General features: G+C 48.4%; 4 protein-coding genes and 3 pseudogenes across 4 annotated transcripts; 5 read left to right on the top strand and 2 right to left on the bottom strand.

Annotated features, from left to right (window-relative positions):
• Positions 1-135: 135 nt before the first annotated feature.
• Positions 136-80,394, top strand: Fat2 (FAT atypical cadherin 2). The gene is made up of 24 exons (XM_051168183.1): positions 136-266; positions 24,711-27,981; positions 32,522-32,836; positions 36,839-36,897; positions 38,619-38,930; positions 42,706-42,916; positions 44,227-44,366; positions 45,624-45,905; positions 47,221-47,431; positions 50,665-54,729; positions 56,615-56,811; positions 58,631-58,784; positions 61,430-61,663; positions 64,356-64,739; positions 65,142-65,356; positions 66,420-66,557; positions 67,022-67,165; positions 68,011-68,208; positions 69,755-70,565; positions 72,879-73,024; positions 75,192-75,633; positions 75,871-76,024; positions 77,663-78,120; positions 79,024-80,394. The coding sequence occupies exons 2-24, from the start codon at positions 24,723-24,725 to the stop codon at positions 79,551-79,553; spliced, it is 13,059 nt and encodes a 4,352-aa protein (XP_051024140.1). The 5' UTR covers positions 136-266; positions 24,711-24,722; the 3' UTR covers positions 79,554-80,394.
• A 10,683-nt stretch (positions 80,395-91,077) lies between these two features.
• LOC127208660 (proton-coupled amino acid transporter 1) lies at positions 91,078-128,741 on the bottom strand. Its single transcript, XM_051168168.1, has 11 exons — positions 128,584-128,741; positions 116,011-116,155; positions 109,733-109,823; positions 108,987-109,075; positions 108,139-108,234; positions 106,223-106,307; positions 104,681-104,899; positions 102,409-102,507; positions 101,182-101,348; positions 98,694-98,863; positions 91,078-91,762 (listed from the first exon to the last, which is right to left on the bottom strand). Exons 2-11 carry the CDS (start codon positions 116,148-116,150, stop codon positions 91,500-91,502), a joined length of 1,419 nt encoding a protein of 472 aa, XP_051024125.1. The 5' UTR covers positions 116,151-116,155; positions 128,584-128,741; the 3' UTR covers positions 91,078-91,499.
• Positions 121,712-123,496, bottom strand: LOC127207914 (mitochondrial import receptor subunit TOM6 homolog; annotated as a pseudogene).
• A 21,135-nt stretch (positions 128,742-149,876) lies between the features above and the next one.
• On the top strand, positions 149,877-179,986 carry Slc36a2 (solute carrier family 36 member 2). Its single transcript, XM_051168169.1, has 10 exons — positions 149,877-150,122; positions 153,270-153,360; positions 154,094-154,182; positions 155,556-155,651; positions 161,577-161,661; positions 164,019-164,237; positions 165,255-165,353; positions 169,429-169,595; positions 170,892-171,061; positions 179,392-179,986. The coding sequence occupies exons 1-10, from the start codon at positions 149,998-150,000 to the stop codon at positions 179,661-179,663; spliced, it is 1,413 nt and encodes a 470-aa protein (XP_051024126.1). The 5' UTR covers positions 149,877-149,997; the 3' UTR covers positions 179,664-179,986.
• On the top strand, positions 168,054-168,439 carry LOC127208670 (40S ribosomal protein S23-like; annotated as a pseudogene).
• A 6,545-nt stretch (positions 179,987-186,531) lies between the features above and the next one.
• On the top strand, positions 186,532-187,090 carry LOC127207913 (ADP-ribosylation factor-like protein 6-interacting protein 1; annotated as a pseudogene).
• A 2,320-nt stretch (positions 187,091-189,410) lies between these two features.
• Positions 189,411-219,144, top strand: LOC127208663 (proton-coupled amino acid transporter 3). Its single transcript, XM_051168171.1, has 10 exons — positions 189,411-189,592; positions 192,187-192,277; positions 194,943-195,031; positions 198,104-198,199; positions 204,456-204,540; positions 206,712-206,930; positions 211,371-211,466; positions 212,251-212,417; positions 216,880-217,049; positions 218,876-219,144. Exons 1-10 carry the CDS (start codon positions 189,411-189,413, stop codon positions 219,142-219,144), a joined length of 1,464 nt encoding a protein of 487 aa, XP_051024128.1.
• The last annotated feature ends 2,513 nt before the right edge of the window (positions 219,145-221,657 follow it).

The following is a 221,657-nucleotide window of genomic DNA, read 5'->3' as shown; positions in this document are numbered from 1 at the left end:
TCCCAGCAGTGAGCCAAAGAGCTGGCAGGAGGCAGATGATCCGCCTCACTTCTCCCACCTCTTTTCCCTCCTCCTCCCTGGGCCTGGACACACCTACTCCAACTTTCTCAGCAGCCTCTGGGCTGGGGCTGTGCTGAGAGCTTCCTGCTCCGTTTCTCTGTGCCCTGTACCTCCCTTTGGAGCCTTCATCTAGGCCCTGGGGGGGGGCAGGGGCTCCATCCCAGCACCCCCATCTTGCAGGAACCCTCCCCACCTGAGGGGCACAGGTAAGACCTAGGAAGAAGGGCCTGGGAGGTCAGGGCTGGGATTATAAAGTGAATTTGTTTTAATGCCTGGTCTCAGAGCAAGCTGGCACAAGCTCCTGGGAAGTGGTGAAGGAACCAGGAGCTGGCAAGACAGACATAGAGGGGTGGACATGGACTCTCTCCTTAGTCTCCCTAGGTGTGCCAGCGACAGTGATGCGGCCGGCCTGCTCCTGAGCACTAATCAACAGGACCGTCAAAGGATGAGATCCTAAACTTGAGGAGAAAGAGGAAAGCTGTATTTGCACCCAGGAAAGACTGGACTTGTGTCTTTTGCCTGGGTTTCAAGGATGAGGTTTCCTGTTACGTGAAGATTTCCTATGGGGTTTTAGAAAGTAAACTGATCCGAGGAGCTAGTGTCTTACGTGTCTGAGGGGCACAGAAACTCCATGGCAGATAAAGCTCCCTGGTAAGGAGGAGGGAAGACTTGGGAGGGGGTTAGACAACAGGGTCACCCATGCTTCGCCCTGTAGTCCTTTAGGGGTGCCCTCCCAGACCCTTGGCTTTCCTGCAATAGGGACGTATGTTGTGACTAAACACTGGGAAAGGGGGTGGTCTGAGAGGCCCTGGAGGTAGGGCTGACTCAGAAGACTGCAGAGATCAACTCTGCTCTCATGTCTTGGGGGAACAGGAGCTGAGGCCAGAGAGCCCAAGTGGAATGCTGAAAAAGCCACCCGGTCTCAGGTCAACCCTCCGTGGGAGAAAGACGGTGTGTGTTCGTCCCTGTGTGGGGAGTGGCAGGGCTGGGCTGAGGCTTGCCAGGAGTTCTCAAAGCCACCTCTGCCCCAGTCAAGATCTAGAGACGATGTCTGGGCTCAGGAAGGAGAAGGGAGGTGGAGAGAGAGAGACCGGGGACCTGCAGTGTTCTAGCCTTCAGCCTCACAGTCAGGTGGGGAGCTGATTTGTCAGCCCATGATAATGATGTTGGCCATCACAGTCGGCATGTGCTGAGCTCTTCCTGTGTGTTGGGGTTTGTGTCGAGCATGTGTGTGTGGTCTTCTTGGTTTTCCTAGCAGACAGTGTGGCAGTGTGAAAAAGGAATTCATTTGTCATGTTTCTGTGATTCTTATGCTGTGTGGCCTGAGACAGGGTTGGGTCTCTCTGGGCTGACATTTCTACAGATGCAGTCAAGGTATTGGGGCCCATGAAGATTCATTCATTTTACTTGAAAATTGTTTTACATTCTGTGGTGTGTGTGTGTGTGTAAGTATGCAGGCATTTGCATGTCACAGCATGCCTGTCCAAGTCAAAGGACAAGTTTCAGGAGTGGATTCTTTCCTTTGACCATGTGGTGACCCAGGAATAGAACCCAGGTCATCAGGCTCAGCAGCAGATTCATTCTCAGTTGGTGCTGGGAATGTAGCTCAGTGTGGAGAGTGTTTACCTAGCACTCACAAGGTCGTGGGTTCTATCCCCTAGTTCTGTATGAACTGGTCACGGTGATACAGGCTTGTCATTCCAGCATTAGTGAGGTAGAAACAGGGAGATTGGAAGTCCAAGGTCATCCATGGCTACATAGTGGGGCTCAAGGCTAGTTTGGGCTACATGAGACCTTCTACCAAAAATAAACAAAGACGTGTGTGTGTGTGTGTGTGTGTGTGTGTGTGTGTGTGTGTGTGTGTGTGTGTGTTCGAATTAGCCCTATGGCCCCATTGGACAGACAGGACAGGAAGAGGGGTCTGCTGGCTGAGTGTGCCAGGGCCCTGTAAGAGGCAGGTATGAGAGTTCCCAGAAGCTTCTGTATGGAGAACCTGCCAAGGTTCTCACAGGAAGATACTGAATCCCCAATGCTGGCTCGTCCAATAGATGGAATAGAGCAATGAGCCTCTTCTCTCTGTGCCTCAGTTTCCTCATCTGTCATATGAGGAAGCCTGAAGAACTAGAATAAGTCAATTTGTCTGTGATTCTATGACTCTCAGCATCTTGCCTGTCAGGACCTGGGGAGCCATGCACTGACCCCTAGCTACTACCTAACAGCCAGGCCTGACTTCTGTGGGACGAACTTCCTGGCTCCTCCAGGCCTGTCCTGGGGAGTGGGGCTGCTCTTCACTTCCTGCCTCTTCTGATGACTTCCTGCCTGATGACTTCTCCCCCTGGTGGGGGGAGGGGGGCTTCGATGGTAGGCTTGAGACAGCAGCCACCACTGGGCCAGCCAGGGTTTCATGAGAGAGGTCAGCAGCAGGTGCTGAACCTCAGAGGGGTGGGAGGAATCATTGTAGGCTGGGACCTTCTGCTACTCCTTGGTGGGCTTGCTCTCTGGGAGCTCCACCACTCCTGGGGTCACCAATACCAACCAAGATAGGGCATACCACGGAATTCTACTGCTCCAACTGTGGTGCTAAGGGCTCCATTTACAGTGGTTGTTCCAAGGTAGCTTTACTGAGAGAGGTGTAATCTAAACCCGGAATGATATTAATTGTGTGACTGGGGCTTCAGCTTCCCTAAAGATCTCCATCTCTTTATTTGAAAAGTGGGGACAGCCACGGTTCCACTCTGTGTGCGCCTGGGTGTTTGCGGAGTGTGTGCCCCAGGGGTGCACCTGCGTGAACAGGCCCCAGAACATCCGTGGATGTCGTCCACCTTGTTTTCTGAGTCAGGGTCCCCCACTAACATGACACAAGGCTGTCTTGCCAGTGAGCCCCTAGTGATCTGCTGGTCTCCACCTACCCAGTGTTGGGATTAAAAACATGCACCAAGCCCAGTTTCTTATGTGGGTTCTGAGGATCGAACTCACGTCCTCATTTTTGCAAGGCAAGCACTTTACTGGCTGAGGCGTCTACCCAGTCTGATATCCCTCTTTTCTTAGAGAATTGGTGTTAAGAATTCAATGAAGTCACACATAGGCCCACTGATGGTTCTTCTCTCTTCCACCTGGGTGGTGTCATCTCAGGGCATCTTGAGTAGCTCCCAGCCTGATCACTGTTAGGTCTGTATTGTTTGGGGTTGCCTCTCTTGCTAGAAAGTCAGTCATGGGACTGTGTTGCTCTCTGTGCAGAGCATGGTGCGTTCTGGATATGATGTGCAAACCAGCAATACGGGAGAGCCTCTATTCTGGTTGCAGATGAGAGGGGCTGTGAGCTAATACCATCACAGGCAGCTCAAGTATTCTCAGAGACCACGAGTGAGACAGACTCAGCGTGGGAGGCTGGTGACTATACCAGGGTCACACAGTAAGTGGGGAAGGCCTGAGATGACCACATCTCTTGCTTTCATTTGCCCCACTCTGACTTAGCCAGTCAGGGCTTGTTTCTCATCAGGCCATTCTTGGGGAATGGTGGATTGACCCCCCAAGTCCCCTAAGGCATGCTGGATGAGCAATGAAATTGATCACTAGATTATAAACTGCTCTCCAGGGGACAGAAACTTATCAGTTGGACCCCTTCCCACACCACTAACACATGTGCATGCATGCACACACATGCACGCATGCACACACACACACACGTGCACACACACACGTGCACACACAGGGTCCTTCACTGTTTCATAGCTCTTTCCACCCAGCGAGCAGATGTCTGTAACTGTCCAATCAGAAGGGTCACAAGCATTCCCAGAATTCCCTGTTGAAGAATTACTGGCGCTGTTTTATAGGTGACACCATAGATTTCAGCATTTATCTAAACCCACATAGTCTGTGTGGAATGAAGTCCTGGGTCAGTTTTCATGCCACAGTAAGCCATTTGAAGTCATGAGGTGTGAATGAGGAGGAGAGGATGCTGCTGGCTTGCTGAGCCCTAAGAGGTGCATGTCTCCAGGCTAGACCATCACACACAGTCGTCATCATCACGGTCACACTCGTTGCCCTCCCCTGGCTCTTTCTGTCACCTTTGTTTTCACTGTGAGAACAGACTCAGAAAGGTTAACTTCTCCCTGTATGTCACACAGTTTCTGTTGTCTAAGGCTCACTTGATAAGGTTGGGAAGGCCAGCCTGGGCTACATGAGACCCTGACTCAAATAAAGCAAAATAACAGTACCTGGTAGAGACAGGTCACACACAGATGCTTTAACATCTCCAGGTAGACAGTAAAACATAGGCAAAGCCAGGCTGGCACAGAGACCAGCAGGATCATTGTATGTACACAGTACAACGTAGCTATGGATTTCACATAGTTGACAGGGAACGGCAGAGGAGAGCACATCTCACAGAGAGAAAGCAGCGTACGCAGAGACGGCAGGAAGCCTTCCAGTGTAGAACCCTTCCTGCTGGTGGAGAGCACTGGGAAGCTGTCCTGGGGGGGTAGAGTAAGCTGGACTGTCAAGGGAATGAAGCTTGGTTTGATTGCTTGCTTTTATGTGTTGAGACAGTCGCTCACACTACAGCTCAGGCCATCCTGGAACTCACTGTGTAGCCCAGACTGGCTTAAAATTTGCAGCAACCACCCCTGCCTCAGTCTTGCAAGTGTTAGGATTATAGACACATGTCATCCAATTTGCTCCTTAAGACACTTTTAAGAACTGTTTTTGAGACAGAGTCTCACTATGTAGCCCAGGCGGGCCTCTGACTCCTGGCTCTCCCACTTCAGCCTCCTAAGCACTGGCATGCCAGGTATGGGTCACCATGCCTGGAGCATGGCCTTGTTAAATATAGACGGGAGAGGATCATTCATATATATCCATTGTTAAGGCCCCTCATTCTTTGCCTTTAATAACTATGCCTCCTGAGATGGCTCAGCGGTTAAGAGCACTGATGATTCTTCCAGAGGTCCCAAGTTCAATTCCCAGCAACCACAAGGTGGCTCGTGACCATCTATAATGTGGTCAGATGCCCTTTTCTGGCCTGCCGGTGTATATGCAGGCAGAGCACTGTATACATAATAAGTAAATAAATGTTTTTAAAAAACCAAAACAACAACAATAACAAACAACCATGCTTTTCTCAAGATTCTGGCCCAGATTTCTTTTGGAAGCAAATCCATCTGGCTCAGTCCATCTGGATCTCCCTACACATTCTTGCATTACATATGTATTTATGTATTTATTTACTGTATGTGTGGTCAAGGGAGTCCCACAGCACAGCTCGTACTAAAAGGCTAATTGCCAGGAGTCAGTTCTCTCCCTCTAGGGGTTGAACCTAAGTTGTCAGGCTTGGTGGCAGGTGCCTTTACCCACTGAGCCATCTTTCTGGGTCCCATCCCCACAAGTCTAAAAGCAGAAGGACATTATATACCTCAGGGCCATGTGTAACTTGCCCTCTATAAGCATGGAAGGACATGAAGAAACTTAGGTTCCAATGTCTTGCTAGGCACATCGGTCTGAGAATGGGAGCCAAACTTGAGACAGGGGCTAGATTAAAGGTTAAGGTGGCCTGTCGCCCCATAGGCTAGTCCAGGGCTTGAGATGCCTTCATTGCTCATGGGGTAACTCAACACCTGTCTCTAAACTTATTTCCATCTGCAGTGGAGAAGAATTCAGTTTGCACATTTTGCAGCTTCAAGCTTGCAGAAGACAGCAGCTGCTTCTTGCCTCCCTCTCTCTCAGTGTTCTTCCTAGTTCTGAGGTCATGACAGCCTGTGCAAGGCCACCAGTGTGGCCAGAGTACAGCAGTGCTCTTCCCCAGCAGGCCCAGTGGGAGCCATTGCAGCAGCAGCAGAAGCAGCTGCAGCAGCAGCTCCCCTGGTCTCCCATGCCCACGGCTAGGCTGAGCAGGATGGTACATGCCAGTGTGGGATAACGTCAGCTTGCGGGAGTGTGTTGACTTGCATGTATTCACGTGCCTGGAATCAGAGCTGCTGTCTATGCCCTCCCTCCGGTCCTCCCAACACATTTGGGACCCAAGGGTCCTGAACTGTATTGCTCTGGACCCCTGAGAGGTCAGCTGGGGAAACAGAGAGGTCAGGGAGGTCTGTATGTGTGAGTTCTGCAGCCGCTTTTTGGGCTGATCGTCACTGTCTATCTGTAGTCCAGGACATCCACTTTCACCTCAACAGAGGGTGCACACTACCCGCCACGTTACAGGTAACACTCACATGTTACAGGTAACAGAGTCACTAGCCTGTGCTAATTGAACATGTGTCAGCCGCTATAGGCGAAGAGGAGGTCCTGAAGTTTTGGGAACTGATTCAACCCTCAGGATCTCAGACCCTTAGATTCAGACTAATACCCTGGCCCTGCAGGACCCCTGTATCAAGTCCCGGCACAGAGCCTGGCCAGTGTCTAATATAACCTTTTAAGTTCTTTGCGTAAACTTTCAAAGAGAGCGCACTAACCCTGTGCCGTAGTTGCTGAGTTTTCATAAAGTAAAAGGGACCGGAGGCCAACTGGAGCCTAAAGCAGATGTCACAGCCCCCAGGAGCCCTCCTAAGATCGCCTGCCATGCTTAGCTGCCGCTTTGTAGCACATGACCCATATTCAGCTGGCCACCTCTGAGCAGCGACACCTCCCTTCTCAGATGATGCACTCCAGTCACAGCGCTAATGATGGGGGAGGCCCCGTGAGTTTATTGGAAGCTGCTAAACTAAACTTGACCTTTGAGGTTCTTTGCTGTGACCATCCTGTTCTGTGGCCCCTGGCTCAGAGTTGAGCTCACCAGATAGTTAGAAAAAGCTGCCAGTTCTAAGTGTATAAGAGTGAAGTGTGGCAAAGGAAGTAGATTTTCGCGGGCTGGAAGCTCTGGGCATGGATGGCACTGTGGGATACTGGTTTCCACAGCCCTGTCTTGCCTGGCACGGTTCCCGTACAGCTTGATTTTAGGAATCACCTCCTTCCTAGTTCCTAGGGGTAGGAAGAGTCCAAGATGCTCAACTTAGGAACCCTCAGGTGACCAATACCCAGTGGGACTGCTGTCGTCACTTACATGGCTTCCTTATTTGAAATCCTTACTAGGGTCTGAAAAAAACCTTTCTAATGAGCCAAGTCATAAACAGTTCAGTGAAAACTAACCAACTCCAAGATAAACTGAACTCATCTTCCACCCAGAATCCTCCCTTTGCATGCCACTCAGTCACCAGCTGCCCCCACACCTCTGAGAGTAACTTTATCTTAATCTTAGCTCATATTTTCAATGCCTATTTTAATTTTTATACACTAGTTGTAGCACAAGGTGCGCGCGCACACACACACACACACACACACACAGCTCCACATCATGAACAAGACCCATCTGTACTGTTACCTAGAATAGCAGTTCCCCTACTTTGCTGCCTAGTACTCCATTACACAAGTATACCCCAGTTGACTTAAGCACTGGGCTCTGGTTCTTTGGACTGTTTGATGGAGATGACAATGACAATGATGATGATGGTGATGATGGTGGTGGCGGTGGTGATGATGATGGTGGTGGTGGTGGTGGTGGTGGTGATGATGATGATGATGATCTGTGCTGGTCCTGTGAAGACTCATAAGTGAAGACTTGCTCATGTTTCTGTTGGGCTGTGCACCATGCACTCATGCACAGAGGCCTTCCGTTTTCAGGTTCTATTTATTGCATGGTTCATGGCCTGGGACTGACTGAGGGTGGACAGACTCTGCCTCGGGGAAGTAACCAACTGCCCCTGGGGCCTGAACACAGACGGATGTGACAGGTACAAGCTCAGAAGCCAGGTGAACTTCATATGTGTGAGGTTGGTTGTTTTCCCTCACCCAGCTACTCTTTTGAGTGATCCATTCAAGTGTCTGCTTTGCCAAGGTCCTATGCCCCCCAAGAGCATCCAGAAGATCATCAGTAGAGAAGATATGTTCCCACTTGAGCAACCCCAGCCCATGCCCCTGCCCAATCATGCTTCTCAAAACCAAAGGCTGTGGTTTCCAACACTCAAATCTCTTGTCTAACCTCAAAGACTGAAGTATTTCTGCATTATCACCACTTTGCCAAGGCCCTATGGGGGATCTGGTCTCTCAGATGAGGCACAGCACAAAGGAAGACCCTTTTAAAAAGGAGCCATGTGTCTTGTTTAGTAGATCCTTAATGCCAGTCACCCCAAAATCACCCAGGAAACTTGTTGGACTCCTATTCCTGAGCCCCACCCCTGAGGATCTTGAGTCAATAGATCTGGGGTGGGGCTGGGATATTTATGTTTTAACCCTTGGTTGCTACAGCAGCCTGCTTCACAGAGCACAGGCTGCTGGGCAGATCTGTTGAGTCCTGTGTCTGCAGATGACCAGAAAGAATGTACATTTAAGGTGGATAAGGGAAATTAGGATGTACAGAGGGGTGTAGTTGGGGGCCCAGCACCTTTGGGCCAACAGAGGATGCTCCAAAGTCACCCCTCACTCACCAGGGCTGCTGGCCCTGTGTGCAGTTTTTCCTCATTGTTAGAAGACTGCTCTCTTTACCTGCTGTGACCTGCCTGCCTGCCTGGCTCAGTCCTAAGCTGCCCTACTCAGGGGAGGGACAGGACAGATGGACAGAAGGCTGGGAAGGGCCAGGCTGGAGAGAAGGGAGCTCATGGGAGAATTGGACATGAAGCCTTGGTTGAGAATCTGCTGGTGTGAGCAGTCCCATGGTTTTAGGATCCCTGCTGAGGGGGAGGAACCACAGAACCTCTCCCTTCCTGGTGGCTCTTTCCAAGCTATGGGCATGAACAGACAGGCCAGGCAACTGTTAGATACATAGGCAATGTGCGTTTTACTCCTAGCTTGGCTGTGAGATCGGAAAGGTGGGTCACCTATGTGAATCCCATCAGCGGCTTTTGTGTGTCTGTGTGTAGACACACGCACCACTGCATGCATGTGGAGGTCAGAGGACAACTCGCAGAAGTCAGTTCTCTTCTTCCAAGGGTGTGGATTCTTGGGATGAAACTCAGGTTGCCAGGCTTGGCAACAAGCACCTTTGCCTGCTGAGCCAGCCGTCCTCCGGCCCTCAGCCATGCCTTTTCCTGAACGAAGCTAAACTCCAGGGCTTGCTGGAGCTAAAGTGTGCTACGTGCTCACCACAGTTCTAGCTCATAGTAAATGTTCAGTTAATGTCATCTGCCTCCGAGAACTGCATGTCTCCACACTCTGCTGGTCCTCAGTGCATCACTAGCGGTGGCTTGGGAGGTAGGAAAATAGGGGCTAGTTCATCCTATTTCAGACGGATGCTGGCATATACAGAATGAGGTACTCTGCCCAGGCATCACTCAACCCCTCCGATGACGACCATGTCACTGGGGTTGTAATAATGATCTCATGAAGGTCCCAGGAGTGGCACTGTGCTGTCCACATTTCATCCTGCTTTGGTCCCCTAACAGCCTGCTCCTTGTTTCCTGGTTGATGTGTAAAATGATCATGGCTCAGTCAGGTCTCCTCATTGGCTGAAAGTCACCAACAAGCGAAGGCAGGACTCAAGTCTGTATGTGACCACTATGGTATACTTTCTAGCCCTACCCAGAACATCATCCTGTGCCAGAGCTGGAGGTAGAACCTGGAAGGGGTGGCCACAACATTGAGGGGCTTGTGAGCAAGGACCAAGGATAAGACAGAGTATCCATTTCCCGTGTCTGGGTGAGGTGGAGGAGCTGATGGCCCCAGAGCAGGAAACTCTGGATACACAGGGCCATTAGACTGTGTGAGCTCATTTATAGGTGATGGAAATGGACCAGAGAGGGCACCCTGCACAGCCATGGAGAACACACAGGGTCAGGAGGCCATCACCAGGAGACATCTGGGTAGCCAAAGTATTATCTCCATCTCCCCTTCCCTGCCCTTCCCTCCTCTCTCCTCTTCTCCCCTCCCTCCTTTCCCCCTCTTCTTCCTCTTCCCCTCTTCCATCCCCCTCTTCTTTCTTACCCTCTTTTTCTCCTTCCCTCCCTCTCTCCCTCCTTCCCTTTCCCCCATCCTGCCTCTCTTCCTCTTTTCCTGTCTTCTTCCTCCCGCTCCCCTGTTCCTTTTTTTCCATGCTGAGTGTGGAATTCGGAGCTGTGCTCATGCTTGGCAAGGAGCTGAGACCCCCCGCCCCTGCCCAGCCCATGTGTGGCACCTTCTCTTTCCCTACTCTTTCTTTTCTTTCCCCTCTTGGAACCCTAAGGCTGCTTCTTCCACTTTGAAACAAATGACTGCAAAGAGAGGAGTGTCACAGATCTGCCAGTGTGTGTGTGTGTGTGTGTGTGTGTGTGTGTGTGTGTATGTGTGTGTATGTGTGTGTGTGTGTGTGACTGCCCAAACAAAGGGCTCTCGGGCACACTGATGGCCATGACATGCAGAGAATTCCTGCATTCCACAAATTTTTGAACTTGTACTGTGATAGTACTGACTTCAGCCTGTCAGTCACTTCAGCGTCCTGCCTGGCGTCTTGCCAAATGTTTTCCACACTAAGTCCTTCAGGCCCCCAAATCCCCCGGTGGTTAAGTGGGAAAACTGAGGCTTGGGGTGGCAGGGAAAAGAGGGCCACTCTTTCCAATCTCTTTAGGACAGTCTTCACAACAGTTTATAATAGCAAAAGACAGTATTCAGAACTATCATTACTAAATCACTCATGTGAACAATATTCAATGTGAGTCGTTGACACCAAGCTGCAGAACAGTTACCTGAGGAGAGTTCAGCTTACGTCCTGTATGAGTGTGTGTGTGTGTGTGTGCCCACATGCACACACACAACTGTGTACACTAGTCACTGAGTGTTCACATGTGTGTGGGTACACATGCACATCTCTGTGTGTGGACATGGAGGCCAGATGTAGATGCTGTGGCTCTCCACCTTACATACTGAGACAGTCTCTCACTTGAACCCAGAGCTTGCTAACCCAGAGACCTTAATAGCCAGCCTGCTCCAAGGATCCCATATCCACCTCCAATCCACTGAATTCCAGGTGGGCTTTCACATCCACCCAACATTTATGTGGGTGTTGGGGATCCAAACTCAGGTCCTCACATTTGGAAGGCAAGCATTTTGCCTGCTGAACCATCTCCCTAATTCTCATTTTGTATCTATTTTGTAATACACACACACACACACACACACACACACACACACACACACACACACATTTCTGTTTTCTACTTTAAAAAAATAATTCTGTGGCTATGGGGTCAAATGTGGAGCTTTTTGTATGCCAGGCAAGCACTCTTGCACTGAGATACATCCTTAGTCCTAATTAAAAAAAAAATCAATAAAAATAAATGAGGCTATTTATCACATGACATGTTTTTGCAGTGAGAACATATAAAATCTATTCCTAGTAATTTTCAAGTTTATAATTTGTGTGTGTGTTGGGATGGGGCCCTGGGGAGTGAGCCTAAAACCTTGTGTGTGCTCACAAGCACTCAAACCCTGAGCTACACATCAGTTCACTTTTTACTTTTTATTTCTAGATAGGGTCTCACTAAATAGCTCAGGCTGTCCTTGAACTCTCTCTCTCTGTACTCTAGGCAGGCCTGGAACTTGTGATCCTCCTTCTTCGGCCTCCTTGGTAGCTGGCACTACAGGCGGGCATCACCAGGACCAGCTGTCCTGAGCTCACTGCTGACTGCAATCTGAGGTCTTTTGACCAATATTTCCCGCTCCTCACAATTGAGGCTTTGGTAACCACCATTCTGTTCTTGGAGTCTGTTAGTTCAACTGTTTTAGAGTTTGTCTGTGGATGAAATGGTGCGGCACTGGCTTTCCATGCCTGCTTTATTGCACCTAGCATGATGCCCCTCAGCTTCAGCTGCCTTGTTAGGAGTGATGGGATTGGTTTCTTCTTTCTTAAATCTCTGTCTCTCTCTGTCTCCCCTGCCCCCCTCCCGCTCCATGGTTTCTCTGTATAGCCTTGGCTGTCCTGGAACTCACTCTGTAGACCAGGCTGGCCTTGAACTCAGAGAATTGCCTGCCTCTGCCTCCCAAGTGCTAAGGTGTGTGCCACTACTACCTACCTAACTAAAAATGTTATTTAAAAAAAATTTTTTTTTACTTTCATACTACTGTATTTCCCCCTCCCTCTCCCTCTCTGACTGCTTCTATGTTCCCCCCACTTCCTCTCAGATTCTTGGCTGCTTCTTTAATAGCACACACACACACACACACACACACACACACACGCACACACACACACACACACACACCCCTCTACCGCATCCATTTGGTGTTGCCTGTGTGCTCATTAAGACTTTAATATAACATACATGAGTCCTCTAAGGCTGACCACAGGGGTTGGATAACCTCTCAGAAAAGAAAAACTGGAGAAAATGAATTCTCCTCTCTCGTCAGCCATTGGTTGCTTCAAGCTCTTCATCTAGGATTGGAGCCTTGTGAAATTTCCGGCATCCATGTTGGCGTGTCAGGTGGTGTCATTATGCACTTCACACTTGCCGTGAGAAGACAGAGGCTTCTAGACGTTACAGGAAGGCTGCACCCATGAAATCTCAACAACACGATTGCATAAAAATTTCTCTTATCTTATCTACTTATTTTTTTTTAATGTTGACTCCATTTATTTATTTATTTATTTGGTGTATCCATGCGTGCCACAGGAAGCACGGAGCAGTCAGGTGACAACTTCGCGGCTTCAGTTCTCTCCTTCCACCACATGGGTCCTGGGGATAGAACACAGATCTTTAGGCTTGGTGACAAACACCTTTTCCTTGTGAGCCGTCTTGCCCCCACCCCCCACAGCCCTTTTTTAAAAATGTAAAGTCTGGGTAGTATTCCACCGTGTATACAGACCTCATTGTCTGTATCCGTTCATCAGATGATGGACACGTGGCTTGTTTCCATTGGGCACCACGAGCGCGCTGCGGTGAACGTGGGTGGGCAGACTGATTTCATTTCCTTTGGACACTTGCCCAGAGGTGGGATTGCTGGGCCCATATGGTAGTTGTGTTTGTACTGTTTTGAGGAACCACCCCTGCTGTTTTCCATCACGACTGTTCACATCACCACCAGCATGCACCAGGCGTCTCCTCCCTCCACACCCTCACCAGCACTGCTTGTCTTTAGTCTTTTTGATGACAAGCCATTCTAGCAGATGAAGAAAGACAGGCCCAGCGATTAAGCTATCCAAGGCCACCCAGGTCGGAACCTGAGGTCTATGTGTCTGGAGACTCAACATTTTTGCAAAGGGTTCTGCTGAGTCAAAGAGGCAAGAAACAGTATACATGGAGGCCTGTTCAGCCGGTCTGGCTGGCCTCCGCGTTGACTCTGTTCTCTAGTTTTTAAATTTTTTCTTCCTTCCTTCCTTCCTTTCTCTCTCTCTCTCTCTCTCCCTTCTTTCTTTTCTTCCTCTCCCCTCTCTGTTTCGTTTTGCAACAGGGTCTGATGTAGCTTAGGTGGCTGAAGATGACCGTGAAGTTCCAAGTGCTGAGGTACCACCGTGCAGTGCAGCCAATCCCCTAACTGAATTTTGTGTGTGCCATCACACCCCGTCTCTGTGCTCTTTCTAACAAAGCTTTCAATGAATGGTGTAGTTAATCCTAGCACTGAGGAGGCAGAGGCAGGCAGATCTCTGGGAGCTCAAGGCCGGCTTGGTCTATGTAGTAAATTCTGGGCCAGTTGTGGTTCCATAGTGAGACCTCCCTCAGAAAAAAGCTCTCCCATTCCCAAAGCTGGTCTATCTCATAATTTCAGGGGACTCAATGAGATAGACCTTGATGCTTCCTGCCCCTCCTCCCCAAGTAATTTCTTGGCCACATGCTGCACACTTGAAGTTGCAGATGAGCCTTTGAGTCCAAACTCAGACCCCAGGGAAGGGGCTCTGTTTCCCTAGAGCCTTGGTCAGCACATCTCAGGCAGATGTCTGCGAGGTCTGATCTCTAAAATCATTCTCAATGGAGTCTCACAGGGAACTGGAGGGTCAGGGTGTTTGGTGACCAGTAGGTGGGAGTGGGTGGCTGGACTAGGCTTCCCCTTGGTTCTCGGAGTTTTAGCTCACACACAGATGCTTTTCCTCAAGAGACAATAGTCTCAGTTAGGCTTCTTGGCCTCAGGGTGTCCAGCTACTGCACGGAAAGCGGGTGGCCCTCCTGGGCTTGGCTTTCTCCCACCTGAGTCCTAACCAGGCCTGGCCCTGCTTAACTTCCACTATCAGATGAGACTGGGCATTTCAGGGTGGCATGGCTATAGCTGGGCTCTGCCCTCTGTCAGGTTGGAGAGAGACATGGGAACACAATTTGCTTCTCTTCTATGTGCAGACTTGTTTTGAGGAGGGGCGTATGTAAGTGTCCCACCAGAAGCATTTACCACTTAGTGCCAGCTAACTGGTGCCGCACAAGAGCCCAGGACCATGTCTTCCAGTTTTGGAAAGAGCAGAGGGAATCCAAGTTTGCGGGGAAAGGTTCCTAGAGTTGTTATGTGGATAGCCACTATAAAAACAACAAAATGATGGCATATAAAAACCACCAGTTGGCTTCATGGGGTACCCCTGAGGGTTGTTGATTTATTTATTTTTGTTTTTCAAGACAGTGTTTCTCTATGCTGTCCTGACTATTCTGGAACTCACTCTGTAGACCAGGCTACCTTCAAACCCAGAGATTTGCTTATCTCTGCCTCTCGAGTGCTGGAAAGGTGTGCACCACTGCCACCCTAGTGAAGGTTGTTTATTTTAACGTGTGTGTGTGTGTGTGTGTGTGTGTGTGTGTGTGTGTGTGTGTGTACTACATGTGAGTACTTGTATTCATATGGAGGCCAGAGGACGACCTCAGGTGTCATTTCCCCAGAAACAATCTACATCATCAGAGACATGGTCTCTCATTGAACAGAAGCTCACTAATTAGACCAGGCTGGCCAGCGAGTCTCAGATTCCCCTGCCTCTGCCTCCCAGTGCTGGGGTTCAAGGTATGTTCCACCTCACCCCGATTTCTTTATGTAGGTTCTCGAGATTGAACCCAAGATCTTATGATTGCATAGCAAGCACTTTGCTGCCTGAGCCATCTCCCCGGTCCCTGCACAAGGTTAAGGCGCTGGTCCACCACCACCACATCCCTGCCTTCTCTTCTCTGTGTAACTGCTGCTCAGATCCCTCAGTGCACCCTCCTCTCTGCAGTTCTCTTTGGACTCAAAGGCTTTTGGCCACCTCTCTTCTTATTTATTTATTTATTTATTTATGTGTTTTGTTTTTTGTGTAGCCTTGGCTGTCCTAGACTCACTTTGTAGACCAGGCTGGCCTCGAACTCACAGTGATCTGCCTGCCTCTGCCTCCCCAGTGCTGGGATTAAAGGCGTGTGCCACCATGCCCAGCAGCCACCTCTCTTCTCACACAGACACCCTCATTCCTTGCTCTCTCCAGTGCCCCGGATGCCTCTCTGCTTCTGACTTGGGGCCTTGCATCAGCTGTGTCTTCAGGACTCTCTTCCTTAAGATAACCACATGACTGTCTTCCCCACGCTGTCAGCACCCTGCTCTTAGGTCAGCTGTCCTAAATTCCCTTTCCAGGACAACACTTCTTCCCCATGGTTTCTGGATATCTCACTTTCAGGCAACAGCACAGCGGATATCATCTCCCTGCACCTTCTCCACAAGAAAGCAGTCCCCCATAAGCAGAGGGTCAGCTTCCCTCACCCTTTGCTCTAGAACTCCAGGTAGAAGGTTCTATTCCTGAGCACTGAATAAACCAGCCAATGAATCTAGAAAAGGAGACCCCTCCCCTCCAAAACCCCACAGTAGTGCAATCTCCCATTTATCCCATTTCTTCTTTCAAACTCACATGCCCAAAAACATTTACCATCCTTCATATGCCCCCCTGTTGCTTTCTGACTCTTGAGGATCCCAGGTATAAAGCCTTTGGGGGCCTTCCTCTGTGAAAAACATTTAACATAACTGTACAGTTAAAAACTAACAGATACTATTTAGCATAGCATTAGTGGGAGGATGGGCATTTTACTGTCTAAGAAAACACTGTCTTCAGGGCTGGGAATGTGGCTCAGACTGCAGGGTGCTTGCCTAGAATTTATGAAGCCCTGTTTCCACCCCATCACTATATAACCAGGTGTGTATGGGGGGAGGTGCAGGAGGATCAGAAGGTGAAAGTTATACTCAGCTATATAGTGAATTTAAAACGAGCCTGGAACACATGAGGCTACATCTCAAAATAAAGACATAAATAAATAAGGCCCCTGAACACAACAGAAACCCATTGTCTTCAATCTAAATGTTGATCTTTTTCCCTTCCAATAATAAGAAAGCTCAGCTGTCTTCCTGGATCTCAGAAGAGTTGACAGTGCATGGTGGACCAGTGGCCCCTACAACAATACTATTCTTTGCTGTGCCACACTCTGGAGCCAGGCAGGTTTATGTGGTTCTGGGGGGTGGGGTGGAACCCAGGGCTTCTTACAACCTAGGTAACCATGCTACCCACTCTGTCAGCTCCCTTCTGATCTCAGGGATGGGTGGGTCTGATGTTTATAGATCCTCTCCAGAGAAAGCCTCTGGGCTTGCTGCAATCTCCATACACTGCTGGTCCCAAAGGGTGTCACCTGCCTCTTCCTTCTGTGTGCACCCTCTTGTCATTCCGTCTGTCTTCCTGCAGCCCTGGGAAGTGGGTCAGAATAGCTCTGATCATTGCCGGCTTACATGTAAAGTGAGGCCCACAACAGGTCAGGTGGCTTTCTTAAGGTCATGTGACCCGTCTGTGTGGTTCAAGCCACTGACAGTCTTCTGCACATGTGCAGCAAGGTCCTTTAGTTTCCACATGCTGTAGCGGTCGCCTACAAACTGACTGATGGACTGAGTGTTCCTCTGGGTTGTGTGGATGAGACTTCCCTTTGGCTTAGGTGACAGAACGTGACCCAGGGGAGTCTTGATCTGGTGTTAGATTAGTTTTCCCCAAGCATAGTCTTGTTTCCCCTCAAACACCCTCCATGGCTCTCTACCACCAAGGAAAGAAAGGGAGAAAGAGAGGGAACAAGCAGATGAGGGAGGGAGTGAGAGAGAGAGAGAGAGAGAGAGAGAGAGAGAGAGAGAGAGAGAGAGAGATGGAGAGATTAGCCTTCTTGTCTAACAACTATGCAGAACTTAATTTTGAGTCTGTTTTGAAGGCAGGCACACTCTCTGCTCACCGGCCCCACTCCCACTATAGCAAACAATGCGTTTAGGATTCCCTCTTGAATGCCACTAGAACCATCCCTAGCACCCAATGCCCAGAGCAAAGGAGGCACCATGAGGAGAACCTAACGGCGCTGGCAGCACGCAGCTTATTGCCATTGTATTGGCCTTGGGGAGAAGGAAGGATCCTCCGATGGTGCCGAGGGACTGGTGCCAAGGGCTTCACAAGTGAATCCAAGGACTTGTCCTTTCTTGAAAAAGCTATCCAAGTTTAAACAGCACCCAAGCTCTCAGCCAGCACTCCTGCAGCTTGGATACATAAAAATGCACAGGTTCCAAAAGTGGGGAGTCTGTTCAGGGTCAACCCCTGTTGCAACTAGGGGAAGGGTGTCTTGGGCAGCCATGCAAGCCTGTTTCTCTTCCCTGAGAGCTGGAGTAAAAAAGGAAGTTTCTTCCTACCTTGCTTCCCCCCTCCTTCCATTTCTTAATATTTATTCATATTCATATTTGTTCGTGTGTGTGTGTGCGTGCACATGTGTGCACAGCAGGCACACGAAGGTCAAAGGTCAATTTGTGGGAGTCAGTTTTCTCCTTCCACCATGTGGGTCCCAAGGACTGAACTTAGGTTGTCAAGCTTGGCGGCAAGTGGCTTTACCCACTGAACTGTGTTTCCTTAGGAGCTTTGAGACACTGCTTATTAACATCAGCCATGTGCTGACAAAAGGGAGGTGTTGGCCCTTAAAGGCTACTCAGAAAGTCTCTGCTTTTGCCTAGGTCACAACACATTTTTTTTCCTCTCGCTCCCCATAAGGGTTTCATAGTTTCAGGTCTTACGCTAAGGTCTTTGATTCATTAGAGACAACTTTCAGGCCGAGAGGTGGTCAGGAATCGGGCTCCATCCTTCTGCATGTGGATCCAGTTTTATTTTCCACATGACCCAGCTGCAGACTCCCAGGATTTACCCAGAGGATGGAGTCAACATGTCACTGACACTGACACACAACGATCACGGCAGCAGTATTGACAATAGCTAAGAAACAGACAGATGCAGGTATCCATCAACAGAGAGTGGATAAGGACAATGTGTGGGTACACAAAAGGATTCTTTAAAAAGCCACAAACAAGAACAAAGTTATATCACTTGTAAGAAAACAGATAAAGCTGGAGATAATCATATTAAAAATTAGAATCATTCCAAACAGACAAATATCATGGGTTTTCTCTCACTTGTGGTTTTCACATTTTAATGTAGCTATATAAAATCATGTATGTTTATATAAAATAAAAGTAGGAATAAAATTTCCTAGAGGTCCAAGGGGACAAATAAGATGGGGAAGAAAGGGAAAGAAGCTTGGTCTGTCTTTGATTTATGGATCTCCTCAGAAAAAAAAACCATTAGTCAGAGTCACAGACTCCTGGAGTGTAAAGTGACACACCACACATGTGCTGCTGGGTATTGTGACAGGCGTGAAGATCACAGCACACCCGACCAGATGTCCCCAGACTTCTTCTGACAGGACCCAGGATGCTGGGAGAGCAGAGCCAGCTTGCCGGAGTGGAAAGGACTTTTAGGGGTCCTCCAGCACCCTGTTCAGGCCTGAGTTGCCTATTGGGTGAGGGACAAGGCTGGAGGCAGGACGCAGACGCCAGCCCTGCTTCTAACAACACAGCCATCTTCCTATTGTTTATACATCAGGGGTCCAGCCCAGTTCTGTTAGGAAAAGAAAGTTCTGCCTTCAAACAGCTCTGGAACCACTGAGCCGTCCACTACCCTACTGCCCCTAATATGCACAACACTTACAAAGAGGTCTGTGAGGTGAGGCTGAAACATGTGGCTAAGACCACACAGTGAATGGCTGACCTCAGATTCTGGGATGCTGGGGGTACCTCCCCAGGAATCTGACCTAAGTTTTGTGCAGTATTAGTGGGTGTACAGACAGGTCCATGGCCAGGGACATCTCTCAGGGCCTCTGGGAGGCTCATTTAACGTCTGATAGAGATGCCTCTGTGCATATAGTTCAAAGAGCCATGGCTGAGTGGGCCAGTGGGACGTTACAATTCTGCAGTTCCCTGCATCGTGCCTTCTTCTGGGACACTCTGGATCAGTGGCACCACATTTAGTGCCACGAAGTTCTTGAACACCAGAAACAGTGTTCTGAGGGCTTGGGAACTGAACCACAGGATGACCAGAATCAAGGCCTTTTAAAATCACTATCAAGAGAGCTGGGGCTGGGGCTCAGTTGATAAGAGTGCTGGCCTAGCATGCACAAGGCCCCAAGTTCCATTCCCAATACTGCACAAACCAGGTGTGATGGTATACTCCCATGGCCCCAGAATTCAGGAGGTAGGGGCAGGAGGATCAAAAGTTCAAAGCCATCCTTGGCTACATAGAAAGTTTGAGCCAGCTTGGGCTACATGAGACCCTGTCTCATGAAAACAAGCTGGGGCAGGTAAGATGACTCAGCACATACAGGTATTTTTCTGCCAAGTTTGGTAACCTTAGTTTGTTCCCCAGGATCCACATGATAGGAAAAAACCAACTCCAACAAGTTGGTTTCTAATGTCCTCATGTGCTGTGGCCCCTTCCCTTCCCCTCCCTTTCCTTCCCTTCCCTTCCCTTCCCTCCTTATTCTCTCTATAAATAATAAATAAATAAATGATAAATAAATAAATGTAACATAAAGATTGAAATATTTAAAAATAGAACAAGCAGACAAACAAACCTTTCCGTGGTGCTGTGCTGAGGATGAGCAGATGCAGGCTCAGTTAGGAAAGGGCAAAGCATGACACATGAAACTCTTTCTTATCCACAGACTCACTGTTAATAAAATGAGCATGTCACTAAGGCACTAAGGTACTGGGTGATATTGAAAGCCATGTGCGGTGGTGGTGGTGGGGTGCTGGAGAGCACTGACTGCTCTTCCAGAAGACCTGAGTTCAATTCCCAGCACCCATATGGCAGCTTTACAACTGTCTGTAGCTCCAGTTCTAGGAAATCCCAGACCCTCACACAGACATGCAGGTAGGCAAAACACCAATGCACATAAGATAAAAATAAATTATTAAAAAAGAAAGAAAGAAAAAAAGAAAGCTAGGTCACACATCTGTGTTCTCCCTGACTTTGTTCTCATAAATTTGGGAAACTGATGATCAGCAAAGGCAAGCTATTACCTGAAGCCACACAGCTGGTCTCTCTTCCCCGTTGGGGAAGAAACGGGGTCTTATTCATGAACAGATGAGTATGACTCGGTGTCTCCACATGATAGTCAGCCCCTCTGCCTATGTCCCCTTCCTGTCTGTCTGGGCCTGGGAAGCTGGGGAGTGCCAGGCCCCACCCCAGACAAGTACCCGCTAGCAGCTTCCCAGAGGAGCGTGGAGTAGGGCCAGCAAGCTGAGAGTTGATTGAGCGATAGAGTGCAGCAGACCTGCTTCCTGCTCACTGGGGCACGGGCTGGACTCTCTCCAGAGATGTCAGTGGGCCCCAGCCTCACCCATCCCAGGCTCTGAGTCATTGAGAACGAAGAATAAATGGCGCTCACCAAGTTGTACACAGGCACCAGGTGTGTTCATGCCCACAGTTTTTCTTCATTTTCATAAAACCCAGTGGATAAGAAGCTCTTCACAGCCCATCTTCCAGACAAGGAGAACAAGGTTCCCAGAGGCCAAGTAGCAGACTCAGCAATACAGTTGAGTGATGACACTGGGACTAGGGTCTGAAGGACACAGCATCATCACTTTCTGGTGGACCAGTTGGAGGAAAGTCCCTGGCTGTCATCCTTACTCTGTGACCTTGGGAAAATCCACTTCTTCCTTTAGGACTTTATTTTCCTTCCCCTTCCTTTAAAAAAAAAAAAAAAAGATTTGGCTTATATTTGATTATGTGTACGCATGCGTGTCTGTATGAGCACAGGCACCAATGGAGGCCAGGAGAGGGTGTTGGGTCACACCTGTAGTCAGAGCTACAAATGGTTGTGAACCCCCAGATGTGAGTGCTGGGAACCAAGTTCCGGTCTTCTGGAATTTTGGCAAGTGCTTTTAACTTCTAAGCCATACGTTCCCACTTCGAAAGGAGTGGGAGCATCTCCAACCTTTCATTCCATTTTCTTCTCTCGTGGCTTTTCCTAGGTCCAGAGTCTTGCATTTTCAGCTGCTTATCAATTAGCTGGGTGTGCACCCGACACTGGTCTCTGCACGCACTGGGGATCCCGCCGTGAACAACCAGTACAAACCCCTTGTCTTTCGTGGAGCCCAGTGGGGGGGGGGGAGGACTGTCATTGGGCAAATGATGAGGAAAGACCCTGAAGTGACATAGGCGGTGTGGAGGGGGCGGGGCCAGGAGGCAACATGAGATGAAAAGCAGACAGTGAAGAAGGGACAGATTGTGTGAGAGGCTTAAGTAGAGGAAGGCACGAAAATCAAAGATCTTGGGGGCAGCTCCCCATTTAATGTGTTTACAGAGGGAAAAGGCAGCTCCAGGACATCGGTAGCTCAGGTAATAGTGTGACAGTATCACCGGGTGTTTCAGGACCTTCGCGCTAGCCTACGGTGATCAGATCGTAATCTAAGAATTATTGGAAACTTAGAAAACGTGGTAACTGGTAAATGATATGAAGATACGGAGTGCTGTGTATTTTTACAAGAAGTCTTATGTAGTGCTCCTGGGTGTGGGAGGCTCCGGGCGGGGGGAGGGGGGAGGCAGGGAGGCCTGGGTGCCTCTATACTCCGAGAGCATGCTCACCTGTTGGGACCAGGTCCCAGGAAACAGCCACGTGTAGGCACAGTGCCCTCTCTCCATAGGCTGCCTGCCCACTGTGGCTGTCTGTGGGTCCTACACTTCACATGTGGGCACATGCATCAAGCTATCTCTCCGGGGGTGTATCTCTCTGCCTCTCATCCCCCAGGAAGATCCTGTGACCACCTCATCCCTACAGTGCATCTTAACGGGTCCGGCTTGGCGCCTATGCCGGCTAAGCCTACTCTTGTTGGGACCTGCCCATTGCTGGTGCTGACCCAGGGGAACAGGAAGCGCCCTGCACAGCGGGCAAGCAGAGCAGCCAGGGCGGGCTGCAAGCTCCTGGCTCTCTGAGCTGAGGATCTTTTACTCGGGTAAGGGCTCTTTTCTCTTGGGATTGCCACTTCAGAGACCACACAATCCTGTGAGAACTGGGACCCGAGTGATTCAGCCCCTCCGCCCCCCCTCCCCCCTCCCCGTCCTGCTTGAGGGTTTGGGAGTGGGTCCTTGTATGGCTTCTGCCTGGATTGCAGGATGGAGTAAGGTAAGAACGTGGCGGGAGGGGAGGAAGGTTGAGAAACACTGATTTTGGGACTGGCCCCCCTCCCCAAGTGCGGGCATCTGCCTCTGTCCTGTGTCCTCTTGCGGAGATGCTTGAACTCCACTCACCCCAACAAAGTCGTTAGTGGCAGGCTGTGGTGCTGGAGCTGGAAGGGGGGGAGCTAGATGCTGCCCCTCTTCTTTCCCAGGCTTCCAGAGCCAGGGGCAGGTGGGCTTTTCTGGCTGCCTCCAACCTCCCATTTCCTGCAGGCTGTCAGGAAACACAGTGCCTTGTTCGTTGGGGGACTCAGAGAAGAGGTGGCGCCCTCCGCCTTTCCCCCTTGCCCTGGAAGTTTAACTCTTCGGTGTCTTTGAAGAGCAAGATAACCAGAAAAACGAGTCTGTCCCGTCTTAGCCAGGAATGCTTCACACATGGCCTACAGCCAGGGTGTTCCTGGGATTGGGGTTCACAGGGGCAGACTGGGTTCCAGCCTCCTCACTGGGCTCCCAAATCAGCTTCTAGCCCTGGTTCCGTGGTTTCAGTCTCCCCTCTATGGGACGCAGCAGTGAGTGGAGCCGACAGAGGAATCAGGAGGTTAGCTCAAGGAGAACCAGTTCCTCAGACCAGTTCAGATCTGGCCCTGTGAGCTGGGGCAAGCTCCATCCTCAGAACTGGACTCTTTGCCCTTTGCATATGAATATAGAGCCCCTTTGAGGTCCATTTTGGCAGTGACATCCCTGAGTCTAACAGTTGCCTATCTGGAGCTAAGCTCTGTCCACACTGGGTAAGGGTGGGCTAGGTGTCCCTAGGCCTTCGTCGGGGAAGCAACACAGCTTGTGACTGACTATAGAAGCTCCATCCAGTTCCGGCTTTGCCTCCTGATAGGTGCACAGCCCTGTGCTCACCCTAATAATGGCGAATCTTGTTAAACTGTATCTCATACTGGGTCTCTGCTACATCACTCACCTTTCCGCTTTAGTTTACACAGCATTGCTTTGAGATAGAGTCCCACACTCTTGCTGCTGTTGTTGCTGGTAAGATAGGGTCTCATGTTGCCCAGTCTGGCCTCTCTACATAAACAAAGATGACCTCGAACTTCTGATCCTCCTGTTTCTGTCTCCTGAATGCTGGGATGACAGGCACGTACCACCACACCTGAGGGTTAATATGAAATCCCGAGTTTCATGTATACACTCTACTGACTTAGCCATGTGTCCAACCCTAAATAATACACAGACACATATATTACAGATTTTTATTGTAATTATGTGTGTGTGTGTGTGTGTGTGTGTGTGTGTGTGTCTGCTTGTGTGTGGGTTTGTGCAAATGAGTGTGGGTGCCTGCAGAGGCTAGAAGGTGTCAGATCCCTGGAGCTGGAGTTAGATGCAATTGTGAACCATCCGATGTGGGCACTGGGGGACAAACTCTGGTCCTCTGGAAGAGCAAAATGTACTCTTAACCACTGAGCCATCTTCTCCAGCTCCATTTAGATATTATTTTTATCCTTACTTTATGGAAGAAAGAATCAAGGATCACAGAGGTCAGGGATTTGCTGGGGGGGGGGCTACCCACTTAGCGAATGGGGAGCCGGGGTTGAGATCCAGGTAGCCTGGTGTCAGGTCTGGGATTTTTTTTTTTTTTTTTTTTTTAAGGTCTGGGATCTTGATGGCAGTGTTTGTCTGTAGTCTCTAGGCGAACAGACGCATTTCAATTTGGCTCCACATCAGCACTGATGGAGGGGTCTTACAAGGAGAAACAGCTAAGAGTTGGCTAAGAGTTGGAACACTTTTACCTTCACAAAGTAGCCACAGAGGTTTCTGGGGGCGGGGGGTGGGGGTGGGCTGTAAAATAAAGGATGCAATGAGGGACCAAAACTAGGAAGTATCCACAGGAGGCCCCTGAGAGGATGTTTCCAGCTGTCTGTGTCTGACCCAGGATGAGTCAGATGAAGGCTCTGTCCACAGTGATGGGTGGGGAGCAGGTATAACTGAGCTTTTTACTCTTCATCCTCCCTTGCACTATTGAGGAACAGGATCTGGATCCCGGGGAATGGCAGGAGGAATAAAAGAGGGTAAATATGATCACATACATTCTACTCATGTATGAAATACATTATACATATTACATACGGAAAACATCATAATCAAAGCAGTTATTAAGTACAATTAATATATGCTTTAAAAAAGAAAAGATGGAGAAAGAACCACGGTAGTAGGTAGGACCTGTTTCTTCCCTGGCTTGAGCCCTTTGCCTTGTCTCATTCAGGAGCTTTTCACCATGACTCTCGTCCTGCTGGGTCTAGCCATCTTGTTGCTCCACCGTGTGGCCTGCGAGAAGCCCCTGGAAGAAACCATCCCCCGCGTGGCTTGGCGGTTCACGCATGCTCTGTACAACGCCACCATTTACGAAAACTCTGCTCCCAAGACGTACGTGGAGAGCCCAGTGAAGATGGGCATGTACCTGGCGGAGCCCCAGTGGGTGGTGAAGTACCGCATCATCTCTGGAGACGCAGCTGGAGTATTTAAGACTGAGGAGCACGTGGTGGGCAACTTCTGCTTCCTGAGAATAAGGACCAAGAGCAGCAACACAGCGCTCCTCAACAGGGAGGTGCGAGACAGCTACACACTCGTCGTGCAAGCCTCGGACAAGAGCCAGGAGTTTGAAGCGTTGACCCAAGTGGTGGTCCACATCCTGGACCAGAATGACCTGAAGCCACTCTTCTCCCCACCTTCCTACAGAGTCACCATCTCCGAGGACGTGCCCCTCAAGAGGCCCATCTGCAAAGTGACTGCCACCGACGCCGATCTGGGTCAGAACGCTGAGTTCTATTATGCCTTCAGTGCCAGGTCGGAGGCGTTTGCCATCCATCCCACCAGTGGGGTGGTCACTGTGGCTGGGAAGCTGAACGTCACATGGCGAGGGAAGTTCGAGCTCCAGGTGCTCGCTGTGGACCGCATGAGAAAAATCTCGGAGGGCAATGGGTTTGGCAACTTGGCTGCGCTGGTGATCTATGTGGAGCCCGTGCGCAGGAAGCCCCCAGCTATCACCGCAACTGTCCTGACCCCACCAGAGGGTGATGAAGGGGCCATCTATGCCGTTGTCTCGGTGGATGCAAACGGCTCAGCGGCTGAAGTAGATTCCTTGGAAGTGGTTGCTGGTGACCCTGGAAAGTGCTTCCAAGTCCTCAAGTCCTATGCCCAAGGCAATGAGTTCAATTTGGTGGCAGTCAAGGACATTAACTGGGCAGAGCACCCTCACGGCTTCAACATCAGCCTCCAGGCCCACAGTAGCAGCAGACTTCCCCCCCACTCCCTCATCAGGGCTTTCCACCTCCCACCCTCCAAGCTGGCCAACCTCAGATTCGAGAAGGCTGTTTACAGAGTAAAGCTCAGCGAATTCTCCCCTCCTGGAAGTCGCGTGGCGTTAGTGAAGGTCACCACGGCCCTCCCCACTTTGCGTTACATTCTAAAGCCGTCCTCCGGGGGCACCGTGTTCAAGTTGAATGCTCGCACGGGTCTGATCACTACCACGAAGCTCGTGGACTTCCATGACAGAAACCAGTACCAGCTCCATGTGAAGACCTCCCTGGGCCTGGCCACCACCATTGTGATCGTTGACATTGTAGACTGTAACAACCACGCCCCAGTCTTCAACAGGTCTTCCTACAAAGGTACCTTAGATGAGAATATCCCTCCCGGCACCAGCGTTTTGACTGTGACAGCCATTGACCAGGACCATGGGAACAATGGACGTGTCACCTATTCCATCGCTGGCCCCAAAGCTGTGCCGTTCTCTATTGACCCTTACCTGGGGGTCATCTCCACCACCAAACCCATGGACTATGAACTCATGAAAAGAATTTATACCTTCCGGGTCCGGGCATCAGACTGGGGGTCCCCTTTTCGCCAGGAAAAGGAGGTGTCCGTTTCTCTCAGGCTCAAGAATTTGAACGACAACCAGCCTATGTTTGAGGAAGTCAACTGCACCGTGTCCCTTCGTCAAGATGCGCCTGTTGGGAAATCGATAATGGCTGTGTCTGCCATAGACATGGATGAACTTCAGAACCTAAAATATGAAATTGTGTCTGGCAACGAGCAAGACTACTTCCATCTGAACCATTTCTCGGGGGTGATATCTCTCAAGCGCTCTCTTATGAATCTCACTGCTGCTCGGCCCACCGTCTACTCCCTGAAGATTACAGCCTCTGACGGCAAGAACTATGCCTCCCCTACTACTCTGAAAGTCACTGTGGTGAAGGACCCTCACGCTGAGGTCCCTGTACAGTGTGATAAGACAGGAGTGCTGACCCATATCACTAAGGCCATCCTCCAGTCCGCTGGCCTTCAGGGCCAAGAGTTGGGTGAAGAGGAATTCATCTCCCTCAGCAGCTATCAGGTCAACCAACACGCCCCTCAGTTTGAGGACCACTTTCCCCAGTCCATTGACGTTCTAGAGCAGATTCCTATCCATACCCCCTTGGCCCGCCTGGCAGCCACTGATCCAGATGCTGGCTTCCACGGCAGACTGGTGTATGTGATTGCAGATGGCAACGAGGAAGGTTGTTTTGACATTGAGCTGGAAACAGGGCTGCTCACGGTGGCAGCGGCCTTGGACTATGAGACCACCAGCTTCTATGTCCTCAATGTGACCGTGTATGACCTGGGAACTCCCCAGAGATCCTCCTGGAAGTTATTGACGGTAACTGTGAAAGATTGGAATGACAACCCACCCAGGTTTCCTCCGGGTGGGTACCAGCTCACCATTCCTGAGGACATAGAAGCTGGGACCACGATCGCGGTGCTGAAGACGAAGGACGCTGACTCAGAGGACAATGGGAGGGCTCGCTACGCCCTGCTGACCCCCACGGAGAAGTTCTCTCTTCACCCACTCACTGGCGAGCTGGTTGTCACAGGACCCCTTGACAGGGAATCAGAGCCTCGGTACATACTCAAAGTAGAGGCCAGGGACCAGCCCACGAAGGGCCACCAGCTCTTTTCTGTCACCGACTTGATCATCACATTGGAGGATACCAATGACAACCCTCCTCAGTGTATCACAGAGCACAGTAGCCTGAAAGTGCCAGAGGACTTGCCCCTTGGGACAGTCTTGACATTCCTAGATGCCTCTGACCCTGACCTGGGCCCTGCAGGTGAAGTGAGATATATCCTGGTTGATGATGTCCATGGAACCTTCCGGGTGGACCCGATGACTGGAGCTCTGAGTCTGGAAAAAGAACTGGACTTTGAGAGGCGGGCTGGTTACAACCTGAGCCTTTGGGCCAGCGACAGCGGGAGGCCCCTGTCCCGCAGGACCCTCTGCCACGTGGAAGTGTTAGTCCTGGACGTGAATGAGAATCTCCAGTCCCCCCGTTTTTCATCCTTCGTGTACCAGGGCCAGGTGAAGGAGAACAGCCCCGCAGGGACCCAGGTGATGGTCCTCACAGCCCAGGATGAAGATGACGGCTTGGATGGAGACCTCCAGTACTTCCTACGGGCTGGCACTGGCCTGGAAGCCTTCAGCATCAACCAAGACACAGGTACTGGGGTGAGGTACATGGGCTGCCAGGGCGTGGAGGACAGTGGACTGAAGAGAGACACAGGGACGAATGGGGATTTGCTCTCCTGCTCCTGATGTCTTAAATATGTCTTTATGAGGATTTTTCCTGCAGATTTTAAAATATAGGCTCCCATAAATATACACATGTATATGTAAAATGCATATTATATGCATGTAATAAATACACATACCACTTATGAAAGTGATACATGATGGTTATACATTTCTTTTTTCCTTTTTTATTTCTTATTTTTAAAAAAGATTTATTTATTATTATGTATACAGTGCTCTGCCTGCATGTCCACCTGCAGGCCAGAAGAGGACATTAGATCACATTATAGATGGTTGAGAGCCACCATGTGGTTGGTGGGAATTGAACTCCAGACCTTTGGAAAGAGCAGTCAGTGCTCTTAACTTCTGAGCCATCTCTCCAGCCCCCCTTTTTTATTTTTGAGACTATAATTTAATTACTTTTCTCCCTTTCTTTTCCTCCTTCCAAACTCTCCCATATATCCCTTCTCACTCTCCTTAAAATTCAAGGCTTTTTTTTTTTTTTTACTAATTGTTACTGCATGCACATTTGTACATGTACGTTCATGTGTATTCATAAGTATGATCTATGCATTCCATATAATGCTACCTGTATGTATGTCTGTATGTTTTCAAGGCTGACCATTCGGCATGGGACAGCCAATTGGTCTGCCTTTCCCTAAGGAAGGCCACCTGTCCCATTCCCAGGCTTCCTTAGTTGCTTATAGTTCAGCATGTAGAAGCCTCATGGCTTTCCCTCCATCCAGTTTGGCATGTATGTTTATTGGTGTCTTTCTTGTTCAGTTAATATTTGGGTGGCCATGTTGGTGAGACTCTATGGGTGGAACTTCTGATATTACTAGGAAACACGATCTCACAGCAAACTGTCTGACCCTCTGACTCTTACAAGTTTTCCACCCAATCTTCTACAAAGTTCCCTGAGCCTTAGGTGCAGGAGGAGTGTTTTATAGATGTAGCCACTGAGACTGGGCTCCACAACTCTGCATTTTGATTGGCTGTGGTTTTCTGTGATGGTCTGTCTGTTGCAAAGAGAAGCTTCTTTGATGAGGGAAGAAAACTGTGCGTTTCTGTGGGTAAAAGGACAAATGCATAGATTGTTGTTAGGGATTATGCTGGCTTTGTAAATTAGTAGTTGCAGATTCTTCTCCAGCGTGACTTGGCCATTAGCACTGAGGAGCTAGGTTTCCAGGATCAAGCATGCCCTCTGTCTTGCTGAGCAGGTCTTAAGTCCAATTAGAGAGCTGTTGGTTACCACCAAGGTGTGTGCCACTACTAGGGTTATTGTGCCATGATGGTTGTTGGTTTGGCTCATAGGCATCCTAGTCGGGTAGGACTGTTGGTTGCTTCCTTCCTTTGGCAGCTTGCGTAGTGCCTTCTGCTATGAAGGCTGGTCCTCAGGGAGGAGGCATTCAGGTCAGATCCAGCGCAGGGGTCTCTGGGCCCAGTTTCAGAAGTATATGGTGTCTTCAGCAATTAGAACTTACCTTTCACCTTTGGGAGGTAACCAAAGGCAACAGCCATAGAGTGTATGTTTTGAAGAGTCTCTTGGACAGCCCTGGCTCCCAAATCAAAAGAGGGCTTCTCATGTCTGGTGCTGGGGTTTTTTGTTTAGATGGTCTTCGGCTCTTGGAGGGAGCTCTGTCAGTCCAGATGACAAAGGTTCATTAAAACTATACACAAATATTTATACACAGAATTACATTTCTCCAGATCACTTGTACCCTGCTAAGCCTCTCTGCCCTCCCCACCCTTTCCTGTATTTACTCCCCCCCCACTCCAAAGAAGCTCTCCTTTCCTATTTCTGGGATCAAATCATGTGTACACTGCTATTCTCCACTCTATTGCTCCCCAAGCCCCATATCCTGGCAATGATCCGGTTTCACTCTCCCAGTTTCTTTGGTTACATAGATGAGAGAATTGCGGCATATGTCTTTCTGGATCTGGGTTACTTCAATCAATATAATTTATTTCCTAGTTCTATCCATTTAATTGCAAAGTTCATGATTTCATTTTTCTTTACAGCTGAGTCGTATCCCATTGTATTATCTGTAACGTTCTCATTAACCATCCATCAGTTGTAGGACATTTAGGTTGTTTCCATCCCCCAGCTATTGTCAATAGAGCAGCAATGGACATGGCTGAGCAGGTATTCGTGAAATAGATACTTGGTGTCCATGGGTCAGGAGTCATATACCTGAGTCATGGAGTAGATTAACTTTAGCTTTTTGGGAATTCTCCACACTGATATCCATAGTGGCTGTACCAGTTTGCAATCCAACTGACCGCAAATGAGGGCCAGCTTTCCCCATGTCATCTCCACCATTTGTAGTCAATGGCTCTGTTGATCTTTGCCATTCTGACTGATGTCAGATGAAATAAATCTCAAAAGTTGTGTTGATATGCGTATCCCTAATTTCTAGGGATGATGGGAGAATTTGAGATATTTCTTAGTCTTTTGTTGTTCTTTTGAGGACTCTGTTCAGATCCCAGTTCCATTTTTTAGTGGGTCATTTGGATTTTTTTTTAAACTTCTTTTCTGAGTTCTTTGTACATCCTGGATATTAATCCTCTTTTCAGATGTATAGCTGGTAAAGATTCTCTCCTATTCTGTGGATTTGCTCTCCAGCCGGCTGATTGTTTCTTTAGCTGTGCAAAAGCTTTGTGGCTTTATGAAGTCCCACTCTTCACTTGCGGGCCTTAATTCTAGGGAAGTGGAGCTCAGTGCAGGAAGTCTTTTCCTACCCCTGTGTCATGCCGGCCGCTGACTGTGTTTTCTTCACATGGTTCCAGTGTTTCAGGTTTCAGTTTTAAGTCTTTGGTTTATATGGAATTAGTTTGGGGGCACTGTGGTAGGTATGGGTGTAATTTCGTTCTTCTGCGTGTGATCCCTCAGTTTTTCCAGTGTTTGTAGAGGATGGTTTCTTTCCTCTAGCATATGTTTTTGGCATTTTTGTCAAATATTAAATAGTTGAGCTCACCTCTACTTACTTTGGCTCTTGGAGGGAGCCCTGTCTTTTTGTTTTGTTGGGCTACATGTCTGTTTTTTGTGCCTATGCCATATTGTTTTATTACTATGGCTCTGTAATATATCTTATGGCCTGAAATTGTGGTTTGTTTCCAGGGTGGAGGGCAGGTATGTGCTGGGAAGAGTATTCCACTTAGTAGACTCTAGACACAGTTCTCTCAGGCTTTTTCCTCCTCTTCCTCCTCCCCTCACTCTTCTCCTCCTTCTCTCTCCAGGGTTTCTCTGTGTAGTCCTGGCTGGCCTGGAACTCACTCTGTAGACCAGGCTGGCCTCAATCTCACAGAGATACACCTGCCTCTGCCTCCCAAGTGCTGAGGTTAAAAATGTGCACCATGCTCAGCCCCAGCTACTCCTCTTACGTCCTGTATAATCTTGACCAATTTATGCTTCCTCTCTGGGCCTCAGTTTCACATTTGCTATCTCTGGCTTTCTCTGCTCTGATTGTGAATCTGTCCCCTCAGGCAGACCCTGTCACCTGAGAGTGACCAGAAGGTATGGATGGGCCTCTTGTGTCACTGTCAGAGTCTCCTCTTCTAGATCAGAGCTGGCCCTTATAGGCGGTTTGTAGAGTAAACGGGTGAAAGAATAGAGTTAAGCCCCTAAAACCATGAAGTGACAAAGTAGGGAACAGAAACGCATTCCCAAAGCCTCTAACATTTAATTTGAGGATCTAACAGGATTAAAGGACTAACGGAGTCAGGTTAAGGTCAGATATAGGGCATCCCACTTACAGAACGTGAAGTGACTAGCTGGAAGCCTTGCATATGCCTGTATGCCAGAAGCAAGGGCCCATGTTAGCAGAGGAAGGCTAAGAGGCTTTACTGAGTGGACATCAATTTCCACGGTGTCCAACTTACCATCTCTCACCTCATACTGACAGCCCTACCCTTTTCCTCTTGTCTGTCAACATCTTTTCCACAATACAGATGGGTAGACGCTGGGTAGGGTCATTTTTCTTTTTGTTTAGTGTGTGTGTGTGTGTGTGTGTGTGTGTGTGTGTGTGTGTGTGTGTGTGTATCTGTGCATATGTATATCCGTATATGCATTCATGTGTATGCACTGTGCATGCATGTGTGAGTGTGCCCATAGACATGTGGACAGGCACATAGAGGTCAGAGGATGGTATTTTGTTTTATCCTCTATTGATCTCCACTTTATTGTTTGAGGCAGTCTGTTACAGAACCCAGAGCTCCCTGGTACAGCTAGATTGACAGCCAACAAGCTACATAGACCCTTCTGTGTCTACTACCCCTCCTCCCTAGTGCTAGGATTATGGTCACATGCCACCATACCCAGCTATTACATGGGTATTGGAGATCTCCCCAGGCCCTCACCTTTGTACAGCAGACACTTCAGTGAGCCATCTCCTGAGCTCTGGGTAGGATGGTCTCTAAAGACTCTCTGACGTCTGAGTATATTGGGTTTCATCACTTGCTTTCCTCAGGAATGCTCGAGACTCTGGCACCTCTGGACCGGGAATTTGCCCCCTACTACTGGTTGACTGTACTGGCTGTGGACAGGGGCTCCGTTCCCCTCTCTGCTGTCACTGAAGTCTACATTGAAGTTATAGACATCAATGATAACATACCCTGCATGTCGAGACCGGTGTTCTACCCCTCTGTCCGGGAAGATGCCCCTTTGGGAACCTCTGTGCTTCAGCTGGAGGCCTGGGACCCAGACTCCAGCTCTCAAGGAAAACTGACCTTCAACATCACCAGCGGGAATCACATGGGCTACTTCATCATTCATCCTTTCACAGGTGAGGCTGGGAAAGCTGGAGGGCCAGGGGCATACAGATCTACACGATGGTTCTTGGGGTGGCATCCGTGCCACCTGCAGACAGGTCAGAAATTCCAGCTCTCAAGCCCCTCACTAGACCTTGCCAACTCTGAGGGCAGACTCCAGAAATATGTTTTAACAAAGCAAGCATCACATTTTCATGGGTGCCAGAGTTTGGATACTTTTCAACAATGCTCATCTCCACAAGAAAATGAGGAGAACATGTTAAAGCATTTCTTGCCTTGGGGTCCAACATGTGACCGAGAGGTCAAGCTGAGATTAGTTCAGGCCTTTGATTGCTCTCAACTGACCCTTTCTCCCTAGTCACAGCCGTGGCCAGAGCCCAAACTGGTCTTTGCTCTACTTTCTTTTTGGTGCTGTGCTAAAATCATCTGATCCAAAAGCAACTTAGAGGAGAAAAAGGTTTTTTCACTAAGCATACTTTATAGGCTAATACTTCCAGGTCACGTCTTATCACTGAGGCAAGTCAGGGTAGGAATCAAGGCGTGAACCATGGAGGGACTCTCCCTACCGGTTGGCTCTCTGGCTTGCTCATGCTCAGCTAGCTTTCTTATGCAGGCTAGGATACCTGCGCAGAAAATGGTGCCACCCACAGTGAACTGGACTTTTCTGCATTTATTAACTGTCAAGCCAACCCTACACACACACACACACACACACACACACACACACACACACATACACACACACACACACACACACATGTGCGCGCGCACCCGCGCACGCCCACTCGCCAGTTTGATCTAGGCGATTTCTCAACTGAGGTTTTTCTTTCAACGACTCTAGGCTGTGTCAAGTCAACAACTAAAGCTAACCAGAGCAGTCCATATTGCAAACTAGTCTCAAGCCTGCCCATGAAACAGTAACAATTGCGATCCCACTCACACACACCCCATCAGCCTTCTCACAGGCCAAGGATGGTAGAAGATCCAGAGGAATCCAGGGGTCACCCCGTGCAGCAGTGAGCCGAGGAGAGCCCTCATAAAGATACGTGATTTGACTCAGAAATTTTAAGCGCAGATTTGTCAACATGTAGTCCACACTGGCAAATTCCACAGAACATTCCAGATCTCTGGATGTTCTTCAAAAAAATGGCATGCTCTGACCACATTCTCATAGGGCCTCGGTATACCAGAGGCTGACAGCAGCTCACTGAGCAGATCCCACATATGTTCTTTGGTTCCACAGTCACCACCCCCAGCCCTGATGTCTTAGTCCCTGCCCACTTCCTCTAGTTATGTCGCCTGCCACTCCTGTTCCCACTGGAGTTTGAGGAATGCTGCAGGCCGACTGTAAGGAAGGCTGACCTTTCCATGTGACTCAGTCTTTCCTACGCCACACTGTGCTCTTGGCCCAGCAGGACAGACTGTGGAGTGGGAAGGGGGTTGCCTTTGGGCTTTCCCAAGAGCTGGGAGATGGGGTATCAGGGGTGGGGGTGGAATAGTAGGTAAAGAATGCAAGTGTCTTTGACACTGAAGACTTTGGTGAGAGCCTTTTCTGTTAACCTTTGACCTCAGAATGTAGATGCATCCTCTTCTCTCTGGGCGTAGGGAGTTTTTCTTTGAAAAAACAGGTCCAAGCAGATTCTCCCGAGAGGCTCACCCCGTGTCCCCAGTGTCCCGCCCTCACACCCCTACTCCTTTTTTTTTTCCAGAAGAGCGAGGAGATGGATCCATCACCTAAGGCATTATTAACTCCTCAGCTTCTCCCAATCCCTCTTCTATTTACTGTCAACAGTCCCCTGGCAGCAGGCCTGGCCTGACGCCCTTGCAGGCAGAGGCGCTCCCAGCTTTTCTGCAGCCAGGCAGAAGAAACCATGACTAGCGTGAAGCCTTACTTCTAACATGAGCATTGTATCCACCATCAGCCCCCAACCCACCTTCCTCACATGAGCCATCATATTATCCCATTACGGAAGCCTAGAAGGCTTCTCTGTGTCCTTGAGCTAAAGTCAGGGATCCCTGGGTCCCACAAGCGGGTGCCTAAACAGGCCCCACTAACCTCTCTAGTTTCACTGTATCCCCCTCACTGTACCTCTTTTGGCTCCAACCGCATGGCTGTGTCAACATAAAACCACAGTTCTCATCTTAAAGGGAATAAGAGATAGTTTATTCTGGAGGCATTGTGTGTGACTATAGCCCAGGACCACAGGTTTAGGTTACACCAATCAAATTCCACGTTCAGACGTGGATGCAGTTTCACAGGGCATTTATAGTTCTATGGAAGAAAGAAAGTCATAAATCTAGACAACTTTAAAATATATTGGTGGGTACATCAGAGAGACAGATAGATGGCATTGGGGAAGCTTTTTTTTATAGGCCCATGATGCTATCCAATGACATTCTTAGCTCTTGGCTTGCTAGAAGCTTATGTTCTGCTAAGTTAATAGCTTCTAAGACATTTGTATTTATTATCATGAGATGTTAGTTCATATACAGAGAGGGGCCAGGGAATGGCTGTTCCAGAAGGCTAAACTAGCCCGAGATAAAGTAATTAGCCTCTGAACCTACAAAATTCCAGTCTCTCCACAGGACTGAAATTCCAGTTAGTCCCCTGCCCCCCCCCCGCCCCCCGGGTTCTGCCAACACACACTCCTTCTAGGAGAATTTTTTTTTTTTTTTTTTTTTTTTGTCCACATCCAGACATAGCTTCTTCGGGAATTTTTTGTTCACAGAATTTTATGCTTCGGACCATTAAAAGCTCTTAACATGGGGTCTGGCAAAGGTTAAGGAGTCTCTCTCTGCTCTCTCACTATGTGGTCCTGGCTGGCCTGGAAGTTGCTAAATAGAACAGGCTGGCCTTGAACTCTCAGAGATCTACCTGCCTCTGCTTCCTTAGTTCTGGGGTCAAAATCTTGGCTACATGTCAGGCTTCCCCTGTCTTTTTGTCTGTGTGGCCTCTAGTCTCCCACAGAGCCCAGCCGGATAGGTTCTCATATTTTAACATAACCGCTGGCCTCGCTAACATACCACACAGGCCACTGTACTCAATCAAGTGATTGTTCCATTGACTCTCCATGGTCACTGGATTTCGGCGGGTTCCTAAAAGGGGGAAGTTGACTGCTTTTGCCTGCCACGGCATCTTCAGTAGCTGGCAGTGCCATAGAGTACAGTAGAAGCTCAATAAACAATTGTTAAATGGATGAACAGTCCTTGTTCCTGATCCATGTGCATACCCAGCAAATGCTTAAAGAGGTCGCTCTTGTGAGGCCTTAAAGCCTTGTGCTGTAGAGAGATGTAAAGAGAAATAAGTCTCTGATGGGGCTGAAGAGCAGATAGTTTAGTTTTAAAATTAAGCTTAGTCGTTTAGGGGTTAGGATGTTTTTAGGTCTGGATAGACGTTTTAAGTTAATAGAGATGAGGTATATGATAGATATTGATTTATATTCAGAATTTTAGACTCACCAAAATAGGAAAGATGTTTTCAAGGCTGCCAAATACAAATAGCAAAACCACTATGAATGTAATATATATATATATATATACACCCCCACATACGATTACACATATATACAATAAACTACCTTCAGCAAGAAGAACATATATACATACACACACACATATATATACATATATACACATATATACATACATATGTATATATATGTGTGTATATGTGTATATAAAATTCCTGATTGTTCTGTGGTTCTTTTGCTATAGGTAGTTTATTGTATACATATGTAATAGTATAAATGTATTCATAAACATATTTAATAAAATTATATAAAGAAAGAGAGAGATAAGATCTGGTTCTTGGCCTCAGGAAGTCAGCTCATCAGGATCCAGTCAGCACAGGCTCTGTTCATGTCTCCCACCTCCTCACTACCTCTTCCCTTTCCCCAGAACTCTAAAAGTACAAACCCTGGACTCTCATCCAAGAGCTCTTTGTAATACTGAGCCTGCCCCAGTAACAAGGCCCTGGGAGCCCTTATTCATGTCTGTCTCCATCCATCCCTTTCCAGGTCTCCTGTCCACTGCCAAGCAGCTGGACCGAGAGAGCAAAGATGAGCATGTCCTGGAGGTAAGTGGTGGGGAGGCAGGGCACTGCCTTCGGAAAGCCTCTGGAGGGGGCTGGGCTAGCTGCACGGCTCCAGTGCTCTGGCTGGAGTTGGGGTGGGGAGCTGATGTAGCAGAAGATCCATGGCTGCTGGTAAAGATCATTAGGTCTTCAGTATTGAGGAGGAAAGGATTCTGAAACCATATCCAGGCAGGGCAGGAAGCCCAGGTTAACTAGCAATGCCTGAAGGAGGTACTGGAAGTGTAGTGTGTGTGTGTCAGGTCTACTTTCCAGTCCGTTCCTCCTGGTTTGGGGAGAGCAAACCACTTAAGGGTCTGTTACTGGGTTCGATGCAGAGCCAGAATAAAGGGTTTTGTCTTCTAGATCTGTGCTCTTTCTGAGGTGTCTTTAAGGGCGCATGGGCCCCCCTGGTGCTCGCCCTACTTCAAGGCTTTCACAATGCTCTAGGGGAGAAGGGAGAAAACTTGCAGAGGTTACAAACTCAGCTAGCTATTCCCTTCCCGAGTAGTTCACAACCCACCAGGCATCTCTTCTGGCCCTAGGGGCACCTGGAGGGGCGAGGCATATTCCGAGAAGACTGGAGGTCACTCTGCTTTTCTATGCTACAGGCTCTGACATTCTCTTTCTCTTTGAAGTCCTGGGGTGTCACAGCTGTGATCCCAGCTATTGAGAAGGAGGATTGCAAGTTGAAAGGCAGTCTGGGCTACAGAGGGAATTCAAGGCAGTGTGTAAATTTAATGAGAGACCTTGTTCCAAGATTGAAAAATAGAGAAAAATGAGGATGTAGCCCACTGGTAGAACATGCATGGGGCCCTGGGTTGACATCCTTGAGCCACAAGAAAGGAAGAAAGAAAGAAAGAAAGAAAGAAAGAAAGAAAGAAAGAAAGAAAAGAAAAGAAAAGGAAGGAAGGAAGAAGCCAAGGAAAGAAGGGAGAAAGGAAAAGCATTTGTTACTAAGAGTGAAATGACTTACACTTTCTGGTTCAGTAATCTTTAAAGTCTGAAACAGAAGTTCTCAACCTGTGGGTCGTGACCTCTTCACAGGGGTCACCTAAGACTGTAGGAAAAGACAGGTGTACATTACAATTCATAAAAGTAGCAAAGTTACAGTTATGAAGTAACAAGGAAAATAATGTCGTGGTTGGGATCACCTCACACAGGGAGCTGTATTAAAGGGTCACAGCAGTAGGAAGGTTGAGAACCCCTGCTCTGCATGTAGTCCTAATTGCTTCTCTCATGTGCAGAGTGAGGGCCAAACCTGGGGCCTCATACATGCTAGACACACCCCAGCCTTTGAGCTACTCTGAGTGGAAAGGCCATTTCCTCAGCACTATGGATGTGTCACACGACTGGGTCCCAGGGCCAGCAGTGCAGGATTCTGAAGCTGGATTTTTATTTGGGGTATCGGGAGGCGTGACTGACCCAGGCTTCACCTATCCCTGACAAAAATATGCTGTCTAGCCCAGCAGAGAACAAGGCTTCTGGCAATCAATGGAAGAGGCCCAGGGGTCTTCTACACGAAGGCCAGGCTTTCGTGGCAGATCCAGACAATGGCTTCTGTCTGGTTCCCTTCTGTTCTTGCCATTCCAAGGGTAGACTGTGGCAGTGACAGACAGCAACCAGCTCTAACACGCTGGGTGGCTCTAACATGGTAGGACCGTCGCAGTTACTATGCACGGCCCCACAGTGGCAGCCTAGGAGCTCACACACCATTCTGTCTACAGGTGACTGTGCTGGACAATGGGGACCCCCCGCTGAGGTCCACCTCCAGGGTGGTGGTGTGCATCTTGGATGTCAACGACAACCCACCCGTGTTCTCCCACAAGCTCTTTAATGTCCGTCTTCCCGAGAGACTGAGCCCCTTGTCCTTGCGGCCTGTGTACAGGCTGGTGGCTTCAGATCCAGACGAAGGTCTCAACGGCAGCATCACCTACAGCATTGAGGAGAGTGATGAGGAGGGCTTCAGAATCGACCCTGTCATGGGGGTTGTATCTTCCAGCAGCACCTTTGCAGCAGGAGAGTACAACATCCTAACGGTGAGTGGACCGTGGGTGGAGGGCTGCAGAGCTGGAGGGTGGAAGTGGCTAGAGACTTTCCTTTCCTTTCCTTCCCTTCCCTTCCCTCCCCCCTCCCTCTCTCCCTTTCTTCTTCTTCTTCTTCTTCTTCTTCTTCTTCTTCTTCTTCTTCTTCTTCTTCTTCTTCTTCTTCTTCTTCTTCTTCTTCTTTGGTTTTTCGAGACAGGGTTTCTCTGTGTAGCCTTGACTGTCCTGGACTCACTTTGTAGACCAGGCTGGACTCAAACTCAGAGAGATCTGCCTGCCTCTGTCTCCCGAGTGCTGGGATTAAAGGCGTGCGCCACCACAGCCTGGCCTTTCTTTCTTTCTTTCTTTCTTTCTTTCTTTCTTTCTTTCTTTCTTTCTTTCTTTCTTTCCTTGTCTATTTTAGCTTATAAAGAGGTGGAGGAAGAGGAAAGCTCACTCCTAAGAGACACTGACTGACTGTTCTGCTGGACCAGTGTGAATCCATTCCTCAGAGTTGTACCCTTAAAAGTCTGTCACTAAACCCCACTTTGTGTGTGTGTGTGTGTGCAGTCTTGTATAGTAGCACTTTTTTGTTGCTGTTGTTTTTGTTTTGTTTTGTTTTGAGGCTCTCTCTCACTGACATGGAGCTCACTAAGTAGGCTAGGCTGGCAGGTCGTTGGGCCTGTGATTCTCCTATGTATGTGTTTGTCACCCCAGCACTGGGAATACTAATGGGCATCATAGCACCCAGATTTTTCTAATGGCTTCTAGGGACTCAGTTCATGTGTTTGAAAGACAGGCACTTTGCTGACTGAGCCAGCTCCCCAGCCCTTTAGCTCTACCTCTTAAAAACTTATTTTATGCATGTGGTGTTTTGCCTGCACATACATGCATGTATCATGAGCATGTCTGATACATGTGGAGGCCATAACAGGGCATTGGATCCGCGGAAACTGGAGTTACAGATGTTTGTGAGCTTCCATGTCAGTTCTGGGAATTGAACTCAAGTCTCTGCAATAGCAGCCAGTGCTCTTAGCTTCTGAGCCTTCCCTCAGCCCCCTAGACTTCACCTATTGAGAAACACTCCCCAACCTCACCACTGTGTCATTAAGAACCAGGCTTGTGGCACATGAAACTTTGAGGGACCATAGCAGGGTGGAGCAGGCGAGGGAGAGTACCTGTAGAAGAACCATCCCGGATGGTGAATTTCTGCGAGGGCACAGGAGGAGGGAGACCTCTCTCCTTCAATGTCTTCCCTTAGAGAACCAGGGAGTCCCGACTCACACCCAGGGGACAGAATTGTGGACTGTGGCCTTTTTTCTTTGAGAGCAATAAAGGCTGTTGGCATCCTCTGTTCTTACAGGTAATCATTTAGAAAAAATGACCATGGTCTCAGAATCGAGACATACCTGTTAGATTTATTTTAAAGATTTATTTACTTCATTTTTAGTTATAAAAACAGTTTTTAAACAGGGTCTTACTAGTATCCTGGCTGTCACTGTGTCACTGTGTAGCCTTGGAAGATACTAAGTAGACTAGGCAGGCCAGGAATTTACAAAGATTCACCTATCTCTTGGCCCAAAAGTGCTGGGATTAACAGCATGTTCCACAAGCCCCATCTAGATTTGCTAGATTTATTTATTTTCTTTAAAGTATGTGTACATGTGTGAGAGTGTGTGCACCTGAATGTGGGTACCTGTGGAGGAGGCTAGAGGCATCTGATGTCTCTAGAGCTGGTGTTATAGGCGGCTGTGAACTACATGACCTGAGAACTGGACTCAGGTCCCTCTGCAAGAACAGCAAGTGCTCTTAACTGCTGACCCTGACTTCTCCTTCTTCAGACAAATCCTTAAAGTCTTGTGAGTCTCTGTAAGCTGAGGCTAAGAGGCCAGTGTGTCAAAAGACAAGTCGTGAGCTCCCATACCACACCACTAAACTGAAGCCCAGCCTTGGTGCTTTCGGGTCACTTGACTCACAGTGTGACCTCATCACACGTGCCCCTGTTTTGACCTACAAAGGAGAGAATCCATCATAGTATTTCTCCCAGGGCTACAGTGAGGGTGGTAAAACACTGCACACAGAACCTTTAGAGCAAGGACTAATGACATCAGGGCTCAGTGCGTCTGGCCCATTATGTTGGTTGGCAGTGATATGAGGTCTAGGAGTATAAAATCCAACTCAGGAATTACTATGCAGAAAGATATAGTGGCTTTCCTTGTTAGTTCTTCTCATCACTGTGATCCAATCCCTGACAGGAGCAGCTTAAGGGAGCAAAGACTTGCTTGGGCTCACATTTCTAGATGGTCTTGTCCATGATTACTTGTCCATGCCCATCTGGGCAAACATCATGGTAGTAGGATTATGTGGCAGAGAAGTCTTCACTTCGTGGTTGACCAGAAAGTTGAGAAAAGGAGATTCAGATGGGGACAGAGGTACGATGTAGTCCTCAAAGATGTGCCCTAGTGGCCTCCATCTCAGCCCGTGCCTACATCTCACCCGCTCCCATCATGCCGAGCTTCATACAAAGAACACATCAAGGGACTGACCCATAGATTAGGTCAGGACACTTACAATCAAATCTTTTCTGGAAATGCTACCACAGATATACCCAAGAGCATGCCTTACTAATCCCCTAGACATTTATCAGTACTTACTTCTGTTGCTGTGATAAGATATCATGACCAAAAGCAACTTTAGGAAGAAAGGATTTGTTTTTAGTTTATGGTTCCAGATGGAAAGAATTCATAATGGCAGGGAAGGCATGGCAACAGGAGCAGGAAGCAGAGAGATCACATGTCATCCACACACAGGAAGCAAAGGGAGACAGAACAGGAAGTGAGGCAAAAAAATGATAAATCCTCAAAGACCACTCCCAGGTATGTACTTTCCATCAAGGCTGCGTCCCCTAAGGGTTCCACAACCTCCTCAAACAGTGCTGTCTACTGGGGACCAAATGCTTAAATATCTGGTGCCACAGTTTGAGCAGGACTCCTGGGCCCAAATCTGCCTATCATAATGTTCTTCTTGTAGGTTTCTAGGATCCTCTGGACCCTTCAACTTTGCCATTCTCCCATGCTTCTCTGTCTAGAGTCCCAATAGGATGTCCTCCCCTCTGTCCCAGTTTCCTGGTTAGTGAAGAGTTTCATGGGACATGCCCCTTGGGCTAGTATGCAAGGACAATATAGGCCGTAAACTTCAAACTCCTACCCAGATCTAGCCAATGGACAGGACATTCTCCACAGTTGAGTGGAGAGTGGGGTATGACTTTCTCACATACTCTGGTGCCCCATATTTGACCACGTCCCCTGAATGGGGAGACCTGGTGGCACTCAGAGGAAGGATAGCAGGCTACCAAGAAGAGACTTGATACCCTATGAGCATATACAGGGGGAGGAGGTCCCCCTCAGTCACAGTCATAGGGGAAGGGAGTAAGGGGAGAATGGGAGGGAGGGAGGATGGGAGGATACGAGGGAGGGGATAACCATTGAGATGTAATATGAATAAATTAATAAAATAAAAATTTTAAAAATGCTTAAATATCTGAACCAAAGGCAGAGATTTCTCATTCAAACCGCCACACCAATCAAGTTGACAACCAACACCAACTGTCCCAGTGGTGTGTTTTGTTTTCCCACTAACCAAGAGATTCTAGGATGTAGGCTGGGTGTTTTTCTCTAATGACTAACAGAGCGGCTGTCTATCACCATCCTTTAAGTGTGTGTCCAGTGGAGGAGGGAGTGGATGGACGGCTACTTCCATGATGACTCACTCAGATTTGCTGTCTTCTTAGATCAAAGCAACAGACAGTGGGCAGCCAGCACTGTCCACCAGTGTTCGGCTACACATTGAATGGATTCCCCAGCCTCGGCCGTCCTCCATCCCGCTGTCCTTTGAAGAGCCCTACTACAGCTTTACAGTCATGGAGACAGACCCTGTGAACCACATGGTTGGAGTCATCAGTGTAGAGGGACGACCTGGCCTCTTCTGGTTCCACATCTCAGGTGAGAACCAATGAGAACAAATCCCTCTATTTTCATATCCCCTCCTGGTGCAGCGCTCTCTCCCTCTCTAGGAGCCTCTTTTGTTCTGATGATCATCTCTTCCCTGTTTTGCTGGGGGCGGGGGGACATTGTGTAGAAGGAACAACACATCTGCCAGGTCTCTTCTCTTAGAGCCAATATTTTGTTCATTTATGGCATTTTCTTTTCCATTTAAAAAACCTTTTAATTTTGAATTATGTTTATGTGTGTGTACTTACTCGCCGACGTGCCATGGGAGTGTGGATGCCTGCAGAAGCCGTTTGGCCCCCAAGCCCCTGGGACTGGAGTTATAGACAGTTGTAAGCACTCAACATGAGTGCTGGGAACTGAACTTGGGTCCTCTGGGAGAGCAGCAAGCATGTTTAAACACTGAGCACCCCTGGCATTTTCCAACATGGTTAGCATTAGCTTTATCTAACCATGACCTCCTTTGTCCCCTATCTTCCTGCTCCACCCCTTAAACCTTTTAATATGGATTCTTTTTAAAATTAATTTCCTCTTGTTGGACAGGCTTGTTTCTACTTGTCCTTGTGTGTGTCACAGGAGTTTGCACTGTCTACAAAGAAGCTATTAAGTCTGGCTTCCTTGTCCCTGTCTATCTTAATGCCTGTGTCAGTTACTTTTCCATTGTGATCAAATCTCTGAATGAGTTATTTTGACCCCTGGTTTCAAAGTCTTCAGGCCGTGATGGCTTAGGGTCCATGCGCTCAGGAAGACCACCATGGCAGCAGGATTGGGTGGGGAAGGGCAGCTCTTAACTTTACAGCTGACTGAAAACAAGAGTAAGACAAGAAGTACCAAGGGATTCTCTCAAGGACCCAGAGGCTAAGCTTCCACACCCACCCAAAAGAGTGTCCCCATCCGAGGACCAGGCGTTTAAATCACGGGCCCATGGGAGCACTTCATGCTCCCACCATAACAATGCCAGAAGCACAATACATCCTCCAGCAGCTTTTGTTGCCCCACCCCCACCCCGCAGGACTCTTTAGCCCTCATAGACCTGTAAGTCTCTAGATCATTTGATAATCAGGCAGATAATATAATCTTTTTGGTCTCCTAAGGAAATCTACTCCAGTCTGTCAGCAGATAGCTACCATTTCCAAATAGGCTCACACGCTCTGATTCAGCTTTTCCCTTGTACACGCACAGACTTGCCGGCCACAGTCAGCCAAGGTTGCCACTTACCAAGTGTTCTAGGTCTGTGGCCACATCTAGGTTCGGCTACAGTTGCCTAAGCCACTGAAGTCATATCTGCTCTTTCCCTCCTTCAGATGGCGATAAGGACATGGATTTTGACATCGAGAAGACCACAGGCAGCATTGTCATAGCCAGGCCTCTTGATACGAGGAGAAAGTCAAGCTATAACTTGACTGTGGAGGTGACAGATGGGTTCCATACCATCGCCACGCAGGTGAGAGGCCTTAGTTAAGAGAGCCTGGCTTGCGGGGAGATGAGAGGCAAAGCTGGTTGGAGGAAGGCTATTGAACGCTTTCTATTGATGTGAGGTTCCTTAAAAAATCTTGAAGTTGGAATCTAAGTTCTAGCTATCAGTCTTACTTGATACAGACTTCACTTCTGTAGTTGTGGGATAATTCCCCCAATTCTACATCTCCATAGAATGAGAGAATTTATGCAGACAATTTTAATTAAATATAGTCTACCATAAGGGCTACAGTAGGTATGAGGAATGACAGGCCATGGCGCTTTCAGTTTCTACTCTGACAGTTGAAGAGAAAAGCCATTTCATATACTGGGATCTATACATTTTGCTTGAAGAAATAGTCCAGTGAAATTGTTCTGTTTGGTTTTTTTGAGAGAAGATCTCTTCCTATTGTTGTGACAAGATACCCTGACAAAAGCAACGTAAGGAAGAAGGGCTCACAGTTTCAGATTACAGTTCTTCAAGCCAAGGAACTCAGGCTGCAGGAACATGAAGCAGGAGCAGGAAGCCAGGAATTAACACGTGCATGCCTGTGCTTTCTTGCTCTTCCCACTATTATATAGCGCAGGCTCCCTTTCCCAGGACACAGTACATCATTGGATGGGTCTTGGGTCTTCCTACCTCAATTAATACAATCAAGATAATCCCTCACAGATATGACTACAGGCCAGCTAATCTAGCCAACATCTCCTTCAGATTCCCTTCCCAGGCCATGCTAGTTTATACCAAGTTGACATTAATACTAACTGTTACAGGGACTTATTCTGTAGCCCAGGAGGGCATCAATCACATGGTAATTCTGTCTCAGACTCCCATATGCTGGGATTATAGGTGAGCAACACCATGTCCAAATTTTATTTTATATATTATATATATATATATATATATCAGTGGCAGGCTGGATGTAGTGATGTAGGCCTTTAATCCCAGCATTCAGGAGGCAGAAGTGGGTAGATCTCTGAGTTTGAGGTCAGCCTGGTCTACAGACCAAATTCCAGGACAGCCAGGACTACACAGAAACCCCATCTCAAAAATCTGGACAATCTGGCATCTGAAACTTGTTATTTTGAAATCTTTCCATATCTTTGGTAGATATTTACTGGCTAGAATGGCGGTTGCTTGTCAGACACTGACAACATGGGTGGGACCATGAAGCTCCAGCAGGTACCATCCCTGAGGCCAGGCAGTTCACAAGCTCCCTCTTTACTCCTTTTGCCCTTTGCCTAGGTCCACATCTTTATGATTGCCAACATCAACCACCACCGGCCTCAGTTCCTGCAGGATCACTACGAGATCAGGGTCCCCCAGGACACACTGCCTGGGGTTGAACTCCTCCGAGTCCAGGCCTCAGATAATGACAATGGCAAAGGTCTCATCTATACCATCCATAGCAGTCTGGACCCTGGAAGTGCCACCCTCTTCCAGCTGGATCCGAGCAGCGGAGTGTTGGTGACAGTGGGGAGACTGGACCTGCACGCAGGGCCTTCTCAGCACATTCTGACAGTTATGGTGAGTAAAGCCAGGAATAGTTGAAGACTAGAATCTTAGTTACCTTCTCGTTGCTGTAATGAAATACCCTGACAAAAGCAACTTAAGAGAGAAAGTTCCAGAAGGCTTCAGCCTGTCATGGCAGCAGAAGCAGAAGGCTGGCTGGTCACAGATCCACCCACACTCAGGAAACAGAGAGGGAACAGGAAGTGAGGACAAGCTATCAAGCCTCAAGACCCACTCCCAGTGACCCACTTCCTCCAACAAGCCTTCACCTCCCAAAGCTTGCACAAACTCCCCAATCCAGGCACGATGCATTTAAACACATGAGGCTCTGGGCTCACTTCATATTCAAACCACAATGGGCTTGCATGCAGGTTAGAGAGCAGACGTGCTGGTCCCTGCTGAGCCAGGTGTGTAGACATTCATAACATAATCCCTGGGACAGAGGTGTGTAATATTTCACAGCTGGCCAGAGACACCTTCTCTAAGGGATGCCTGGAGTGAAGACACAGGTAAAATATCTCCTGTCAGCCTCGGCTTTCTCTGGACTCACCTCAAATATCTATAACAGATCTTTGTTCATTCTGTGATTTTTATGGCTGCCCTGTAGATTCATGTATTCCCGGACCTGGGAGGGACCCAGAGATCCTCCATCCTAGGACAAGGACAGGAATCTAGCAAGCAAGCCTGGAGGCTGTAATATTTAAGGACTTACTGTCTGGGTCCTGTGCTTCTGTGACTCCGAGAGTCACCTTGAATTTTGCACCCTACATTCCCTAAATACCCCAGCTCTGACCTTGCCCACTCTTATCTATACCTGAAGCCCACAGGGAAAGAAAAAAAAAATTGCTAACTACCTCAGTCATTTATTAGGAAGCTGGAGTCAGAATTCGGCCTCCCGTCTTGGGGTCAGTGTTCTTACATGCCAATTTAGCGTCCTCTGGAAATATTAACGTAAGTGAAGGATTTGAGACATCCTTTCACCAACAGAGCCTTTTGACTTCATTTAGTTCAGTGTTTCCCAAATCTACACGACCATAGAATACTTTAATGTGTGAGCATCTTAAAAAAAAAAAAAACCTCATAGTCTGAGACCTGCTGTATTTCTGCTTATTATTGCCTTTCTACTAAAGTGGAATTATCTATAGAAACAGCTAAGCCAAATAACTGGTAATGAGACACCAGTTTAGATTAGCACAGATTAGAGAAAGATTTAAAAGAATCCACAGAAATTAGGCAGCCTGCTCATTGGCATTCTGTTTCCTTGACCTGAATCTGACCCTACCACCTTCAATTCTGTTTGCTACCTACTCTGCTAAAAACCCTCTGTTAGGTCCGAGACCAAGAAATGCCCATCAAGAGGAACTTTGTGTGGGTGACCATTCACGTGGAGGATGGAAATCTCCACTCACCTCGCTTCACTCAGCTCCACTATGAGGCAAATGCTCCTGATACCACCGCTCCTGGCACAGAGCTGCTGCAGGTCCGAGCTGTGGATGCTGACCGGGGAGCCAATGCCGAAGTCCACTACTCCTTCCTAAAAGGTGAGAAGCTGCTGGTGAGCTTGAGGAATTAGACAAAGGGCCGGGTCAAGGGTCAGCAGTAGAGGCATGACTCTACAGATTACTCAAGTACAAGCTCTCTGAGCAGTGAGAGATGACCATTCTAGAACATTCTATGTGTCCATGTTCTTCCAAAAAATGGTAATAGCAATAATGAATGTGTTCTCAAGTTATGGTGAAATTTATGCATGATATGACACAAGCCACCAGTGCCCATGTGGAAGGCGCTTAGAGAGCCTGTAAATGTGTTAGGATGTAATGACTCCATGCATGTGTGTGAGCAGGGATATGTAAGCACCTCATCAGATTCGTGTCATCATTTTAGGAGTTACTTTTATTTTCTATTCAGGTCACATATTGACCTGGCGCCTGTTATATGATTTTCTTTCTCTAAAAACTTGGAATATCACCTTTGCTGTAAGGCCGTAAGAATCCAAAGAAAAATGTATGTGTGTCATAAATTATAAAATGTACAAGTGCCAGAGATTTCACTGTCATTGGAAAAAATGTCAATTATTCGTTAGTGTGGAGCTAAAAGAGTTAGCTCCGAGGTTAAAAATTTATACTGTTCTTGCAGAGATCCAAGTTTGGTTTTTCCCACATTGGGTTTCTCACCTGTAGCTCTAGCAGGAGGGGATGCCTGAGAACTTCTTCTGGTTGCAGCAGGCACTGCACACATACACATTAAAAAATAATAACTCTTTTAAAAATTTTTTACCTTTGTTTTATGTGCATTGGTGCTTTGCCTGCAAGTGTGTCTTGCAGGTCTTGGAGTTACAGACAGTTGTGAGCTGCCATGTGGGTGCTGGGATTTGAACCTGGGTCCTCTAGAAGAGCAGTCAATGCCCTTAACCACTGAGACATCTCTCCAGCCCCCCCCCAAATGTTTTAATCAGTGTGATGTGACAAAGTGATAATATCCAATATTCCAAAAATTATTAGTGGTCATTTACAAGATAAAATGCATAACCAATGACTCTTTAATCATTATATTTTATGACGGTGATATTGCACAGAAGTAGACACTATGGAAGGAAAATGATGACCACAATTTTTCCATTATCTTCTCAGAGCACAGTGCTGGCTGAATGCATCTGCAAAAGTCAGAGGTTTTTTACACACCTTCTTTCATAGGAAATGGTTACCCACATGCTAAAGGCAATTACAAAGAAGAATATGAATTATGACACATTCATTGTTTATTTTCTGATTTATTGAATATAATCCCATCGTTCATCTCATTTCATCCCATTGGCAACCATCCTGATAGAGCTGATAGTCGCATTTTACAGATAAAGATTAGTTCTAAGGGGCTGGTGACATGGCTCAGTGGGTAAAGGTACGTGTCTCCAAGCCGGACAACCTGAGTTCACTCCCCAGGACCCACACGGGGGAAGAGCAGAACTGACTATCACAAGCATCCTCTGAGCTTGTGCAACCTCTGCAGCACATGGTGTCACACAAGTGTTCTCCCCATGCACATGCAAAATAAATCAGTGTAATAAATAACTTTAAACATTAGTTTTAAATAGTCTGTGGATCGTAAAGCCACTCACGCTCATTTTTGTAGATACAAGAGAGAATAGGAGTGTCTGAAGAACATCAGGTGCAGCCCTACATGCCAACACCCAGAGATAGCTCTCATTGTACTTCCTGTCCATCTCTTCTGAGCATCTTTGATGGTCTTTTCTCTCGGCGGTACCACGTGAGAACTAACTATAATTATTTTTAGATAGTTAACTTAGGCACTGTTTTGTTTCATTTTTGAGACAGGGTCTCATGTGGCCCCAGCTGGTCTTAAACTCACTATGTAGCCAAGGATGATCTTGAACTCTTTTTTTCCTCCTGCCTTCATCTCTCCAGCGCTGGGATTACAGGTGTGTGCCCCGTGCCTGGCTAACTTAGCTACACTTACTGGACTACCTATACTTATTGTTTAACTCATGCACCCCGTGTCTACCCACCATCCCAGGGAAAAGGTTCTGCAGAGTGGAAGAGTCAGCAGGGAGGTTTTCATGATGACGCTCAGCTACTTGTCTGGCCATATAAAACATGTATGGTCTAAAGAGAGGAAGCCGCCTCCCGGCCTCCACATGGGGCCTGTGCTTCCGGTGGCAACCAAACCAAACACCCTGCCACTCTGGTTCTGTTTCTGGTTCCCACTCAGACTTCTTGATCAAATTCTGTTAAAAGCCTCAGTTGGGTTTGAGTATCTCCAGCCCTTATCTGACACTTGCTCTTTTTTTTTTTGGTTTGGCTTTGCTTTGCTTTTTTGTTTTTTGTTTTCTTAAACCAGAGGAAAAAAGATAAGTTCCAGGCCACATGCTTAAGTAAGGAATATCTTTTATAGAGAGTTTAATATGATTTTTCATTGATTTGTTTTTATAATAACCCCTTAATTTACAGCAAAAGTGGTTTTCTTTTCTTTTCTTTTTTAAAGATCAGTATGAAGTTGCCTTCTAAAAACACATGTCAAATCTGGAGGGAATCTATTTACAGGAAAGTAGTCATAAAACACTATTATAAAATAATTGACCAGTGGCTGAATACTGAAAAGAAATTATCAAGATGATGTGAGGCTGGCAGAAGATTAGGAGGAGTGGGTGTGGTGGGAGGCACTGGTGTAGAAGCCTCTGGGCCTCGGTTCTTTGTACATTTCCTCCCCACTCGTCTCTTTCTTCATCTTCAAGCATATTGAGAGACTTTCTAATGGGAGGTCATAAAAGGAAGAGCAGCTTTTAAATTCCCATCAGTGTTGGCAGCCTGATGCCATGTTTGCAGACCCACCTTAGAAGTATGTAAGCAGAGCTATTGAAAAAAAAAATTTCAAGGGATGCCTTTGAATGCTCTACTGAAACTCTTCCTAGGAAAGGTGCTAATGAATTTCAGGGTGAAGCATGCCTTTCTTGCAGAGTGTTGGTCCCTTTTCTTGGCTTCAAAGACACATTGATGACAGCTTTGGTTTATACTTCAAGTTGTATCCTACAGACTTTCTAATTCCTCATACTTCTATTTAGAAAGCAAGACAGAAGGTGACATTCGAGACTGTGTAGTGTGCACTTGCTCTATCTGTGATATAGTAAATCCAGGGTGACTGAGACGCAGATCGTATCCTGTCCATGTTTGGTGTCATGGTCTCTTGACTGACCTAAGAAGCCTGGCTGGTATCTCTTGAGGCGATGGCAAACTTCAGCCTGTCCTGTTCTCTGTTTCAGGGAACAGTGAAGGTTTCTTCAACATCGACTCTCTCCTAGGCATCATCACAGTAGCCCAGAGACTTGACCGTGTCCATCACACTAGGCATACACTAACCGTGAAGGCAGAAGACCAAGGCTCCCCCCGGCGGCATGACCTGGCTGTGGTGGTTGTTCATGTCCACCCCTCCCACAGCAGTGCTCCCATCTTTTCAAAAGATGAGTATTTCATAGAGATCCCAGAGTCAGTCCCTGTTGGCTCCCCGATCCTCCTCATCTCTGCTGCAAGCTCCTCGGAAGTCACTTATGAGTTGAGAGAGGGGAACAAGGACAGTGTGTTCTCCATGAACTCCTATTCTGGCCTCATCTCCACCCAGAAGTGCCTAGACCATGAGAAAATCTCATCATACCAACTGAAAATCCGAGGCAGCAACATGGCTGGTGTGCACACGGATGTGGTGGCGCTTGTCTACGTCATCGATGAGAACGACAATGCTCCTGCATTCCTAAAATCAACTTTTGTGGGGCACATCAGTGAGGGAGCTCCTCTGCACAGCATGGTCCTGGATGAAGACAACAGCCCCTTAGTGATCCGTGCCTCCGACAGTGACCAGGAAGCTAATTCCTTGTTGGTCTATAAAATCTTGGAGCCAGAGGCCTTAAAGTTTTTCAAAATTGACCCCAGCATGGGTACTTTAACTATCACATCAGAGCTGGATTTTGAGACCACACCCTTGTTCCAGTTCAACATTTATGTCCATGATGAAGGCACGCCCATCTTATTTGCATCCAGATCTGCCAAGGTCATCATCCATGTCCGGGATGTGAATGACTGCCCCCCAAGGCTCTCAGAGCAGATATATGAAGTGTCGGTGGTGGGACCCATCCACCCTGGCATGGATCTCCTCACAGTGCAGGCCACGGATGATGACTCAGAAGTCACCTATAGCATCAAAGCTGGCAATGCTGATGACGCCTTTGCCATTCACCCCATCACAGGCCAAATATCTGTGGTTAATCCTGCTCTTCTGGAAGCGGCTATTTCTCGGAAGCTCAATATTAAGGCGTCTGATGGTCTGTATCAAGATACTGCACTGGTAAGAATAATTTTGACCCAAGTGCTTGACAAAAGCTTACAGTTTGATCAGGATATCTACAGGGCAAGAGTGAAGGAGAATGTACCGCACAGACAGGACCTGGTAATTCTTGGTGTCCATGGAAACCATTTGAATGATACCCTTTCCTACTTCCTCTTGAATGGCACAGACTTATTTCACATGGTCAAGTCAGCAGGTGTGGTGCAAACCAGAGGGGTAACATTTGACCGGGAGCAGCAGGACACTTATGAAGTGGCAGTGGAAGTGAGGGACAACCGGGTCCCTCCCCGGGTGGCTCAGGCGCTTGTCAAGGTCTCCATTGAAGATGTCAATGACAATGTCCCTGAGTTTCAGCATCTGCCCTATTACGCAGTCATCCAAGATGGCACTGAACCAGGGGATGTCCTGTTTCAGGTATCTGCCACTGATAAGGATATGGGAGCTAATGGGACCGTCACATATGGGTTTGCAGAAGATTATGCCTATTTCCGGATTGACCCCTATGTTGGGGACATATCCCTCAAGAAGCCCTTCGATTATCAAGCTTTGAACAAGTATCACCTAAAAGTCATTGCTCGGGATGCAGGTACCCCACCCCTCCAAACTGAGGTAGAGGTACATGTCACTGTCAGAAATAAATCCAACCCATTGTTTCAGAGTCCATACTACAAAGTGAAAGTCCCCGAAAATATCACACTCTATACCCCGATTCTCCACACACAGGCCCGGAGTCCGGAGGGACTAAGGCTCATCTATAACATTGTAGAGGAAGAGCCTTTGGGGCTGTTTACCACAGACTTTAAAACTGGTGTCCTTACAGTAACAGGACCGCTGGACTATGAGTCTAAGAGCAAACACGTGTTCACAGTGAGAGCCACGGATACGGCTCTCGGATCCTTTTCTGAAGCCACAGTAGAAGTCTTAGTTGAGGACATCAATGATAACCCTCCGACTTTTTCCCAGTTGGTATATTCCACTTCGGTTTCCGAAGGCTTACCTGCTCAGACCCCTGTGATCCAGTTGTTGGCCTCTGACCGAGACTCAGGACAGAACCAAGATGTCTCCTATCAGATTGTAGAGGATGGCTCAGAGGTTTCTAAGTTCTTCCAGATCAATGGGAGTACGGGGGAGATGTTCACCATCCAAGAACTGGACTACGAAACTCAACAACACTTTCACGTGAAGGTCAGGGCCATGGACAGAGGAGACCCCCCGCTCACTGGCGAAACCCTTGTGGTTGTCAATGTGTCTGACATCAATGACAACCCTCCAGAGTTCAGAGAACCTCAGTACGAAGCCAACGTCAGTGAGTTAGCCACCTGCGGCCATCTGGTTCTAAAAGTTCAAGCTCTTGACCCCGACGTTGGGGACACCTCCCGCCTGGAGTACCTGATTCTTTCTGGCAATCAGGACCGACATTTCTCCATCAATAGCTCAACAGGAATCATTTCTATGTTCAATCTTTGCAAAAAGCAGCTGGACTCATCTTATAACCTGAGGGTAGGTGCTTCTGATGGGGTCTTCCGAGCAACTGTGCCAGTATATATCAACACTACAAATGCCAACAAGTACAGCCCCGAGTTCCAGCAACACATCTACGAGGCCGAATTAGCCGAGAATGCAAGAGTGGGGACGAAGGTGATTGAGTTGTTAGCCATAGACAAAGACAGCGGTCCCTATGGCACGGTGGATTACACCATCATCAATAAGCTAGCTGGTGAAAGGTTCTTCATCAATCCCAGTGGTCAGATCACCACCCTGCAGAAACTAGACCGGGAAAATTCAACCGAAAGGGTGATTGCTATTAAAGTCATGGCAAGAGACGGAGGGGGGAAAGTGGCCTTCTGCACTGTGAAGATCATCCTCACCGATGAAAATGACAATGCCCCACAGTTCAAAGCGTCTGGGTACACCGTGTCCATCCCATCCAACGTCAGCAGAGACTCCCCCGTCATCCAGGTTCTGGCTTATGATGCAGATGAAGGTCGGAATGCAGATGTCACCTATTCAGTAGATTCAACTGAAGACCTTGCTGAAGAGGTCATTGAAGTCAACCCAACCACTGGGGTGGTCAAGGTGAAGGAGAGCCTGGTGGGTCTGGAAAACAGGGCTGTTGACTTCAACATCAAAGCCCAGGATGGCGGTCCTCCTCATTGGGACTCTTTGGTACCAGTACGGCTGCAAGTGGTTCCTAATGAAATTCCTTTGCCCAAGTTTTCTGAACCTCTGTATACTTTCTCTGCCTCTGAAGACCTTCCAGAAGGTTCTGAAATTGGGTCTGTGAAAGCAGTAGCTGCTCAAGATCCGGTCATCTACAGTCTGGTTCAGGGTACCACTCCAGAGAGCAACAGGGATGGTGTCTTCTCCCTGGACCAGGACACAGGAGTTCTGAAGGTGAGGAAGGCCATGGACCACGAGTCCACTAAATGGTACCAGATTGACCTGATGGCACATTGCCCTCATGAAGATACTGACTTGGTATCATTAGTCTCTGTCAACATTCAAGTGGAAGATGTCAATGACAATAGGCCTGTATTCGAGGCTGATCCATATAAGGCTTTCCTCACTGAGAATATGCCAGGAGGAACCACAGTCATTCAGGTCACTGCCAATGACCAGGACACTGGAAGTGACGGACAGGTGAGCTACAGGCTGTCAGTGGAGCCTGGTAGCAACATCCACGAACTCTTTGCTGTTGACAGTGAGAGTGGCTGGATCACCACACTCCGAGAACTTGACTGTGAGACTCAGCAGACATACAGTTTCTATGTGGTGGCCTTTGACCACGGACAGACCATCCAGCTGTCCTCTCAGGCCCTGGTTGAGGTATATGTCACAGATGAGAATGACAACCCACCTCGGTTTGCTTCTGAAGATCATAGAGGCTCCGTAGTGGAGAATAGTGAGCCTGGTGAACTTGTGGCGACCCTGAAGACTTTGGATGCTGACATCTCTGAGCAGAACAGGCAGGTCACCTGCTACATCACAGGTAAGGATGCTGATAATGGATTGGAGGCATTGGGAGACATTGAGAGAGCCTAGCAGGAGGCACTCTGAGATGAAGGTGACACTTTTTGGTCACTTGTTCCTCTAGGACCTCAGTAGTCCCATTCAGAGACTTGGCATGTCTGTTCTCACTCGTTTTACAGGGATACTGGGAAAGCCTAATTGAGAGAACTCCTAAAGTCACCTACAATTTAGAAAGTACTTTGCAAAGAGGCAATCATCATTCCCCTAGGTGAGGAGACAGAATCAAAGGATCATGCCATGCATGCTTGTCTTAGTCACTATTCCATTGCTGTGAAGAGACACAGTGACTAAGGCAACTTCTGAGAAAGGAAACATTTAATTGGGGGCTTGATGACAGTTTCAGAGGGTTAGTCCACAATCATCATGGTGAGAAACAGGCAGACGTGGTGCTGGAGCAAAAACTGAGAGTCTCACACCCTGATCTGCAGGTAGTAGGTAGAGAGAGACTAGGCTTGCTGTCTCTTTATCCTTCCCAAGCATTTCCACTCTCTGACTAAACATCCAAGAATATGAGCATATGGTTCGTTCTCATTCAAACCACCATTGCTGTTGGGTGTCTTCTGGGGGGTGCTGAGGTACCCAAAAGTTGTGACTTATAAAAATTCTGGCAACCACTTTGTCTTTCTTTGTGGAATTGTGTCATGCCCAGGGTAAGTTTGAGGGAGGTTCTTCACCCAGAAGGTATTAGTCACATCCCTCATTGCTATGACAAAAAAATACTCGATTAAAGCAACAGAAGTAAGGAAAGGCTTATTTTGGCTCATGGCTTAAAAACGGATATAATCCACTGTGGCAGGAAGATGGAAGATGTGACAGTGGAATGTGAGCCATCTGATCCAAGCTGTATCCAGAGAGACGGATGTTAGCACTCCACTTACATTTTTTTTTTTTTTTTTTTTTTTTACTCAATCCAAGCTCCCAGCCCATGAGCTGGCGCTGCCCACCACGTTCAGGGTAGGTTTTCCTTCCCCAGTTAAACCTTTCTGGAAATGCTCTCACAGACACACACAGAGGGGCATCCCCTGGATGATCCTAAATTCAACCAAGATGAAAACGAAGATGAGCCTCACACAGACTGTCCTTGTCTTCTCATTCCCACATCATGTCCCCTCCCTTCCCCCACCCTATTCTGTAAACACTGGTTCTGCCAATACGGCTGTTTAGGGCAAGCATTGATGAGTCTAAAGTGCCAACTGAGAACCTCAGATTCTCTGAGACAGACAGGGTCAGAATCACCCAAAGTAGTCAGGAAAATGATGGTTATAACCTTGTGATATCAGACACTTGACAGACAACACCAGTCTTAACTCTTCCCTCCTCAGAATAAGAAATTAATGGAGGGAGACAGTCAACTCTTACAAGAACAGAATCATGGAAAATCTTAGAATCAAAGGGATACTCCATCTTTCCACACCCTTGTTGGGAGATGATCACATGCCTTCCACTTAGTTTATACCTTTAGCTGTGTATCAAACCCTAGAGTTTAGAGTTAGTGTCATTGAACTCTTCTGCTGTAGCTTTGCAGCAGAGCCCAGACATTCCTCATACAGTTCTGGAATTGGCCTCCCTCTGACTTTCCTCAACACCTTCCTGGTTACAAGAAACAGGAGCCTGTTCCTTCTATCAGCCACATTTGTACTTCTTGTAGTAATCACCTCAGTCAGGAGAGGCTTCCTAACTTTGCAAAATAGACTCAATGTAGCATTGTGGGTCCCTAGCTCAGCAGCAAAAATTCTGCCTTCCCCAACAACCCTGAAAGATGAGTCAGAGATGCAGCCATCTAAGACACAGAGCCCAGTTCATTCCTGTACTTGGTTTCTGATAGCTGCACCCCTTCTTTTTAGAGGGAGACCCCCTGGGTCAGTTTAGCATCAGTCAAGTCGAGGGTGAATGGAGGATCTTCTCAAGGAAGAGTCTGGACCGGGAGCACATAGCCAAGTATCTTCTCAGAATCACAGCGTCAGATGGCAAGTTCCAGGCTTCTGTTCCCGTGGAGGTGTTCGTCCTCGACATCAATGACAACAGCCCGCAGTGCTCACAGGTAAGCCCCGAGAGTGTTGTCATGGGAACAGTGGGCAAGGAAGGTTGGGGGAAGGTAGCATCATGCAGCACACATGAATATATACACCCTGTCACTTTTATTTCATCCCTCTCTTTTGTCACATTAAACACAGCAGAGAAGAGCCTGGGACATTTGTAAGCATAAATTCCCAGATAAGCATGTTTTCAGTTGGTCTCAAAAAGACAGTTTGTTTCTTGCGGAGAAAAGTGGCCATTTTTTTTTTCTTTTTCCCATTTGGTCATGCATACAACCTCTCTCTTCTCCTGTAGTAGGAGAGACCAAGCTCAGGCTCAGCCAAGCTCGGGATGCCCCATAACATCAGTCCCACACAATCCAGCTGGGCATGATGTATCCACCCAGAGAATGACCACAGTCCATGTTTGCCTGCACTCCATATGGTGCAAACTAGGATGTCAAAGGGACACTAAGTTCTCAGGGACTCCAGCTGTTTTCCAGTACCCAGAGCGAGTTTGCCCTGCAGGAGAGGGCAGGGCAGGGCCGGGCAGGTGGTCAGGGCAGGGAGGTCTGGCTCTACCTTAAAGGCTGGTGGGCCTGTCCTGGGAATATGAACAAGGAGGTGATCTTGGCAGCATGGTCTTACTACCAGGCAGGGATGGAGCTTGGCAGGGCTTGCCCTGAGACTGCATCATCTGCTGCCAGACCTGCCCCAGCCTCCACTTCCTTCCAACAACCCTCTCTAAGTGGGCTGTGGTGGGTCCTTTCAGCCCTGAGCATTGGCTTCTCAGTGGTGGCTGCTTGTAGGCTGGATTCTGACTTACTCTCTGTCATTCCTCTTCTGACTTGTCTGTTTTATGTCTCTCTCTCTCTCTCTCTCTCTCTCTCTCTCTCTCTCTCTCTCTCTCTCTCTGTGTGTGTGTGTGTGTGTGTGTGTGTGTGTGTGTGTGTGTGTGTAAGGGCTAGAAAACAACAGTGCCTGGTGTCTTTCCTGAAACACTTTCCACCTTTATTTTTGGAGTCAGGCTCTCTCAGTGAACCTGAAGCTCACTGACCACTGAGAATATGAAGCTCATATTCCAAGGACAGACTGCTACCTTTAAGGTAGAGCCAGACCTCAGTGACCCTCAGGAATCCACCTACCTCCAACACCCCTCCCCAGTACTAAGATTACAGGAGCACCCCATCCATACTTTGTATGTGGCTTCTGGGGACCCACACTCAGGTCCTCATGTCTTTGTGGCAGGCACTTTACCCACTGAGCCATCTCCCAGTTCTCTCCTCTAGCTTTAAAAATCACCACTGTGTTTATCATTATTGTGTTGTGTGTATGATGTGGTGAGGAGTTGGGAGGATGTTCATGTGGAGATCAGAAGACACTGCTGTGAAGTCAGTTTTCTCCTTTCACGTTTATAGGGGCTCCAGGGATAAAAGTCAGGTTTTAGGATTGTATAGCAAGTACAGTTACCCACCGAGCCATCTCACCAGGCTTCTGGCTTTTAATCTTCATTTTCCTTACATGTCTTTTAAAAACAAATAAACAAACCAAGAAGTCATGTAGTCCAGGCTGGCCTTAAACTCACTATGAAGCCGATAATGAAGTTGAACTCCAGATCCTGCTGCCTCTACTTCCTGAGTACTGGGATGTAAGATGACCTCTCCTGGGGTTTCACCTCACCCCATCCCCCCTCCCTCTTTGCTCTTCTTTGCCTCCCTGCCTCTGTGGGTTTTCACTTAAGTCACGTCTCTGGCTCCTCCTCCTCTCCCTCCCCCACTTCTGGATCTGAGCGGTTGCCTCAGACTCCTGATGTTTACTTCCTGATGTTCACTTTTCCATCTTCAGCTCCTCTACACAGGCAAGGTCCGAGAGGATGTCACCCCTGGACACTTCGTCTTGAAAGTTTCTGCCATAGATGTAGACGTGGACACCAATGCTCAGATCATGTACTCTCTGCATGGACCCGGAGCCCAGGAATTCAAGCTGGACCCTCACACAGGTAGGTCTCTGAGGTGTAGGATAAAGGCAATAGCCTGTGCCTGTGCCGTGGTGAGCTCTTCGCGAGGCAGAAATTCACTCACCTGTCCACACACCATCAGACACTAGCAGTAAAGGGTGGATGAGTTCAGACCCAGTTCTCGATAATCCAGAGGGAAAGGCTATTGCTGAGTCAGTGGATTACAGTGTACTAACTTAGGAGTCATGCAAGTTGGGTATGGTGGCTCCCACCTGTAACATCAGTGAGGAGTATAGAGAGTTCAAAGACAGCCTGGGTTACATAGTGAGTTCAAGACCAGCCTGGGCTACATAATATGAGACCGGTCCACAGACAAATAAACACAGGGAGACATCCAATGTTGACAGAAGTTGACTTAGGCTTAGGAGCAGGTTAAATAAAACCTCTTTGAGAAAATGCCATTTTTATGTGGAGTTGAGCACACACAGGAATTATGTCAAGCATTTGCAGAAGGCAGAGAAGGGCCTGAAGGTAAAGGGAAAATGTCCTCAAGAGTCTTATTTGGGGAAGAGGACACATGTCAGAGTGCATACAGAGAGAGGAGAGGGCAGAAGATGATGCCCCGAAGACAGATGGGCCGATGCCCTTTCTGAGCCAATGGGAGATTTAGACTAGTAAGGACCAAAGTTGGTGCAGTCTCAAGATATGCACATTGCACATTGCAAACCAGGCTACTGGTACCCAAGACTTCAGTAAACACGTCAAGCAATAAAGCTCCTGGGATTCTGGTCTAGGGTAAGAAAGAACTCAGTAGATGGGATAGTCTGTCATTAGGCCAGGTAGGGACAAAGCAGAAATAAAAAATGGAAACCCTGCAGGATGAACCTTGAATAGCCACACCAAGCTTGAACTGTGGGCCTGCTGGAGAGAGAGGTAGGGAAGAGCAATACCCCAGGGGACCCTGTCCTGCTGCTGTGGGAAGCAGGTGGCTTGGTGGCATCCAGGCACAGGGGCCAGCTGCCAACCTCTGACTGGAATCCATAGCACCAAAGGTGACTCAGAGATTGCTGAGCAGGGATGGGTGGGTAGGTGGATAGTGGCAGCGAGAGTCATGTCCCAGGAAGCTGTCTGGGTGGATCAGAGACCACATTGTCCTTCCTGACCCCAGTCCAACATATTGAGTGATTTGGGAAGCACATCTTCTCTCTGCTGCTGTTTGCTCAGCTGCAGAACTGCGCGTGGGGACTTAAAGAAGAACCAGTTGGGCGTTTTTGTTATTTTATTTTTCAGAGTATGAAAATGATGCCTGCTCAGCACACAAATTCAAAAACACCACAAGTATGCATCCTGCAGGAGCCAGAAAGCCTACACAATAAGCCCTCACCTAAGCCCGATGGGCTTGCCTTCCCATTCACCTCCAAAAATCTCTCTGTAATTGTGTGTCTGTTATATAGTTTGCTGTTTCTCCCCTTAGTGGTAGCTTGCAGGTGTTTGCAATATTGTAAAGTTGTTTCCGGTGACTCCTGACTATATATTATTCCTTAGTTTTATTTATGTTGTGATGATAAAAAAAAAATACCCCAATACAAAGAAACTTAGGAGAGGAAGGGATTATTGTTTTGGCTCACAATTCCGTATTACAGTCCCTTGAACATCAAGGTAGGTACTTCAAATAGCTAGCCACATCTAGTCAAGAGCAGAGAGAGATAAATGCACACATGCTCATTTGTGTGGCCTTCCTCCACTCTCTTGCATAGTTCAGGACCCCCTACCTAGGGAATGGTGCCTCCCACAGCAGACTGTGTCTCCCTACATCACTAACTCAAGACAGTTCTCCACAGACATGCCCAGTGTGGACAGCCCCTCACTGAGACTCTCTTCTCAAGTGATTCAAGGTTGGGCTCAACTGACAATTAATCTAGCCATTACATATTACTTTACTATATGGCTAAACCGTAATATATTAATCAATTTCTACTTCAAAAGCATATAGGGTGATTTAAATATGCCACCATTATATAAAGTACCTCAGAGAACTTGCTTGCTTGTTTTTGTTTTTGTTTTTGTTTTTTTTTTGAGACAGTGTCTCAGAAAAATCATGACTGTCACTATATAAACCAGGCTGGCCTCTAACTCACAGAGATCTGCCTGATAGGATTAAAAACATGTACCACCACACTCACAAATACATCATGTATTTTATTATTGGATTAATAATTGAATATATATATATATTCATTCTGACAAGTGATTTTTTTTCCTTGGTTCCTTGAGACAGGGTTTCTCTGTATAGTCCTGAGCAGGCTGGCCTTGACTCATATAGATTCGCCTGCCTCTGCCTCCTGAGTGGCTGGGACTAAAGGTGTTCACCATCATGCCTGGCACAAGGGAAATTTTGGGCCAAATTGTATATATTACATTTTCTATTGGCCTCTAAAAGTTTGTCTACTTGTATCTTATTACCAATGACCTTACATTGGTGATGATGGCTGTGGAATGCTGTAGGAGAGTCGGGAAGTTAGGTTGGTGCTAGGGGATGCGACTGGCTTCTTCTCTGCCGGTGTGTACACTGACCAGTCTCTCCCAGCTGTGATAGAGCCTGTGGCAAGAGCTGTCCCTGTAGCTCTCTAGGGAGCACATGTGTCCTCCATAGGAAACTCAATAACCTCGGTCATTTCTCCTGGCAGGGGAGCTGACTACACTCACAGGCCTGGACCGGGAAAGGAAGGACATGTACAACCTTGTTGCTAAGGCGACAGACGGAGGAGGCCAGTCATGCCAGGCAGAAGTGGTTATCCACATTGAGGATGTAAATGACAATGCCCCGAGGTTCTTCCCCGGCCATTGCACTGTGGCTGTCTTCGACAACACCACAGTTAAGACCCCTGTGGCTGTGGTCTTTGCCCGGGACCCTGACCAGGGTGAGTATGTGAAGAGCTGATGGCAGCCTACACTATTGTGCCATTACATCCATCTGGGGTGGGCATGGACTAAGATCCATTGTTGAGTGTGTGGATACTCCAGTGTAGACAGCTACAGGTCTGAGACTGTGACAAATGGCTTTAGTGGCATCTGAGGCAGGCACAAAGCATCACAGACCATTTCTCCTCTGCCTCTTAGAGCTGCAGAACCTTTATGTTGCCACTGGAGCCTCAAAGCATTTTTTTCCCTCAAAGCCACTTTGAACACAGCTAATCAGAAATCTCCAAACCAGTTATTCAGTTCATTAATTTAGGAAAGGAAACTTTTTGTCCCTGAGTCCATGGGGCTTATTAAAAATCCTTTTATCAAATTTTAGACAGTAAAGTTGAACCATATTCAATATTTGACTTTTTTTCTCAGGTACTGGGGTTTGAACCGGGCATGCTAAGCAAGCTGTCTCCCACTGTGTCTGTTCCTTTTCTTGTTGCTGTCACAAAAGTACCTGACAAAAGCAGCTCATGAAAGGGAGACTTCATTTTGTCTGATGGTTTGAGAGGGGATTGGTCCGCCATAGGGATAGGACACGAGGTGTGGCTTGTCACACTGTGTCCACACTCAGGAAGCAGGGCTAGGCTATAAAGCCTTAAGGTTCCCTCCAGTGACCTACTTGCTCTAGTGAACTCTGCGTCCCCAGTGTTCTGCAACCTTTTAAAACAGCTCCACAAGCTGGGTGCCACATGGAAGCACATTCCACGTTTAAACCACAACCACGGAGCTATAATCTTAGCCCCAATAGTCTACATTTTATCTCAGTGATGCTGTTTTCATTGTTTCTTTCCCATGTGACATTTGCAAAGTCTTTTAGTCTGGTTTCTGGTGGTGTGATTAAATACCATGGACTAGGCGACTGGTAAGGAGCCAGTAAAGTTCAAGGCTGAAGAGGTGCCCAGGTGGTAGAGGGCTTGCTGCCAAGCATGAAGACTTGAGCTCTATCCCCAGCACCTGTGTAAGAAAGCTGGACTTGTGTGTGCTTGTGATCCCAATGCTGCGCCAGGGGAGACAGGAGGATCTTTGGGGCTTGCTGGCTGGCTGGTCTAGCTGAATCAGAGAGCCCCAGGCCAGAAAAAACAGTGTAAATGGCTCCTGAGAGATGACACCTAAGGTTGACCTTTAACCTCCATATGCACATGCACATCCATGCATGCACATCTCCACACACAGAAATATGCACACACCAAAAATCAAATAGAAGTTTATCTGACTCGCAGTTACAGAGGTTGGAAAGTTCACGAATTTGATACCAGCAGCTGGAAGGGCTTTCAGTTGTATGACAATACAACAGAAGGCATTTTGAGGAGGCCACAGATATCTATGGCACCTTGGGTCTGTCTTCTGCTTCTTTATTTTTATTTTATTTATTTATTTATTTATTTGGGTTTTCGAGCCAGGATCTCTCTGTGTTGCCTTGGCTGTCCTGGACTCACTTTGTAGACCAAGCTGGCCTCGAACTCACATCAATCCACCAACTTCTGCCTCTCTGAGTGCTGGGATTAAAGGCGTGCACCACTACCACCCGGCTGTCTTCTGCTTCTTATGAAGCCACTAATGCCATCCTGGTAGCCCCATCTCTGTGCTCTCATCTCAGTGACCTCCAGACATCGTCCACACATGACTTCAGAGCTGAGTTTTCAAATCGTCAACTGTGAAGGTCACATTTAAACCGTGGCACACAGTGAATTCAAGCCATTCGGGTCTGTTTACCCATATTGTGCCAATGATAGCATCTGTCATCCTGAAACATCTTAATGTGGTCCACTTTCCTAAGTCAAATTTTATCACTGATACTCTGGGTAGGCCAAAAGATGACTTAAGGGTCAAAGTAGCTAGATTAATTTAAGACGACAATGATGATGATACTTATAAAAGTGGAATCATACTCTCCCAGCAATGTAAATTGAATATCTCCTATATTTCAGCTTGGCATTGCAGGAGGGAAGATTTTTGGCATTTCAGGAGGAAAGGTTTTTGAAGGAATATGGTATTCTAGGGAAGGTGAACAGTCAATCCAAAGGCAGAGAAACTGGACCTGGTAAACCTGGCGCACTTATGTTCGTAATGTGGGTACACATGTATGTGTGGGTACCTGTGTACACATGAGCATGTATGTGTGGAGGCCAGAAGTCAACCTTGGGCATCATTCATGGGGTGCCACCCACTTTGCTTTTTTTTTTTTTTTTTTTTTTTTTTTTAGACAGGATCCCTTCATTGGCATAGCGTTAAGTCAGTTTACTAGGATGGCTCTCCAGCAAGCCCCAGAAATCTGCCAGACTCCTCCTCCCAGCTCTGGGATTAAGAACATGCACCACCATGCCTTGCTTTTTGCATGCATTCTGGGGAATCAAACTCAGCTCCTCACGCTGGGGAGACAAGCACCTTGTTAAACAAGCCACTCCGTCCAGCCCTGTTCTCTTAACCTTTTACTTTGACATTAATTATAGGCTCACAGGAAGTTGCCACCAAGTTTGTGAATAAGCCCCTTCATCCTCCTAAGAACTTTTTGTGAGGGCTTGGAGTGACTGCCCAAGAGGTTCTCACTCTTGACATGCCCTGGGCACGTCAGCTTTTATGAGCCTCCTCCTGAGCCCTGCTGCGGGGTGTCCTCAATATGATCCTTGCCCCTGGTCTCTACAGGTGCCAACGCCCAGGTGCTGTACTCATTGACAGACTCTGCTGATGGTCAGTTCTCTATTGATGCCACCTCAGGGGTGATTCGCCTGGAGAAGCCTCTGCAGGTCAGACCAAGCTCAGCTGTGGAGCTCACGGTCCGTGCCTCCGACCTAGGCACCCCAATACCACTGTCCGCCTTGGGCACTGTCACAGTCTCTGTAGTGAGCCTGGACGACTATCTTCCCATCTTCCTGAACGCCGAGCACAGCACGCAGGTGTCCGAGGATGCTTCGATAGACACGGAGGTGCTGCACCTGGCTACCCTCACGCGCCCAGGCTCAGAGAAAACTGGTTACCACATCACGGGTGGGAACGAGGAGGGGAAGTTCCGACTCGATGCTCACACAGGTGAGATGGCCAGGAGGCAGCTCAGCGCTTCGTTTATGGGGTACACTAGTCTTTCACATACAGGGAGCATCTGTCCACACAGCTCCCCTCCCAACCCTCACAGCTGGAATCCTTTGATTATATATACTCTGTCCTCAGTTCTTCAGGGACCCACAAGCTGCTCCCCTTATCCATGTGGGCCTTGCCTACCTGAGCGGGTCATTACTCCTCCATATCTTCATCTAGAACTCCACGCAGGACCCTCAGTGGTTCTATGCAGCCTGAGTCAACCCCACAGGGACTTGTGGAAGGATCTCACTCTGCATCTCATGCAGAGTCCTCCCATGCACCCCAATGCACAGGAGTTGTCCCCAAACCCTTCAGATCTCTGCCTTACGGTTCCATCACCTCTTCTCTCCTCAGGAATCCTTTATGTCAACGGGAGCCTGGACTTTGAGACAAGTCCCAAGTACTTCCTGTCCATTGAATGCAGCCGGAAGAGCTCTTCCTCCCTCAGCGATGTGACCACCATCGTGGTTAATGTCACTGATGTTAATGAACACCACCCCAGATTCACTCATGACGTGTACACTGTGAAGGTCTTAGAGAACGCCATTGTGGGTGACGTCATCTTGACTGTAAGGACCTCCAGCTTCCCTCCTTGTGGGGTGTGGGCTCTGGGGGCGGTTCTTGCCTCACCTCCCACATGGGTCCTCAGTCATTACAAACATAGGTTGGTTTACCAAGCCAGCTCTCTACAGACTTGACCATGACTTGTAGCTTCTCAATAAAACTGTCATAGCGGGGCGGTGGTGGCGCACGCCTTTAATCACAGCACTCGGGAGGCAGAGGCTGGTGGACCACTGTGAGTTCAAGGCCAGCCTGGTCTACAAAATGAGTCCAGGACAGTCAAGGTGACACAGAGAAACCCTGTCTCGAAAAACCAAAACAAAAAACAAAAACAAAATTGTCATATATTAATGCCAGGGTGATTTGGTGAAAGCACAGGACTGGCAATATTCAATAGGAGAGCAAAAACAAGATTGGCCTCAGAGATCTTTCCAATGCCTGTGACGTGGAATGCCCATGGTGGAAGACAGAAACAGAGGGCATGTCACATTATATTTCTTTGCATTTAAATACACAGTTGCTCTCACCTTCATTGAAGCATGCCCATTTTTATTTCTTCAGGACTCCTTGCCATCTTCCTCTGGACTCTTCTTCTGCATCCCCTACCCCAAACACATGCCAAACGTTGCCTTTTTAAATACACTATGGCTTTCTAGTTCCTTGCCCATACCACTGCCTCTGCCTGGAAATGTTTTTTTATGCCCAGACATTGCCACACCCTTCAGGGCTCCCCGAATCCTCCTGACCTTCCTGGAGTGTCACTCCACTCTGCATTCTCACAAGACCCACCATGATTAGGATCACACATAACATCTGACACAGCACTTTCTATGGATGTATGCATCATTTTACATGTTCCTCCCATGTTAGCCTTCTGGGACCAACCCTGGTGTACCCTGTCGCTATGAGAGAATGGGTAAACATTGTGCTGAGGTCACAAGAGATTCTCTTGGGGTGGGATTACCAAGGCAGTGGCTGCCATTGGGATGTAGACACAGCCATCACTCTCAGGGCTATGATTCCTTTCTGGTCTCTCTTGTGCCTGCATTCAGGGTCTCCTCTCTACTGCAGGTGTCGGCATCTGATGATGATGGGCCTGTAAATAGTGCCATTACCTATAGCCTCGTAGGAGGGAACCAGCTTGGACACTTCACCATCAACCCCAAGAAGGGGAAACTTCAGGTGGCCAAGGCCCTGGACTGGGAACAGGTGAGCCATGTCCAGGCTGAGCAGAGGTGTGGCCCTATGGGTAAAGTCCAGAGGGTAAAGGGTAAACACACCCCATCCTGATGTCCAGACAGTCCTCAAGATGATTCCTCTGTGAGCTCTGAGATGAGAGGTGGGCTGACAAGGGATCAATCCAGTGACAGCTACCATGGGACTGAGATCAGTTACTGGCATCAGGCACGTGGCTGGTTGCCTTAGGTGCATCTCATGCATCTCACTATTTGATGCTCACAGCCATCCTGAAAAGAGCAGTCCAACGTTATCCTCCCCCAGCTCAGTCCTCTCCCCAAGGCCTTGTAATGAAGAAACGCTGGGCTGCAAATTACTTGGTCTGATCCTGGTGCCTGAGCCCCAGTGCCATGAGTGGGCCACTGGAGTAGGCGATACACCAAGGGACAGACACCAGGGGCCTTAGCCCTAATTCCCCAGTATGCATCTTGTTGCAGACACCTAGCTACTCCCTGAGGCTCCGAGCCACAGACAGTGGACAGCCCCCGTTGCACGAGGACACTGAGGTGGCTGTTGAGGTGCTGGATGTCAATGACAACCCACCCAGGTTCTTTCAGCTCAACTACAGCACTGCTGTCCAGGTAAGGACACCCTGAGCCCACACTCCTCTGTGTCCCTCTCAAGGAGAGGAGCTGCCCAGGGGTGTTGGCTCACCCAACCTGCTGTGATACTTCCTACCTGTTCTTAAAGGCAACACAGGCCACCAAAGGGGGATGTGGATTGTGGGATTGAAAGGAAACAGATCCCTTGTTAGGCATTTATATGGCGTTCATTCTGTCCTATTTGGGGTTCACCTCTGCCATCAAAGTAGGTAGTGTCCGCCTCAGAGATTTCAGACATGAAGGTACATGGGGGAAGAAAGGCAGCATACTCCATGTTATCTCTCATACGTAGACTCTAGCTTTAGATACGTACATATATGTGTATTTGTGTACATATATACTTACACACATATTATCAAAGTAAGGAGACTATTTGGGGAGGAGGAAGGTCAGTGAGATGAGGAAGGGAGAACTAGGAGGGTAGTGAAAAGGTTCATAAAAATAAGGTAAAATTATATATATTCATATACATACCTATATACATGTATAATGCACATATATAAAATGTCATAATGGAATACATTATTTTGTATTCTAACTAAAAAAGTAATTATTAAAAATTGGCAGTGCTATTGATTCTAAATAGTAGCAATCTGTCAGCTGTCGGGGTCAGGCAGTGACCTCTTGTGTAGGATAAGAGTTTGACCTTTGGTGTCAAAGATCCCTTCTAAGACCCAAGACCGAGGGAAGACTAACAGGCTAGCTTTGAGCTGTCTGTGGGCAGAGGGGTAAGGATGGGTCCCTGGAAGATGGAACCACAAAGGAGGGACTGGAGGGGTTGGGGCTTACACCACTCTCTGGCTTCCTCTTGCTGTTGGTCACAGGAGAACTCCCCCATTGGCATCAAAGTCCTGCAGCTGATCCTGGATGATCCTGACTCCCCACAGAATGGGCCCCCCTACTCCTTCCGGATCACCGAGGGGAACACTGGCTCTGTGTTCCGGGTGACCCCAGATGGCTGGCTGGTGACAGCCGCGAGCCTGAGCAGGAGGGCCCAAGAGTGGTATCAGCTTCACATTGAGGTGGGTGCTGCGTGGATCCGAGCTGGTATGGGGTTTTAGGGACAGGGTGCCTGCTGACGGACACAGTAGTGGTGCTACGGCTGTGAGGAAAAGTGTGTGAGGAAAAATGTGAGGGCTGTGTATGTGCCTGGCCATGGACCAGGGACTTCACACTGAGCCCTACATGAATCCTCATCTTATCCTTGTGCATGTGTGTGCTCATGTGTATGTCTATGTGTGTGTAGTTGTGTATCTGTGTGTGTCTGTATATATGTCCTTGTGTGTATTTGCATGTTTGTGTGTGTATGTTTATGTGTGTATGTGTGTCTCTCTGTGTTTGTCTGTGTGTACATGTGTGTCTGTGTGTATGTGTGTATGTCTTTCTGTATATGTGTCTGTGTGTATGTATGAGTGTGTGTCTGTATGTCTGTGTGTGTATGTGTGTATGTCTTTCTGTATATGTGTCTGTGTGTCTGTGCATACGTGTGAGTGGGTGTCAGTCTGTCTGTATGTGCATGTGCGTGTCTGTGTGTGTGTGCGTGTGTTTAACTATTCATGTATGTACATGCATGTGGAGGCCTGAGGACAGCCTTAGCTGGGGATATGAAGGGGATGGCTCCTTCCTTGTGGCCATTCCATTCTGACTATGACAATAAACAATGAATAGATAAGGATGGGAGCCACACTTTATGACTGGAGACAAGTAAATAAAGTAATGAGAGACTTGAGGCAGGGGACACACATATTCGACACACAGGCGATGTCTGAGTGAAGACCTGTGGGGGCCTGGAGGACAGTGGGCAAGAGAGCATTCTGGGCAGGAGGAGTAAGATAGACTCGGGTTGGGTAAGAGTGTAAAGTGTCCTGTGATCAAAACCTAGGAAGTAATGTCAGGAAAGACATTGAAGTATTGATAAGGTGGGTTAATCATTGTGGGGCAGGAGGATTGCTCGTTGCAAAGGTGACTGATACGTGAGGTCCAACCTGTGATAATGAGAGTGACAGAGTGCTGTCTAGTTCAACTGGTTCCTACAGCTGAATGCCATGGGTGGGACAGGCTAACATCAGACCTTTCACAGTTCTGAGGGCTGAAGACTGACGTGAGAATGAGCTGTGGGCAGACCCTGGTGAGGGGTCTCTTCCTAACCTGTTGACTCTGCAGGGACACTGCTGTCCCCTTCAGCTAGTGTTACAGTCCCATAATCCTCATACTAGGGAGGCCAAGGCAGGAGGGTTATAAGTGTGATGTCAATCTGGGCTACAAAGCAAGTCCAGGACAGACTGGGCTACATGTCAAGGCCATGTTTTAAAACAAAGCAAAGGAGCTGTCCACATCTGTGATTCCAAAACTTGAAAGGCCGAGGTAGCAGGATTGCTACAACCCCTTAAGAAAATCTCCAGCACATCCCTGTGTGTTGGAGTTTATCTTTTCCCAAATGTGACAGTTCGCAACACCCGGCTCGGCGGGTGTGGAGAAGGGAGACTTGACTGGTAGGGGGAATGGCCTCAGCTGGGCAGAGAGGCACTGTAGCCTGTTGGGTGCCATTGCTGTTTGTCTTACCCACAGGTGTCAGACAGTGGCCTCCCACCCTTGTCGTCTTCCACGCTGGTCAGGGTACACGTCACGGAGCAGAGCCGCTTCCCGCCTTCCACACTCCCGCTGGAGATCTTCATCACAAAGGGGCAGGAGGAATTTCAGGGTGGCATGATAGGGAAAATCCATGCCACAGACCGAGACCCCCAGGACACACTGACCTACAGTCTGGAGCGAGAAGAAAGCCTGGGCAGGCACTTCTCAGTGGGTGCAGCCGATGGCAAGATTATTGCCTCCCAAGGACTGCCTCATGGCCGATACTTGTTCAATGTCACAGTCAGTGATGGGACCTTCATCACCACCACTGGGGTCCACGTCCACGTGTGGCACATGGGGCAGGATGCTCCGCAGCAAGCTGTGTGGCTGGGCTTCCACCAGCTCACCCCCGAGGAGCTGGTGAGCGACCACTGGCGTAACCTGCAGAGGTTCCTCAGCAATACCTTGGACATCAAAAGAGCCAGCATCCACCTAGCCAGCCTGCAGCCCGCAGAGGCTACAGCTGGGGTGGATGTGCTCCTGGTCTTTGAGGGGCATTCTGGAACCTCCTATGACCTCCAGGAGCTGGCATCTGCTATAGCTCATTCATCCAAAGAGATGGAACACTCGGTGGGAATTCAGATGAGGTCGGCCCTGCCCGTGGTACCATGCCAAGGGTCAAATTGCCAGGATCAAACCTGCCAAGAGACAGTGTCTCTGGAGCCCAGGGTTGGGCCCACTTACAGCACAGCCAGGCTCAGCATCCTGACACCACGACACCACCTGGGGAGAAACTGCTCCTGCAATGGTAAGGACTGAGGATGTTCGGCTGGGTCCTTCCTGGCTGCGAGGTTCGTGAGCATGGCTATAATCAAACGAAATGCCACAGACTAACTGCGAGTGACGTGACAAAGCCTGGTCATAGGGCGCTACCCAAGTTCTCTCCGCTTTCTGGAATTTTGAAAGTAACAGTCGATTACAATAGATATAGTAGCGAAAAGCATGGACCAGGGCACCTGCTGTTGGGGTTCCCATCTTTACTCTGCCAGATAACGGGAGGTTATTCATTGACCTTTCTACAGCTTCGGGCTTTGCTATTGTACGGATCGAGTCTGACATACCAGGTACTCAGGAGAAGAGCCTAACAAAGGCCTCCAGACCTGCCAGTTACTGAGGCCACTGCTGTTAGCCCTACAGCCGGCTGGTATAAACTCAGGAAGTAGATTCAACATAGGGTCAAACCCCAGCTCCATCATTTCCTATTGGTGTGTCCTTGGGTGGGTTCTATGAAGTCCACTGAACTAGTATTGCCCGTCTATAAACTAGAATAATGACAGTACCTCTCCCCTTAGATTGGTCTATAATCGATATGTACATATAGACATATCTATATATAGATCCCTATATATAGATATCTAATATAGAGATAGAATAGTACATATAGACGTAATATATATGTATTACATATATATCACATATAGATATAATTACATATAGATATAATAGTACGTAGCCATGGCTGGCCACGGTAAGTGCAGGACGGTACTGGCTGTCATTCACATGGGAACAGCTGTAAAGAGCCAGCGGTGTGCTGGGCTTTGTCTGGGTCACCAGCCCCTTCTGTGTTAAAGACGGGCACTATTTTGCCTGAAACTATACAGCCTCCAACGGAGGCCCGGCTATCCATGCACCAGTATGTCTTATTCAGAACTTGCACTAAGCAACTGCAGGAACTCCGCTTTCTGGAAAGACTCACCCAGTGCTCCTGGTATGAAGACCTGCACCCCAGAGCAGCTCAGTTTTGTTAAAAAGGAAACCAACATAAACTGGGGAAATGGCTCAGTTGGTAAATTGTTCGCCACTCAAGGTATGAGGACCCGAGTTTAGATGCCCGTCTTCAAGGACAGTAGCACAGACCTTTAACCTTTAACCCCAGTGCTGAGAAGATGGAGACAGGAGGATCTCTGGGTGGGGCTTGCTGGCTAGCCGGCCTAGCCAGGTCAGACAGCGAGAGCTTTCTGTTCATCAAGAGACACTGGGTTGAAAGGTAAAGTGGAGAGCAATTGAGGAAGAGAGCTAACATCGGCCTGTGCCCCTCACATACACACGCACCAACACACACACACACACACACACACACACACACACACACACACACACAGTGACATAGCCTGTACTATCTTTTAGAGACCCATCCAGCTCTCATTAAGGAGACTGTGGCTTAGATTTAGAGATGGACAGGGCACAGGAGGCCTAGGCTAAGTCCCCACTCTGCAGCCTGCTTCAGGGAAAACTGTAATAACGGAAGGCTCTCTCTGTCTCTCTGGACCACCTGGCAGCAGAAGGAGTGGTTCTAAAAGCCAGTGCTGCTGTGCACTGCACCAGGGAGGAGGTGTTCAAAGAGACTGCTCTGGGCATGCTGCTAGAAGTTTTTATTGCAAGGCCTTGGGTGAGCCTTGGCTGAGTATTCAAGCCTGACTCCCGAGCAGGAGTGCATGGTGGTTAAGTGAGCCGAGCTGGAGACCCCCATCCCACCTTGCTGCTCAGGCAAAACCTCGGACTCTTGCCTATGCATCTGTGCATTAGAAATCAATAACAGGGCTGGGGATGCTGGACTTAAAGAGGTTTGGACCCCTCCATCCATCACTTGCTCCTTGTATCACAGAATAGCTCTTGACTCCCTCATGAGCATCTCGCTTGGGAAGTTCCCTGTTTACCCAAGAAGAAAGCAGACCCTGTGATCTCGAATCTCACACAGCTGCAGACTCTTCTTCAATTCCACCTCCTGTCTTCCGGTGATAGCCACACTGTATAGGTGGTGCGGGATTTAAAAGCTTGGCTTCATGCACTTGATTAGTTGACTAGTTCCCCCTGCTGACTGTTCTTTCTGCATGGCTGAAGCTCACTGCTGTAGACCCTCAGGCTGGGAGTGATCCTGAGGAACCTGTACCCAGAGGGAGGCATGCGGGGTGACAGCCCAGCTCCCTTTGCAACTCTAGAAATGTAGCCCATCCTACCCCAGCCTGGGTTCTTCACAAAACAGATGTGGTACATGACCCATTTGCCAGTGTAAGGGATTTGTGACACTTCAAGGATGGTGAAATCTCAGGTTCGTTTGCAGGTACCACCTTGAGGTTCAGTGGTCAGAGCTACGTGCGATATAGACCTCTGCAGGCTCAGAACTGGCAGGTCCATTTCTACCTGAGAACGCTCCAGCCATGGGCCCTCCTAATGGTCACCAATGAAACAGCCTCTATTTCTCTGAAGGTAAGGCGACTCCCACGTGAGTGGCTTCCATAGCACTGGGAAGACAAGGGGTGCTCTGGGGCTATCTATCTCATCTTTTTCAAGGATGCTGAGTATGACTATCACAGTCAGAACACACAGGCCAGGACTGTCCAAACCATAGCTTCTTCTATCTGGACATACATCTCCAAGGCCATCAGGGGTGGGGCTACTTGCTCTGTGGGATGTGAAATCCCTGGAAGAAAGACAGTGAGAAGGATGTGAGCCTACTTAGCCCTAGCACTGTGAGAAGGTTTTTAGTGTGTGGTAGGAATTTCCACTGGGAGTACTCAGATAACAAATCCAAAGCAAAGCCTCATGGGAACACAAGGAAAACTTCATAATTTATGCTAGTCCCTCAGTGATTCGTGTTACCTCCTACGGAAGTCTCCTTTGCTGCCTGGGTTAATACTTCCATCACAACGTTGCACCAGTCAACTACTTCCATGATTTCAGTTTGTTCAACGTGTATCTGTTAAGCATCAGCACTGGGTGACAGGTCCTGTTCTATGCACTTGGGTCTCCCTGTTGAATGGGACTGGGATCCCTCTTAAGAGTTTTCATTATGCACCAGGGAGGCTGATGATAGAACAGGGAGATTTTAGAGTTAGTTTGAATGTGAGAAGTCCTGAGGGCACAGGGGATGGGATGCTGTGGGTGGTGGGTGGTGGGGGGTGGGGAGGGTGGAGGGGTGAGGGGGTGGGGGAGTGAGGGGGGGTGAGGTGGTCTGGGAAGTGGTGGCTGAGCAGTAACTTGAAGAGGGTGAGGAAACTGTATTAGATGTGTTTCCTGTTGCTGTGATAAAAGTGTAGGCAAGGCCCTGGGTTCATCCTAAGATGGAGGAAAAGAGAGAGGGGGAGGAAGAAGATATGAGCAAGGAGGAAGAAGGTGAGGGAACATAAAAGGTGGAGGAAGAAAAGCAAAGAAGATGAAGGGTGGAGAGGAAGGGAAGGAGGAGGAAAGAAAAGGAGGCAGAGGAGATGGAGGAGGAAGAAAAGTAGGTGAAGAAAAAAGAGGAGAAAAAGAAGAGGGGAAAGAAGAGGAGGAGTAACGGTGGGCAGAAGGGGGCAGTGGCGGCAGTGCTTAGCTGAGCGGTTGGCTACTGGGAGCAGAGCAGAAAGGGAAGGTCTGCCATTTGACACAGCAACACAGAGCGCACTGAACACTGGACACCGGTGGTTTTCAGCACAGGAAGGATGGGTTCAGCAGGAATGCCCAGGTTCTGTTGTTTTGCTTTGTTTCTGCTTTTTCAACACAGCTCTAACTTTATGCTTGCCAGCATAAAGCGACTGAACCTTGATGCAGAGGCTCACCAGTCAAGCACCCCACTGAGCTATAAGCCCCAGCTGTTCTTTTTCTGTTTGAAGGAAGGCCTCTCTGTGTATCCTAGGCTGGCCTGGTGCTTTATAAGCATACCTACCTGTTGACAGTAAAGAAAACTAGAATGTTCTAAGCCAGGGGCTCTCTAGCACTGTAACTGCAGGGGGCTTATGATGTGTGTGCAGGCACAAGTGCAGAGGCCACAGTGCAACTCAGGGGGTTGCTCCTCAGGTACCATCTACCTTGAGGTTTTTTGTTTGTTTGTTTGTTTGTTTGGATCATCTTTGTTTGTTTTGTTTTTGTTTCTTGATGGTCTGGAGCTGAACAGCTAGGCTAGATTAGCTGGCCCCAGCACAGTCACTAATGATAAAACACAGGGTCCCACCAGTAAAGGATTTTAGACCTCAGTTTCCTCATCTGTCAAACTGTATCTTGATCATTGTGTGGAATACGGTGAGGACTGAGTGGGATTGTGAGGACATTTGGAATCTTCAGAGACAATCTGAAGTGATTGAAAATGCTTGGAACTGGAGGTGTGGCTCAGTTGGCAAAGCACTTGTCTGGCATACAGAGTCCTGGATTTGATCCTCAGCTCTACCTAAAGAGCTATGACGGTGAACAACTGTAGCTCTAGCAAATTAGGAGGTAGAGGAAGGAGGGTCGGGAGTTCAAGGTCACCCTTGGCCAACGAGCAAAATGGCAGCGTGAATGAGTGGGTAGGTGATTGGGCGGTGGGTAGAACAAGAAAGAACAAGAAAACAGTTCTGCCACCGAAAGCCTGTCTCAGAAATCCTTGTTTTGCTGATGGCCATCTACGCTCCCTTTGCAGCTGGCCAATGGCTTTCTCCAGCTGGAACACCGCTGTCCAGGTGGTTTCTATGGAAACCTTTCCTCCCGGAATCCTGTGAACGATGGACAATGGCACTCCATGCTGCTAGAGGAGAGGGACACTTCCATTCATCTGTTAGTTGATGCCACAGACAACGCCTCCTTTGTCATCCCAGAGGAATGTCAGGGTCTGAGGACTGAGAGACACCTACTGCTGGGTGGCCTTGTCCCTTCGAATCCTTCCTCAAACATCTCCTTGGGCTTTGAAGGCTGTCTGGATGCTGTCGTGGTCAATGGTGAGAGGTTGGAGCTGCTTAGCCATGGAAAGAAGACAGTGGGCCGGCTAGAGAGACGGGCTCTCACCCAGTGCTGCTGGCCTGGCACTGCCTGCAGCCAGAACCCGTGTCTCAATGGTGGAAGCTGCTCACCCACCCTTGGAGCAGGTAAGTACTGGGAAGGTGAGTCCAAGGTTTATACTCAAAGCACCTGATTGTGATCTAGACCTTGTGTCTCACTGTAGATTTGGCAGGTTAGGGTCCCTCACCACAGCCCAGGATGATCTTGGGAAAGCTACTAAGTATCTAGCAGACTAAGGATTCTTGAACTACAGCACAAAGACAGGTTTTCCTAGGGCCCCTAAGCACTAGCCGGTTGTTCATTCACCTTTCTCTTTTTTCCAGGCTACCTGTGCCGGTGCCCCCCTCCATTCTCTGGCAGGAACTGCGAACTTGGAAGGGAGAATTGCACTTCTGCGCCCTGCCAGGAAGGTGGCACGTGTGTCTCCTCTCCTGAAGGCACTTCCTGTAACTGCCCTCACCCTCACACAGGAGACAGGTAAGCCCCGGAGAGGCCACATGCCCTGGTTCCTCACCCTGGAACATTAGGAGTGATCTTTGCCCTCTGACCACTAGGGAGGCCAATGTGAGTCTAGAAGCCCAGCCTCTGGGCCTTTTCCTCCTATGACTTCCTTGCATCATGGCACCATGAGAAGGAATGCTTGTAGAGAAGGTGGTTTCCCAAACCCAACTCCCAATTGTCTGAACCAGACACATAAGCAAGGGACCAGGAAACCATACATCTCATCAGCTGTAGTCAGCCTAGATATATTAGCCATGCCAGGCATGATAGCTCATGACTACAATCCCAGCACTTAGGAGGTCAAGCAGGAGAGTCAGAAGTTCAAGGTCCAGGCTGGAGGGACAGCTTACTCATAAGGATGAGAGTTCAGATTCCAGCATCCACATAATAGGCCATGTGCTCCTCCGTGACTGCAGTGTAGGACTGAGCTGGCTTCTTAGGGCTCAGTGAAGAGACGCAGGTGGCATTCCTACCTGTTTCCCATTCCTGGGCTGTAGGTGATTTGTATCTGGTAAACAGACATTCTTCTGGGTAGACCAGTTGCCTCCTCAGCAGTAGCATCTGATTTCATTGGTGGAGAGAATATCCCAGGCTTGTATGTTGTTGGTAAAAACAAAACTGGGCATTACCAGGCAACATGGTCACAAATGAAGCAGTTCCTAAATCTGACTGGTAACAGTGTTTGCCTTGCAAGCCTGAAGATCTGAGTTCAGTCCCCAGAACCCATGTGAAAGTGTTGGGTTATGGTAGTGTACACACTTGTGGTCCCAGCTCTAAAGAGGTGAGAGATCCCCTAAGCAAGTGAAAGACCCTGTTTCAAAAACAAGGTGGATGGTGCCCTCGGAATGGCATATAAGGTTGACCTCTGTCCTTCACACACATGTGCATACACATGCCCATGTACCCCCCCCCCCATGTATTCTTGCACACAATTGTATGTGGGAGTACATGTACCCAATTAACACGAAGGAGCCTAGTGTTCTAGGATGCCTAGTGTTCTGCTCTGTCAACCTCATCTTATTCTTGTGAGACAGGGCCTTGCTGGACTCAACAAGGGCCCAGTGATCCTCCTGTCTTTGCCTCTCACAGTTTGGGGCCAACACACAGCCAGCTTTTTGTGTGGATGCGGGTGATTCAGACTCAGTTCATACCCTTACATACTGAGCTGTGTCCCCCGCCCCAGGGTGCACAAGCATCGACAATCACACACAGGCACACACGCACAAGTGTGGGTGATTTTGATATTGATGAGGTAGAGTGACAATTCCCTTCTGACTTTTGACAGGAAGTCACAGGATTGGGGGTGAGAGCTCTATCCCATAGGACTTTGGAAAAGAGACCTTTAGGGGGATGGAAAAAATAGCTCGGTGGTTAAGAGCACTTGCTGCTCTTTCAGAGAACCTGGGTTTGATCCCCCAGCACCCCCATGGTGGCTGACAACAATCTGTAGGATCTTTATTCCCTTTTCTGGCCTCAGACGGCATCAGGCACACATGTGGTACACAGTCATGCATGCAGACCAAATATTTGCACATTAAAAAAATAAACAGGGTTTTTCTTTGTTTTTTTAAGAGGTACCTTCAAAGTCCGCTAAGTCCCTCTCAATCTCTGCAGGTGTGAGATGGAGGCAAGAGGTTGCTCTGAAGGACACTGCCTCATCACTCCTGAGATTAAGAGAGGCGACTGGGGGCAGCAGGAGTTTCTGGTAATCATAGTGGCCTTGCCTCTTATCATCATTGCCACTGTGGGCCTCCTCCTCTACTGTCGCCGCTGCAAGTCTCACAAGCCAGTGGCCATGGAGGATCCAGACCTCCTAGCCAGGAGCATTGGTGTGGACACCCAAGCGTCGCCTGCTATCGAGCTCGACCCCCTGAGTACCAGCTCCTGCGACAACTCGACCCAACCGGAGCCCAGCAAGACCTCGGTTCCGAATGAACTCGTCACCTTTGGACCTAGCTCCAAACAGCGGCCGATGGTGTGCAGCGTGCCTCCCCGGCTCCCACCAGCCGCAGTCTCCTCCCACCCTGGCCACGAGCCGGTCATCAAGAGAACCTGGTCAGGCGAGGGGCTGGGTCAGTATAACCAGAAGTCCTGTGGCTGGGGGATAGATGGTAGGGAGTGGTAGCCCCAAAACACTCCACGGGTGTACATGTTGGGATACGATGAAAGAGCCATGCATCAAATCCATCTCTGGGAATGGGACATGAAAGGATGCATTCCAGCTTGCAGTGCACAGGTGCTTGGAGAAGAGGCCAAGACTCTTCACCCGGAGTTTGTGGCTCATGGCGGCTGTTCCACTACCCACTCCTCTAGATGAGTTTGTGTAGACTTGGGAACAAAGAGAGGTTGTCTGCAGCTTTGTGCTGTTATCCTCTTTGGTTCAGAAAGAGCTGGGTTTGTGAAGCACTTGCTTTTCTTTTCTTTTCTTTTTTTTTTTTTTCCTGGTGTTCTCCCCAGTAGTTACAACAGGTATTGTCATGGTATTGTCACCGAGGTTGCTCTCACTCTCTCTGGCAGAGATAGGTGTGGGATAAGAGGGCCCCTCCGAACCTGCTCTCATCCCATCACCCCCTGTGACAGATGCCATGTCATCTCCAAGTCCACAGTGTGCATCTGCTTCCTTAAGTTCCGAGATTAAACTCTCTGTGGGGGCGGAGGGTATGTGTCTCGGGAAGAGTTTCAACTGTCCAACACCACCAGGGCCTACCTAGTCCTTCCTTGTCACTGACACAGGTTGGCGGTAGGGATTTGCAAGATGGGCTGGCTTTGGGTTTAACCTCAGGGCCTCAACTTGCCCTCCCTGGATTAGAGATCCATCCCAACTTCCAGAGACAACGTGTACAGATAGGTGACACGCCCATCAGCTCCCTGGGACATCCCTACCAAATGCCAAGTCATTCCCAGGCCCTGTACAGCTTGCAAGAATGACCAACGCGGAAACACGGAACTCACCAAGTCTTGCTGTTTTCTTTCAGTATACCCTGGTGAGGCTGCAGTCTGGCCTCCGACTTACTCCCGGAAGGAGCATTGGGAATACCAGCATCCCGAAGTAATGCAGGGACCTCTGCCACCCTCTCCTCACCGCCATGTCAGTCCTGCGGTGATGCCGGATCCCACTGGCCTCTACGGGGGCTTCCCTTTCCCCCTGGAACTGGAAAACAAGCGGGCACCCCTCCCACCCCGTTACAGCAACCAGAACCTGGAAGACCTGATGCCTCCACGGCCCCCCAGCCCCCGGGAACACCTGCTCGCCCCCTGTCTCAACGAGTACACGGCTATCAGCTACTACCACTCGCAGTTCCGCCAGGGGAGTGGGCCCTGCCTGGCAGAGGGGGGCTATAAGGGAGTGAGCATGCGCCTCAGTAGAGCTGGGCCCTCCTACGCTGACTGTGAAGTGAATGGTGGGCCTGCTGCAGGCCGGAGCCAATCTCGAGCACCTCCTAACTATGAGGGTTCAGACATGGTAGAGAGCGACTATGGGAGTTGTGAGGAAGTCATGTTCTAGCTCCGGGCTCTCAGCGGAAGGCGTGGGGGAGGCCCAGGCCCTGCACTGTCTTCCAGTCTCGTGGGGGAGTGAGTTGGGTGTGACTGGGAGAAAGAGGGAAGCCACCACATCCCTATCTCTTAAAATGTGCTCTTCAGGTCCCTTAGGTTGTCCTCGAGGGTGGAGAGGAGCTGAGGGTAGAGCTGCGAAAACAGCTGTTGGGCACCAGGCAAGAGAGGATGCGCAGACAGGTGCATGCTGGGATGAAAACTAGGAGGGCAATCCCTCAGCTCGACCACCTCCCAGACTAAGGAAGAAAAGAGCTCCAACTACTAGCTCGGCATGTTTGGGCCAAGCTACTTACAACGGCTCACAGGCCCATTGTGGGGCAGGCAGGTCTGTGCCCAACAGGCAACCACGCATGCATCTATTGTGGAGGGAGGGCCCAGGGCCTTCTGAGACCCACGCAGTGGTCTCCTAGGGAACTGAAGGGTAAAGCAGCCTGCACGCACGTACTGCAGTCAGCTGAGTACCTGCGCTGTGTGTGCATTTGTGACGTCTGTGCCAAGTGTCTCGTGTCAGCACCATCCTGGGCACTGGGAACAAGAGCACTCTTGGGAGATGAGTCATTTGCCCCTCCATGTCCCAGAAGTCTTGTCCTTGAAGCTTCAGGATGCGTCGCACCTCTGCCAGTAGGATCCTGCCTGGAGGACCTTCTGTGTTGAAGAATTCAGATCCCGTGGAATGCTGAGTTGACTGGCCCAAGTTCTCCAGGCACTTTTGGCCAAAAGCAAGGAGGAAGTAGTTCATTTGAAAAAGTTCTTAGGCACTTTTCAACCTTGCTGTCTGGATGCAAGGGGTTTCTTCTGGAGGAGAAAAGCCAGCTTTTCCTTCATCGCAGATGCCTGCCAATCAAGTGTTACCCACACTGACTCAGCCCTATGCATGGAGGGTCAGTGCGGGCCCATGCCTACACATGTGGGCACCCATGGACCGCGTGTATTGGGCACATGTGTAGAAAGTTATGTAGCTGGGAATGGCAGAGACCGGAAGCCAGGGAGGCCTGTAGTGGCCTGAGCACTCTGTTTTCTGCCAGTCCCTCTCTGGTCCACTGCCTTTCATGTGTGTGGTTTTGGAGTCAAAAGTCAAAAGGAAGAGCCGCCGAGACTCCCACCGACAGAGGCGTTCAGAAAGCTGTGTGGAGAGGGCGCGTTAGTGGGCATGCGTGACTGTGGGTGTGAGTGATTGCACGAGTGGCTTTGTTGGCCATTTGATTTGATTTTTTTTTTTTTTAACAATAAATATCTTTTTTTTTACTGTTATTTTCTGTGTCACTTAGAGTCCTTCAGGCTGGGTCAGGGTCAGGTCAAAAGAGTGTCCAAGTCCCGGTTCATAAAGAATTGATGAGCTGGACAGGTCCATTACCCTGATATCTGGCTAAGCTAGACCTTTGAGCTCAATCAGACATGAAGTCAGAGGTCTGAATAGAGCCAGGACAGTATTTCAAGGCAACACCTCCGATTCCAATAGCCCCTCTCCAGTTCAGTTTTTTTTTAAAAATAATCCTTGAACCAGGCATAGTGGTGCATGCCTTTAATCCCATCGCTTGGGAGACAGAGGCAGGAGGATCACTGTGAGTTAGAGGCCAGTCTGGTCTACAAAGTGAGTTCCAGAACAGCCAGGGCTGTTATACAGAGAAACCCTGTCTTGGAAAAAAAATCATCATCATCATCATCATCATCATTATTATTATTATTATTATTATTATTATTATTATCTATTTGTATGTGGAGGTCAGAGAACAACTTGTGGGAGTTAGTGTTCTCCTATTGTGCAGCTCCCAGGGAATGAACTCAGGTCTTCAGGTGTGGTAGCAAGTGCCCCACCATCTCACCAGCCCCAAGCTCCTCAATTTAAAGACGGGAACACTAAAGTTCTCAGCAGAGGCTGTAAGCAGCAGGCATGCTAAAAGTCTAAGGCTCAAGACTTCATTTCCTGCCACCACTCAGGATGGTTGCAGGAGGGACCTCACTAACACAAGTCTTGTGGGAGCCAGCAACTGCTGCCCCACTCCTGAGTGGGACTTCCCTTGGCAGCTGTCGTGACGTGAGACTAGAAAGCCCAGTCTGACAGAGATGGCTGGTGTGAGACATCCAGGTGGACTGGGGGCTCTGGAGTCAGGCAGGTAGGTTGTGTCACCCAGCTCCATTGCACACTCACACATCCTTGAGCAGCTTTGACCCAACTCTCATTTTTAAAGACTCTTTTTAAGAGCATTTTAGACCTCATGCTGCCCAGGCGGGATGAGGATGACTTCAAACTTCCTGTCCTCCTACCTCTATCTCCTGAGTGCTGGGTGTGCAGCATCATGAGGCGTTTATGTAGTACTGGGAATCGCACTCACTGTACCAACTGAGGCACATCCCCAGTTCTTGTCATAGAGGCTTTCAGTAGTCTTTTCACAGCAGAGTTAAGTGGAAGACACAAAGCTATCACCCTTACACAGCATGTACATCCATCGCCAGAGTGGCACATTTCTTCCATCAATGAACCAACATAGGCACGCTACCAGCCAAAGTCCATTGTACAAAGCAGGGCTCACCCACCGCGATGGTATCATAGGGAACAACTTAGCTCCTCCTGCCACAGCCTCTCAAATGGCTGGGATTGATTACAGCGCACATTACAAAACATGGCACAAAGTTTTTATTTTTTAAGGCAGTCTAGCTTAGCAATTCGTCCCTTTACGTGTGCTACATCTGGTGTTGTGCCTAACTACCCAGATGCACACATCTGGACAGGTCAGAGAGCAGAGAGAGCAGAATGCCGCTGCCCAGCTGGATGTCTACTTTCTTCATTTTGTACAGTCTGAGACTCCATCCTGCAGGACGGTGCCATGCTGGTCTCCTTCCCTCAGCTAAATTTCTTTGGAAACTCCCTCAAAGATGTGCCCAGATGTCTCCTGAGCAATCCTTTAAAAGTCACTGCCAAACCAAAGACAGTTTGTATTTTGCGTATAACAGCTTCTATGGTTTTGCGATGTCTTTTCTAGTCCAGTGTTTCACTTATGGGTCTGAGTCTCACTCAGAGTTTTAGACGTGGATATCCAGTCTTCAGTGCTACTTGTTGAAAAGACCATCTCTGCACCAATGATTCCCTTTACCTCTTTACCAAAGTCCTTCTGGGTTTTTTTTTTTTTCAGTAAACAAATACATTAAATAGCATCACATTGGTTACTGTGATGGCTAATATTGTCAACTCCATGGAATCTGGGATTAATTTAAAGCCACACCTTCAGGGTAGGTTTTCTGGCCTTAGTTAAGCTTCTTTGGAAATCCCCAAGACACACACCAAAGTATGTCCTGAGTAACTCTGAACCTACTCCGGTTGACAGAGAAGGGTAACTGCTGTAAATAGCAAGGACAGCTACCTCACAGCAACTGTCACATAAGGACACCACTTTCCTTTTTTTTCTTTGAGACAGGGTTTCTATGTATATCCCTGGATGCCTCAGAACTAAACTTTGTAGACCAGGCTGGCCTCGAACTTCCAGAGATCCATCTGCCTCTGCCTCCTGAGTGCTGGGGATTAAAGGTGTGCACCACCACACCCATCATTTTCTTTAATTTTCTAAGGCAGGGACTCAAGCACCCTAGGTTGGCATTAACTTTGCTATGTAGCTGGAAATAACTTTGAACTTCTGGTCACCCTACTTTTACCACCACACTCCATTTATGCATGCAGTGCTGGGGACTGAGTGCCACCAGGTCAGCCATCCATCAGCTGAGCTAAGTCCAGGCCACCGGTTGCTTTCTTCTAACACAAGTGGAATCCCTATTCAGACTAAAACAACAACGATGATGACGACGACAACAACAACTGTATTTTGGAACAACTGAATTAGTCGTGTCCTTACAAGGTCCACAGAGAAGCGCTTGACAGGTAACACCTCCCAGCCCAAAGACCCCCAACTCCTTGTTTGTGCACCTTCCCAGAATGGCCACTAGAGGGCTCTCTGACCTCAAGAACCAATCCTTCCATGACGACACGTGAGCTCTAGACCCAAAGACTCTTCTGGTCTTTACCTTACCTCACACAAAAGTGCTCACTGCCAGCAGCCACAGTCCCACAGTCACTTGTTGTGATCCAATGCTGGAAGTCAGGCACTAGGAGTGACTATTGTCCCAAGTCACTTAACCTTCCTAAAACCCAGGTCTGCTCTGCCTGTGAGCTTGTGAAACCATCTCAGGACCCCAGAGGACCAACAGGCAGCAGCAGCAAGTGTGACCCATGGGGCAGGGTTCAGGAACAGCCCAGCCCAGAACTCTAAGATCAGAGGGTCCTGATCTTGAGAGGTACAAGTCTTCTCAGCCTTGAGCCTCTACAGCTGGGCCATTAAGAGGGATCCAGGATCCAGCAGTCTGGAAGACAGCTGGAGAGGGCGGGGTGGGGGGGGGGGTTCAAAGGAAGGGAACAGAGTAGGGACCCCCAGTATGTTTTCTGAGGGGCTGCAGGAGGCAGGCACCACAATTCCTGTTGAGGGGGAAGGTGGAGACCAAGTGCAAGCAACAGCAAACTCCCGTGTGGTTGTCATATGGAGGGCTCAGTGTCAGCCTCAGGGCTGCCAAGGCTTTCTAACACAAAGATTGAGTGTGTTCACTGGAAATACCAAAGACAGAGATCTCAGCAAGGACTGGATGCCATGAGAAGTTTCTGGGATTCTGACAGAGGGATTCAACCAGAGTGGTCTACGCTCTTCTGAATTGAAGGGAGATTCCCAAAGAGCTGACTGGAAAAGAAATACCAGACATGACATTCGAGGATGGGGAGTGACTTACCCAGGGCCCACAGCTGCTTAGGCCCTGTCTAAAGGGACAGTCATGGTCACTGCAGGATATGGCGACTTAGTGAGCTGCCCCTGCGTTGGGGCACTGACCTTGTGCTGATCAGCAGCCTGGGCTGCCTCCTGAAATGCATGAGGCCTGAAACCATGGATAACGAGTCTCTGCACGTGACCCTTGCCTAAGTTCCTCTGGGACCTGACTCATCAAAGACAGTCTAGAATTTTATCAGATTCTCTGATAAGCCTCCAAGATCCAGCCAAGGAAACTGCTTGGTGAGATTAACATGAAACTAAAAGCTTAATGAAGTTAATTTACCTATCCAGGACACTACTCACTATAGGTTACACGGAGTCCCCAACCGAACCAGGGACAGACTTACCCCTAGGGCAGACACTGAGGGGAGAGGCACTCTCCCTTGGCCAATGCCCTCAGCAGCTTAGGAGCTAGGCCAGGGCTGGGGGTGGGTGGGGGGAGTAGGGGTAGGTGTGGGTGGGGGAGTAGGGATAGGGTTGGGTGGGGAAATGGGGGTGGGGGGGTGGGGGGGCCAAGTACAAAGACTCTCATTATTCATGGTTCCAGGGCCAACTCTGTGGAAGGAAGCCTCAGCCCTTGTACAAAACAGCCTGCTGTCTGCCTGTAAGCTGAACAGGTCTTCCTACCTACATACCGCACACCCTCTCTAGATTGCTTCTCATACCTAAGTTCATATGGAGGAGAGGTGAGGGAGCCACTAAGTCTGGCCCTGCTCAACAGTAAGTGAAGTTCTTCTGGTGTTTCCTGTGTTCTATTGGATGAGTCTGCAGCTGAGCTACCCAAAGACCACGGAGGGTTAATGGAGCCCAGGTAGGTATAAGGCTCATCATAAAACAGCACGTAGCTGAGGAAGGAGCGAAAAAATTCCAGGAAGAGTCCTGAGACAAGTGGCCCTCTGGTGTGGGTGCTGGGAGTTGAGTCCCAGGTTGAGCATGGAGGAGGGCAGCCAGCTAGGTCGGGAGCAAGCCATACTGTGAAGACTGGACAGCAGGATGGCTCTCACAGATGACAACTCAGGACTAATGAGGGTGGTGTGAATAGAGCAGGCTTGGGGTCAGAGCAGTGTGGGTGGCCCAGGTACCCAGCAGGTGTGGGGGCAGGGAGGCCTCTCTGTGGCCACTGAAGGAGGGCAGATGAAAGTGGGAGGCAGGAGCTATGGATCTCAGGGGCAAAAGCAAGAGGCGGGACCTGGATAGGTAGAAAATGTGCATCTTGGGTAAGCTTTTAAAACCCTTTAATGTCTCTGTTTGCAAAGGAGATATTGCCAGAAGTTCCTTTCACTGGCTGAGTATTAAATAAGATGCTACATAGGAAACTGTTGACTGTCACTGAAGAGAAAAAAAAAGTCTCAACACATTATTCTACCTTTATCATTGAAAAGCCAGCCTCTGGGTAGTTCCTGTATCCACACGCCTTTGCGCCAAGGCCAAGGGCAGAGTGGTATGGGGAGGGAGAGATTACAAAATGCTATAGAAGGACCTGTGGAGATGGCTCAGTGGGTAAGAATGCTTCCCGCACAAGAATGAAGACCTGAGTTCAAATCCCCAGAACCCAGATAAAAAGCTGAAGTAGCCAGATACATGCTTATGACCCCAGCATCACAGGGCAGAGACTGCAGGATCCCTGGCTGCCAGCCTCGCTCGCTCCAGGGTCAGCGAGGAATCTTGTCTCCAGGAAGTAATCAGGATGCCCAACACCCAGGTGCACACACTTGCTTGCACGTGCACCCACACACCAAATGTAGATATAAATAAGCGAGCACTTAAGGCAAAGGCAATGTTCTACATTTTTATTGAGATGGTATTATCAAGTTGTGCCTTGGAAAAACCAGCAAATTTTGTTATACGTGGGGGGTAATGTTTAATTTTTTAAAAAGATGAAGGAGCCAATGACCATAGTCTAGGACAGTGGTTCTCAACCTTCCTGACACTGTTCATGTCGTGGTGACCCCCAACTATGACATTATTTTCACTGCTACTCGTAACTGTATGTTTGCTACTGTTATGAATCAGAATGTTAAAAAAAAAAAAAAAAATGTGTGTTTTCTGTTAGTCTTAGGGGACTCTTGGTGAAAAGTCATTCAACCACCCCAAAAGGGGTCAGAACTCAGAGGCTGGGAACCACTGCTCTAAGAAAAGTGCATCATTCAAGGGTCAATCAATCTCTAAGCACATCTACAAAGGGCTGAAATGGGAAGCTACCTACCTAGGAACCCCGGGTTAGTGCACTGTCACTCACATGAGGGCCTCCAGCAAAGGAATGGGCTAACCTTGAGCGACCTGGAGATCTGGGAGTGCAGAGCACAGCCACTGTGCATGAATGGAACCTTGCTGTGGATGACCATGCAAATCAGTGCCTTGACTTGGCATCTTCTAAACCCTTCATCCTTTTAAGACATTTCCTTTACCCTCACAGCACTTGCCCCTCCCCCAAGGTGTTAAGCAAAGAGAAGAGGCAGGCAGGTACCTTGAGAAACGCTTGAATTTTGGTACCAAAATCCACTGTGTTGCAAATTTCCTGTGCCAGCTGGTGGGCTGGAAAGACTGGCTGAGTCTTTGGGACTTTGGGTTGGCTCAGTCTGTCCGGAGAAGCTTGAGCGATTAGCCGCCTCAGTTAGTGTAAGCAAACTCGGGTGTGTGTGTGTGTGTGTGTGTGTGTGTGTGTGTGTGTGTGTGTGTGTGTGTGTGTAAAAACAGATTTCAAAGAACTGGCATAGCTGTGGCTGACAGTGACCTCCGTCCGTGTGGATGCTCAGAAACTGGTGCTGTGGTCTGGAGACAGGATCCTTCCTCAGGGAGGCCACAGTCTAAGAACTTTCGGATGAGCCACACACGCTAGCAAGGGTAATCTTTATTTAGTCAACCACTGTAGATGCCAACCTTTGCAAACACCGAGGCTGATATTTGACTGAAAAACCAAATTGACACCTAAGACTACCCACTGGTATATGTAGAAGGTATTCAAAATGCCTACCCAGAGTCGGGCATGGTGGCACACGCCTCTAATCCCAGCACTCAGGAGGCCGAGACAGAGGCAGGCGGATCTCTGTGAGTTCAAGGCCAGCCTGGTCTACAAAGTAAGTCCAGAACAGCCAAGGCTACACAGAGAAACCCTGTCTCGAAAAACCAAAACCAAAACCAACAAAAACAAAGAAATAACTAAAGGAAGGAAGGAAGGAAGGGAAATATTACCTAGGATTTCAGGAGCATATTGAAGTGGTTTAGGGAGGCAGGACTGATTAACAAAACAAAACAAAACAAATCAAATCCTCATGCTCTTTCTCAGACCCCTCTCCCTTCAACAGATGGTTCTAACCTAGTGGGTGGTTTTTTTTTTTTTTTTTCTTCTTCTTCTTCTTTTAAGTGTAAAAACAAAGACACGGTTTGCAGCCTCTTAAAAATAAAAAATAAAATTCATTTATTGAAGTGGAAATTTAACACAAGATCCATGTGTGCAACCCAACTGAGATTGAGAAGCTCTGACATGACCCACATGTGTACTCTTATCCTACTGAAATGCACATCCAAGAAGGCTTGTAACCACAGTACTGTCTGGCTATCAAGACTCTCCGCATGGCAGTTCTCTGGTTCCTTGATTCGCACGCACATCCACTGACAATTTATGATACAGACATCGGATTTTATTTTCATAAACAAACAAACAAAAAAAGCGTGCAGGGAAAGGAGGAGGGCGAGCGGTGCACACCTTTGATCCCAACACTTGGGAAGCAAAGGAAAGTGGATCTCTGTGAGTTCAAGGCCAGCCAGGTCTACAGAGTAAGTCCAGGACAGCCAGGGCTACACAGAAAAACCCTGTCTAAACAACAACAACAACAAAAAAGCTCAGCTTCTTTAATGTCACCTTGATTTAAGCCAAAGACCAAGGCAAACACCAAGTACCTTCCAGCCTCCTTTTCTACTTCTTTTTTTTTTCTGATAGCTGCCTGAGAGCAAGGTTTAATGTCTCGGGATACACAGAAAAAAGAAGAAACCTACCCGGCGGAAGCTGGCATGACCAGCAGGACTAAAGTGCCTTCAAGTATTGACCACAGTTTCAAGACCAGCCAGATAGATGGCTTGCTTCCCTCTAATGCTCTCTGATGTGTAATGTACTTTGGAAGATGAGATTCTAAAGCCGACTTGGCGCCACCCTCCTGATTGTCATCTCCTACCTCTCTGTCTGGTTCCCATACCAGGTCCCAGAAAGCCTCAGTGTCCCAGTGGGAGTGGTGGCTGGGGCTGGCCAGTAGAGAAAACAAAGCCCTGTCCAGAGCCCTCGACATGCAGGCGGGGGGGGGGGGGTCAGGGGTATGGATACACAGAGAATGCTGTAAACATGATCTGAGGACTGTACTTCCTGGAAAGAGCGGGTGAAACAGTAGTATCCAAAGACATGACACTGAAGAGGGAGAAATATGAGGGTGAAAGAGACTAAGGACAGGCTCTGGGATCTATCTACCTTGAGACCACTGATTGCACTTAACCCAAGACTTCCAAGGGTGAACAGCCGACTGTGAGCAACTGCCCCTAGGTGTCGCTGGAGAGGTGAGATGGGCAGGGCTAAACTGACCCATACCTCTCCTGACCCAGAAGGCAGCCCTTTACAAAGGATGCCACACCGGTAAGGGCAGGATGGGGCTGCTCAGATTGGACCCTATTCTTCCCAGCAAGTGCTCACGTTCAAATGTGGGGACAAACTGCAGGTCCAGGCAAGGAGCAGGCTGGCAAAGAGGGGACAGCATGTCTGCCCCTGGGGCATCTGGATTCAGGCTCCCTCTCCACAAGCATTGCCTATTCTGATCAAGCGTCCTCCATTTGTCTGGGTGTTTTCTCACCAGGGGCCATCTGGCACCCAACTGACAGCCAGAGAGAGAGAAGGGTTCTGACTCAGGGCTCCTGTAGGCCCTTAGGCTGTGTGCATCGAAGGACCAACTTCCTCTTCCTCTTCCCGGTGTCCAGCCAGAAAAACCCCTGATCTGAGTCAATTCAGTCAAGCCACCAAACTGACAGCCCCAGGAGCACAGCAAGAGGTCAAAAGATACAAAGCCACACCAAGGAAGCTGCCACTAGCTGAATGCCACACACGATGTCAGGCCAGCGGCCCTGAAGAGACAGCTGGCCTTGAGCACTGGGTCTTGATCTCCAAGGCCACATGATCGGGGGTGCCTCTAACAGTTCTGAATACACCAGGAAGCCATGCTCAGGGGGGCCTCTAGGAGAGAGCCTCCACCACAGCTGGGTTGCTGGCCAGCGTCTCAACCTACTTTGGTCCTTCCCCAGCCTGAAACTTCAGAAAGCAAGGCCTCTGTGAACCCAGCACCAGGCCACATAAGCACCTGTGGGGATGCTGGTGCGACAAAGGGTAAAATGTGCTGTTCTCCTAGGGGCTAAAGGCCAGGCAGACAGCAGTGCCTCCTCCTAGCAACACTGCTTAGGCCAGCTACTGCTGTAGCCAGAGGCCATTCTTCCCCTTCCTTGTAGTGGAAGTCACTCAGCAGGCTCTGGACAGAACAGCAGGAAAGGGCTTGCCTGAAAGGTTGGGCCACAGCCCTTCTAGATCCTGCCACACAAGACCCTGATAAATTCTTGCTTCCTTCTCTAAACCAAGGCTCAAGGCAAAGCCTATCTGTAGGTAAGAGCCAGGGAACCACTCTGTTCAGGGGTGCATGCATACGTGTGCACATTTAAGCACACACAACTCAGAGAAGGGGAGCTAATGATTTCCCTTTGGAAATCCCTCCATCAACAGGGGAGCAATGGCAAGCCTCAGACTTCCTCAGCTGCCTCTGAAGGCCCACCCTGAGGTGACTGACCTGGAAGCCAGGTGACTCTATGGGAGGCGTGGTAAGGGGATAAATATGGGTCACAGTTAATGTTTAGTGGTTCCTTGAAAGCCCAGGATACAGAGGCAGCTTGAGGAAAGGTGGGGCTTCTGCTCTCTCCCCAGGAACTGTAAACAATGACCCTTGTGCGTAGTGTCTCTGAAGCGGAAGACAATCAGCACCCTAGTCCTTAGCCCAGCATACCACAAGCACTTCCGAATAGCCATCTGGATTCCAGTCTCATGCATGGAAGTCCATGGATGCATGGATCTCCCAGAGATGGTCCATGCTCATATGATCTGCTGAAGATCTCTGAGCCAGCTGGGTGTGGCAGCTCATGCTAATAATCTCAGAAGTTGAGGCAGAGACAGTTCAAAGCCAACTTTGGTGACATGAGACCCTATCTCAACAAAACAAAACAAAACAAAACAAAACAAAAATAAGGGCCTCTAGGCTACTCAGACAAGAGGGTGGAGGGCACATGCCCTGGTCCCCTGAAAGCAGGTTTCTTTGAGGCAGGAGAAGCCAAGTACACGTTCCTGATGGAAAAGTAATCCACCATGATGCCAGGTCTAAAGTCAGAACCTGAAACCTAAGTTTAAATCAACTATAAATACCTCCAAATCTGGGCAGCGTCTCATTAACTCTAAGAGCTAAAGGGATCAAGGGGGTCAGTCCTGGGAATTACACAGAGAAGATGAGTAAAGAGGTGGTGTGGCCTGTGGGTTCACCCAAGCCGGACAGTAGATGGACACCTTGAGCATTTGGGGCTGGCTGTAAACTTTGAGGAGGTCCAGAAGTCTCTCAAAACTCAGCTGGGGTGGGATAGTGAGGTACAGCATTTGAGAGCCCAAAGAGAAAGAGGCCTGGCTTTGTAAAACATAAGAGTCCCCACCTACTTAATCCAGGCCTGGCCCCGGGAAGGAGAAAAATATCAGGAGCAGGAGGAGACCTTTCAAATAAAGTGAACTGTGCAATGGGCATAATCTAGGTGGGTGGGGCAGGTCAGATGAGGAGGTGGTGCCGAGGGAGGAGGGGCGATGAAAGCAATGGTTGCACCGGCACAAGTGGTATGTCTGCTCCCGCCCTCCCCCAAACTTAAAGTCTCATCTAGCCTAGGTTACCCAAGGGTCCAGTGCCAGGTGGAAGAGTGCCCAGGCAGCAGCCCTGCCTTTTTCCAGTGGCTGACCCACACCCGAGGATGCGGGGACACTACTGGGAGACACACAAGGGTGGGGCTGGGCAGGTGCAGGGAACACACCCAGATCCTTATATGAAGGCACTGGTGGAATTTTTGCCAGGGCTTGGCTGGATCAGCTCACACAGAGACTCATAAGTCCCCACCACGAAGCCCACGAAGCCCAGGATGCTGATGAGGGCATCCTTGATGATGGTCAGGGGGCTCAGGCCCTCCCCGTAGTAGGTGGTCACCTCCAGCAGGGGCGGGATGATGAGGGCCAGGGCGCTGCTGCTCACGGAGCCCACCAGGGAGATGACCAGTTCCAGACGAGGGATGAGGATGGCCAGAACACCTGCAGAGAGAGGGGACATTTTTTGGTCGAGAATGCCTGGGATGGAAGGAGATATGCTCACTGGCCAGGAAACTCAGCCTGGCTCCACATTCGGAGCTGAGAATTCAAAAGAAGTCAAGATGTTGTTTGAGGTTGCAGAGGAGAACCACATTATCTAGTCCAATCTCTGGGCAATATGTGATCAGAGACAAAGAATTACTATGGTCTCCTGGCTTTAAGTTCATGTATATATGCATGTATGCATGTATGTATGCATGTATGTATATATGTATGTATGCATGTATGTATATATATGTATGCATGAATGTATATATTATATAGAGAGATGTGTATGTGTAATTTATATGTTTACTGGCAGCGCCATCACAAGTGGTACCTTACTATGTCACAATCGCCTTACTGAGTATCTAGGCTGCCACTGAACTTGAGATCCTCCTGCCTCAGCCTCCCAAACCCCAGGATTGCAGTGGTGTCCTACTCTCCCAGCTGGTCTTTTATCTAGTCTCTCCCAAAGAGATGACTGGGTGGAGGTGGGGGAGGAGGAAAGAAGGCGGGCTTTTCTGAGGGACTGATCACTTCCTTCCACTGATGGAGCCACAAATACATCAGTCTTCAAGTGCCAAAGAGAAAGAAACATGCATTCCCATCACTTCCTCTTCTAGAAGACACCATGATAAGACCCATGATAACTTCACCAAATACTTCATGGTAGAGGGAGGGGAGCGGTTCTGCCTGAAGACTGCCCAGCATATCAGGCAGCCATGTCGGTCTTGAGACGGTGCACAGTGTAGGCTTTCAACCTGTGCTGCAAGCAAAAACTTGGCTGAAGAGACAGTTGATGGCATCGCATGAGCCTTGCAGTAAAGTAGAGGAGAGCTGGCGGGGAGCATCGTGAACTGCTCTCACCACAGTTCAACGCTCTGGGGGAGCTGCTGAGCTGGGCACCCTGAACCACCTGCCCTCTCAGGGGTCCAGGTCCAGGGTCTGAGTCTCCCTCTGCCTGTGTCAGGCTCATACTAACTGTAAACAGAAGCAAGGCAGCTGAGCCCAGGGAGGGCTACAGGAATATGGCTGGGGGTGCAGGCTCTGGACTCAGAGTGTGCAGCCTTGCACCTCAGTGCCAGCACCAGATGGTTCCTTATGATCCCCAACTGCCAAGCAGGGTGACCAAAGGGGTCACTCACATCAAGAACTTAAGAGGGCTTAAGTGCCAGATAAATATCATAGATAGATAGATAGATAGATAGATAGATAGATACATACATACATACATACATACATACCTTGAAATAAACCTAACCAAGTGAGAGAACCAAAAGAGATCTCTCTACAGTAAAACTTTAAAAACAACAAAGACATTGAAAGAGGCAGCTGAAGACAGAAGGACACTCTCTGCCTATGGATTGGTAGAATACATACAGGGGAAATGGCATGTTATCTAAGGCAACTCACAGAATCAGTGCAATCCTCGTCAAAAATTCCATCCTGTGTGTCATCCTTCACAGAAAATTTTTTTTTAAAAATCTCAAAATCCACATGGAAGCACAGAAGGACTCCAAATAGACACAGTGATTCTGAGCAAAAAGAACAATGCTGGGATGTCGCCACCCCCAATTTCAAGTTATACTAGAGCCATGGCACCAAAAAATGGCGCGGAACCAACATGAAAACAGACATGCAGATCGAGCACAGATATAGACCTACAGCCACCTGTCACAATTACACATCGGAGAAAAGGCAGCCTCTTCAAAAAATAGTGATGTGAAAACTGGACACACACACACACACACACACACACACACACACACACAAACACACACACACAGATGAAACTAGATCCCTACCTCTCACCGTGCCCAAACCTCAAGTCCAAGGGACCAAGGGCATCAATGTGAGACCTGAAACTAACACTGTGGGAGGAGGACGTCAGGAAGACGCAGACACAGGCGAGCATGTTCTGGAGAGGAATCCAGTCACTTAGGAAATAAGGCCAATGAGTGACAAATGAGATTTCACAATACAAAAGGCTTCTACACAGCGAAGGCGATAAGGAGCGAGGATATGACCTCCGGCCTGGGGAAAACACCTCTGCCACCTCCACCTGAGAACTAATGCCTCCAACATGCAAAGGGCTCAGAACCCTGAATAACAGCACACCAAACAACCCAGGTGGTAAATAAGTGAGAGAAATGGACAGACAGTTCTCAAAAGGCTCCAGTCTTCCTCAAACAGAAGCTGGACAGTGAGACCACTTCTTATGCAGGAGGCAGTCTGCCTCTTCATGGTGTTTAATCAGCAACCTAAAAACTCACTCTGTTTACCACAAAAGATACACAAGCTAAGTGTGCTTCATGGCCTCAACACAGATACTGGAGAGGGGCAAATGTTTCTCTTACAGTCAGGACACAGGGCTGCATGGACACGCTTCTCCTGTCCTTGTAGAATCTGCGCCTGGACCAGAAAGCCGGTAATGAAGAAAGAAAGAGAAGACAAGTCATGGAGGGTGAGTGACCCTCTAAGACAGAGGGAAAAGCAAAGAGGAAGACACCCAGAATTAGCACAGAGGTCCCCACAGGTCAGCAGCAGACATCTGTACTTGGCAGCCCTGGCTACTAAGGAAATGCATGGAGGCACTGAGAGCCTACAGGTTCCCGTGAAAAAAAGCACCCCTCCAAGAGAAAAATCAAGAAGGAAGAGGTCTCAGCAAGCAGTCAGCTGGAACACCACCCCATCTTCCCACTCTTCCTTATATGCTCCCCACCCCCAACAAGCCCTCTCCCCTCACACAGGGCTAGAGCATGCTTAGGTGGCTCGGCAGCAGAAAGCAGGGACAGAGGACAAGCCGAACTAGACTATGTGATAAGAGGGCCCAGCGCATCTTATCTTCTCTTTGGGTTCTGACACAGAGCATATGACCTGACAGTCACCCTGAGGCAAATGGCTAGGATCAGACAATGTGGCTGGGATCCGGGAGCCAGCATCCCAAAGAGAAGACCTAAGCAAGTGAAAGAGTAAAGAAACACAATGATGCTTACACTAGCTCCAAGGGAAGGGGGCTAGCACTGCTATGGTGCTGGCAAAACACACCATTATTGTAAGAGAGGCGGGCAGGAGGGGAAAATCCCTTTTTCTGAGGAATAGGGGAGGGGTGATGGGGGAAGAGGGAGGGTGGGGCCTGGAGGAGGGAGGGTGGGGCCTGGAGGAGGGAGGGCGGGGCCTGGAGGAGGGAGGGCAGGGCCTGGAGGAGGGAGGGTGGGGCCTGGAGGACGGGGGGGAGGGGGCCACAAACGGGATGCAAAGTGAATAAATTAATAAAATAATTTTTTAAAACCCACTATTACTTTGGAATGATTAGAAATTTACCTTCAAAACTCATAGTGGCTTTGAGCAAACTCATTCTATGGAGGTATGAACAGGAAAAAAAAATACAAAAGCTATATTTGCATTTATGAACATAGGAAAAGTTAAGTAAGTCAAGACCTCTCCCTCAAGTGCAGACCAAATGTAGCTGGGGAGAGTAGGAATAAGTAGGAATAAAGATGAACTCCAAGTTGGGTTAAAAACGAGGCTACAGAGGCTGGAAAGATGATGGCTCAGCAGTTAAGAGCACTTACTGCTCTTGCAGAGGATCCGAGTTCAGTTCCCAGCACTCGTTTCAAGCACTCGTTTCAAGCAATTTACAACTATCTGTAACTCTAGATCTAGGAAACCCAATACCTTCTTCTGGCTTCTATAGGCACTGAGAGCAACACACACACACACACACACACACACACACACACACGAAAATGAGATCATTTTTAAACTGAGGCTGCGGACTGGAGAGAGGGCTCAGTGGTTAACAGCAGTGGCTACTATTCCAGAGGACCCGGGTTTGGTTTCCAGCACTCACACGGTGTTCATGACTCCATTTCCAGGAGACCTGATGCCCAGGCCCCAGGCACATACTGGTAAAACATCCATACTCACACAATTAAAACACAGTCAGAGGCTAGACCTCAGGTTTTGGATACGTGTCTCCCTATTTTTCTTGAGTAAGTTGAGGAAGAGAAAGAAAAAGGCATACATTAAAGGCAGCAGTAAGAACAGTGTGTGGGCATCACTGAAAATAGTCACACAAAGATGGAAAGTGACGCGCCAATCAACTTTGAGAATTGAATAAACAGAGAAACAAGAACAAAAAGACCCCACACAAGTCCATCTGAGTTGGTGCCACCCTGAAAGGCCTCTTCTGCCTCCCACAATTACTTCAAAGTCTCTGGGGAAGCCAGGAAAAAGCTACGGAGCTGGCAGAGATGAAGCGCCTGCCTCCTTCTACAGGGCGACAAAGAGACCAGATGACAGGAGACGGGGACGCAGAACATACTCACAGAGATCAAACACAGCCCGGCCCCGTGAGTGTCCTTCAGTACAAAGAAGGGGAATGGGGCCCAGACTGAGCCAGGAAGAGCAAAGCAGAAAACCAAGAGGACCTTAGGACAGAATGAGGTATGGAGCCAGTTGGGTAGGAATCGGCCTGTCAGAAAGCAGGCCCTATGCTTAGGGACAAATCTACTTTTTTCCTGGAAGATCCACATCAAGAAAGGCAAGTTATTTGAATGGTCAACATTCTGTCTTGCAAAGCCCTTTAGATTCAAAAACCAGGCTCTCAAAGCTGACGAGAGAAGCCACTCTGCCCTCAGAAGCAATCTTGCCAATCCGTCCTTGGAGGTAGAGACCCAGCCAAATGTGCATCGGGGGCTGCCACAGAGGACGGGATCAAAGTGCGGCCTGTGCAGTTGCTCCTGACCCTCCCTGACTTAGCTGTCACATGGGCTGTTTCCACCAGGAGAGGCACTGGAATCCGCCAAAGAGCAGAAGGAGAAACCGGAGTTCTGGGTGCAATGAGCTCTCTGTCGCACTGGGGAGTCCATGATGACCAGACTCAGTCTCCAAGAAATGTTTAGGTGATCTGCCCAAGGTCAAGTGAGGGGATTAAGGTCACCTCCTTGGTCCAGGAGAGTTCTTTCTACATAGACGCCAAGAAGGCTGGCCTCCTACCTGCTTCTGTCCTTGCAGGAAAACAATGAGGAGCCAAATATAGTGGGTCACGCCTATAATCCCAGCACCCAGGAGGAAGAGGGGTAAGGTCAGAGGTCATTTAACACCACAAAGTTGTCCTCTGACCTCTACATGTACCCCTCCATCATGAATGCATATAATAGTAAATAAGACAGATACTCAACTCCAGTTATTATATATGTATATATGCATATATATACATATATAATACATATTGTAAATATATAATGTATATATATATATGGATATGACTAAGGGGGAGAAAAAATGATATAGACCCATCTTTATTCCAAAGGTAGAAGCTAGGATTAAGTAATTTAAGGACATTTCAAGGAAGTCTTAATGTAATAAGCAATGAAATGCTTGCTCCCAAACAATAAAACTAACATAAAAGTCTAATTTGGAAAACTGCAAATCTCCTGGAAATCCAAACGAGAAATCAGACACAAGTTGGTTAGGGATTCCCTGGTTGAACTCACAGACTCCATGAGGAAAAGTTAATTTTTAAAAATTGACCTTGCTTTCAACAAACAGAAAGTAAGGTGCTAGTGATAGTCTGACTCTTCTAATGTTTAACTCGCACCCCTTAGCTCAGGGCAGGGGAAAGGGGAGTAAAAAACAGGTAAACAACAGGTGAATTAATAGATGTTTGAAGACGAAAATACAAAAAAATACCTGGGATCATCTCCCAAGCTCAAGATGGACAGCCATTTAAAACAAGCACATCCCTTCTACGAAACTGATGAGTCCTTGTTACAGACAGGGTAAAGTGGCTAGCTACTGATCGATCAACAGAGACAGGGCCTTGAACTCTTGGCCCTCCGGCCTCTACATCCTGCTGCTGGGGTTTTGGTGTGAACCACCATACCCAGGCTATGTGGTGCTGGGGGTGCATGCTAGGCAAGCACCGAGACCTTGCAGCACCTTCTAGATATGTATTTATCATAGACGGCATAGTAACAGTACCTTCTATTAAAGTTTCCAGTTCTCACTATAGATGTGGTTGAAGAGGCTAGCCATCTGTCTAACCATCAATTCATCCATCCATCTATCTATCCATCCATATTTTTATCCAACTACCGATCTATCCACCCATCCATTCATCCACCCACCATCTATCCATCCACCCATCCATTCATCTACTTATCCAGCCATCTATCCATCAATCCATCATCTATCTACCTAGCCGTCTGCCTGTCTGTCTATCTATCTATTGAAACAGGATCTCATATATCCCAGGCTGTACCACCACACCCAGGTGATGTGGTGCTGAGGATGGAATCCCAGGGTATGCATGCCCAATTAGCACGCACTGAGCATACTCAGCTACAACCCCAACCTTCGGGAGTGGCTTTTAGATAGTTATGCATTTCAGATAGGATAGGAACAGTGTCTTCCTTCTCTATTGTACTTTAGGTCTCATCTATAAACTACTGTCTTCACTCCTGACTTCTTTGGGGTCACTGAGAACCAATTCTTGATGCCCTGATTATGTCTCAATTCCGGAAGTATGTCTGCATGCCAGCTCTCACTGAAGGACAATTCAGATGCCCTCTGGGCTTTAAGGCTCTCAATGTCCTCTAGGCTTTAAGGCTCTCACTGGGGGACAATTCAGATGTCCTTTAGGCTTTAAGGCTCTCGCTGGGGGACAATTCAGATGCCCTCTGGGTTTTAAGGCTCTCACTGGGGGCAATCCAGATGTCCTCTGGGCTTTAAGGCTCTCACTGGGGACAATTCAGATGTCCTCTAGGCTTTAAGGCTCTCACTGGGGGACAATTCAGATGTCCTCTAGGCTTTAAGGCTCTCACTGGGGACAATCCAGATGTCCTCTGGGCTTTAAGGAAAAGAAGAAACCATCTCTTCTACTCACACGTCACAGAGACCATTGCAGTGCGCACAAGAAGGTCCACCACTAGCTTGTAATGCTCAGGCACTCGGGACACAATGACAGGGATGACGATCTCAGCGGCGACGTAGAACTGGAGCGCGTATGTGAAGAAGATGCCCACGGAGTACAGCAGCTTCACCGACTGGTACAACCTGCAGAGAGTGGGTGCTCTCAGGGGCCTGATGGTGCACTCACAGCCCTGACGGAGCCCAAAGCCATCTGTGTACCCTGGAGACAAGTGGGAAGGTCACCAACCCACATGGCCCTCAGACTCACTCACTTCCTGTCCTCTCCTCTCTCCTCTCTCCTCTCTCTCTCTCTCTCTCTCTGTGTGTGTCTCTCTGTCTCTCTCTCTCTCTCCTCCCTGCCCCCCCCCCCCGCCTCACACACACATGCACATACACTAAATGGAAATTAATTTTTTAAAAAAAATCAGTCCTCTCAGCCAGGTGTGGTGGCACACGCCTTTAATCCCAGCACGTGGGAGGCAGAGGCAGGCAGACTGCTGTGAGTTCAAGGCCAGCCTGGTCTACAAAGTGAGTCCTGGACAGCCAAGGCTACACAGAGAAACCCTGTCTTGAAAAAACAAAAAAATTAAAAAATGTCCTCTCTCGCTTTTATGTAAAGGAAGGCTACAAAAATGAAATGTTAATTCACAGAAAACTGGCTAAATAAGTCACAGTGCTTCCATGTAGCTCTTCAAAATGAGGAAGTAAGCCAGGCAGATCATAACCCTATAGCCTGAGAGAAAGAGGCAGGAGGATCAAAAGTTCAAGGCCAGCCTCTGCTACGTACTGAATTTTAGCCTCGGCTACATGAGAACTTTTCTCAGAAAGCAAAACAGGAAGGAAGGAAGAAAAGATAAAAGACACCCCCCCACACACACACACACACTGACTATGTCCCCAGGATGTGGTAAAATGCTCTCTGTACATCTTCTGTATCTGGAATCTTTGTCCTGTGCACAGGAGCAAATATCTTTCAAAAATAACTACTAGACTCCAGCAAGTCTACTTCTGTCTCTTCCCATGCAGTTGAGGCATCTCAGAGTCAGCTAGTGGCCGGGAAAGCCCCCAGGAATGACACAGGCCCCTCCCCAGGCCAACAGGGCTGCCTTTTACCGTAGACCTCTGAGTCTCCCTGGGAAGGCTACTGACATGCCAAGGAGTACCCCAACTCACCCCCAGAGCACAGTGCTTTCTGACCTGACTCAGTACACAGAGGAAGAGCCACTCTCTTCAGCAGAGCTTCAACTTCGTCAAGACCTGTGCATATACGGCAGCGAAAGCCACTGGCCACTCTTGGAGTTGATTTAAATGTCTTACGTGTGTAGTGAGAACAGGTTGTCTCTGTAGTTGAACTGAACACCTAGATGAGGGAGGCTCTTAAGCTCTAAGAACACCCTGGGAAAGACCAGTGTGGGTAAAAGTCTCGCTTGCTAAGTATAGGCAATTTAAAAAATTCTTTTGAGGGAAAAACTAAACCCAACAGTCAGATCGTGGTGCTGAGTTAAGCCAGGGTTGGGGATGGGGCAGGCTCCAGAGAGCTGCTAAATCTGGAATCGGGAGCGCCCCCTGCAGGACATGCGGGTAATTGCATCTATACAGAAGCACAGGGGTGAGTGGAGCACAGCTGGGTTAGGGATAGGAGGAAGGCAGCTGCTCACTGGGGTCAGACTGTATGTGCTCGCTGTGTCGGGTGTTCCTGAGCTACACACTCCTTGGGGAACAGGAACACAGCCCCAGTAAGCATCCAAAGGTACATTCAGTAATTTTAAAAGCAGTCCCAGAGGGGAAGATTGAAATCCCTCTGAACAAGAGCCCACTTGGTCAGACAGAGTATGAAGGGAGCTTGATCTCCAGCTGTCTGCTGACTAGGGGTCCTGTGTTACACAGTGACCCTAGGAGCCAATACTTTTCTCAACTGGTATCACCTGAAGTTTCACCACTCAGAGTGCCATAAAATGGGTTGAATGGAAAGGCTGCTCTGGGTCCCTGGGTGTTAACCAGTTTCTCAGCATGGGCAAACAGCTGCTCTCTACAGTGAGGCTTTCATCTTCCAAACAGAGACTGCTCAGCAAAGCTCTGTGATACTCAGGCTCTTCTGCAGGTCTCAGTGTTTCCCTATAGCATGTCCACCTGGGAGAGATACTCAAGAAAGGACTCCCAACAGCCGGCAGCCTATGGTGATGCTCCCACCTGCATAGCACGCCAGGCACTGAACAGACAGACCTGCCCTCCTCACACAGAGTCTGGAATGGCTTTAGGTACACAGGGTGGCTACTCAGTCCTCCCGGGATCAATATTTCCCAGGAGAAATGTCTTAGCGGATGCAAGATGTACGTATGAATCGAGTACAAGCTGCTGTAGGAATCACAAGCTCAGAGTAGCCAAGCGATATTCTGACCTATCACCTTCTGGAAGTTTCCATCCCATGTCCTCCCTCCTGCCTCCCCACCCCCACCCCATACCAGCAGTTGGGCATGTTGAGTGTGATGCTGGCCTTGATAGCAGCTCCAAACTGCAAGTACCCCAGGCTCCCCAGGCTGATGTAGAGTACAGTGACTATAGCCATCCCCAAATACAGGATAAGTGGAAATTTCTGTGAATCCTTCATTTTGTTCTCAAGAGGTAGAACCTAAAAAAAAAAAAAAAAAAAAAAAAAAAAAAAAAAAAAAAGTAATAAGGGAAAGAAAAGCATGTGAGAAAGAAATGTGACTACATGACAAAACAGCATTATTAGGGGCGTGGGAGACAGATGGATGGCTCAGCCAGTAAGGTACTTGCTGTGCACATATGAGAACATGAGTTCCGATGCTCAGAGCTACAAAAAAGCCAGGTGCGGTGGCATAAATCTGTAACCCCCAGCACCTAGGAGAGGTGGGCTGAGGGTGGGAGTGGGGACAAGTTGATCAGTGGAAGTCACCGACCAGACAACAGCCTAGCTGAAGCAGTAAATTCTAGGTGCAGTGAGAGATGTCACCTCCAGAAGTGGAGAGTGCCTGCGGAAGACACCTGATGTTGACTTCCGGCCTCCAAACACACAAGCACGCTCACAGGCATGCACGGGACACATGCACGCAAATGAGCAAACACACACACACACACACACACACACACACACACACACACACACACACACCCCATCTTAAAAGAAGATAGGATCTTTACTGCCAGACCCCCAAGTATACTCTCCTTTAGTGCACAGTGGGATCATCTATTTTATCAGCAGCTAAACTCTCGGGCATAGAAGGGCTTCAGAACCCACTGTCTAATCAGGAATGCGGAGAGACCAGATTGGGATTCCCTCTTTCCCCTGGGGAGACATCAGGGGCTTGGAGCACCCTCTCCCCTCTCCCCTCACAACAGTATGGCCCCAACAGGACTCTGATGCCTGCTCCTGAGATTGCAGCCTCCAGCTAATTTTTCTAAGTGTGAGCTTCCCTTTAATTTTTTATGGGGGGAGGAGGGGGGCTCTTATGTACCTAGGTTGGCCTCAAATTAGTTGTGTAGCTAGTGACAGCCTAAACGTTTGATCCTCCTGCCCCCACCTCCTGAGTGCTGTGACAATGGGCGTGTGCCATCATATCCAGCTCAAGAGATAATTTTCCATGGGGTTTCCTGAGCACTAAAGCAGACAGTGAGGACTCTGGGGGTGCCAGGGAGCACACAGGCCCAAGTCGCAGTATTCCTCTTACCACTCCAATGCCTTCAAAAGCAAAAATTGCCGTCCCAAAGAACAGAGGGTAGGTCTTCCATGGCGCCACCAAGGGTAGGTGGCTGGGGTCCGGGATCCTCTGGAAAAGATGAACAAAGCCCAGGGCTATTCAGAGATTTGGGCTTTGAATCACAGATCAGAGCACACTTTCTCCAAAATCCATAATTCCATAATTTCAAAAAAGGAAGGCACTGACAGATAAGCTGGGGACAGTCAGCTGTTCTCACCCCCCCCCCTTCTCTTTCTCTCTTCAGATTGGGAAGCCCCAACTGGCTTTGGGTAAAGATCTGCCCAATATACCAATAAATTGCTCACACACTGACACCTGCATAAAGCCTCACACTCATTCACGGATCTCATCCTGACATTTGATATATTAGAAGAAACTCAAGAAGCTGAGCAAAGATACTTAGCAAAGAAATTGAAAACCATTTTAAATACCTCAACAGAAGTGATCATTTAACCACATGCCAAATATATCACAGAATATTACACACTACATAAAAAGGATAAATGAAATCCAGACATGGGAGTGCATGGCTGGGCTGTAAACCTCACGCTTTAGGAAGCTGAGGCAAAACGATCAGGAGTTCGAATTAGCTTTGACTCTGTGTGAGATCGTAAAGAAGAACATGAAAAGCTGATTGTGTACCAAGACTGAGAAAATATTTACTATGTTACAGTCAGATGGTGTTTTTTGTTTGTTTGTTTTTGTTTTTGTTTTATTTTATGTGCATTGGTGTTATGCCTGCATGTATGCCTGCATGAGGGTGTCAGATCTTGGAGTTACAGACAGTTGTGAGCTGCCATGTGGGTGCTGGGAATTGAACCTGGGTCCTTTGGAAGAGCAGTTAGTGCTCTTAACTGCTGAGCCATCTCTCCAGCCCCTAGTCAGATGTTTTGATTTACATCTGTAATCCCAGTCTTCAGGAGGCTGAGGCAGGAGGATCAGGAGTTCAAGGTCAACCTAGGTTATATAGTCAGTTTGAGGCCAGCCTAGGATACCCCGTCTAAAACAGACAAACAAACAAACAAACAAACTACCACCACAAAGTTATATAATAATTGTGATACAACCACGCAAACATTCAAAATAGATAAAGCTGGAAGACGAAAAATTTCCAGATTAGTGTCTTCCTCCCTCACCTTATTTATTTATTTTTTTTTAATCAGTTAGACAGCACTTTTAAAATACCAAGAGACATAGGAGAAGAATGTTGAGAAATGTTGAGGAAAGATAGCAAAATGAATATTTTTTAAACATAAAAGTCAAAGCTTAGGGTCGGGGTGGCTCAGTCGTTAAGAATACATGCTGCTCTTGCTGAACACCTTACCCAGGGTCAATTCCCAGCATCTACTTTGAGTGCCTTACTATTAGGTGACTATGGGGGATTTGGCACACTCTTGTGGCCTCCATGGCACCTGCACTCATGTACATTTATCCATATGTATGCATAATTAATTTTCAAAGTTTTACTCTAAAAAATAAAGAAGCATCTTAGTATTCATGATGTAGACAAATAGGTGTCTCTGCTCTAGGGTGAGACTTGAGCAAAAGATCACCTAGTAATTATTCCTAAGTCACAAATGAAAAGTTACTGGAAACAGGCGCCACCCACGGGTTAGTGGCTGGAGGCTTCCAGGTTTATCTACCAGTCAGAAGGAGCCGTGAGTAGGGAGTTTCAGAGTTCACAGATGTGACTGCTATGTGACTGAGACAGGTGGGTAAGACAGCCATCAGTCCATCAATCAGGTGGCCGAGGCTGAAGGTGCTGAGCCAAAACTCAGCCAATGAAGGGGCTTGCAAATTAGCAAAACAGCCCAACTCTACAAGAACACCAATAAAGGGCTGGAGAGATGGCTCAGAGGTTAAGGGCACTGGCTGTTCTTCCAAAGGTCCTGAGTTCGATTCCCAGCAACCACATGGTGGCTCACAACTGTCTACAATAAGATCTGGTGCCCTCTTCTGGCCTGCTGGCTCACATCCAGACAGAATACTGTATAAATAATAAACACATCTTTAAAAAAAAAATAATACCAATAAAATAAAAGCTTCAAGAAGAATGTAAAAAATATATAGACTGAAAGACCCAAGTAGAGTGATTTCATTGGTCCATCTGGAGTAAACATCTGTTCCTCTCTCCTCAGGAAATTACACAACATCTAATGTAAATACACCACATGTAGGTAGTGTATGGCCACTCGGCTTGATTTCTCACCCTCCACAGATGGGGTAGGGCCTGGGCTTGTACCTGGACAATGTACTGGTATATCATGACCAGGCTGACCAGCATGCTGACATTGGCCAGCAGGGAGAAGATGGACAAGATACGCAGGTTCCTGATGAAAGCCAGCAGCACCAGGAAGGGCAGGAAGGCGAGCATGTAGAGTCGGGAGTCCATGGTGGTCATCTGGACCACCACCTCACTGTTGTGGCAGTCGGTGGTAGTCCCATTGGCCGCCTCTATCACCTGGAATGAGAAGACAGGAAGCGAAGGCCTAAGGGATAGAGCCAGTGGGTATCTTGCAAAGGAGCAGGTGTGTGAACTTGGCATTTTATGTAGGCATCTACAGCTGAGGACCCGTCCTTGGAGCCTCCGTTGCTGCAAAGTGTGTGAGCTGGGTTTGATCATGTTCCACAACACGGAAGGATGTGGGAGACAGATGGGGGGCGGGGGTTAACGCTAAGTTCTTCCCACTCTTTATCTTAAGCAGTCCTTCTGAAGTTCAGGAACAGAGAGGAAAGCCTGCAGAGCCCGATCCGGCTGTAACTGGCATTCCTAGACTCTAAAGGAACACTTGAGCCCGTCCTTCCAGCATTCTGAACTCTGGCACCCTAGACAACTGGAATTCCCCCAGGCATCTCATGCTGAGAGAAGGAAAGGCCAGGCAGACATGGAACTCGTCGCCTGTAAAGGGGAAGGGACTATACACAGTGCCAACAAGCTAACCTGTCAAACCACCTTACAGGAGAGACCGGAGAGGAGACAACGATGGGCCAGTGTCAAGCAGGACCACGCCCTGACCAGAAACTACTTAATTATACCTAACTTGTTCCTTTTATTTAAACCTTACTCTCCTATCAAGACTCTGAAGATGTGCTTGGTGGGGGGTGGGGGGTGGGGGCTGGGGGGGGGGGGGGGTTCATGGATCCTTCCTCCCAGTGAGGTTATACTGAATAAGTCTTTCTGCCCTTTCTTATCAACTCTGCTCTTTTAATTGACTTACCAAAGACAGGTGGCTGAACCTGGATTATTTGGGAGCTAGGGCGCAGGCTCTGACCTAACTCCATAGCCTTTCAGGCCAAGGGTTTCAGACACTCCATGTCTAGGAGATACAATCCTACAAAGGGCCTCTTCAGCCTGACACTTAAGCCTGCCCAACAACTGCAGAGAAATGACCTCTAAGGCCTCCGCGTAGAGCTGTGCACATCTACTGGTAAAGGTCCCATTACCAAAGGCTTCCAGGGGAGCAACACTAGAGGGCACCACCTGTCATGGCTTCCTCCTGCCCACGGCCCAGGAATACAAAAGCTACCCCAGACCAGCCCTAGAAAAGCTTCTTCTCCTTGTGTAGGAGTGACTTCAGCCAGGTAGAGTAAAAGGCCCCCCAGGCCAGCTGATGGTAGCACCAGCAAGGCAAGCAAGGCCTCTTTACACCACGGGGTTCAGATGGGAACCAAATAGTAAACATTCAAGCCAAACCATTTTGGCTTGGAAGGAGACAAACAAAAATCTCCATTTGATTCTCGGCCTTTCCGTCTTCCCCCTCCCCCGCCCCCAGGAGAACTCTACCTGTTTAAAGTTGTCAGCCAGAAACACAAAGTAGACGCAGCAGAAGCCCAGCTGAGTGACGATGAGGAAGAAGTCCACGACATACCTGCAGAGGGAGGAAGACAAAGAGCATAGCATCCGAAGGCTTCCCGGGAGATGAACACCTGTGCAGCTGTCCTCACCTAGCCTTCCCAGTGGGTGACAAGAACAAACTGTGGGCAAGAAGGCAAAGTGTGCTGGGGCCACCGGTGCAGAGTTTGAGGAGCAGAGTACGGAGGGTGTCTGCACTCTGCAAGCCCCCTCCCTGGTTCGTATCTTTCTGCGTGAGCTCAGGGCATCACCAGAGCACAGCCTGGCCCTGACCTTTTACTGCCTACCCACCAAACCCATCTCTTCTTCCTTGCTAGAGCTACAGAGAGCCCTTGGCATGAAGACCAGGAAGCAGGCCCTTCTCAGTCTCCTACAGCTGGGGCCCAGAACTTGTCTACTAGAAGATAAGTGATCAGAAAAAAGGATACCAAACCAAACTGCCAGCTGAGGCACTGTGACAACAGCTGGTGATGATGTGTAGCCCCAGCAAGAGGAATGGGGCCACAGACCTGTCTAACATGGGACATGGCACAGCAGTTAGAAAGAAGGTCAGAGCTGGAACCACTTCTGAAAGAAAACAGCCAAAGTATCGAAAGAGAAAAAGCAAGGTTTGGGGTTTGTTGTTGTTGTTGTTTGTTAGTTATATTTTTTGTTTTTGTTTTTGTTTTCAAGACAGGGCTTCTCTGTGTAGCCCTGACTGTCCTGGAACTCACTCTATAGACCAGGTTGGGCTCAAACTCAGAGACCCACTAACCTCAGCCTCCCAAGTGGTAGGATTAAAGGTGTGTGCCACCACTGCCCAACAAAAAAGCAAGTTTCTAAACAGCACACACAGGAAGTGCCACTTGAAAAATAAAACAGAGAAAGAATGGAAAAAAAGTGTGTGTGTGTGTGTGTTCAAATGTATACAGAAAGTTCCAGAAGAACCATAAGGGTACCCATGTCCCTAGACTATGGCTAAAATTTAATTCTATTTTTCAAACTGTGTCCTCTTACCATGTGCAAACAATGTTCTTCCTACAAAAATCAGGAAGGGTGGGTGGAAGGACAGAGGAAAAGGAGGGAGGAAGGAATGGAGACAGGAAGAGTTAACAACCAAACCATGGTAGGTTCTTCACAACCTGGCTCCCCTCCACAGATGATTTTGCCAAAGAAGAAAAAAAGAGAAAGGCAAGGAAGAGAGGAAAGGAGGGAGGGAGGGAGGGAGGAAGGGGAGGAGGAAGGGAGGGAGGGAAACGGCATGCACCACATTAAAGGATGGAGCTACAAGTGACAGCAAGCAAGCAAAACTGAGGATTCAGGCCCTGGCTGGTGTGCACTCTGTGCATCCAGACAAGAACGAAAAATGGACTGCCTCCCTCTGGTCACCAGAAAGTCAGGAGAAGTTCCTGAAGCTCCCCACCTGCTCTGGACACCGCCCTTGCCTACCCCATACAGTTCATCCCACACAGCCAGACCCCACCCTCCAGCCTCTCATGCCTGCACTCCATCGCACACCTCTGTCTTGCTCCCACAAAGGCCACAAGCCCCTGCAGGGTAGGGACAACGGAATTTACATCAGGGAAGCTCCTTTTCTAAGCTAGCACCATTTTGGTGTCACTAATGAGAGACCACAGAAAACACACTTGGTGGACAGATCTGAGTACTCACAGCCAGTGGCTACTGGGGCTGGGACAGCCTTCTGAGGTAGATGAGGAAACTGTGGCCCAAAGAAGGCTGGGCTCACGGCTTACCACTGTTGAGCTAACTCCTTCAACACCCTTCACTCCTGTCCTTGTACCACACCTGCCTGTCACTGGTCCTCACACTGGGAGCTGTGGGCCAAGAGGAACAAAGAAGTCAGTTACCTTCCCCAGTGGGAATGGTTCCGGATCCAGGCGCTGGTGCTGCATTCTAGTCCGTACCTCACTGTATCCCCATAGTCCAAAAAGGGTTTGTTCATCCTGGGGGGTGGGGCAGGGATACAGGGAAAGCAGAGTGTATGGGTTAGACGTTGACAGTGAGAGAACAAATGGAGTTACCGACATGAGCCAGTTCCCCACTTGTCACCCTAGGGGACCTCTGAACCCTGCAAGGACACAACTGGGGTACATGTATGTATGTGTATACACACGTGTACATGTTCCGAGGTATACAGGTGCACATACATGAAAGTCAGATGTGGGTGTCGGGTGTCTTCCCCTATTGCTCTCTACCATTTTACTTTCTGAGACCTCTTACTGAACCTGGAGTTTGCTCATTATGCCAGAATGGGCATCCAGGAGGCCTCAGGCACTTCCTGTCTCTGCCTCTTCCGTGCAGGGTCTGCAGGAGCTCACCTCTGTACCAGCTTCTTTTTCTAACATGGCTACTGGGGATATCTGGACTCAAGATGCTCATATCTGTGCATTAAGCATTTGACCAAATGAGCCTTCTTCCAACCCCCTGGGTGATAAGTATTAAGTGATCAGCCCGGAAGCCTCAATATAACCTACAAGCACAAGGTATTTCAATAGGTATTTCAGTGCAATAAAGAAACACAAAAATTAGAATGTGGTCTCTGCCATTTGGACATATGTGAACTTAACAGAGAGCAATGAGCCAAAAACAAAACCAAAAGGTTAAAAATAATAATAACAACAATAAGGATGTGAGGCAGCCATCCCCAGCTCCATGACGAACCCCGCCCACTTTCAGGTTGACAAAGGGCTCTCACCTGCGGCATAAGTGATGCGCACATTTCACCAGGATACCCATGCAGTGCACTGCCACGATGCCAATCACCAGCAGGCTCACAGGACCCAACTAGGGACCGAGGTTGTAGACAAAAGGGAGAGAAGCAGGCAGCATTAGGAGAGAGCCCAAAGGGGATTGGATGTGCAGGTGATAAATGCTATTAAGGCACTTCTAGAGACAGAACTCTGTGAGCAGGGGAGAGGAAGGATCCAGAAGACTGGATCTGAGTGTGTCCTCAGCCGTAGTCCAGTCAGTTAATCTTGTGAAGGACAATGACTTAAGATAAGCTCCTTCTGAGATCCGAAGGACAGAAGTTCTTGGCAGGTTCCAGGATTTTTTTTTTTTAAGGTTACTACAGTGCCCTGCCTGCATATACACCCACAGGCCAAAAGAGGGCATCAGATCACATTATAGTTGATTGTGAGCCACCATGTAGTTGCTGGGAATTGAACTCGGAACCTCTGGAAGAGCAGTCACTGCTCTTAATTGCTGAGACAGGTTCTAGGGTTTTGCAGGAGGGGAAGCTATCTTGAGGGTGGCCAGCGAGGTCAGCACTTAGACAGTCAACGTCTCTTAAAACGTGATGGTCCTGAGCAAGCCGGTTAGGTGAGGTGAGTCACAGGGAGGGCAGGACCATCAGCTAAAGTCACTGGCACAGCCTCAGAGCCTGGCACAGAGAGAGCCCTAATGCACAGCTTTCAATGAGTAAAGGTCTGAGTCCCTTACCAAGAGGCCTGCATTTTTCACTGCCAGTGGCAGCCCCAGGAGTCCAGTGCCAATGTTGCCTTTTAGCAGGTGGATCAAGGTCTGGAACCACCTGAGGTAGGAAGGCAAATGAAAGTGTTAACCGCAACGCTGGCCGATGCTTATTTGCATGACACTGACAGAGAACCTATGCACACTGTCCTATCTGATTTCCCAAACAACCTTGTGATGTTTTATTTCACAGACGAGGGACCAACTTGTTCAAGGAGCACCCCTCCCAGTGACAGCACTCCTGGAGTCCTCCTGTTGTAGGGGCCAGTTCAGACGGACAGTGGAGGCATTCTGTCCTTCTCTGGGCATTCTGTCCTTCTCTGATGCATCCAAGGCTGGATCTGACTACTGAGTGAACCACCTTGATGACTCCCAAAATGCCACAGACAATGACAAGATGAAGGGTAGACGACCTCAGTTTAGGAGGAGAAAGGTGTAATTAAAAAAATGAAGTCCAGCCAGGCGGTGGTGGCACATGCCTTTAATCCCAGCACTCGGGAAGCAGAGGCAGGTGGATCCCTGTGAGTTCGAGGCCAGCCTGGTCTACAATGCGAGTCCAGGACAGTCAAGGCTAACACAGAGAAACTCTGTCTCGAAAAAACCCAAAACCAAAAATAAATAAATTAATAAATTAATAAATAAACTCCAATGTGGGTGTGGTGGTAACAACATTTAATCTCAGCACCTAAGAGGCAGTGACAGTTGGATCTCTGTGAGTTCAAGGCCAGCCTGATCCACATAGCCAGTTCCAGGCCAGCCAGGACTATAGAGTGAGCCTCTGTCTAAAAACAAAAAACAAAAAACAAAAACCATTAAATAAATAAAATAAAGTCCAACCGCTGTAACAGTCAGTCACACAACACTGCAAGGGACTTGACAGTCCTTCCAGGACAGGCATGGTGGCACACACCTTTAATCCTAGCAGTTGAGAGGCAGAGGCAAGAGGATCTCTGTGAGTTCAAGGCAGGACTCATCTACATAATGGATTCCAGAACAGCCAAAATTAAACAGAGAGACCCTGTTCCCAAAGCAATGACAACAAAACGTTCCTATTGGACATCTGTGTTGGAAAAATTAGAAGCCAAATGCTGTTGTGGGCTCAGGACTGGAGAAGCCCTCTTTTGTGGGTCCCTGGTTTACCCCTGTGCCTTAGGGCAGGTGTCCCTCCTAATTTTGTACAGACTGCCCCTACTTTGTCATTACTTACATAAAGCCACTCATGTATCCTCATTATTATTATTATTATTATTATTATTATTATTATTATTATTATTATTATTTTCACTCAACAAGTACTACCCACCACTATCTACAGTGGATATGAAGGAGTAAGATGTGGGTGCCGGCTTCTAGAGATCTGTAGTATCTCAACAAATCAAAAGACCAAGGGTGGGGGAACAGAGGTGAGTGAGCAGAGGGCAGAGACCTGAGGCCAGGAGGTGAAGTGGGTGGGGTTGCGGAGGGGTGGGGTGGTGGTAATCACCACAGGTGGAGGGAGGCTGCAGACCCTGCTCAGAAGCAAGAAGCACATGAGGCCTGCTTTGCCTTAGTGGCGCACAAGTTGAGATAAGAGCAAGGAGCGGTTAGGAGTCTCCTTCACAGGCTACACAGGAGTGTGTTGGCCATAACCTTTCTTTGCCTTTTGTTCCCACAACAGAGCAGGAAACAGCTCGAGCAAGGTGCCTTCAGTCGCTCAGGACTTGGCCCGGGCACAAAAATCCTTCTGCACAAATAGCCCTCAGGGTCCCTCAGAACTGGTACTGGACACAAATCTGTGTTTGGGCAGAAATCAAAAGCCAACCACACTTGCTGCCCACAAAGGCCATTCCCTCAAATCCACCGGGAAGGAAATCTGACCTACCTGCCAGTCTGGATGGACCATCAAGGAAAGGCCTTTGATTCCCAGGAGAGACATGCTCCCTGTGCTACCCTGAGGCCACAGGGTCCAGCAGCATAGCAGCAGACAGTGGCCAGGAGATAAGATAAGTCTATCTTGGCAAACACATGTTTAACCCACTTCAGTGCAAAGGTAAATCCGTACCATGTACTCCGACTTCTCTGAAGCCTCCCCAGAATGCCTCTATGCTGGCCTTCCTGGCCCTCACAGCTGTCACTCTGCATGGCCATTCCTTTCCATTCTAGGAACTGTCATTTTACCTGTACTGTAAAGGACCAGGCAAGGTGACCCAAAGTCCCTGCAGTTCAGAAACATCAGGACTCTAGGTCATGGGTCCAAATTGCCCACCGTGATGTCCCCTCCACAGCAGATGGGCATCACAGTGTCACCCCCAAGCCTGTGACATTCTAGCCACAGGGCGGGCTAGCTCCTGAAGACAGAGGGAGAAGCCCACCAGGCCCATCTACTTTTCATGGTGTGCTGTCAGTAGCTCTTAAACTATTTTTGGTTACAGGCCCTGTTTATTCTGATGAATTCGGCATCTCTGATATCTTTGCTTATATAGGTCCTATCTACAGATGAATTATATTGCTAGGCACCAAATTTTAAAATTTATCATTTAAAATAACAATAAATTTAATACATACTAATAGCTTGATGAAAATTAAATGTGGGAATTGTACTGTACCACTTTTTAAAAGATTCACTTGTTTTTAAGGTTTATTTATGTGTCCGGGTGTTCAGTCTGCGTGTATGTCTGTGCACTTGAGTGCAGAACCCTCATAGACCAGAAGAGAGTGTCAGATCTCCTGGGACTGGAGCCACGGACAGTTGAGCCCTCATGTGGGTGCTAAGTATCAAGCCTGGGTCCTCTGGAAGAGCAGTGACCAGTTACACCCACAGCCACTCATTTCCTCAATTTTTATTTACATATATGGGTGTCTGTGTGTGTCTGTGTGTGACTGTATATGTACATCTGTGTGGATACCTGTATCTGTGTGTCTATGTATATTCGTGTGTGTGTGTGTGTGTGTGTGTGTGTGTGTGTGTGTGTGTGTGTTTGCGCACGCATGCTTATGAATGAGGGTACCCTCAAAGGCCAGAAAACATTAGGGGATCCCCTACACCTGGAGTTACAGCTGGCTGTGAACTGCCCGCTGTGGGTGATGGGACCAGAACTCAGGTCCTCTGCAAGGGCAGCAAATGCTCTTAACCACTGAGCTCCAGCTCCATCCCCCGCAGCGCTGTTTAAAATATCTCCCAGATGTCTCATCTAACAGAAGACAGCTGGTGTCTGTTTCAGCACTCGCCCTATATATGTTGTGTTGCTTTGGTGAGAGTCTGTGAGAACGTGTGCTCTCCCTAGATGTGTAGCTGGAAAAGGAAGGAACATCTGAACGCCTCTTCAGCTGCGCCACTTCTTCTGACACTACCCCTAAATGAAATGCATGGCTTCCTTATCAGCTAGCTACAATGTGGAATCTGAGCCTCCTACAGTCTGTTCCTTTAACCCACGGTCCCTGCTGCTGGCTGCAGGGACGCTTCCCTCACCATGCACAATCCTCCAGTACGTGTGGAGGTTCTTGGCTCCTGGGGCACACGTGCACTAGCCTAGGGTGTTACATAAGCTCAAAGCCACGCTTCCAAGGATTCCCCGTGACCTCACGGGAAAGCACTTGGGAGCCCACGGTGCTGGACACAAGGGTGGATGGGGGACTCTGCTTGTCTCTTTTTTTCTAATTTTGCTTGAAAGCTTACATTTCGTGTGAGCCACAAAAACGCTGCTGATGGTTTCTCTTGAGTTAATGGGTTTGTTACATTTTCAAAGGCAATGCTAGATACTTGGGTCTGAAAACCCTAGTTAGCTGGCTGTTTTTTCTAGCAAAATAAACCATTTCTATGGGGAAAAAAAAAAAAGGAATAAAACCCTCAGTTAGTTCAGTTGACAACTGCCAACACTCACACTCTGATATCTGTTTTTCTTTTTTCTTTTTTTACTATGGATTACGCAGAGCCCCATGCTAAAGGCTGCGATTTAATAAGATTTCATGACCCCACTATCTGATCGAGGACTCTTTTGGTTACTGGAGACAGGGTCTCTTGAATCCCAGGCTGGCCTTGAACTCCCTATGTAGTCCAGAGTGACCTTGAAACTTCTGATCCTCCGGCTCCCACCTCCCATTTGCTACCTCATTGAGTTTGTGTTGACAGGAACTAGATTCCAGCATAGTGCATGCAAGGCAAGCACTGCCACCTGAGCTACCCAGCCCTTGTCACGGCCACTCAAATGAAACTGGTCTTTTCCTTCTACTCAACTCTGTCTGGGACAACGCAGGTGAGGGTGCGGGTTGAGGGGAGGAAGCTGCAGACACACACTGCCCCTGCATCCTTGTGCATGGAGCGAAACACAAGTGACATCTTAGTGCCTTTAAGAAGTGGTCTTGGAAGCCCAAAAGCTCGGTCTGCAGACCATATTTGGCAGATGGCTGTTCTGAATCAGCGTAGGTCAGCAGGTAGCTGCTGCCTCAACCTGCTGACCTGGAAGCTCCACTCATGTGGGACAGAGAGCTGTTCCTACATACTCAACAGGGCAACAAGAAGGAGAATGTGCCCTACAGTGTAAATTGCCCTACTGTGTGTAAACCATCCCCCACGGTATTAACAGAGGCTGCCGTCAATGCTGTCAACAGCTCCATGGCACCAAATGTTAGGGGAAAGTCACTAACACTCCTTTAGTCACAGAAATGTCTAAAGTCTCTGTTTGCACTCACTATTTTTGGGCTTTTAACTGAGCCTTTAACTTCTAAAAGAGCGGGTGTGGTTAAGTGGCTCTCCAAGGTACTTTGCTCCTTAATGAAGCCGATAACAGGGAAGGGCAAAGGCTTCAAATCACATCCCTCTCAGTACCTGAGAGAGATTGCAGAGGGTCTCCTAGCAGCCTAGGGCCACCTGGCATGTTTCCTCACTAAATGCTTGGGTGGATCCTACCCCAGGCTTGAGTGACTAATACTCTAAGACCCACAGCAATACTTTCCCCTGTATCTTGGAAAATGCCCTAACACAAGCCGAAGGACGGAATTGTCTGCCTGGCTGGATTTCCTGGAAACCAGGGGAAGCGATAGATAGAAGTGACCTTGAAGACAGTCCAGGCAAGCATCCTTGAATGGCTGACCTGGAACAGCCAGCCAGCCAGTCCTGACTTTCAGAGAGGTCTCCATAGAGGTGAAAATTTAGACCAGACCGTGCACAGATAGCACTGTGCAAACAAGATGAAAGAAGCATTTCACAAGCCCTGAAGGGACCTCCTTCTCCCTGGGGACACTGACGGGAGCAGACAACATCAGAGGGAAGACAGAAAAGGTGTCCCAGCTGCCACCAGCTGTGCCATAAGCAATCTTTTCCACCAGCTGAATTTGCAAGTAAATTGAGAATCTAAAACAGTATGTTATGTGAGGCATAAGCTAAAAGCCAGAATCTCTGTGCTGGTGGTGGCAAGGAGCCAGTCATGTGCACAGACCATTTTCCATGCCCACCTCAGTTCTTGGGGGCAAATGTCCCTCCCTTGAGAAAGTGCACACAGAGGGCACATGCCAACAGCTTCAACAGTCACCTTGAGCCATCATGAAAAGTAGAGGCCTGTAGCATGACACTAAGACACAAAGCCACCCTCAGTAAGTCACACCCAGCCCACAGGGAACACAGGAAGGGTGACAGCTGAGATTGGGGATAAATGACAGGGCTACTGAAAACAGGGTCCTGGGACCTTGAAAAGGGCCAGGGGCATGCTGGGAAACTCCGAAGAACAGAACCCCTCCGTCCCAAGTCTCCAGTCAAGGAGTGAGCCTCATACAGCCAGCTTCGCAACTGCTCCTTACATCTGGGGAAACTGAGAAGCAAAGAGGTCCAACCTTGACCCAGACAAGACTGGGGTTTCAGCTTCGAGGTACAAGACTTCAGCCCCTTTAAGGAATGCCCAGTGGATCTCTCCTATACCAACTCTGGAGGGTCCTTAAATACAGCCGCCACTCCCTCCCCCCACTTCTTTAGCCAGGTGCTGGGACAGGAGTCCCAGGAGGCTCTGCCAAGGAGGCACTAGTGGGGCCAGGAGGCATCGAGCCCAAGAGATTATCTCTCTAGAAACTTCTAAGTCCGAGCTCTTCCTGGCCACCAGCCTTCCGGAACCAACAAGGAATAAGCAATGCCTAGGGACGGGCAGGGTCCCTTGTAGGTAGCCTGCTTTCTTCTGCCAAACAGAACTTAACATAAAATGGGAAGATGATGGTACAAACTGTTCCAAGGGAGAACTGGGGACAGGAAAGCCACTCCATGGCAGGGGGTCACAAGTACTCACGTCGTACTGTTGCTCTCCCCTAAACGCTGGTAGGAGCCAGGGGTGAAGCCACCCAGTCCTTCTGATGGGCTCTCCTCGGGGCTCACGTCCGTGGAGCTGTAGTCATGATAGTCTTCGTTGCGAAGTCTCTGCGTGGACATGGTAGCTGGGGAGACAGGGGCAGGGCTAAGATCGCCGGTAGCTGGGGCCTTCAGCTCCAAGTGTGGGGTGGGCTCAGACACAGATGTAGACATTGTCACAGCTGCTCCCAGTAACAGATGCACCACAGAGTGAGTCTGACCAGAGTGCCCAGTACCAACCAACCAAGGAGGATGCAAGCGGCACGAAGTCCACAGGGCAGGCTAGACCTGCTTGGCCTCTGCCCCTCCCCCACCCTTATTTCCCACATGGTGCCCTGCTCATAAACTTCTAAATTCATCCCAGGGCACCTGGGCAACACACATGTGAGGCAATGCTGGGCAGGGCAGGGTAACACACGTGTGCGCTTCCAGGAAGCCCTCCCTCCCTGGTCTTCTGGTTAAGTTTGCCTCCACCTTCATCGGAGCTTATCTCTTGGACCTCAGACAGTAGTTAAATCACACACCTTTCCCAAGAGTGACCTCTCAGGAGCCATGAACCAGGATGTTTCTTGAGGTGCCTTTCTTATCCTCTGCCTTCAGCAGAAAGTACGGTTACAGTCATGGAACGCCCTCTGGGTCACCCAACTCTGCTCTAACTCCATAGGGTCTGAGACCATAAACAACCCCCTCTTACCTACCATGAGCTCAGCCCATCTCCTACTCTTTGTAAGCTGTGATGGTTAATTTCAACTGTCACTTTGACACCACCTACCATCACCCGGAAAGAGAATCTCAATAAAGGGCTGTCTAGATCAGGTAGGCCTGTGGGCATGTCTGTGGGGGAACTGCCTTAAGTCCACCAATGTGGGAAGACCGTGGGTGTCCACTGTGGGCAACACCATTCCCTAGAAAGTCAAGCTGAGCATGAACAGGTGAGCGCAGTCTGCACTCGTTTCTTTCTGCTCTTGCCTGTAGATAGAATTAACTGCTTCAAGTTTCTATCACTTTGACTTCCCTGCAGTAAATGGTCTATAGCCTAAAGTTGTAAGCAAGATAACCCCTTCCTCCTCTGAGCTTGTTTGCAGCAAGGCCTTTCACCACAGCAAAAGGGATGAAATAGGGTGGGGTGATCAGGAAGGCTCACCTTCTCACCCTGGGATGGATGGATGGATTGATTGATTGACTGATTTGCCACCAACCTGAGTGCTAGAATATGGTGGCTGACCACGGCTCAGAGGAAGAGGAGTGGGAGCTGGAAAAACCATGAGATACCCCATCTTTGTCTCTGTAGCTCCTCTCCACAGTCAGTAAATGGTATCCAAAAGTACAGTATAAAGTATATCTTTGGCATGCCAAGCTCTTTGAACTAAAGGAGACCTGAAGACTGCCCCAACAGCAAAGTTGGTTGATCCTCTCCTGTCCAGTGCCTCCTTGTTGTTGTTATTGCTTTTGTTGTTATTCAAGACAGGGTTTCTCTGTGTAGCCTTGGATGTCCTTGACTCACATATTGTAGACTGACCAGGCTGGCCTCGAAATCACAGAGATACGCCTGCCTCTGCCTATCCCTGAGTACTGGGATTACAGGCGTGTGCCACCATGCCCGGCTCCCAATCTTTGTCCCTGAATTGAGTCCCAGAAACCAAAATTCTTCCTTATTCTGCAAAGCAGCCACAGAACCTAACATGGCCCTTCCAACTTCTTAGTCCTGACCTGGAAGGAAGGAAAGCTCCACTCAGGCAGGAAGGATCAGAGTGGTTGGGCTGGAGGGGTGTAGTTCAGTCAGCCTACATGACCACACACTCTGTAACCAGCCTTTCCACATAGCTGCCCACACAAATAGAATATTAGCTCACATGGGTACTGCTCCCCCTGGGTCCTCCCATACTCCTCTCTGAAGACTCTCCACACACCACAGAAAGTGTTGACTAAACAGACACTTATACCCTCATTAATCTGTCTTGTTAGAAGATTGTTGATGTCTTTCCAGCCCTATGCCTTCTCTTGAATTTTTATAGATTTGCTCTTGTTTAAAAGATGGTAAAAAGAACTACCCCCTCCCTGTTGTGTACTGCTGGGGGATGGTGAGGATGTGGGGGATGATGTGGATGTGGGGGATGGTGAGGATGTGGGGAATGGTGAGGATGTGGGGAATGGTGAGCATGCGGGAGGGAAGGTGAGGATGTGGGAGATGGTGAGCATGTAGGAGATGGTGAGGATATGGGGGATGGTGAGCATGTGGGGGAGGATGAGGATGTAGGGGATGGTGAAGATGTGGGGATGGTGAGCATGTGGGGATGGTGAAGATGTGGGGATGGTGAAGATGTGGGGGATGGTGAGGATGTGGGGGATGGTGAGGATGTGAGGGATGGTGAGGATGTGGGGGATGGTGAGGATGTGAGGGATGGTGAGGATGTGGGGGATGGTGAGGATGTGGGGATGGTGAGCATGTGGGGATGGTGAAGATGTGGGGATGGTGAAGATGTGGGGGATGGTGAGGATGTGGGGAATGGTGAGGATGTGGGGGATGGTGAGGATGTGGGGGATGGTGAAGATGTGGGGGATGGTGAGCATGTGGGAGATGGTGAGCATGTGGGGGATGGTGAGCATGTGGGTGGGGGATGGTGAGCATGTGGGGCATGGTGAGCATGTGGGGGATGGTGAGCATGTGGGGGATGGTGAGCATGTGGGAGATGGTGAGCATGTGGGGATGGTGAAGATGTGGGGGATGGTGAGGATGTGGGGGATGGTAAGGATGTGGGGGATGGTGAGCATGTGGGGGATGGTGAGCATGTGGGGATGGTGCGCATGTGGGGATGGTGAGGATGTGGGGGATGGTGAGGATGTGGGGGATGGTGAGGATGTGGGGCATGGTGAGGATGTGGGGGATGGTGAGCATGTGGGAGATGGTGAGCATGTGGGGGATGGTGAGCATGTGGGGGATGGTGAGGATGTGGGCTGGGGAAGAGAAGGCAGGGCTTCTTTCAATTAAATGAAAGTCATGGAAGCCTCCAGGATCCTAGGCCATTGCTCAGAAGCCTTCACACATCACCTCAAGCCACTCATTGCATAGATGAAGGATCTCCCCACAAAGATGGAGGGCCCTATCTTGCTAACCAGTACATAGCAAGACAGGAAGTGTATCTCCCTCCTGACAGCCTGTTGGTCTGGAAATGTCTCCTGACGACAGCGCCAGGAGCTGTGGTAACTAAATGGAAAAGAGTCAACTTCCTATCTATTCTTCAAGAATCCGTGGTCAAATAAGGGTGGGAAAGTACATTAGCAATAAAATATGATCAACAAACCACACCCTTTCTCCATCAGGCTCTCCCCAGCATGCAGACACCAGCCCGACTTTGAGACACTACCTCAGGGTGAGAAGCCAGCTTTCCAATTGCCACCCCAACACTGGCTGCCAGAGGATGTCTCTCTGCCTGGGGCTCCCCTTTGGGGCTGCTTGAAAACCAGCCTTGCCTCTAGCACAAGAGCGATCCAGGGACAGTAACATCATCCTTTACCAACTGCGGGTCAGGAAAGGAGATGTACAGCTCACAAGGGAAATGCATAGTGGAAAGTCAGTACATGGCCTATCTTAGTCCACTTTCTTTTGCTCTAACAAACTACCTGAGGCTAGGGAATTTATTCTGAAATGAGTTCATGGGTGCTGGAGAGATGGCTCAGCAATAAGGAACACTGGCTGTTCTTCCAGAGGACCTGGGTTCAATTCCCAGCGCCCATACAGCAGCTCATCATCGTAACTCCCGTTCCAGGAGATTGAACACTCTCACATAGACATACATGCAGTCAAAACACCAATGTGCATAAAGTAAAAATAAATTACTATTTTAAAAAAAAGAAATGACATCGCAGTTCTGAGGGTTCAAGTACCTGCTAGGCTTCCCTCAAGGGTCTCATGTTGCTTTAGGCAGAAAACCAAAAAACCAGTGGGCAGGTGAGGAAGAGAGGTCACAAGATGAGAAGGGGCCATGAGGGAAGGACCATGTTCACTTCCTGATACAGTCACTAACCCTCTCACTGGGCAATTACATTAATCCCTCCACGAGAGTAGAGTCCCATGGGACTCTTAAGACCCAGCCATTTCTCAACACCATCACCTCGGAGACAGAGGCTCAAAATGGCTTTTGGTGTAGATGAAACGCACTCAATCCACATGGCACCTGCAACCCCAGGGAGGAGCCTCCCTGCTCCACTGCCACAGCCTCCCACTCAGAGTCCGAGGGTTCCACTCACTCGTGTGATGCAGAGGTTCAAGCACATCTGGGGAAGATAAACCCCCAAGTGGACCAGGAAAACAAAACCTGCCAAGTACATTGATGTAGAAAGCTGAACGCCTCTGTCATGGAAGCCAAGGGGCCTGGGTGTGGAGTTGGCCTCTGTCACCAATTTGCTTGGTAGCTTTGAACAATTTTCTTTCCCATGATGTTAGTTTTCAAATGTAAAAAGCAGAGTTGGGTGCAGGCTGGGGCTCCTCTGTGGTTCTGATGGTGTTCCAATCAGAGGATGTAATTACCCATGTGAACATCAGTTTATTTCTAGTCTCTGCCAATACACCGAACACATGTAATAGAACCTTCTATGTGAACTGTGTCCCCGAAGGGGACAGATGAAGGGGAACCCCTAACCCCTTCCCAAACCACTACGGCCAGGGTATATATGGGAGCACATACCTATAATCCCAGCAGTCAGGACACTGAGGCAATAGGATGACAAATTTGAGGCCTGGCCAATAAGAATAAGAGCCTGTCTCAAAAACCTAAGTAAGCCAGATGCGGTGACACATCTCTTTAATCCCAGCACTTGGGAGGCAAAGGCAAGTGGATCTCAGTGAGCTGCAGGCCACACAGGGCTACATAATGACACCTTGTCTTTAAAAAAAAAAATTGTTTTAAATAATAAAATATAGAAAGTTTATTTTAAAGGAATTGCCATGGCACAGATCTTCAGTTTATCCCTGACACTGTACAGAGGTCCCTCAGTCACGCGTGAAAGTGAATTTACCCACAGGAGACTGGCGCCAAGGCAGCTGCTCGGAAATAAGCCGAAACCTCTAGATCTAAGGTCTGCTGGATGACTACCGATATGGGAGATGCAGCTTAGCAACTATATACATATTGATAAGGGGAGGGGGCCATTTATGGACAGTGGTTAATGATAAACTCAAATAAATCAAATACTACAGAAACACACGCTAAAGAAAAGGTGATTCCCAGCTGTACCAGCAATGTGGGGAAGCAGGCAGAGAGTAGCATGTGGCTTGGACATGCACTGCACTGTGTTCCAGGCAGCACGCTGAAAGACTCACGAAATATAACGCACTGTATATCCGGGGCTCAGGGCCAGGACCACGAAAGGGCTGGAAATCTGACAAATAAGGAGGTAATGAGAACATCCTGCCCTGTGACTTAAGAGCTACAAAATCTGTTTTGTTTTTGATTCGTTTTGGGTTTTGTATTTATGTCGGGAATCAAACCCGTGGAATTCCAGGCTAGGAATGGCTCTACCCCTGGGCTGTGTCACCAGCTCCTCTCTTACCCCCATTTCGGCTGTTGGTGTTGCTGAGACAGGGTTTTGTCCTTGAACTCACTCTACAGATCTTCTGGCCTCAGCTTCCCAGGCATCTGGGATCACAGGCCCACACCCCCAGGCCGGGCCCCAGAAACCGTCTTTAAGGGCTGCAGGCCACATAGATTAGACTTGTTCTTTGGTACCTTAAAGATCCGTCAGAGCTAGGACTGACAGGAGGAGAGAAGGAGGAAGCTGTTTGCTTGTTACAGGAAGACCTTTCTATTACTTTTATACAGTTGTCCTGTCTGGGAGAAGCCATGTTTCCCAGGGCTGGGGATGGGACTCAGCTGGTAAGACCGCTTGCCTAGAGGGCACGAGGCCCTGGTTCCATCATCTCCAGCAAATCATAAGCCAGGGGTGGGAGTGCAGGTCTGTAATTCAGCACCCGGAAGATGGGGACAAGAAGGATCACGCATTCAAGGTCATCCAAGGCTGGCCTGGGCTACAGGAGACCCTGTTTCAGAGGCAGAGACAGAGAAAAGGAGGGAGGGAGGGGAGGGACCAGAGAGAGGGGGTGGGCACAGCCACCCTATTCCACACAGGGCTTCCTCTTCCTCTTCCTGCTCCCCTGCTGTGCCACCCTCCCTCAGGCTCCCTTGAGGAAGCCTGGCATCCACACCAACTACTGCAACTGCCAACCCCTGCCCCCTCGGGAGATTTAATGGGACCTGTTAACGCGAAATGAGGGTTGTGTAATGTGAGAAAGTCGAGGCGAGCTTGTCTTTCTGGCTCTTGAGTATAGCAGGAGTTTATAGATTATGTGTGGTCCATTGACACAAAGCAAAAACTTCCACCCAACAGCGCCCACAGAGGGAGCCTGAGGCAGGATTGTCGAGACAGGCTGCCAAGTGAGGCAAAACAAACTCAGTGATCAAAACTGAACCCTGCGCACACTAGAATAAAAATGACAATGACACAGCCGGGTGGTGGTGGCACACACCTTGAATCTCAGCACTTGGGAGGCAGAGGCAGGCAGAGCTCTGTGAGATCGAGGCCAGCCTGGCTTACAGAGCGAGCTCCAGGACAGCTAGAGATGTTACACAGAGAAACCCTGTCTCCAAAAACCGAAACGACGACAACAACAAAAAAGACATGACACCTCATGAATTTGCAATTTTGTGTTGTCTATGAGTTACAGTAATACTACCTCGGAATATATTCAGTTAAGTATTAAAACAAAAAAGTTACTGTTTGTCATTTTGGCTAAGATCAGGTGTAGAAATTGTAAAGAAACAAGTAATTTTGGGGGGCTATATTTTAATGCTATTGCATTAAATTTAGAAATAAGACAAAATGTGCAGTGTGTGTGTGTGTGTGTGTGTGTGTGTGTGCTTTATTTGAAATATTTTTCAAGAACAATTCCTACTCCTCTTCAGGACAATGGCAAAAGTCACCCTCTGCAGAAAGTTGGGAACTGCACACACCTGTGCAGAAGCAACATTTCAGCTAAAGCTGGGGGCTGCCCAGGGGGTGGAGGGTCAGGCAAGGAGAGGGCTTCAACTTCAGGTGCCACCCGGGGTAATATCCTGTGGTCATAGACGGCAGGCTGTCTTTGGAAAGGCTGAGCACACAGGAGTTCCATTACCTGCTTACTTGGCTACACCCCTCCCCCCTCCTCGGTTGAGATGCCTTCAAATCAATGTCGCTCAAGATACTGGCCAGCCAAGCTCCCGCAGCAAAGAGTCCCAAATTGAGGATTAAGTTCCTCCAGAAATCGTTCCGATCTGTGGCGAAGCGGAGACACTGCGGAGCCAGTCTCCCAGGTTATCTGGAACCTCGGGGGAGGGGGGGGGGGCTCATTGGCCCAGCCCAGCGGCACTCACAGTCGCCCTGCTGGAAGCCATAACAGCACCAAACACATTCACACTGGCCAGAATGCGCATTCTTATCTATTGGTTCCACTCACTCATGGCTGGGAATCCTTATTTCATTTTTCTCTTTCGTTTGGACTCAGGCTCTCCTCTCTCTGTAACCCAGACTGGCCTCAAAACTCTCCACTGTCCTGTGTCAGCCACTCATGCTCTGAGGTGCCCGGCGTGCACCTCAACACTCAGCAGTTTTGGTTTTACTGAGCTTCCTAGGTGACCCTGATCACAGTACTTTTACGCCAAGTGCCTCGCATCCCACCACAGTCAGGCACTGGTGGTAACGATTTGAAATAGTTTTTAAAAGATTTATTCTACTTATGTGTATGTTTGTGCATTTTGTGTCAGGGCATTGGAGCCCCTGGAGCTGGAGTTTGAGCAGCTCTGCCCCTCCCTCCATGTGGGTTCTGGGGACCAAGCTCAGTCCTCTGGGAAGAGGAGCAAATGCACTTAACCTCTGAGCCATCCATCTCTCTCTCCAGCCCATCACAGGGATTGTTAGCAAATTAAAAGCATCTACAGTCCGTTCATGAGTTGGACTTTGGAATCCAGAGCAAACAGCACATTCTTCTCTCTGGGGCCAGAATTCTAAAGACACAAACGGAGGACACAGGCTGGGTTGCCCAATGCGGTGGACGATGAGGGAAGTGAAAAGGCCTTACATCCACAAGAACAGTTAGGAACAGATCAGGCAGCACTCCACCAAAGCCACCTGAGTGTATTCTGCAATCCAGCCTCATGAGACCCACGCTGGAACAGCCACAGGACAGCCGCTGTCAGCAGGGCACGGTGGTTAAGGAGCAAGCAAGCAAGCTCAGTTTTTACACATACCACGTGCTAGGGCCGGGTATGTCTGCAGAAGAGCCTGCTCATCCAGACTCAAACTGAGGCCGAGATGCATCCCGTGTGCCTCCCCCACCCCCCACAAACACATCCAGACCCCAGATTCGGAAAGATCACCTGAGATTCCAAGCTAGCAAACCAGAGTCCCCCCCCCAGACCAATGTCCTTCTATCATCAGATGGTACTCACTCTAAAATGCCCAGCCCCAAACTAGCCCCAGAGCTGGGTCAGCAGGGAACCAGCTAAGCCACTCTCTCTCTCTTTCGTCTGGACTCCTTCATCTGAGAGATGGCCCCAATACACCAAGCTGTAATATCATTAGAAAGATAAGATAAAGGTTGGGCATGCTGCCTGGCACACACTGGACCCTCAGTGATGGAAGTGATTATTACCATAGACACACACCAGACCAGAGAAAGATTCTCTCTACAGAAACTTTGCAGTGCTTTTCCCAGTTAACACTCTACAGGATTGTCCAGAGTTTTGTCCACTTGACACTTCAAGCCAGGATCCCTGTATTTATTAGTCACGTTCGCTAGAGGAACAGAACCAATAGAAACAAATTATGTATATTTCAAATTTCTCATACTTTTTTCTTTCAAGAATCCAGTAGTTTGTTGTTCAGTCCACAAGGACAGATGCTTTGGCTGGTCTTCAGTATATGTCAGAATCCTGAAGACTGGTTCTGATGCCAGTCAAAGAATGAACTTGCCAGCACGTGCGAGGGCAAGCAGGCTAAAATGTAAAACCTCCTTTTTTCCATGTCCTTTATATAAGGTGCCACAAAAGTGTGACCCAGATTAAAGGTAGATCTTCCCACCTCAAAAGATCTGGATTAAAAGTGGGTCTTCCCACTTTAAATGATTTAATTAGAAAAAATATATATCCCTCCCAGGTACACCCAGCCACTAGGGTTTTCATTAATTCCAGGTGTAGTCAAGTTGACAACCAAGAACAGCCATCACAGTCACCAGGGAGAAGGGACCCTCATTTGAGAAAAAGCCTACCTCAACCTGCCCTACAGGTAAGTCTGTGGGGCCATGTTTTTGATTCATGATTGATGTGGGAGAGGCCAGCTTACTCTAGGTGGTGTGACCTACAAGCAGGTGGTCCTGGCTGGTATAGGAAGCAGGTCAAGGAGTCCCTGGGGAGCGAGCCAGGAAGCAGTGTTCATCGGTGGCCTCTGCTTCAGTTCCTGCCTTGAGCTCCTGCCCCGATTCCCTTCATGATGGGCTGCAAGCTGTAAGACCCAACAATCCCTTTCTTTCCGGAGTTGCTTTTGGCCATGGTGTTTGTCACAGCGACAGAACGCCAACTAGGACAAGGACTGAGGATGGGCCCCTAACTTGGAAATGTTGAGTCAAGTGCCAAAGCCCGGCCAATGCTCCACACAGACAGACTGCTGAATTCATGGAGAAAAGCAGCACAGGGGAGCACCCCCTCCCCCTCCCCCACCACAAGAGCAGCTCACTGAGTCCTGGCTTGGATGTTCATCTTCCAAGAGCAGTGTGTTGGGTGTAGCTCCAGATTCAGCATCACACTGCGTTGTGTGCCTCACATGCCAATCTGTGAAGCAGAGGTCCGCTATTTTTGCTTGCTTGTTTTGTTTTGTTTTGTTGAGACAGGGTTTTTCTGTGTAGCCTTGGCTACAGAGTCACAGACTTGCATTGTAGACCAGGCTGGCTGCGAACTCACAGAAATCCACCTGCCTCTCTCCACCTCACAAGTGCTAGGATTAAAGGGCCATGCCACTGCCACCACAGAGGCCAGCTTTTTACACCTGACCAAAAGAGAGAGACATGAGATCCTCAAGGCCTGGGTTCAGGTCAAAAGACTAAATGTGACTCTCCTCCACAGGAAAAGGAAAAGTCACTTGAGGAATGTGGTTCTAGAAAGGGTCTGTAGCAGCTTCAGGGCCAATGAAAACAGAGATAAGGCCACTCACCAGTCCAGCACAAGGTCTGGCTTCAAGTCAGGGGGAAGAAGCAACCAGAAACCAGGAAGTTTAAAAGAGCTGAGACCCTCAAGAGGTGGGAGTCCGGGCAAGAGGGAAGACAACGGGGTGCTGGTGAGACAGCTGTCAGTAAAACCTTGCCTTGAAAACATGAGGACCTGAGTTCAAATCCCAGAGTGCAGGCGAAAAAGCCAGCACAATGATACCCTCATCATCCTGGTACTGGAGAGGGGGAGACAGGTGAATCCAGGGGGCTCACGGCCTAACCAATCAGCAAGCTCAGGGCCAAGGAGAGACTCTCAGCAAAGGTAGACAGTGCCTGAGAAACAGCACTTGCGGCTGCGCGCGCGCACAGAGAGAGAGAGAGAGAGAGAGAGAGAGAGAGAGAGAGAGAGAGAGAGAGAGAGAGAAGGAGGAGGGAGATGGGGGATGGGGAGAGAAGGAAAGAGAGAAAGGAGGGGGAAAGGTGGGGGGGGAGGAGAAGAGAGGGAAGTAGAGGGAAAGGAGGATGAAGAAGGAAAACACAGCTGTATTTAGGTCAGCTCTCTACCCAGCACAGCAATTTCACCTGCAACATTCCCCCAAGGTAGTCAATTAAATGCTCAGTGACAATTCCCTGTGATGACAAGGAACTCCACGCTGTGCCCAACGCAACAAAACAAAACAAAAACCTGATTCCTTGGAAGTTTTCCTGCGCACTCCCCTTACTGCACTGATCTTAACTGTAGTCTCCAGGATAACAAAATAAACAAATCCCTCTCTCCTTTACAGATCCGGGGTTAGACAAAGACAGTTAAACATGGATGAGGCTGAACGAACACCCACAGGGTTTAACGAGAAAACAGATATAAAAAACGAAGAGGCTGCAGCAGGCACATACGTCACCAAAGCAGACACAGCCTCAAGTCAAAGCCAAGTGCTGAGAGCCACCCCGAGCCACGCCGAGCCACGCCTCTTACTTTCAACCTCAAGCACATCTTCAAAGAAATGTGGCCCACAGACAAAAATATTAAGGGCTGAAACGCAGTCTAATGGAAGAATGCTTGTTCAGTTTGGCCAGGGCCCTGGGTTCCATCCTAACAAAATCCCTATACGCTGAACGTACCTGTTGGCTGCTGTAAATTAGGGCACTAACAAGAGCCAAAAGACAATGAAAAAAAAAATGTTTTAAGTTGCCAGTGTCTAGTTTAGCCATAATTTGAGGGGAGGGGCATTCAAGGCAATTAGGAAAGGGCACAGGTAAAATTCTTTTTAGAAGAAGATCTAGTCTTGTAGGCTGACATGGAGAAGGAAATCTCTCCGAATAAAAGCAAACAAACAATAATGAGATTGTAGGACAAAAGGACCTCAGGGAACTCTATTACCATTCACTGTGTGAACTGTAAGCCCAGGTGAGGATTCAGGGTCACCTAAGGCGGCAAGCAAGAGGCAGGAGCTAAAACAAACACACTCTGCAGATTCCCCAATGTCACTTCCTTTCAGGACACTATGTTGCTATCCTGTTTCAACAAGCGCCCCCCCGCGCCCCTTCCCCCAAAGAAATCCACATAAGCAGTCGCTACCTAATTCTGTCAGATTACAAAAAAACAAAACAAAGCAAACGGTCTTCAAGTTCAAGTCAGGGCTTCTGACGCCCTGGAGCCCCTTCTGGGCCCTCCAGTCTATTCTAGCTCCTATTTCTATTTGACTTCCACAAAACTGCAGGACGATCAGAAACGAAGCCTACAGAGTGATGAGTTTGCAGAAAAGAAAAAACCATCAGCGAACGGAACCACACCCAGACCCACACCTAGTGTGGAGAACCCTGACAGAGCAGAACTAAACAAGGACGCGACCCACGACCCACGACCCACGGCGGTACGGACAAGCGGCTTTTCGCAGGGCGAGTTTCCCCGCACAAAGAAGACGTGGCAAAAAGCAAACAACTGCAGAAGCTGACACCCTGCTGCCGGAGTATCTTGGAAGCCCCTTCAGCCTTGGGCCTCAGTTTCCCCTACTATCTGAGGAGGGGAGTTGCAATCTGGTACCCTGTGACCCAAAGCAAGGACATGGCTCGTCCAGCCGCACCGGGAAACGTAGGGTTGGCCCGAGCTGGGCATCAATGAGACCCTCTCCACCTGGGAATCGTGACTGCACTCCTGTCAAAGGGGCTCTGGAGACCCCACCTCACGAGTGACCTGTCCCTGAGCAGCAGCATCTGCTTGGCGGGAGGACACGCGCCACAGCAGGAGGTGACTCCGGACTGCAACGCAGGGCGCGCACTACTCACCGGTCGGCTCCACCTGGCCCGGGATCCGGCTCCTGCTCAGCCCACCCTATGCAGCCTCAGCTCCGACCCCTACCCATAGTGTTTTAGTCGCCTGGACAGCAGCTTCCGGGCACCATCACGTGACTCTCGCTCCCTAGCTCAGGTCACGTGCTGCCCCGTTTCACGCCCCTCCTCCCGGGCCCTCGTTTTGCATCGCCACCTGGCGGCAGCTGCAGAAAGGGCCGCGCTTCTGGGACCACCACAGACAGCTAAGGAGACTTAGACTTTGAGGTTGTCCCCAGGGAAATCAGCGTGCAAAATAGCCCTAATTTTTCTCCTTGCTGAATTTTAATTTTGCAGCATATATCAATGAGCATGTACTGGTTTATAATCACAAATAAGCATCTTTTGAAAACAAACAAACAAACAACAACAACAACAAACTATGCAGCCAGGCCTGCTGGTACAAGATTGCAATCCCAGCGCTGGAAAGAATGAAAGTTCAAGGCCTGTTTGGCTACAGAATGAGTTCAAGGCTAGCTTGGATGGCTTAAAGACACCTTACTTCAGATGGGCACAGTGGTGCCCACCTGTAATCCAAACACTCTGGGAAGCAGTGGGCTCCAGGTTCAGTGTAAACCTCTCTCTGGGGGAAAAAAAAAGAGAGAGAGAGAGAGAGAGAGAGAGAGAGAGAGAGAGAGAGAGAGAGAGAGAGAGAGAGAGATGGTGGGAGCAACTCAAAGAGAAAAACAACATCACCATCTGAGTTCCCAGTGTTCTGCTCCACAACAGACACACACACATACATGCATGCATACTCAATGCATACACACACATACATATGCTCCATACATATATACAGGCATATGCTCCATACATCACACACACGCACAGATGCAGATATGTACACATATATATTCAATATACCACACAATACATACATACATATACTCCATGTACCACACACATACACACAATGCACAAACACACGTGCATATAGTACATGCCTACACAGAGATGAAGACACATCTACAAACATACATACACTTCATACACCACACACATAGATACATGCATATACTCCATACCCACACATACGTACTCAGTAAATAACAAATAAATGGGAAAGACTTTTTTTTAAGAAAGGAAAAGAAAAAGCAATACAACTTCCAGAGTCCCTCTGCACACTTTTTAGGCCAAGATCCCCATCCATGACCAGCATCCAGCAAGACACCAGGAGATTTGTATTCCCCTCCTGCTAAAAGCCCCACAACAGGGGACTGGCTTGATGTGTTGGGTGTTAGTCTAACATTTCCTGCAGTGTGGCAGAGAGTGACCCTCAGGTCTGTCTCCATCACGTCCCACTGGATAGCCTTCTGAGCTCCCTTTGGGTTACCCATCTAGAAAGTTCCATTGGAAGCCCTGCTCAATTCCTCCCCTCCCCTGGTTGTTTGCAAGTCACAGAAGATCTGGCCCCTAAAGGGGTCGTGCTACAGAGAGATTTTGGATAGCTCCTTCTGCACCTAACAGTAGGGGGGTCACTTCTGTTCTCCCCTAAGCCCCACCCTCAAGGGTAATGGGTCAGACATTGTCATGTGGGCTCTGCTCAGCAATGTATCTCCTTTGCAGATACATTGCTCTCTGTTCCATTGTCAGTACCCTCAGCTCCCATCCCCTCTGCGGAAGGTCTTGTACCTTACAGTGTGCCTGGACCCATGCAGAGTTTCCTTGTCCATTAACTGACTCAGTTGCCACAGTGAATATTCAAGATACTGAGTAGACCCTGGTGGTGGCCTCTCCAGCATCCCTTTCCCAGAGCAGGCTCCCAGGTCCTGGTCTCAGTCAATGCTATGCTGATAACCACTGTGGCTGGGACACAGAAAAGCCAGGCTCCCTTCGTCAGTATCCCAAGAACGATGTCACTATCCACGCTCATGAGCCTTTGCTACAGCGGAAGTGTTCAGCACTGTTTGGATTTTAAATATTTTGGAAGCCGCAGCAACATGATGCAAGAACTGAGTAAGTGGTGTGAATGAAGTGGACACACTTTCATTCTGGAACAACAGTCAGAAAAGGTAAAATTGTTATGGAGAGGGCCAGGCACCATGAGGACGCCATGAGCTGGAGACATAAGAGGGACTGAGCAACAACACTGAGGAGACGAAAATGGCCTTGGAAGAAAGAATGATGCCTGAAGGAGCAAACATCAGGAAGGGGATGGTGCCAGACTGGTACCACTGGGAGGCGCCATCCTCAGGCTCAGCCATCCTGCCAACCCTCACCTTGTTTTTTGAGGGTCCCTCACTGGCCTGGAACTCACCGAGTAAGCTGGGTTGGATGTCAGTGAGTGGCGGGGACCAGCTTGTCCCCACCTTCCTAGCACTGAAGTTACAAGCCGGTCCCACTACATGCAGCTTTTGTACACAGGTACTGGGAATCAAACCCCAGTCCTCAGGTTTGCACAAAAGCACTTTCTCGACGGAGCCGTCTCCCTAGCCTGTTTGCACTCTTTTCTTACAGGTTTTGATGACATGAAAGAAAACAATGACAATTTTTTTAAAAATACTGCAAATAATATTTCTGTGGCAAATTACTTAAATGTACATTAAAGTATTAAAGATACAGCTGTAGCTGGGCCTACAGCTGCAGCTTAGGGACCGAAAACCTGCCATGCGTGCATACATGCTCACGAGTCATGTCATGTGATGCAACACGGGTGAATGCCACCCCTAGTACAAAAAACAAAAAAAAGCTATAAAGTTATAGACACAGTAATTGAGGTGCCAGGAAAAAGGTTTGCAAACTATTTGAGATTCCATTCATTCTGGGGCTAAATGGGACGACCCTGCCAGCAACACCACACCACACTCAGCATGAAGGAGAAATGGTAAATCTTGTGGGAACGCAGCAGGCCTGGGGCCAAGACGCCAATGGGTGCATCAGTTTACAACATGCAGGGACTTGCAGGCAAGATCAAACAACAGGAGTGTCAGAGCACCTGAGCCCAGGTGACGCACACTCCTGTCCTTAGTACCAAACCGAGGTTGGCCCAACCAGGCAGGTCTTAAGATAGCTGGAGCTCCGGAGACAGTTACATGCCTAGCCAACATTAGCTTTGCTCTTCTATTCGACCAGCTTTCAATATGTTATCATCTTTCTGCCTGCTGGGATGTAGGCACGCCGGGAAAGCATTTGGGTAAGAAAGGCATTCTAGCCAGGCGTGGTGGCGCACCCCTTTAATCCCAACATTCAGGAGGCAGAAGCAGGCGGATCTCTGTGAGTTTGAGGCCAGCCTGGTCTACGAAGTGAGTCTAGGACAGCCAAGGTTACACAGAGAAACCCTGTCTCGAAAAACCAAAGAAGAAGAGGAGGAGGAGGAGGAGGAGAGAGAGAGAGAGAGAGAGAGAGAGAGAGAGAGAGAGAGAGAGAGAGATCCTAAGCATGTTTTGTTCAATTGCATACACTTGAGAATGAAAGAGGTCATGTGACCATCAGTATTATAATGGAATTCCCCCAGGCAATCAAGGACGTATGGAATAAAACACAGCTACCTTAACTGTGGGTTGTGGTGCTGTATGGCATCATGTAACTAATGTGGGGGTTGTGAAAACTTAGTACTGGTCAAAGATTTCTGAATGTGCTGTGGCAAGAAAAAAAAATACTTAAAAATCAAATTTATACTGAATCTGGAATATTTCTTCAAGAGCTCACCATAGTTGCATCGAATGGAATTTGTTCTGAGCCCAGAAAACGCATACTGTGTACATGGCCCTGGCACACAACACCAACAAACGTAGCATGAGACACCTCGGCTATATTCCAGACTTTGGCATTACATGTTATAAACTGCAATGTTTTTACTGTACATTCAGTTTCTACTCTGACAGAGGCATAAAGCTGAGGTATGAAAAAGAAAGACTTTTAATATTTTCCTAGGATCATTCCTCAGCATGCAAGTGTCAAATCGATTCATCTTTGGATTGGATTTTATTAGAAGGTTTACTTTTTAAAATCATGGTTTTGGGGACTGGAGAGATAGCTCAGAATTTAATAGCCCTTGCTGCCCTTGGAAGGGACTGGGGCTCAAATCCCAGCACCTACGTAGCAGCTCAGATCCACCTGTAATTCCAGTCCCAGGGTATGCCATGCTCGTTTCTGTCCTGCATGGCTCCTGCACACACATGGGGTGCGAATAGAGGCAAGCAGGCACACACTTTTGCGTACATATAATTCTTTTTAACTTTTCAGATTGTGACTTAAGTTGCTGACTTAAGTGTCACTTTTTAAAAATCATTGAATGTCTTGAGATCGTACCAATTTACAGCCATTTCTGAAATGACCCTACTTCTACCATCTCATACTATGTATTTACGCAAAGCAACGTTATTAGAATTGATGATTATAAGATTGGCATTTGTTGTCGTTGAGACAGTCTCTCTGTGTAGCCCTAGCTGTTTTGGAATCACTCTGTATAGACCAGGCTGGCCTAGAACTCACAGAATTCTGCCTGTTTCTGCCTCCCAAGTGCTAAGATTAAAGGAGTTCATCACCATGCCCAGAGACAGAACAATTTTAAAGCAAATGTATTTATAATTTGTTACCAGTAAATGTTTGAGGGTTAGGTCTATTTTAGATACCTGTATACCCAAGCTCACAAAAAAAAAAACTTTCTCAGGCAGACAGGGGTCAGAGTTGGGAAGAAGTTTACGATAAACTCTAACGTAGACAGAACGATGATGGCCTCTAAAGATGACCCCTAACCTCGGAGCCTGGGGGAAAACTGCCTGAGATGACAAAGGGGCTTTGTGGGTGTGACTCAAAGAACTGGAAGTGACATTATCCAGAACCACCTGGTATATTATGAGCTCAGGGGCTTCGTCTTCTTCTTTTTTTTCTTTAATTTTTTATTATTAATTTATTCTTGTTACATCTCAGTGGTTATCCCATCCCTTGTGTCCTCCCATTCTTCCCTCCCTCCCCTTTTCCCCTTATTCCCCTCCCCTATGACTGTTCCTGAGCGGGATTACCTCCCCCTGTATATGCTCATAGGATATCAAGTCTCTTCTCAGTAACCTGCTGTCCTTCCTCTGAGTGCCACCAGGTCTCCCCCTCCAGGGGACATGGTCAAATGTGAGGCACCAGAGTACATGAGAAAGTCATACCCCACTCTCCACTCAAGTGTGGAGACTGTTCTGACCATTGGCTAGATCTGGGTAGGGATTTAAAGTTTACCGCCTGTATTGTCCTTGCTTCTTCTTCTTCTCCTCCTCCTCCTCCTCCTCTTCCTCTTCCTCCTCCTCCTCCTTCTTCTTCTTCTGGGTTTTTTTGAGACAGGCTCTCTCTGTATAGACTTGGCTGTCCTGGACTCACTTTGTAGACCAGGCTGGCCTTGAACTCACAGAGATCTGCCTGCTTCTGCCTCCCAAGTGCTGGAATTAAAGGTGTGCGCCACCACTGCCACACAGGCTCAGGGGTTTCTATAGGAGGGAGGAGATCGTGTAGAGTAGGAAGGTGTTCTCCTACCAGTTAGGAGGAGGCGGAGCCTGGTTTATGGGAGGGGGGGCTCTAAAAGCTGAAGAGCAAGGAAATGAGGTCGCCCTTAAACCCTCAGAAGGACCCGACTACTGACGACACTGCGGATTTAGGACTCCCAACCTCCTTCGCTGTGAGCTAATAAACTTATGCTTTTTTTAAAAAAAAAATCTGTGCATAGTTATTACAGAAGGGATAGGAAACTCAAATGGGTGCTATTTATAATTTATAACAAATCTGGGGGCTGGGGAGATGCCTCAGCCTTTGAGAGTGTGTACCATTCTTGCAGAGGCCCCAAGATCAGTTCCCAGTATCCATGTGAGGTGGCTCACATCATCTCTATAGCTCAGATCCAGGGACCCAACTTGCTCCTCAGACTCCCAAGGGCACCTGTACTTCATGTGCACACATACATATACAAAAACACATACATAATAAGCTATATCCTTAAAGTAAGGTTGCACTGGGGAACATCCCCCAAGAACGTGTTAGGTGTCTCTGGATCACCCCTGCTCTAGCCACACCATAGCTGAGAATCTTTACAGTCTTTGTCCCTCCTTTTGTCCCTCCACTCCCCTCACCTCCTACTCAGGCCACAGCTTCCTGACTTTTAGTCTTCAGGGACAACTAGCAGAAAAAGACACCGCTGCAGAGGACTGTTCCAGGGAGCAGGTCCAGGCAGATTATGAAATGCAGAGCAAGCCCTAAATCCCCAGATGTGCTGTTGACAGTCCTGGCATTACCTCACAATGGTGACAAAGGGCCCTGGTCACTTAGATGAGGGCAATACTTTCTATACTACACCAAAGCACTGACAAGAGCCACAGGGAAAGGCCAAGCACAACTCTGCCATTTGCTGGCAGTACCTCCCCACTGGCGTCCAACTCCTCCCTCATGAAATGAGTAGAAGGAAGCACATCTCTCTGAGGCTTCCTGTTCTCTGGCCTTTCTTTCCCCTGCTTCAAGAACTCTCTGGTTCTGGAGATGATGGGGTTAGCCCAAGGTCAGCCACGGAACCACTCGCTATCACACTGCCTGCCGCTTTGCTTTCAGACAGCCTGCCATAGCACATTGACTTCACCTGTGGGAAGCCAGACCTTCGGTGATGACCTTTGGGCACCGTCATGCGTCCTGATGAGTACCAGAACCCAGAGTCCTCCTGTGACCCCTCACTTCAACCTCAGGGTTCGCTGATCACAATGAATCATTCTCAAGTGAGAAGAAATGTTCCCTCACTTAGACCTAGAAGTGTCCTTGCTCATAACCTGCCTTATAAAGGGACAAATTGTGTAATGTGGAGGGTCATTTCTCAACGCCAATTCCAACTGCCTTCCATTTATGCCTTCCAGGACTACAGAGGCCAGAAAGACAAAACAGAACACTAGAAACTCACTAATGCAAAGTTCCTGGCAGGGTAGGGGCAGCCTAAGGTGACAGGAGCCTAAATCATGTCACTGAGTCTGTATTTCCGGGATGATGAAGATGAAAAGTAAAGATATCAACTCTATAATAAGCGCACTGGAGACTCAGAGGAGCGACATCTGAGGACGTTTGTTTTATAACTTTGAAAGTAGGGTGTCAGACCAGAATGACAGGTGCTGACTTAGTACAGACAGCAGTTTCTGTAGCCTTAACAGCAGCCTCTCCCTCCCTTCTGTCATTAGCTGAGTAATCAGGAGGGTGCAATATTACACATCACCTGGGTCTTGTCTCTCCCTCCACCTCTTACCTTTGTGCAGTGGTATTTTGTCACAGCAGCAAAAGGCAACTAATACAGACTTTGAGAGACTAGAAAAGTTGCTGGCAGGGAGGGGAAGGAAAGAGGGTTGAGGGTAGAAGAACAGATGGATAGGGTCCATACATGCTATATGTGCACGCACATGCAAAGACAGTGAACCTGATAACTTGTATGATTAATGGGGATTGATAACTGAAATATTAAAGAGAAAGCTATGAGATGCTGGAAACATCTATTTTTTTTTCTTCTTTCTTTTCTTTCTTTCTTTTTTTTCTTTTGGTTTTTTGAGACAGTTTCTCTATGCAATAGCCCTGGGTGTCCTGGACTTTGCCTTGTAGACCAGGCTGGCCATGAACTCACAGGGATCCACCTGGCTCTGCCTCTCGAAGCTCTGGGATTACAGATGTGTGCCACTGTGCCCAGCTAATGAAAATTCTTTTTTTCAGTGGTCTTCATTGTATCCGTCTGTGAATCAGGAGACTGGAAAGGCCCTGTGTAACAGTCCAGGCACTGTGATGTTCAAATTAAGTTCCTATAGACTTTGGAACATCTGCAACTGGCATATGTGGGCATTGGCATGAGAATGTTAATTAAAAAGTCATCAATGGAAGGCAGTTCAATATCAGCCCCGACATTTCTCATCTACTGAACCTTTTGATTTAAAGTACAAAAGGACTCAAGCTTTAAAACAAGACAGAGGAGGTACAGAAAGCATGTAAGAGTTACCTGCGTGAGGCCAACTGAGCAAGGCCAGTCAGCATTCCAGCAGACAGCACTAATCAGACTCAATGGATTACCAAAAAAACAAAAGCAAAAGCAAAACAAAAGAACAACAGAAAACCCCAACTAACCAACCAACCAAACAACCAAACAAACGAAAAACAGGAGAGAACATGAAGTTAAGAAGGTGACCACGTAGCCGGGTGATGGCACACACCTTTAATCCCAGCACTGGGAGGCAGAGGCAAGCAGATGGATATGAGTTCGAGGCCAGCCTGGTCAACAAAGTGATCCCAGGACAGCCAAGGCTACACAGTGAAACCCTGTCTCAAAAACCAAAAACCAAACCAAACAAACAAAAAAGAAGGTGACCAGGTAGCTGGGTGGTGGCGCATGCCTTTAATCCCAGCACTTGGGAGGCAGAGGCAGGTGGATCTCTGTGAGTTCAAGGCCAGTCTGGTCTACAAAGTGAGTTCCAAGACAGCCAGGACTGTTATACAGAGAAATCCCATCTTAGGATGGAGGGGAGGGAGAAGGTGACATATTGGGGGTGTCAAGGGGTGTGGAAGGGGAGTTAGGGGTTGATATGATTAAGATACGTGGCATATGTGTGTGAAGTTGTCAAAGAATAAATAGAAGATTAAAAAGAACAACAAATAAGAGGTGAGAGAGCGGACTCAGCAGTAGGAGAACTTTCTGCTCTTCTGGAGGACCCAAGTTCAGTTCCTCGCTGCTGTCGTTCCTGCTCAGATGGAAAGGTATCCTGGGAGTGCGGAGCCCAGGAACCACACAGCTCTGAGAGCAAGCCCTGAGGGACGATATCCCTGGCTGAGCTAGAGTGCTACAGTGGCTCCTCTTCTTCAGCAAGGAAGCTCCCAGGGGAGGGTACCCCCACCTGAGCTGAGGCACTCAGGAGCCTCAGTCCATTTCCACTTCTTTGCTTCTTGGCTTCTTCCAATGTCCGAGACACACAGACAGCAAATCTCGTAACAATTTATTGGGAGGGACAAATCAGGTGTGGCTGCCTTTGGCCCTGGGAGAAGACAGCTTGGAAACTGAACAGTAGGCCTGGCTTATATAGGATCTGGGCCGGGGTAGGGTAGGGGGTTGGCTGGGGGAGGGGGCAGAGGGGGAGGGGGGTGGGGCAGAACTTTCCAGGATGAGGATTGGTGGGATTTCAAGTCCTATACTTGGGGGAGCTCAGGGATTGTTGGGTTTTCCTGTTTAGAATTGGTGGAATTTTTCTTGTAGGACGGGGTCCCACCACTCTCCCACCTCAGGGCTGAGAAGGAAAGTTATAGCCCTTAGAAAAAGACCATTAGGACAGTTAGGGAAGTCTAGGTGATAGCAGCAGCTGGAGTTCCTCAGGCAAGGGTGTGGTCACTTTCCTGCCTTTACAAGGTTTACAGTGTATACAAAGTTTACAAAGGGAGTCCACAGCAGGAAGGTGAGTAGCCAACACCAACATCAGGTCAGGTCAGGTGTGCATAGCTGCCTGTAACTCCTGCTCCAGGGGAATCTGACACTCTCTCCTGGCCTGTGCAGGCACCCATACTCCTGTGCATATCCACACACACATACACATAAGTAAAAATAAGTTTTAAAAATAATAATAAATAAATAAGCAATAAAACAAGTCCCATGACTCAAAAACACTGGCTACAGCAAATACATGTGAGAATATATTAAAATTTGGACTGTAAATGTACATTAAAATGCATACACACAGAAACTACTGAGAACTGATAGAGGGAATGTGGGGTCCAGGACACCAGGTCCCCAGCCAGCAGACCACCCTGTTCATGCTTAAATAATGCCAAGCAGTGCACTGGGTAAGACAACAAGGCTGTTTAGTTCCAAAACCAAGACTTAGTGTCCTGCTGTCTGGCTGCAGACTGCAGGCTGCATGCTGGCCCTGGCTGGTCCCCTCATGTCCTCTTCCTGCTCCTCCTAAGGCTGGGCTAGGTACTGAAGCTAGGGCCTCATGCATGTGTGACAAGTGCTCTGCAGTGCCAGCTCCTGTTGCTCCTTTTACACAGCTTCCTTCTGGCCCTCTGTTGGCAGCAGAGTGTGAGTCGGAGTTGTTTGTGCTCCATGTCACTTCTCAGGAACACGTGCACAGATTGCAGGCACCCAGGCAGAAAGATGAACGTAGTGGGTTTTCTAGACAACCAACACCACAAATAAGGACTCTGAGGTTTTCTTGGAGCCAGGGCAGCCTTTGCTGCTTTTCCACGCTTGAAAAGGAGATGCTGAATTTTCTGATGAGATGGCTCCTTCAACCAGTGTTTACAGGTCCCCTTCTTTCTTAACTGTGGTCGTGCTCCCCCTGCTGGCCTGAAGACAAAGTGCAAACCCTGAAGGGAGGCTTGCACAATTGCAATTGTCTTTACTCACATTTATTTGTGTGTACACATATGTTTGTGTGTGTGTGTGTGTGTGTGTGTGTGTGTGTGTCTCACCACCTTTTGGCTCTTCCAATCTCAAAGACTTCTTAGCAGGAAACTGGCCCTGCCTGGTTGGTGGGGCTGATGGCTCTGGCCTTCAGCTCCATGAGCTTATGGAGGGTAGTGTTGGTACCCTGACTGAAAATATTATAAGCGCAGTGCCATGGCTTCTGTCACCTGGGCAGCAACCTGAGTCAGAGGGACCAGCATTGAGCATACCCACCCCTCAGGTATTCCCCACCTCTCTTGGGCATGCCATTGCATCTCTCTGGCTTCGTGGTCCTCATCTGATAGGGGGGTGAGAGGACACTATACTTCCTACCTGTTTTCCTTCTAGGGATTCTGGGTGAATTGCATGCCTGGACACTAGAGTAGCCCTGCACCCATGTACACACCCTGTCTGCTGTATGTCCCTAGATCCCAAACAGCACCTCGTTCCCCCCTCCTAGAGCTCTGCATCTTTGAACAGAAAACTCAAAGGCAAAAAGGAAGAAACACTTAGTCTATGCTTGAAGCTGAGGGGGAAGTGCCTCCAGCTGCCTAGCCCTGTCTTAATTCCACGGAGCTCTGTGGCCAAGAACGTGCTTCTCAGCCTCGAACTTAGACGTGGGAGGGTTTTTTGAACCGCTTCCATCTTTGTCTCTGCGCGTGGGTGAGAGGGTGGGGCTCCAATCTGGGCTTCAGAGTTTGACATTCCCGTTGCAAACTTCAGAACAACAATCGGTCCTTGAAAGAGTCTATTTGGGAGATTAATCTAGCACACCAAAGGCACCTACTGCATGCCCGATACAGCACTGAGGAGGAAAAAGAGGGTTGGGGGTGTAGCTCAGTAGTGTTTGCCCAGCACACACAAAGCCCTGGCTTACACCCTAAAACTCCTCCGCCATGGAGAGAAAGGCAGGAGGATCGGAAACTTGAAGTCATCCTCCACTTCAGGAGAGTTCAAGGTAGCCTGGGCTATGGGAGACCCTGTCTCAGGAAGAAAAAGGTGGGAAAGAAGTAGGGCCCAGAGAGGAGGAGGGCGGAGCAGACAGGAGCAGCAGACAGAGGTGGTCAAAACACATTTCACTGGCTGCACCCATCGGTGGATCCCCCAGGGGAGGCCTGAGAACAGAAATGTTTCTAGCCCCTCTCTTTTTCTTACAGCATTTTGTTGGGCTTTCCTGTGTTCTTGATCTGTCCTTTAAGGTTTCTTGGTTGTGTAACAACAACAACAACAAAAAATTCTATGTGCCTTCAAAAATCAAAAGTGTCAAAGTGAAGCCGGGCAGGGGTGGCGCACGCCTTTAATCCCAGCACTCGGGAGGCAGAGGCAGGGGCATCTCTGTGAGTTCGAGGCCAGCCTGGTCTACAAAGTGAGTCCAGGATAGTCAAGGCTACACAGAGAAACCCTGTCCTGAAAAACAAACAAAACAAAAGCATCGAAGAGAATGTGAAATGTCAGCCCATCCCTCCACTAGCTCCCCTGCTTCTCAGGTGCTCATGCATATGTGCGTGGTCCATTGATCCACCGTGTGTATTGGTATTGAGCTGGTGATTGTCCATGCATGCAATATTATTCTTTCTTTTCTTTTCTTTCTTTCTTTTTTTTTTTTTTTTTTTTTTTTTTTTTTTTTTTTTTTTTTTTTTTTTTTTTGTTTTTTCAAGACAGGGTCTCTCTGTGTTAGCTTTGGCTGTCCTGGGCTCGCTTTGTAGACCAGGCTGGCCTTGAACTCACAGCGATCCGCCTGCCCCTGCCTCCCGAGTGCTGGGATTAAAGGCATGCGCTACCAGGCCCAGCTCTCTTTTTTTTTTTTAGTGTGTGTGTGTGTGTGTGTCAGAGCACACATGCCAGTCAGAGGACAGCTTTATGGAATTGGTTCCATTCCTTCCACCTTCACGTGGGCTCTGGAGGCTGAACTCAGGTTGGCAGGCTGGCAAGCCCCTTTATCTGCTGAGCCATCTTAGGAAACACAGGTCACTGGGCTTGGCCACAAGCTCCTTTATCCATGGAGCCATCTCGCTAGTTCCCCCATGTAGCTTATAGCAACAACAGTTATTTAACTTGCTCTTCAGAGTCTCAGAGGCCATTTCTGCCTAAATAGCAACTTGACATTTTGGCCTGCAGAAGCCTAACAAGGAAACAGAGCGAGACAAAACACACATCACTACTGTATCCATCTCACTGGCCTTAAACTTTACATCAGAGCCTACCCAGCCCTGCGTGTAGACATGGTGTCCATTTGAGAAACACTTCATTCCGAACTGTAATGCAGGGTTAACTCCACCTAAACTTGTTTAACGTCTTACTTCCTTCCCTTCAAGGTTCAAACCACCTATGGGCCACCATGGCTATAAACACCACGAGAGGATAAGGGCGTTGCCCTCTTCTGGGACGTTCTCCACCTCTTCCCAGAAGGAGCATACATGCCCCTCCTCTTTACTAGCCTGGCCCACCTCTTCTTACCCTGACTGTAACTCTCCAACCTGCCGGTACAGAATAAAGCCCATTTTGACTCCAGCACTTGACCCTTGACCTTGGGCCACTGGCTTTTCCTTGGGAGGAGCTTTTGGCTCTGGGTTTTGAGAACACAGACATCCCTTCAGGGGTGGTTATTCTAGAACTCTGAACTAGCAACACAATACCATCGGCATCTACCTACAACAGTAGACAACACACATCACACATCGACGTAAAAGCATTCCCGGAAGAGAAGCAGAGCAAGACAGGTGCAGTGCAAGCCCCTCCTCCAGCAATTTTTTTCCCCACAGAACCCTATTCCTACTCCAAACTACCCTGACCAGACCTGAGGAAACCGGGTGATGCTGGGTACCTGGTTTCCAAGGTTAAGAAATATGGAAAGCTATATTGAAGAAAGCAAGAAGAGACGTCCATATCACTCTTTCCTCTACTTCAAGCTGGGGGAGACTGGTCAGTACTAGCTGAATGAATGAGTGTTTCCTCTGATCCCTACAGCAAGGCAGGAGGCAGTCAGCTGAGCATCCTCACTCACTTGGCCAGTGGGAACAGGCCCAGAGCTGCCTCACAGTTCCAGCCTTGCCGGATAGAATGTAGAAGAGCCCTTCATCCCTGTGGGGTGTTTTTTTGCTCTAAAATGCAGGATGCTTCCAGTGCCGCTGATTGTGCCCTAACTACACAAGGAGCCACTGTATACTCACCAGGAACATTTTGTCCGAGACAATAAGTAAACTGAACTAACTCACATAGAGCCGAAATGATGTAAAGCCCTGAGTTTCCAGACCTCCCCTAAACCTAAACGCTATACCTCATAAATTCACCTGAAGACATTGTCTACAAAAGAAAATGCTTTCAGATGAGAGCAGGTGCAGAGGGACCCACAGGCAGGCATTATGTGGCCCAACAGTCTAAACTGGAGGTCTCTGCCAGGTCCCTCCCCTTAGAGCTCAGGGAACCTAACAGTAGAGCAGGAGGAAAGACTGTAGGAGTCAGAGGGGGTGGAGGACACCAGGAGAACGTGACCCACCAGGTCAAATAAGTAGAGCTCACATGGGCTCACAGAGACAGACTCAGCAAGCACAGAAGTCCGCACCACGCCCTCTGCACGCACATGTGGCTATTAGTTTGGTGTTTCGTGATGCTCCTAACTCCTTTTGTGGGAGCAGGTGCATCTCTGACTCTTTTGCTTGCTCTTTGGACTCTTGTCCTCCTATTGGGTTGCCTTGTCCAGCCTCGATATGATAGGTTCTTTTTTTTTAATCTTGTCTTATTGTATCTTGTTTTGTTGTGCCTGTTTGTTTTTTATCTCTCGGTAGCCTGCTATTTTCTGAAGGGAAATGAAAGGCAAGTGAATCTGGAGGGGAAGACCTGGGAGGAGTGGAGGGAGAGGAAATATGGCCTGGAAGCATGGCATGAGAGAAGAATTTATTTTCAATTTTAAAAAGAGAGAAAATGATTTTGGTGTTTAAAAGAGAGGGGGTTTCATAACCACTTCAGGCAATAGGACTTGAGAGCTGCTAAAAGCCCATTACAGAGAGACCTCATGGGGCTGGAGAGGTGGAGCATCAGTTGAGACCACTGGCTGCTTTCCCAAAGGATCTGGGTTCAATTCCCAGCATCCACGTGGTGCTCACAACTGTGGGTAACTCCAGTTCCTGGGTATGCAGCACCTCACACAGACATATATGCAGGCAAAACACCAACTCACAGAAAGTAAAAATAAATAAATGGTTAATAAGATTAAATGATTAAAAAGAGAGACCCTCAGGGGCTGGAGAGATGGCTCAGAGGTTAAGAGCACTGGCTATTCTTCCAAAGGTCTTGAGTTCAATTCCCAGCAACCACATGGTGTCTCATAACCATCTATAATGAGATCTGGTGCCCTCACCTGGCCTGCTGGCTCACATTCAGGCAGAATACTGCATAAATAATGAATAAATAAACTTTTTTTTTTTTTAAAAGAGAGTGACCTCATTGTAAATCTCCCTTGAGAGCCCACACCCATAGCACCCATGTTCTCAGGAGCTCTACTATTTTCTGCTCCCCTTTCTCTCTATGCTTAGCAAAACCTAACTCTGCTTTGTTTGGCTAGCCTTGGAGTTCTCATTGAAGGCACAAATCTGTCTCCGCTGTGATGGAGTCTCTGAAAAGACACAACAGGCAACTGCCAGTATGAGCTGTGTCTCCACAGTCACCACTGGTACACCATGGAGTCACTCTTCAGCCACTGTGACCCTTCCTGTCTCTGGGCCTCAGTTTCCCCGACATGGTACAGCTCAACAAAAAGACCCCACGTTCTCTCCAGTCCCAAGTGATCTCATACATCTAGTTGTTGGGCAAGGACACAGCTCAATGGGTAAGCCCTTGGCATGCAAACCTGAGGACTGGAGATAGGGATCTGCAGAAACCACATAGATGCCAGGTGGGCATGAAGGCCCTCCTGTGATTCCAGCTAAGGGAGAGATGGGGTCCCCAGAGCAAGCTGCCTGTGGAGAGTAACCATATTGACTAGCTCTAGGTGTGATTGAGAGACCCTGCCTCCTCAGTGAATAAGGTAGAACAATCAAGGTTGATTCTCAACATCAATCCATCATTCGTCATATATGCATGCCTCCAAGTGCATCCAAATATGTACACATATGTGCACATCTCACACACACATATAAAAACAAACAAACAGGCAAATGTCAATTACCTCTGTGGGAGGGACTATGACCCAGAAACAGTACCTGCTCCTTTTCTCAACCAACCTCACACCCATGCCACATTTGCTTACAGACTCTCCCATCTTTACTTTATAATGGACACACACACACACACTGCACAGCAATGACCACCAAAGGCAGGGACACCACTGGCGAAGACAATCATTCTTTGGTGTCATTTCTCCCTCCCTATGCCCCTCCTTTACTCTGCCTTTCCAGCTTTGGGAGATTGAAATAACCTTCCTTTGAAGAAATAATACTAGTGAGGTTGGAGAGATGGCTCAGCAGTTGAGAACTCTGGCTGCTCTCCCAAAGTTCAGCTCCCAGCACCAAGGGCAGCTCACAACCACCTACAACTGCGATTCCAAGGGATCTGAAGCAGTCATCTGGCCTTCATCAGCACCTGTATGCACATGGCAGGGGTGCAGATACACACAGAGACACATAAATAAAAACTAAAGCCAGAATGGGGATACATGCCTGGAATCCTGGCACTTGGGAACTGGAGGTGATAGGATCAGGAGTTCAAGGCCAGCATTGGCTACATAGCAAGGTGGAGGCCAGCTTGGGCTACACAAAATCCTGTCTAGAAGAGGCAGAGGAGGAGGAAGAGGAGGAGAAGGAGGAGGAGGAGGAGGAGGAGGAACAAAAGAAATAATGCCAAGGTCCTTAGAGAAAGAAATGAGAACTTGGTCATCTATGATGCCCTTAAATTTTATTTGGAGAACTGAGTGATTCCTGAAGCCCCCCAAGCCTTGGACCACATAGGCCATGCTTGCAGAAAGGGTTTCAGTTGTTGCTGAGTTTCTCCAAGGCACTAGGCAGATACAAATAATGAAAGAACGGCTTCAAAGACGCATCTCAAAGTTCTATACTTGCTCCAAGGCTCTACCTGGCATCCTAACTTGCTCACTTTAACCATAAAATAATGCCTCTGAGATAGTTTCATTGTCTGTCAAATGAGATTGATGATACCGTCTACCTCAAGTAACACCCTCAGTCTGGAGCTTGGGGTACAGGATGAAGTCAGTACATGAGCTTGTTACTGTTATTGTGGTGCAGAGGTGGAGAGGCAGCTATACTCAGCCACAGGCTGGAGGAAGTTCCTGGAGGAATATGCATGGGGTGATGAAGTCACCAACTTCTAATCCAAAGGGGGTACAAATGTTTGGACCAAAGAATATCATCTCAGGTGAGCCACTCCAAGTGTTTCATCTCTATTTTCTAACCCACTAAAAAACTACTTATTGTAGCATTGTTCACAACAGGCAAGGTTTGGAGTCAAGGAAGGTGTCTATCAAGGATTGGATGGACAAAAACTTTATACATATATATGTATGTGTATATATGTACATATACATATAAACATACATATACATATTTATAGAGATTCATAGACATTATGGAATGTCATTCAGCCATTAGAAGAGATGAGACACTGATGTTTGCACCAACACGGAGATCATAATGCTAAGTAAAACAGGTCAGACGAAGAAAGATAAAAACCCCAGGAATCCTAAACTAGATAGAAGAAGAGAGGTCACTGGAGACCAAGTTGGGGTGAGGGGCTGGGCAAAGGAGAGAGATTGGGTAACAGGTAACAAAGTAACAGCAGAAGAACACAGTTGCACACTATCACAGAAGGATGTTTATGGTCAGCAATATTGTATCATGTTAAATAGATACAAGAGGATACTCAACATTTTTTGACAGGGTCTCCTTCCGTATCCCTGGCTGCCCTGGGATTCCATATATAGAACAGGCTAGCCTCCAGCCCAGAGTTCTACCTGCCTCTGCCCCCCAACTGCTGGGATTAAATATGTGCTTCACCACACCTGGCCAGGAGAATTTTTTTTTTGAGACAGGGTTTCTCTGTGTAGCCTTGGCTGTTCTGAACTCACTTTGTAGACCAGGCTGTCCTTGAACTCACAGCGATCTGTCTGCCTCTGCCTCCCGAGTGCTGGGATTAATGGCATCCACCACCACGCCTGGCAACTAAGAGAATATTTCTAATGTCTTGCCACAAAGAATTAATATGTTTGAAACAATGAGCAATCTAAGTGCTCTGAGTTCACTGTGGTGATATATATATATCACCACACTTTTCCCATGAAGATGCTATGTTAGTTTAAGAGGAAGAGAGAGGACTCTTGCCCTGCATATCAAAAGGCCAGGTTCAAAATAGTCCAGTGAATTTAGGAGATACACATAGCCCATATCCTGCTCCTTCAAGCCCTTATCCCAGCATTCCTTAATATTTCCATAGACTATTTGGTACATCCCAAGACCCTATGCTTCAAACTATGCCACACACACACCATTTCAACTCTCCTCTCCTCTCCTCTTCTCTTCTCTTCTCTTCTCTTCTCTTCTCTTCTCTTCTCTCTCTCTCTCTCTCTCTCTCTCTCTCTCTCTCTCTCTCTCTCTCTCACACACACACACACACACACACACACACACACACTCACACACACAATTATCATCATTTAAGTTGCACTTGGGGTCAGTAAGAATCTTCAGAGGGTAAAGGCATCTGCCACCAAGTCAGAAGACAAGAGTGGAAGCCTGGAACCCACATGTGGAAAGAGAGAACCAATTCCTGCAAGTTGTCCTCTGACCTCCACACTTAAATCATGGTACACTCCTACACACACACACACACACACACACACACACACACACACACACCTTTCTAAAGTGTAACTGAATTTCATTCACTCCCCTAATCTTGTACACAGCTCTCATGTGGGCACACTGTTCTCACACAGAGTCCACAGGCCCCACCATGAGGAGCTGGGCCTATTGCTCAGCTTTACAGAGAACTCCACCCATGTTTTTCTGGCCCTCATACACTCTGGTATCTACTTCATTGGTGAAGAGGTGAGGCTCAGAGAGGGTCAGTGTCCTTCCCAGGGTCCCAATGGCTTTGTGATGGTGCCACGTTGGAATCCATCCCTCCAGATGCCTGGCTCCTAGTGGCTAACCAGCAGTACCACAAGTTAGAGTGTCCACCTTCACCCCAACGAACAAAGTTCCTTTTGGTTGTGGTGTCCATGAAGGGCCCCTAGTCAAACACCAGTATTCTGGCCACTCCTATCCAGAAGGTCTGAAGATCAACCCCAGATTCTTAATCAAATTGGAAAAGAAAGCAAAACCGATTTCAGCCCATGTCCCCGACAATCTGCATTTACAGATCTCACGTTGCCTGGAGGGAGCTTAGCTCTATTGACAAGAAGAAATCTAAAATTAGAATCAAACTGTGGAATCTCAATTGCAGGTCCCAGAATGCAGCCCGCTATTCCACAGACCAGGAATAGCACCGTGCGATGGTGCCAGGCAAGGAAAGAAAGGACAGTTTGCAAACCACAGCCAGGGCCACAGTTGACTCAGGGCAAGAACATGAAGGGCAGGGCCAGCGTTTAACCAAGGGTCTGTGTGCTGATCAAAGCTGCAGGCAGCAGACATGCTAGGGTACAGCGGCAACTGTGCCACGGGGTGTGACAACCGCCAAACTATCCTTTGTCTTTTGGAACCCCAGTTTCCAAAAAATAAAGCAACCATGCTCCCCCAGGCATCATGGAGCCTGGCACATACCACTGGGGATGGAGGAAGGAGCAGTAAGGCGTGGGGTGAGGCGCCTCTTCATAGTTTAAAATTATTTTTCATTTGGTTATCTATTTGTGGGTGGGATGGGACATGTGGGGGTCAGAGGACAGCTTACAAGAGTAGTTCTCTCTTTCCACCAAGTGAGCTCCCAGGATAAAACTTGGGTTATTGGGCTTGACAGCAAGCAACTTTACCCATGAGCCATTTCCCAGCCTGGGGTGCCACTCTTTAAGAGAGAAAACAAAGCCAGGTGGTAGTGGCACACGCCTTTAATCCCAGCACTTGGGAGGCAAAGGGAAGTGGATCACTGTGAGTTCAAGGCCATCCTGGTCTACAAAGTAAGTCCAGGATAGTCAAGGCTACACAAAGAAACCCTGTCTTGAAAAAAAACAACAACAACAACAACAACAACAACAAAATGAGAAAGAGAGAGAGAGAGAGAGAGAGAGAGAGAGAGAGAGAGAGAGAGAGAGAAAACAAAACAACCAGGAGCTGGGGAAATGGCTCAGTCAGTAAAGTGTTTGCTGTGCAAAATACGATCCCTAAAACCCACAGAAGAGCCAGGCAGCCAGGCACAGTTGCATGTGGCTGCATGTGGTTACATGTGCTTAGATGTGGCTATATGTAGCTGCATGTGGCTGTATGTGGTTACATGTGCGGGGCGGGGGGGGGGGGGCAGAGACAGATAGGATTCTTGATCTCACTGGCCAGATTTATTGAGCCCTGGGTTCAGTGAGAGACCCTGTTTCAAAATAACACAAGATGGAACCTGGTATAGTGGTATCAGATTCCTTTAAAGCTTTTAATGCCAACATTTGAAAGGCAGAGACAGGCTGACTCTGTGAGCTTGATGCCACCCTGATCTACAGTTCCAGGACACCCATGGGCTACATAATGTCTTAAAAAAATAAAGGTGGAGAATGTCCGAGAAAGACACCTCAAATACACCTCTTACCTCTGCAAGCACACACCATGAGTACAACACACAGACACACCACAAATTCAGCAGTGCAACATGGGACCTTAGAAAGAACCCTGGTAAGGGACAAGCCCTTCAGAATCTGTCTCTGGTGTCCCTGTTACCAGCGAGGTGTTTTAAGTTGCCCTGTTGGCACACAGTAAGGCCTCAGTGACGCTGCTTTCTGAGGAAGTGACAATGGTGGGGAGACTGGTATGACTTGAGAAAAATGCTATAATCTGTAGAAGGAGAAAGGTTTGGCTGGTTCATCTTCTCTGAGCAGATATAATGACAGGGAACAGAATCTCAAGAGGCTCCTGCCACTGTCCTTGGCTCCAGAGCTCTAATCTAAAAGCCACATGTACCCTTAAGCAAATCACACCCATCCCTCAGCCCTGGCCTGGCCAGAAAAACACTCCTGGGAATCATGCAGCAGTTGCCTCTTCTTATGGCCAAGGAAACTCTGCCTTTCCTCGGAGCCCCCAGAAAGCAATGATTCCTCTTAAACAGTTCTCAACCTGTGGGTCATGACCCTGGGGGGGGGGGCGGTCCCATATCAGATATCCTGCATATCAGATACTGACATGATTCGTAAGAGGTGCTGGCTGCCCCTCCCATCTTTTTAGAGCAGACTGCAGGCTGATGGGACCTGGGGAAAGCTGGCCTGAGGTGGGGATGTGTATGAATTTCCTCAGAGGCAGAAATGGGTACCCCTTAGGAGAGTGTGTAATAAACAGTTCAGCTCTGGTCATTAAAATTATCAATCTGGGCTAGAAATATGGTTCAGATGTGGACTGCTTGCCTAGTATGCCCGAAGGAAGGCCTGGGTCCTGTCCTCAGCACTCTATAGAAACAGGTGTGGTGGCTCACAAGCCTGTAATCCCAGCTCTCAGGAGGTATAGGCAGGAGAATTAAAACCTCAATCCTTGGCTACCTACTGAGTTAGAGGCCACTCTGGGCACCAGGAGACCTTGTCTCAGAAGAAGGAAAAAAAAAAAAATCGGCTGTCTTGTGCCTGTCTTCTGCTTCCCTGTGATTGGGCAACACCAACAAAGCTCCGGATTACCGCCCCAAATCCCTCCTTCCTCTCCGCCTCCCCCTGGGTTTCTTCAGGCAAGAGGAGGCGGAGTGTCCATGCAGGTGGGCGTGGTCTTATTCCAGTGCAGCCAGAGCAAGCTCTGAGGCCAGATCCACTGAGCCCAACTTGCACCTGCACCCACACCTCCCGGTTGCCCTCTCCCTACCCTGAGCTTGACCTTTCTGAAGGCATCATGTCTGTACCCAAGGGTGCTGGGAATCCCCAGCTAACCACCACTGTCAAGCTGGACCTTGTGTCTCCTGAGAGTCTCATGAATGGCAGCTCCTCAGAGTCATCAAAGAAGACCAAGGGCATAACGTGAGTGCGGCTCCCTACCACCCTATGTCTGCTTCCATCAGCTTCCAGCCTGGAGCTAGAGGTGGGTGTGTCTGACCCTCAACCCACTGTGCTGCCAGGAATGCCAAAGAGAAAAAAGTGCAGCCAGGGGCTGTGTCAAATAGGACATTCTAGCTAGGGGCATGATTAGAAACTGAAAAGCCCTGAGAGGGAAACCAAGGTCCAACCGCTTTAAACCACATGCTAAGGTTTACTGGCAGGGAGGGGCTGGAATACAGTGCTGTTGCTAAAGTCAGTTTGGGGCTCTTGGTGGCCAGCAGGGAGGCAGAATTTAGAGGGAAGTTGGGATCAGAGTGTAAGACCGCAGTGGCCTCAGCAACCAACACACAAGCAAGCCTCTCCCTGTAGCAAGCCTGGAGCCTGCTGGGGTTGCAGTGGTGCTCCTGAAAGCACAGCGCGTGGAAGATTCTAGATTCCTATATTTCCTGGATGATGGATTCTGGGGAAGGGGGCATTCACAGAGGGTTTCAGAATGTGACAAGCTGCAGGAGTCAAGCACCCTCCTTCTCATTCGACTTTACCAGTCCAGCTACCTCAGCCTCATGCTTTAAGGGGCAAGTTTCTACACCCCCAGTGTAGTAGGGACAGTACCTAACAGGGGAACCAGTAGGTCTGGCTTCAGGTGGAAACCATGTCCTCCTCTCCTCCGAGTCAACTCTCCTCATATATAAAACAGGAAGGAGCCGGAAAGACCCAGGACATTAAAGAGGTTGGGGGACAGATTATGTATGCGGAGGAGGGGGAACATGTGGCAGAGAAGGAGGAGGTGCTGAAGGAATGGGCACAGCCTCTCTCCACACCACCTACAAGACACTGCAGGTGCTGGTAGTGTGGCACGGCACCTTTGTCCCTGGAACTGGTCCTGGGTCCTCTAAGTGCTAGAGCCGTTGAGGCCCCCGGGCTACCCGCAGCAGACAGAGCAGGGTATTTCTCAACTTTGAGAGAACCAGCTGACTTTTGTGTCCTGTGTCCTGGATGGTTGAGGTGGCGATTTCAGCTACTTAAAAAAAAAAAAAAATCAAAAGAATAAAGCAAGTAAGAGCCAGAGAGGGGACCTTGTGGGGCTTGGAGGCAAGTCACATAGGCTGGGTAAGTGTGGAGCTGATGGAGTCTGGCCTTTTGGGCTTCATCCCCACTTACCAGCTGGAGAAAAAGTGATAGTCTAGAAATGATGACTTGCTTCTCCTGAAATGGCTGCACCTTCTACGTGAGCATGAAGCCTCAAGCATAGAACCTATGTACTCACAAGTGCTTAAAAAAAAAATACCTGAGATGGTGGCTCCGGTCACCAAAGGCATCAGAAATGGGACGCAGGCCTCCTGTTCCTGGTCCAAAATTTTGCACGGTTTGACACACTGCAAGCTGGCTGAATGGCTGCAAGCTAATTCTGATTTCCTAAGTCCTTTAGTTAGAAATTTCCTAAGTGACCCGTTGACCCCTTCCCAGTTGCAAAACAAGCCCATCACTGGGGGCCAGGAGCAGGGGGGTGGTTGTAGTTCTCTGTCAGCAATGTTGACACCCACAGGGAAAGGCATGCAGGACTTTCCACCCCCTTTCTCTTCCAATTGTCCTTAGCTCCCACCAATCCATGGGCAGGTCCTCCAATGCTAGAGGAGTTGGGGGTTAATGTAGGGCCTGGGAGTTGGGTGAAGTCTTTCAAAAAAATCATTATTCTTAACATTTGCAGAGGTGCTACAGAGCCAAACATGTGCCCCCACAAAATGACTGAGCTGGGTAAGCAGCAGCCTTGGGTTGTAACCCTGGTTTGTCTGATTCCAAAATCCAGGCTCCTGCCAGACTCCTGTCACTGTTTTCAGATGATCTCTTGGGTGCAAGGATTTTTGGGGGAATTTCTAAGGGTTTAGATAAAAGCTAGTACTGTGCTTCCCAAGGTCTGGATACAGAGACATCTAGAAGGAAGCCGGGTTTGAGATCCACTGGGAGACAAAGTCCCAACTTGGAATTTTTCTCCTCTAATGACCTTGTCCTCTGGACCAACTTCACATCTGTAAACTGAGGCTAGGGACGTAGCTCAGTTGGTAGAGTGCCTGTCTAGATGGCACAAGGCCCCAGGTTTGATCCCCAGCACGGCATAAACTGGGCATGGTGGCACACACAGACCTGTAGTCCCAACACTGGAGAGGTGGAGGTGGGACAGCTAGAAGTTCAAGGTCATCCTTGGCTACATAGTGAGTTGAGGCTAGTTTGAGACCCTGAGAATAATAAAAGGGGGAAGAAGGATGGAGAAGGAAAAAGGAAAGGAAGGAAGGAAAGAAAGAGTGAGTGAGTGCAGAGGGCCCCCTCAGTGGCAGAGCACTTGCCTAGCATGTACTGGGTCCTGGGTGTCATCCTGAACACTGTAGGTAAACAATAGCAGAAAAAGTGGAAGTCCTTTGCTTTAGTTTGGCTTTTATTAGGTTAGGGGTCATGCCATTCCCAGATTTAATGCCCTGGGCTAAGAAGAAGAAGAAAGGAAAAAAAAAAATCTCTCTGCAGACCAATCCCCAGATGACCCATATCACCTGACCTATTGCTGAGAAGTCACAGGACTTTCCTGTCTGCCTGTCCCCTATTCTTGGGGTGCAATCCTGTCTCTTCCACAGCTTGGGAACCCAGGCTGTTTTCTGGGCCTCAGTTTCCTCTGTGATGTCCCAGGGCTGCCCCTTTCCTGCCTTGTCCTGGGTCTGCCTCCCAGGGCTCAGCAGAAGCTTGACTTCCAGCCCTGACTCCCCACCGTATCCGTTGACAAATTACCTAAGTACTTTTGTGCCTCCACTTCCCATCTGTAAACCAAACCCCACACCATTGCCTACTTGATCGTCCCGCCAAGAAGATTAAATGAAATGTTATATATAAACTACTCAGCACAGTGTCTCATACAGCCAGGGCTTCGTGGCATAGGCTGAGCATGCGCTGCTAATGCTGGAACAATTCTGGACAACTTGGCATGGGTCGCCACCTTCCGGGAGATGCATGTGTGCCAAAGCAAGAATACAAGAACATCAAGATGGCTGTGAGCTTACCACCCAGTTTAATTGAGGCACTGACATGCCATGAGGGAATGACATCTCCACTTCCATGTGCTCATACCTCATTTCTTCCCTGTAGGGGGTTCCAGACATTGGTTCATCTGGTCAAAGGCAACATGGGCACAGGGATCCTGGGGCTCCCCCTGGCTGTGAAGAATGCAGGCATCTTGGTAAGAGGAAGTGGGGCCATTATGAAGAGCTGTGGGATGGGGAAGGAGACAATAAGCATCTGAAATACTCTGTAGCAGACAGTGTTTCCTGGAGGTAACTGACACAGACCTAGAATCCAAACATCAAGCCTGGGTCTGAGGTCTTGCTACAGACACTAGGAGGCAAGTCAACACTGTTCATCCACTCCCAGGCCTCAGCCTTTGTGAGATGTCAGGGTTGCCATAGGACCAGTTATCCAGTCTGGCTTTACAGAGCCTAGGTGTCCTTGGGGACACCTCAGAGGCCACCAAAGGGACATATGGTCAGGACTCTGACTCCCCTACTCCCATCACAAACTTCATCATGATTGAATATGTGTACTATTTGAGTTAACTTTTGGAAAGAATAGCAAAATCTCTTTCAACTCAGTTTTCTAGAAAGTTCTTTCATGGTTAGAAAATGGCTCGGTAGATAAATGTGTGGGCCACTAAGACCAATGTGTCCCGAGTTTGACTCCTGGGACCCACATGATGGAGGGAGAAAGAGGACCTCCTCTGACATCTGGCCTCTAACCTCCATACATATACTGTGGCATGCTGGAGTCCTGTTCCCCCAACAATGAGTGAGTGGGAGAGAGAGACGGGGGTGGGGGGGGGAAAGTGAGTGAGTGAGGGAGATCTTTGAGTCCTCCGCAATATCTGCACCACTAAGTTGTCTTCTCTCCCACCTCACTCCTGTCTGCCCCGCCTGCAGATGGGCCCACTCAGTTTGCTGGTGATGGGCCTCATTGCTTGCCACTGCATGCACATCCTGGTTAGGTGTGCCCAGCGCTTCTGTCACAGGTGAGGAGTGTCCCACGTGTGGGTCTCAGGGACAACCCCGAAACATCCTACATACCAGAAGAGCTTCCTTCTCCAGGACTGTCAGGAAAAAGAGCTTCAGGAAGGGGGAGATCTCGGGAGAGCCAGGACACGCGGCTGCTTAAGTGACCTCAATCAGGCCTTTGAGCCTGTCTGGTCAGTCCGCCTGTACAGTGGGTGTAAATAACCCTTGCCTATCCCTGCCTCTGAGAGTTGTCCCCAGCTCAGTGAGAGCCCCGGGTCTAAACACCACTACACCCACGCCAGGCGTGTGCTGTTACTCATGCCCTGTGAACAAAGCACAGTGGTGTCACAGCCTCAATTAGAACCTCTCTGTATTGGCTCCATGTTCTTGACACCCTGTATTTGTGTGGCCTTGGTCTAAATCTCTTCTCTCTTTCTCTCTGTCTCTCTCTCTCTCTTTTTAATTTTAATTTTATTAATTTATTCATATTCTCTCTCTCTCTTTTTAAACCCATGAGTTGTGAGGAGTGGAGGAAGCCCTAAGTAAACATGTATTGTTGGCACGAGCACAGCCACATCAAGAACCCCAATGCCCCAAAAGCCTTTCCAAAGTGAGGCTCAGAGAGATGGCAAATGCCTCCTGGGCTCCTAGTGTGAATCCCAACAGTGTGTGCAGCAACTGTCAACCACAGAGTCCTCCTGGGGGGGGGGGATGACAGACTGCAGCCCGATGCTGCTCCCCTACAGAGACCTCCTACCCAGATTAGGTAAACCGGCCTCCTTGTTCAGCTGTGTACACTAAGCCTGCCTCCTCAACCCAGACTCATAAAAAAAAATGCCCTGGGGTTCTGGACTGCTGCCGTGTGTGCACGGATGCCCCACATCGCATCAGAGCAATTACAGCCCCACTGGATCCCAGTTTTCCTGCACATGTGTCTGTCTTTTTCCTGTCTTCATTCTCCCATAACCCCAGTCAGGTCAATCTCTGAGGGCTGCAGAGCATGGCAGGGAGTTTGCGCATGTGTTCATGTGTGTCTATATATGCCACAACACACTGTGGAGGTCAGAGGACAGCCTCAGCTGTCCGTCCTGGCCTTCCCCCTTGTTTGAAAAAAGTCTCTTGTTCCCCACTGCATAAGCCAGGCTATGCAGTCAACAAAATGCCAGGGATTCAGGAAGTCCCCTGTTTCTGCCTTCCATTTGATATAGTAGTGCAGGGGTTTCAGGCCAGTGATTTTATATGGGTCCTGGGTCCTAGGATTTGAATTCAAGTCTCCATGTTTACACGGCATCCCTCCATCTTGGCCTCGTGGCTCTTAAAAAAAAAAAAACAAAACAAAAAACCTTAGGTTCATCTGTCTCTTAAAATGACTATGCGCTTTGTCCTACAGACTCAACAAGCCCTTCATGGACTATGGGGACACAGTGATGCACGGACTGGCTTCCAGTCCCAACGCCTGGCTACAAAACCACGCCCACTGGGGGAGGTACCTGGCTTGCTTTTGCTTTGTTCACAGGGCTTTAGGATATGGGAGGAGAAAACATACCGTCAGGGAATGTCTTGTTCTCTGACAAGGTGGCTCAGAGGGCAGACGCTCCACACAGAGGCAGGTCACTTCTAACGTCACCTATCCAATTCTCATGTACTCTGGTGACAGATGTTCATTTACCATATACTCTTAGGAAACCACACTTATCGCTGCAAAAGCCACAGGGAAAGAGACAGACAGCAAGGCTTTGCTCTTGCATTACCCATTGGGAAAGACTGCCTAGAGCTCAATTATGCAACACCCACTGGGATATGCAGGAAAGAAGTTCTGGCTGCTACCAGCCGGATAGAGGAGTGTTGCAGCCAAGGGTAGGGGAGGGGGGATGTGTCAGGCCAGTGTGACTTCACTGGACCAGCTGAGATCCATTCTGCAAAAAGTAACATTGAAAGATCAAGGATTACTTAGCGGAGAGAAGGCAGGGCCAGAAAGACCTTTCAGGACCTCGGTGATGGTGGGTGCAAGCTGCGTGGGGATATGTGACAGGTTTGTGCTACGAATAGACCAGGTAGCATGAAGGCAGAGTCAGAGTCAGGAAACAAGGAAGGGGCAGGTGTTCAATCACATTGTATATTTTATTTTTTAACTGTGTAATATGTATTTATTTATTTCTTTGAGGGGAAGGGCTCAGAAAACCCACGGGAGTCAGTTTGCTCCTCCTACCACATGGATCCCAAGGACTGAACTCAGGTCATTAGGTTTGGCAGCAAGCATGGCTATTTGCTGAACCATTTCATTGGCCCATATTGTTTATTTCAGACTGTCTCTAAGATTTTGTTATTTTCTTAAAAAAAACAAAAAAACAAAAACATTCATTTTGTGCTGGAGACATGACTCAGCGATTAAGAGCACCCTCTGCTCTTCCAGAGGTTCTGAGTTCGATTCCTAGAAACCACATGGTGGCTCACAACCATCTATACGGGGATCTGATGCCCTCTTCTGGCCTTCAGGCATACATGCAGATAGAGCACTCATACACATTAAATAAAGAAAAAAATTTTAAATACTCGTTTTTATTACATTTTATTATATGTGTGTGTGTTGGGGGTGGGGTATGTGCATGTGAGTACAAGTGCCTCCAAATGCCAGAAGCATTGGATCCCCTGGAGCTAGAGTTACAAGTGGTTGTGAGGTAGAGGCTGGGAACCAAACTCTGGTCCTCTGCAAAAGCAGTGAACACTCTTAACCACTGAACCACCTCTCCAGCCCCTTTCTTAAGACAAACAGAAAGCCAGGAGAGCTTTTAGTCAGGGAGGTAAGCACATGTGCGTTCTTGAAAGGCTCGTGTAGCTTCTGTGAGATTACAAGGGAGTGTAGGGCAGACTTTGACAGGCCCCTGAGGAGGTTTAGTGCAGTCACTGTCCAGGCAATGTCCATTCTGATGGTTATGGAGACCAAGATCAAGCTAGCATCAAGGGGAAAGAAGGAAAAAATAGTCTTCGTTAGGGATTAGCTGAAATAAAAGAAAAGAGTTGGGGCCGGGAGATGGCTCAGTAGTCGAAGCGTTTGTCCTGCAAGCATGAAGACCAGAATTCAGATCTCCAGAACTCACATGAATGTCAGGTGTGTGTGGCGGTCCTCCGTCTGTAATTCCAGACTCAGAGAGTGGAGCCAGGGATTCTCAAGAGTAAGCCCGCTAGCAAGACAAGCCTTATCAGGGAGCTCTGGGTTTGATTGAGAGCCCCTACCTCAATGAGCTAGGTGGGAGAGCAATGGAGAATGATTCTGACATCAACTTCAGGCTTCCACACGTGCATGTGTGTGCACGCACACACACACATACACTTACATACATACAAATGAATATAAAGAGAGAAAAGAGGAAAGAAGAGCCAAATTGACTTCATGTACATGTGTGCATACACACACACACACACACACACACAAACACACACACACACAAATAAATAAAAAGAAAAAAAAAACAGCAAAGAAGAACCAGATTAACTTGGACTTCTGCCCAGTTCTAGTTTGGACAGCATGGGTCTGGGGTGACATTGAGAGGAGACCTCACTGCGTATAAATGCCAGACTTACACAACTAAAGTCATCAGTCATAAGGCCAGGGACAGAGACGTCTTGAGCAAAGAATGGAAAATGAAAAGAAAAGAAAGATCCAGATTTTAGGACACTTGGTTGAACTGCACTGGTCCTCATTAACACCTACTTGTTAGCTCTCAGGAGTGACACACATGTCAATAACACTTTCTGTGCTTGGTGCCTGAGGGTAAGACCACTCCTCTGTCTGTTTATAGGCCTCTTCCACCCCACCTGCCTTCTCTTTTCGGGTCACCAAATAATCACCATTGCATATACATGTTCTCCGGTATGGACCCATTCTCTCAACATTTAAATATGGCCATATATCACTTTCTTACAACTAATAAAATTGGTGAATGAAGCTTTGTAGACTTATCAGCATCCCATAGCCACAATCTAAGTATTCAATATGGAGTTATCCACAGACTGTCTACCAAATGCCTATAGTGTGGCAGGTGGCACTTTTGACATTGCATTCCAACTTTGAATCACAAGTATACAGTTGCTCAGGCTTCATAAAAGATGGGGACAGGAACTGTGGAGGTGGCTCAGTGGATAAAGTGCTCATCGCACAAGCATCAGGACCAAAATTTGGATCCCCCACAGCCCATGTAAAGCCAGACAGGCATGGGAAGCAGAGACAGGATCCCTGGGTGAGCAGGCTAATTAGATCAGTGAAATAACTGAGTTCTGGGTTCAGCAACAAACTTTGCCTTGATAAAATAAAGTGAAGAGAGATGGAGGAAGACACCTGACATCAACCTCTGGCCTACACACACACACACAGTGAACACATAAACACACACAGTGTGAACATGTATGCATACATACAGTAAGCATGCACACACAGTGAACACACACACAGTAAACATGCATATACACCGAAGCCAAAAAGAGAGGTGAGAGAGATAGAGAGAGCGAGCACTCTACTTCCTGGCGTTGCATTCACTCGTGTCTGTGTTCTTCATCTTTTCCACCACGGTCCTAATAGACAGACCTTCCTGTTGAGCCTTCCCTGCTCTGTGGACATCTCAGCAGCTGTAGGGACAATCATTTCTTCTTTTTCTCTTGGCTGTTGGCCTTTCCCCCAGCTTCCTTCCCCATTCTCTAACAGACACAGGTCCCTGTGTCTATCAGGCGGGGTCACCGTTTGTGAGGGTTTCAACACCACATGTAGGTGAGAGGGGCTGCAGTAAAGAAACTGTCAACATCCCTGCTCCATTGTATGCTTAAGAGGAGGGTTTTATTGCCACTATGAGAGAGAGAGAGAGAGAGAGAGAGAGAGAGAGAGAGAGAGAGAGAGAGAGAGAACAGTGAGGAAAGCTGGGTCAAAAGAGGATGAATAGTGGGGCTGGAGAGATGGCTCAGAGGTTAAGAGCACTGACTGCTCCTCCGAAGGTCCTGAGTTCAATTCCCAGCAACCACATGGTGGCTCACAACCGTCTATAATGAGATCTGGTGTCCTCTTCTGGCCTGCAGGTGTACACACAAGCAGAGTGCTATATATATAATAAATAAATAAATCTGCAGTTTAGGGTAGAAGAGGTGAGAAGGGGTAGGATGCTAGTACAGACTTTGAAATATGCATCAGGTAGTTGTGGTGCTGAGAGAGCCCAGAGCCTGGCAATTGCTTTAATATGCGACCATATATATATGTCAGTGGCGAGTCATCTGTCTGTTCTGCCATCTTTTGGCAGATGGAACTTGGTTTCTGAAGCTCCTGGGGAATGGCTGGCCTTTATCTGACCACCAGAAATGCTGGAGCCCAGCTTGAGCACACTCTGGATATACGGGCTGCCTTTTGGAGTTTGGGGAATTAGAGTTTCCTTCTGATCTGCCAGTTGGGACCTCAGCCCCCTGCCCTCTTCTGACTCTGCCTGCTTTCCAACCTTGATCTGTCTCCTCAAGGCTTTGCCCACGCCTTGGCACAACTCAGCAACCCAGCTGCTGAGACACAGCTATGCCCTGCACAACATTCAGCTTCAGATAGCAAATGAATGCTCCCTGTCCCCTTCTCCTCAGGCCTGTCCTTCCTCCTGGGTGATCCAAGTCAGAACCAGGTTCATCGTGTGAGGTTATCCATCCCCTTCCGAGTGGTCCATGCTCGGGGTCTGTACATTCCAGCTCCCTAGACCCTGAGCATGCTTTCATCCTCCTTCCCTAGCGACAGCTTCATGCAGGCGATCGCCTCTTATTTCCTTTGGAGAGGATCTTCTGTCACAACCTCTGGTTAAGTCTTGCTCCACCAGTGAACACTGCACTTGGAAGGCAGTGAGCCCTACCTGTTCCCTCTACACAAATGCTTCCTTACTCCTTCATTTTCACCACTTCCTCCTATGTTTCCTTTCCTTTCTTGTCCTCTGTCTCTTCTTCTTTCTTTCTTTCTTTTCTCTTTCTCTTCCTCTCTCTTTTCCCCCGCTACAAAGATGTTTTTTTCTTGAGCATTGTTTCTTTCCATTTTCATATATATGTGTGGTGTGCATACTTTCCCATGTGTAGGCCTGCCTGCAGTGTACATGTGTGCTTGTACATGTGAAGGCCTGGGGTTGAGGTCAGAAATCATCCTCCATACCTCTTCCCCCTTACTCATTGAGGCAAGGTCTCTCAATCAAATCTGGAGCCTGCTGATTCATTAGCCATCTCACTGTGAGGATCCCATCTCCATCTCCCAAGGCTGGAAGTACTGGAACGACATGCATAACTGGTATTTATGCAGATTCTGAGAATCTTGGCTGCACTTTGACTCCTGAGCCATCTCTCTAGCCCATTGGTGGTCTTTCTAAGAACGTTTCTTTCTGCCTCCACAGTTCATTAATACTCTCTCTCTCTCTCTCTCTCTCTCTCTCTCCTCTTCTCTCCCTTATTTGTTCCCCTTTAGGATTAAAGATTGCCATATTAAGGGAGTGAGGGTAGGTTAGGGATAAATTATTGGGCTTTACACATTTATTAAGACTTTCTTTTCCACCACACACTCTTTGCTGTGGATATTTTTTGAGTGCATATTCATACAAAATAATGGGTTTCATTACGACACTATGCCCCTTTCACCATGGCCCCTAGAGCCATTGTATAATGCTAACGTATTTATGTGCATATGTGTGAGTTGCATGCACAAGCCTGTGGTATGGATGTTTATGAACATTTATGTGCATATGCTTATTCATGTGGAGGCAAGAGGTCAACATATGTGTGTATACACACACACACACACACACACATGTGCAGGGTTCTGAGCCTAGAATACACTGACTTGGCTACAAGCCCCAGGGACACTTCTGTCTCTACTTTCCCTGCTCTGGGATTACCGGTGTGCACCACCATGCCTGGCTTTTCACATGGGTAGTAGGGATCTGAATGCAGGACTTCATACTTGTGAGCAAGCAAGAAATTGAAGCATTTCTTCAGCCCCTGTAATACTAATTTCTTCCCAGCTTACAAGCCATTCTATACTCTGCATTATCTATGTATCTTTAATACCCAATAAAGTATCTGACACGGTAGGGAAAATGTTTTATGTGTCCTGGGCAGCTAATCAATGCTGTGTGCTTGCTATCTGTCACAGCGAAAGACAGGGGTGGAGACAGCCACTGAGCTAGGTGGGGCACAGGCTTGCATCCCCAGGAACTTGACCACTTAACGCTGCTGTGAGTGTGTGGCTGCTTATAAAGAGCTGTTGTCCCCTCCCTCCTCTCTGTCCTCTTGATTGTGATAGAAGGATGGAGGGTGTCGGTACAGGACCAGCATGCCTTGGGGACAGAGAGCAGAATGGCTAGAAATGGATCAACCTCTTTTATGACAAGTCTCTCTCCCTTCCTCCCTCTTCCAGGCGTGTCGTGAGCTTCTTCCTTATTGTCACCCAGCTGGGTTTCTGCTGTGTCTACATTGTGTTTCTGGCGGACAATTTAAAACAGGTACGCTAGACAAGGTGGGTGGGAAGACGCAAAAGGAAGCCTCTCTACCACTTGTGTGCCTGCTACATTGCTTCATCTAAGTCCTCAAAAACTTGTCATGGGTAGAGAAAGCCATGCTATGAGGTAGCTTGGCCTGCCCTGCCCTCCATGTATCTACAGATTTCTCTCTCTCTGTGTGTGTGTGTGTGTGTGTGTGTGTGTGTGTGTGTGTGTGTACGTACATGCCATCTTAGAAGCCTATACTTTTTCTCTTAAAAAGTTAATTATCTCAGATGTTTTATTATAACAATGGAGGGTTGACTATCATAGTTGATTCAGTTTGAAGCATTCCATCATGAAGAATGATCATAATATGATATATGTTCTATTTGCAGAATATTTTCTGAATGTGTTTACTATTTCTTCTTCTCCTTCTCCTCCTCTTCTTCCTCCTCCTCTGCCTCCTTCTTCTTGGGCTAGGGTTTCTTGTATGCCTGGCTGGCCTCAAACTTATTATATAGCGGAAGATGACCTTGAATTCCTGATCCCCCTGCCCTTACCCACCAAGTGTTGGTATTTCTGGTATGTGCCACCATGTCTGGTTTATTCAATAGTAGAAATCAAATCTAGAGAGAGAGCGAGAGAGAGAGAGAGAGAGAGAGAGAGAGAGAGAGAGAGATTGCTTAATCTCATTTTTGTTGCTGTGACAGAATGCCCTGACAAAAGGAACTTAAGAGAGAATGGGTGAATTTTAGCTGACAACTCCAGGTTACAGTGTATCAATGTGGGGAAGTCAAGTGGTAGCAAGAACCCAAAGCAGTTAGCCACATCACATCCACAGTCAAGAGCAGGGAGAAGTGAGTACTGAATGCTTACCCCTTAGCATGGATACCATGTTTCCCCATGGTAATACAGTCTAGGACACAGTTCTAGGGAATCATGCTGCCCACAGTGGGTTGGGTCAGCCCACATGACCTAACAATCAAGACAATGCCCCATAGACATGCCCCAGGCCAACTTGATCTAGACAATTCTTCACTGAGACTCTTCCTAGGTAATTCTAGATTATATCAGGTTGACAACTAAAACTAACCGCCATTGCAGTCTTGTTTACAACATGTTTGGGGCTCATTAAGCAGGGCTCAAGGATACCCAGTGTTCTTCTGTAAGTATTCCAATCTACACAAAAGGAAAGTAGCCCTGGCATTCTAAATGCTGGTACTAATCCAGTCAAGAAAGAATAACTGGGGCTGGAGAGATGGCTTAATGGTTAAGAACAATTGTTGTTCTTGCTGAGGACCTGGATTCTATTCCCAGCGCCCATACGACGTTCACAACTATCTGTTAATTCCAGACTTGGGGGAGGCTCCACTGCCCTCTTCTGACCTTAGTAGGCTTCAGACATGCACATGGTACACAACCATACATGTAGGCAAGACAGTCATACACACACAATTAATAAAGTAAGTAATCTAACATCTTTGTTTTTAAAAAGAGAGAGGGCGAGTCTCTAGGTCAATTACAGAGCAATAACTGGTGGGATTTAGGGGTTACAAGTGAAAGAAAGAGACTCTGGGAAATTTTTTAGGCAGAAAAAAAGTGTACTGGAAGGATCTAAGCTGATTTATAAAATGGATGAGAAAGTTAAAAGGTGGGTCTCAGAAAAGACCAGAGCAGTGGTGTGTGTGTGTGTGTGTGTGTGTGTGTGTGTGTGTGTGTGTGTGTGTGTGACAGAATGAGTGGTTCATCCTTTGGGACCACATTGTCAGGGTCCACTTTCACCTTTTTTAGTTGGTGGCACTTTGTGACACTTGGCTTGAGGTTTCCATCTGTCTTAACGAGGGCGAGTCTGACTCACAGTCCAGCCCTCCAGCTCTGTAATTTTAAGTTTTCCCGAGACTGCATTCAGCAGCAAAAGAGAATTCACTACAAATAATCAACACTAGGAGAACGGATACAGGGGAGCCAAGGCAGCAAACTCCACTCTAAATACAGTTATGTCATTAACTTCATTGTTTTGGAGGCCTCCTCAGAGGCCGCCTGGGGAAGAGGATTTAGAATAAGACACTTCATGGGCTGGAGAGATGACACTTACAGCCAAGCCTGATGACCCGAGTTTGAACTCCAGGCTTGAAAGGAGAGAACCGACTCCTGTAAGTTGTCCTCTGACTTTCACATGTGCACAATGTCGAACACACATGCGCGCACAAGCACGTAAACAAATGTAAATGTTTTCAAAAAATTATAACCAAAAAGAAGTTCTCAAGTGCCCCATACTTGCTCAAGATCCCTCGACTATTTGTAAGAGAGTCTGGTTCTGGGGACCATGTGCTCAGATTTTTTTTTTTCCTCCTCTTGTTTTCTCATTCCTTCCTCAGGTAGTAGAAGCCGTTAATGGCACAACTATCAGTTGCCACAACAATGAGACGGGAGTTCTGACACCCACCATGGACTCAAGACTCTACATGCTCACCTTCCTGCCTGTTCTGGGCCTTCTGGTCTTCATCCGGAACCTCCGTGTCCTCACTATCTTCTCCCTGTTGGCCAACATCAGCATGCTGGTCAGCCTGGTCATCATCGCCCAGTACATCATCCAGGTTGGTGCACACCACTCACTGACTCCCCGGGAGACAGGGCCCTGAGTCTACAATAAACATCAGGGGCCGAGTCCTAAGATGAGCATGTTCCTTACCCTTCAGACTTGGACCTGTCTTGATGTAATGTTCTGTCTTTGTACTGTTTCATCTCCCCACCCCCCACCCCCCACCCTGAGACTGGGTTTCTCTGTGTAGCCTTGGCTGTCCTGGACTCACTTTGTAGACCAGGCTGGCCTCGAACTCACAGCGATCCACCAGCCTCTGCCTCTTGGGTACTAGGATTAAAGGCATGCACCACCACGCCCAGCTTTTTTTTTTTTTTTAACAGTTACATTGGCACTGCCTTTTTTTAAAAAAATAGTTTTATTTAAATTTAATTTATGTGGATTGGTGTGAAGGTGTCAGATCGTAGAGTTACAGGCAGTTGTGAGATGTCATGGAGGTGCTGGGAATTGAACCCAGGACCTTGGGAAGAGCAGACAGTGCTCTTTTAACCACTGAGCCAACTTTCCAGCCCTGTACTGTCTCATCTTTTGAGCTATCTCATTCCTACAGCTTTTTAAACTACATCTCAGAAAGAGAAGAGTAGCCGTCCACATTTGACTAACCACGATGGGCTCCCTAGAATACTCTATAAGCACATGGTAATAACTTTTAATACTCATGCCCACTGTCCACTCATAGGCGTTCATGGGTGCCACTGGGTGGCACTAGTCTGTGCTACCACCATGTATACATGATACATATAATGTTCTTTTAGAGACTTCTGGTAAACCTGCTTCCTTCCTGAGAAACTGATCTTCGGTGCTTTGATAATGCCTGCATGTTCCTGCCCTCTAGCTCTTTGGTACTGTGCAATATTAAAGTCAGTATTTATGTTTTACCTCATTCTAAAGGCTTGCTGAGCTCTTTGGCATTCCGTTTTTCTCAAGTCCAGCTCTCCTCTTAAAGTCCCTTTTGCTTAGAGGAGCTCAAACATGCCACAGAATGACAATCTCACATCTTTCTCTCCTGTAGGGAATTCCAGAGCCCAGCCACTTGCCACTGGTCGGAAGCTGGAAGACCTACCCTCTCTTCTTTGGAACAGCCATTTTTTCATTCGAAAGCATTGGCGTGGTAAGGTTCAAATGAAGGTGGCCTTTTCCTGGCCCTGTGAACCAGTCTCTGGGAAGGAACTATGAGCTCGGACTTTCTGTGTGCTCTTGGCCGTTGGGTTAGGCCTGTGGAAATTACACATGGGATAAAGCAACCTCTGGTCCCATTTGGATCAGTTGTCACCAGCAGATGAAAAGAAGGTTACAGCAGAGAGGCAATCAGGAGATTATTTTTGTCTCAATGAGTCTATTCAATGTTTATATTTCCAGCAATATGAGTTTCCTAATCTTTTTAAAACTCAAGACTAGTGGTTTATACATAATTCAAATGAAAAGACTTCATAAGAGATATAGGTGGGGGCTTTTGAGAGGGGGGATTTGTTTGGTTGGTTGGTTTGGGCTTTTTGGTTGGTTGGATTTTGTTTGTTTGGTTGGTTTCTGTTTGTTTTTTAGAGTGGAGGTGTACATGTGAAGGTCAGGAGTCAGTGCTCTCCTTCACTGTCCTGAGGTAGTCTCTCTTACTGTTTTGGCTGCTCTTAGGCTAGCTGGCCCATGAGCTTTCTGTCTCTGCTCCTAGCTCTGCCTCCCACCTCTCCATAGGCATGCCAGGATTACAGACGTGTGCCTCCACACCCAGATATCTCTGGGCAAGTGCTTTCCCCACCGAGCCGTCTGGTTGGCCTTCCTTTGTGCTGTTTATTTGCATTTGTCTGTCTTCTTTGGTGAAGTATGCATTAGTTTTGTTGTTTCTTTTTGGTTTTTTGAGATGGGGTCTTGATATATTTTCCTGACTGGTCTTGTGCTTATGGCAATTTGCCTCTACCTCCCAAAGCTGGGTGCCACCATGCCACAAATCTTTTTTTTTTTTTTTTTGGAGACAGGGTTTCTCTGTGTAGCCTTTGCTGTCCTGAACTCGCTTTGTAGACCAGGTTGGCCTCGAACTCACAGAGATCTTCCTGCCTCTGCTTCCCTGAGGGCTGAGATTACAGGTGTGCACCACCATTCCTGGCCCACAAATAAATCTTTTATACCTACTTCTTTATCTGAGTTCGTCAGCCTCTAGCCCGTCTCCTTTTAATTATCTGCAGGCCAGAAAGCATGACTTTTGTCTTCCTATGCTTCCATGTATTTCTTCTGACTTCCATGTGTTTCTCAATGAGAGACAGACAGGAGTATTAGCAGGCAGGGCTGTAAAGCTAGATGGCTCAGTGGTTAAGAGCACTATCTGCTCTTCGAGAGGTCCTGAGTTCAATTCCCAGCCCCCATCTATACTGGACTCTGATGCCATCTTCTGGCCTGCAGGGGTACATACAGATAGAGCACTCATACGTGTAAAATAAATAAGTAAATCACTTTTAAAAACAAAAGAGAGAGAGAAATGAAACATTAGCCACTCCCCTCAGGTTAGGTTTTGTAGTGTACAACCTGTGCAGCCTCACAGGGCCAATCTTCAAAAGTGTCACACCCTCACTGGCCAAGGGCACTGCGTCCTGATTTTGCGTAAGGCACCTTAAGCTGTGAGGTCAATCCTTTCTCCCTCTCCCTCTTGAGATCCACCAGGGTCCACTTTCCTAGTTGCTCTCAGCTACTTCGGGTGGCTGCAGAATTGCTGTGTCACTAGTTCACCAGGGTGTGGCTCTGTGGCTGGGACTTGCCTTTGGGGACATGAGCTGAAAGAAACAGAAAAAGAGGACAGTGAGGTTCCTGTCACACTCTGAGGCCGACACCTGTTCCTCTTCACATCCCCCACTGGATCACTCCTGAATTTGGTCCTCTCTTAAGTTTAAACTCATAGAGTCAGGAAGAAAAACACCCTGAAACCCAACATTATGACATTTATCCCCATGCTTTAAAAAAAAAGAAAAAAATGGAAACTTTACACAAAAATCAAGCCAAGATTCAGCAAGATGGCTCAGCAGGTGAAGGTGCTTTCTTCCGAGCCTGATGACCTACGCTCAGTCTCTGGGACCCACATAGTCCTGCGAGTTTGTCCTCTGATTTCTGTACATACATTAAACAAACAAACAAATATATAAATAAAAATTTTTAATTATTTTTTTAACAAATCAAATCAAAGTGGATCAAAGACATTAATGGGCCAGGTGGCGGCGGCAGCAGTGGCCGCAGCGCAGGTCTTTAATCCCAGGAGAGGTAAGCAGATCTCTGTGAGTTCGAGGCCAGCCTGGTCGACAGAGTGAGTTCCAGGACAGCCAAGGCTACACAGAGAAACCCTGTCTTGAAAAACCAAAAACAGAAACAAACAAACAGAATAAAAAACAAAAAACCCAAAAAGATATTAATAGAAGACTTGAAATTCTCAAACTTCTAGAAGAGAGTGTTGGAGGGGGTTGCAGGTCGAACACAGTGGTGGGTCCGGAGAATGATTTCCTGGATAGGACTCCAAGGGCACAGAGAACAAAAGCAAACTGATGAAACGGAGCTATGTCTAACTAAGGAACATCTGGACCGGCAAAAAGAAAAGCGAAGGAGAGGCAGCTGTTGGAACAGGAGGCACGTGATCACCCAGCAGAGGGCTGACACCCAGGGCATATACGGGCAAACAAACAGCAAAGTAATCCAGCTGCAAAGTGGAGGAGTTGTAACTCCAGCTGCAGGAGATCCAACGGCCTCTTCCGGCCTCCACGGGCACAGCAACATGCGTTAGGAGCTCCTTCTTAAAATATATTTATTTGCTTTCTCTCGGGCCTTTGGTGCCGGCAAGATGGGCAAGTGTCGTGGTCTCCTCCGTACTGCCAGGAAGTTCCGCAGTCACTGACGTGACCGGAAGTGGCATGGTAAACAATACGAGAAAGCCCCCAAGGCCTATCCTTTTGGAGGTGCCTCTCACGCAAAGGGCATTGTGCTGGAAAAAGTAGGGTTTGAAGCCAGCCAGCCACATTCTGCTCTCCGGAAGCTGCAGCTCATCAGGAACGACAAGAACACAGCGTTCGTTCTTGAACTTCACTGAGGAAGACGATGAAGTTCTGGTTGCTGGATTTGGTTGAAAAGGTCATGGTGTAGGTGACATTCCTGGAGTCTGCTTTAAGGATGTTAAAGCAGCCTCTTCTGGCCCTGCACAAAGGCAAGAAGGAAAGACCAAGGTCATAAATTTTGACAACGGAAACACACAGTAATAAACTTTCATATTCTGAAGAAATATTTATTTTTATTCTATGTGTATGAGATTTTTGCCTGCATGTGTACAGGTACACTGCATGTGTGTCTGATGCCCACAGAAGCCAGAAGAAGGTGTTGGATGACGTGGAGCCGGAGTTACAGGTGGTTGTGAGCTGTCTGATGTGGGTGCAGGGAACTGAATTAGGGTCCCCTATAAGAACAACCAGTGAGGCCGGGTGTGGTGGCACACACCTTTAATCCCAGCACTCGGGAGGCAGAGGCAGGCGGATCGCTGTGAGTTCGAGGCCAGCCTGGTCTACAAAGTGAGTCCAGGATAGCCAAGGCTACACAGAGAAATTCTATCTTGAAAATCAAAAACAAACAAACAAAAAACCCAAACAACATCCAGTGATCTTAACTGCTGAACTATCTCTCCAGCCCCAGAATCTCCTTTTCTTTTCTTTTTTTCTTTTTCTTTATTTCTTTCTTTTCTTCAAGACAAGGGTTCTCTGTGTATCCATGGCTGTTCTGAACTCGCTTTGTAGACCAGGCTGGCCTTGAACTCACAGTGATCAGCCTGCCTCTGCCTCCTGAGTGCTAGGGATTAAAGGCATGCGCCAGCACGTCCAGTCGAATTTTCTTCTTTCTAAAGGCTGAATAATATTCCAGTGTATGGCTGTGCCACATTTTGTTTACTCATTTTCTGATGATGAAAGCTTGTCTGCCTCCCACCTTTTGATCCTGAGTAATAGTGACATGAGCAAGAGAGCACAAATGTCTTTCCATGTTCCTTTTGATCCATTTGGGCACATGTCAGAGGCAGCAAGGCGTTCTCTTCTTTGTACTCCTGGCTGTTACTGTTACTGCTGTTGCTCTTGTTCTCCTCCTCCTTACAGTGTGATGCTCCTACATGTCCTGGCTGTTACTGTTACTGCTGTTGCTCTTGTTCTCCTCCTCCTTACAGTGTGATGCTCCTACAGGTCCTCCCTCTGGAAAACAAGATGAAGGATGCCCGCCGCTTCCCAGCCATCCTGTCTCTGGGGATGTCCATCATCACCGCCCTGTACATTGCCATCGGGGCGCTGGGCTACCTGCGGTTTGGAGATGACATCAAAGCCAGCATCACTCTTAACCTGCCCAACTGCTGGTAACTTTGAGCCTCTTGGGTGGTAGGGATTGAGATATATGTAGAAACCTGTAGCTCTCTTCCTCTCCCAGTCAGAGTAGGGAGACCTAGATTTAAAGATGCTCCTACTGGGGAAGGTGGAGCTGCCACCCGAACCTTCAGCTGCAGAGATCCTGTCCACAGCTACCCCCGGGGTTGAGTCAGGTCTTGGTATCTTAGTGCAAAGGGGACATAAGTAACTAAGAGGAAAGCACAGAAGCAAGAGTCCTTGGTCACCTAAGGGAGAAGACAAGAGTGCTGGAGGGATGAAAGACTGTGGGTTGGAACTTTCTGGTTCCTCTTTCCAGACTCATGACTAAGTCTCTGCTGCCACTGGGGCACCCCCAAGCCAGGGAAGCTAGTGTTGAAGAAATGAAATAGGGCAACGCGATGGCTCAGTGGGTAAAAGAATTTGACCTACAAGCACGAGGACCTTGAGTCTGATCCCAACACCCCCACACAAAGCCAGGCATGTCACACGTGCCTGTAATCCTAACACTGAGAAGATAGAAAAGGGAGGAACCCTGAGGTTCACTGCCCAGCCAGTCAGGCTGAATTAGTGAGCTCCAGGGTCAGTGAGAGGCCTTGTCTCAAAACACGTGCAGAGTAACTGAGGAAGATGCCTGACATAAACCTCTGGCCTCTACATGCATATGATTTACACATGTACACAAGTACGTGCACACACACACACACACACACACACACACACACACACACACACACACACAAAGTTCAGCTCCCTTGAAGCCTCACTCTTTCTCTGGGCCCTAAGCTTCAAGCTGGCCAATGACCCGGTTTCTTCTTTCATCACCCCCACCCCCACCCCCCACATACAGTCTTTCTTTCTCAGTTATCAGGGACTTGGCAGTTCTCCAAAGCAAGCAGAGCCATTGTTGAGGGCTCCTGATATACTGAGAACTCGGGGGTCACGGATGATTCCTAAGGACTCTAGTCACACAGGATTTTAGACTCAGGTCGAGGGTTCCTGGAAGAAGTTGTGGCCTCAGCACCTGTCCTCTGGCCGGCTCTGAGAAGCTCCGGGCTGCGAAGGCGACATGCGCATGCGCACATGCTCGAGATTGCCTGCCTCTCACCTACAAGGCCCTTTCCCTCCGCTGTCATCCGATCCCTGATGCTTCTCTGTTCCCTCCACACTCTGGTGAGACTCCTCTGCACTCAGAGAAGGTCCCACACCTTCATTTTCAGACAAGGAAACAAAGTCAGAGGCTGATGTCCCCAGGAAGCCTGTGGAGAATGTGGCTGTATATCTTGCAGGCTGTACCAGTCAGTCAAGCTGCTGTACGTTGTCGGCATCCTGTGCACCTACGCCCTGCAGTTCTACGTCCCAGCGGAAATCATCATCCCCCTTGTGGTCTCCCAGGTGTCAAAGCGCTGGGCACTGCCCGTGGACCTGTCCATCCGTCTCGCCATGGTCTGCCTCACATGTAAGTAGAACAGAATCGTCAGAGTCCGGGAACCTTAGAGAGAGAGAGAGAGAGAGAGAGAGAGAGAGAGAGTGTGTTTTCATCCATGTAGAGGCCAGAGGACAACTTAGGTAACATTCCTCAGGCACCACCACCTTTTGTTTTGTTTTGTTTTTTAATGTGTTCTCTCATTGGCCTGGAACTCACCGGTTACGCTAGGCTACCTAGCCAGCAAGCTCCAGAGACCAGCCTGCGTCCGTCTCCCCAATCCTGGAGTGTACACCATGCCTAGTTCTTTTTAGAGTTTGTTCAATGAATCAGAGTCGGGTCTTTGTGCTTGCAAGGTAGACACTTGACTGAGCCGCTCCACAACCTCCATTTAAACCATGCTTTGTTTTGGTTTGGTTTGGTTTTGGTTTTTTGAGACAGGGTTTCTCTTGTAGTCCTGGCTGTCCTAGACTCGCTTTGTAGACCAGGCTGGCCTTGAACACACAGCGGTCCACCTGCCTCTGCCTCTGCCTCCCGAGTGCTGGGATTAAAGGCCTGCGCCACCACACCATTTTTACATGTTCCCTAATTAGTATTGTGTACTGATGCCCAGCCAAAGGACGGACTCTTCCAGATCCAGTGTATTACATAATAATCATACCTTACTGTACAGGACGCTGGCTGTGGTCAACTCATCCTAGGCTGTGCTTCATGGCATTTTATTCAGTCCCCGTGAGAATGCTTGTGAAGCAGGATTCTGCCAAATAACTGGCCAGTGAGTGTCGGCAGCTGGGATGTGGCTCAGCTGCCCGAGTGTTTGCCCAGCATGCATGAAGCCCCAGGCTAGCAACTCAGTATGTGCTGGTGCAGACTTGTGATCCCAGCATGCAGGAGGACCACAAGTGCAGAGTCGCCCTTGGTGACACAGCAAGTTTGGAGCTAGCCTGAGCTACATGCGATACTTTATCAGTCGTAGTGCAGCAGCAGTGGTAGTAGTGGTAGCAGTAATAGTGATTAAGGGCTGGAGAGATGGCTCAGCTGGTAAGGACACTTTCTGCCAAGCCTGACAACCCGAGTTCAGTCCCCAGAACCCACATGATAGGAGGAAGGCATCCATTGCTAAAAAGTGTGCCCTGAGACACACACTCCACACACATACATTCAATAAATAAGTGCAATTAAACTTAAAAAAAAATAATGATAATGAACAAAAACTAAGCAGGATTCAAAGCTGAGCCATCAAAGCCCAGAGCTAGCACCTTTCACCTCCAGGGCTGACCTTGAAGGTGAGGGGTCAGGAGAGCGCTCAGGCAACAGGTGCTGTCTGTCCCTCCTGATTTTGTATACATTGAGGCCAACGTTTAAAACCAGTCCCACTGCCGTGCTTGTGCAGGCAATCCTAAGTAAATTCAGAAGGTCATTCTTGTTTTGCTTTGTTTTTGTTTTTCAAGACAGGGTTTCTCTGTGTAGCCTTGGCTGTCCTGGACTCACTTTGTAGACCAGGCTGGTCTCAAACTCACAGCGATCCGCCTGTTTCTGTCTCCCGGGTGCTAGGACTAAAGGCGTGCGCCACCGTGCCCTGATCAGAAGGTCATTTTTAAAAAGACATGAAAATTGGGAGGGAAGTTGTTGAAAAGAAGAGATCCATGACAAGTGGGAGGGAGGACAAGAGAGGGTAGTGGCGGGGGGTGTATATGAGCAGTGGAGGGGGTGTAGGTGAGCAGTGGAGGGGGTGTATGTGAGCAGTGGAGGAGGGTATATGTGAGCAGTGGAGGGAGGTGGTATGTGAGCAGTGAGGGGTGTATGTGAGCAGTGAGGGGGTGTATGTGAGCAGTGGAGGAGGGTATATGTGAGCAGTGGAGGGAGGTGTATGTGAGCAGTGGAGGGAGGTGTATGTGAGCAGTGAGGGGGTGTATGTGAGCAGTGAGGGGGTGTATGTGAGCAGTGGAGGGGGGTGTATGTGAGCAGTGGAGGGGGTGTATGTGAGCAGTGAGGGGGTGTATGTGAGCAGCAGTGAGGGGGTGTATGTGAGCAGTGGAGGCGGGGTGTATGTGAGCAGTGGAGGTGGTGTATGTGAGCAGTGGAGGGGGGTGTATGTGAGCAGTGGGGGGTGTATGTGAGCAGGGGGGTGTATGTGAGCAGTGAGGGGGTGTATGTGAGCAGTGGAGGGGGTGTATGTGAGCAGTGGAGGGGGGTGTATGTGAGCAGTGAGGGGGTGTATGTGAGCAGTGGAGGGGGGTATGTGAGCAGTGAGGGGGTGTATGTGAGCAGTGAGGGGGTGTATGTGAGCAGTGGAGGGGGTGTATGTGAGCAGTGAGGGGGTGTATGTGAGCAGGGGGGGGTGTATGTGAGCAGTGGGGGGGTGTATGTGAGCAGTGGGGGGTGTATGTGAGCAGTGAGGGGTGTATGTGAGCAGTGAGAGGGTGTATGTGAGCAGTGGGGGGGGTATGTGAGCAGTGGGGGGGTGTAGTGAGCAGTGAGGGGGTGTATGTGAGCAGTGAGGGGGTGTATGTGAGCAGTGGGGGTGTATGTGAGCAGTGGGGGGTGTATTGAGCAGTGGGGGGGGTGTATGTGAGCAGTGGGGTGTGGTGAGCAGTGAGGGGGGTGTATGTGAGCAGTGGGGGGGTGTATGTGAGCAGTGGGGGGGTGTATGTGAGCAGTGGGGGGGGGTATGTGAGCAGTGGGGGGGTGTATGTGAGCAGTGAGGGGGTGTATGTGAGCAGTGAGGGGGTGTATGTGAGCAGTGGGGGGGTGTATGTGAGCAGTGAGGGGGTGTATGTGAGCAGTGGGGGGGTGTATGTGAGCAGTGGGGTGTATGTGAGCAGTGAGGGGGTGTATGTGAGCAGTGAGGGGGTGTATGTGAGCAGTGAGGGGGGTGTATGTGAGCAGTGGAGGGGGGTGTATGTGAGCAGTGGAGGGGTGTATGTGAGCAGTGGAGGGGTGTATGTGAGCAGTGAGGGGGTGTATGTGAGCAGTGAGGGGGTGTATGTGAGCAGTGGAGGCGGGGTGTATGTGAGCAGTGGGGGGGTATGTGAGCAGTGGAGGCGGGGTGTATGTGAGCAGTGGAGGGGGTGTATGTGAGCAGTGAGGGGGTGTATGTGAGCAGTGAGGGGGTGTATGTGAGCAGTGAGGGGGTGTATGTGAGCAGTGGGGGGGGTATGTGAGCAGTGGGGGGGGTGTATGTGAGCAGTGGAGGGGGTGTGTATGTGAGCAGTGGAGGGGGGTGTATGTGAGCAGTGGAGGCGGGGTGTATGTGAGCAGTGGAGGCGGGGTGTATGTGAGCAGTGGAGGGGGTGTATGTGAGCAGTGAGGGGGTGTATGTGAGCAGTGGAGGGGGTGTATGTGAGCAGTGAGGGGTGTATGTGAGCAGTGGAGGGAGGTGTATGTGAGCAGTGGAGGGAGGTGTATGTGAGCAGTGGGGGGTGTATGTGAGCAGTGAGGGGGTGTATGTGAGCAGTGAGGGGTGTATGTGAGCAGTGAGGGGGTGTATGTGAGCAGTGAGGGGTGTTGTATGTGAGCAGTGAGGGGGGTGTATGTGAGCAGTGAGGGGGTGTATGTGAGCAGTGGGGGGGTGTATGTGAGCAGTGGAGGGGGTGTATAGTGAGCAGTGGAGGGGGTGTATGTGAGCAGTGAGGGGTGTATGTGAGCAGTGGGGGGGTGTATGTGAGCAGTGGAGGGGGTGTATGTGAGCAGTTGAGGGGGTGTATGTGAGCAGTGGGGGTGTGTGTGAGCAGTGGGGGGTGTATGTGAGCAGTGGAGGCGGGGTGTATGTGAGCAGTGGGGGGGTGTATGTGAGCAGTGAGGGTGTGTGTGTGTGAGCAGTGAGGGGGTGTATGTGAGCAGTGGAGGCGGGGTGTATGTGAGCAGTGGAGGGGGTGTATGTGAGCAGTGGGGGTGGGGGGGTGTATGTGAGCAGTGAGGGGTGTGTGTGAGCAGTGAGGGGGTGTATGTGAGCAGTGGAGGGGGGTATGTGAGCAGTGGAGGCGGGTGTATGTGAGCAGTGGGGGGGTGTATGTGAGCAGTGGGGGGAGTAGAGTGGGGGTGTATGTGAGCAGTGGGGTGGGAGTGAGGTGGGGGGTGTATGTGAGCAGTGAGGGGGATGTGAGTGGAGGAGTGGGGGTGAGGGAGGGGGTGTATGTGAGCAGTGGGGGGTGTATGTGTGAGCAGTGGAGGGGTGTATGTGAGCAGTGGAGGCGGGGTGTGTGTGAGCAGTGGGGGGGTGTATGTGAGCAGTGGAGGGGGGTGTATGTGAGCAGTGGGGGGGTGTATGTGAGCAGTGGGGGGGGTGTATGTGAGCAGTGGGGGGGTGTATGTGAGCAGTGGGGGGTGTATGTGAGCAGTGGGGGGGGGTATGTGAGCAGTGGAGGGGGTGTATGTGAGCAGTGAGGGGGTGTGTGTGAGCAGTGGAGCGGGGTGTATGTGAGCAGTGAGGGGGTGTATGTGAGCAGTGGAGGCGGGGTGTATGTGAGCAGTGAGGGGGTGTGTGTGAGCAGTGGAGGCGGGGTGTATGTGAGCAGTGAGGGGGTGTATGTGAGCAGTGGGGGGTGTATGTGAGCAGTGAGGGGGTGTTGTGAGCAGTGGAGGCGGGGTGTATGTGAGCAGTGAGGGGGTGTATGTGAGCAGTGGAGGCGGGGTGTATGTGAGCAGTGAGGGGGGTGTATGTGAGCAGTGGAGGCGGGGTGTATGTGAGCAGTGAGGGGGTTTATGGAGCAGTGGAGGCGGGGTGTATGTGAGCAGTGAGGGGGTGTGTGTGAGCAGTGGAGGGGGTGTATGTGAGCAGTGAGGGGGTGTATGTGAGCAGTGGGGGGTGTATGTGAGCAGTGAGGGGGTGTATGTGAGCAGTGAGGGGGTGTATGTGAGCAGTGGGGGTGTATGTGAGCAGTGAGGGGGTGTATGTGAGCAGTGGGGGGTGTATGTGAGCAGTGGGGGGGTGTAGTGAGCAGTGGGGGGGGTGTAGTATGTGAGCAGTGGGGGTGTATGTGAGCAGTGAGGGGGTGTATGTGAGCAGTGAGGGGGTGTAGTGAGCAGTGGGGGGTGTAGGTGAGCAGTGGAGGGGGTGTATGTGAGCAGTGAGGCGGGGTGTGTGTGAGCAGTGGGGGGTGTAGTGAGCATGGAGGGGGGTGTATGTGAGCAGTGGGGGGGTATGTGAGCAGTGGGGGGGTGTATGTGAGCAGTGGGGGGTGTATGTGAGCAGTGAGGGGGTGTATGTGAGCAGTGGGGGGGTGTATGTGAGCAGTGGAGGCGGGGTGTGTGTGAGCAGTGGGGGGTGTAGGTGAGCAGTGGAGGGGGGTGTATGTGAGCAGTGGGGGGTGTATGTGAGCAGTGGGGGGGTGTATGTGAGCAGTGGGGGGGTGTATGTGAGCAGTGGGGGGGTGTATGTGAGCAGTGGGGGTGTATGTGAGCAGTGGGGTGTGTAGTGAGCAGTGAGGGGTGTATGTGAGCAGTGGGGGGTGTATGTGAGCAGTGGGGGGTGTATGTGAGCAGTGAGGGGGGGGGGTGTATGTGAGCAGTGAGGGGGGTGTAGTGTAGCAGTGGGGGGTGTATGTGAGCAGTGAGGGGTGTATGTGAGCAGTGGGGGGGTGTATGTGAGCAGTGGGGGGGTGGGGGGTGTATGTGAGCAGTGAGGGGTGTATGTGAGCTAGTGGGGGGGGTGTATGTGAGCAGTGGGGGGTGTATGTGAGCAGTGGGGGGTGTATGTGAGCAGTGGGGGGTGTATGTGAGCAGTGGAGGCGGGGTGTGTGTGAGCAGTGGGGGGGGTAGGTGAGCAGTGGAGGGGGGTGTATGTGAGCAGGGGGGGGGTGTATGTGAGCAGTGGGGGGGGTGTATGTGAGCAGGTGGGGGGGTGTATGTGAGCAGTGAAGGGGGGTGTATGTGAGCAGTGGGGGGGGTGTATGTGAGCAGTGGGGGGGTGTATGTGAGCAGTGGGGGGGGTGTAGGTGAGCAGGGGGGGGGTGTATGTGAGCAGTGGGGGGGTGTATGTTAGCATGAGAGGGGTGTATGTGAGCAGTGGGGGGGTGTATGTGAGCAGTGGGGGGTGTATGTGAGCAGTGGGGGGGTGTATGTGAGCAGTGGGGGGGGGTTGTATGTGAGCAGGTGGGGGGGGTGTAATGTGAGCAGGTGGGGTGTATGTAGCAGTGGAGGCGGGGTGTGTGTGAGCAGTGGGGGGTGTAGGTGAGCAGTGGAGGGGGGTGTATGTGAGCAGTGGGGGTGTATGGAGCAGTGGGGGGGTGTATGTGAGCAGTGGGGGGTGTATGTGAGCATGGGGGGGGGTGTGTGTGAGCAGTGGGGGGGTGTATGTGAGCAGTGGGGGGTGTGTGTGAGCAGTGAGGGGGTGTGTGTGAGCAGTGGGGGGGTGTGTGTGAGCAGTGAGGGGGTGTGTGTGAGCAGTGGGCGGGGTGTGTGTGAACACAACATATAATATCTGCTCACAGCAAATTGTCAAGGGATAAAAAATGAAAATAAGCACAAAAACCATTGATGGGAGAACATTCAGAACATACATACATGTATGAAATAATAATAACAAGCTGGATGTGGTGGCGCACACCTTTAATCCCAGCACTCGGGAGGCAGAGGCAGGTGGATCGCTGTGAGTTCGAGGCCAGCCTGGTCTACAAAGCGAGTCCAGGAAAGCCAAGGCTACACAGAGAAACCCTGTCTTGAAAAAACAAACAAAATAAGAAAAGAAAGAACAAAATGTCAGTTGAAGCTACTAATATTTGAACAGTGGACAAGTAAAAAGCATGACCTAAACCTGCTTTGCTGACCAAATATGGCATTCTGGAAACACAGCTCCCTCATTTGCAAGGCCAGTCCTGGCAGGAACCCACTACCATTGGAATCAAGGAGCTGTCTGAAACTGACCCACCTCTCGTTTCCTTTGGTTTGGGGAGATGGTGGATTCTGCTAGGACCCCATGCTCGTGCGGCAAGCCTGCTCCTTTCATTTCCTGGCTGTACAGAGCCATCACCTCGGCTCTCCTGAATGCAGTTCACAAATGACCATTGTGTTTTTTCTTGATGATCATCTCTCCATCTTCAGAACTCCTAACACTGAACCTAAGTGGGCAGAGAACCCATATACACACAACCCAATAATACAAACACATAGTGTTGTGAGACCAGAGATGACCACTCAGGCAGTTTATAGCCAATTGAAAAATCTTTATTCCAGCCGGCTGGGATTATACTCAGATATTTGGGGGCACAAATGTAGCCCCTGAGCATTTAGAGGAAGAGGCTTTTCAAAGGCAAAAGTCGCAGTCTGATGTCTCGCTCTGCAACTGAAAGGGGGGCACTGCGCAAGCAGGCGGCTTAACAACAGAAGCTAAGATAAATCAGCTGGGGTGTCTTGGCCTCAGGTTCCTAAAATAGAGCTGGGTGGTTTTCCATGGAATTCTCCAGCAAAGAGGTCAAATTCCCAGTTAAAACCTGAAATGGCCTCAGCAAGAATACAAGATGGAGGAGGCTCTGCCCTGTCACACCAGATCGCAACGACAGGAATGAGACGCATCAGCCGCTAATGTGTCATCCCTGAGGTGAGAACAGGTGCACTGCGAACTCTCCACTTCCTTCCTTCTTTTTAACATTTTTACATTTATTTATTGTTCATATACGCATGTTGACACATGTATACAGAGCAGAGGACAACTTGCCGGGTTCAGTTCTCTTCTTTTACCATGTGAGTCTGGGGATCACAATCAGGCCATCAGGCCATCAGAGTTAGCAGCAGGTGCCTTTTCTCACTGAGCCATCTCCCATTTGTTTTGTTGTTGTTGTTTTTTAGTTTGCCGTCTTGTTTTGTTTTTATGGAGGTCTCAGTATGTATCCCTAGCTAGCCTAGAACTTACTATGTAGTTCAGGCTGGCCTGGTATTCACAGATTCACCAGCCTCTGCCTCCCAAGTTCTGGCACTAAAGGCATGCATGCACCATGCCCTGCCTTTCTCTCTTTATTTCCTTTTTTATACAGTCTCATAAAGCACAGGTTGACCTCAAACTAAACTATGTAGCCAAGGAAAACCTTAAGTCCCTCTAGCTTTTGCCTCCAAAGTGCTGGGGTTATAGGCATTTGTCACCATGCCCAGTTTGCATGGTGCTGGGGATAGGACCAGGGCGTCATGCATGCTGGACATGTGTTCTACAAACTGAGCTACATAGCCAGCCCTTAATTTCTATTTGCAGAACTGAATTTCTGAGAGAGGTTTGGTTTTCTTTTTATATTTTTGGTTGTGAGCCTAGCCTCTAACGACTGAGCCATCTCTCCAGCCCCTTGGTTTCTTTTTAAAAGTTGACTTCCATAGCAACCTTTAAAGGCACCTTCTAAACCTGGGGTTCTCCATCTTTCCCCCTTCGTCTCCCATAGGCATGCTGGCCATCCTCATCCCTCGCCTGGACCTGGTCCTCTCCCTGGTGGGTTCCGTGAGCAGCAGCGCGCTGGCCCTCATTATCCCGCCCCTGCTGGAGGTGACCACCTACTACGGGGAGGGCCTGAACCCCCTGACCATCACCAAGGATGCCCTCATCAGCATCCTGGGCTTTGCGGGCTTCGTGGTGGGGACCTACCAAGCTCTGGATGAGCTGATCGAATCCGGGAACTCTCTCCTCCTGTCTAACTCCACTATGTTTACTCAGTGACACAGCCTTTTCTCACCCACGGTGACTTACGTTGTCTTTATATTGTTTCACTTCGCCTTTTCTCTGGCCCAAGACATGAAAAAACAGGACTCACCAGACACATTAAAAAAAAAAAAAAGTTAGCTGGGCCACAGGCAGATCTCAGTGAGTTTAAAACAGCCTGGTCTACAAAGCAAGTCCAGGACAGCCAAGGCTACACAGAGAAACCCTGTCTCGGAAAACAAAACAAAAAACGTTGGCCACTCTCTAGTTTTCCACCTAGTTCAGAGCTCTCCTGTGGAAGCCACCCTCACCATCTGCTAATTTCATACCTTTAGTGGAGCTATGCAAAGCGAAGCCACTAGATGGCAGCAAGCACCAACTTTGGGCGGAAGGTCTATGCCAACTCATGCTTTGGTGAATAGGTCATACCTTTTTCCTAACCGTGATTTGGAACACATGTGGTGCTCACCTCAGTATCAAGATGCAGGGGCAAGGTGACTCACAATGCTCAGGTAAAAAGGCACTGACTGTGTTATAGAGGAAGACATTGAACTTTCTAAACCACTAAGCGTTAGCCCAACTCAGAAATCCAGGAATGAACAAGAAAAAAGCAGGGTCAAGCCAACGAGCCATGGGCAGGAGCCAGCAGTCACGAACGTCATTCCAGTGGGTTCTTACTGCTGAATTCTTGCAGTGAGCATCCTCCCTTACCTACTGGGCACAAAGCAGAATAGGTAGTTTGGGTAAAAGTATTATTTTAAAAAGTGACAATGTAACATTCAGCTTCATCTACCAAATAGAGGAGTCCCTCCTTGAGTCTTGACCTTGTAACTTGCTGTGACCAACAGTAAAAATGATACAAATGGAAATTTGGTGGTGGCGGCTTGTACTCTGAAACGACCATCTTTTTCTGCTTTGAGGAACTGATTTTTTTTTAAGAGAGAGAGAGAACATGCATGTGTACATGTGAGTGTGATGCCTATGGGAGCTAGAAGAGGATCTTAGATCCCCTGAACTGGAGTTACAGGTAGTTGTAAAACATTTAAGTCTTCTGGAAGAGTAGCAAGCACACTTAACCACTGAGGGATTGCCCCAGCCCCTTTTCCACTTTATGGGTCCCAGAACACCAAGTGAAAAGGAGTATGTGCCATCACACCCAGTCTCCTGGAAGATAAGGAACCACATAGAATAGAAGTGACTCATCCCAATTGGACGCCATACCAAGCCCAGCCAGCCTGTCTGTGTGTAGACACATGTGTGAGACCATTTTGGACAATGACCACACAGTAAAGTTGACCAGATCGTTAAGGACTGTGCACACGAGAGCCATGGATGCAGCCTCATGCCCGCTGGCATGTGCTTGGGGTACCTGAGACTCTGAGTCTCATCCCCAGCACTGTGTGTGTGTGTGTGTGTGTGTGTGTGTGTGTGTGTGTGTGTGTGTGAGATGGGGCCAAATGATCGAAGAGAGTGAGTGCCGATGGGCCACAGAGCATGAGGACACACACACACACGTGGTCTTTATTCCTATGATGTGTGGGCTTTCATACAGCAAAAGGTTTTATTAATGAGTGGGGAAAGACTCTCGGGCACCATTTTAGTTACTTGTCTCATGGCTGTGACCAAACTCCTCACAGAAGCAACCTAAAGCGGGGAGGGTCTGCGTTGTCTCACAGTTAGAGGCTACCGTCTATGTTGATGGAGAAGACTCGGCGCTGAGGCAGCCAGTCACATGACAGCCACTGGCAAGACTCAGAACCACAAATGCTTGTTCAGTTCCCTTGCTCTTTTCATTCCGTCCGGGACCCCAGCCCATTGGCATGGTGCCATCCACTTCAATTAGCCTGGTCTAGAAATCAGTTCTACTTCAGTCTGGCTGACAGTTAATTGTGTACTGGCAAAGAGGGGCGGTGTTCAGCCTAGCAAAGGACACCTTGATCACACCCGCTCCTGTGTCCTTTCACCCGTCAGTCTCTGTGTGGCATGTGGAGGGGACATGGGTGGGGACCATTGGGATCTTCTCAAATCCCAAGGCCTGGCCTGTTTCTTCTGTGTGTTAATTTCTACCCATTAAGCATCCATAAGGTATTTCTGCATTCCTATGCAGGCGGGGCTAGGGTTGGCTGTCCGCATGGAAACCCTAAGCCCTGCAGAGTCCCTGCTGGGGGATGGGACTCCAAGCTGGGCAAGGGCCAGCAGTCCACCTTTCCAGAGTTGGGACATCATTCCCACCCTCAATGCTCTGTTTCGTCGTCAGATCTAAAAGGAGCCCCAGAAACATAGTCTCCCCCCCCGACCCCCGGCCTCGACAGACAAGTCCCTATTGTATAAGACAAGAAGGTTAATCTTGTTTTTAAGATTTATTATGCCAGGTGGTGGTGGCGCATGCCTTTAATCCCAGTACTCAGGAGGAAGAGGCAGGTGGATCTCTGTGAGTTCGAAGCCAGCCTGGTATACAATGCAAGTCCAGGACAGCCAAGGCTACACAGAGAAACCCTGTCTCAAAAAACCAAAAAAAGTTTTCTTTTTATTTGTGTGTGTGTGTGTGTGTGTGTGTGTGTGTGTGTGTGTGTGTGTGTGCATCTGTGTGCATGTGTCCTCAAAGATCTCCTGGAACTGGAGATACAGGTGGCTGTACATGGACTTAGGTGCTCTGTAAGAGCAGCAAGCATTATTAATCACTGCGTCCTAATCTTATTGTAGAGATATAAATGGCTCTAGCTAAATCTCTGTGTGTAGAATAAGAAACAGTGATGCAAGGGGCCAGTGGAAGCCAGGGCTCACCAGCAATTATCCACATCACTTAAACTACGGGCGAGCATATCTGAGTGACAGCTCTATTTTCAAGTTGTTAGTATTGTCTGTTTGTTCAGCCATACACATGCACGCACACATGACTTTTCCCCAGCTCCACTAAAGAACTCTTCCTCCTCCTTCTCCTCTTCCTCTTCCTCCTCTGAGGCAAGGCTTCCTTGAATGCCGCATCTTCCTTCTTCCCTTTCCTAGGATTACAAGTGTGTGCCACCACACCCAACTCAACTCCTCCTTCTTGACTTTTGGGGCTTGTGGTCAAACCAGGGAGTGCAGAAAATCATGAGTAATAGCCTTGAAGACACGCCCACGGGGCGAAGTGTGTTTCCAGTGAGGGCTGACTGAGAAGCAAAGCTCCAGCTTCTATATGGGCTGCACCCGTCCTATGGGCTGGGATATGAACTGAATAAAAAAGAAGAAACAAGCTAAGTGTGGGCACTCTTCTCTCTCTGCTTCCTGACTGCTGCTGCCACGTAATCAGATGCCTCACTAGGCTGTCCCTACCGTGATGAACTGTGCCCCCAGGTTGTGAACCAGAGCAAACCCTTCCTGCCTGCCTTGAGTGGCTTCTGTCAGGCATTTGTCACAGCAGTGAGAACAGTTCCTGAGGTGTGTATATATATCGCCATTTTCAGATGAGGAACCAGGCTCAGGAAGATTAGTCAGCTGAAGACCAATGTCATGACAAGTGGTTTGGGAAGCCAGGCATTTAGCATTGCTGCTCTCTGCTGCTCTGCAAGGCCTGAAAGGGTTTTGAAATTGGAAGGTCAAAGGGAAAGGTAGAAAAAAATATTTCTAGATAATTACATTGTTTTTATATTTATTTATTGTGTATATGTGTAATGGTGTGTGTGTGGGAGAGAGAGAGAGAAAGAGAGGGGGTAGAAGGAGAGGATAATTTTTTTTTTCTGAGATAGGGTTTCTCTGTGTAGCCTTGGCTATCCTGGACTCACTTTGTAGATCAGACTGGCCTTGAACCCACAGAGATACCCCCTTGCCTCTGAGAGAGGACAAATTTGAACATCTGTTTTCTCCTTCCTCCATGAGAGTCACCAGGCTTGAGGGCAAATATTTTTACCTACTGATCTATTTCACTAGCCCTAAAAAAAAAAAAAAGTTCTTTTTTGAAGACAGGGTCTTGCTTATAGCACTGGCTAGTCTGGAACTTCCTGTGTAGACTCATAGAGCTCTGGTTACCTCTGTTGCCATTCCCCAACCCTATGCACTGCCATGCCCATCCATCCTAAAAGAAGTTTCTGGAAGAGTTCTGGAGACTTCACAGCCCCATGAGTGCACACTGAATGATGTGCTTGGTTACAGTGGCCCCAGCAGTGATGACGGTAAATTCTCTCATCTATATGCTATTACCAAAAGCCGAATTATCACATGGTGTTGGTGGCTGTCGGGGGGGGACTCATGCCTGGACTCAGACACTCGGGAGAAGACTGTTGACTCTGGGTGTGATGTCTTCCTCATCAGAGTTTTGTTTTCCTGTAACCCAAGCATGGTATCTGTGACCTGGGACTCTGTCCTTCTGTCTTCTTAGCTTAATGTTTGCTGTGTCCTCTCACAGCCTGCAGAAGGCCAGACTCCTTAACATGACCACAGGAAAGAAGATCCCTTATCACCCCTGGTGGGACTGTCAACTGGTGCTGCCACTGCAGAAATGGGAGGGTTTAGTTCCTCAAAACAGAAGCAGTAGAACTACCATGTGACCCTGCCAAACGATTCTTTTTTGCAATATAGTATCTGTATTAATAATTCCTTGAGAATTTCACACATGCATACAAAGAATATATTTTGATCATATTCTCTTTTCCACCCATGACTCAGTTAGGGTTTCTATTGCTGCACGGAGACACCATGACAAAAAAAAAAAAAAAAGCAAGTTGGAGAGGAAAGGGTTTATTTGGCTTTTTACTTCCACATCATCGTAGTCAGATCATTAGAGGAAGTCAGGACCGAAACTCAAGCAGGACAGGAACCAAGAGGCAGGAGCTGTTGCCGAGGCCATGGAGGGGTGCTGCTTACTGGCTTGCTCTACATGGGGTGCTTAGCTTGCTTTCTTACAGAACCCAGGATCACCAGCCCAGGAATAGCCCCACCCACAATGGGCTGGGCCCTCCCACATCAATCACTAGTTAAGAAAATGCTCTACAGGCTAGCCTACAACCTAATCTTGCGGGACATTTTTTTAACTAAGGCTCCCTCCTGTCAGATGATTTTAGCCTGTGTCAAGTTTAACATGAAACTATCCAGCACACCCCTCCCCCAATCCTCCTCACTCTCCACTTCCTCTTTTTTTTTTTTTTTTTTTTTTTTTTAAATTACCCACTGAGTCCAATTTGAGCCACCCATACAGTGATGGGTGTGGGGTGGTCCAGTGGAGCATCTTCATCCTGTTCAGGTCACGGCTGTAAACCTGGCTCTCCTTCCCTCAGAAGCCATCAACTAACAGTAGAGCCTCAGCTAGGGGTGAGGGCATGCAAGCATGTGTGTGTGTGTGTGTGTGTGTGTGTGTGTGTGTGTGTGTATGTGTGTATGTGTGTATATGTGTGTGTGTATGTGTGTATGTGTGTGTATGTGTGTGTGTGTGTGTATGTGTGTGAGTTCCTTTGCCATTGAAGAGTGAAAGAGACTCACAGTTGCCTTTTGTGGCAGTTGCAAGGGATAAGTGGCTCCTCAAGATTGTCACAGGGAGGGCACAGCTCAAGGATGAAGTACGTGACAGTGGTGTTGTCATAAGCAGAGCACACAGCCACATGCAATTTCCAGGCTGTGCTGAGGCCCCACCCATCCTCCTCTCCCTCGGCTCCCAAATATTGGGGTGATCCTTGACTGCTTCCTTTCTTTTATTTTTTTAATATATTTTATTAATTTATTCATATTACATCTCAATTATTATCCCATCCCTTGTACCCTCCCATTCTTCCCTCTCCCTTTCTTTTATACCACATATGAAGTCCATCAGCACATTCTCTAGGCTTTCACATTTAGAACAGCACTCACCAGCCCGGTGAGGTGGCCACGCCTTTAATCTCAGGCACATGCAAGTGAATTTCTGTGAGTTCGAGAACAGCTTGGTCTAAAAAAGAGAGTTCCAGGCCAGGCAGGGCTACTAGAGAGACTCTAGCCCAAAGAGTAAGGACAACAACAATAATAGAGTATCCAGAGGGGATGGCGAGAGGTCTCAGATGGTAAAGTGTCAAGTGCGCAAGCGTGAACCTGAGTTCAGATCTCCAGCACCCATGGAAACATCCCGGCATGCCTAGGATCCAGCACTGGGGAGGTAGAGACAGGAGGATTCCTGGAGCTCCCTGGCCAGCCAGCCTAGCTGAACTGATGGAATCTGGGTTCAGTAAGAGACAAGAGAGCCTGTTTTTATGAGTAAGACTCAAAGCAACTGAGGAAAATACCAACATTGACCTCTCTCTCCACACCCATGCACATGCGCGCGCGCGCACACAGCCAGGGCTACACAGAGAAACCTTGTCTCAAAAAATAAATGAATAAAATAAAATAAGGGCGACAAGATGGCTCCCTAAATAAAGGCACTTACTGCCAACCTTTCTTTCTTTCTTTCTTTTTTTTTTTTTTTTTTTTTTTTTTTTTTTTTTTTTTTTTTTTTTTTTTTGAGACAGGGTTTCTGTTTCTCTGTGTATCCTTAGCTGTCCTGGACTCACTTTGTAGACCAGGCTGGCCTCGAACTCACAGAGATCCGCCAGCCTCTGCCTCCCGAGTGCTGGGATTACAGGCGTGCGCCGCCACCACCCGGCCTCCATGCTGTCTTAAATACCCTTCAACTCAAAGTCCCTCCTACTTTTTAATCCCGTCTTCTGGCTTCTTGCTCTACCTCTTGACCTTTATTAAATCCTGTGCGCAGAAAATTCTGGTATTAGATGTGTGTGCTAGGGCTCAACCACACTAAACAAAAGACAGGTTTTTACAGTTCACAATCTCAGGGATCACACAATGGGATCAAAGATCCTGCAACACACTGGGCTGGCTAGTGGGCCCTCCTGTCCCGGCTCAGGCCCTTTGAGACCCACATCTGGAAAGATAGCAGAAGCTGGCTGTGGAGACTGCAGGTCTGGAAGTGCAGCTACAAGGTTGGGGAGAAGCGATGCTGACAGCTCACAAAGTCCTTCGATGGGAAAGAGCCTGGTTCCCACCCGTCATCATGGGCGTGGTTTCCCTGCTGTTTCTGGTTATCGAGTGTCCATTTGTACTGTCTGGTGTTTCCAGTTTTATTGTGTTTTTTTGCCTCTTTTTGTTTCCATGCTAGCATCAAGGATGGACCACTGGGCAACAGCAAAGATTTCATGAAATCCGCAGTAATCTCATAAAAACTCAACACAGAGCTGTAAGCTAGTGGAGATGCTTTTTTTTTTTTTTTTTTTTTTTGGCTTAAAGGAAGAACAAAGCCAAAAATGTACCTCATGGGCCAGCACGTCCACAGCCTGCTTCTCGCCTACCTGATTGTGACCTTTGTGCTGCTGCATCCTGGACTAAACCAACATGGCATCATTTTGAAGTACATTGGAACGGCCAAAGGGGAGACGAACAAGCTTCGGGGCTGCAGTGGAGTATGCCCGGCCCCTGGGAGCAGTTGTCCAGCGCTGTCTGGATGCTAAATTGTTACAGCTGCTCTTTGCTTCCCTGGCTCTGCCCTTGTTAATGGAGATTCACACAGGCCAGGCTTCCTGCTGTGTAGTGCCAGGTGTAGCTGGGTGCATTTCCCATCAGTCTTATTCCCATCAGTGTTATTTTTCGCAACTTCCTTTAAAATACTAACGTGGTGAACTTTACTGTTTTGTACAGTGAACTGTGGCTTTGGACAGCTGATGTTTGCTTTAGCTACATTCAAGGTCATGCTCTGCGGCTACAGGAAGCTGGTTCTATTGTCCGCCCCCACAGCCTGCTTAGCAAACCGCCTGCCTTTGTGAGTACAGAGATTGGGTTTATCACTTTTGATGTAGAGGCTGCTTAAGATGCATTCCAGATCTTCCACTGTTGGAGAATGCCCACGGAATAGGATAAAACCAGTTCCACACCCTAGTGTGCCTTTCCTCTCTCGTACGAAACAGCGCAGTTTTAGGAAGCCTTGCTCGCATGAGGAGTCTGACAGGCTTAGACTGACCTTTCGTCCCCTTTGCACGGTCTCAGATTAATCGTTAACAGCTTTTGAACAACAGCCTTCCAGAAGCTTGTATTCAGGGGCGTTAGCACCGTCTTTGTTCCGGCTTTTCAGCTGATTTAAAATGTTTGTGACTGCCCAATGTGGTGGCGCACGCCTTTAATCCCAGCACTCGGGAGCAAGAGGCAGGCGAATCGATGTGAGTTCGAGGCCAGCCTGGTCTAGGAGAGCCAAGGCTACACAGAGAAACCCTGTCTCAAAAAAAAAAGTTTGTGACTTTACTCTAAGGCCAGCCAGGTATAAAAATCTCCTTTGTTCACTCAGTAAAAAAAAACAAAACAAAACAAACAAACAAACAAAAAAACCTAGATCATCTATTAATTTTTAAGAACAGAAAAAAAGCCTTTAAAAGTAAGCCTGGAAATTCTCTGTCTCTCTGTCTCTCTCCATATCTCTCTCTCTCTCCCTTTTAGTACTGGCTTTATTTTAGTCACTCTAGGTTTGCACTCGGGAGGCAGTATCTACACTGGTGTTTTGACCTTTTTCCCTTGACAATTCTCAGAAAATTGCAGGCCTGCAGCTGGGAACGGACTACAGATGATGGCTCATTCTGGTCTGTGTAGCGTTTGCAGTTCCTTGAGCTTACTATGATCACATGCCCTCTTGGTAGGTAGACTTTTAGAGCAGTTCAAATCTGCAGGATTAAACTTCTTCTGGGCCAAAATAAGACACATGTGGGCTAGCCCATGAATTAGATGCCACATAGTTTGTGGATCCATTGCCCTGGTGCTGTGAAGCTGAGCCTTGTGTATCTGTCTCTGTCCTCACCTCCTCAGCACTGTCGACGGTGGTGCCTGCTGTAGCATGTATTTGGGTTTTTGTTTGCTTGTTTATGTTTCATGACACCCACCTTAATTTTACATCTTTTCTTGTAAATAAGCCTGCCTTTCTACCTGGAACTTTCTGTGTGTATATGAATAATACATGTTCTATCAGTTAGATAGTTTGGCAGTTTTAATAATTTCTTCTACTTTGTTTTAGTGTAAGAGGGGAAATAATTTAAAAGTTGGAACCTCAAAAACAAACAAACAAACAAACAAACAAACAAAACCTTCCAGTACCCACCTCCGTAGCACTGGGATCACAAGGGTGCACCACCGTGGGTCCCAGGATTTGAACTCAGGTCCTCATGCTTGCGAGGCAAGTGCTTTACCAACTGAGTACTCACTCCAGCTGCAAATGGCTTTTTAAAAGTGTACTTTTTAACCCCTTCTTCCTAATTAGGAGGGGGTCCATGCTGTCCTCCCGTGCAGTTGGCATTTGAGCTGGCACAAGCTAGAGATGCTGGTACAGGTGACACTCTGCATCCAGGGCAGCCTCCATTGTGAGGTAGCTGTGGCTTGTTTCTTGCCAGAGGCAACAAACCCTGAGGCTGAGCCCACAGCCAGGCGCCAGAACTTCCGCTCTAATGATGTTTTTCTTCCCAGCCAGTGTTCTCCATAGACCATAGCATCAAGGGCTGAGCTGGGAGACAGGCTGAAAGTCTGTGTGAGTCCTGACAGATGTCAAGGCAGTCCTGAGGGGAATCGGTGACACTCTCCTGGGTACCTCAAGAGTCTGGTAAAGCATCTCCAAGCCCAGCTTCTCAAGCCACCACCATCCTCTGATTCACATACTCTGGGCTTTACCCAGGACCAGGCACACTGAGGAGTCAGGAGCCAGCATCTGAGACCTGCTGTGTATGGATGGCTTCTCCTGATGAAAGCCCGTCAAGGGTCTGCTGTCGCTGAGCGCGATACCTCTGCTACCTGTTCGCCATGGGCAAGACATCAGTGCTTAGAAAAGACAACTGTGAATGGAATTTGTTTGGTGGGTCTAAGGCTTCCTCAAAAGGCAGTGGCAGTTTTGGTGGCCGCCGCCACCGCTGCAGCAGCACCAGCAGCAGCACCAGCAGTGTCTCCCCACAAAAGGACCCTCGTGGGGAAGCCGACGCACTATTGTGAGTGGTCCCATCACCCCTCCAGGGCAAGTGCAGCCAGACCTCCATTCTTAAGCCTCCCACGTGCTCCCTGGTGGCACTGCAAAGCTCCAGAACCTAAGAATGTTGACTGTAGCTCTGGGGAGTTGTCTGGGGACACCATGTCTCCCAGTTCTTGCAAAGAACCCAGATAGAGCCTGACGCAAAGAGCACATCCCTGACACCAGGAGGATGCCCGTCCTTCCGCCCTGTCTCTATCCCAGTCCATCTTCCCACTCCCCAACAGACATAGATCTTCCTATAAACAACCATCACCCATGTTCCGTTTTTACTGCCCCAAACTCAGACACACAGAAGATTTTTCTCTAGAGAGAGTCTCACTCTGGAACCCAGACTGGCCTCAAATTTGCAGTTCTCCTGCTTGGCCTTCTCAGTGGGTGCTGGGATTACAGGAATGCTTCAAGCCTCACAAGCAATGGTGATATTTTATATCCAGTCCTAAAGTGCCACTTCCCTAAAACCTACTTCTCTGACATGTCTTTGGAAGTGCATACACAAGCCAGAGATATAGCACAGAGCTACCGCCCTTGCCCAGTGTGCACAAGGACCTGGGTTCCAGAGATGGAGGGGGAGAGGTGGAGGAGACAGAGAAAAATGGAAAGAGAAAAGTGAAAAGTACACACGCAGGCAGGCAGGCATACACACAAACACCAGGCAGCAACCCTGACTTCTGAGGAAGAGGTGTGAGAGGCTGAGACAGGAATGCAGTTTTTATTCACAAGGTCCCTTGATGTGCTTTCTTTTAACTTCTGAATCTCTTACGATAAGTCTTACTGTCTAGTTGCCAGCATAGCCCATATATACATAATATGGAGGGACTCTATAGATGCCAAGAAACATGGAGCACCATCATTCGTGAGGAAATTCACTCAGGACCCTGCAAGCACTTGTGTAAAATCATGGGCACCTAAACACAAATAGAAATTGCCCCTCATGGCCATGAATGTGCTTGTCACAGAGAGGTCATGGGCACTTGCCATGTACCAACGTATTTTTTCTCAAGGAAAAACAAAACAAAACAAAACAGAAAACTTACTTTTCTAAGTGGCTCAGCATAGCCCCCAGCCTATGTGTGCTGTCCAAGGCACTGTGACCCAAGGCAACATGCTGTTACCCAAGATGCAATGGGTTCCCATAATGCTTCACTTTTCCAGAAGGCCAGGTATAAATGAGGCCAGCGCTATCTGTGATAGCAGAGAAGGAAGAGGTGAAGCTGACAAAAAGGAAAAGCATAAATGGGAGGAGCCTAGGATATATTTTTCCAGTATTTGTAGCTGTCAAGAAGTAGCTATATAGAAAGACTGGTGTCCCAGGCTTGCTCTGAACTAACTGGGATCCTAGGTGGAGGAACATATCTCTCTCATGGTGGTAGGGAGGAGAGGAAAATAGATTTGGCCCACTTGCAGGCTTCGCCCTGAGTCAGGAGCTTTCTCTCTGTCAGATTTACTGTGAGGCCTCCTCCGGGGAAGTCCCATGGCAGCAGAGGGAGTCCCCGCCTGAAGCTTGGCAGTCTTCAGTGGCCTCCTCCAGGAATCCCGTCATTCCAGCTGCAAGGGATGACACTGCCAGTTTAAACCAGCCCCTGCCTGCTCCTCCAAGGAAGTCCTATGACACCCCTTGGCTCTGTTCTCAGAGCCCTGTCACAGCCATTCTTTCCAGTCTGGCCAGCAGCTGCTGATATGAGTGTGAAGGGTACTTGCAACCCTGGTACATAGCACTCACCAAGCACACAGTACTCAGTACTTATAGTGCTGTGCACGGTGGCTATTAAGGCTCATGTTTTATCCAGTGCATAGCATGACTCTATATTGTGTTTGTGGAGATCTGTATATATTTATTTAAATGATTATTGGCATGAAGGGCTGGAGAGGATCAGCAAATACTTTATATATTCTACACAATTATTGTACTTTCTCTAGTAAGTTGATGGCCCAGTGAGCAGGCAGGCAGGCATGGTGGCATCCCGGCTTCCAGGGGCAGATGTAGGAAGATCAGGAGTTCTAGGCCATTCTGGGCTACACAGCAAATTTGAGACCATCCTGGGTTACATAAGACTGTCTCAAAAGACAAAAATCTTAACATTTTTAAACTCGAATGGCCTGCCAATAAATGTCTTTCTAAACATTAGAAGTGTGGTAGGCTTCGATGATTATTATTTGGGAGAATAAGGTCCAAGGGGTCTCCTAAATAGGAGCAATTTGTATCTGCTTCCTGTTTGTTGGGGTTCCTGAGCTGACACCATGTTCCAGGACAGTACCCTAGAAGTGAGAGTCATGCTACAGTCCACACACCTGGGTCTGCCCTCTCCACAACACACACACACATACACACACACACACACACGTGAGTGTGCATACACACATGCATGCATGCAAGCGTGTACACGCACGCACACACGCACATGCTGGGAGGAAGCTAGGGGGCAGCCCTGCCTCGCCTTCCCTTTCCATTTCTTCTCTTTTTTTCTTCCCTCCCCTCCTTTCTGGTGCCCTTGCCCCCCCCCCCCACCTTTTCCTTCTCCACAAGATCTTCTTCTCTCCCCTTCCCTACCACAGGTTTATGCAAATCTTTATCCATCTGTTGAAAAGCAACATTGGCACAGGGTTCCTGGGACTTCCCCTGGCTGTGAAAAATGCTGGATTGTTGGTAAGAGGCACCATTGGCTAGGAATCAGATTTGTCCACGTTTGGGGAGAGACAAGTCTTGAGACCTCTATGATGGGGTGACTCTCGGGGACTGGGCTCTGCCATGGCAGCTGTGCCCATCAGTTAATTCCCTAGAGTCAACTGAGCCCTCCCGGAGAGGGTGGCCACTGCTCAGAGTCCCCGATCACCACCCTCCTCTCCAGTCCTTACGGTTTCATGCCACCCACTTTCACACTACACTAACCTTGACCCTGTAAACTTGTATGTGTGTGACTCCTGTTTCATACCACTTCATAAGGCACCGAGTGGCCCTGGAAGGCTGTGGCAAGAGGCTCTCCAGTTCCAGGCCAACCTAAGCTATGTAGTGAGTTTCAAGTAAGCCTGAGCTACATCACAAGACTGTCTCAAAAACAAACGAAAAGCTCACAAGGGCTAAGGATGTGGCTTAGTCAAAGATTGGTTGCATGAAGCCTTGAGTTCTAAGCACCAGGAAATAAAAACAAGAATAAAGCCATCTGATGGTGTGTGGGACAAAAGCAAGGCATGGGCATAAGAGTGTCCCCAACCAACCCCCCTGTTCCCTACACCCAGCGGACACTATCTCCTGGTTTATGCCTCCTCTCAGAAACTGTACCATGTTCTACGAGCACAAAGGCTGTACCTCATATGTCCCTTCCCTGGAGTCCTTAGAGGGCCTGCAAAAGTCTGACATACTCACTCTGAATCTGCGATAACAAACCATATGTCTCCCCTTCCTCCCCACAGTCCAGCTCTGGAGTCCTGCACATGGAAAGCCCCAGTAGCACCCCTTAGGGTTGGGGTGATGCAATGTGCAGAATATCTCTTCAGTCAGCTCATCTTCTCCAGGCCTGATGATAAGTGGCCCCTTGCTTCCTCCCACCTAACTTCTAATGATCAGCAGTTCCAGGCAGAGGGAGGACCTCCTCCATCAGACGTCTGCAGGAGAGCCTTAAATCTACACAACTTCAGCCAGACAGTCTCTGTCAGCATGCTCCGGGATGCCTTGCTAGCTCTTTGGACTGACTTCTTTTCCTCTGAGAGTAGGAGTGTGCCAGGCCCCCAGGATTTAAGGTTGTAAACAAGATGGGGTTCTGCCATGTGGAGGTTGCTTCCTCGTGCAGTCTAACAGCACACTTGACCCCACATTTGCTCCTTTGTGACAAAATAATGTCACCTAGGGCACATCTATAAAGACACATTGTGCCCTTCCGGTCATGTCCAGAAGACTGTGATTCACAATCAACCTTGCTTCTCGATTTTTTTTGTTTTTTGGGTTTTCTCCCCCACCGTCCACAGAGGCTTTTTTTTTTTTTTTTTTTTTTATGTTTTACATCTCTAGAAAAAGAATCCCAGGATCTTCCCTTCTGTATGTTTTCATCTTTCTTCTTCATGGTCCATGATGCCAGTTGAGGGTGTCAGTGCAATGAAGCCAAACTGACAAGACTAGCGCAGATTGTGCTGCCATTTTTCTAGGTCCTTGAGTTGCGCATTGAATCTAGGCCTGGTCACTCCACACTTGTTCAGTCTGCCCGTGAGATTCATGACAATTTTCCCAGCTCTGGATCTGACAAGCAGACTCGCTGGAGCAGTGTTCCACAGCCAGCTCCACCCCTCCCCCCGCTAGTCCACAATATCCAGGGACAGTTTCCATTGTCAATCTGGGGGGAAGGTCCCAGCCCAGGGGTACAGCCCTACCCCACATCCTGCACTGCACAGAGTGCCTCAAACTGGCCTCAACAGACTCACCTGCCACAGTGTCCCTGGGCCTGATGATTAACCCTGGTCTTTAAGGATCTTAGGAGAGCTGGAGCTAAGGTGTATAAAGGAGTTAAATTTACCATGGGGGATTCTGGAAGAATATACTTAGAGGTAGATGAAAAAGGGCCTCGGCTTTATGGAATGGTGGACTGTTTGTCACATCTGGAAGAACTTTAGCCAGCGTGGGGCAGTAGGATCCAGGGACAGAAAACATTGAGCTAAATGTTCATCATAGACAACTTCCAGTTCATTGGTTAGAGCTGATTGGTTGGATAGTTGGATGGTTGGTTAGTTGGTTGGCTGGTTAGTTGGTTAGTTGGTTGGTTGGTTAGTTGGTTGGTTGGTTAGTTGGTTGGTTGATTGGTTGGTTGGTTGGTTAGTTGGTTGGTTGGTTGGCTAGCTGAGTGTCTGGATAGTTGGTTAGTTGGTTGGCTGATTGGATAGTTGGATGGTTGGTTAGTTGGTTGGCTGGATAGTAAGCTGGTTGGCTGACTGGTTGTTTAGGTTGGTTGGTTAGCTGACTATTTGGATAGTTGGTTAGTTCGTTAGTTGGTTAGTTGGCTGATTGGTTGGTTGGCTAGTTGATGATTACAGGGTCTCACCACATAGTTCAAACTGGCCTCAAACTCACAGTGATCCTCCTGCCACAACCTAAGTGCCGACACTGTTGACATCTGCCTCCATACACAGCAAATTTTCTGCCATCTTGAGCCAGTGCTAGGATGGAATCCAGGATGTCACATATGCTTAACAAGCCCTTACCACTGCACTACAGTCCAGCTAGAGATTTTTATTCTGAGAAGAGCCCTAGTGCCCTGACTGCACCAGGGCTAGGTTGTGGATGTGGCCAGCTTTCATCTCACTGTCTTCTTGTCCTGTTCCTCCAGGTGGGGCCTGTCAGCCTCTTGGCCATCGGTGTCTTCACAGTCCACTGTATGGATATCCTGCTGAACTGTGCCAGCCACCTTACCCAGAGGTCAGAGTCCACAATTCTCACCCTACAGGCCTGATCCCAGGGCCACTTCTCCAGGCTACCGCCTCTGCTTCTCTGGGTCTTCTAGAGGTGACAGAGGGATTTAGGAAGAGTCTCAAACAAAAAACGTTTTCTAGTTTGAGGAGCCATGTAGGCCCACGTGTTTGAAGACTTGGCTCAGCTAGTGGCAGGGTCTGAGGAGGCTACGGAAAGTTAGGAGGTGGAGCTTGTGGGAGGAAGTGGGCCTTGTGCTTCCTGATTTGTTGATGTGAAGAGCTGCAGTCTCACACTCCTACCCCATGAACTCTACCATGGCTTTCTCAGCATGCTGAACTGTATCCCTTCAAACCTTCACTAGTACATATGAGCCCCTGGGTTCCATCCCTAGCACCTCCAAAAGAAGCTAACACGGGGTGTTAGTGTGGGTCCCGTTCTGCAGCTACTGAATTAGAAGCCACTCTGGCATCCATACCCCTTTGAGCCTCAGTCTCCTCACTTGGAGGCACCAAAAGCAGCAAAATGTACCAAGAGTGCCCTATGAAATACTGGGTATATGCAGGATCCTCAGACATCCTCTTGGTTTGTTCTTCTTTTAAATTTTTAATTTTACTTTTTATCTGTATGTATGTGTGCACTCTTATGAGTTTATGTGGACCATATGTGTGCAGGGGCCCCCTGAAGCCAGAAGGAAGGGTCAGATACCCTGAAACTGGAGTTACAGATAGTTGTGAGGCACCGGGTGGGTTCTAGGTCCTCTGTAAAAGCAGTAAGTGCTCCTAACCACCAAGCCATCTCTTCAGCCCTACCTCCCCTTTTATTTGAGGCAGGGTCTCATGTAGTCTAGGCTTGCCTCCAAATGGCTGCATAGCTGAAGAGGACTTTGAATTTCTGATCTACTTGCCACTACCTCCCAAGTTCTTCCAACAAAGTCATGTGATTTCATACCCCTTTAATACAGTGCTAGGCAGGTACTCTACCAAATGAGTGACAGTCCCATGCCCACTTTTCTTTCTTTCTTTCTTTCTTTCTTTCTTTCTTTCTTTCTAATCTCCCTACTCCAATACAGGTACTTTGTCAGGGTCCCTTGTTCCAGGAAAACCCTTTCAAGGCAAGTTAATAAAAGTGAAGAAGACAGTTAGCATGACATGAGCAGTTTGCAAAGGCTCCAGTCATTAAATGCACATCACACTGCCTGTAACTCCAATTTCAGGAGATCCAATGCTCTCTTCTGGCTTTCATTAACACCGGAACTCACATGCAGAGGCTGATCCAGACACAGGTTTATACAGCTGAAATCATTTTTGTTTGTTTGTTTTTGTTTTTTTCTTTGTTTTTCAAGACAGGGTTTCTCTGTTACACAGAGCCCTTGCTGTCCTGGACTCACTTTGTAGACCAGGCTAGCCTCGAACTCACAGTGATCTGACTGCCTCTGTCTCCCGAGTGCTGAGATCTGAAACCTCAGTGGTTTCTTTCTCAGAAAGAAAAGAGAACACAATAAAAATACAAAGTACTGTGCTCCTCAGGACCCAGCCACCCCCACTACATTCAGGTCCAAGTGTGTCACTCGAAGTGAGGAAAGGCCATCTATAGAATTCAAGGCTGAGGCAGGAGGATTGCCAGTTCCAGGCTGGCCTGGGCTACCCTGAGCATTTTTAAAGCAAAGATATAAAGTAAACATTTCCATGGGCTGGCGATGTACCTCAGTGGTAAAGCACTCTTACCTGGCATGCAAGCTCAGTCTCCAAAACTCATCCTAAAGCCAAATACACGAAACCCAAATAGTGGATGTACCTGGAGCATGTGCTAGTCAGAGCAGCCTTTCAGCTCATAAAACAAGTCACTCATCAGGGTTTCAGCTCATTCAGCCGTGAGGCAATTGGTGTGATTCTGCTGAGCCAACGGCTTTACAAGATTCCTGTTCTCCTTCCTGGAGCTCCCAGGACAGACGCTGTTTTTATTCCCACTTTGCAGATGAATACATTTAGGCTTAAGTCCTTTGCCCTGGGTCACACAGCTGGGAAATGGCAGAGCTGGTCTTTGAAGATCTATCTGACTTTTTTTTTTTTAATTAGTTCTTTGAACACTTCATAGAAACTAGTTGGATCATAGTCACCCTCCTCCCCTAGTGCCTTCCAGATCCACACTCCTCCCTTCGCCACCCTCCCCACTCTGTACCACCTTCGTTTCCTTTCCTTTCCCCCTCCTTCCTTCCTACCTCTCGTTTATTATTAGGCCCATCCTTAACCAGCAGTGACTCTCTGAATGGCTCCTTCCCAAGCCCTCTGGGTACTCACACTTCCTGCAAGCACCAACCTGCCAACAATTGCATCAGTCCGGCTTTGTCCTTTGGCTGGTGGCATCATTCATTTCTCTCTGACATTTAGGACAATGGTCCTTTTTCCCATTAGGGCCTTCTACTACTTTTGTTTTGGTAATTTCCAGGACTGTCATTAACTCTTCATATAATTCAGAATAAACTTGATCTCTGAATCTCCTGCGTCCACCTCCAGAGTCCTGGGGTGACAGCAAGCTGGTTTAGAGGGCTTCATAAAAGTTCTATGCCTCGAGCCAGGGGCAGTGGTGGCGCGCGCCTTTAATCCCAGCACTTGGGAGGCAGAGGCAGCCAGATCGCTGTGAGTTCGAGGCCACCCTGGTCTACAAAGCAAATCCAGGACAGTCAAGGCTACACAGAGAAACCCTGTCTCCAAACAAACAAACAAAAAAGTTCTAAGCCTCTTCTCTATCCCCTAGCCCTGCAGTTAGCACTGAGCATGTGGCATCTGGCCAGTAGTAGCTCTGTGCCACGCCAGAACCAGAAGGGTCCTGCTGCAGAGTCACCCACTCCCCCTTAGAAAGGCAGAGTGATCCCAATTCTCAGTGTAAACAAAAACCAAGCCTGGCTGGCCATGCCCACTCTGCCTCCCTCCCCCCACCCCCCACCTCCAGCTTTATTTAAACCAATGAACAGGTACTGCTTGTTCCAAAGGACAAAACCAACGAAAGCTACCTAAACGTTGTGTTTAAAACGTGCTTCCGGATGTTTTAACTCACGCATCATTTATCCTTTTGCCCTAGACTGCAGAGGAGTCTTGTGAACTATGAGGAGACTACAATGTACAGCCTGGAAACATGCCCAAGCCCTTGGTTGAGGACGCACGCAGTGTGGGGCAGGTACTGGTCACGCATGTAACAACAGTCCTAGTGAGGAAACCATGACAGAGTGCCCCACCAGCCCTGGCTTTATGTCTGCATGCATAAGGTTTTCCATAGTTTTGGGGTTTTTTAAAAAAAGATTTTATTTTATGTTTAATTATATCTATCTGTGTTGTGTGTCTGTATTTGAGTATGCGCACATGAGCACAAGTTCCCCTAGGAGGCCAGAGAAAAGCACTGGAACTGGAGTTCCAGGTGGTTTTAAGTCCCCTGATGTGAGTGCTTGGAATTGAACCTGGGCCCTCTGCAAGAACATCTGTTCTCCAGCAAGGCAATCCCAGCACTCGGGAGGCAGAGACAGGTGGATCTCTGTGGGTTCGAGGCCAACCTGGTCTACAAAGTGAGGCCAGGACAGCCAAGGCTATTACACAGAGAAAGCCTGTCTCAAAAAACAAAAACAAAAAACAGAACAACAACAACAAAAAACAACCCAATGAACCATCTGTTCTCTTAACCACTGAGCCGTCTCCCCAGGCCCTGCTTACACACGGTTTTTTAAGTGGACAGGCTCTCTTTGGAAACTATCAAGCAAGATAGAGCATCTCCTCATGGCCCTGGCCCTACCTCATTCTTCACCTTAGTACATCAAGATGTGTGTGAGTGTGAAAGGGTATGTGTTCATTGATCTGGGGTGGGAGTGGGGTGTAACGAAAGACAACTCACATAGCCAGGGTGACCTTGAACTAGCTAAGAAGCCAAGGATGACTTTGAACTTCCCATATACCCTAACATGCCGGGTTAACGCAGTGCTGAGAACCAAAGCTTCATAAATGCTATGAGGTAGAACTCTACCCTCTGAGCGCTAGCTTGAGCCCTCATTCATTTTATGCTTTCTTGTATGTTACTTAGAGTCATACGTGTAAACTTGAAATTCATCTTGCTGACTGGCTTGTCTGTCTGAGACAGTCTCCTGCACGTGCATCCGGCTGGCCTCAGATGTTCTCTGTAGTCCCGGGATGACCCTGAACTCCTGACCCTCCTCCCTCTTCCCAAGTGCTGGGTACGCACCTCCACAACCAGCATGAAATGAGATTGTTTTTATTGAATAGTGTCTCAGTCGCTTAGTGTCTGAGGAAAGCAACCTGAGGAAGAAAGGCTTTATTCCAGCTCACAGTTCCTGCCGATTACAATCTATAGTGTCAGGGGAGGCATGGCAACCGGAACAGGAGGCAACTGGTCACATTCAATCCACAATCAGAAAGTGGAGAGAGATGCAGGCTGGTGCTCAGCTTGTTTTCATCTTTTTATTCAGGCCAGGACCCAGGACAAAGAATGCTACTACCCACATCCAGGGTGGGTCTTCCTACCTCAGTCAACCTATCCTTATTTAACGGTTTGTTTTGTCTTTTTGTTTCTCTCTATATAGCCCTCTCTGTCCTGGAACTTACTATGTCGACCAAGCAAGATCTGCCTGCCTCTGCCTTCTGAGTGCTGGAACTAAAGACATGTGCTTGGCCAGTCAACTTATTCCACATTGTCTCTCACAGACATGCCCAAAAAATGTGCTTTCCTTATTATTCTACATCCTGTCAATTTAACATCATAAATCAGTCATCACAATCAAGTATTTCTTTTTTCCATCTTGGGACACACAGACACTTCTCATCAGTGTTCTCTGATGGGGATGTTTTAGTTGGCCAGTCCCCTCGTGGTGGGCATTTAGCTTCTTCCCTTTGTTACGAGGTAAAACCCAGAGACCACTCAGCACAACCAAAGTTCAAGTCTGTATTAGGCCTACTGGCGATGGCCAGGGGAGAAATCCTTCACGGAATAGCCAGAAGGCATGTTATAGGGAGTTTTTAGCCACAAAGAACAGGAAAACTACCTCTGGTTGGTAGTTGCAGGGGAAGCGAGCAAGCAGTTTAGCAAGAGCCAAGACCATGCAGTTAGTGGGAGCATTTCAACCCTGAGTTTCTAGAACACTGTTGGGTGCTTTCCCACAAACTTTTCAAGGCAGAATGTAGAAACCAAAGATAGCTTCTGCTAAGGCAAGATGGAGAAACTTTTGGCCTGTTACACCTTGTTTGATAACAAGTTAATGATAACCCAGTTCTGGTAGCACAAACTTGATGTGCCGCCATTTTAGTTGGCTTTAATTGTCAATTTGTCACAGGCCAGAGTCATCTGAGTGGAAAGCCTAAATTGAGAAATTGCCCAGATCAGATTGGCTTGTGGGTAACTGTCTTGATGGTTAACTGATGGAGTAGGCTCTAGCCAACAGCACCATTCTCTGGGTCAGGAGGCAGAGACAAGCAGATCTCTGTGAGTTCAAGGTCAGCCTAGTCCAGAGAGTGAGGCTAGGCGAACTAGGGCTATTACACAAAGAAACCCTATTTTGAAAAGCCAAAAGAGGAAAGAAAAGAAAAAGCTAGTTAAGCATGAACTTAAGAGCAAGCCAGTAAGAAGCTTTCTTCCATGAGTTCTGCTTCAATGTCTTACCTTGTGGGCCAGTCCTGACTCTCCTTAGTAAAGGGCTATGAGCTGGGGATGGGTGTGGGGGGGGGTGGGGGTGGGGAGGATGTAAGATGGAATTGACCCCTTCCTCTCCAGTTTTGCTTTTGATCAGAGTGTTTTATCAAAGCAACAGAGGAAGCTAGGACAGCCACCTTCCCAGAAGGCTGTCAGAAATACCCAGAGCTTAAAGCCTGCCTGAAATCAATACTCAGTGATGTAGGGAGACCCTTGTGCCAGGATTTTAAAAGGGCTAGGCATGAAGCCTGGCAGCACAGCTGGAGGCCCTGTGTTATAGCTTTATCACCACTCACTTGAGAGTGCATGTCTCAAAAACCTCAAAACCCAAAAACCAAACAAACAAAAAACAAATGCACAACACGCACGCACGCACGCACGCACGCACGCACATATACACAGGTGGTGTTCAAATGCTTTTCTGTTTGAGCTTGTCATATCACCTTATCAATCTTGAGTAGGACTCCACAGTGAGATTATACTGTCCTAGAAAAACGGGGTGATGAGAAGCTTTCACAATAAAACAAACATGTCAAAGGTACAAAAGACCTTGATAATGGTGGAACAAAGACGTCTGAAGACCCCTCCATGTGACCTTCTCTGACAGTCTTTCCGCATAAGCAGTTAGTCAACACCTTCCCAGCTGCATTCCCTTCCACACCACCTACCTCAGGCTCCTCAATCAAACACCTATTGCCAATCAGGAATTGTTCTAGACATCAGGCAGATGAGGTCAGGATCTGTGCCTGACGGCGTCTCAAGTGGACATATAGGGCAGTAACAGCTCTCGGAGGTCACTGTATCCATGCCTGTGGAGGTGGAAAAGTAGACAGCTCAGAGAAGACAACCGAGTTGCTCAAAGCCACATAGTTTAGTGTCAGAGCAAAGGCAAAGACTAGAACGCAAGATGTCTACTTTCCACCCACCAGGATTGCCTTGTCTCATTTCTTTGGAGATCAGTAACTGAGCCAGTCAGTGGTGGCGCACACCTTTAAACCCAGCACTTGGGAGGTAGAGGCAGGCAGATCTCTGAGTTCAAGACCAGCCTGGTCTACAGAGTGAGTTCCAGGACAGTCAAGGTAACACAGAGAAACTCTGGCTTGGAAAAAAAAAAAAAGACAAAAAACAAAAAACCCCAGAGATTTGGAAATACTGGAGACAGCTGTCTCACTTCAACCAGCCAAGTCTTCATTTTCAGTGCACTGAGTAAAACTCAGAGGCCTGATTAAGAGTTGCTCTGCCCCACAAAGGTAGTGGTCACTGATGGATGCTCAGCCTTTAGACAGAAAGCTACTGGGGAACCTTATAAATGAGGGTTCAGTGGTGACCCCTGCCCAGGGTGCCAAGCTGAGCCCCTAGCAGCGCATGCCACAGCCCGTGTCTTGTGATAGAACAGAGGACATAAGGATCCGCTCTGAAATTCTCTTACCAGGAAAATCAGGGAAGGAATGTCATCTAATCTACACCTTTTGACCTGAGGTCAGCTCCCCCACCCCCACCCCACCCCCACCCCCACCCCCCAAAAAAACCACCCAAGGATGGAAGGCCAAGATAAATGATACACAAGAAAGCCAGCCAAGCCTAGGAAACAGGATATGCCAGCTGGACAGATGCTCTGCCGACTGCAGCTACCACCAAAAAAGTAAAAAGTTGCAAGAAAAAAATAAAATAAAATAAAAAGGAAAACAAGACTGGGATGTGATCAATGGTAGAGCACCTGCCGAGTACACATGAAGTCAGTCCTGAGTTCAATCCCCAGTACCATAAAGCCAAGAGCAAGCAAGCAAACATCAAACAAAAGCCCACAGAGTAGAAAAAATATGGTAACTTTCCAAATTTAAGAGTTGTAATAAAGTGCAACGCATAGGCCTGCCTAGAACCAACTTTATAATGGGGATGTCATTAAATTGTAAAGCCTTGGATGTGAGGGGTACATGTATGACAAGAGATCTGAAAGCCACAGGACAAGAGACCATTGCCTCCCATTCCAGTGTGTTGAAAGAGGAACAGAGTGTTGCTGTAGAGGAATTTTAGTTCAGAACATCCCTGTTCTGGCAAGAGGTCACATCCAAAGACCTTCCAGGTCTGTGTGATCAGGCTGGAGTGGAAACGTGCCTTTAATCCAGGAGACAGAGGCAAGCAGATCTGAGTTCAGGCTAGCCTGGTATAGAGCAAGTTTTAGGTAAAGAAAAGCTTAGGTCCATGCCTGTGGTACAACCCTTGAATCCCAAACAATGAAAGTAAAGTTAGTTTGTAGAAGGAAGCACCCAAATTTGAAAGTGATGTCTAAACCAACTGTTATGGCCCATATCTTCAATCCCAGCACTCAGGCAGGCAGAGGCAGGTGGGTCTCTGTGAGTTCGAGACCAGCCTGGTCTACAAAGCGAGTCCAGGACAGCCAGGGCTACAGAAAAACCTTGTCTTGAAAAACAAACCACCAAAAAACAAACAAAGTGCTGTCTAATTGAGTGGCAAAAAAGATGACCAATCAGAGGAAGATTTGACAGATTAGGCTACACTCAACTCTCAAGAGAAGAGAGAGGAAACAGAAGCTACTTATGAGCAATGCAGAGAGTGAGAGAGACGAGGCGGCTTTGCCAGGAGAGTTTTACAGAGAGAGGCTGAGGGCGGAACAAGCCAGAGAATGAGAAGGAGCCAGAAGATTAGAACAGATTATTTAAATTAGTTTGAGGCCTAGCTGAACAATTCCAGGGCTGAGAGAGAAGCCAGATTGAATAAATCAGCTGGGAGAGGAGTGTGAGCCAGAACAGCCGAGTTGAACCAGCCAGCTCAGCGCTCAGGAAGACAAGAAAGGGTGAGCTTGTTAAGCAGGACGCCTCAGAGACGACAACTGCAGCAGGCCAATGAAAGTTACTTGTACATGTTGCTGCCTTTGTCATCTGCCCAAAGTGCTTCCTGGAGTCTAATCTGGAGGAAATAGTCACACAAACACACCATGTGCAGTTTATAAGAAGGCCAGCCTGAATTCTCCAAAATGACTAATATAAAACAGGTGTATCCTCATGCAAAAATAGTCCACATTGGGGCGAGGGGAAGGACTAAAGAGGTACATCCAAACATAACATACAGCTTTGGAAATATTTTTAACAAAAAAAAGAAAGTTAAAGCCATACCTACAATCTCAGCACTTGGAAGACAGAGGCAGGAGAGTCAGGAATTCAAGGGCAGCCAGAACTATACAGGAAGTTTGAAGCCAGCCTTGCCTACATGAGAACATGCTCCCCACCCCCACCCCCCACCCCCCAAAAAATATATTTGTGAGATAATCAAGATATCTAAAATATAGACTACATATTTGATACTAGTTGATTTCTGTCTATCAGGGATTAAGGAAATCTGCCTGAGTTATTTCAGGTAGGTGTTTCATGACTTTTGAAATTATCACTGAAATGATTCGGAGTGTGTGTGTGTGTGTGTGTGTGTGTGTGTGTGTGTGTGTGTATCCAGAATGAATATATATGAATATATCCAGATAAAGACATGTATGTGTGTGTGTGTATCTCCAAAATGTAATTTGGGGCCAAAGGTAACTACAAATAAATTTCATTAGAGTATATGGATATGGCTGGCTGTGGTGATGCTGGCACTATCAGGGCAGAAGCCAGAAAATCAGGAGTTCAAGGTCACACTTAGCTACGTGGCTAAGCACAGGCCAGCCTGGGCAACACCTATCTCAAAAAACAAACTATTATCTATCCATCCATCTATCCTTTTCCTCCCCCAGGTATGTTGTGAGCTTCCTGTTGATTGTCACTCAGCTGGGCTTCTGCAGCGTGTATTTCATGTTTATGGCAGACAATTTACAACAGGTAAAGAGGGCTCTTCTGGGCAGGGTGGAAAGGGAACAGCCCTCCCAATGCTGGGGCCGGCAGACCAGAGCAAAGCCAAAGCCATTTGGCTTTATCCCATGAAGCTTCTCAGATTGTCACATCCAAGATGTCTAGCAAGCTGTCACCCTCCCCTCATCACACTCCTAACTTGAGACAAGCCAATCAGAGCCTTTTTTTTTTTTTTTAATGGCTTGTGAGGTTGAGCTGCACACCCAGACAGCCAAGAAAAGCAGTGAGCGGTGTGACAGAGGGACTTCCCAGCCCAGCCCCACTTCGACCACTATCATCTATAAAGGATGTACTTATGTAATTGAAACTCATTTCTAGTCACGTGAAGGGGGGAAATGTCACCACTTCACAGGGAAGAAGAGATTGTCTATCAGACAAAAAGACCGTTGGGCCTTTGGGTTTTGTGGCACCCAGCATGTCTGATTATCAGAATCACACGCACTACAGATAATGCAGCTAGGTTTGCCAAATAATATGCAGGATACCCAAAGCCAGACACAGTGGTTCATCTCCGTAATGCCAACATTTGGAAGGTAGAAGCACACTAGTCAAAAGTCCAAGGTCATTGTTGCCTACATAGCAAGTCGGAGGCCAGTGTCAGACACATGAGAACCGGTCTCAAAAAGTAAGGGGTGAAGGCATAGCTCAGTCAGCAAATCACTTGTCTTGCAAGCACATGGGCCTGGGCTCCATCTCCAATGACCCACACTTAAAAAGAGCTGGGCTTGGTGGCCTGCAGCTGTAATTTCAGTGTTTTGGAGGCAGAGACAGATGGGAACCCTCTGCTCACTGGATGATCAGCCAAGCTTCACTTGCCCAGTACCAGGCTTATGAGAGACCTGTCTCAAAAAACAAACAAAGTGGAGAGCTGGGTGCCTCAAATCCCAGCACTCAGGAGGCAGAGGCAGGCGGATCACTGTAAGTTCGAGGCCAGCCTGGTCTACAAAGGGAGTCAAGGGCAGCCAAGGCTACACAAAGAAACCCTGTCTCAAAAACAAGAACAACAAAACAAAAAACAAAGTAGGCAGGGCTGGAGAGATGGCTTAGTGGTTAAGAGCACTGGCTGCACTTCCAAAGGACCTGGGTTCAATTCTCAGCACCCACATGGCAGCTCACAACTGTCTGTAACTTCAAGATCTGACACCTTCATACAGACATACATGCAGGCAAAACACAAATGCACATATAATAATAATAATAATAATAATAATAATAATAATAATAATGATGATGATGATGTGGGTAACACCTTAGGAATAATACTGATTTTGTCCTCTGAAGCCCCACCACCACCAGGAACACACATGCATAAATGCACAGACGTACAGAATACCCTCACCTATGGGGCTGGAGAGATGGCCCAGACATTAAGAGCATCTATTGCCAGACCTGGCCTTGGCTCCCAGAACCTCTGTGGTGGTGGCTCACAGCCATTGGTAACTCCAGCTTCAGGGGATCTGATTCCCTCTTTTGACCTCTTCCAGCACCAGGCATGTACATGATGCAGTTACCTACATACAGGGGAAAAAACTCATACAGATAAAATTAAATAAATCTTTTAAAATGTTTTAAGGAATTGTTTATTTTATTTTTAAATGTATAAATGTTTTTCCTGCACGTATGTATGTGCACTAAATGTCCATGGGAGTCAGAAGGTGTTGGTACTCCTGGAACTGTGAGCCACCATATGGGTACAGGGAATTGAGCTCAGGGCCTCTGTACGAGCAACCAGTGTTCTTAACCACTGAATCATTTCTCAATCCCCTTAAAAAATGTTTTAATTAATTATTATTATTATTTTTTGTTTTGTTTTTCAAAATAGGGTTTCTCTGTGTAGCCCTGGCTGTCCTGGACTCACTTTGTAGACTAGGCTGGGCTCAAACTCACAGCAATCTGCCTGCCTCTGCCTCCCGAGTGCTGGAATTAAAGGCATGCGCCACTACACCCGACCAAATTTAAAAAAAAAAAAAGTTCTTAAAGACATCTGGCTGTATTGAAATTTCACATAAGTCATGAATAATATCTTTCTGAGGCAGATTCTAGAAATCACCTAGGCTCAGCTGATCAGCTGAAATCCTAATTGAAATGACTCTCAGTGACTCACGATTGATGTACTGCCTGTCACTGTGTCCCTTCGGCAGATCATAGAAGAAGCTCACTTCACCTCCAACATCTGCCAGCCCAGGCAGAGCCTCGTGATGACCCCTGTCCTGGATGCTCGCTTCTACATGCTCACCATCCTGCCCTTCCTCATCCTGCTGGTGCTTGTCCAGAATGCACGGGTGTTGTCCATCTTCTCCACCTTGGCCACCATCACCACCCTGGGCAGCCTGGCTCTGATCTTTGAGTATCTCGTCCAGGTCTGTGTCTGAAACCACACAGAAGGGGGTCGGGGTCCAAGGCTTCTGAGGCACGGCAGGGGGTATGGGCATGGTGGGATGGTGAAGTTGAGGAAGGTGGCCAGGTCCCTGCTTTGAGCTTAGGTAATTTCTAGAAATACTTCTGTCTCATGAGCTGTAAAAAGCTAAGCATCATTATCATCAGCACGCTCATCTTCAGCATCAAGGTCATGTCCAGTAACAGTGAGTCACTAGGAATTTAGTTGCCGAATGCCTTCTGTGATCCAGTGTTGAAGCTGGGGATTTTGTGACTCAACAACTAGAGGTAAAGAAGGTTGTCCCACTTCTGTCAGTTCAGCAAATACAAGAAATACCACAGTCGAGAGACGGGGAGAGGGCTCGGTGCATAAAGGCCCTAGCACGAGGACCTGGGTTCCCATCCCCAGTATCCACATGACAGCCTAGCACAATGGAGCACACATGTAACCCCAGGACTGAGAGAGTGAAAGGTGGGTGGGGGATAGGGGTTCACTGGCCAGACAGTCTAACTGAAATGGCCAGGTTCAATAAGAGACTCCAAAGAGGCAGGTGGATCGCTGTGAGTTCGAGGCAAGCCTGGTCTACAAAGCGAGTCCAGCATAGTCAAGGCTACACAGAGAAACCCTGTCTCCAAACAAAACAAACAAACAAAAGAAAGAGAGAGCGAGAGAGAGAGAGAGAGAGAGAGAGAGAGAGAGAGAGAGAGAGAGAGAGACTCTAAAGAATGATGTGGAAGGCATCAGATATCCACCTCTGGCCTCCACAGGCACCGGCATGGGTGCATGCACACCTACACATAGACACCATGAGTGAGCACACGAGTGCTCACACACACAAAACACGCACGGGACATACAGCACTTGGTCAGTGGACAGGAAATATGTAGGGCTGGCTAGATGGCTCAGGCACTTGCCACCAAGCCTGAGGACCCGAGTTCCGTCCCCAGAATCCACAGAGTGGTAGGAGAGGGCTGACTCCCAACAGTTGTCTTTTGATATCCACATGTCCATCCTGCCACTCCCTGATAAAGTAAATCATGTAAAAGGTTTTAAAAGAGAGAGAGAGAGAGAGAGAGAGAGAGAGAGAGAGAGAGAGAGAGAGAGAGAGAGAGAGAAAGGTGGTAAAGGAATTTGATCTACTCGGTCCCAAGGGCCTTACAATCTCCTGGATCTTTGAAATAAAACAACTGCAAAATACCATCTTTATCTTGTTTTCCAGAAAAGACACTGAGGAGTAGAAGCAGCAGGCGAGCCGATCTTTCTGACTGGGCCAACTGGTTTACCTCCCATCACTGGCCATACTAACATTCCACTGTTGCCACTTCATTTCTTTGGTCATGAAAGTCTGGGGTTATATTACTGTCTCCTTGCTGCTATAGCAAATAACCACAAATCTGGAAAGTTTGGGCTTTGTCTTTCTAGCTAAGGATGACCTTGAGTGTCTTATCCTCCTGTCTCTACTTCCTGAGTGCCAGGCTTACAGACATGCACATGACACCCAACTCATACTGTGCTGGAGATTGAATGTGGGGCTTTGTGCCTCTTAGGCATTCTACCACCTGGCTAGACTTTTTTTTTTTTTTTTTTTTTTTTTTTGTATTATTTTTGTTTTGGCTCATTTTCTTTGGTTTCAAGGTATTTTTCTTGAAAACAGAGTTTCATAAAAAACCTATTCTGGCTTCAGGCTTCTTTTGGGTTTTTTGCTTTTTTTTTTTTTGTTTGTTTGTTTGTTTTGTTTTGCTTTTTTTGAGACAGAGTTTCTCTGTGTAACAGCCTGGCTGTCCTGGACTCATTTTGTAGACCAGGCTAGCCCCCGAACTCACTGAGATCCACCTCCTCTGCCTCTGGAGTGCTGGGATTAAGGCACGTACTACCACGCCCTCTGGCTTCAAACTTCCTAAGTATTGGAAGGGGACCTTGAACTTCTGATCTTCCTGCTTTTCCCTCCCAAGAGCTGGGTTTACAGGCGTGTGTCACCACATTTGGATTTATGCAGAGCTGAGCATCAAACTCAGGTCTTTATGCATGCTAGGCAAGTGCCCTACCAACTAAACTACATCCCCAGCTCAAAAATGGCACAGATTTCTTTCATCTATGGTGCTGAAGGTCTCGCTGAGCTAATCCTCAGGGCTATGTCCTTTCCCAGAGGTTCTAATAGAGAGCCTGCTTTCTTTTCTTTCTAAGCATGCCTTGGCCCATGGCCCTTCCATGGTTAAAGCCAGCAACAGTAGGCAGAGTCTTCTAATGCTTGAATCTTGTTTCCTCGTCCATTCCTCTGTTCCTCTTTTTAAAAATTTATTCATCTTTTTAAAATTAATTTTTTGTTAATTCATTCATATTACATCTCAATTGTTATCCCATCCCTTGTATCCTCTCATTCCTCCCTCCCTCCCACTTTCACCCTATTCCCCTCCCCTATGACTGTGACTGAGGGGGACCTCCTCCCCCTGTATATGATCATAGGGTATCAAGTCTCTTCTTGGTAGCAATTTATTCATCTTTTAAGGGCCCTTATCTGACTCAGATAATCCAGGGTCATCTTCTTGTGTAAGGTCATCAGCTTAACATCCTAAAGTTCTTTTGAAAACTCTGATTTCTAGCCAAGTGTGGTGGCATGCACCTATAATTCTAGCACTTGGGCAGCTAAGACAGGAAGATAGCTTGGTCTACTAACTAAAATCATCATCATCATTACCATCATCATCATCACCATCATCATCTGACCAGTTGGGTGGCACATACCTTTAACCTCAGTACTTGGGAAGTATAGGCAGGCAGATCTTTGTGAGTTTGAGGTAAACCTGGTCTACATAGTGAGTTCCAGGGTAGCCAGGGCTACATAGATAGACCAGGCCAATAAATACATAAAGAAGTAGCATAGTCTGCTCACAGGTTCCTGGGATTACGATGAAGATGTCTTTGAGAAGCCTTTATTCTACCTAACTAGAACTATTATGAATCACTCCTTCCATGGCTACAGAGCAAGTCTGAGGCCAGCTTGGGCTACCTGATAAGTGACACAAATATATTATCACTCCCCGTAGCTACGGTGGCTACTATGCCAGCTGGCAGACTGCACAGCCCCAGGGGGACGCTGGGAAAGAGGCGTTAAAGGACAGGAGCAGAGGACAAGCACCCTTACCTGGGCTGTGAGAGCAGCTTGCAGAGTAGCCTTGGGCAATTTCCTTCTCCCACTCTTCTGCCTGATCCACACTGAAGATGAGATTTCCCACCGCCTCCAGGTAGAAGGTCCCAAGTGCACCAGCTGAAGAACAGACAAACAACTGCATAAAAAGAGTGGGGAGAAACAGAATAGAATATTACTTAGGCCAGGCATGGTGGTGCACACCTTGAATCCCAGCACTCAGGAGGCAGAGGCAAACTGATCTTTCTGAGTTCCAGGCCAGTTCTAGCCCATAAAGTGAGTCCGGGACAGCCAGGGCTATTACACAGAGAAAACCCTGTCTCAAAAAAGAAAACAAAGAAGAGTATTGCTTAGCACTAAAGATATTAAGAGGGTTTTTAAATTTTTTTTTGTCTCTCCGCTGTGTGTGTGTGTGTGTGTGTGTGTGTGTGTGTGTGTGTGTGTGTCCAGAAGAGGGTGTCAGAATGCGTGGAGCTAGAGTTACAGGCAGTTGTGAGGTACCTGATGTGAGTTCTGGGAACTCTAGAAGAGGGGCCTTGGGGCCATCTCTCCAGGCCCAGGAATGAGATTCTAATAAAAGCTACAATCTGCATGAACCTTAAAAGACAATAAGCCAAATGAAATAAGCCAGGCACAAAAGTTACAAGCTCCTACTCACAGGAAGTGCTTAGAACAGTCTTGTTCATCTAGATAGAACATACACAGATGTTTAAGAAGTGGAGGGCAAAGAATCATTTAGAGTTCCCGTTTGGGTTGATAAGAACGTTCTGGGGATGAGCAGTAGTGGCGACAATGTCACAGAGTGAATATACCCAGTGGGTAAAAATGACTATATGGGAAATTTGCTGTTGCCATAAAACATTAATGTAAATAAGCTAGAGTGAGGATGTGGCTAAGTGAGCTGGCCTAGCATGCAGGAGGACCTGGGGGGGGGGCGGGTCCATCTTCAGCAGGACACAAAACCACACCTGATAGTGCACACCTAGGATGCCGGCACTCGGGGTGCAGGGATGAGGTGGAGGGGGGGCAGGGATGTGGTGGGGGTAGAGACAGGAGGATCAGGAATTCAAGATCTCCCTCAGGGACAGGTAGAGTTCAAGGTCAGCCTAGACCTGGGCACATAGCCTGGGCACACAGCTCTGTCTCAGAATAAACTACTTAATTAACACACTTTTTAAAAGATAAGACCCACGGCTCTTTACACTATCTCTGTCACCAGGCATGAGGTGAGATGACTTCCCCCATGGCAAAGCCGGTGCCGTCCCTCTCTTTCAGGAGCTCCCACGGCACAGCAGCCTGCCCTTGGTTGCCAGCTGGAAAACCTTCTTGTTGTTCTTTGGCACGGCCATCTTCACCTTTGAAGGCGTGGGGATGGTAAGAAGGATGAAGTGCCCCCACAGAAGGGCCAGCTATGGTTCCCCATGTCACCCTAGCAGAGCTGTGGGCAGTGCAGCATCACTCTCAACTTGCCCAGTTGCCGGTAGGAACCTGCCTGCCTGTCTTTCCTGGTGAAGGGAAAGTTGGGTACCTCCCACTCAGACCACACCTCAAGTTCCCAAGACAAAGACAAAGGTGTCGAATTTACTAATCAGCCCACACTGAGCACGGTGTTGGGACAACAGCAAGCATGAAACAAGATGAAGGGGGAGGGAGCATATGGAGGGGGTGTGGCCATGTGGAGGGGTGTGGCCATAAAGCTGATGTGATGATGTGGAGAGCGTGGCCACATGAGATAATGATATAGAAAGGCATGCTTAGCTTGGGGGTATTGGCTCACACCTGTAATCCCAGCACTTGGGAGGCAGAGGCAGGAGGGTCAATGTAAGTTCAAGACCAGCCTGGTCTACAGTGTGTCCAGGACAGCCAAGGCTACACAGAGAAACCCTGTCTCAGGGGGAAAAATGGAAAGAAAGAATGAGAGAGAAAGAAAAGAAAGAAAGAAAGAAAGAAAGGCATGCCCACTTGGTACAGCTCTCAGGAGGTGGGGTGGCTGGGAGAGGGCGTGGCTGTGTGGAGGGTGTAACCATGTGAAGTGGTGATGTGCTGATGTAGCCTTGTAAAGGCTGCTGAGTCTGTCCACCAGGAGAACACCTGTGCTTATAAGGGAATCTACCACGGCCACTTTTTTCCTTGTCTTTCCCAAACCCTCTACTTCCAGGTTCTGCCTCTCAAAAACCAGATGAAGAATCCACAACAGTTTCCTGCCGTACTGTATCTGGGGATGTCCTTTGTCATCTTCCTCTACATCTGCCTGGGGACCCTGGGCTACATGAAGTTTGGCTCAGACACTCAGGCCAGCATCACTCTCAACTTGCCCAATTGCTGGTAGGAACCTGCCTGCCTCAAGTGGGACAGGGAAGCGTGGGGGCAGGCTCACGTGGCAGGTTCACACCGGCAGGCTCACGTGGCAGGTTCACACCGGCAGGCTCACGTGGCAGGTTCACACCGGCAGGCTCACGTGGCAGGTTCACACCGGCAGGCTCATGTGGCAGGTTCACACCGGCAGGCTCACGTGGCAGGTTCACACCGGCAGGCTCACGTGGCAGGTTCACACCGGCAGGCTCACGTAGGCGCACATGGAAGAATTAGGTTTAGCCGAAGAAAAGAACTGTTGACAGTGTGTTAATTATGATCATGGGTGAGTTTGATAACTTAGCACTGTGCTCCATCTCAGTATCTCACAGCAGCATCCAGCATTATCATTGAGGATTCCATGGAACAAATACGGATATCAGCATTAGAGGCCTTCAGTGATCTTTCCAGCTCACACCGAGAGTGGAGACTTGAGTCTAAGTTTAGTCCTAAAATGCAAAGGTCCTAAGATGAGTGATGTAAGGGCTGTCAAGGAAACAGAAATTGAAGGCTCCACAGTGGAGCATTTGTACAGATTGTCTGAGATTCTAGATTGAATAATTAACAACAATTTTAAAATGTTTAAGATAGGGTCTCACGTAGCTAGGCACGGTGATGCACACCTTTAATCGCAGAGGCAGGCGGATCGCTCAAGTTCTAGGCCAGCCTGGTCTACAAAGTGTGTCCAGGACAGTCAAGGCTACACAGAGAAACCCTGTCTAGAAAAAAAAAAAGGGAGGGGGGGCGAGTCTCACTTCTCATATAGCCCAGGATAACCTCAAACTTCCTTTGTAACCAAAGCTAGTCTTGGGCTCATCCAATCTGTCTGTGCTTCCCAAGTGCCGAGATTACAGGCATGCCTACCACACCTTGGTAAAAATAAATAAATAAATAAATAAATAATTTTAGGCATGTACCACATTGGACTGCTACTTAGGCCACTGGGCATTCCCAGCTGGAACTCAGCCTTCGATCATCCATTCTTTCACCCATCCATCCAGGCAATGTCCGTAGGCGGGACCTCTAGAGGAGGTGTTGGACTCCTAGTGACTAAGTATATGTCCCAAAGCTAATAGGATCTACGTGCTGCTTCCTCCACTGCTGTGGGTGAGCCTCCAACCCTTTTGCACAGTAAGGCTTACACGCGTGCCTCTTTGTATCAGTCAGGACAGCTTCATGGTGCTGTCACATGAGTGCTTAACCCTTTGTTCACACCAATCTTTTATGGGATGGCCCCGGGGCTCTCATTCTGATGGACGGACCACACTCCAGGGTGTTGCTGGTTGTCATGACAGAGCCATTGAACGCCTCCTGCCTTTCCCAAGCAGCAGCACCTTAAACTCCTAACATGAGCTAAAAGAGGCAGCCCTCCTGTCAGACTTTCCAGGGAAGGGCCTAGAAACCTTTGATGAACAGCACAGATGTAACTACTCCACTCCCTGGCAGAGTATCTGTGGACAGCACAGAAAATACTTAGAAAAGTGCTGGACATGCCCCACGCTCTGTGTTTGCTGTTTTTGTTGCTATGGTCCTTACAACCTTGGGCTTTCAGGTATATGGAGTGATGGTGGCAATCATGTTTCCCAAAGCCAAAGCAGTAAAATGAGGAGAGTGTCACCAGCCTCATGCTCCTCGCTGTACCCTGCTAATGACCCGATGAGATCCTGAACGTGGAATTCTTTGAAGTTGTTGCCTTTTTTATGTGAGTGAGATATTATCTTAATATACTGCTCTGATTCTTGTCTGACTGCGCTTCCTCTAGCTACCCCTGGCAGAGCCTTTTCACTGCGGGGGTGGGAGCTAAACATGTGCGCGCGTGGGCGGTGAGCTCCAGTCAGTATGCGTGAGCATGTATGCGTGAGCAGAGGGAAAAGGAGCTCACTCTTGAGGGAAGCCTTGAACAGACAAGCCTTCCCAATAAAAACACCAACAATTCCAGAAAAAAAGGGGGGGAGGGGGTTGATAGGTATACAAAAATCACAATTTTATACCCAAAATGATTGTCAAAACATACAAAAGAAATGCCAGTTTAAAATTTTACAATGTTGGGGCTGGGGAAATAAGTTAGCTAAGTGCTTGCCACAGCGGCTCGAGGCCTGAGCTTGACCTTCAACACTCACATAAAAGTCTGGCTTTGGCCAGGCGCAGTGGTGCACGCCTTTAATTCCAGCACTTGGGAGGCAGAAGCAGGCAGATCACTGTGAGTTCGAGGCCAGCCTGGTCTACAAAGTGAGTCTAGGACAGCTAGGGCTACACAGGGAAATGCTGTCTCAAAAAACAAACAAACAAAAAAGTCTGTCTTTGGAGGTATATGTCTGCTATTCTGGCACTGGGGAGGTGAATCCCTAGAGTGTGCTGGTCAACCAGCCTGGCCAAACATGACTCAGTGAGAGTCCCACAGCCCACCAAGAGGCCCCCTCATCAAAAACAAGGTCACAGCTCGACACCTCTACATGCCTACACACACATGTGCATACAGGAGCACGCATACTATTTTGGCCATTAGGAACTTCATAGGCTAGGATAAGAGGGTAGCATGCCAATAGGCATTGAAGTTTAAAATCATAGCTGGGTAGCCAGGAGTGGTGGCGCATGTCTTTAATCCCAGCACTTAGGAGTCTGGACTTCAGTGAGTTCAAGGCCAGCATGGCTGGGACAATTAGGGCTCTTACACAGAGAAACCCTGTCTCAAAAAAAAATAATAATAAAACTAAGTAAATAAATAAGAATCAGAGCTGGGTGGTGGTGCATAGCTCAATGGTTGAGTGCTTACTAGGATACACAAAGTCCTGGGTTCAATTCCTAGCACTGCATAAACCAGAGTGGTGGCTCACGCCACTAATCCCAACACTTGCGATGTCGAATCTGGAGTTTGAGGTCATTCTTGGCTGCATATCAACCTTGAAGCCTGCGACACAGGATGAGACCCAGTGTCAAGAAAAAAAAAAAAAATTAAAAATCACTTTTACTTATGAAGTTGATGTGCAGATAAGGAATATGTAGGTGTGTGTGTGTGTGTGTGTGTGTGTGTGTGTGTGTGTGTGTGTGTTATGCTAGGATAAGCAGATGTGGGATATGTGGGTGGGTGTCATATATGCTAAGTATACAGACATGAGGTATGTGGGTATGCATCATGTGTGCCGAGATATGAAAAGATATGTAGAGACAGTCTTTGCTGCATTGTTTTCTTGGCAAAAGACAGAATAATCTAGGTTTCTCATTAACTGTTGACTAGGTGAAAAACCAAAAAAATCTCTGTGATGTTAAATAGAAGTACCAGGCATATGTGCACACACAGGGAGCAAATTACAAGAAGTATTTATGTATTGTTTTGAGACAGGATCTTACCACATAGGCCTTATCGACCTGGAACTCACTGTGCACACCAAGCTGGCCTCAAACTTGTAGCAATCCTCCTTCTCCTGCCTCCCAAGTGCAGAGATCACAGGCATGTGTCACCACACCCAGCCTTATCTTTGATGAAATAACACAGGTCAACAATTCATAGAGATGTGCCACCGTGCATCTATGGGTGTATGTGTGGCTCCCCCACTTTCTGTTTAAGATTGTCAGAACAGGGCTGTGCATATGGCTCAGTGCCAGGGCTTGACATGCAAACATGAAGAGTCAACTTAGGACCCTCAAAACCCCATAGAAAAGCTGGGCACAGTGGTGCACAGCTGTAATCCCTGAGTTCCTAAATGAGATAGGCAGAGACAGAAGAATCCATGGAATTTTGTGGTGCAGCTAGTCTGACATATGCAGCAATGACGAAAATGAGAGAGATGCTCTTCCAGACATGGTAGACGGCTAGAACAGACACTTGAGGTTGTCGTTTGACCCCCACGTATGAGTCATGGCAAGCATATGCGTTGTGCACAAGAATGCTCACGCACGTGCGCGTGCACACACGCACACACACACACACAAAAGTTGTTTTGTTTTGTTTTGTTTTGGTTTGGTTTTTTGAGACAGGGTTTCTTTGTGCAGCTTTCCTTTGTAGGACTCACTTTGTAGACCAGGCTGGCCTTGAACTCACAGTGATCCGCCAGCCTCTGCCTCCCCAGTGCTGGGATTAAAGTTATGCACCATCATGCCTGGCTCATTTAAAAAATTGTTTTAAAGTTTCTCTATACCTAGATTATTTCTAGAAACTGAAGGAACTGCAGTGAGAATCAGGGGTAGGGAAGATGGTCTTGGCTGTGTGGCTGCTATATTGTGAATTATACTGCACACAGACATGAAATTTATAATTTTTTAAACATAAGGTCCCCGTGGCCTCAGAACCTCCAGGAAGGTGTGCTTCCGTAGGCCTCCCATGTCCTCTCTGATCCAGTCTGACCACAGTCCCTGGCTTCTGACCCATGAGGCCTCCAATGAGTCCTGGGCTACCTTCCCCAAAGCATCTTACATCCCTTCAATGTTCTATCTGCAGGTTGTACCAGTCGGTCAAGCTGATGTACTCTGTTGGCATCTTCTTCACCTATGCCCTCCAGTTTCACATCCCAGCTAAGATCATAGTCCCCTATGTTGTCTCAAGAGTGTCTGAGAACTGGGCTCTGTTCGTAGACCTAACCGTGCGCACAGCCTTGGTCTGCCTGACCTGTGAGTGGGAAAAAGGGGGCTTATTCACCCGGACCTATGACATGTGTCATGCCTCAGTACAGCGCCTATCCCAGCAGCCTTGGTTCTGCCACTTGCCTCTGTGATCTACAAGATATTTGTCTCCTTCCTTCTCATCTTCTCACCCAAAACGGGCTTAGAAAACTCTCACATGAGGAATAAATAAGCCAACCCCAGTCCGATACCTTAGGGAGTGACTATCGCTAACTGGCTCACAGGAGGAGGCAGGATCTTTCCCACTCAGCCACTTGCCTGCTGACTGGCCATTATCCTGATACACCGAGCACTCACTCACACCAACACAGCATTGCTGCCAACCGAGGGAGCTATGGACCAGAGAGAGTAAGTCCCGTCTGTCCCCACATCATGCAGCTCTGTGACAGAACAGGATTTGATAGCCTAGAGCCTGTGTCCTTCCCATTTTATGTATGCTCAAGTCCCACTGTCATCAAGTCACTGTTTAACTGCAGATAAACCCCAACGGGGTTGATTTGTTGAAGACTTGGGGGTTATTTCATTTCTCCTCCCTCTTTCCTCTTCATTCACCCGCCCATCCATCTAGAAGGCATTGCTTAGGAAACGAAACATTGGAAGAAGGGCTAGGCCATCCTTTCTCTGGAACATTCCAGGAAGAGGGTCAGAAGAGGTGCCTAGGAGAGAAAAAAAAAGCAAAAGATGTTTGACCCAAAGATATGAAAGCAGTGGTCGTCTGCTGTTTGATTATTATAGCATGGGGTGGAGGAGACCCTTAGCATTGGCGGGGAAGGTGCTGGCTGCCAGCCTAGTTCCAGGTTCAGTGAGACGCCCTGTCTCAAGGGAATAGTGCAGAGAGTGATTGACAGATGATAGAACAAGACACTTGATTCCCTCCTCTGGCCTTTACACACCACACCACACCACACACACACACACACCACATACACACCACATACACACACACCACACCACACACACACACACACACACACGCACACACACGCACACACCCACACCACATACACACCACATATACACACACCACATACACCACATACACACACACCACATACACACACCACACACACACACACACCACACACACACACACACACCACACACACACACACACCACATACATACACACACACCACATACACCACATACATACACACACCACATACACACACACCACATACACACCACATACACACCACATACACACACACCACATACACCACATACATACACACACCACATACACACACACACACACACACCACATACACACCACATACACACCACATACACACACACACACACACACCACATACACACACACACACACACACACACACACACACACCACATACACACCACATACACACACACACCACACACACCACATACACCACATACATACACACACCACATACACACACCACACACACACACACCACATACACACACACCACACCACACACACACACACACACCACACACACACACACACACCACACACACACACCACATACACACACACCACACCACACACACACACACACACACGCACACACACGCACACACCACACCACACACACACACACCACATACACACGTACACATACACACACCACATACATACACACACACACACTTTCTTCTCTACAAGAATTCTCTTCAAAAAAAAAAAAGGAAAGAAAGGTTGGGGGTCCAGACAGGGTCCAAGAGCTACAGTTCCTGGCCTAATCCTTAAACTACAAAGCCATGCTTATTGGGGACTCCCCTCTTTGAGGCCCACTCGGTGAGTCTCTGTTCCTCCCTCACTGCAGGTTTCTCAGCTGTTCTCATCCCTCGCCTGGACCTGGTCATCTCCCTGGTGGGCTCCGTGAGCAGCAGCGCGCTGGCCCTCATCATCCCGCCCCTGCTGGAGATTGCCACTTTCTACTCTGAGAACATGAGCTGTGTGACCATTGCCAAGGACATCATGATCAGCATCCTGGGCCTGTTGGGGTGTGTATTTGGGACATACCAAGCCCTCCACGAGATGACCTCGCAGGCCCACTTTTCCATGGCCAACTCTACAAGTGTCCACACATAATTACCTATTTTTATTTGAATAGTTCTTCCTTCCTCCCATCCTCTGTTGGATTCTCATTGTACAAGTTCATCAGAACCCAGCATCTCTATGTTAATTAGCGGCTTCTTTGTCTTCCAGGAAGAAGGTGGGTACTCGGGCTTACCCCTGAAGGGCTCTGGCTTACTGGTTCTGGGTTTCTTGCACAGTCTTTTTTGTACCTTGGAACCCAAATCAGGTCAAATCTTTGATACCATCAACTTTCAAAAAGCCAGGCAAAGCTGGATGTGGTAGGACACGCCTTTAATCTCAGCACTCAGGGAGACAGGCTATAAAGTGAGTCCAGGACAGTCAGGGCTACACAGAAAATCTTTGGTCTCAAAAATCCAAAAAGAAAAAAAAAGACACCTGATATTAACCTCAGCCTCCACATATGCATACATATACATGTCCACACACTAACACTGATAACTACTTGTACCACATACACACAACCAATGTGGGCGGAAACAAAACAAAATGAGTGGAGATGTAGAGATGACTCATCATTAACAGCAACTGCTGTTTGTCTTAGGGTCTCTATTGCTAGGAAGAGACACCATGACCATGGCAACTCTTACAGGGAAAGCACTCAATTCGAGCTGGCTTACAGTTCAGAGGTTTAATCCATTATTGTCATGGCCGGAAGCATGGTAGCGTGCAGGGAGACATGATGCTGAAGAAATAGCTGAGAGTTCTACATCTGGATCTGCGTGCAGCAGGAAGAGAGAGTGAGCCACTGGCCGTGGCTTGGGCATCTGAAACCTCAAAACCTGCCCCCCCCCCAGTGACATACTTCCTCAAGGCCACACCCTTTTAATAGTGCCCCTCCCTATGAGCCGATGGGGGCCATTTGTATTCAAACAACCATATTCCACTCCCTGACTCCATATGCTTTTAGCCATATCATAATGGATAATACATTTAGTCCAACTTCAAGAGTTCCTATAGTTGCTGTGCGTCGTGGTGCACATCTTTAATCCCAGCACTCGGGAGGCAGAGGCAGGCACATCACTGTGAATTCAAGGCCAACCTGGTCTACAAAGGGAGTCCAGGACAGCCAAAGCTACACAGAGAAACCTTGTCTCAGAAAAAAAAACAAAACAAAAGTCCCCATATTCTATAAGTTCCAGACTTGTTTAAAAGTCCAGAGTTCAAACACTCTTCTGTGATTTATACAATCTCTTAACTGTAGCCCCCTGTAAAATCAAAATGAAAAAGCAGATTACATATTTCAACATATAATGGCACAGGATAACATTACCACTTCAAAAGGGAGGCGGGAGCGTAGTGAGGAAATGCTGGACCAAAGGGAGACAGAAAAGTAGCTGGGCGAACTCAATATTCTGTATCTCCAAATCTGATGTCAAAGCACTCTTCAGCTCTCCAACACCTTTCAGCTTTGTTGACTGCAGCATATTTCTCCCTCATGGGCTGGTTCCACTCCCTGTTGGCAGCTCTCCTCAGCAGGCATCCCACAGCTCTGGCATCACCAACATTGTGGGGTCTCTAAGGCAATCCAGGCTCCGCCTTCACAGCTTCACACGATGGCCTCTCTAATCCTCCTAATAGTGTTACTCCCAATGAGCCTATAGGGACCATTTTTTTTTTTATTCAAACTACCACACTGCTCCTGTATGGGACCCAAGTTCAGCTCCCAGCTCCCATGTCAAGGCAACTCATAGCAGCCTGTAACTCCAGTTCCAGGTGATCTGAGACCCTCTTATGGCTTTCAACGGTGTCACTGGGCTGGAGAGATGGCTCTGAGGTTAAGAGCACTGAATGCTCTTCTAGAGGTCCTGAGTCCAATTCCCAGCAACCACATGGTGGCTCACAACCATCTATAATGTGATCTGATGCCCTCTTCTGGCATGTAGACAGAGCACTGTATACATAATAAATAAAAATCTTAAAACAAACAAACAAACAAACGGTGTCACTGGTATGTCCACTGTTATGCTTATGGTGCCTGGACACACACACACACACACGCACGCACACACACACACACACACACACACTTTATAAATTAAAAGCAAATAATTTTTTTTAAAAAAAGAAAGTGTATGGCATGCTCCCTGATACCCTGAAAATCACATAAATCCAAGAGCCAAGAGTGGCTGCGATCCTTATGTTCAGAATGTACCCCTGAAGCACCAGGTTCAGAAAGTGTGCACAGAGCCTGGCTGACCTCATCTCACATTCTGAAGGAAAAAGCCCAAAACCAAAAGCTAAAAGCCCCAAAAGCCAAAAAAGCCAAAAGCCCAAGGCCAAAAGCTTGCTAGCTCATCCGACAGCCCAGGAGGAGAAAGCTAAAAGCCCTTTCTTCTGTCTTAAATACCCTTTAACTCAAAGTCCCTCCTTTCTGTCTATTCTCTGTCAGTGGGTTCTTGCTCACCTCTTGACCAAGGGTTAACTTTATTAAATCCTGTGTTCAGAAAGCTCTTGAACTACAGGTGTGTGCTAGGGCTGCGCCACACCATAATCACCCGTTTACA

Source organism: Acomys russatus, chromosome 25 (genome assembly GCF_903995435.1).
Source record: "Acomys russatus chromosome 25, mAcoRus1.1, whole genome shotgun sequence".
NCBI classification, from domain to species: domain Eukaryota; kingdom Metazoa; phylum Chordata; class Mammalia; order Rodentia; family Muridae; genus Acomys; species Acomys russatus.
Note: the sequence above shows the minus strand (reverse complement) of the source record. Positions and strands in the feature narration are given on the sequence as shown.

Bases quoted from the DNA above. Each gene is read 5' to 3' on its own strand.
- Slc36a2 (XM_051168169.1), top strand. From the start codon at position 149,998: ATGTCTGTACCCAAGGGTGCTGGGAATCCCCAGCTAACCACCACTGTC. The intron at 161,662-164,018 runs GTACGCTAGACA...TTCCTTCCTCAG, and splicing joins TGGCGGACAATTTAAAACAG to GTAGTAGAAGCCGTTAATGG. The intron at 169,596-170,891 runs GTAACTTTGAGC...TATATCTTGCAG, and splicing joins CTTAACCTGCCCAACTGCTG to GCTGTACCAGTCAGTCAAGC.
- Fat2 (XM_051168183.1), top strand. From the start codon at position 24,723: ATGACTCTCGTCCTGCTGGGTCTAGCCATCTTGTTGCTCCACCGTGTG. The intron at 68,209-69,754 runs GTGGGTGCTGCG...TCTTACCCACAG, and splicing joins GGTATCAGCTTCACATTGAG to GTGTCAGACAGTGGCCTCCC. The intron at 78,121-79,023 runs GTCAGTATAACC...GTTTTCTTTCAG, and splicing joins CTGGTCAGGCGAGGGGCTGG to TATACCCTGGTGAGGCTGCA.
- LOC127208660 (XM_051168168.1), bottom strand. From the start codon at position 116,150: ATGTCCACGCAGAGACTTCGCAACGAAGACTATCATGACTACAGCTCC. The intron at 108,235-108,986 runs GTGAGAGCCCTT...CCCACCCCCCAG, and splicing joins GCGCATCACTTATGCCGCAG to GATGAACAAACCCTTTTTGG. The intron at 101,349-102,408 runs GTAAGAGGAATA...TTTTTTTTTTAG, and splicing joins CTTTTGAAGGCATTGGAGTG to GTTCTACCTCTTGAGAACAA.
- LOC127208663 (XM_051168171.1), top strand. From the start codon at position 189,411: ATGGGCAAGACATCAGTGCTTAGAAAAGACAACTGTGAATGGAATTTG. The intron at 192,278-194,942 runs GTAAGAGGCACC...CTGTTCCTCCAG, and splicing joins TGAAAAATGCTGGATTGTTG to GTGGGGCCTGTCAGCCTCTT. The intron at 195,032-198,103 runs GTCAGAGTCCAC...CTTTTGCCCTAG, and splicing joins GCCAGCCACCTTACCCAGAG to ACTGCAGAGGAGTCTTGTGA.